A 283,694-nucleotide genomic window follows, 5' to 3' on the forward strand; every position below is an offset into this window, starting at 1 on the left:
AAGGTCAGGAGATCAAGATCATCCTGGCTACATGGTGAAACCCTGTCTCTATTAAAAATACAAAAAATTAGCCGGGAGTGGTGGCACATGCCTGTAGTCCCAGTTACTCGGGAGGCTGAGGCAGGAGACTCACTTGAACCTGGGAGGCAGAGACTGCAGTGAGCCAAGATGGTGCCACTGCACTTCAGCCTGGGTGACAGAGAGAGACTCTGTCTCAAAAAAAAAAAAAGAGGACATTGGCGTGAGTGCCCAGTCCTCTAGTTCTGCGTCTGGAGAGCTGGGGTTTGGGCTGGTGAACATGAGAACTGGGAACAGTGGATGAGACAGCATGAGCAAGTCCTCCAGGGCTGTCAAGTCTGATAGTCACATCCCTGTCTCCCCAAACCCCACAGCACCTCCTGCATCTTCCTACTGCTCCCAGTGTTCCCTTGGTCTGAAATCCTTTCTGCTCCACAACTATAGTTGCGTTTGGGGCCCACATTGCCTGGGAAGCCTTCTGGTTACACTTGGCCGAGGCATCGTGTTCTTAGTTGCCTCACAAACCCCCTTTCCCCACCCCAGCCTCCTGCTCACAGTTGCCTCCTGAATTCTGTCATATGACCAGCATTGAATCTAGTCATCCCACTTTCCCAAGCACCCAGCCCGGGACTGGTGTCAGAAAAATATCTGTTGAATGGATAAGAAAACATCGATTGGGCTCTTTTTTTATAAAAATAATACTCCAGATATGACCTATACACAGAATTTTCTTTCTTTTTCTTTCATTTTTTTTTTTTTTTTTTGAGATAGAGCTTCACTCTTGTTACCCAGGCTGGAGTGCAATGGCACGAACTCACCTCACTGCAACCTCTGCCTCCCGGGTTCAAGTGATTCTCCTGCCTCAGCCGCCCAAGTAGCTGGGAATGCAGGCGTGCACCACCACACCCGGCTAATTTTGTACTTTAGTAGAGATGGGGTTTCTCCTTGTTGGTTAGGCTGTTCTCAAACTCCAGTATACACAGGATTTTCTAATGTTAACAAATGCTAAAGTACACGGTACCCGGGAAGAGGGCAGGAGCAGGACTTCTGAGGCTACAGAGCTGCTTCTGTTTCATGAGCTGGGGGCTAGTTACGCAGGTGTGGTCAGTTCACGAAAACTGAAGGCTGCATAGCAGGGTGTGGTGGTTCACACCTGTGATCCCAGCCGAGGCGGGCAGATCACCTGAGGTCAGGAGTTCCAGACACACCTGGCCAACACGGTGAAACCCCATCTCCACCGAAAATACAAAATTAGCCGGCGGGTAGCACACAACTGTAGCCTCAGCTATTCTGGAGGCTGAGGCAGGAGAATCGCTTAAACTCAGCCAGCCGAGATCCGAGATTTCACCGCTGCACTCCAGCCTGGGCAACAAGCAAGACTCTGTCTCAAAACAAAAGAAAAAAAAGGTTAGAAAATTTAAAGGCTGGGTGCTGTGGTTCACACCTGTAAACCCAGGACTTTGGGAGGCCAAGGCAGGAGGCTGGCTTGAGCCCAGGAGTTTGAGACCAGCCTGGCCAACATAGCAAGACCTCATCATTACAAAAAAAAAAAAAAAAAATTAGCCAGGTGTGGTGACATGCACCTGTGGTCCCAGCTATTCGGGAGGCTGAGATGGGAGGATTGCTTGAGGCAGGGAAGCGGAGGCCGCAGTGAGCCGTGATCACACCACTACCACTGCCCTCCAGCCTGGGCAACAGAGTGAGACCTGGTCTCAAATAAATATACACATATATATAACCGATGCACTGTGTTCTTATTTGCTTCATATATATATATATATATATATATATATAGAGAGAGAGAGAGAGAGAGAGAGGGAGAGAGGGCTGTCATTTTGTAATTACGTACTTTTCTGTATATAAATATTCAGAATATGAAATAGAATTTAAAGTATGTAGGCAGAATAATGAGCCCAAAAATGCCCCAACCCTAATTCCTGTGAATATGTTGCCTTACCTGGAAAAATGGATTTTGCTGATGTGATTTTTTTTTTTTTTTTTTTTTTTTTAGACAGGGTCTCAGTTGCCTAGGCTGGAGCACGGTGGCACAATCTTAGCTCACTGCAACCTCCACCTCCCCAGCTCAATCGGTCCTCCCACTTCAGTCTCCTGAGTAGTTGGGACTCTGGGTGCATGCCACCACACCCAGCTATTTTTGTATTTTTTGGTAGGGGGGGGTTTCACCGTATTGGCCAGGCTGGTCTTGAATTCCTGATCTCAAGTGGTCTGCCCACCTTTGCCTCCCAAAATGCTGGGATTACAGGCGAGAGCCACCACACGGGGCCTAAGAGTAGGGACATTGAGATAGATGGAGAGATTATCCTGGGTTATTCAAGTGGGCCCAATCTATTTACATAAATTCTTTTATTTTTTTTTTTTGAGACAGAGTTATACTCTGTCACCCAGGCTGGAATGCAGTGGCATGATCTCAGCTCACTGTAACCTCCGCCTCCCAGGTTCAAGCCATTCTCCTGCCTCAGCCTCCCAAGCAGCTGGGACTAAAAGTGCGTGCCACCATGCCCAGCTACTTTTTGTATTTTTAGTAGAGACGGGGTTTCACCATGTTGGCCAGGATGTTCTCCATCTCTTGACCTCATGATCTGCCCACCTCGGCCTCCCAAAGCGCTGGGATTACAGGCGTGAGCTACCGCTCCCGGCCATCACATAAATTCTTAAAATCAGGGAATATTTCCTGGCTGTGACTGAAAAGAGATGTGACCACACAAGAATGGTCAGGTAACTGCAATGTCGCTGGCACTGAAGAGGGAGGAAGGGGCCACCAGACAAGGATTGCAGGCAGCTTCTGGAAGCTGGAAGAGGCGAGGAAACAGATTGTCCTGTAGATGCCCCCAGATATGACACAGCCCTGCCTGCACCTTGACTTTAGCTCAGCGAGGCCCCAGTTGGACTTCTAACCTATAGAACTGGAAGTGCATTAAGTCGGTGACATTACGGTAATTACTACAGCGGCGATACCAATACGCGGGCAAGCCTAAGACCAGGGGGATTGCGTCAGCTCCTATCCCTGAGGTTTATTTTGCTTTGAACAACATCCAAGCAAAGCTTAGCAAAAAGAAGAAAACAACCACCACTGCTTTGATAGGTCAGTTGCTTCGTTTTTCGGCATTCCCGCCTGGGATTTGCCTGACGCCATATGCCATTCCGCTACACTCTTGTAACCGTGGTGTCCGACGGCACAGCTTTTTAATCCCAAATGCTTGGGGCTGATCTTATTCAAAGAGCCAGACAGTGTTAAGAACAAAAGCTTCTTTTTTTTTGGAGACACAGTCTTGCTCTGTCCCCCAGGCTGGAGTGCAGTGACACAATCTCGGCTCACCGCAACCTCTGCCTCCCTGGTTCACCTCAGCCTCGCGAGTAGCTGGGATCACAGGTGCCCACCACTAAAATTTTCGTATTTTTAGTAGAGATGGGGTTTCACCATGTTGGCCAGGCTGGTCTTGAACTCCTGGCTGTGGGTAACCCCCCTACATGGGCACCGAGGAAGGAGAGCTGTGCAAACCCCAGGCACAATTAGTGCCTGAAGAATATCTTAGTTTATAGTGTTATTACTCAGTTATTTCCTTTATATAATCATTTATATATAATCATCTATCGGTTTATAGAATGAGTGCCTGAAGTATAACTTACTGCTTACATATATCCAGCTTATATAATCATACTTAGTACTTGTATCTAGCATACTTAGTTCCATATAATCCTTCTATATAATATGGATATTGTAGTCGGAGCTGTACCAACACATTATATAGAAGGATTTACAGAACCCTTCTATATAACCATATAGTAGTTTGTAGTAGGAGGAATGCCTAGAGCAGTCATAGAGCGAAGTAAGTACATGGGAAAAACAGCCAGACCAGGACAAGAACCAAAGACCCAGGCGGTGGCATCCCTGCCTGAAAGGGCACGCACTGTATGGCCGGCTTGGAGCAAGAGTCTCTCCTCCTGAAAAAGGAGTTGTAGTACCTTGCATCCAGTTCCTGTGGAAGGTAGGCCTCAGGCCTGAGATCCCGAAAAAACCAAGGGAGAAGAACCCCTCTGTTCTTCTGGGTCATGGCGGCTGTACACCCTGTCAGCCTTTTCTTGCTTCTGTGCTAGCTCAAATCATCCTCCCATAAAATATCTCGAAGAGCACAAGTCTGTCAGCTCCCACTGCAGTATTCTTCTCTAAGAATCCTTTGAGAAGGCCGGGCATGGTGTCTCACGCCTATAATCCCAGCACTTTGGGAGGCCGAGGCGGGTGGATCACGAGGTCAAGAGATCGAGACCATCCTGGTCAACAAGATGAAACCCGGTCTCTACTAAAAATACAAATATTAGCTGGGCATGGTGGCGCAGCCTGTAGTCCCAGCTACTTTGGAGGCAGAGGTAGGAGAATTTCCTGAACCCAGGAGGCGGAGGTTGCGGTGAGCAGAGATAGCACCATCTCACTCCAGCCTGGGTAACAAGAGCGAAACTCCGTCTCAAAAAAAAAAAAAGAAAAGAATACCTTGAAGTCTCCATCCCCCAGTAAGAAGCGTGCATGACACCTACTGCACACAGCCCACCTCCTCACCTCAGTAACCTAATGGGGGTGGACCCCTTTTTTGTACATGACCCTCTACTACTGTGCCTGGCATGTCCCCCTACTGCGCATGGCCCACCTCTCTGCCCAGGTGACATAATGGGGTGGCCCTCTTGCCTGCTACTCATGTGATTATGTATGCCTATCACTAAGCCTACAGATGATGACCTCACTCTTGACCCTTACCCCTGCCTTGTACCCAATAAATACAGATGCTTCTGGACGTTCCGGCCTTGCCTGTCTCCACTCATTGGTGGCGTGGCCCCCCGAGCTCAGCTGCTCTTTTCCAGTTCTTCTGTGTCCTATTTCTCTGATCCAGCACCTCAGACGGCATAAGGGACACCCCACGACCCTGTGGGGCTAGAAGCTCTTCAGTGGCCTCAAGTGATCCACCTGCCACGGTCTCCCAAAGTGCTGGGATTACAAGTGTGAGCCACCGCGCTCTGCCACAGAAGCTTTTCTAGAACTCCTTTTCTGTGTTTTAAGTGACTGACGGGCCCAGAGACTTGCCAGTTCAGGTTCCAGGCCCTGGCCACCACCCTCTCTTGTCCAGGCCTCAGTTAATGTCAGTCTGTATCGGGGGTGGTGGGACTGGATGACCTCTGAGATGACTCCTGGCCTTAATGTTCTGCACGTCTGTAATGGGACTCAAGTGTTTCCTCTTTTCTTCTTGGCCTCAAGGAGAAAAAGTAACTAATTCCCAGTCACATCAGATATAAACAGCTCCATGTCAGGTCCATGAGCTCGTGTTCCAAGGGCCAGGTTCCAGGGCTCTCCCATCCACCACTGGAAATTATTAACATACTTGTCACGGTCCTGTGAGTGTGTGCCAGCAGCTTCCGGCCAGACATCTCCCAGTGACTCACGGTGCTCCTTTGCTGGGAATCCCTGCTTCTCATCTGGAAAGCAGATGACATCCAACCATCCCCAGGCCTAGACTGCAGCAGCCCATCCAACATGGGCCTTTTCCCACCTGCTACAAAGGTAGAGGCACTACCTGAAAAGCTTCAGCTGCCTCCTTCCTCACCTCTCCACCACCCTAATGCCCCCTCCTAACCTAACTCCACCCCCACACGAAATATTTTCTCATTCTCAGCTCTTGTCAGAAATTCTTCACGAGCACTCTACTTTTTTTTTTAACAGATTCCTGCTAAAATCCCGTGGAGGGGACAGCCTTAAAATTATCATAGGCATGACACTTTGGTGAGAATAAAAGATTCAGAAGAGGCTGTAAAAGCAGAAGTGCCCGACGGGATTGGGGGTCGGGAGATACATACTAATGTTTCCTGAGGCCCTGCCATGTACCCAGAGCTTCATGGATGTGGACAACTAGAACCCCTGAGCCCCAGAAGGCAGTCAGTGTTTTTTTCAGGTGTTAGGGGAGGCAAGCAAAACCCAGAGAGGTTGAGTCATGCTCAGAATCACACAGAAGGCCGGGCATGGTGACACCCACCTCTAATCCCAGCAGTTGGGAGTCCGAGGTGGGCAGATCACCTGAGGTCAGGAGTTCAACACCAGCCTGGCCAACATCGTGAAACCCCATCTCTGGGCTGGGAGCAGTGGCTCATGCCTGTAATCCCAGTACTTTGGGAGGTCGAGGCAGGCAGATCACCAGAGGTCAGGAGTTCGAGACCAGCCTGGCCAACATGATGAAACCTCGTCTCTACTAAAATACAAAATAATTAGCCGGGCATGCTAGCAGACATCTGTAACCCCAGCTACTTGGGAGGCTGAGGCAGGAGAATCGCTGGAACCCAAGAGGCAGAGGTTGCAGTGAGCTGAGATCACGCCATTGCACCAGCCTAGGCGACAGAGCAAGACTTCATCTCAAAAGAATGAAAGAAAAGAAACTTCGGCTCTTCTAGAAATACAAAAATTAGCTGGGTGTGTTGGTGCACGCCTGTAAGCCCAGTCACTTCTGAGGCTGAGGCAGGAGAAACACTTGAACCCAGGAAGCAGAGGTTGCAGTGAGCCGAGTTCACACTACTGCGCTTCAGATGGGCGACAGAGGGAAACTCCGTCTAAAAAATAAAGATAAAATAAAATAAAATAAAATTTAAAAGTACACAACAAATCAGACCCGAGCCAGGATTTCAACTCTCCCGTAGCCAGGAAGGAAGAGATACCAGTGCACACTCCGGTGTTAACTCTCCCCTTTTCTGGTTTAAGGTGGGAAGGTCCACTGGACAGCAGAGTGTGGAATGCTAAGTTGTTGTTTTTGGTCTGAAACAGGGTCTCATTGTATCACCCAGGCTGGAGTGCAGTGGCATGATCACAGCTCGCCACAGCTTCGGTTTCCCGGGCTCATGTGATCCTCCTGCCTCAGCCTCCCAGTAGCTGAGAGTACAGGCATGTGATACCATACCTGGCTAATGGTTTTGTATTTTTGTGTAGAGACGGGGTTCTGCCATGTTACCCAGGCTAGTCTTGAACTCCTGACCTTGAGCGATCTGCCCACCTCTTTCTCCCAAAGTGCTGGGATTGATTACAGGCGTGAGCCACCGTGCCCAGCCCTGGAGTGCTGTGGTTGTTTTGTTGTTTTTTTGAGACAAAGTTTTGCTCTTGTTGCCCAGGCTGGAGTGCAATGGCACAGTCTCAGCTCACTGCAATCTCCACCTCCCGGGTTCAAGCGATTCTCCTGCCTCAGCCTCCCACGTAGCTGGGATTACAGAAGTGGGCCACCACACTTGGCTATTTTTTTTAAAGTAGAGACTGGGTTTCATCATGTTGGCCAGGCTGGTCTTGAACTCCTGACCTCAAGTGATCTATCCACCTCCATCTCCCAAAGTGCTGGAATTAATTACAGGCATGGGCTACCTTGCCCAGCCCTGGAATGCTGCTTTGAAGGGAGGAGACCTATGTGATGCAGCACAGGACAGCTTCATTGCTGGGAACTGGGGATGCAGGGTGTTCCAGGGCAGGGATGACACAGAGAGAGAAACCGGATCATTGGGGAATCTGAGACCAGGGCAGTCAGAACCAGGCAGACCTGTTCTGCCCTTGAGCCCTTGATCCTCCATCTGTGAATGAGAAGGAGGCTAAACTAGATGTCCCCTTGGGCCTTTCCAGCCCCGACATGATGGGAGAACAGGTGGGGTTAGCCAGGGCAGGGAGAGCTGGTCGAACCCGTTTTCCCTTTCCTGCCCGCCCTCCCCCAAGGCTCTGGCTCAGAAGCCGTTTCCCTTGTCCAAGAACGCAGAGCTTTGGTACCCTGGGCCTCCTGCCTTGTCAGGGCTGTGATCCAGGTGAACCTGTCCCACCTCTCTCTGGACAGAACCTTTTGACTTCTGCTAACGCAGCTCCTCCACACCCTCCCCACCGCCACAGCTTTGGTGCGCAGAGCCAGGTGGGACTTGGCAATAGGTGTGGTCATTGCTTCCATTTGGTCATCTCAGAATCAGCCCCGTTGGAGGCAGCTGTGTGCTCTCTGCCCCTACTGAAGCTGCATTATTGGTTAGGCTCATGGGGCCGGAGCGCACAGAATTTTGAGGGACGATGAACATTGTGTTAATAAGTAACACTGGGCTGGGCGAGGTGGCTCACACCTGTAATCCCAGGACTTTGGGAGGCCAAGGCAGGTGGATGACCTGAGGTCAGGAGTTCGAGACCAGCCTGGCCAACATTGTGAGACCCCCCCCCCATCTTTACTAAAAATATAAAAATTAACTGGACAAAGTGGCAGGCGCCTGTAGTCTCGGCTACTTGGGAGGCTGAGGCAAGAGAATCGCTTGAAACCAGCGGGTAGAGGTTGCAGTGAGCCCAGATTGCACCATTCCACTGCACTCCAGCTTGGGTGACAGCGTGAGACTCCATCTCAAACAAAGAAATTAACATTGGCTGGATGCTGTGGCTTACACCTGAAATCCCAGCACTTTAGGAGGCTGAGGCAGGCAGATCATGAGGTCAAAAGATCAAGACCATCCTGGCCGACATGGTGAAACCCTGTCTCTACTGAAAATATAAAAATTAGCTGGGTGAGGTGGCGCATGTCTGTAGTCCCAGCTACTTGGGAGGCTGAGGCAAGAGAATCTCTTGAACCTGGGAGGCAGAGATTGCAGTGAGCCAAGATCGCACCACGTTCTCCAGCCTGGCGAGAGTGAGACCCCATCTCAAAAAAATAATAATAATACTTAACATTGTGTACTCCTGCAAAATGTAAAAATAAAATGGCAAACTTAAAATTAATAGACATTTCATTAAACACCTACAAGATGGAAGGTTATGTCATCTTTTCAATTTGGTATTTACAAAAGTTTCACTACATCTGAAAACTCTTTGTGGGTTAGTTTTCTCACATGGCAAGAATTCTGAGAGTGCCAGATGGTTGATGAGCAGTGAGAAACAGAGTTACTGGTATTTTAGTTTATTTAGCAAACATGTCTGCAGGACTTACCTCTGCTGGGCGTGGTGTCGTGAATTTACATATGTTGACACACCGAATTCTGTGACGTAAGGGCCATCATTATTCCTGTTTTATGATAGAGGAAACCGAGGTATAGAGAGGTTATGTATCTTCCCCAAGAGAAGCAAAAGCAGAGTCAGGTAACCAAGAAAATTCAAAGGCAAAATTATAAAAATCTTTTCAGAATTTTTTAGGATTTTTTATTTTTTTAGACAGAGTTTCGCTCTCGTTACCCAGGCTGGAGTGCAATGGCGCGATCTCGGCTCACCGCAACCTCCACCTCCTGGGTTCAGGCAATTCTCCTGCCTCAGCCTCCTGAGTAGCTGGGATTACAGGCACGCGCCACCGTGCCCAGCTAATTTTTTGTATTTTTAGGAGAGACAGGGTTTCACCATGTTGACCAGGATGGTCTCGATCTATTGACCTCGTGATCCACCCACCTCGGCCTCCCAAAGTGCTGGGATTATAGGTGTGAGCCACCGGGCCCGGCCTGGATTTTTTTGTTTTAAGATGGAGTCTCGCTCTGTTGCCCAGGCTGGAGTACAGTGGCACAATCTGGGCTCACTGCAACCTTCACCTCCCAGGTTCAAGCAATTCTCCTACCTCAGCCTCCAGAGTAGCTGGGATTACAGGTGCCTGCTACCACGCCTGGCTAATTTTTGTATTTTTAGTAGAGGCAGGGTTTTGCCATGTTGGTCAGGCTGGTCTTCAACTCTTGACCTCAAGCAAACCACCCACCTCTGCCTCCCATAGTGCTGGGATTACAGGCATGAGCCACGCTCCTGGCCTGGGAAAAATTTTTTGATAAGAGTGCATTCATGTTGGAGATGATATAGGCTGAGGCTCCAAAAACTAGAGTGACTCAGGCCGACAAGGGCCTGGAAACAGTCCTGTCCTCCAGCCCACATAGGGCCTACACATGGAAGGTAACTGTTGATGAAAGAAGAAGAATTAGGCCGGGTGCAGTGACTCACGCCTGTAATCCCAGCTCTTTGGGAGGCTAAGAGGAAGCGCATCACCTGAGATCAGGAGTTCAAGACCAGCCTGGCCAATATGGTGAAACCCCGTCTCTACTAAAAATGCAAAAAATTATCCAGGCTTGATGGTGGGCATCTGTAATCCCAAATACTCAGGAGGCTGAGGCAGGGGAGTCGTTTGAACCTGGGAGGCAGAGATTGCAGTGAATTAAGATCACGCCATAGGGCCGGGTGCAATGGCTCAAGCCTGTAATCCCAGCACTTTGGGAGGCCGAGGCGGGTGGATCATGAGGTCAAGAGCTCAAGACCATCTTGGTCAACATGGTGAGACCCTGTCTCTACTAAAAATACAAAAAAATTAGCTGGGCATGGTGGTGCGCACCTGTAATCCCAGCTACTCGGGAGGCTGAGGCAGGAGAATTGCCTGAACCCAGGAGGCGGAGGTTGCAGTGAGCCGAGATCGTGCCATTGCACTCCAGCCTGGGTAACGAGCGAAACTCTGTCTCAAAAAAAAAGATCACACCATTACACTCCAGCCTGGGCAACAGAGCGAGACTCAGTCTAAAAAAAAAAAAAGAATGAAGAAAACCTAACAACTCATTGCTCACTTGGAGGGAGAGTGTGGAGAAGGGAGAAGACAACACTTCTTTTTTTATTTATTTTTTTCTTTTTTGAGACGTAGTCTCCCTCTTGTTGCACAGGCTGGAGTGCAGTAGTGCAATCTCGGCTCACCGCAATCTCCACATCCCAGGTTCAAGCAATTCTTCTGTCTCAGCCTCCCGAGTAGCTGGGACTACAGGCATGCGCCACCATGCCTAGCTAATTCTGTATTTTTAATTGAGATGGGATTTCTTCATGTTGATCAGGCTGGTCTCAAACTCCCGACCTCAGGTGATCCGCTGCCTCAGCCTCCCAAAGTGCTGGGATTATCGGCGTGAGCCACTGCGCCCGGCCACAGCACTTCTTGGTAACACTCAGTGCTATCCCAAGGTCTCTGTATCACACTTTAACCCCCCTAAATTCGCTGCAGGATTGGACTAGGTATTTTGGGGTTTTGTTTTTGTTTTTGAGACAGCATCTCACTCTGTTGCCCAGGCTGGAGTGCAGTGCACAGCTCACTGCAACCTCTCTCCCCCAGGCTCAAGTGATCCTCCCACCTCAGCCCACTGAAGAGCTGGGACGAAGGGCTCACAGCAACACGCCAGGCTAATTTTTGTATTTTTAGTAGAGACGGGGGTCTCGCCATATTGCCCAGGCTGGTCTCGAACCCCTGGGCTCAAGCCATCTGCCTGAGTCAGCCTCCCAAAGTGCTGGCATGACAGGCGTGAGCCACCGCACGTGGCCTGGATTGAACTATTATCACCCCCATTTTAGAGATAAGGAAATTGAGGCTCACCTTTTGACAACATTTTGCAGGGAGCGGAGATACCATGTGGCTTACTCAAGGCCACGAAGCCAGAGCGTTGTGCCCGTGGGGAGCACTGGGAAGGCCGCGAAGCCAGAGTGTTGTGCCCGTGGGGAGCACTGAGAAGGCCACAGCGACTGTGCTTGTACATCTGGCCTCTCTTCAGTTATACTGATGTGTTTAGCGCCTACTTAGTGACGAGCCCACAGCTGTTCCCGCCCAGTGCTGCCCTTTCCTGCAGGGGTGACACTCCCTTATCATGGGAGTGGCAGATAAGGGCTAGATGGGAAAGTTTGGGCAGGCCCTTGTATAGTGTAGGGTCCAGTCCTACAGGGTCCCGTGAGTTCCTCTCTGCTGGTGTGGAGACAAGAAACTGTGGAAATAACAGACACAAGACGCAGAGATAGAGAAAAGAGAGTTTGGGCCCAGAGGTCCACTCCAGCCAAAGCGCGGAGTCCAGCAATGACCCTGAGTGCCTGGACGCTCTGACTTTTACTGAGTACAAAGCAGGGGGAAGGGCAGCTGGGATGAAGTTATGGTGGCCAGTGATCGGGTCAGGTAAATCTCAGAGACAGGGGCCCAAGACTTTGAAGAAGCCGAGGCGAAGAGAGAACCTAAGGGTCAGCACTGTTCCATACTTGTTAAGAAATAGCAAGGTCACTAAGGGTTATGTTACGATTACTAATGCGTATCTTCTAAGGAAAAGAGGAACCGGGTGCAGAAGCAGCAGCACTTGATAGTAGACATGGAACGTGGCCGCTGAAGCACAGCACCACGGAGACAATGAAGTCCCCGGATGTCTGTGGGCCTCCCTGACAGCTGTCAGGCCTGCCACAAGAGCTCGGAAGAGTGGAGGGCAGGAGACGTCTCGGCCATCTAGATGGCTAAACGGCAGGTGCTTTCCCAGTGCTGACACCATCACACAGCCTCAGGGTTGCCTCTTTTCCAGTGCCACTTCAGTCCCATACTTCTTGACCTGAGACTTACTAGGATTAAAGATGATATGATTATATATGTGTATATATTTATGATTACATACGAAGAGCTATGTGATTATTTATGATTGTATACATAGGAATCACTACGTAACTACGTCTCTCATTCTTTTCTTATTCTATGTTTATATGAGAACATGCTGAGGCTTCAGACCCTTGCTTCAGCTCTTGCAGGGTTTTCCCCCTTGGGAGTCATGACCACGGACTATTTACAGTGCTTCAGAAACAGGAGCTGAGGCTGGCCTCGGGGGCTCACGCCTGTAATCCCAGCACTCTGGGAGGCTGAGGTGGGGGATCACCTGAGGTCAGGAGTTCAACACCAGCCTGGCCAACATAGTGAAACCCCATCTCTACTAAAAATACAAAAATTAGCTGGGCGTGGTGGCATACACCTGTATCCCAGCTACTTGAGAGGCTGAGGGAGGAGAATCACTTGGGAACCTGGGAAGCAGAGGTTGCAGTGAGCCAAGATCGCTCCACTGCACTCTAGCCTGGGCAACAGAGTGAGACTCCATCTCAAAAAAATAAATAAATAAAAATTAGAAACATGAGCTGGGTGGGTGTCAGTGTCCTATGGCTGCCGTAACCAGTTATCACAAACGGCTGGCTTAAACCAACAGACGTTTATTCTCTCACAGTTCAAGAAGCCGGAAGTCAGAAACTGAGGCATCCATGGGGCTGTGCTGCCTCTAGAGGCTCCAGGGGAGGAGGATTTCTGCCCCTTGCAGCTTCTGGTGGCTCAGGCACTTCTTGGCTTGTGGCTGTGTCACTCCAATTAGTGCCTTCATCTCTTCACATGGCCTCCTCCCCTGTGTCACTGCGACTCAGTCTCCCTTTGCTGCTCTTAAAAGTTCAGGCTCGGCCAGGCGCGGTGGCTTCACACCTGTAATCCTAGCACTTTGGGAGGCCAAGGCAGGTGCATCACTTGAGGTGAGGAGTTTGAAACCAGCGTGGCCATCAAGGTGAAACCCCATCTCTACTAAAAATACAAAAAATTAGCAGGGCGTGGTGGTGCGCGCCTGTAATCACAGCTACCTGGGAGGCTGAGGCTGGAGAATTGCTTGAACCCAGGAGGCAGCGGTTGCAGTGAGCCGAGACTGTGCCACTACACTCCAGCCTGGGTGACAGAGTGAGACTCCATCTCAAAATAAATAAACAATTTAACAAAGTTCAGGGTCACACCTGTACAGGCTCACACCTGTAATCCCAGCACTTTGGGAGGCCGAAGCAGATCACCTGAGGTCAGGACTTTGAGACCAGCCTGGGCAACATGGCGAAACCCTGTCTCTACTAAAAATATAAAAATTAGCCGGGTATGGTGGCAGTAATCCCAGCTGTTTGGGAGGCTGAGGCAGGAGAATCATTTGAACCTGTAATCCCAGCTCCTTGGGAGGCTGAGGCAGGAGAATCATTTGAACCCGGGAGATGGAGGTTACAGTGAGCAGAGACTGGCCCACTGCACTCCAGCCTGGGCAACAAAGCAAGACTCTGTCTCAAAAAAAAAAAAAAAAAAATTCACTTGCCACTGAAGCGAATCACCCTGAATCCAGGATGCTCTCACCTCCAGAGTCTGAGCTTCGTCACATCCGCAAAGCTTTTCTTTCCAAACCAGGTCACACCCATTCACAGGGAGTCATCTCATTTTGCAGGGAGCGGGGAGAAGCGTCACCTCACGGCAGCAGGCTTCCATCACTGTCGCCAGTGCAGCCTCGATTCTATTGTCTTCCCACAATGGGGTTTTTCCCCTGGGACCCACCCTGTCCCCATTTCAGTTCATGAGAGATGAGCCAGGCCTGTACCATCAAAACAAAGCCTCTCCCTCGCCACAGTGATACTCCGGAGATGGTCCAGTCAGGGCCAATCCCAGGACTCTGGATGTCTTTGCAGTAGAGCCACTAAGGGGACAGCTGCCACTAAGGGGACAGCTGCCAGCCACCATCTTGGTAGGGCAATGCCGGCTGAGGATGGAGCCCACGCAGAAGAGAACAGGGATGGGAGATGGAAAGTGAAGCCCAGTCTTCCAGTTGCTGTGCCAATACACACCCCTTTCCTGCCGAAGCCAGCTGAGAGGGGCTTCTGGTCCTTACTCATTGTTAGATTTTGAAGGAAAGGCAAGGGTTAAAGGAAGACACAGGGATAGAGAGAGACAGAGAGAGTTGGGGGTGGGGGGCGGCTCTACAGCAAATGCAGGCGTTTATGTCCAGCGTAAGCCCTGCAGAGCCGGGGACCAGCTTGATGCCAGTGCCCCCCAACCACCGCCGCTTACAGGCAGGATGGGTCTGGTGGGGATGGCCTGCTGCCTGGAAAAATGTTACTAACATCCCATGATGAGGCAGTTTGGGCCTTGTTTCCGCAGAATGTGATAGTGATGTTGCTTCAGCTGGGTCTTTGCCCGGCAGGGTATGATGAGAAAGTCAGGTGGGTGGGCAGGAAGTTTGTCACCGCCCGAACCCTTGTGGAACGCTTCCCTTTGACCAGGGTCTGTGAAATAGGGCCGGGCTTACAGGGTGGTGCAGTCTGGGGTGGGTGCAGCAGCACTTTGGGAAGCCGAGGCCAGCAGATCTTCTGAGGTCAGTTCGGGACCAGCCTGGCCAATGTGGTAAAACCCCATCTCTACAAAAACACAAAAATTAGCCGGGCGTGGTGGCACATGCCTGTAATCCCAGCTACTCAGGAGGCTGAGGCAGGAGAATGCAGGAGGCGGAGGTTGCGGCGAGCAGAGAGCACGACTCCATCTTAAAATAACCATAACAACAATAATAATACAATGGTGAGTTAACACTCATCGGTGGGTTATGCCTGAAACAGAGACCACCATGAGCCCTCAGTTAGCAAAGGGGTGAGTCCCAATGGTGCGTGGGCTGCTGGGCCCTCCCCACCAGAGGTGAAGGTGAGCTGGGCACTAGAGGGTGAGCCTTGCTAGGGCCCTAGGAGGCCTCTGGTCCAGCCTGTCCATTTCACATTGAAGGGACAGAAGCCGGAGAGGCAAGGACCAGACTGAGGTCATACGTGTGCTGCCCTCAGCCTAGAATGCCCATTCACCCTCACTCTCAGCTCAGGCTTCTCACAAGGGCTCTCTCAAAGGGTGGCTGGCTGTCAGCGAACACTGTCCTCCTGTCTGCACCCCATAACAGCCCTGCTGATTCTGCCACCACTGCTGGCTGACATTTTCTTCCCTTCTGGCCATGCCGTTCTGTTCACGAAGTGCACCGGTCCCTGCCTCCTCGTGGCATAGAGCTTCAGCGCTGAGTGGAATTCTGTCCACAGAATTCGGGAGATCTGGAAACTTGGGTGGGAAGAAAATAACAAGTTTATTTTTACTAAAGTCAAATGGAATTTGGCATGCCTTTCATTATGATTGTAGGCTACAGATCACAGATATGCTGGTAGTGTCTGTGACTTTGTCACCAGTGTCCACACAGGGCCTGACAGGAGGGTGAGTCAGATACTCACCTCTGCCTTTCCAGAGCTGCCCTGAGTTTGCAAGGGTTTGCAGGAGGGGCCGGGAGCCCAGGGCTGGAGCTGCTGCTGTGGGGGTGAAGAAGGGGAGGAGACCGAGTCCAGAGGTTACGAAGAGGTCACAGTGGCAGGCCTTGGTTGCCCACGTGCCCTGCAGCCAGCACTGCACTGCTCCTCGCTCCTCGCCCTGGTGTCCTAGTCTGTTTTGTGCTGCTATAACAGAACACCGGGGAATTTTTAAAGAAGAGAAATATGTTTCTTGCAGTACTACAGGCTGGGAAGTCCAAAATCAAGGTGCCAGCATCTGATGGGGGCCTTCTTGCTTCATCCTCACATGGCAGAAGATAGAAGGGCAAAAGAGCCCTCAAGTGTGCGAGAGAAAGGAGGCCACGTTTATCCTTTATAAGTGTTGGAAATAGATGCTTGGTACCACAGAGAAAAATCAGCACTGAGACAAACGATCTTTCAGCAATGCAGTTTTTACTCCCTGGGCTGCAGGAAGGAGACCCTCATTAGCCATCTTGCCACGAGAGTACAATGAACAAAGGAAAACACACAAATTTATTCCTTACACATTCGGGGTCGTCCTTACTGCTGTGTCTGATCTCCGTTGGCTGGAGCCAGACCTCACAATCTAAACTAAATCCCGATTGCCTGACAACTTAAAACTCTCTAAACAGGTAAAAGCAATGGAGAGCCGGGACGTGCCTGTAAGCACGGCATGTCTACCAGCTACAGAGGATGGGGCTTCACAAAGTTATTAGCACACTTTTTCTTTAACAAGAAAGGAGACTTTAAAAAGGAACTCTTCTACATCCTTTACTTCTACGTAAAGATGCCACCCCAACAGTAACACACCAACTCCCACTCCCACTCCGTAATAATGACATTAATACATTCGGGAGGGAAGAGCCCTCATGACCCAATCACCTCTTAAAGGCCCTGCCTCTCAACACTGTTGCATTGGGGATTAAGTGTCCAGCACAAGACACATTCAAACCATAACACGCAGCTACTAGGAACTGAGAATCAGTCCCTCCAGGCTTCTTCAGAGTCAGGTCCTCAGGGCTCCATCCGAGGCCCAGCTCCCCCTCCTATGGCACCAACCTCCTTTTTTTTTTTTTTTTTTTTTTTGAGACGGAGTTTTGCTCTTGTCACCCAGGCTGGAGTACAGTGGCGTGATCTTGGCTCACCACAACCTCCACCTCCTGCGTTCAGGCAATTCTCCCGCCTCAGCCTCCCGAGTAGCTGGGATTACAGGCACGCGCCACCATGCCCAGCTAATTTTTGTATTTTTTTTTGAGATGGAGTTTCGCTCTTGTTACCCAGGCTGGAGTGCAATGGCGCAATCTCGGCTCACCACAACCTCCACCTCCTGGGTTCAGGCAATTCTCCTGCCTCAGCCTCCCGAGTAGCTGGGATTACAGGCATGCACCACCGTGCCCAGCTAATTTTTTGTATTTTTAGTAGAGACGGGGTTTCACCATGTTGACCAGGATGGTCTCGATCTCTTGACCTCGTGATCCACCCGCCTCGGCCTCCCAAAGTGCTGGGATTACAGGCTTGAGCCACCACGCCTGGCCAGCACCATCCTTCTTAACACACCAACCACTCCCCACAGCTGCTTGACCTTCGGACCTCACCTTTTCCTGTGCCCAGCTGAATGTTCAAGAAGTTCTCAGAGATGCCTGAAGGGATGCCCGGGTCTCATCCTCCCGCAGGCTCTCCCTCTTCATTTCTTTCCAGACGCCCCCTCCCTTGCTCTCAGCTCTCATCCATCTGGCGACTGCATCTTCTAAGTACCATCAAGTCCATCTGCTTCACAGCATCCCCACTGTCATGAGTTCTTCTGCTTGAACTCTTTTAATATAGTATTTGTTTTCTTTTCTTTCTTTTTTTTTTTAAGATGGGATTTCACTATGATGACCAGGCTGGTCTTGAACTCCTGACTCAGGTGATCCACCCGCCTCGGCCTCCCAAAGTGCTAGGATTACAGGCGTGAGCCACCGCGCCCAGCCAGCATTTGTTTTCTATTGCTACATCACAAATTATCACAAACTAACTGATCTGTCAGCTCACAGTGTTATTGGCTGGTAGTCCAGGCTCACCGTGACAGGGTTCTCTGCTCACAGCATCCCAAGGCTGAAATCCTGGTATTGGCCAAGGCTGAGGTCTCACCTGAGACTTGACGCCCTTTTCCCAGATCACATAGTTGTTGGCAGGACTCATTTCCTTGCAACTACAGAACTCACAAAGGCTTCCTTGAAAATTTTTTTTTGGAGAGGGTCTCACTCTGTTGTCCAGGCTGGAGTGCAGCAGTATGATCTCAGCTTGCTGCAGCCTCAACCTCCTAGGCTCAAGTGATCCCCCACACTCCAGGCTTCCATGTAGCTGGGTAGTCCGAAACCAAGGTGCCAGCCTCTTCTTGCTGTCCCGTCCTCTTCCTGGGGCAATAGGGCTTGGATGTTTGTCCCCTCCAAATCTCGTGTTGAAATGTGACGACTAATGTTGGAGGTGGGGCCTGGTGGGGGGTGTCTGGGTCATGGGGGTGGATCCCTCATGAATGGCCTGTGTCCTCATCGTGGTAATAAGTGGCAATGAGTTCACACAAGATCTGGTTGTTTAAAATCGTGTGGCATTCTGGGCGCAGTGGCTCAAGCCTGTAATCCTGGCACTTCGTGGGCAGATCACCCCTGAGGTCAGGAGTTTGAGACCAGCCTGGCCAACATAGTGAAACCCTGTCTCTACTAAAAATACAAAAATTAGCCGGGTGTGGTGGCAGGCACCTGTAGTCCCAGCTACTCAGGAGGCTGAGGCAGGATAATCGCTTGAACCTGGGAGGCAGAGGTTGCAGTGAGCCAAGATTATGCCACTGCACTTCAGTATGGGCAACAGAGCAAGATTCTGTCTCAAAAAAAAAAAAAAAAAAAAGCATGTGGCGCCTCCCATCCCTCTTGCTGTCTTGTTGTGTGATGCACTTTCTCCCCCTTTGCCTTCTGCCATGATTGGAAGCTTCCTGAGGCCTCACCGAAGCTGAGCCGGTGCTGGTGCCATGCTTCTACAGCGTGCAGAACCATGAGCTGAAATAAACCTCTTTTCCTTATAAATCACTCAGTCTCAGGTATTTATAGCAACGCAAAATGGTATCCCAACCCAGGAGGCCTGGTCCCTCCAACACACCTTCTGCCCAAAAACCAGGGAGATCTATCTGTCTGTCTGTGTATTATTAGCCTATCTTTTCTTCTTTCTTTCTTATGCTTTTTTTTTTTTTTTGAGATGGAGTTTCACTCTTGTTGCCCAGGCTGCAATGCAATGGCGTGATCTCAGCCACTGCAACCTCTGCCTCCCGGTTCCAGTGATCCTCCTGCCTCAGCCTCTCAAGTAGCTGGGATTACAGGCACCCACCACCATGCCTAGCTAAATCTGCATATATATATTTTTTGTTTGTTTGTTTGTTTTTTTAGTAGAGAGGGGGTCTCTCCGTGTTGGCCAGGCTGGTCTCGAACTCCTGACCTCAAGTAATCTGCCTGCCTCAGCCTCCCAAAGCACTGGGATTACAGGCATGACCCATCATGCCTGGCCTTTTTCTCTTTTTATATGAAATATTTCAAATAAATCCAAAAGTAAAGGGAATTGTATAATAGACCATTTTTATCTCAGTTACCTAGATTTAATGGTTATTAATAAATTGCCATCTTTTCTCCATTTGTCTTATTAAAAAAAGTTTTTGAGAAGAGTCTTACTCTGTTGCCTAGGCTGGAGTGTTAAATGGGTGATTTGTATGGTATGTGGACTATATCTCAAGAAATCTGTTAAAAATATCACACTGGTTGAGCCTAGTGGCATTTTAAAAAGTATGAATATAGGCCGGGCGTGGTGGCTCCCACCTGTAATCCCAGCACTTTGGGAGGCCGAGGCAGTGGATCACCTGGGGTCAGGAGTTCAAGTCTTAAGTATGATGTATGATACACCTACATATAAATGAAAATGGCGTGCACAATGACACTTTGCCATGGGAACTGTACCGGAAGGTTTATGAAAACATGTGAAATTGAACCTACAATTGTGTTGTTAGTGACTATAAGCAGCAGTGCTAAATTAATTGTACTTGATGAATGAATGTATTTAGTCTAGTCACAGTTACTTTGGTTTAAATACATGTATCAGCCGGGCATGGCGGCTCACGCCTGTAATCCAAGCCCTTTGGAGGCCAAGGTGGGCGGATCACCTGAGGTCGGGAGTTCAAGACCAGCTTGACCAACATGGTGAAACCCCGTCTTAAAAAAAAATTAAATGCATGTGTCTTTAGGGTATTAGTTTTCACACTGCTATAAAGACCCCAAACTGGGTAATTTATAAAGAAAAGTGATTTAATTGATTCACAGTTCCACAGGGCTGGGGAGGCCTCAGGAAACTGACAGTCATGGTGGAAGGAGAAGAGGCACATCATACATGGTGGCAGACGAGAGAGAGTGAACGAGCTAAGGGAGAAGAGCCCCTTATAAAACCATCAGATCTTGTGGAAACTCACTCACTATCATGGGAACAGTACAGGGAAACCGCCCCCATAATCTGATCACCTCCCACTGGGTCCCGCCTTCAACACGCTGGGGAGTGTATGGATCACATTTGGAGATGAGAGTTGGGTGAGGACACAGAGCCAAACTGTGTCAGAGTTTTAAAAAATGTATTTGCAATTTGTACTCTTGGCAGGGTATTCTTGGACTGCAGGGGTTACTGTCAATGTGTGATTCGTGTTTTTATTTTATAGAATCATCTAATGTGGTGTACAATTTTTATAAGTGATAGATAATTATAATAATGTATATTTGACAACCTATTAAAATCTTTTGCATGGAACTTCTTTTATTAATTGTAACATGCTAACAAACTGGTAGTGGTTTAAAAATAACTAATTCAACAACAACAACAAAAGAAAAAAGGTTAAAAGTAGACAGTTTTATGGGAAATCCAGAGAGTTAGCAGGTGGTTGGGAAGCATTGTGACAAGCAGAACAACTGGAGGAATCAGGAAGCCAAAAGCCCCTGGACCACAGTCTGCCCAAGCAGGCCCCTATTCAAGCCCCAGTGAGGCCCGACCCTGCTTAGATTTTAGGCCGGGCCATCCTCAGTCTTCTTTGGTGCCCCAGGGCTGCTAGCACGGACACACTTGGTCATGCTCCAGGACGTGGCAGAGGCAGAGGCGTGCCGGAGTGGGGAAGGGAAATCTAGTGTTGGGGGTGGTTATAAAGCTTTTCAACAAGCAGAAAAAATTGGAAAGGGAACTGGAAGCCAAAAGCCTCCAGCCCCCGTCAACCAATGCAGTCCCCCATTCGAGCACAAGTAAGGTCCAACCCTACTTCGAATTCGGGCTGAGGTGCCCCCAGGCTGCAATGGCATTAAGTGACTTCAGAGACAGACCCCTTTCAGGGTGGTCCTGGGCCACAGCAGGGGTGCAGCCAGGTGGAAAAAGGCTGGCCAGAGTCGGGGGTGGTTGGTAAGCGTGGTAACAATCAGGGTAAAGATGGAAGGGAGCAAGAAGCCAAAAGCCTCCAGCCCCTTTTCCGTCCAGAGGGTTCCCAGTCACAGCCCAAGCCAGGACTGATCCGGCTTAGCTTCTGGGCTGAGGTGCCTTCAGGCTGCTATGGCACAGGTCTGCTGAGACGAACTTTTATGGGGAGATCCTAGGCAGAGACTGTCTTGCAGGCTGATGGAAATGAGGGAGCCAGGGTCAGAGGGCAGTTGGGAAGCGTTGAGAAAAGAAGAAGAAAGTGAAAAGGGAGCGGGAACAGAAAAGCCTCCATCCCATGGTCTCCCCAGGAAGCTCTCCATCCAGTCCCCAGCCAGCCTGACCCTTCTTAGCTTCTGTGCTGGGGCCCACTTAGTGTCCTGTGGCACTTGTCCTGAGGACCTTCACAAGAACATCACAGGCTGCTGTGGGGACACAGGCAGGTGAAAAGGAGGGGACTAGTGAGTCAGGGGGATTGGAAGGCATTGGGAGAAGTGAAGAAGAGCCGAAGAAAGGGGAAAGCCAAAAGCCTCCACCTCCTGGTCTCCCCATGTGGTCCCCTGTCCAAGCCCCAGTCAAGCCTGATACTTACTTTCTGGGCTGAGGCACCCTCAGGCTGCAACAGTGCCAGGGCGCTGGTGGAACAGAAACCTACAGAAAGGTCCCTGTGTTTGGCAGGAGTGCTGGTAGCTGGGAAACTTATGGAAACCCAGAGTTTCAAGAGGCAACTAAGAAGGTTTGTGACAAGCAGGAGAGAGCAGGAAGGAAACAGAAATCCACAGCCTCCAGCCCATGTCTTCCCAGCTAGTCCCCCATCTGAGACCCACCCAAGCCAGACCCTGCTTAGCTTCCAGGCTACGATGACCTAGGGCTGCTATGGTGCCTGGGGGCTGCAGAGCCAGACCCATACAGGGAAGACCCTGGCTGCAGCAGGGGTGTAGGCAAGCGGGAAAGAAAGAACAGAGAGTCAGGGTGGTTGGCAAGCATTGGGACAAGTGGAGAAAGCTTGAAGAAGGCAAAAGGCAAAAGCCTCCAGCCCGTGGTCTTTACAGGGAGTCCCCTATCCAAGCCCCAGCCAAGCCCCAGCCAAGCCCCAGCCAGGCCTGCCCCTTCTTAGCTTTCGTGCTGCAGTGCCCTAGGGCTGTTATGGCTCCTGGAGACTACTGAGACAAACCCACGCGGGGAGTTTGTGGGCCTTGGAAGGGGCGTAGGCAAGCGGGAAACGGGAGACAGAGTTGGGGGCAGTTGGAAAGCGTTGGGAAAAGCAGGGGAAATCTTTAAGAAGGTGAAAAGGAAAGACTCCAGCCCCCGGTCTTTGCAGGCAGACCCCCATCCAAGACTCTGCCAAGCCCAACCCTGCTTAACTTCTGGGGCCCTGCCCACAGGCTTTCCTGTTGCAGCCCTGGACCTCTGTACGTGGGTTTGCCCTTACAGGCCTCATGGGCCATAGCTAAGCACAATCGTGACTGAATGAGGCTTGAACGGGAGACCACGTGGGGAGACCAGGGCTGGAGGCTTTTGGCTACTTGCTCTTTTTTTCTTTCCCCCTCTTTTCACACTTCTTAACTGACCCCAAAGTCTTTGGACCCCACTTCCCGCCCAGCTGTGCCCCCAATACAAACTGAGACCTCCCAATGGGTGTCTGTCCCAGCTGACACTGTGGCATAGCAGCCAGAGGGCACCCCAGCATGGAAGCTGAGCAGGGTGGGGCGCTGCTGGGGCTGAGATAAGGGACTGCCTGGGGAGTCAGGTGGCTGGAGGCTTTTGGCCTCCTGCTCACTTCCCGCATTCCCCTGCTTTTGGCACTGCAGGAAGTGGGGGAATGAGAAAAGGAGCTGGATGCCAAAACTGTCAGCCCCCGGTCTCCCCTTGTGGTCCTTCCTACAAGCCAAAGCAAGGCGTGACCCTGCTCAGCTTCCAGGCTGGGGAGGCCTCAGGCTGCTATGTCACCTGGTAGCTGCTGACAGGGCCGCAGTGGGGGTGTAGGGGGTCAAAAAGAAAAAAACAGAGAGTTAGGGTTTAGTTGGAAAGCATTGCAACATGCAGAAGAAAGTGGGAAGGGAGCGGGAAGCCGAAAGCCTCCAGGCCCTTATCTCCCCAGGCGTTCCACAATCCAAGTCCCAGCCAGTCCCTACCCTGCTTAGCTCTGAGCTGGGATGACCTCAGGCTGCTACTGCACCTGAGGAGCTGCCATGACAGACACCCACAGGGAGGTCCCTGGCCACAGTGGGGAACAGGTGGGATGAAATGTGAGGGCCAGAGAGTTAGCAGCTTGTTGGGAAGCATTGCAACAAGCAAAAAAACGGGAGGGCGAGGGAAGCCAAAAGCCTCAGCTTCCAGTCTCCCCAGCAGTCCCCATCCAAGCACCATCGAGGCCCGACTCCACTTGGCTCCTAGGCTGAGGCATCCCTGAGCTACCATGACACCCAGCGGTTGCTGGGACAGACCCCCTCAGGGATGCCCCAGGATATGTAGGGGGCACAAGCATGCGGGAGTAGGAAAGTGACGGCCTGAGTGTCAGGAGAAGGCTGGAAATCTTTGCAACAAGCAGGGGAAATTGGGAAAAAAATGAAGCGAAAAGCCTCTAGCCCCTGTCTCCCTAGACAGTCCCCATCCATGCCCAAGCTGGGATGTATCCTGCTTAGCTTCTGGGCTGAGGCACCCACCACAGGCTGCAGTGGCTATCAGTTACTTCAGAGGCAGGCCCATTCAGGGAGGTCCTGGGCCGTGGGATGGGTGCAGGCAGGCTGAAAAGGGCTGGCCAGAGTCAGGGGGTATTTGGGAAGGGTGGCCACATTTGAGGGAAGGAGGGAAAGGAGCCAGAAGCCAAAAGCCTCTAGCCCCCTATACCCTCTGGCCATCCTCCATTCAAGCCCCAGCCACGGCCAACCCTGCTTAGCTCCCGGGTTGGTGCGCCCTCAGAAAGCTATGGCACCAGGGATCTTACAGGGAGGTCCCAGGCCACAACAGGCTTGCAGGCTGATGGAATATGGGGCCAGAGTCAGGGGGCAGTTGAGAAGCGTTGGGACAAGTGGGGGAAAGTGAAAAGCGGCGGGGGGGAAGCCTCCAGCCCCCAGTTGAGAAGCATCTGGACAAGTTGGGGAAAGAGAAAAGAGTGTGGGAAGTAAAGAGCCTCCAGCCCCTGGTCCTCCCAAGCAGCCCCCCATCCAAGCCACAGCCAGGCTCAACCGTGCTTAGCTTTCACACTGGGGCACACTCAGCGTGCTATGGCATCTGAGGGCTGCTGGGAGGACCTTCAGAAGAACATCCTGGGCTGCCGAGGGGTGCAAGCTGGCGGAAGGTGGAGCCAGTGAGTCAGAGGGTGGTTGGGACAAGTGGGGCAAAGTGGAAGAAACGGGGAAGGCAGAAGTCTCCAGCTGCTGGTCTCTCCGGGTGGTCCCCCATCCAAGCGCCAGCCAAGCAAGACCCTGCGTAGCTTCTGGGATGTGGCACCCTAGGGCTGCTACGGTGCCTTGGGACTGCCGATACAAACCCAAATGGGGAAGGCCTGGGACAAGGCGTGGGTCTAGGCAAGTGGGAAAAAAAGATGCAGATTCGGGTGCGGTTGGGAAGCCTTGGGACTAGTGGGAGAAAGCTTGTTGATGTCTGAAAGAAAATGCCTCCAGCACCTGCCTTTCCAGGCAGTCCCCATTCAAGCCCTGCCAGGCCTGACCCTGCTTAGCTTCTGGGCTGTGTTGCCCTAGGGCTACTCTGGCACCTAGGGGCTGCTGAGACAAACCCACCTGGGGAGGTCCAAGGTCTTGGTGTGGGTGTAGGCAAGAGGGAAAGCATTGGGACAAGAGGGAAAAGCTTGAGGAAGATGAAAAGGCAAAAGCCTCCAGCCCCCTGTCTTTCCAAGTGGTCCCCCATCCAAGTACCTGCCAGGCTGGTCCTTGCTTAGCTTCCTGGCCTCCACCTGCCGGTGTTTTCACTGCAGCCTGGTACCTCTTTGTAGTGGTTTGTACTGGCAGGCTCCGTGGGCCCCTGCAGCCTGAGGGTGGCTCATCCTGGAAGCTGAGCAGGGTTTGGCTTAACTGAAGCTTGGATGGGGAACCACCTGGGGAGATCAGGGCTGGAGGCTTTTGGCTTCCCGTTCTTTTCCCCACTTTCCTTCTCTTATTGAAATACTCCTTAACCACCCCTGGACTCTCTGGACACCATATCATGCCCAACGCATACTCAGACCTCCCGGTGGGGGTCCATCCCAGCTGACTCCAGTTGGCATAGCAGCCTGAGGGTGCCCCAGCATGCAAGCTGAGCAGAGTAGGGCATGAGGGACCACCTTGGGAGTCCGGTGGCTGGAGCCTTTTGGACTCCTGCTAACTTCCTGCTTTCCTTCACTTTTGGCAACGATTTCCAACTGCCCTCTGACTCCCTAATCTCCCGTTTCCTCCCGCCAGTGCCCCCAGCTTGAACGGGAGCTTCTCCGTGGGGGTTTGTTCCAGCAGCCTCCCATCACCATAGTGGACTGAGGACCCCCAGCCCAGAAGCTAAGCAGGGTTGGGCCTAACAGAGGCTTGGATGGGGTACCACGTGGAATGACCAGGCTTCGAGCTTTTTGGCTTTCTGCTTTTTTCGACCTTTTCCCCCTTGTGGCAACATTTCTCAACCACACCCTGACCTTCAGACTGCTATGGTTTGCAGAGGCTAAATAGATGAAGCCCCATAGGCAGGTGCCTGGCCACGGGTGGGGGTCAGGTTAGCTGGAAAAGAAATGCCAGAGAGTTAGCAAGTGTTTGGGAAGTGTGACAAGCAAAAACAACCTAACGGGAGTGGGAAGCCAAAAGCCTCTAGACCACAGTCTCCCCAGGTAGTCCCCGGTCCAAGCCCCACCAAAGCTCTACCCTGCTTAGCTTCTATGTTGGGACACCCTCAGGCTGCTATGAAGCCCAAGGGCTGCTATCATGGTCCTCCTCAGGGACACTTCACAACACAGAGTGGGCACAGGAGTGTGTGGAAGTCAATAAGGAAAAGCCAGAGAATTATTGGGCTGTTGGAACGCTTTGTGACAAGCAGGAAAAATGGGAAAAGAGTAAGAAGCCAAAAGCAACCAGCCCCCATCTCCTTGGGCGGTCCCCAATCCTAGCCCAAGCCAGGCTCGATCCCTCTTAGCTTCAATGAAATTTGGTGCCTTCAAAGAGGTGAGGTCCCAGGCCAGAGCAGGGGTGCAGGCAGGCGCAGAAGGGCTGGCCAAAGAGTTGGGGGCAGATAGAAAGAGTTGCGACAATTGGAGGAAAGCAGTAAGGAGGCAAGAAGCCACAAGTCCCCAGCCCCCTGTCCCTCCAGGTGTTCCCCCATGCAAGCCCTAGCCAAGCCTGACCCTGCTTAGCTCCCGGGCTGGGGCACTCTCAGCCTGCTTTGGTGCCTCTCTACCCGTTAAATACAAACTCCCTGTTCCCTCCTCTGCCAGCCCCTGGCAACCACCACTCTACTTTCTGTCGTTACCATTTTGACTATTATTTTTTTTTGCTTTTGTTTTGAGACGAAGTCTCGTTCTGTCACCCAGGCTGGAGTACAGTGGCTCACTGCAACCTCTGCCTCCTGAGTTCAAGTGATTCTCATGCCTCAGCCTCCCAAGTAGCTGGGATTACAGGCATGTGACATCATGCCCGGCTAATTTTTGTATTTTTAGTAGAGACATGGTTTCAGCATGTGATCATACTGGTCTTGAACTCCTGACCCGGCCGGACAAGGTGGCTCACACCTGTAATCTCAGTACTTTGGGAGGCCAAGATGGCAGATCACAAGGTCAGGAGTTTGAGACCAGCCTGGGCAACATGGTGAAACCCTGTCTTTACCAAAAATACAAACATTAGCCACGCACGGTGGCGGGTGCCTGTAATCCCAGCTACTCGGGAAGCTGAGGCAGGAGAATTGCGTGAGCCAGGGAGGCGGAGACTGCAGTGACCCCAGATCTGCAACCTCCTCCTCGGGTTCAAGCGGTTCTCCTGCCTCAGCCCCTCCAGTAGCTGGGATTACAGGCGGGCGCCATCACGCTCGGTTAATTTTCGTATTTTTAGTGGAGACGAGGTTTCAGCATGATGGCCAGGTGGCTGGGATTCCCCTGCCTCGCCCAGATCCCCGGGAGAGGCCAGCACGGCCCTCCCGTGGGTGTCACAGAGACAGATGCGATGCGGGTCCCTCTCCCTGGGAAGGGGCGGGCTGGGTCCAGTCCGCAGGGCCCCTCCGGGCGCTGACCTCGGATGGAGTTGAGGTGCTGCGGCGCTGGACCCCAGGGCCCCTGCCTGCCTCCTGGGGAGCCGGGTGACCCAGGCACCCCGGTGAGGCCCCCGGGCTCCCACAGGACGGATGCGGACAGGGAAGCCGGGGAGGCCTCCCTGCTGGACTGTCCCTGCAGCCCCAGCTTTCCGTGGTTCTAAGGGCCCCCTCTGCAGAGGGACCAGGGAGCCCGCCCTGCATCCTGAGGCGCCGCGCTCGAGGGACCCCAGCTCTGGCCGGGCCGCTTCCTTTGCGGATCGTGAAGCTGAGGTCCAGAGGAGGGCAGGGGCAGGCCCTGGAAGCTCCCCCGGCAAAGGGAGCCGATCTCGGGGCTGGGGTCACAGGGCTCCACTCCTGTGATCTCTAGGGCCCTAGAGCCGGGAGGAGAGACTGGGGGGCCTTTCGTCCACCGCTGGGGCTGGGCAGAGGCTCATCCTGGGCCGCAACGCGAAGCTGCTTCTGTGCAGTCCGAGCCGCGGCCCCTTTAAGAAGGGGTGGTGCTTCAGCCAGTCGCTAGGGACGCTGCGGGCGTGCGCGCCTCTACGGAAGCCGAGACGGCGCTTTCCGCGGGGCCCGGGCAGAAGCCGCGGCGTGGTTGAACCGAACTGAAGCGGCGGCGATGTGGTCGGAGCGAGCGAAAGCGGCGGCCAGAGTCTGGGGCGTCGTCCTAGTGGGCAGAAGCGCAGTCGACGTCCCAGCGAGCAGAAGCGACCGCGCGGTCCCAGCCGGCAAAAGCGGAGGCCGCGTCCCAGCGAACAGAAGCGGCGGCGTCCAGAAGCGGCGAGCTTCGGAGAAGCCGTGGTGGCTTCCATGTGATGGAGGAGCAGGAGGGACGCTTCCGCGGTAAGTGGCGGGGCATGGACCCCCCCGGGAACCCTCCGGGCCTCCCTGCTCCTTCCCCACCGCTCGCTTTTGGGCCCTGACTCCTTGTGGGCATCTGGGCCCCAGTAGTCTGCGTGGCGGTGGTTGTGGGGTCCTGGCCGCCGCAGCGTGCGCACCCTGGCCGGGAACGGTGTGCGACCCGCGTCCAGCCTATAGGAGCACCTGGCCCAGAGGCCGGTGAAGCGCGGGACCTAGGACCCTCCGAGCCCCCGGCCCTCTGAGCTGAGGTCCAGGGTTATATGATGTTTCGGGACCTTTAGAGAGAGACCTCGCTAGAACCCAATAGAACAGGTGACATTTGTAGTGTGAATTCTTTGAGGAGTCTCCAGGTAGTTCGCTGTTTTCCGAGGTGTCTATTCTGATTCTCATTTACAGTGTATGAGTTCCCTTTTCTCCAAAACCATACCCGTGTTCCTTTTTTGTTTTTTTTCCCTTTGGAGACAATCTCGTTCTGTCCCGGCGGGAGTGCAGTGGTGCCATCTGGCCTCCCTGCAACCTGCGCTCCCGGGTTCAAGCAATTTTCCTGTCTCAGCCTCCTGAGTAGCTGGGACTACAGGGGCCCGCCGCCACGCCAGGCTGATTTTTGTATCAGTAGTAAAGACGGGGTCTCTCCATATTGATCAGGCTGGTCTCAAACTCTTGACCTCAGGTGATCTGCTGCCTCGGACTCCCAAAAGTTCTGGGATTACTGGCGTAAGCCACCGAGCCTGGCCTCTCCTATTTTTAAAAAACTTTCTAGGGATATTCAGTAAGTGTGAGATTATCTGTGTGTGGGTTTCAATTAAACCACACACAGTTAATTAACTGTTGGATAGTTAATTTTGAGGACCTTTTACCTGTTGTTCGATTTTCTGTCGCAGAATTGTCTGTTCAGGTCCTTTGCGAAATATTAGATTCTTTTGCTACTTTGTAGTGTTTTTTGTGTACACCTTAGGTGACAACTCATGAATTACATGATTACCTGAAATTTTTGCCTAATCTATAGGACGCTTTTTTAATTTGGAAGGTAGTTTCTTTGCCGTGCAGAAACTTTTCAGGTTGATGTAGTCCATGTTTATTTTTGCGCTTTATGCATGTAATTCTGGTCACCCATATAAGAAAATACTTCTCAGTGACAAAGCATTTAATTGTCAAGGAGGTTTTCCTTCCAGGGTGTTTGTTTCTTTCTCTCTTTGCAAAGGTGAGCAGAGTCACGTGACCCAGAATATATGCTCAACCTGTGTTTTAGTTAAAACATTTTGTGCTTTATGGTCTTTTGTTCTGGTCTTTGGAGGTTTTTTTGGTTTGTTTTTTGCAAGGGGGGGGAGTTGATTTTCATATATCATGTAAAGTCAGGGTCCTGTTTCTCTCTTCTGCATTCAGAGAGCATTTTTCTCAAAGGTATTCATTGAGCAGACTCTGCCTGCCACACTGCGGTGGTCTTTGTTAAAGGGAGTTGACTGTGTCCATATTTGCGTTGATCTTGTTTTGTCCTCCCCATTTTTATCCACAATTCTAGGTTTGTTTTTTTTTTTTGAGAGACGGAGTTTCACTCTTGTTACCCAGGCTGGAGTGCAATGTCGTGATCTCCGCTCACCACAACCTCCACCTCCTGGGTTCAGGCAATTCTCCTGCCTCAGCCTCCCGAGTAGCTGGGATTACAGGCACGCGCCATCATGCCCAGCTAATTTTTTGTATTTTTAGTAAAGACGGGGTTTCACCATGTTGACCAGGATGGTCTCGATCTCTTGACCTCGTGATCCACCTGCCTCAGCCTCCCAAAGTGCGGGGATTACAGGCTTGAGCCACCGTGCCTGGCTAATTCTAGGTATTGTTTTTATCCAGGTACCATATATGTGCTGCATAACTGCAGCTTGGCAGTGTGATTTAATATCCAAGATTCTGGGTCCTCACTTCGATTGAATTTCTCAGGATTCCTTTAGATATGAATTGCTTTTGTGGTTCCCTGTGATTTTTAGCAATATGTATTTATTTCTGTTAACTTTTTTTTCTCAACATAAAGGTACATAATTAGGGGTACATTTTCACACGTGTAGATTGGGTAATGAACAAATCAGGGTACTTAGGATCTCTGTTCCCTCATAAGGTATTATTTTTGTGTGGAGAGAACACATAAAATTCTCCTTTCTTATTCTTTTGAAAAATATAATATTGTTAACTCCTGTCACCAGGCTGAGGAGAACACTCCGATTGATTCCTTTAAGGTTAAGATAACTTTGCTTCCATAACCAATCCCTACTCCCCCTCTATCTCCCAGACAGACCCTGGTAGCCAATACTGCGCTTTCTACCTCTTTAAGACAGACATCTTAAGATTCAGTGTTTGCCTTTCTTGGCCCAGCTCATTATGTTTAACATAATGTTTTCCAGGTTCATCTGGGTTGCTCCACATGACACTGTTTCATCGTTTCGGTGGCCGAAGAATATTCCCTAGTGTATGCATATGAGAGTGTCTAGATCCCTTTATCTGTGGATGGACAGGTTGGTTGAGTGTATACCCAGTAGTGGGAATGCTAGCTGGTATGCTATTTTTCCTTTCTATTCTTTGCAGGACCCCCAACTGTTTTTTATAGCATTAATACTAATATACATTTCCACAAACAGTTCCCTTTGTGGAAATTCAAACTAGAAGTTGTCTGTTTAAATATTTTAATCTGTCTGTAATGTTCATTCTAGTTGGAGTGAGATAAGATCTGAGTGTGGCTTTGATCTTCATTTTTCTCGTGCATAGTAACGGTAACCACATTTTTGCAAATGTTGCATCAGTTTCTTGTCTGCACAAATATCTCTTCAGGTTATTTGGTTTGGTTATTTTTCTCCTTTTTTTTTTTTTTTTTTTTGCCAGCCGGTAGTGTTACTGGCTTGTACCTTTTCAAAAATAACCCCTTATCCAACTGAATGTTTGCCCAAATGTTTCTTACAGTTTTTAGTATGCTTTTTCATTTTGTTCATTGTTTGTTAGACACAAACTCCTCAGTGTGACGTGGCCCCACATGTGTATGATTTCTTGGTTAGCTGCGCTGTTGGTTACTAATGAAGAAAAAACTCAATCACTACCAAAGCAGTCCATTGTCCACGATTTTCTTTTCCTTGTATTTTTGTTTTTGCAAATCGTGAGCATACATCCAAGTTGCAGTAAATATCCGCACACCGAGGTTGTCTTTATAGGAGCTTTATGGTTACAAGTTTTGTGTATAATCTTTAATCCTTTTCAGTTGATTATTGTGTATTTCATACCATGAGAGTCCTATATTATTCTTTTACATATGGATACCTAGTTTTGAAAACCTTCCCCATTGTGTCAGTTTGGTAGTGTTTTGAAAAATGTATTCACTCTGTATAAATTTCCGTTTATTATTAAACACCCTCATTTTGCTCACTGGTCTGTGTTTCTCTGTGTTTACCAGTAGCATATGGGTTGGTTAACTAGGGATTTTCATTTAATTAGAACTCAGGGAATGTGATACATGCCACATGGTTTGTGTTTCTCAGGGTAACTGTGGAAATTCAGGGTGTTTCACATTTCCATATAAATTTTGGCATTGTTTTCTTTATATATCTTAAAACACCATTTCCCATATATAAATATATATAATGAGAGGGTACAGGGAAGATTTTGATACATGTGTATTCTGAGTAATGATCAAATTGGGTTATTTAGCATCACTTCACCTCGTATAGTTATGATATTTTTGTGTGGTAGCAACATTCAGAATATTTTCTTCTAGCTACTTTGAGACATATACATTTGTGTTAAGGCCAGTCACCCTGCTGTGGAATAGAAGACCAGAATTGATTGCTCTCATCTGAGGGGAAGTTTTTACCCATTATTGATTCCTTCCCAGACCCTCTCCATTTTCCCAGCAACCTCTAGTAACCCCTATTGAACTTTCTGCTTCTAGGAGGTGAAGATGTTTTCAGTCTGCATGCCTGGGATCGTGTGGAATAGGACTTTCTCTACCAGGCTCATTCGTTGGACCTGATGTTCTCCAGGTTTCTTCATGTGGCTGCAGATGGCAGGATTCCCAGAGCTTTATGGCTGGAACATACTCCATGATGTATGTGAACAGCAGTTTCTTCATCCCTGCAGCTGCGGGTGGACAGGTAGGTTGGTTCTGTACTTTGGCCACAGTTACAAGTGCTTCAGTACCCATGGAAGGCAGATAGCTCTCTTCAGCCCAGGGATTTCAACTGCTTTAAATGTGGAACCAGTGGTGGGGCTGCCAGCTGACATGGTAGTTGTACCGTGAAGTTTTTCAGGAACCTCTTGCTGTTTCTCAGTGTGTGTATACTAGTTCAGGTCTCCACCAATAGTGTTGAAGAGGTCACCTTTCTGTAAGTCTACACTGGCTGGCGCCTTCCAAAATTTGTGTTTTGTTTTTGGTAGTATTCATAGCGAGTGGAAGGAGACGGAATCTTAGCATGGTTTCCATGGACATTAGTGATGTGGAGAAAGTCATTTGAGAAATCCCCACGTTGCTTTCCATGGTGTCTGAACTGGTTTGCATTTCCACCAGCAGCAGAGCAGCGTCCCTGTCCTCTGCCTCGCCTGCATTCGTTCTTGTGAACTGTGTCCTAATCGTCATTCTGGCCAGTGTGAAATACTATCTCGTGGGCCTTTTGCTTTGCCTCTTTCTGATGCTGACTGAGGCAGAGAAGTGTTGTCATGTCTGTTGGTTGCTGTGAGCCTTCTTTTGAGGCGCGTGTTTTCATGCCCCTTGCCCTTTCTTCATTGAGTTTTTGTTCTCCTGGTTTATTTGCTTAACATCTTTAAGGTGGATCCGGGATATTAGCCTTCATCAGATGCACGCGTGGGAACATTTTCTCCCGTTGTGAAGGCCGTCTGTTCACTCTGTTGGTCATTTCTTCTGTGCAGCAGCTCTTTGTGTATTAGGTGCCACTGGGCAATAATTGTTTTAGTTGCACTTGGCTTTGGAGACTGAGACACATCCACGCTGTGCCAAATCCTCTGTCAGGAAGGGCGTTTCTAGGTTCTCTTGCAGGCTTTTCATAGTTTGAGGTCTTGCATTTACATCTTTCATTCATCTTGAGTTTGTGTCTGTACACCGTGAGACACGGGGCCCACTGTTTTTCTTCTGCAGCTGGCTAGTCATTTATGCCAGTGCCGTCTATTGAAAGGAGGGAGTCCTTTCTCCAAAGCTTATTTTTGTGGATTTTGTTGAAGATCAGATGGTGTTAGGAGGGGTGAGGGTTTCAGTCTGGGTCCTCTAATCTGTTCCACTGCTCTGTGTGGAATGGGGTTCCTAGTTTTTCAATGAAATTTAACATCAGGAAGTGTGACACAACCAAGGTAGTTTGGATTTCTCAGGATTGCTTTGGAAATTCAGTGTGTTTTATGGGCCACATGAATTTTAGCATTGCATGTTGACATAGTTTTTAAAAGGTTGGTCATATGGTGAAGGTATACAATGGGGGGAGTTAGAGTGGGGCATTTTGATTAATGCAGACACAGAGGAATGATCAAATCAGGATATTTAGAGCCTCTCTTATCAGAAACAGTTGTGAATTTGTTTATGGTAGAAACATTTGGAATCTCCCAGATTTTGTGAAAAGGGTGTGATGTTGTGTTAACCTCTGGTCACTTGGCTGTGGACCAGTGAGGAGCGATTCATTCCTCTCATCTAAGTGTAACTTTGTGCCTATTTCTGACATCTGCCCGTGCCCCTTCTTCCCTCCAACCTTTAGTAACTACTATTGTGCTTTCTAGACCTATGCAATACAGCCTTTTATTTTGGATTCTACATTAGTTGTTCTTTTTCTGCCTGTCTTAGGTCATACATGATGTCCTCCAAGTTCAACAGCGTGGCTCCAAATGATGACATTTCATTCCGGTTTTCTAGCTGAAGACGATTCTATTTGTGCACATACACCAGGTATCCCTTCATGTGTGGATGGGCAGGTAAGTCTATTCTTTGTCTTGGCAATTGTGAATAGTGCTGCAGTCCACATAGGATGGCAGATGCCTCTTGCATGGACTGATTTCTTTCGTCCTGAAAGTATACTTAGTAGAAGACTTGTTAGATGAAGTGGTAGTTGTAGGTTAAACTTTTGGAGGAAGCTCCCACTGGTGTCTGTAGTATGAATGCTAATTAACATTCTGACCAAATGAGCTCCTCTGTGGAAATTGACAGCAGCATTTGCGTCTCTTTTAATGTATTTGATTGCCTTGATAACACCCGTATGAATTATAGTGAGATCATGTGTGTTGCTTTGATTTACATCTTTCTTGTGATTTGCGATATTATCTAAGTTTTTAAAACTTGTTTTCAACATTACGTCTTCTTTGCAGAAATGTCTGTTTAGGTTATTTGGTCCCAGTTTGCTTAGTTATTAGTTTCTCTTTTGTGTTTTTGCTAGTAAGTAGCGTTTGTTGCTTAGACATTTTGAAGACAACCTTTCATCATATGTAGGTTTGCCGAAACCTTTCTTGTAAACTTCAGGATAATTTTTTTTTTTTTTGAGATGGAGTTTCGTTCTTGTTACCCAGGCTGGAGTGCAATGGCGTGATCTCGGCTCACCGCAACCTCCGCCTCCTGGGTTCAGGCAATTCTCCTGCCTCAGCCTCCTGAGTGGCTGGGATTACAGGCACGCGCCACCGTGCCCAGCTAATTTTTTGTATTTTTAGTAGAGATGGGGTTTCACCATGTTGACCAGGATGGTCTCGATCTCTTGACCTCGTGATCCACCCGCCTCGGCCTCCTAAAGTGCTGGGATTAGAGGTTTGAGCCACCACGCCCGGTGGATTTTTTAGAAATCTGCTTGGGCACAAACTCTAACGTATGATGTAGTCCCACGTGTGTCTGTTTTCTTGTTGTCCTTTGATGTAGGTGACTGATGAGGAAAAAGAGAATCATGACCAAACTATCCCATCGCCTATGAGATTTTCACCCCATATTTTTTATTTTGTTTTGGCACACTGTGAGCACAGATCCACATTGACCTAAACATACCCACATCATGTGTCTTCTCATTGGAAGAGTTTGATGCTTTCGACTTTTGTTGATCAGTCTCTAATTTATTTTGAGTTAATCCTTGGTCTTTTTACACAGTTGGGGTCCTATTCTACTTACGTAGGGATATCCAGTTTTCAAATCCATTGACTAAACAGATTCCCCCCTCTTCATTGTGTCTGTCGGTGTTCTTTTACAAAACGTGTACACCACCTAGGAATTTGGGTTTGTGATCGAGCTCCCTCATTCTGTCTGTTGGGTTTCTTGGTTAGTGCCAGTCATCTGTTGTTTAGATAACTGGCTTCTCAATATAATTTCAAATGGAGGACAGTGATGCATTCCATGTACTTTGTGTTTTCAGGGTTGCTTTGAAATTCAGGGTGTTTCATGGTTCCATGTAAATTTTAGCGTCATTGGTATTTTTTTTTTTTTTTTATAAAGCGATTCCACTAGAGCATATGTATATAACTAGAAGATACAGGGGCCATTTTGATATGCGTACACCTAGCATGTTGATCGAATCACAATATTTAGCATCTGTGAAGTCCTCTAGGTATTATTTGTCTGTGGAGATGATACTTACAATCCTTTCCAGCTCTTTGGAAAATTCCCTACAATATTAGCCCTGGTCACCCTGCTATAGAAGAGAAGGGTAGGACTGATCTGTTTTCTAAGTGTAACTTTGTACCCAGGACCAATCCCTGCCTAGGCGCCCCTTCCCCACAGCCTCTGGTAACCACTATTGAGCTTTGTGCTTCTGTGACGTCAAGTTGTTTCAGATTCCACGTGCATGAGATCATGCAGTATATGCCTTTCTCTGCCTGGCTTATTTCATTTAACATAATGTTCCTCAGGTTTTTCCACGTGTCCGCAAGTGACGAGATTTCACCCATTTCTACGATTAAAGAATATTCTGCTCTGGATGTATATTGCAGTTTCTTCATCCCTTCACAATGGAAGAACAGGTAGGTGTATTTCCTATCTTGGCTATCGTGAGTACTGCAGTACGGAGGGTAAGGCAGGTATCTCTTCCACGTAGGAATGGAATGATGGCTGGATGAAATGGGCGTTTTTACTTTGTTGGAGGCACTTCCAGCTGTTTTTCGTAGTGTGTGTAGACACTGACATTCCCACCAATAGTGTATGAGAAGAGTTTCCCCTTCTGAAAGTCTGTACTAGTTGTTTCCTTTTAAAAGTTTTCTTTCTGTTTTAGGTAGCATTCATTCGACGTGGATGGAAGCGGCATCTCAGTGCAGGTTTCCTTGACATTCTTGTGAGGATTAGCGCTTTTGAGAGACTTTTCTTTTACCTGTGAGTCAGTTTCACATCTGCTTCGCAGACACGTCTGTTCAGGTCCTTTGCCCAGACTTAGCTTGGGTGTTTGTTTTTGTTTCCCCCACATGGTAGTGTCAGTGTCTTTCACAGATTTTATAACGACCCCTTTCAAAGACAGGATTTAACATAGTTTTCTTTCAGTCTGTGAGGCACCTTCTCTTCTGTTCGTTGTTTTCTTTTCACAGCATAAGATCTGATGTTTTCCGTAGTTCCACCTGTTTACATGTTAGTGGTGACTTCCGTGTGCAGTTAAAAACAGTGAAAAAGATTGCCAATCCATGGCATTGGCTATGTTTTTTTCCTTCTAATTTTCTTTTTCTTTTTATATTTCACATTTTGCAACTGGTGTGCATAGATTAGTCTTCTAAACTATGTGCTTACCTGTTGTTTCCTGAGGGAAGGAAATGGTTTCAAGGTTGACTTTAGGTCTTCCATGTAATTTACATCGATTTTTGTCCTATTTCAGTGTTTTTCATGTGGTTATCCAGTTTGCTCAAAATCATTTATTCTTTTCCCATTGTGTCTATTTCTGTTGTGTTGAAAAATGTGTTCAGTGTACATTCATTTGGGTGGCATGTGGGACTCCCTCATTCTGTCCGTTGGGTAGCCTTTCTGTTTTTATGCCAGTGGCAGGTTGTTTGGGTAAATAGAGGTTTTCGTTATTTTATCATTATGCTCACTCAGTGCCTTTAGTTTCTTGCATATGTTAGAAAACAGTTCTTTTCGGATACATGATTTTCTATAATTTTGTCCCAATCTGTAGGGTGCCTTTTCTTTGGGTTCACCGTTTTCTCCTTGTTTATAAATTTTAAAGTTGTCCTTTGTCTAACCTGTTTATATTTGCTTTTGTTAGCAGGGATTTTTGTTTCCCATTGGGAAATAAAGCGAGCGAGATGGCGAAAATGTTGTATTATTTATGGGTAGATTCTTCCTAATTTTTCCTGTCTGCAGCTGGTGTACACAGATTCAAGTTTTCCCAAAATAGACACTCACCCTATGTATTTTCCTGAGAGCTTGTTAAGTTTCAGGATTAAACTTAGGTGCTGAGTTGGTTTTGTGTTGATGTTTGTGTTCTTGTGCAACGTCAGGGTCTCACTTCAGTCCTCTGCACGTGAATACCCAGGTTTCTCAACCTGGGTGCCTTTGGTGCGTTTCTGAAAAATGTGTTTATATCATTTTGGTCTGATTGTCTGGCTCCTTCATTTGGTCCATTTGGTTACCTTTCTGTGTTTATGTCACTAATGGATGGAAAGGGTCAGGGTAAGTTTTGTTTTCTTTTTTTCTTTTTCTGTAGCTTTCCACCTTGATTTGGTAAAAGAGTACCTACATTTACTTTGATTAACAATATTGTGCACACACTACTAGTCCGGTGGTTCATCAGTTGATCATCTATCTCAACTGGGGTAAATGTTAGTGAAGTGATAGAAATAACAAAGACATTTATCAAAAGAGGGCTCTCATGCACAAATAAGTTTCAGTATCAAAAATTCAGTAGGCTGGGCACAGTGACTCATGCCTGTAATCCCAGCACTTTGGGAGGCCGAGGTAGGCAAATCACCTGAAGTTAGGAGTTTGAGACCAGCCGGGTCAACATGGTGAAACCCCATTTCTACTAAAAATTCAAATAAGAGCCGGGCGTGGTGGCACACACCTGTAATCCCAGCTATTCAAGAGCTGAGGCCGGAGGATAGCTTTAACCCAGGAGGCGGAGGTTGCAATGAGCCGAGATTGTGCCATTGCACTCCAGCCTGGGGTACAGAGTGAGACCCCATCTCAAAAAAAAAATAAATAATTCAGTAAACAAATGTGACTTAAACTATATAAGAGTTATAAAATAGTTAAAAAATCCACCCCCCCAAATTTTGGAAGGACATATAAGAGTGATATAAGATCATTAACTGGATTGAGACACATAGAATACTACAGACAAATAGGACATAGGGATATAAAAGTACAAGGTGTATCAGTGATAGAGTTGGTAAGAAAAAAAAAAAAACAGTAATACTTGACTTACTAAGAAATTTGTCTAGGGTTTGGCTGTTTTTCAACTGTGGGAAAATCCCAAAAGCCAGGTGCAGTGGTGCACAACTGTAGTCCCAAATACTCCAGAAGTTGAGGCAGGAAGATTCCTTGAGCCCAGGAATTCAAGGCTGTAGTGTGAAACATGGTGCCGGTGAGTCGCCACTCTCTCACTTCAGCCTGGGCAACATAGCATGACTGTGTCTCTCAGAAAGATTGCAACAATTATAACACATTTGTTTCAGCGGAAATGTAACTTTTTTGTGTCTCATTATTTAAAAAATTCAGTCAGTGCACTTTCACTTATAATTTTGATGGTGTTTTTATGATCTTAACACCCAGAAAAGTAATAGAGGCCCATGCTGAATGAGGCCTCAGCCTTCTATCTTTACCTGGGTTCATGTCCCAGCATATGATAGAAGAGCAAATCTAATGCTTTTAAGAAAGCGTTGCAGCAGCTAAAAGAGAACAAATTAAATGGATGTTCTAACATAAATTACAAGCTAGCTAGCTGATTAAAAACATCAATATATTGCTTTGTGTTGTTTCTCTGAGTATACCATATCTGTGTGCCCTTGAAACATTGGTATGCCTCCATTGAGACTTGTTTTCTCTCCTTATTTATGTAAAAGATAACACACAATTTAGTGGCATCAAGTAAAGTGACAGAACATACGATCTTTTGGTTTTCCATTTCTGAGTTACTTCACTTAGAAGAGTGGCCTCCAGCTCCCTCCAAGTTGCTGCAAGAGACATGATTTCATCCCTTTTGATGTCTGAGGAGTAGCCCATGGTGTGTGTGCACCACAGTTCCTGTATGCACTCAGCAGTCAATGGGCACTTAGGTTGGTTCCATATCTTTGCAGTTGCAGATTGTGCTGTAAACATGCATTTGCACGTGTCTTTGTGTCTTTTTTCATGTGACTACTTCTTTTCCTTTGGGTAGATACCCAGTAGTGGGATTGCTGGATGAAATGGTAGTTCTGCTTTTTCTTCTTTAAGGACTCTCCATGCTGTTTTCCATGCTGGTTGTGCTAATTTACATTCCCACCAGTCGTGTAAAAGTTCCCTCTTCACATTCAAGCTGAGTTGGTTTTCGGCTTTTTAATGGTGGCAGTTCTTGCCGGAGTAAGGTTGTATCTCACTGCGGTTTTCATATGCATTTCCTTGATTAGTGATGTTAGTGCCCTTTAAATAGAGACTTCAGTAGTTTCCTTTTTTCATTCTCCATATGAGACCACAACAAGACAGCTAAATTTCTATTTATTTTAATTTTGACATGAAGGCTCCCTCTTGCCCAGGCTGGAGTGCAGTGGCACGATCTTTGCTCACTGCAACCTCTGCCTTCTGAGTTCAAGCGGTTCTCCCGTCTCAGCCTCCCGAGTAGTTGGGACTACAGGTGCCTGCCACCATGCCCAGCTAATTGTTCTATTTTTAGTAGAGACAGGGTTTCACCATATTGGTCAGGCTGGTCTCCAACTCCTGATCTCAGGTGATCCACCCATCTCAGCCTCCCAAGGTGCTGGGAACACAGGCGCGAGCGACTGCTCCCAGCCGAGGCAACAAGACATCTATCGATGAACCCTCACCAGACACCAAATTTTTTTGGTGAGTTGATGTGAAATTCCCAGCCTCCAGAACTCTAATAATGTCTATTTATAACTCACCCAGTTTATGACATTTAGTTACAGCAGCCTGAATGGGCTAAAACGGTATGTGTGTAATTACCTTCTTAGCACTGCGTTTGCTCGAATCTGTAAGTTTTTGGTATGTTATGTTTTATATTTCTTTTATCTCAAGATAATTTCTGACTTTTCTTGTGATTTCTTATTTGATACATTGGTTAGTTAAGAGTATGTGGTTTAGTTTTTCTTTTCTTTTTATTTATTGAGACAGGGTCTTACTCTGTCACCCAGGCTGGATGGCAGTGGTGCAATCTCTGCTCACTGAAGCCTCCCTCTGACTTGCAGGTTCAAGTGACTTTCATGCTTTAGCCTCCCAAGTAGCTGTGATTACAGGTGCCCGCCAGCATGCCCAGCTAATTTTTATATTTTTATTACAAACAGCGTTTCACCAGGTTGGCCAGACTGGTCCCGGACTCTCAACCTCAGGTGATCCACCCACCTGGACTTCCCAAAGTGCTGGGATTACAGGTGTGAGTTACCACATCTAATGTAATTTTTCAAACAATGGAAAAATTTGTGATTTTTTAAAAGTTCTCCTGTTAATTAATTTAATGTGACTAGATATGATGCTTTGTATACTTTCTGTCTTTAAAGTTGATTAATCCTTCTCTTCTGGGCTAATATATTGTCCATCCTTGAGAATGTTCCATGTGCACTTGAGAAAAATGTGTGTTCTTCTGCTGTTGGGTGCAGTGTCCTGTGTATGTCTGCTAGGTCCAATCGGTTGATGGTGTTTCGTTTATTTTCTTAATGATCTTCAGTCTAGTTTTCTACTCATTGTTAAAAGTGGCATATGAGGGCTGGGTGTGTTGGTTCATGCCTGTAATCCTAGCACTTTGGGAGGCCAAGGTGGGCAGATCACCTGAGGTCGGGAGGTCGAGACCAGCCTGGCCAACAAGGTGAAACCCTATCTTTAGTAAAAATAAAAAAAACAGCCAGGCATGGTGGCAGGCACCTGTAATCCCAGCTACCTGGGAGGCTGAGACAGGAGAATCACTTGAACCTGGGAGGCAGAGGTTGCAGTGAGCCAAGATCACACCATTACACTCCAGCCTGGGCAACAGAGTGAGACTCTGTCTCAAAAAAAAAAAAGTGGAATATTAAGGTCTCCAACTCTTTTTGTAGAACTGTGTTTCTTCCTTAAATGTTGTCAGTTTGCTTGATGCATTTTAGGGCTGGGAAGTTTATGACATATGTTTATGATGATCATGTTTTCTTGGGGAATTGGCCCTTCTATTAATTTAATATCCTTACCTTTTGCAATTTTTTTTGACATAAAGTTTATTTTGTCTGATATTAGTATAACAACCCAAGCTCTCTCTTGGTTACTATTTGTGGCGAATATATTTTCCATCCTTTAACTTTCAGTGTTTAAATTATTTGTAGAGATGGAGTCTCTTTATGTTTCCCAGGCTGTTCTTGAACTCCTGGCCCAAGTGATCTTCTTGCCGTGGCCTCCCAAAGTGTTGGGATTACAGGTGTGAGCCACTGCGGTTAGTCCAATTCAGTGATTTTTAGTATATTTAGTATATTTACAGAATTATGTAACAATCACCAAAATCTAGCTTAAGGACATTTCATCATCCCAGAAAGAAACTCGTGCTTATCAGAGTCACTTTTCAGTCTCATTCCCAGCCCTAGTCAACCAGTAAGCTGCTTTCTATCCCTGTATTAGGCTGTTCTGGACCTTTCATATAAACGAAATCATGCGACGTGTGTTCTTTTGCATCTGGCTTCTTTCCCGAAGCCTTGCGTTGCTGAGGTTGATCACTGTGGTAGCATGCCTCAGAACTCATTTTTGATTGCTGAATAGTATTCCGTTGTATTCCCCACATTTGAATTCCTTCGTCAGTTGATGGGCATTTGGCTTGTCTCCACTTTTTGGTTCTTGTGAGTGGTGTTGTGAACATTCACCCACAAGTCTTTGCGTGAACATACATTTTCATTGTTCCTGGTTAGATACCTAGAAGTAAAGTTGCTGACTTTAAGGCAATTTGACTTTATTTTATATTATTATTATTTTTGTCCTGAGCCCCTTGCAGTTCTGCTAGAGAAGGTGATTTTATTTTTCACATTTAGAGAAACTGTCATACTATCTTCCAAAAATGTGGCTGTACCATTTTACATTCCCACTGGCAGTGTATGAGGGCTCTGGTCTCCACGTCCTCTCCAGCACTTGGTGTCACGCGTCTGCTAGATTGTAGTTATTCTAGTGGGTGGAAAGAGACATCGCGTTTTGGATTAATTTGCATTTTCCTAGTGACTGACGATGCTGAACGCTTTATAATGTGCTTATTGGACATTAAAATATTATCTTTGGAGAAATGTTTCTTCATGTTCTTTTCCCATTTTTAAGTTGGACTGTCTTTTAATATTGAGTTGTAAGAGTTCTTGTGGATATATCAGTTATTAGACATAAGATTTATAAATCTTTTCTCCCATTCTGCGGCTGTCTTCCCCTTTCTTGATTGTATCTTTTGCTGTACCAAAGGTTTAAATTCAGCTGATGCTCAATTTTTTATTTTCTTGCTTTTTCCCTTTCCTCCTTTTCCAGGTCTCACTAGGTGGCCCTGACTGATCTTCAACTGTGCTTTTGATGATGTTTCTAAGACATCAGTGCCTTACACAAGATCACAAGAATTTACTCTTACGTTTTCTAAGAGTTTCATTGTTTTCAGTTTTACATTTAGGTCTGTGATCCCTTTTCAGTTAATTTTTGTGTATGGTGTTAGGCAGGGACCCAAATTAATTTATTTGTACATGAATATCCAGTTGCCTCACCACCGTTTGTTGAGAAGTCTATTCGTGGTTGGAAACTGGTTCATGACTGTCATCCCAGCACTTTGGGAGGCCAAGGCTGGAGTATTGCTTGAGGAGTTTAAGGCTACCATCTGCCTAATTCTCCCCATAATTTCTCCAACATCTGCCTAAAAATTGTTGCATTTGCGATGACACGGATGAAACTGGACGACATGATGGTAAGTAAAATAAGCAGAGCACCGAAAGACAAACCCTGCATGATGTTATTCATGTGTGGATCCTTAAAAAGTTGAACTCTGCTTGGGAACTGATTCATTAAAGAAAATGGAAAGAAAGAAAAAAAAAGAAAAAATGTTGAACTCATAGAAGCAGAGAGTAGAATGGTGGTTACCCCGGGCTGGGTGTGGGGGAAGAATTAGGCAGATGTTGGAGAAATTCTGGGGAGAATTAGGCAGATGGTAGCCTTAAACTCCTGGACTCAAGCAATACTCCAGCCTTGGCCTCCCACCACTGTTTCCAACCATGAATAGACTTTTCAACAAACGGTGGTGAGGCAACTGGATATTCATGTACAAATAAATTAATTTGGGTCCCTGCCTAACACCATACACAAAAATTAACTGAAAAGGGATCACAGACCTAAATGTAAAACTAAAAACAATGAGACTCTTAGAAAACGTAAGAGTAAATTCTTGTGATCTTGTGTAAGGCACTGATGTCTTAGAAACATCATCAAAAGCACAGTTGAAGATCAGTCAGGGCCACCTAGTGAGACCTGGAAAAGGAGGAAAGGGAAAAAGCAAGAAAATAAAAAATTGAGCATCAGCTGAATTTAAACCTTTGGCACAGCAAAAGATACAATCAAGAAAGGGGAAGACAGCCACAGAATGGGAGAAAAGATTTATAAATCTTATGTCTAATAACCGATATATCCAGAAGAACTCTTACAACTAAATATTAAAAGACAGTCCAACTTAAAAATGGGAAAAGAACATGAAGAAATATTTCTCCAAAGATAATATTTTAATGTCCAATAAGCACATTATAAAGTGTTCAACATCGTCAGTCACTCGGAAAATGCAAATTAATCCAAAACGCGATGTCTCTTTCCACCCACTAGAATAACTACAATCTAGCAGACGCGTGACACCAAGTGCTGGAGAGGACGTGGAGACCAGAGCCCTCATACACTGCCAGTGGGAATGTAAAATGGTACAGCCACATTTTTGGAAGATAGTATGACAGTTTCTCTAAATGTGAAAAATAAAATCACCTTCTCTAGCAGAACTGCAAGGGGCTCAGGACAAAAATAATAATAAAATAAAATAAAGTCAAATTGCCTTAAAGTCAGCAACTTTACTTCTAGGTATCTAACCAGGAACAATGAAAATGTATGTTCACGCAAAGACTTGTGGGTGAATGTTCACAACACCACTCACAAGAACCAAAAAGTGGAGACAAGCCAAATGCCCATCAACTGACGAAGGAATTCAAATGTGGGGAATACAACGGAATACTATTCAGCAATCAAAAATGAGTTCTGAGGCATGCTACCACAGTGATCAACCTCAGCAACGCAAGGCTTCGGGAAAGAAGCCAGATGCAAAAGAACACACGTCGCATGATTTCGTTTATATGAAAGGTCCAGAACAGCCTAATATAGAGATAGAAAGCAGCTTACTGGTTGACTAGGGCTGGGAATGAGATCGAAAAGTGACTCTGATGGGCATGAGTTTCTTTCTGGGATGATGAAATGTCCTTAAGCTAGATTTTGGTGATTGTTACATAATTCTGTAAATATACTAAATATACTAAAAATCATTGAATTGGACTAACCGCAGTGGCTCACACCTGTAATCCCAACACTTTGGGAGGCCATGGCAAGAAGATCACTTGGGCCAGGAGTTCAAGAACAGCCTGGGAAACATCTCTGCAAATAATTTAAACGCTTTAACAGGTGTAGTGGTACAAGCCTGTAGTCTCAGGTACTCAGGGAGCTGAGGCAGGAGCATCGCCTGATCCCAAGAGGTTGAGGCTGCCGTGAGCCATGATGGCAGCACTGCATTCTAGCCTTGGTATCAGAGTGATAACCCTGTCTCTCTCTCTCTCTCTCTCTCTCTTTCTCACATGCACAAACATTGTACACTTAAAATTGGTAGATTTTAGTTTGTGAATTACACCTCTATAAAGCTGTTAATTTTTAAATTATTTTTAATTTTTTTTTTCTTTTTTTGAGACAGAGTTTAGCTGTTTTTACCTAGGCTGGAGTGCAATGACGCAATCTCAGCTCACCACAACCTCCACCTCTCAGGTTCAAGTGATTTTCCTGCCTCAGCCTCCCAAGTAGCTGGGATTCCAGGCTCCCGCTATGATGCCTGGCTAATTTTTTGTATTTTTAGTACAGATGGGGTTTCATTATGTTGTTTAGGCTGGTCTGAAAGTCGTGACCTCAGGTGATCCACCCATCTCGGCCTCCCAAAGTGCTAGGATTACAGACACGAGCCAGGCCGTTTTTTAAGTTCTAAAATTATACTATTTACCCCTAGCACCAAGATTGTAGTCTCAAAATACCATTGCCCAATGAAAGGAAACAAGGCTTCCTGGACAAAATGCTGATTCCAGGTCTAGGCCAGAAATGTGTAAGGAGCCTGGAACATATTATCACTCTGGATAGCAAATAATCTATCAAAGGTTATTAGGATGATTTCAACATGTCCGAAGGGCCAATCTGAAGGGCCTCCTTCTAACCAAAGATAGGACATTTTGTACATTAGTAAGGATAATAGTTGCAGTGAATTGAGATATATCAAATATGTTTGAATATCTGCATTCATAATGATCCTTTTGAAAAAATAAAAGTGGGCTGGCACAGCTTCTCATGCCTGTAATTTCAACACTCTGGGAGGCTGAGTTAGGAGGATCACTTCATTCAGGAGTTCAAGACCAGCCTGTGCAACACAGGGGACTTTGTCTCAACAAAAGATTTTTTAAATTACTCAGGTTTGAGGGCCCGTGTCTTTGGTCTCAGCTACTCAGGAAGCTGAGATGGGAGGGTCACCTGAGCCTAGAAGTTTGAGGCTATAGTGGCATGACTGCTTGTCTGCATACCAACCTGGGCAACAAAGCTAGACCCTCCCTGTCTAAATAAATTAATTAATAGAAGTGGTCACCATTGAAGGATATAAATGAAACAGCCCATGATTTTAAAAAATGGTAAATAAGAAATCAAGCCATGAACTGGTGTTTTCTATATAAGTCGTACAAGTGAGTAACAGTTCATAAGAAGCAGCATCTTTTTTATATTTACTTTATTTTTTTCTTAATGCAAGGCTCTGCTTGGGGTAGCAGTGTCTCTTTCTTCATGCACGGCCCTTCTTAGGGTAGCAGTATCTCTTTGAAGGGTGGCAGCTCATAAACGAAGAAGGAATGATACAACAATGCCTTCATTGTTCAATCCGTAACTGATCAATGGCCATTAACACCACCAATTAAAAAAAAAAGATCTCCAGAGTACACACCTCCTCCCAGAAGAAACTAGCGCAGCCTTTTTGCCCTGAATCAAGTCCAGCCTGAATCTCACCAAGTCTTGAGATTAAACTACTAATTTATCAAAACTAGAACAAAGTGAAGAGCAAGTTAACCAACATCACAAGATACAATTAGCAAAATTCACAGTATGAGAAACAGCATAATGAGAATACACTTAGCATAATTCAAAGTGTGGGGAAATGGCCTGATTTATTCAATAAATGGACTGCAAGGGACAGCACAGAGATGAAAGTGGGAAGCTGTCAGGATCAAAAAAACCCGAAGAGGTGAATCACACAATCCCAAAGAGAGACTTTATTTGGATCCTGATTCAAACAATAAATACATGAAATGACTGAAAATTTGGAGCTAGAAGGAGAGTTGACAGTGATAAAGAGCAATGGTGTGAGATGGTTGATGATGGTATTGGGATTATGTTTTTTAATGAGTTCTTGTCTCCGGGCATGGCGGTTCACACCTATAATCTCAGTAGTGTGGGAGGTCAAGGCGGGAAGATCCTTTGAATCCAGGAATTGTAGACCAGCCCAGGCAACATAGCAAGACCCTGTCTCTACTAAAATACAATAAAAAGATGAGCTGGGCATGGTGTGAGTCTGTAGTTGCAGCTACTCAGGAAGTTGAGGCAGGAGAGGCCACAGTGAACCAAGATCATGCCACTGAACTCCAGCCTGGGTGACAGAGACCTCATGTTGAAAGAACAAACAAGAATCGTATCTTTTACAGACATCCACCAAGACGGTCAGGGAGGAAATTCTATGATGTGTGGGATTTTTTATAAAATCACGAGAGGAAGAGGAGAAGCATGTAGGAGTATACATGTAACACAATCGCCCATCAGATAACAAATACCTGCATCTGCTGCTGAGTAGGTGGAAGCTCACTACACTAGCCTCTTGTTCCAAAAAGCTCTAGAATAGAAAGTTTGTCTAAAAATCCACTTCAGGGATTTGTAACAAGCATTGAATAAGATCATGTATACAGAGTGTTTTCTCACCACGGCTTGCAGGTAGTCCGCACGCAAACATGGTTTTTAGTTTTTTATAGTCCCCGTCCATGAATCACACCCAAAAAAGGTATGTTGTTCACACCAAGAGCTCTGGCCCGCGGACCTTTGTCCACTTGGTGGTAATTCATTGGACTCTGAGGTTTAGAATGAGGAAATACCAGCCTTCAAAGCCCCAGGCCTGCTATGAAATAGCAAAGCCAATGGTCCCAGATGCCTTCGTAGCACACCTAGTAAGTAGGACACTTTTCTCTCACCTTGTGAGCACACTTGAGTCCATGTACTGATTTTTCATTCATTTCTTATATGCCGTGTATTGGGTACTAGGGATCCATAATACAGAGGACCCACAATTGACTGCAAGCATCACTTTCAAAGCATCATTTCAGGATGAGTATTTCGTGTCAAGTGGATTCAAGGAACAGTGTGAAGGATCCATGGCCTCAGTCACCATGAAGAGCCTCCCAAGAGCCAACCGTCCTGGGCACATGTAAGTGAGTGGAGACATGGAACTCACCCTTACAAGGCCTAGAACCTGACAGATCATACAAGACAGAAGCCCAGATAACTAAGAAGGGGACGCTGAAGGTGAGAGGTGGGCCCCAAAGGATTCTGTGAAAATGCTTTGTGTTTGTGGATTTCTCACGCAGAATGAAACCTTTGTTTTTATTCACAGGTTAGACACACTCTCTATATAGAATCTATGAAGGGACATTGCTGAATTTTTTGAGGCCTATAGTGAAAAATGGATTATCTCAGGCAGCTCAGGATGAATAATGCAGTCACCAAGAGGGGCAGGGTGGCCACAGGTGGCCAGCAGCAGGAATGGGCATTGTGAGCCATTGGATGGGGTTGTGAGAAGTGGCATTGTGGCCTGACTTTGTTGTTTCCTGGCAATCAGGTGACATAGGAGGCTTTGTGGGGGACAGGCATCAGCCAGGACCAGCAGCCTTCAGTCGGAAGCTGGTAGTGGGAGGAGGAGGAGCTCCGACTGCTCTCACGGAAGTGTTTGTGCCCTTGGCGCTTGCTCTGTTGCTTTGTTTTTTCCTTTGTTTTATTTTATTTTGTCTGTTGCTTTGTTTTGTATTTTTTTTTTTTTTTGCGTGTTGCTTTGTTTTGTTTTCTTCTTTTGTTTGTTTGTTTTTTTATTTTATTTCGTGTTGCTTTGTTGTTACAGTCCCCTTGTGGATCACACATGGGGAATTGTGTGTGCCCCAGCGCTGGCCCCAGTTGTGCCTGCTGTGAGCCTCGTGGCCAGTCTGTGGCATCCACCACTCCAGAGCCTGCCGTGTTACATCCCGGAGTGGTGGAGGTCCAGGCCGCGTGGCCCGGAAAATCGAAGAGGCGCAAAGGTAAAGAAGCCATGGGTGCCATTTGCTCTCTGGCACATCTCTGGCCACCCCCTCCCCACCTCCTTCCCATCCCGTCACCCCAGAGATCCTCAGCTTCCAGCTCCCTCCTGCCTATAGCCAGCTTTCCCGGGGCTGGGCATGGGGGACAAAGGCTCGTCCTGCCTCTTGTCTTTGTTGTTGAGCCTTCTTGCTTGAGGCCTTTTTGGTCTAGTCTCTCCCTTTCCCTGGTGAAAATTCAGATACTCCAGTTTTGGAGTCTCCATCCCATTCTCTAGCCTTGGCTGTCCAGCTATTATGGCACCTCAGTGAAGGAGCCGGTCAAAGGCCCAATGATTTCTTTTCTCCTATTCGATAGAGAAGCTAATAATTGAGATAATTCAGACTCAAATATTTGGAGACTTAAATATTAAATAGAGTTTGCCCTGGAAGAGATTATATGGTGTTCTTAATAGATGGTTTGAAGTCACCTTGACAGCAGCAGCTTTATGTCTTCGAATTGTAATTTGAAAACCAAAGGAAAAATTGAGGGACATGCTTAAAATGACTGCAAAAGGTATGAAATGTTACTGCCCGAGCTGTAAAAAAGCTGTTTTTGTTGTGGTTTTACCCAAAAGTTTAGCCGTGGAGCTCTGATTACTTCAACATTCCCACTTTGACATGAACGTCTCTTCAGCCCTACTCCAGTAACGTCACGGGCTTAGTTTACCTCCTTGTTCTGAAAGACAGGTAGAGCTAGCTCATGGTTACAGGTTCCAAAAGAGATGAAATGACTTTAGACTTGAATTTGGAAGGTAAAGACTTGGAGTTAGAAGGCCAGACCCTGCCTGTGGAAAAGAGTTTGTCTTCATGGCTCCCCTTCCTACAGGATGGAAAAGGGGAGGAGAGGAAACATTTCATGTTTTTGCTATGGTCAAATTGAAGACAAAAACTAACACTTGTAAGACAGGAGAGGAGCATTTAGGTACAAAATCAGTCAAACATTTGCGTATCACTAAGTTTGTTGAGCAAATGGAAGCTACCAGACTCAGAAAACCAGAGATGCTAATGGAACTGACATTAGTAACCAGGGTTTACTGAGTTCAGTGCTCAGGGTGACTTTTAATAACAACCACCTTCCCCTCCACACACACACTTTTCTCAGGACTGGAAAGCTCAGGCAGCCCAGGATGAATAATGTCACACAGAGGGGAACGGTGACCACAGGTGGGCAGAAGCAGGGATGGGCATTGTGAGCACCAGGATGGGGCTGTGGGGCGGGGCATTGTGAGCACCTGGGTGGGGCTGTGGGGTGGGGCATTGTGAGCCACTGTGTAGAGCAGGTACTTACTCTAAACCCTGCCTATAGGTAAAAAGATTTTAATGTAAAAAGACCTTCAGTTGTCCCACACCTTCCTTCTGAACCATCTTTTCCCTATGGTATACATGCCCTCAGTCTGAGGGCTGTGAGGGGTAATGGCACAGGGATCCACCATCTTGTCTTGCCACCCCTCAAGACATAGACATGGCTTCTGTTTCTCAGTCCTTATTAAATGTTTCTAAGAAAAAAAAAAAGCTGGTACTTCTACATAAAGGAGAAGTATGGAGCTGTAAAAAAGAGTAAGATGTCTTTTTATTGCTATGGAGTGATTCCCAAGATAGGGTACGCAGAAAAGCAAAGAGAACATGCAGTAATATACACGAAAGAAAGCAGGCGAAATCATGTGTATTTCATTATTTAAAAATAAAAGCCAATGTTGGGGAAGTCTTGATGATGACCTGTGACAGTTTCCTTCTAACCTCACTGGGCAGACAAAGTGCATATTTTCTCAAAATTTCATTTTGCTATGGGTTCTGCAGAGGACGCTAACTGTGCACTTGTCGCCTTTGAGTTAGAGAAAACTTCGCTTTGTGATTCATTGTGCGTTACGTGGTATACAGACTGCTCTTTCATTTTATTCTATCCTCTCAATGTTTGGAGTCAGGTGTAAAATGGGAATTATACTGTGTTACATATGAGGAGGCTGGTTCTAAGAAGAAGACTCAGTACATCAAGAATGTAAATTCTAGATTTATGGCATATAAAACTAGAATTTACAAAAAGGCATGCATATGACCTGCTTTAAATAGTACCCTTTATAAAAAAAAAAAAACTTTTTTTCCTTAGCTTACTAAAGCAATTAAGCCTCAGGATGAAAACAGCAATATTAGATAATGAGAAATAAAATGGGGATACTTGTGACACAGTAATGCTTTTTATTGTGAAAAGACAGGGTCTTGCTTTGTCACCCAGGCAGTGGCGAGATCATAGCTCACTGCAGCCTCAATCTTCTAGGCTCAAACGATCTTCCCACAACAGTCTTCCATGTAGCTAGGGATACAAGGGCTCACCGCCACATCTGGTAATTTGTAGATTTTTTGTACAGACGAGGTCTCACTGTGTTGCCCAGGTTGGTCTCAAACGTCTGACCTCAAGTAGTCCTTCTGCCTTAACCTCCAAAACTGTCAGGATTACAGCCATGGGCCAGCACACCTAGCCCAGAAATGTTCCTAAAAGTCTGAAACAATAAGTTAAATGCTATTAAGAAATATGTAAAAAGATAAACATATACTATGGTATATGAAATGTCACCGTTCGGTCATGGTCACAACAGTGATTAAAATATCCAACAGTTGAGGCAAGTCTGAGAACAGAGAGGGACGTACAGGATTGGTTTGGAAGCCAGAATTAGGATTGTCAGAGCTGGGAAAGCAGAAGCAAGGCAAGAGTGTGCGCAGGAGTGGGGCACACAGCCACTCCGTGGTATGCCGTGTGTCCTCTTTTACGGCAGGCCAGCTCCAGCCCAGCAGATGAGAATCACCTGATGGGTGGAAAGAGTGGATTCAGGTAAAATCTCAGACTGTGCATCATAACGGAGAGACTTAAAATATTTGCCTTATGGGTCATAAAACTACTAAAAGTGACAACATAGGGATAATAGAGTAGGTCAGTAAATGCAGTAAGCCACCTGCCACATCTCCATAGCCTCAACCATCCCACAGAAACACTGGGGCAGCAGGATTTCACAGAGCTTGTGAGAAGAGCTCTCGGTCCAGGGTCCCGGGCATGATCTAGAGGACTCAGGTGTTCCGGGATCTCTCTCCCCGGGGAACCAACCGCATGATTACCTCAGACCTATCATTCCTCACTGTGGTGACTGGGCAAGTCACTCAAAATGTCTGAATTTGAATTCACTGAATTTGAAAATAGGGGTTGTAGCCCCTTCCCTGCCTATCCCTTGGGGCTGACTTAGGGATCAGGGAAATCACAGATCTCTGTCATGAGCTGGAAATCATGTGGCCATGGAAACTGTGAAGTCACTTTCCATCCTAATCCTGCGCAGACATGCAAGCTCCCTCTCTGTAGTCAACCACTACCAAGTGTCTGGATTATTCTTCCCGACATTGATTGAACATTTTAGGGCATTTACAAAAACATGAGTCTTTTTAAGTCTTTATCTGCATTTCATCCTTTTAGACACTATAGAGATTAGTAGGTCTATAGCCTAGATCTAATAATGTTTCCACATCTGAGAATAGGGAAGAGAGGCACAGATGGGTTCATATCCCTCTTCCAGGTATGTGCAGATTCTAAGTAGGATTTGAACCCAGCCTATTTTTTTGGTAACTTGGAACTTCTGCTTTTCTATATTGTCTCATCTGAATAAAGGTATCTGCCTGCACAAACAAATCTCCCTAGAACCCAGATCTAATTCAGGTCGCATTGAAAAGCACTCGGTGAAAACTAGGATCAAAAGTTTAAACTGAGAACGTTTTTACTAATTTCTCTGTGGTCCTCTGCCAGCAAGATGTCAAGCATTGTCTTTATTATGATACATTTCTGCCTTGCAGGTTTGGCTGGCGGCGCCAGGAGCTGGGCAGCAAAGAGGAGGCGCAAGAAAATTTGCCGCAGTGAAAATGAAGGTAGTGTGGAAATTATATCATGAAGTTGATTGAAGCAAATAATTTCAGTTTACTCATCCAGTGTCCCATATGAGAGGAACTCAGTAAATGCTGTGTCAGGTTCTTCATTTATTTCATTTGTGCCCATTGAAATGCATTTAATCAACGGGTGATGCAACTACACAAGGAAAGTTACGTTGACAACTTAGAGTTTGGTTCTTTTTGTTACTTTATTTTTGTGAGAAAGTCTCATTTTGTCACCCTGGAGTGCATTGGTGCAATCACAGCTCATTGCAATCTTGACCTCCCCATGTTCAGCTGATCCTTCTACCTCAGCCTCCCAAGCAGTTGGCTGTAATGCACATGCTTTATATTAAGCTATTTTTTTTTTAATGTTAGAGACAGGATTTCACCATGTTGCCCAGGCTTGGTTCACTTTTGATAGTAAAGGACTTCTAGAATATTTAGACGTTTGTTTTCCGTTTGGGCAATTATGAATACAGCAGGTATAAACCTTCTTGTGTCTCGTTTGGAAACATAATTTTTACAATGTAACTAAGGCAATGCTAAAATTATGGTTACTTGCTTGTATGGTAAGACTACCTTTCTTTGTGAGAATTTTGGTAGAATTTACCGGTGAATTCATCTGAAGGTAGTTTTTTGTGTTTTTTTTTTGAGAAGATACTAATTATTGATTCAATTTCTAAAATAAATATAGGCCTATTCAGATGATTCATTTATCTTGAGAAGACTTTTAACCTTCTGAAACAGATCCAGAAAATTAGCTCATTTCATATAATGTATCCAAGTGTGAGCACAGATGTGTTCACAATATTCCTTTATTATTATTTTTGATTCCACTCGTCTTCAACTGATATTATTGGTACATCGTGACTTCCTTCTTTTCCATTGTGGTTAGACAAGGTAGAGGTTTATCAATGTTTTTGATCTTTTCAAATAACTGGTTTTTGGTTTTGTTGATTTCTCTGATTTCCTGTTTTTTATTCCTTTAATTTCTGCAATCATTATGTATTTTTCCTCTATTTGACATTACACTGCTGTTTTTCTTTCATTGCCGAAGGTGGAAGCTAGATTATGAATTTAGATGTTTCTCATTATTGACACAGCATCATGAATGTTACTCATCGAATATATCATTAAAATGCACAGTTAATAACTAAAATAATAAATATGTGTGCTTTACTACAATTTTAAAAATACAACAGGATAGATAATTGTAGTATCAGGATATGCAGATCCACAGAAGTTAAATAATCCTGTAATGTTTCATAAAATGTTGGGATTCATCTAGACCTTCATGTGGGCAGCAGGTCTGATGAGATGCTCTCGCTGAGCCATGCAGTGCCTTTCTGTATTAACCGGTTCTCAGACTATTTCACAGTGATGAGGTTGCTGTAGCTAGAAAGCCCAAGGCTCTTTGGTTTCTTTCTGCCCCTCTCCTTTGCCTTCCTTCAACACCAAGGAGAGTGGTCCAGCAGCAGCTCAGTTCATGCTTGTCAGCAGCCCAGCTCCATACACTGCAGCTTCAGTCCATGTCCCCCAAGCCTCCTTGTGGGATTCCTCACAGCACCAGTGCACTGACTGTCTCTCTGTGTCCTCCTAGATCCCGTTCAAGACCAGGAGGACGGTAGGACTGCGAGGATTGCGGAGGAGACGTCACCTGAGATAGTAAGATGCATTTCTTTGTCTTGAAGAGAAATGTCTTTTTCTGGGGCTTCTAGAATGTCAAGTGAGTATCATTTTTGACTGCCATTGTGAATCAGTCCTCAGCTGTCATGGACTCCAGCTACCAGTCACTGGAGCTTATGACCAACTGAGGCCTGATTGATGATGTCGGTCCAAAGGTGACATCACTGACAAGCTAGTAGTGAGCCTATTTCTCAGTAGCAACATTTTCTTCCTGAAAAATAATTTTGTATTTGGCAGCCAACATGGACTTGCTCAATATCCCATGAAAAACCAGGTTCCCGGAAGGTGGACTCCTCCTGGAAGGCCCCTCTGCCTATTAGCTCTAGAGCCCGTCAGATTGCCCATGCTCCTTTTCATCCTGGGGGGGCGGTCTCTGCGTTCTCCCAACTCCCACCAGGTCCTTACGTGGTCATCCCATGAATCAGCAGGACCGGCTCCTCCCTCTTCTCCAGGGTGTGGGGTCCCTGGGGTTCAGAAACTACTCTCCTGAGCACCCACATTTATCTCATCCCGGGATTAGGAGCTGCTGCAGGAGGAGAACCGGCAGAAGCTGGGCCTGAGCACCAACCTCAAGCAGGTGGAGGATGAGAAGAATTCCTTCTGGGAACAGCTGGAGAAGGAGAAGGAGGCCACGCACAACCTTGAGAAGCAGGTTGCCACCCTCCACGCCCAGGTTTGGAGGCCCAGGGAACTGGCCAGATGCTGCAGGCTGGAGAGCTGCTGGCCTGGGCACTGCAGGACAGCCTGCCGCCGGGCCAGCCTATTGCCCTTTTTTCCAGGGAAGCCCCCCCCTCCCCCCTGCTGTCCCACATCAGTGCTCTTAGCCTGAGTCCATAAGAGAGGAATCCAGGGGTCTGTGGACTTAGATGGGGACACCACTATTTTCACTGCTATTTTACACTTTATGTTCACCAGTCTAGCTACAATGTAGCACTGCTTCCATTATGAACATAGCCACAGGCCATGGTGCTGGCGGTCCCTGTGCCCTTGTCACCTGGAGAAATGGCCAGTTACCCTGTTAGGGTCATGGCTGAGCTCCTTGGCCTCGTGATTGCCAGGCCTGCACTGAGTTTGCTATCTGATGTGCTACCTGGGGTCACGTGGCTTCCTGAGTGATGGCAACTGCATTTCTCTATACTGGTTGCCTGGGTGATTCCTTATGTTTATTTCATGCCTGTTAAAACATTGTCATGAGAAGGAGTCCCTAGTCCTCTCTATAGAATGTCAAGGGGTCCGTAGACTAATGTCAGGGTCCCTGTCGTAGATCCTATTTTAGGCCTCCACGTGGCGGGCCAGAAGGCCTGAACCACCTCCGGATGGGCGGGGAGTTCATTCCAAAGTCAGGGTAGGAGTCGCCTTCGAGCGCATGTGGTTGCAGGTTTATCTGCAGATGCAAGGGCTGAGTGATGGGGACCCCATGTACACCCCCACAGGGCACTGGCCTTGCTCTCTGGGGGTGGATGAGGGCTTGGAATCCCCTCAGCGGGCCTAGGAGTCAGCCTCCCCGCAGCTTCACACACTAGATGGATGCCTTTCTGCAGAAACTCCATTTGTCTTGCCCCCATGGAGAGGGAAGTGACTGGGGGAGGCAGTTTCATAACTGGGCAGATCCCTGGTGCCCCTTTCACAGTGTGGCAGGCAGGCTCTTAGCTGCCCCAGGGACAGGTGTGTCACCTGAGCAGGTGCCATCTCGGGCATCTGCTTATTCCTTGCTCCTGCCCAGGTGGCCGCACACTTGCGGTGCCTGGAAACCGCAGAGGAGGTGAAGAGGCAGCTCCGGAAGGACCTGGAGGGCCCGAGCCAGCGGCACAAGGACAAGGTGGAGAATACAGAGACATGGCGGCAGCAGGAGCTGGATGACCTGCTTGTGGACCTGGACAACCAGCGCCAGATGGTGTGCCACCTGGAGGAGAAGCAGAAGAAGTTTGACCAGGTGTGTAGCCATCCACCCCATCCTTTGCATTTTCTCTCCTTCCGGCACTCAGCCCAAGGCGAGGGCCTCATCAGAGAAAGCCTGGGCTCCCTCGAGACCTTGCCCGGGAGGGGTAGTGCGGGGCCAGCACTTAGAGGACCCCTAGTCTCTGGCTTGTTGAGGGGCTTGGGGAGAAGGCCAGCGGAAGAGGGTGTCTTCATGCAGTGGGTTGAGGAGGAACTTTTCCTTTCTGGGTTTTCACGTTTGTTTTCAGATTTTCTATAATGAACTGGTTTTCCCGTCATTTAAACCATTTATTTGTGCATCCATATTGCTTCCTTATTCCAAAAGATCTGAGAGAAGCTGAGGGAGATGTGAACACCGGGGCGGGATAGACATCGAACATGGAACTGCAGCGGCTGGGTCCAGCTCGCTGCGTTTTGGGGAGAAAGCTGGACCGAACACACACACACACACACACAATCATTCTTGTGTCATCTCTGGTTGTTGCGCTGTGGTAGTGCGGTTGAGTTTCTGCAGAGACTGTGGGGCCTGTATACTCTATAAAGAATGCACTCTTGACTGGGCATGGGCTTATATGCCTATAAGCCCAGAACTTTGGGAAGCCGAGGCGGGCGGATCACCAGGTCAAGAGTTCGAGAGCAGCCTGGCCAACATGGTGAAACCCCATCTCTACTAAGAATACAAAAATTAGCTTGGGCCCAGCTGCTCTGCCCTGCTGGGGGCTGTAGCTCGGAGCCTGTGGGGCTGAGCCTCATGGTGCCCCTCTCTTTCCCAGCTCCTGGCAGAGGAGAAGACCATCTCTGCCAAGTATGCAGAGGAGCGTGACTGGGCTGAGGCCGAGGCCCGAGAGGAGACCAAGGCGCTGTTGCTGGCCGGGGCCCTGAAGGAAGCCATGGAGCAGAAAGTGGAGCCGGAGCGGCTCAACAAGCAGTTCCGCGTGGAGATGGAGGACATCATGAGCTCCAAGGGCAAGAGCGTGAGTGCCGGGCCTGGCAGCCAGGCCTTGGGAGGGGCCCGAGCGGGGTCATCACAGAGGGTCAACGCATACACATGTACGAGGTCTAGCAGACCCAGGTCCCTGCCAGTCTGTTTGCTCCTGACTTGGGCTCTCTGGGGCTCAGGTCCATGAGCTGAAGTCCAGGCGGCTTCTGGAGGAGCTGGAGGATGAGCTGCAGGACACTGAAAACGCCAATCTGCGGCTGGAGGTCAACCTGCAGGCCATGAAGATCCAGTTCGAGCAGAGTGAGGAGAAGCAGCAGCAGCTGGTCAGACAGGTGTGCGTGGGCTCCTGCTACCCCACGGTGGCCAGGGTTGCCCTGGCTTCACCCAGGCTTCCATTTCCTCCTTCCACCTGGATTGTGTTAGGGCCCTGGACCACGCCTCCCCTCCCCTGTCCCTCCTGTCCAGTCCCCTGTCCCTCGGGTCAGCGACTCACCTTCTTAGAGTTCTTCGAGTCAGTAATGTCCACTGGCTTCCGGAGGCCCCGCAGATCCTGCAGAGGCACCTGGGTTCAGAGCCAGATCAGGGTCTCTGAGTGGGTCCAGCTTCCCAAGCTGTCGGTGTTCCTTCCTCCAGGTGCGGGAGATGGAGGCAGAGCTGGAGGACGAGAGGAAGCAGCACTCCATGGCAGTGGCCGCCTGGAAGAAGCTGGAGATCGACCTGGAGGCGCAGATTGACTCGGCCAACAAGAACCGGGATGAAGCCATCAAGCAGCTGTGGAAGTGGCGGGTAAGGGCGGGCGGTGCCCAGCTGAGCCAGCTACATATGAGGGCGCTGGGTAGGGAACCTGGCAGGGTGGCACCTCTTGGGAAGGTCCTGGGTGCTTCCAGCCCCATCTCACTAATGGAGACACAGGCTCAGAGGTGAGTGGAAACAATAGTCCAACAGCAAACTTGCAGAACGGTGCATGGCTGAGTACATGAAACACAGAAGCAAACAGGCAAGTGCAGGCCCAGGCATGGGGGAGTTCAGAAGGCCTCACCCAGTGCAGACTCCAGCATCAGCCGCGTCCTGATGCTCCAGCCTTCTGGGCTCCGGCGTGATGGTTCCAAGAAGCAGCCTAGAGTGTGGGATACATACTTGGAAATTTTCACCTCACCAATAATTGAAGAATAACGAACACATAAAAACAGCTCTGATATGTCATATCATGTAGCAAGAATAACCGTAGGTTTAAAATACATTTGAGCCAGAGTCTTGCTCTTTTACCCAGGCGGGAGTGCAGTGGCGCAATCTTGTGTCACCACAACCTCTGCCTCTTGGGTTCAGGTGATTCTCCTGCCTCAGCCTCCCGAGTAGCTGGGATTATAGGTGCGTGTCCCCATGCCTGGCTAATTTTCGTATTTTTAGTAGAGATGGCGGTTCACTGTGTTGGCCAGGGTGGTCTCAAACTGCTGACCTCATGTTCTGACAGCCTCGGCCTCCCATAGTGCTGGGATTACAGTGCTGTGCCTGGGCAAAAGAAAATCTGTAAAAGCTAACTGTGGGCAACATGGGGCACAGATACTCTGCTGTTGGCATGTTCTGCTGCTGTGGACTGGCTGCACACACCCAGTCATGCGCTTTGCCTTGGGGAATCTGTTTTTGGAGTTATCTGCAAATGGAAAAAAAGTATTTGACAAAAATCTTTAGCATTAAAATAAATAGGAGGTTGGTAACAAAAGGAAAGGTGTTTCCTGCCTGTGGTGGGGACACCTGCCAGGCTGAGCACTGGTTTCAAGTGGCAGGTGCGCATTAGGGGTGGCACCGTGGGCACTGGTCCCCGGCCCACAGAGGGGACAGAAGTGGAAAATGAAGCTCAGCCTGGGCTTGCGTCCAGTGACCAGCACTGTCAAAGTGTGAGTTATGAAGTGGGACACAGATTTTTGTCCTCAGTTGCTTTTTCTCCTTGTCACCATGGTTGGTTAAATATCAAGCAGAGCACAGCCATCCCTGTGTGTGAGATGACGCTCGAGGGTGGGGGTGGAGGGCCAAGGGCCAAGGACCTGGGTGGGTGCCAAGCCTCTGTCCCTGCCCCAGACCCAGGTTAAACACTGCATGCGTGAGCTGGACGACACCCGCGCCTCTCGCGAAGAGATCCTGGCCCAGGCCAAAGAGAATGAGAGGAACCTGAAGAGCGTGGAGGTGGAGATGATCCACTTGCACGAGGTGGGTTGGGGCTAGGGTCTAACTCAGCTCCAGGAATTGGCTGGGGACAGCTCTCCTGTTACAAAAGGATTCCCCCCAGGGTTCCGTTACATAGTGGGCCTTCCTGGTATGGTGAGATTGTGTGTGAGTGAAATGCCTCACATCAGATGAGGCTCCGTGGCCGCCACCACCTCCTGCCGTGACCATGTTCTGGTGAGGGAGGGTCTCAGCATCCCCATGGCTGCCCTGTCCGTGTTGCACCTGAGCCAGTCCTGAAGTGTTTCCTGGGTCTAGAGGCTGCCCTGCAGTGTGACTTGCCGGGTGTGACTGCATCCAGCGTGCAGCCATCTCCTGCCTGCAGGCTCCGGAGCTGACTCCGGGCTCTGGCTACCCAGAACAGGGCCGGGGCAGCAGTGAGCGGCTCTGTCCACGTGGTCTGCCCTGGTTAGGCCAGGACACTTCTTAGTCATCAACACACCCTGGCACCTGGCTTGATTCCTAGCACTTAAATGTAGTTGAGTTTTATAAACATACAATGCTTTTAAGCTGTAACTTTAGGGGGGCACTAGCCCTGTGAGCTAGAGGAATCCTGGAGGAAGAGCTTTCTGGGGAGGTGGGGCTGGCGAAGGGCTTGAGGTCACATTCTGGATCTTTGTGGCAGGAACTGGCAGCCGCGGAGCGTGCCAAGCGCCAGGCCCAGCAGGAGCGTGATGACCTGCTCGTGGACCTGGAGGAGAAGCTGAAGAAGTTTGACCAGGTGTGTAGCCATCCACCCCATCCTTTGCATTTTCTCTCCTTCCGGCACTCAGCCCAAGGCGAGGGCCTCATCAGAGAAAGCCTGGGCTCCCTCGAGACCTTGCCCGGGAGGGGTCGTGCGGGGCCAGCACTTAGAGGACCCCTAGTCTCTGGCTTGTTGAGGGGCTTGGGGAGAAGGCCAGCGGAAGAGGGTATCTTCATGCAGTGGGTTGAGGAGGAACTTTTCCTTTCTGGGTTTTCACGTTTGTTTTCAGATTTTCTATAATGAACTGGTTTTCCTGTCATTTAAACCATTTATTTGTGCATCCATATTGCTTCCTTATTCCAAAAGATCTGAGAGAAGGTGAGGGAGATGTGAACACCAGGGCGGGATAGACATCAAACATGGAACTGCGGCGGCCGGGTCCAGCTCGCTGCGTTTTGGGGAGAAAGCTGCACTGAACACACACACACACTGTCGTTCTTGTGTCGTCTCTGGTTGTTGCGCTGTGGTAGTGGGGTTGAGTTTCTGCAGAGACTGTGGGGCCTGTATACTCTAAAGAATGCACTCTTGACTGGGCATGGGCTTATATGCCTATAAGCCCAGAACTTTGGGAAGCCGAGGCAGGCAGATCACCAGGTCAAGAGTTCGAGAGCAGCCTGGCCAACATGGTGAAACCCCATCTCTACTAAGAATACAAAAATTAGCTTGGGCCCAGCTGCTCTGCCCTGCTGGGGGCTGTAGCTCGGAGCCTGTGGGGCTGAGCCTCATGGTGCCCCTCTCTTTCCCAGCTCCTGGCAGAGGAGAAGACCATCTCTGCCAAGTATGCAGAGGAGCGTGACCGGGCTGAGGCCGAGGCCCGAGAGAAGGAGACCAAGGCGCTGTCGCTGGCCCGGGCCCTGAAGGAAGCCATGGAGCAGAAAGTGGAGCCGGAGCGGCTCAACAAGCAGTTCCGCGTGGAGATGGAGGACATCATGAGCTCCAAGGGCAAGAGCGTGAGTGCTGGGCCTGGCAGCCAGGCCTTGGGAGGGGCCCGAGCGGGGTCATCACAGAGGGTCAACGCATACACACATTCCGGGTCTAGCAGACCCAGGTCCCTGCCAGTCTCTTTGCTCCTGACTTGGGATCTCTGGGGCTCAGGTCCATGAGCTGAAGTCCAGGCGGCTTCTGGAGCAGCAGGTGGAGGAGTTGAAGACCCAGCTGGAGGAGCTGGAGGATGAGCTGCAGGACACTGAAAACGCCAATCTGCGGCTGGAGGTCAGCCTGCAGGCCATGAAGATCCAGTTCGAGCGGGACCTGCAGGGCCGGGACGAGCAGAGTGAGGAGAAGCAGCAGCAGCTGGTCAGACAGGTGTGCGTGGGCTCCTGCTACCCCACGGTGGCCAGGGTTGCCCTGGCTTCACCCAGGCTTCCATTTCCTCCTTCCACCTGGATTGTTAGGGCCCTGGACCATGCCTCCCCTCCCCTGTCCCTCCTGTCCGGTCCCCTGTCCCTCGGGTCAGCGACTCACCTTCTTAGAGTTCTTCAAGTCAGTAATGCCCACTGGCTTCCGGAGGCCCCGCAGATCCTGCAGAGGCACCTGGGTTCAGAGCCAGAGCAGGGTCTCTGAGTGGGTCCAGCTTCCCAAGCTGTCGGTGTTCCTTCCTCCAGGTGCGGGAGATGGAGGCAGAGCTGGAGGACGAGAGGAAGCAGCACTCCATGGCAGTGGCCGCCCGGAAGAACCTGGAGGCGCACATTGACTCAGCCAACAAGAACCGGGATGAAGCCATCGAGCAGCTGCGGAAGTGGCGGGTAAGGGCGGGCGGTGCCCAGCTGAGCCAGCTACATGCGAGGGTGCTGGGGCAGGAACCTGGCAAGGTGGCGCCTCTTGGGAAGGTCCTGGGTGCCTCCAGCCTCATCTCACTAATGGAGACACAGGCTCAGAGGTGAGTGGAAACAATAGTCCAACAGCAAACTTGCAGAACGGTGCATGGCTGAGTACATGAAACAGAAGCAAACAGGCAAGTGCAGGCCCAGGCATGGGGGAGTTCAGAAGGCCTCACCCAGTGCAGACTCCAGCATCAGCCGCGTCCTGATGCTCCAGCCTTCTGGGCTCCGGCGTGATGGTTCCGAGAAGCAGCCTAGAGTGTGGGATACATACTTGGAAATTTTCACCTCACCAATAATTGAAGAATAATGAACACATAAAAACAGCTCTGATATGTCATATCATGTAGCAAGAATAACTGTAGGTTTAAAATATATTTGAGTCAGTGTCTTGCTCTTTTGCCCAGGCCGAAGTGCAGTGGCGTAATCTTGTGTCACCACAACCTCTGCCTCTTGGGTTCAGGCGATTCTCCTGCCTCAGCCTCCCAAGTAGCTGGGATTATAGGTGTGTGTTCTCATGCCTGGCTAATTTTCGTATTTTTAGTAGAGATGGCGGTTCACTGTGTTGGCCAGGGTGGTCTCAAACTCCTGACCTCATGATCTGACAGCCTTGGCCTCCCATAGTGCTGGGATTACAGGCGTGAGCTGCTGTGCCTGGGCAAAAAAAAAATCTGTAAAAGCTAACTGTGGGCAACGTTGTGGGGCACAGATACTCTGCTGTTGGCATGTTCTGCTGCTGTGGACTGGCTGCACACACCCAGTCATGCACTTTGCCTTGGGGAATCTGTTTTTGGAGTTATCTGCAAATGGAAAAAAATATTTGACAAAAATCTTTAGCATTAAAACAAATAGGTGGGTAACAAAAGGAAAGGTTTTTCCTGCCTGTGGTGGGGACACCCGCCAGGCTGGGCACTGGTTTCAAGCGGCAGGTGCGCATTAGGGGTGCACCGTGGGCACTGGTCTCTAGCCCACAGAGGAGACAGAAGTGGAAAATGAAGCTCAGCCTGGGCTTGCGTCCACAGTGACCAACACTGTCAAAGTGTGAGTTATGAAGTGGGATGCAGATTTTTGTCCTCAGTTGCTTTTTCTCCCTGTCACCATGGTTGGTTAAATATCAAGCAGACCACAGCCATCCCTGTGTGTGAGATGACGCTCGAGGGTGGGGGTGGAGGGCCGAGGGCTAAGGACCTGGGTGGGGTGCCAAGCCTCTGTCCCTGCCCCAGGCCCAGGTTAAACACTGCATGTGTGAGCTGGACGACACCCGCGCTTCTCGCGAAGAGATCCTGGCCCAGGCCAAAGAGAATGAGAGGAACCTGAAGAGAGTGGAGGCCGAGATGATCCACTTGCACGAGGTGGGTGGCGTGGCAGTGGAGAGCGGCACTGCTGCCCTGCAGCCAGCAGGTGGCAGCACAGGGCTTTCAGCAGAGGGCAGGGCTAGGGTCCGACTCAGCTCCAGGAATTGGCTGGGGACAGCTCTCGCATTACAAAAGGATCCCCAGGGTTCCATTACATAGTGGGCCTCCCTGGTATGATGAGATTGTGTGTGAGTGAAATGCCTCACATCAGATGAGGCTCCGTGGCCGCCACCACCTCCTGCCGTGACCATGTTCTGGTGAGGGAGGGTCTCAGCATCCCCATGGCTTCCCTGTCCGTGTTGCACCTGAGCCAGTCCTGAAGTGTTTCCTGGGTCTAGAGGGTGCCCTGCAGTGACTTGCCGGGTGTGACTGCGTCCAGGGTGCAGCCATCTCCTGCCTGTAGGCTCCGGAGCTGACTCTGGGCTCTGGCTACCCAGAACAGGGCCGGGGCAGCAGTGAGCGGCTCTGTCCACGTGGTCTGCCCTGGTTAGGCCAGGACACTTGTTAGTCATCAACACACCCTGGCACCTGGCTTGATTCCTAGCACTTAAATGTAGTTGAGTTTTATAAACATACAATGCTTTTAAGCTGTAACTTTAGGGGGGCACTAGCCCTGTGAGCTAGAGGAATCCTGGAGGAAGAGCTTTCTGGGGAGGTGGGACTGGGGAAGGGCTTGAGAGGAGGGTGCCCAGGGCTGGGAAGGATGGTCTTGTGGGGCTGTGGCTGCCTTGAGGTCACATTCTGGATCTTTGTGGCAGGAACTGGCAGCCGCGGAGCGTGCCAAGCGCCAGGCCCAGCAGGAGCATGATGACCTGCTCGTGGACCTGGAGGAGAAGCTGAAGAAGTTTGACCAGGTGTGTAGCCATCCAACCCATCCTTTGCATTTTCTCTCCTTCCGGCACTCAGCCCAAGGCGAGGGCCTCATCAGAGAAAGCCTGGGCTCCCTCGAGACCTTGCCCGGGAGGGGTCGTGCGGGGCCAGCACTTAGAGGACCCCTAGTCTCTGGCTTGTTGAGGGGCTTGGGGAGAAGGCCAGCGGAAGAGGGTATCTTCATGCAGTGGGTTGAGGAGGAACTTTTCCTTTCTGGGTTTTCACGTTTGTTTTCAGATTTTCTATAATGAACTGGTTTTCCTGTCATTTAAACCATTTATTTGTGCATCCATATTGCTTCCTTATTCCAAAAGATCTGAGAGAAGGTGAGGGAGATGTGAACACCGGGGTGGGATAGACATCAAACATGGAACTGCGGCGGCCGGGTCCAGCTCGCTGCGTTTTGGGGAGAAAGCTGCACTGAACACACACACACACTGTCGTTCTTGTGTCGTCTCTGGTTGTTGCGCTGTGGTAGTGGGGTTGAGTTTCTGCAGAGACTGTGGGGCCTGTATACTCTAAAGAATGCACTCTTGACTGGGCATGGGCTTACATGCCTATAAGCCCAGAACTTTGGGAAGCCGAGGCAGGCAGATCACCAGGTCAAGAGTTCGAGAGCAGCCTGGCCAACATGGTGAAACCCCATCTCTACTAAGGATACAAAAATTAGCTTGGGCCCAGCTGCTCTGCCCTGCTGGGGGCTGTAGCTCGGAGCCTGTGGGGCTGAGCCTCATGGTGCCCCTCTCTTTCCCAGCTCCTGGCAGGGGAGAAGACCATCTCTGCCAAGTATGCAGAGGAGCGTGACCGGGCTGAGGCCGAGGCCCAAGAGAAGGAGACCAAGGCGCTGTCGCTGGCCCGGGCCCTGAAGGAAGCCATGGAGCAGAAAGTGGAGCTGGAGCGGCTCAACAAGCAGTTCCGCGTGGAGATGGACATCATGAGCTCCAAGGGCAAGAGCGTGAGTGCCGGGCCTGGCAGCCAGGCCTTGGGAGGGGCCCGAGCGGGGTCATCACAGAGGGTCAACGCATACACACGTTCCGGGTCTAGCAGACCCAGGTCCCTGCCAGTCTGTTTGCTCCTGACTTGGGCTCTCTGGGGCTCAGGTCCATGAGCTGAAGTCCAGGCGGCTTCTGGAGCAGCAGGTGGAGGAGTTGAAGACCCAGCTGGAGGAGCTGGAGGATGAGCTGCAGGACACTGAAAACGCCAATCTGCGGCTGGAGGTCAACCTGCAGGCCATGAAGATCCAGTTCGAGCGGGACCTGCTGGGCCGGGACGAGCAGAGTGAGGAGAAGCAGCAGCAGCTGGTCAGACAGGTGTGCTACCCCACGGTGGCCAGGGTTGCCCTGGCTTCACCCAGGCTTCCATTTCCTCCTTCCACCTGGATTGTGTTAGGGCCCTGGACCACTTCTCCCCTCACCTGTCCCTCCCGTCCGGTCCCCTGTCCCTTGGGTCAGTGACTCACCTTAGAGTTCTTCAAGTCAGTAATGCCCCCTGGCTTCTGGAAGCCCCCCAGATCCTGCAGAGGCACCTGGGTTCAGAGCCAGAGCAGGGTCTCTGAGTGGGTCCAGCTTCCCAAGCTGTCAGGGTTCCTTCCTCCAGGTGCGGGAGATGGAGGCAGAGCTGGAGGACGAGAGGAAGCAGCACTCCATGGCAGTGGCCGCCCTGAAGCTGGAGATTGACCTGGAGGCGCAGATTGACTCGGCCAACAAGAACCAGGATGAAGCCATCGAGCAGCTGTGGAAGTGGCGGGTAAGGGCGGGCGGTGCCCAGCTGAGCCAGCTACATGCGAGGGTGCTGGGGCAGGAACCTGGCAAGGTGGCGCCTCTTGGGAAGAGCCTGGGTGCTTTCAGCCCCATCTCACTAATGGAGACACAGGCTCAGAGGTGAGTGGAAATAATAGTCCAACAGCAAACTTGCAGAACGGTGCATGGCTGAGTACATGAAACACAGAAGCAAACAGGCAAGTGCAGGCCCAGGCATGGGGGAGTTCAGAAGGCCTCACCCAGTGCAGACTCCAGCATCAGCCGCGTCCTGACGCTCCAGCCTTCTGGGCTGCGGCATGATGGTTCCGAGAAGCAGCCTAGAGTGTGGGATACATACTTGGAAATTTTCACCTCACCAATAATTGAAGAATAATGAACACATAAAAACAGCTCTGATATGTCATATCATGTAGCAAGAATAACCGTAGGTTTAAAATACATTTGAGTCAGAGTCTTGCTCTTTTACCCAGGCTGGAGTGCAGTGGCATAATCTTGTGTCACCACAACCTCTGCCTCTTGGGTTCAGGCGATTCTTCTGCCTCAGCCTCCCGAGTAGCTGCGATTATAGGTGCGTGTCTTCATGCCTGGCTAATTTTTGTATTTTTAGTAGAGATGGCGGTTCACTGTGTTGGCCAGGGTGGTCTCAAACTCCTGACCTCGTGGTCTGACAGCCTCGGCCTCCCAAAGTGCTGGGACTACAAGCAAGCACCACCATGCGTGGCCTTCATCGGGCCTCTTTTTAAGCATCAGTAGTCAGTATCTGATGTGAATTTCCTGCCGTGTGGTAGTGCGTGCCTGTCTGTGTTAACCCGCTGTGGTTCACCTGTGTACTCGCTGTGGTGTCACCTTTTATGAGCTGGAACAAAAGGTGGCATTTTACACTTTTCTGCCTTTCCTGTTGTAACTGTTCCTGTTTGCCTGAACTCTGTGTGCTGCTGTTGTGCATGAAGATGTCTGACCACTATTTTGTGGGAAGATTTCTTTGAGAGCGGTCCTGTCCAGCTGAGCTGTGGCTCCCAAGGCTTTGCCTTGCTTCTGTTTGGTGGGAGCAGCCAGGCGCCTGATTTCCCTCTCAAATTTGCTGTGGGATTTGTGTGCTGTGCTGTGGCCTCCCTGGCCAGGCCCCACTGACTCTGCCTCTGCCTCTGCCCCCAGGTGTGGGGACCTGCCGTTTGCCCCAACGAATGCTCGGACGAGGAGGTGGATGGCAAAGCGGAAGGAGCTGAGGCCAAACCTCTGAATAAGCCTTTTCTCCTTCAGCCTGAGACAGATGGACAGGCGGACACTGCAGCCTCCCCTTTTCAGACCCTGCCGCACACCTCCCCCGACCTTGGGACTGCTGTGAACGTGCCTCCCATCCCCATCCCGTCTCCCTCCAGGCCCGAGGTTAGTTTACCTGCACAGTTGATTCAGCATGGTTGAAAATCTACCACCTGCACAGATATTCTTGAAAGCAGAAAAAAAGATTTTCTTTTTTTTCTTTTAATAAATAAAATTCTGAGGCTTTCTCACTGCCTTTCTTTAGAAGAGAGGAGCTTGTCCTCACTGGTCTACACTGGTTGCCGAATTTACCTGTATTCCTAACCGTTTTCTATATGCTGCATTGAGCCTTGCAGCAAGAAGGCATTTTTTTTAAAAGGAAACAAACTCAAATCATGAAGCAATACGAAAGCTGCATATGCCTACAAGGCTCTGTATTCAGGGCGCAGTTGCTGTCACAAAGGAGCGGGTGGAACTCCCGCCCTCCCATGTTTTATATAATAAAAGTCCCTGAGCATGTGTGGCAGCGGTCACCACTGCAGTACGCTGGTCTACAGATGTTTTCCACCGAGCGCCACAGTAAACAGTGCCATGTGCTACCAGCTGTGTGTAGCATTTGTCTGTGGCAGGGGGTCCACGGATGTGACTGGGCCTGGCTCCTGTGGCCTGTGCCGGCTCTGCATTGTGGGGGAGCCAGACTGGCTGTTGCGTAGGCTGGGCTAGCTGTGGTCAGTTGTGCAGAAAAGGAAAGGTGGAAAGGTGGGCCGGGCCAGATCTGAGGAGGCTAAGAGTATCTTAGAAACCTTGGTTTCAGGCTGGCGTGGTGGCTCACGCCTATAATCCCAGCACCTTGGGAGGCCTAGAAAGGTGGATCACCTGAGGTCAGGAGTTTGAGACCATCCTGGCTGACATGGTGAAACCCTGTTTCTATTAAAAATACAAAAATTAGCTGGGTGTGGTGTGTGCCTGTAATCCCAGCTACTCAGGAGGCTGAGGCAGGAGAATCAGTCTAACCAGTGAGTTGGAAGTTGCAGTGAACCAAGATCATGCCACTGTACTCCAGCCTGGCAACAGAGCGAGACTCCGTCTAAAAAAAAACTGGACGTGGTGGTGGCAGGTGCCTGTCATCCCAGGTACTGGGAGGCTGAGGCAGGAGAATTGCAGTGAGCCAAGATTGTGCCATTAAACCAGCCTGAGCAATGAGAGCAAAACTCCATCTGGGATAAAAAGAAACCCTGGTTCATTTCAGTTCTGAGCACCTACTAAGTGCAGCACGCTGAGCTTCATTAGGGATAGAGGCACAAAATGGGCCCAGACCCTAACATGCGGGATCTTTCCTACTCTGAAAACACACCTGCTCTATGGAGGTGCAGCCCGGTGCTGCGGATGCCCAGTGGGGATTGGAAGCTCTTCATAGGACTGACAAAGCTTTTGTTCATTCATCCTTTCAACGGAGCCTGAGCATAAACCAGCCACTTGCTAGGTGGGGGGAGTAGGAGGGCAGTGAAGGCAGATGCCCCTGTGATTGGTTGCAGGGAAGAGGCTTTCCTTGGAGAAGGCTGTGGCATTCTCTGGAATGTGTGCATTTGGCTGGTAGGGTTGCTAGGGAAACCTCGTGCTGCTACACAGGACACCGTTCAGGCCTCCGACAGAAACCTGTGCAACCTCTGAGCAGGTGCCCTTTCAGCCCCTGGGCAGGGAGGAGGAAATGACGGGAGAGCTGCTGAGACCGGGCACTGGAGAGCTTTGTGTGCTTCTCTTTCCCTTCAATAACATTGGAGTTTCAGGCTACAGAGTCTGTCCACGCTTGTTATACACCAGACACTTCTAGGTCAGGTTCCAGCTCCACCACTTCCTGTGACACTGGGCAAGGGGCTTTGCCTCTGTGCTTCTCACCATGGCTCACGTTTCAGGGGTCGGCTTTGGTGGCCTGAGGTTCGAATGCCCTTCTGCTTTCTCCTGGGCACAAGGGTAGTTCATCTGCACTATTGACACAGAATAGTTTAAAAATCTGACGGGGCACAGTGGCTCAGGCCTGTAATCCCAGCACTTTGGGAAGCTGAGGCAGGTGAATAATCTGAGATCAAAAGTTTATGACCAGCCTGGTGGCCAACAAGGTTAAACCCCTTCTCTGCTAGAAATGTAAATTAGCCAGGCGTGGCAGATGCCTGTAATTCCAGCTACTCAGGAGGCTGAGGCAAGAGAATTGCTTGAGCCCGGGAGGGGGAGGTGTCAGTGAACATTGCACTCCAGCCTGGGTGACAAGTGAAACTTAAATAAATAAATGAATGAATGAATGAATAACTGCCACCCACAGAGATATTTTTGAAAGAAAAAAGTATTCTCTCCCTTGTAGTAAATGATAACATTCCAAGGCTTTCTCACTGCCTTTCCTTTCAAACCATGTTTAGAAGAGCGCAGTGTGACAAGCTCAAAGCAAATATTTGTTATCACCTAATTTGTCAGTGGGATTTAGGTGCTATCTGCTCATTGTCTCCACTGAGTGAGACACCCTGTTGGAGGGAGAATGGCCTTGGTGGGAGCACCTTTCAGTTAACTTCCATCTTCAGATAACTCAAGCAGACAGCACGAGATGCTATTTTTTGGCCAGGCGAGGTGGCTCACACCTGTAATTCCAGCACTTTGGGAGGCCAAGGCGGGGATCACCTTAGGTTGGGAGATTGAGATTACCCCGACTGACATGGCAAAACCCCATCTCTACTAAAAATACAAAATTAGCTGCGCATGGTGGCACGTGCCTGTAATCCCAGCTACTCAGGAGGCTGAGGCAGGAGAATTGCCTGAACCCAGGAGGTGGAGGTTTCAGTGAGCCAAGATCACACCATTGCACTCCAGCCTGGGTAACGAGCAAAACTCCGTCTCAAAAAAAAAATGGTAAGTTTATATCTTCCCAGTGAATGGACCTTTTTATAGCAGCACTGTCTCTAAATATCACCGTTCCTCCTCAAGCCGAGTTAGTCTGCTCATGGTATACAGCTCCAGGCTCACTCCGGCTGGTATTTATCTGTCATCTCCCTTCTCATCATTCTCAACCTTTACACCTCTTGTAAGCTCCACACGTGGGCTGACTCTGACCCCACTTTACCTTCTAAGCTCTATGTCATGAGCAAGGTCCTATTTTTTTTTTTTTTTTTGAGACAGAGTCTTGCTCTGTCACCAAGCTCAAGTGCAGTGGCGTGGTCTCAGCTCACTGCAACCTCTGCTGCCCGGGTTCAAGCAATTCCCCTGCTTCAGCCTCCTCAGTAGCTGGGACTACAGGTACATGCCACCATGCCAGGCTAATTTTTTTGTATTTTAGTAGACAGGATGATCTTGATCTCCTGACCTTGTGATCCACCCACCTCGGACTCCCAAAGTGCTGGGATCACAGGTGGGAGCCCGAGGTCCTATCTTGAGCTCACTGGCAGGGTGAAGTCACAGGGCTGTCAGGACTAGTACCCTCAGTACAGGGACACAGACTAGATTTCCCAGCTATGGCCACCGGTGCCTCACTGGGCTCCATGCCAGCGGCCGGACTGTGCCAGCCAGGGTTCTCAGCTCTCCTCACTGGATGCTGCCACCCCCTGGGTGTGCTCTGGTCTCTGCACCTCCCTAGCCCGCTGCCTGGAGGACCTCTCTCCAGCTTTCCATCTCAGCCATCTCAGCCACTTTCCAGGGCAGCCTCTGCTGTCACCCAAGATGGGGAACACCCCTCAGGGATGCTTAGCTGTGGAATCACCAGCTCCAGGAAGGTGGGGACCCAGACTGCTCGTTCCATTCCCCGCTATGTTCCCAGCCCCAGGCACACAGTAGGTGCTCATTCATTGTACAACTACTGACAGTGTGAATGGTGACTGAGGTAAAGGGTTAAATGCACCCAAAGTCACTGAATTCAGCAGCTGAAGATCCAATGTGGTTCAGCTCTCCCCATACATAATTTCAGAAAAGGGCCCCGGCCGGGCATGGTGGCTCACACCTGTAATCCCAGCACTTTGAGAGGGCAGGTGGATCACCTGAGGTCAGGAGTTTGAGGTCATCCTGGCCAACATGGTGAAACCATGTCTCTATGAAAAACAGAAATTAACCAGGCATGGTGGTGCATGGCTGTAATCCCAGCTACTAGGGAAGCTGAGGCAGGAGAATCGCTTGAAACTGGCAGGCAGAGGTTGCAGCGAGCCGAGATCATGCCACTACACTCCAGCCTGGGTGAGAGAGAGAGACTCCATCTCAAAAGAAAAAAAGAAAGGGCCCCCCCCATCTCCCAATAAAGAGGGTGGTGAAGTGCTTGGACCTGCTGGTAAATACCACGCCGCCACCCACAGCCTGTGACCTGGCAGGTTCCTCTTGGCCATCTGTGAATCAGAGGTGGTGGCGGCGAGGAGGACGCCAGCCAGGGTGCTTGCATGGGACTGCTAAGGCAGGTGGATCACCTGAGGTCAGGAGTTTGAGACCAGCCTGGCCAACATGGTGAAACCCCGTCTCCACTAAAAATACAAAAGTTAGCTGGGTGTGGTGGCGGGCCTGTAATCCGAGCTACCCAAGAGGCTGAGGCAGGAGAATCTCTCAAACCCAGGAAGCAGAGAGCTTGCATTGAACCAAGATGGCACCACTACACTCCAGTCTGGGCAACAGAAGGAGGCTCCATCTAAAAAAAAAAAAAAAAACTAAAAACCCCACAGGCAATTCCTGCGTACGCGGAAGGTAAACGTGTCTCCTCCACAGGTGCATGCAATACCTCTTGGACTTCCTCGTAATTCTATCATGGCCTTACGCTTTTGGCTGAAAGACTTACCCTCACTTTACAAAGAAAAGGAGTACTTGTGGGAATACGACATGAATGTAATTTTCTTTGTTCAGCAAAACCTTTTACTGAGCACTGATTAAGCGGCAGGCATTCTCACAGACCCACGAGAGCACGTTCCACATCATCCTTAGATGGCAGCTCTGAGGAGAGTGCGGATGTGACCCTCATCTTCCTCCCAGGTGAGAAAAGCAATGCTTAAAGGAGCTAAACAGGCTGGGTGCAATGGCTCACGCTTGTAATCCCAGCACTTTGGGAGGTCAAGGCTGGCGGATCACCTGAGGTCAGGACTTCGAGACCAGCCTGACCAACGTGGAGAAACCCTGTCTCTACTAAAAATATAAAATTAGCCAGATGTGGTGGTGCACGCTTAAGATCCCAGCTACGTGGGAGGCTGAGGCAGGAGAATGGCTTGAACCTGGGAGGGGGAAGTTGCAGTGAGTTGAGATCACTCCACTGCGCTCCAGCCTGGGCAACAAGAGCAAAACTCCATCACATAAAAAGAAGAAAAGCTAAACAACTCGCTGAGCATGGGCGGAGCTTCAGGTTTCAGTTATGTGGACTGGCAGGCTTGATGCTTCAATTGCCATGGCAACGGGCATCTGTACCCTCCTCACCCGTCCTGTTGTTCCTGCTTCACCCTTACTATGACGTGTTCTATCATTACCACCAGCACACAGATGTCCTATGCCCCCTCCACATGTCTCTATCACAGCTCATTATATAAACTTTTCAAATTTCCAGATCTGTTACTATACTTTTTTTTTTTTAAGACAGGGTCTGGCTCTGTTGCCCAGGCTGGAGTGCAGAGGCACAATCTCAGCTCACTGCAGCCTCTGCCTCCTGGGCTCAAGCCATCCTCCTACCTTAGCCTGCCAAGTAGCTGGGACTACAGGCACGCATCACCATGCCCGGCTAGATTCTGTATTTTTGGTAGAGCCAGGGTTTTACTATGTTTCCCAGGCTAGACTTAAACTTGTGAGATCTAGTGATCTGCCTGCCTCAGCCTCCCAAAGTGCTGGGATTACAGCTTGGAGCCACCACACCCAACCTTATTATGCATTTCTTACAGGCATTGAACATGTCTTTATAAAAAAGGCTGGGCATGGGGGGCCTGGGGGCATAGCTCAATGGTAGAGCATTTGACTGCAAAAAAGGCTGGGCATGGTGGCTCACACCTGTAATCCCAGCACTTTCAGAGGCCTAGGCAGGTGGATCACCTGAGGTCAGGAGTTCGGGACCTGCCTGGCCAACATGGTGAAACCCATCTCTACAAAAATACAACAATTAGCCGGGTATGGTGGTGGGAGCCTGTAATCCCAGCTACTTTGGAGGCTGAGGCAGGAGAATCACTTGAATCCAGGAGACGGAGGTTGCAGTGACCTGAGGTTGTGCCACTGCACTCCAGCCTTAGCGACAAGAACAAAACTCTGTCTCAAGAAAAAAAAAAAGAAAAGAAAAATTGTGCTAAAATACACAAGGCATAAAACGTGCCCTCTTGGGTGCTTTGAAGTGTGCAGCCCGGCAGCGTGTGCTCACGTTGCTGTGTTTTCTGTGCTTTTACAAACCAGGACACCTGTCCAGGCCCCAGGCCCCTGGGGCGTTTCTGCATTTACAAGCTCTGGTTCTCTGGTATCTTCTGGAAGGGGTTGTTTACCATATGGGACTGAGCCAGGAAGCCAAGATCAGGCTGGGCCAGGGAGGCCGAGCGCTCATGGGCCTGGGCCTGGAACTGCCCCTCCTGTGGCTCCTTCAACGCTCTGGGCCCTGGGTGTCCCTGGGGCCTGCAGCAATACCCCAGGCTCCCTCCACTGGCTCGGGGACTGTTCAGAGACTCTGGCTTTGGGGCACCTGGACCATGGGCACCTCAGACTCCCACTCCAGCCTCCTTTCTTCTGCCTCTATTTCAGCTTCCTTGGTCCGCATGTCGCCTGGCATCCTGGCCATGAGAACACCTCCAACCCCGCCCTTATATGAACCAAGTCCACTAACCACTGACGCCCTCTCCAGGCTGGGTCCTGCTGGGGAGTGCCCTCTGCCTGTGAGACGGGGGCACAGGCAGGGCAGCTTCTCATGCACAGTGCATAGAAAGCCACAGCCCTCCTCCAGCCCTGCCTCAGGACTGACTCACCCTTCCAAGAATGTGACAGAAACCAGGGCCACTTCACATCAGAAAGCCCTCGGGAAGGACGGTGGTCTGGGTGCCTGAGCCACAGCGCGGCCCTGGGGAGGGGCCAGGGGAGGCCACCCAGGCCTCTGGTTCTGCCTCCTAGACACCGAGTCCCCCACAGGCCGTGCCCAGGCTGGCTCCCACCTCCTTCCTGTCTGGGTAATGGGAGGCCAGGACAGCAACCAGGCCACTCCCCAATTCATCTGCAGGCTGACAATAGCCGGCTCACATTCCCAGGCTGCTTAAAATGCCAGAGGCTAAACATTAGCCGCCCAGCCTTTTGTCCTGCGGCCCTGCGTGTGGCCCCGAGGGAGCGCACCCACTGTGCCCAGCAGCTGTCACCTCCCTTACAATTAAAGCAGTTGGACAGCGGCACCTTCCAGCAGACCCACTCTGAAGCGAGGGGCAGATTGGGGAGCTCCTCTGAGAGCTTTGGGTCTGTCATCCCAGGGTATAAAGCATAAGCAGGGCTCTGAAAACCCTTGTCACGGGGCTTTGTTATGGAAATCCTCATGGACTCTGGCCAGTCCTGGAATGGTTTTTAACTGGTTGATGTGCTTTGTTCAAAACACTTGCGGTGGAAGATTTCATTTGAGGAGGGGGCAGACTCGGGGGGTAGGCCTGGTGGGCACAGCGGCCACAGGCGGATGCCCACCTCATGCCTGGAGATGTCCATGAGCACCGCGAAGCTGGCTGTGTGGCTGCACTGGCACGTGACATGCGTCCGGTTTCTGGACAGGAGCTCGCATCCCTGGGCAGACCACCCTCCCGTCCCACTGATGCTGCGAATAGAAGAGAGAAGGGGCGGGGGTGAGATGGTTCCCTCCACCCATGAGCCTGTCGGGGGCAGCCTCTGCCCAGCCCTAGGGGCTCACGGGCCACGCTGGCCAAACCAAACATCAGGTACTGTGCATGATGAAAGCCCCGCGTCCTCGCAGGCTGCTCACCACCATGTTCCTCGCCAGCCCCTGCACCGAAAGTAAGACACCTGTGGCCAGGTGTGGTGGCTCATGTCTGTAATCCCAGCACTTTGGGAGGCCAAGGTGGGTGGATCATGAGGGAAGGAGTTTGAGACCAATCTGGCCAACGTAGTGAAACCCCATGTCTACTAAAAATACAAAAAATCAGCTGGGTGTGGTAGTGTGCACCGGTAATCCCAGCTACTCGGGAGGCTGAGGCAGCAGAATCACATGAACGCAGGAGGCAGAGGTTGCAGTGAGCTGAGATCACACCATTGCACTCCAGCCCGGGCGGCAGTGCAAGACTGTGTCTCAAAAAGAAAAATAAATAAATAAAAGCCACCCAATGAAGGCAGGACCATGGGAAGTCTCCCTTCCCTCCTGTGTCTTGTCAGGGCCTCCAAGGAGCAGCCTCTGAAGTTCAAGTTCTACGTGTCCTCTGGCAGCAAAACTCAAACGGGGCCGTCTCGTGTCCACCACACGCCCTGCTGCTGGAACCGCCCACTGGGGTTCACAGAGCTGCAATGCACTCCTGTCTCCTTCTGAGGACAGACGCTTTCACGAGAACATCTCGCCTTCCTCTGACACTTGCATCTTCAGATTGAACAATGTTTTATGGGAGCTGCCCAGATGGGCTTTCCTGATGGGAAGCCCCAGATAGCAAGCTGTTATGAGGTGTGCCTCAGCTTCAGACAGGGCCCTGCCCTCCCAGACTCTGGGAAAATCACACCACCTCTCAGATCCTTAGTTTGCTCACCTATAAAATGGGACATGAACATTAATATCTCTGCCATAAACTTTACAATCTGGGAATAACAGGTACAGCATAAAGCAGAGAGCAGGGCATTAGAGCCAGAGCTAACAGCCAGGGTGCAGATGAAGGCCCGGGACAGACAGCTGGCCCGACGTCCCTCATGGTGAAAGGGGCTCCTTTGGTCTCCCCTTTATAAGCCAAGCGCCTATTGCATTCCAGGTGCTGTGCTGGTTGCTCACTAACTAGGACTTGGAAGGCACAGAAGCAGGAGAAGAAGGCTGGGCTGAACAGGCTCCTGGCATGAGCTCGCTCACCATGGCATGACCCCCCCACAGCCGCCACTCATGGCTCTCCACTCTGCCCAGAAGAACGGTGGTGGGGGGAGGGGGGAGTGTTCCCGCTGCACAGACACCCCCAGATACACAACGTTCAGCCGATTTGAGCCTGGGGGTGCTCACGCTCTGACTCCCCAAGTCCTGCTTGGTGTCTCCCCTTCCTGGCACTCCCTCCCAGTATGTGGAGACACATCAGGTCTCCCCACCAGCTTGTGCTCCCATCCTCCCACCACTCCCCAGTTCTAGTGTTTTCTTCTAAACAGAGACAGCAAAAGTGAAAACGAACCAGCAGAGTAGAAGCAAGCTCCTGGTAAAGACAGAGCAACTCAAAGAAGTCAAGGCCTCACATAAACCCTGCAGCTAAAAAGGCAAAGTGAAGCACAAACACCACCGGCTCCCAGGAGAGCTGAGCCACGCGAGTCTGAACCCACTCTCACGTGTGGGTGAGAATCATTCTGCTTTTTCTAACTATAAAACACCTTTCCCTCACTGGAACACACACTGAAACACAGACTCGGGCACACCACCTCCCGCCTTCACCACTCTGCTGGCTGGCTCTCTGATGCTGCTTCTGGCCTGTACTGTGGCCAGATGTGGCCACTTGGGGGTAAAGCCAGTCCCCAAAGCTGGGCTGTGTCGGCCTCTTGGGCAAGACTAGGATCAGGGGCCCTTGTCTGTTATGGGGACCACACACATAGCTAGGGGTTCCCACTGTCAGCAGAAGGGCTCCTGGGCCCAATCTCTGGGTCTGCCCTCCCATGTGTGAACAGGTCTCTGTCTTATCCAGCAGTGAACTGGCCAATACACTAGTGTGGCTGCTGCATCTTGGGAGTCCTGCAGGTGAGGAGCCCCTTCCTGGGTGTCAGCCTTGAGGGATCTCTCTGTGCACCTCCATGTCTGCCTCTCCACATGTGGGTCTGCGTGCACCTGTGTGTGTGCATCTGTGTGTATCTGCACATGTGCATCTGTGGGTATGCACCTGTGTGTGTGCATGTGTGGGTGTGCATGTGTGCATGCACATGTGTGTGTGCATGTGTGGGTGTGCATGTGTGTGTGCACCTATGGGTGTGCACCTGTGTGCACGCATCTGTGTGTGCACCTGTGGGTGTGCATCTGTGTATGTGCACTTGTGGGTGTGCACTTGTGTGTGCGCATCTGTGTGTTCACCTGTGGGTGTGCATCTGTGTGTGGGCCTGCATGTGTGTGTGTGGGCCTGCATGTGTGTTTATATGTCTGCGTCTCCATGTGCGGGTCTGTGTCCGTCTGTGTGTGGGCATCTGGGGGGTTCTGATGCTCCCACAGAAGCAGAGCAGGAGGCTGACTGCCCCACAAGGGGCTGGAAGGGGAGACACAAACCACAAGGGACCATCCTCATGGGATGCTCTGCCACTGATCCCCCGACCCTGTGGTGCTCCCTGCCTTGGCAAAGCCCTCACATGGGGATGTGGGACTCCTGGTGCCGCACTTATGCCAGGGAGTGGTTCCAGAATACGCAGACGGGCTTGGTTCGCTCCTCTGTCTCCAGCAAAGCAAACTCCACCAGGACGGGCCTCTCCAGGGGTCTTGGGAGCGAAGCCCCCTCACTGTACACCAGCGTGCTCACCATCGGGGTATTAATGATGGGCCGGTGAGGCAGCCTGAGGTCAAGAAGCCAGAGCATGTGGACAGACACGATTAGGAAACGTTCACTGAAATCCCATACAAACGCCCTGAGGACATGCCACAGATGTGTCTCCAGGGTACACAGAATCACACGCAGAGAGCTCGGAGCCGCAGGCCCCACAATGTCTTCATCCCCCTGCACAATGTGCAGGTTTTATCACTGACACAGCCCACAGGGAGATGTGTCATCTTCGGGTCAGAAATTCAAAAAGAAACAGAAGGCACAGGTGCGAAGACATTACAGCCGAAACAGTTAACGGCAGACAAACAGGTGGTGGCTTAAATGTCCAAAGACAGCAGAATAGTGGCAGCTCCCGGGGGTGAATCACCTGGTCACTGAGAACCACATGATCACGAGGACCCCCGAGTCAGGGAAGTGTCTGGGAAACTGCAGGAGGAAGAAGGGCAGAGGCTCGGGCTGCTCCCACCAAGGGGGCCACAAAGCTGCTTCCCGACATCCATCCTTTCCAGCCGGGATGGGCTGAGCAGCCCTAAAGCCCTGGGGCCAGCAGCAAGGCACCACCCACGACAGCCTCAGGTAGGGTGTGTGGGGACAGCATGGGGTCCCTCGGGGCACAAGATGGGGCGTATGCTGGGGAGGGGGCATTTCTGGCAGAAGCACTGGGATAAGCCCAGGCAAAGGGTGTATGGTGCTCCAGGGGATGGCATCCAGTGGCAGACCCAGAACCTCCCTCCAAGGGACACCACAGGACAGTGGTCTCTGTCTCTGGGCCAGGGTCCCGGTGAAATGCTGCTGTGAAGACCTGTGCTTGATCAAGATCAGAATTTTGACTTGTGGAAGCCTTGGGGACCTCTGAAATGGACCCTCCCCATGTCCCCATGCCCCCATGCTCAGGCCTTACCGAAGGCTTCGGCGGTCTGGGTCATAGTGCTCGGGCAGGAACTGCCCCAGGGTGCGGTAAATGATGACCAGAGCGACGGCGAACTGGCCAGCATCATCAGGGTGTCGCCTCCGCCTGCTGATCGGAGCCTCCCTCTCGGTGCCCGGCCCCGGGCGCGTGGTCTGCGGGGTGGTCCTCCGGCCGGCCGGCCTCCCCAGGGGGCCCTTCTGCAACGTGAGCAGAGCGTGAGGACTCTGGTGGGAACACCTGCATTCTCCAAGGCCGAGGTCAGGCCAGCAGGCGTTTCTCACAAACCAACAGATGTTCCACTGAAAACAGTATGGCAGGTCCTCAAAAAATCAAAAATAGAATTTACCGCATGGCCCAGCAAGCCCGATTCTGGTTCTACATCCAAAAGATTGAACGCAGGGACCCAGATGCTTGCACACCTACGTTCACAACAGCACCATTCACACAGGCCAAAAGATGGACATGACCCAGGCATCCGTCAACACGTGAGAGGATAAACACACGCGGTCCATCCACACAATGGAATATTAGCCTTCAAAAGAAAGCAAAGTCTGACACCACGACATGGGTGAACCTAGAGGACATTACGCTCAGTGAAATAAGACAATCACAACAAATAATTGCGTGATTCCACCTATAGGAGTTCCCTAGAGGAGTCCAATGCAGAGAAAGCAAGCACGGTGAGCACTAGGGCTGGGGAGGGGTGTTGGTGTTTTGTGGGCTAGAGTTTCAGATCTGCAGGATGAAGAGAGTTCTGGAGGTGGACTGCTTCAACATGAATGTATCTGATATAGTCTGGATGTCTGGCCCCTCCAAATCTCACATTGAAATGTGATCAGCATTAGACCTGCACATGGTCAGGGGTGTTGGGGGTCACAGGGGTGGATCCCCCATGAATGGCTTGGTACCTCCCATTGGTAATGAGCAAGTTCTCTATTAGTTCCAGGGAGAGCTGGCTGCAGCTGGGGGCTAGTCAGTTTCAAACCTCATCCTCTCAGTTTCAGGCACAGCCCCGTATCAGTCACCCCTCTTTTTATGACACGAGATATACCTGACAAAATCGCTTTAGTCACAAGGTTTCCGATTCTAAACGGTCCATTAAGGGGTTTACCTTTTCACGTCCTTTCTATTTTGGGATGTTTTTAGTGATTGTCATGGATCTGTGAAAAAGCACCTTAGGAAAATTCGAAACATTTATACCGTTTCGTATCACCTATCTCAACCCAGGACTGAGGATTTGTACATACACAGACGGCATTCTGGTTCGGGTTTTGTGGTTGTTTCTTTCAGGGAGGGGAAGGTGACTCTAAAATTTTTATTTCTATTTAAAGGCGGCCTTTCACCCCCCAACCCCCCACACAGGTTCTTTCTCTGTTGCAGAGGCTGGGCTGTAGTGGCATGACCACAGCTCACTGCAGCCACCATTTCCTGGGTTCAAGCAATCCTCCCGCCTCAGCCTCCTGAGTAGGTGGGACTACAGGTGGACACCACCATGCCCAGGTAATTAAAAAAAAAAACTTTTTTGGTAGAAATGGGGTTTCCCTATGTTGCCCAGGTTGGTCTTGAATTTCTGGGCTCCAGCGATCCTCCCCATGTCAGCCTCCCAGTGTTGGGGTTACAGGTGTGAGCCATCGTACCCAGCTAGCAGCAGCTTTTCACTGCACACCGAAGACCAGTGTACACACAAATTTCAGTTGTTTTCGTGTTCACATTATCAGTCACGTGGCTGAGTATCCCTCAGCTGAAATGCGTAGGAACATGTTGGATTTTTGTTTTTGAGACAAAGTCTCAGTCTATAGCCCAGGCTGGTGCATCTCAATGCTGCAACCTCTGCCTCCTGGGCTCAAGCTATTCTCATACCTCCACCTCCTGAGTAGCTGGGATTACAGGTGCCTGTCACCTCAGCTGGCTAGTTTTTGTATTTTTAGTAGAGTTTTTGTATTTTTACCACGTTGGCCAGGCTAGTCTCGAACTCCAGACCTCAGGTGATCCGCCCACCTCGGCCTCCCAAAGTGCTGGGATTACAGGCATGAGCCACTGTGCCCAGCCTGGATTTTTTTTTTAAGTATTCATACTGATGCTACAACGAGCACTTCCTTCCAGCGTCAGGTTGGTGCTCCAGAAGGTTCAGATTCTGAAGCAGTTCAGATCTCAGGATCAGGGTGCTCAACCTGTACCTGAGCGCTTGTTTGAAACAACCCGCAGCCACCAATGGGACCTGGCGCTGGCCAACACTCAGAACACCCCAGCCCTGGATCTTCAGTGCCCAGAACATGGTGTGTTCACCATCCTGGGATGCTGCAGGGGGTCCCCGCTCCCTGAACTCTGGGGGTGTCGAGGGCAGCAGCAGGTTTCTAAGAGCTTTTACCTTTTTCTTCGGGTGGTTTGAAGAAGTCAGCTGGGAAGGAGACGGAGGACTGCAGCTCCCTGGGGAAATCTTCCTGAATGGCGTCGAACCGTGGCACTGTGGCTCCCGTGAAGTTCAGCTTGTCAAAGATGTCGACAGCAAGAACTGGGGGGACAGTTCCTTTAATCAGACATAACCCCCACAGCTTCCTTGAACCCTTGCTGTTTTCTTTTCTTTTTTTTTGAGATGGAGTTTCGCTCTTGTCACCCAGGCTGGAGTGCAATGGCGCGATCTCGGCTCACTGCAACCTCCGCCTCCTGGGTTCAGGCAATTCTCCTGCCTCAGCCTCCTGAGTAGCTGGGATTACAGGCACGCGCCATCATGCCCAGCTAATTTTTTGTATTATTGGTAGAGACAGGGTCTCACCATGTTGACCAGGACGGTCTCGATCTCTTGACCTCGTGATCCACCCGCCTCAGCCTCCAAAAGTGCTGGGATTACAGGCATGAGCCACTGTGCCCCGTCGCTGTTTTCAAAATGAATACAACTGTCCCACTGATTGGCTGGCCTTAGTTATTTATTTAATTTTTTTAAATTAGTATTTTTTTGAGATGGAGTTTCACGCTGTCTCCCCGGCTGGAGTGCAGCAGCGTGATCTTGGCTAACTGCAACCTCTGCCTCCCAGCTTCAGCCACTTCTCCTGTCTCAGCCTCCTGAGTACTAGGATTACACGTGTGCACCATCACGCCTGGCTGCTTTTTGTGTTTTTCGTAAAGGTGGCATTTCGCCATGTTGGCCAGGCTGGTCGCAAACTCCTGACCTCAAGTGATCCACCTGCCTCAGCCTCCCAATGTGCTGGGATTACAGGCACGAGCCACTGTGCCCAGCCTATTTATTTATATTTATTTTTTGAGACCCGGTCTCACTCTCTCACCCAGAATGCAGTGCAGTGGTGCAATCTCAGCTCACTGTAGCCTCAATCTCCTGGGCTCAAACAATCCTCCCACCTCAGCCTCCTGAGTAGCTGGGAATACAAGAGCATGCCACCACACCTGGCTAATTTATTTATTTTTTTAATAGAGAAGGGGTCTCACTACAGTGCCCAGGCTGGTCTCGAACTCCTGGGCTCAAGCAGTCTGCCCACCTTGGCCTCCCACACTGCTAAAATTACAGGCGCAAAGTACCATGCCTGGTTGACTGACCATCTTGAGAACAGAATCGATTTCCAGCTTCCTGCACCCCACGTGTACATACACCTGTCTGCAGTGAGCCTGGAGGGAGGCAGGACCCATGACACCCACCCTTCTAGAGCCTCACTCCTGAGGGTCTGGAGGACCTGCCTGCTGGACACCCAAGATCATGGCCCAACATCTCCCAAGCCTGGGACCTGGCCCCTGGGAGCAATGGGTGAGTCACTGCAGACTGTCTTCCAAAGACTCCACTCACAGATGAGGAAACAGGCCTAGCTGCTGATTTTTTTTTTTTTTTTTTGAGACAGTTTCCTGTCACCCAGGCTGGAGTGCAGTTGCCCGATCTTGGCTCACCGCAACCTCTGCCTCCCAGGTTCAAGTGATTCCCCTGCCTCAGCCTCCAGCGTAGCTAGGACTACAGGCGCGCACCACCATGCCTGGTTGCTTTTTCTATTTTTAGTAGAGACGTGGTTTCACCATGTTGGCCAGGCTAGGTCATAGGATTTACCACATGACCCAGCAAGCCCACTTCTGGCTCTACACCCAAAAGTCTAAAAGCAAGGACCCAGATATTTGCACACCCACATTCACAACAGCACCATTCACACAGGCCAAAAGGTGGACATGACCCAGGCATCCGTCAACGGATGAGCTGACTCCCAACTTCACATGATCTGCCTGTCTTTGGCCTCCCAGAATAGTGGAATTACAGGCGTGAGCCACAGTGCCCGGCCAATTTTTTTTAATGTATACTTTTCACTAGGCTTTTTTGTTTGTTTTTGGAGACAGAGTCTTTCTCTGTTGCCCAGGCTGAAGTGCAGTGGCGTGATCTCAGCTGACTGTGACTTTGCTTCCCAGGCTCCAGTGATCTTCCCACCTCAGCCTCCCATGTAGCTGGGACCACAGGTGCATGCCACCACACCTGGCTAATTTTTGTATTTTTTTGGTAGAGACAGGGTTTCACCATGTTGCCTGGCAGTTCTCGAACTTCTGGCCTCAAGTGATCCGCCCACCTCTGAATCTCAAAGTGCTGGAATTACAGGCATGAGCCACCGCACCCAGATTGTCACCTCATGTGCTGAGGAGAGGGCCTAGACCACTCCCTGTGCCTCCAGTAAGGAAGAGGCTGAGTCTGTCTCCAGGAGGGGCCCACTTGTTATAAAATAAAGCTCAGCACTCCACGGAACCACAGGGAATCGGCTGGGGACATCAATGTCCAAACTGAGCCCCGTCCTGTGTTTCAGCCATGAGAGGAGTCCCTGTCACTGAAGGTCCCACCTCTGTCACAGACGCAGCTGTAGTCCTCCCAGGCATTGTGGCAGTGGCTGTGGGGGGGACAGGGGCTCGAGGTACAAGGGTCCTCCACATCACAGCCGTCCTTCACCCTGACCTTGAGGGCGTTGTTCATGTTCAGGGTGGCCACATTGGTGGGCATCACCCCATCCTCACTCCCTGCATCAAGGAAAGGGCGTTGGGATGGGAGAAGCCCAGAAAGGTGAGGAGGGGCTAAGGGAACTCAGAGGTCTCTCTGGTCACTTGCAATGCATTCATTGGTGACACCTCATTTATCTACAGGCTGGGATGGGCAGGGTTGTTCCTTTCACTCCTGGTAGCCGGAGTGCAGTGCAGAGCTGGGCAAGGAGCTCAGAGGGCATGCTGGCCAGATCTCCTGGGGTGTGCAGTTGGGGTGTGAGGAGATGTCCCTGCTGAGGGGATTGAGAGCTGAGTGACTCTCAGAGCAGCTCCCCCGGCTGGAGCTGGAGCACCTGGCTCCATGGCATAGGCATGGGGGCCACTTGGGTGCCATGTGGAGTTGAACTGGGTGGGCTCGATTCAGGACACTTTGTGAAGGCAGAGGGGCAGGTGGCTAACATGGCAAGGCAGTGAGGAGCTGTGGGGGCCAGGGACACCCCGATGCCAAGGGGAACCTCAGGGGGATGGGTCTAAAGAGGAAACAGGGGCTGTTAAAGTGGGGGTGCCAATCAGACACATTGTCCGCTCACTGAAAGCTAACAGGTTGACTGACGGCACCAACTGCAGGGCTGGCAGCCTCCGAGCCGCCTGTGAGGGGCAGCCCCCGCCACTCCCACGTACCTGCATGCAGCCTCGGAACCCACGGCACACGGACACCTTGTCTTCAGAGGTGCCCCCGACCACCATGCTCCTTATCGTCAGCCCGGGAAGCATGCCCCCGATATCTGCCCTGCTCTGTGTGGAGAGAGGGGGCAGAGCTCTGGGGGCTGCGTCCACCATCCTAGAAATATCTTCCAGCTGGGAAAACACACGGGAAGCCTGAAACAGTGGCTTCAACAAACTCCCCAGAGCCTGAGGACATCCGGGCCCAGCTGGACAGCGTGGCTGGTTGTGACGACCAGGGCGAGGGGACTAGGCCAGAGGATGGCGTCCAGGTCCCAGCCCAGCTGAGGCGGCCGGTGGGGGAAAGTGCATAACTCTCCTGCCTCCGTGAAGGGCGCAACCCTAAACCAGCCACGCTGGAGCATCAGGAAGACTGCGGGGGCAGAAATCCGTTCACCCATGAATACTGTGGGAACCCAAGAGTGTCTCGGCTGAGCTCCTGTCCCAGAAAGGCAGGTGCCTGGAACACACCCATTTATTCCCAGGTCTGTGTTGTAACGTGAGCTTTGGCTCCAAGAGCTCTTGGAAATCCCAGGGAGCCCCCCTCAGGTGTGTGAGCATCTCATAGACAACATCCTGGGTTACCCGCCTGCGAACTGTGGAAACCCAGTCTGGTTCCGTAAGTGTTCTGAACACTGCCTGGGACCACGCCACCTGCCTGCCTGGGACACGTGGGGCCCCCTGGTGTCTCCCAGCCCTGTCCAGGACCTGGGCCTTATTGCTCTCCCAGCTTTGCTCCCCATCCATACTCTTGAGGGCACGGACCCTGGAATTTCTTTTTTTTTTTTTTGAGATGGAATCTCGCTCTGTCGCCCAGGCTGGAGTACAGTGGTGCAATCTCGGCTCACTGCAACCTCCGCCTTCCAGTTCAAGTGATTCTCCTGCCTCAGCCTCCTGAGTAGCTGGGATTATTGGCACGCACCACCACACCCGGCTAGTTTTTGAATTTTTAATAGAAATGGGGTTTCACGTTAGGCTGATCTCGAACTCCTGACCTCATGATCCACCCACCTAGGCCTCCTGGGCCCTGGCATGTTCACCTCAGTACCCTAAAGACACAGTGCTGAGGCTGCAGGCATTGCTCAAGATGGCAAGGCTGAAAGCAACCACGGCTGAGGGCGCCCACAGCACTGTGATGAGAAAGGCCGCTGGAGGAAGCTGCCCACAGGAGGGCCGCATCTGGGTGAAGGAGGAGGTGAAGATGCCAGTGGCCTCAGCACGGGGCAGAACAGAAGCCCACTGAGGGTCCCAGAAAGTGCCTCCCCACATCCACAAGATCTCTGGCGGGTCCTGGCACATTAAGGGGTCATTCTGTTTTTCCCTGGGCCAGAGGAAGGGTCTGTCCCCAAAGGAGGGCAGGTGCCAGCTCACCTGGTCCATCCCATAGTCCAAGGTCATGGTCACCAGGTGCTTCATTTCACTGTCCTCCTTCACGTTCTTCAGCTCGATCAGCAGGTGGTGCCATTCCCCTTAGGCCACCCGTAACCCGGACAGCACCATGGACTCCACGCCGGAGGGCCCGTGGGACACCTCGAACTGGAGGTGGCTGCTGAGGATCTGGAGCAGGAAGAGCCGCACCAAGCGATTGGTACAACAGCAGCGGAAGAGATCATGGGGTGCAGTTGCTTAAACGAGGACGCTGTGAAAGTCGCCTTGTGATGCTCACCACATCAAAGACGAGCGCAGTGGCTCATCCCGGTGATCCCAGCACTTGGGGAGGCCAAGGCGGGTGGATCACGAGGTCAAGAGATCGAGACCATCCTGGTCAACATGGTGAAACCCCATCTCTACTAAAAATACAAAAAATTAGCTGGGCATGGTGGCGCGTGCCTGCAATCCCAGCTACTCAGGAGGCTGAGGCAGGAGAATTGCCTGAACCCAGGAGGCGGAGGTTGCGGTGAGCCGAGATCGCGCCATTGCCCTCCAGCCTGGGTAACAAGAGTGAAACTCCGTCTCAAAAAAAAAAAAGAAAAAAAGAGCTGGCAAAGTTGTTCCTTGTTCCTGTTGCCATTAACACTCATCGGAACTGCACGTCTCATTCTACGGGAAAAGCATCAATCCCTGCACGGAGGTCAAGCAAGGCAAGGGCCAAGAACAAGACCCGTTAGGCTTGTAAGTTCTGGGAACCAGCTCGATTCAGGTAAGTATTTGGCTCTTATTTTTGGATGTAAATGTTATACTTTATAAGACAAGATTTAATCCTTAATTGCCTGCATGAAAAAACAAAACCCAGCATCGCAACTGGCCTGATGCTGCTACTTTAAAATAAGGCAGCCAACGGCAGTGTCAGAATCTTAGTTCCCCTAAGGACGGGCTGGGCAACTCTCCCTTGAAAACACCTACAAAAATGAGGCAGAATATAAAAGAACATCTGTTTGAAGGCACTGGACTGGTGCAAGGCAAAACAGAGTTTGAGCGTCACGACCAAGGATAAGACAGAATCTGCGAAAGAGAGGCGGGTGTTTGTTTCCTCACACGGCTGTCAGCCGGTTCCAGAAGACACAGTGGAGGCTGAGTGTGCAGTCGGGTCATGGCTGCCAGGTACCTGAAGCCCTTGCCCTCCTTGGCACTCTTCAGCCCTGTCAGCAGGTGGTGCCACGCCCCATTCATCACCCCTGACCTGGAGAGTCTCAGGATGCCTCAAAGCTTTCTTGATTCATGGGGCTGGACTGGGCATGGTGGCTCATGCCTGTAATCCAAACACTTCGGGAGGCTGAAGTGGGCAGATCACGAGGTCAAGGGATCGAGATCAGCCTGACCAACATGGTGAAACCCCGTCTCTACTAAAAATTTAAAGATTAGCTGGACGTGGTGGCAGGCACTTGTAGTCCCAAGCTACTTGGAATCTGAGGCAGGAGAATCGCTTGAACCTGGGAAGCGGAGGTTGCAGTGAGCCAAGATCACGCCACTACACTCTAGCCTGGTGAGTGAGACTCAATCTTTAAAAACAACAACAGCAACAGCTAGGGTTCATGGACTGTCAAGGGGTTGTTCCTCGGCTTTTGCTTGGGACCCTGAGGGGTTTACACTAACAGTAAAAACGAAAAAGATCCACCCTGTAGGACTGGAAGCCCAGCTTTGAAACACCACAGTCTGTGACTGCACCGAAGCCTGTGGCCACACTGAAGCCTGTGGCTGCATCAAAGTGCTCCGGTATGGCAACTGCTCCTACCTAGTGGCTGCCAGCAGAAAACACAGAAGATAATGACATCCCCATTCCAGTTTCTTTTTCTTTTTTCTCTTTTTTTTGAGATGGAGTTTTGCTCTTGTTGCCCAGGCTCGAGTGCAGTGGCACAATCTCAGCTCACTATAAACTCCGTCTCCCGGGTTCAAGTGATTCTCCTGCCTCAGCCTCCCAAGTAGCTGGGATTACAGGCACCCACCATGCCTGACCCACCATGCCTGCCTGGCTAATTTTTTGTATTTTTAATAAAGATGGGGTTTCTCCACGTTGGCCAGGCTGGCCTCGAACTCCTGACCTTGGGTGATCTACCCGCCCTTGGCCTTCCAAAGTGCAGGGATTACAGGCATGAATCACCACACCTGGCCCTCACTCTAGTTTCAAATGCTCTCTAGTTTTTCAATACAATGTCTAGCACTCAATAAAAAATAGCCAAGGCTATGAGGACACAAGGTAGTATGCTTGAAAACCAACAGAAGCAAGGAAGAGTGGCAACAGAACATGGAATCATCAGACACAGGCTAAAAAGTCACACTGGGAACCACAAAATTTTCAAGGAAACAGACTCCGTGTGACCATTAAACTTACTTCTGGGTGTAGGTGTTACAGAGGTAAGGGTCAAACTGTCACGTTTAAATACATGTAAGAAGAATCAGAAAACAAGACTGTAACTAACCCAAGATGCTCATTTGAAAGATAACTTCAATTACAAAGTAGCCTAGACTTTAGAAAAACAACTATTAACACACTGCTTATATTACACCTGAAATATAAGGATACAGAAAATGCTGAAAGTAAAAGGATAAAAAAATACATCATATAAATACCAAACAAAAGAAAACGGGTATCGCTATGTTAACACGAGACAAAGCAGACTTAAGGCAAAAAATCCTTATCAGAGATAAAGAGGACTTTCATAATGTAAACAGGCAGTTTGCTGGGAAGATAAATCAACTCTAACTTTGTACGCCCCTAACAACCTGGCCTCAAAATCTATAAAGCCAAAATCAAGATCACCAAGAGAAGTCACTGATAAATCTGCAGTCAACATAGGAGGTTTTTAACTTACTTCTCTCAGTGAGAAGACAAAGACGAAAAAATCACTTAAAACCACTAATGACATAGAATATTTGAAAACCTCAGTTAACAAACTTTCCCATTTGCCAGATAGAGAACACTACGTATAACAACTGCAGAGCACGCAGTGGCACGTGTGCACGTGTACAGAACTGACTAGAGGCCGGGCACGGTGGCTCACGACTCTAATCCCAGCACTTAGAGAGGATGGATCACCTGAGGGCAGGAGTTCAAGATCAGCCTGGCCTACATAGTGAAACCCCGTCTCTACTAAAAGTACAAACATTAGCTGGATGTGGTGGTGTGTGCCTGTAATCCCAGCTACTCGGGAGGCTGAGGCAAAAGACTCACTAGAACCCAGGAGGTGGAGGCTACAATGAGCTGAGATCACATCACTGCACTGCAGCCTGAGTGATAGAGTGCGATTCCGTCTCAAAAAAATAAATAAATTTTAAAAGACCCTGACGAGATCTGGGCCGTACAGCAAGTCTCAACACATTTCAAAGCTCTGAACCACACGGTGTATGTTCTCTGACCTGCAATTATGCTATAAACACTACCAAAATGATTTACTAGAAAATGCTACAGGTGCGGAGGCTCACGCCTGAATCCCAGCACTTTTGGAGACCGAGGCGGGCCAATCACTTGAGGTCAGGAGTTGGAGACCAGCCTGGCCAACATGGCAAAACCTCATCTCTTATCAAAATTATAAAAATCAGCCGGGTGTGGTGGCGCACACCTGTAATCCCAGCTACTTGGGAGGCTTAGGGAGGAGAATCACTTGAACCTGTGAGTCAGAGGTTACAGTGAGCCAAGATCACACCACCGCACTTCAGCCTGGGAGACAAAGCAAGGTTCCCTCTCAGAAAAAAAAAAAAAAAAAAAAGGGAAAAAGAAAAAAGAAAAAGGAAAGAAAATGCTACATGCTTAACTTAGAAATCTGCTTCTAAATGCCACATCAGTCTATGGTAAATTCATAACAGAAAACAGGATACAGGTTTTAGCTGGTTATAAAGCTCATGTAACTAAAACTTTTTTGTTTTTTGATCTCTATTGAGAGTTTGCGGGTTTTGTTTTTGAGCTGAAAAAAAAACCCACGATAATTAGCCAGACACCCTGCTAATGTTTGTATTTTTAGTAGAAACGAGGTTTCTCCATGATGGCCAGGCTGGTCTTGAACTCCCGACCTCAGGTGATCTACCTGCCTTTGCCTCCCAAAGTGGCAGGATTACATGCATGAGCCACTGTACTCAGCCTGATAGTTATTTTAAGATAATTTTTCTCCTTTTTCCATTTTGTTTTCTTTCTTCTTTTTTGAGACAGAGTTTCGCTCTTGTCGCCCAGGCTGGAGTACAATGGTATGACCACAGCTCACTGCAACCTCTGCCTCCCAGGTTCAAGCGATTCTCCTGCCTCAGCCTCCCACGTAGCTGGGCTTACAGGTGTGCGCCACCACACCCGGCTAATTTTTGTATTTTTAGTAGAGACGGGGTTTCCCCATCGTGGCTAGGCTGGTCTCAAACTCCTGACCTCAGGTGATCCGCCCACCTTGGCCTCCCAAAGTGCTGGGATTACAGGCGTGAGCCACCGTGCCCAGCCTCCATTTTGCTTTCTTTTGTTCTACAGAAGTTAGCTTATTAATTTCCTCTGCCATTCTCTTTCATTGCTCTTACTTTAAAAACTCCAAAGTGAGCAGATCAGCAATAAAAGTGACATTATATCTACAAAAGGTGGCGGTATCCAGAGAATGAAGTCCCGTTTTGTGGGTGGTAACTGCATCCAACTTAGGGGTGTCCCCGGATCTCAGTCAGAGAGGCATTCAGCCACCGCAGGGCTATCCCACCTGACAAGGGGGTGGATTTTGGGTGCCTCAGGGCAATTACCCACATTGCTTGGGCTGTAGGGTGACAATGGAGCCTCATTTCTGCCCCCATAGTGGCAGAGGCTCGGGGGACATCCTTTCAGGAACACCCAAACTGCTGCCTGACAGAGCTCACAGGCCCGTGGGAGGCTGCCAGCTGGTGATGCAGAGGAGGAATCCCCGAGAAGCTCGTGTAACTCGTGGCTGACTTGCCTCTGGGAGCTGCCCTGGGGCCTTCTGGGTGTCCACTGGGGTCTGTAGCATCCCCTCAAGGCCACCACTCCTACCGCCCAGACTTTCACCAGGAGGGCTGGCTGTAGTCCCTGGCAAAGTTCCTAATTCTGAGATGAGCTCTCCATGATGTAATTACGTAAACATCACAGGAGTGGGTGGCTTCCAGCGCCGTTCCTACTGAAAGTGCACTTTTTTCCTACAGAGACCCCACAGACAAATGACAACATGCAAGCTCCAATTCGTCACCTGCACCCAGACAGCCAGTTTAATCTATTCTGACAGTGAAACCACCACACAGCAAATACCATCCCGAGGCAGCAACGCAATTGCCAAGTTTTGGGCCGGAGCGAGCTTCTGGGGCTCCTGGGAGACACACGAAATTACAAGCTTAACAAGGGCCTACAGGCCAGCTGTCATCATCCCCGGGGCACATCACACTTTCCAGGCAATCCCAGTGGTCTGTGCCAGTAAATGTTCCCGAGCTGTGACCGGGTAGGAGCAGGAGGCTCCCTGTGGAGGCCTGAGCCCTGCCCCAGCCCCAAACTGTCCCCTGAGCTCTCACTGACTGCTGAGGGACTGACCTTTACCAGCCGCTGAGAGCACTCTCAGTCCTGTCCCAGCCACGCTCCAACCAGGCACCACAGCAGGGAGGGTGTGTGCTGGTCGCCCCTCTGTCCTCCTGCCAACCCTCATGTCAATTCCGGCTACACAGAACTGTTTCTAGATGGGCTGTCCATAGGAGTGACAGAGAGGGGCCTGTGGCTGCCCCAGAAACCTGGCAGTGGATGAACCATGGGGCCCAGAGAGAAGAGCCTGTACGCCTCAGTTTCCCCTGTGTGGAATGAGAGTTTGGAGCAGGCACTCCATAAAATCCATCTTGCCTCTGACCATCTCTGAGTCCGGCCCAGCCTCTCCTGATGGTGGATGGCATTCAGGACACGCTGGGTAGCATAAAGCCCAGAGCCCAAGGGAGCAAATGCTACAGGGTGTGGTTCTGCATGGCACGCAGCTGACAGCAGAGGACACGCCGCTGGCCCAGACCCAGCTCTGGGAGGGACTTCCCAACCACGGGAGCTTGCAGGGGGGTCATTCCGGGAGGACAGGGTGAGTTCCCGTGTGGCCCGCCCAAGGCACGAGAGGAGTGACCTAAGGGCAGCATCTCTGTGTGCTGGAGGGAGGGCGGGACGGGGTCCCAGGCATGCTCTGGTTGGAGATAATGAACAGCCAAAAGGAAGTCAGTGCTGCTCCGAGACCGTGTGCACCCAGGTCTCATCACATGCATGCACATGCAGACAGACACAGTCACGTGCATACAGACACAGCCACGTGCATACAGACACAGCCGTGTGCATACAGACACAGCCACGTGCATACAGACACAGCCACGTGCATACAGACACAGCCACATGCATACAGACACAGCCACGTGCATACAGACACAGCCACTGTGCATGCAGACACAGCCATGTGCATACAGACACAGACAGCCACGTGCATACAGACACAGCCGCGTGCATACAGACACAGCCACGTGCATACAGACACAGACAGCCACGTGCATACAGACACAGCCATGTGCATACAGACACAGACAGCCACGTGCATACAGACACAGCCGCGTGCATACAGACACAGCCGCGTGCATACAGACACAGCCATGTGCATACAGACACAGCCACTGTGCATGCAGACACAGCCACGTGCATACAGACACAGCCACGTGCATACAGACACAGCCGCGTGCATACAGACACAGCCACTGTGCATGCAGACACAGCCACGTGCATACAGACACAGCCACGTGCATACAGACACAGCCACGTGCATACAGACACAGCCACTGTGCATGCAGACACAGCCACGTGCATACAGACACAGCCACGTGCATACAGACACAGCCGCGTGCATACAGACACAGCCGCGTGCATACAGACACAGACAGCCACGTGCATACAGACACAGCCATGTGCATACAGACACAGACAGCCACGTGCATACAGACACAGCCGCGTGCATACAGACACAGCCACGTGCATACAGACACAGACAGCCGCGTGCATACAGACACAGCCATGTGCATACAGACACAGACAGCCACGTGCATACAGACACAGCCGCGTGCATACAGACACAGCCACGTGCATACAGACACAGACAGCCACGTGCATACAGACACAGCCGCGTGCATACAGACACAGCCACGTGCATACAGACACAGCCACGTGCATGCATACACAGCCACGTGCATACAGACACAGACAGCCACGTGCATACAGACACAGCCGCGTGCATACAGACACAGCCACGTGCAGACACAGCCACATGCATACAGACACAGCCACGTGCATACACACAGCCACGTGCATACAGACACAGCCACGTGCATACAGACACAGCCACGTGCATGCATACAAAGCCACGTGCATACAGACACAGACAGCCACGTGCATACAGACACAGCCGCGTGCATACAGACACAGCCATGTGCATACAGACACAGCCGTGTGCATACAGACACAGCCACGTGCATACAGACACAGCCGCATGCATACAGACACAGCCACGTGCATACAGACACAGACAGCCACATGCATACAGACACAGCCGCGTGCATACAGACACAGCCATGTGCATACAGACACAGCCATGTGCATACAGACACAGCCGCGTGCATACAGACACAGCCATGTGCATACAGACACAGCCGCATGCATAGATACAGCCACGTGCATACAGACACAGCCACGTGCATGCATATACAGCCGTGTGCATACAGACACAGCCACGTGCATGCATATACAGCCATGTGCATACACAGCCGCGTGCATACAGACACAGCCGCGTACAGACACAGCCACGTGCATACATACACAGCCACGTGTATAGATACAGCAACAGCCACATGCATACAGACACAGCTGCATGCATACCAACACAGCCGCATGTATACATACACAGCCACATGCATACATATACAGCCACGTGCCTGCATACACAGCCACATGCATACATACAGTCACATGCATACATATACAGCCACATGCATACATATACAGCCACATGCATACATATACAGCCACGTGCCTACATACACAGTCACGTGCCTACGTACACAGCCACGTGCATACATATACAGCCACGTGCATATACAGCCACGTGCATACATATACATCCACATGCATAGACACAACCGCATGCATACACAGCCACATGCATACATATACAGCCACATGCACACAGACATGTACAAATGTGCACACATGTAGAGACACATGTGTACACACACCGACAGGTACACACACTTGCACGAAGATGTGGGTGCACGCACACATGTATATAGACTTGGAAAGAAGCCTAGGAGTTACGCCTGTAATCCCAGCACTTTGGGAGGCTGAGGCAGGTCAATCACCTGAGATCAGGGGTTTGGCCAACATGGCAAAACCCTGTCTCTACTAAAAATACAAATAATCAGCTGGGTGTGGTGGCAAGCACGTGTAATCCCAGCTACTCTGGAGGCTGAGACAGGAGAATCGCTTGAACCGAGGAGGCGGTGGTTGCAGTGAGCTGAGGTTGTGCCACTGCACTCCAGCCTGGGCAACAAGAGCAAAACTCCATCTCAAAAAAAAAAAAAAAGCCTAAGAGGAAGGAAGGAATCACCCCATTATGGGATCTGGGAATCTGTCAAATCAAGATGGAGCACGCTGCTGCGGCATGACTCCACAGGCCACTCCCGTGCCAAGGGAGGTGAATTTGGTTTAAGGAGAGACATAAAGGATAAAGGGAGCTTTTTAGGAGGGAAAACTGCCCAGTGAGTTTTCAGAGCTAGACCCTGATCAGAAAGGGTCACAGCACCAGGGTTTACAGGAGAACGTCTGTGCCCCACCACCACTACAGACGGGAATGACCCGGAGATTCACAGGCAGCGGGGCCAGAGGGCAAGCCGAGGGCCGGGTGGCCTCCCGGGAAGGTCCCCGTGGCTGCCTCATACGGCAGTCTCCAGGGGGTGTGGCAGAAGGGCAGCCTGATGAGAGAAGACAGGGCTCATGACTGTTTCTCAAACCAAGTGTCTGTGGAGCCTGGAAGGTGTGCGCAGAAACCGCGTGTACCGCAAGAAACGAGGAGAGCGCGCATTCGAATCACCTTCTGCAAGTTGTTCGCGGCGTTTACCCAACAAATGAACTTTTGTTTCAAATAAATGAGAGAGACCAACAAGATGGAGAAAACATGCAGGCGGCCACACAGCGCGGCTTCAGGCACCTCTGGGCAGAGCCACGCTCCCGGAGACAGCTGACCGCACATTGCTGCAACCCGCACCTGGCCCCAGCATTTTTTTCTTTCTTTTTTGAGACGGTCTCGGTCTTGCTGCCCAGGCTGGACTGCAATGGCACGTTCTCAGCTCGCTGCAGCCGCCACTTCCCTAGTTCAATCACTTCTCCTGCCTCAGCCTCCTGGGTAACTGGGATGACAGGCGTGAGCCACCACGCCCAGCTAATTTTTTTGTATTTTTAGCAGAGATGGGGTTTCTCCATGCTGGAACTCCTGACCTCAGGCGATCCACTCACCTCAGCCTCCCAAAGTGCTGGGATTACAGGTGTGAGCCACCATGTCCAGCCTGCAGCTAGCCACAGTGTTCACTGGTGAGGCCCACTGTTTCTGCCCGAAGGCTCAGCACCCCTCTCAGCTCTGCAATGCCCATGCTCCAGCCAAATCCTCAGACTAGAGGGAGACCGGAGCTGCTGTCTACGATGCACCTCGGCTGAGCTGTGCTGGGCCCCGGGGTCAGCCCGGCCCCATGCTGTCTCACTCCATCTCCACGTCCCAGAGGAAAGAAAGGGCTCCTGCTCCCCCTCATCCTCTTCTGAGAAGCCAAAGAGGGGTGGGTGCAGGAGGAAGGGCGAGTAGCAGGGGCCTGAGTGTGCACCGGGAAGACCAGCGCCTGGGTCCCTCCCTTGGGCTCCCACCTAGCAGGTGCCCTGGTGGCACGGGGCCCCAGTCACCTGGAGACGAAAGCTGGTAGACCCGCTGCTGGTGGCTTCCATCAGAACGCTGTCCTCCTTCCGGGTCCGGAACATGAGCCCCAGGTACCAGGGCACGGAGATGATGACATTCAGGTCGCTCCAGGACACGACGCTCTCACCACTGAACAGCTGGGGGTGGGGCATGGCTGCGGACACAGGCCCAGGACCTCAGGTGTGGCTGGAAATCACTTGGGCCACACACTCTTGGCTGCAGGGGTGGGGACAGGCCTTTTTCACTTAACACCAGGGCTGGTCTGAGCCTCCCCTCTATGGCGCATCCTGCTGTCACAGTCAGCCACTGGGGTTCCACAGAAGCCCACCCTGGGACGTGAGCCTCCTTCCCAGGGGCAGGAGCGGGGGTTCTGCGGAGGACAGTCTCTTGGCGAGGGCAGTATAAGTCTGCAGTAAATGCGGCAATGCTGCCAGAGGCTGCCGGCCCCGGATGTGAAGCCCCCTCACGGTGGTCCCGGGCACATCAAGGAGTGACGCCTCCCAGGCCACGGCGGCCGGAGTGGGGGATGGAGAATGCCAGGCACTCACCTTGCTCACAGTTCTTCCCGCCGAATTGGAGCGGACACTCACACAGGTACATGTTCCACCTGTTGACACAGGTGCCCCCGTTCTGACAGCGCCTCCCGTCGCAGAAGTTCCTCCGGGCAGCACAGCCTGGCAACACAGAGCGTGTGGTGGAGCCTGACTCGGAGGAACCACCGGGGTCCCTTGTGCCAGGCGTGGTGTGGGAAACCGGGATGGAATGGAAATGGGGCTGGACAGTAGGCAGGCCAGGTCTAAATGCCTCTGACAGTGGCAGGAACGAGGGAACTGAGAAGGTGCTGAACACACTGCCCACATTTGGAGACGCTAGGGCTTCAGGCCATCACAGCACCCAGCCCAGTCACCTGGTGACACATGCAAGACCCTAGGACCATGGGTGCCTCGGGTTAGCTGGCTGGGCCAGCGGCGTCACAGCAACTCCAAACTGCAGAGACCCCAAACTGCAGAGACTGCGGGGCTGCACATCTGGTGAACCTGGACTCCCAGATCCACTCCCAGGAGCTGCCCACAGCTGGGCACACACACTCCTAAGAACAAGATGCCTCCCCGGGGAGCTGCAAGCGGTGTCTTCTGTGTGGCTTCGACGTCCAGCCGGATGCCACTGCGGCAGCCCCGATGCCCCCGGTGGCCGCCCGTACCTTCTCTGGTGCCATTGTTGGCGATGAATCCAGCCATGTCCACGTTTTCGGCGTCGACCGACAGGTTCCGCATGCAGCCCACGAACTGCCGGTTGTGCACCGGGAAGTCTTCTGGCAGGTTGGGGACACCCCCCAGGAGCAGAGGGCCGGTCAGATCCAGGGACCTGGGGAGGTAAAGCCGTGCTCTGTGATGTCTGGGTGCAGGGGTGGTGAGGGGCGGCCATGGCGGGCTGGGCTCTGCAGTTGCCTCTGCCACCAGAACTACTTCAGAAACCAAGCAGGCAGGCGGGCAGAGGCTGGAGTGAGAGGGGGCTCCGGCGTCTGGCGCCGCCACTGGCTCCGCAGGCCTCTGTGCCTGTTTCCTCGCACTTGCGTTCGGTCCTGACGATCTGGGTGTTTCATGCTCACCAGTGACCACCAAGTCCTGCCCACCCAGGCTGGTCCACAGCCAGACAGGATGTGAGCACGGGGACCACGGGTCAAGGTCAAGGACTCTACTTTGGCCTCTGAGACCTTCCAAGAACAGGAACGGACTTGAAGGGAGGCCAGAAGAAAATGAGAGCCCTGGTGAAACCCCAGGCAGCGGTGCAACCTCGGTCGAGGGCTGTGGTCTCTCCAAAGCAGGCTTCACTTCTCAGCAAAAGGGCACCATCCCCCCCTCAAACCCAGGTGGGCGGGATCAGACGAAACAGCAAAAGACTGCCCCCAGGGCCCTATCAGGTGCTCGGGATGTGTCAAGGCTCTCTATGTGATCTTCAAAAAGGCTATTCTGTGGTTATTTAGTGGCTTGTGCCTATAATCCCAGCACTTCAGGAGGCTGAGGCCAGAGAATTCCTTGAGCCCAGGAACTGGAGGCCAGCCTGGGCAACATAGGGAGACTTTGTCTCTACAAAAAATTTAAAAATTTTGCTGGGTATGGTGGTGTGTGCCTGTGGTCCCAGCTACTCAGGAGGCTGTGGGGAGGAGGACGGCTTGAGCCCGGGAGGTCAAGCCTTCAGTGAGCTGGGATCCTGCCACCGCACTCCAGCCTGGCAACAGAGCAAGACCCCATCTCCGGAAAAAAACAAACAAAAAATAAGCCTCTGGGATGAGCTGGGTGACACAGCACTTCACTTAACAGAGTCCTGGAGTTTCAGGACTTTGCAGGGACAAAGCCAGTGATCTGTGGAGACAGGGCAAGAGACCATCCATGGGTCTATAAGCCGGCCATCACAACCCTGGGGTCAGCATGGCCACTCTTGACAGATACTCAGGGGACTTAGTCTAGAAGGCTCTAACATGTCGAGGGAAGGTGCCCCAACCATGGAGAGGAAGTCTGACTCCAGCCGGGACGGAGGTCACCAGGGGACTGCACCCAGAGTGCCTGCACGGGGCCCTGCCCGGGGAAGGCCACAAGGTGGACATGTTTGGGGGTGCAGACCTCCAGGGCCTCCCCTCCCGGGATGCTCACTTCTTGGAGCCGGTCTGAGTGCCCTGGGCGGCACAGCTGTAGTTCCCGATGTCACTTCCAAAGCGTACAGCTGTGGTTGTGTCACAGTCATCCACCGTCACCACAGCCATCTTCTCCCCAGATGGCCCATGGGGCAGGCCCAGGTGGCTGATGTTGGGCTGTCAGAAGAGAAAGCACAGAAGGCGTCAGCGTTTCTCCGCTAGTGCCCTCAGCAGGTGCACCTGTCACTCATGGGGTGGGGAGGACACGGCACGGGGCGGGCAGCATGTGGACAAGGGTCAAAGAGCCCTGGCCTTATTAGTTCCCCAAACTAGCCGTGCTGGACTGCCCGGTGCCTCCTCAAGTTCGGCCTCCCAAAAACCTCAGAACGTGCCTCGTTTGGATAAAGAGCTGGTGCCGACGGAATTAATTAAGCTGTGGACGCCCTGGATAGAAGGGCCCTGATCCCAGATCACCGGCCTCCTCCTGAGAGGACAGATGCAGAGACACAAAGGCACGCAGGGAGAAGCCGCGTGACCATGGAGGCAGCTGCTGGAGTGGCTGTCTGCAAGCCAAGGGCCACCTGGGCCACCAACAGCTGAGAAAAGGCAGGAAGGGCCCTTACCTTGAGCCTTCAGAGGGGCACAGCCCTGCGCATGCCGTGACTTCCGACTTCAAAGCGCCCGACTGGGAAAGGATAGTGTCTGTTGTCTGAGCCACTCTGTCCGTGGTACTTTGTGACGGTGGCCCCGGGAAATGAAGACAGCAGCTAACACCCAAGCCCTGGGGCCCCTCCTGTGAACCCCGGGGCCCCTCCTGTGGAGACCTGCTTCTGCTCTTCTGGGGGTGTCCTCCTGACCACAGCACCTGCTCAGGCGCCTGCTCCCCTACCCTGTGCTCCTAGAGTACAGATACCAGGAGACTGCTGCCCGGCCTGCAGACGATCCCACATCTCCCCTCTGAGCTGTGGAGCTCTCTGTCTGGGCCAGGAGCCTGTTCCAGGGCTGGGTACAAGAGATCTTCTGAAGTCAGTGACCTCTGGTGAAGCCTCTCCCTTCTCGAAGAGACTGTGGTTTGCCATCCAGGGATGAGCCTGATTTCCCCAGGCAGCCCTCATGGGTCTCGCCTCCTGGTCAGTTCTTCCCAGGACCTGGAGATTATCCACCCAGCCAGCCTCAGAGGCCCTTCCAGCAGGAAAAGCAGTGCCAGCCCTGCATGACTCATGCTGGCCACAGAACGTAAGCACGTGGGTCTCAAAGTTCCAGAAACACAGTTGGAGCCAGCTCCCACTGGGACAGGTGACACAATGCCCTTCATCTGCACAACCTGGATAGCAAGACCTCCCGTGGGTGGCCGTGACTATGAGCCAGAAGAACTCCAGGGAAGTGCCACCATGCCCACCATCGGCATACAATGTGCACCAGAGCCTCCCCTCCACCCCAGAGAGAGCCTTTTCCTCCAGTCCCAGCAGGGCCCCTCCCACCACCCCTATAAAGATGGGTTCCATGACTCCTCCTGATAGTTCTGGGGTCAGTTTGAGTTTATAGCATGATACAATCTCACGCTTCTAATAACTTGGAAACAAGTTGTTGTAAAAACATAGCATTTAGTTAAATCATCCTCAATGCTTTTTAATAGGAAAATAGCAACCACATAGGTTAATCAAAAATAAATCTTCAGTTTTTAATAGGAACAAAGTATCTATCTGATCAGGAAAACTAGGCTGAAAGGCAGGACACGGAATGGAAACAGTAGCTCAGCCAGAGGGCCAAGGTGCACGACTTCAGGGGACCCTGGCCACCCAGGCAGCACCCCCTGCCTGCAGTTGTGCAGTGCACAGCCCCCACAGCTGTGCGTGGCCACCCCAGCTGAGGCTTCTACTCCCCCTTATCCAATCATTTAATGTGGATGAGACTCATCACCGTACCTGGATTTCTTTCTGTGCAAGACAATGATTTACTATCAGAACACACGTCCTCTCTGTGGTACAGGGACTTTGAGGGTGGTATCAACAGACACATGGGTTTCCCACATACCCTTCTCGGTAAATCCAAGGGAGGCTTCTATCATGCCTGGATCACCATTTTTCTTTTACAGCAGCTGATGAAATCACAATGTCTGATAAGCTGTCTCCTTAAAGATTTCACTTTTGGTTACGCAGCAGGTAGGCAAGCGCATTAAAAATCATCTCCTTGGCCGGGCGCGGTGGCTCAAGCCTGTAATCCCAGCACTTTGGGAGGCTGAGGCTGGTGGATCATGAGGTCAAGAGATCGAGACCATCCTGGTCAACAAGGTGAAACCCCATCTCTACTAAAAATACAAAAACTTAGCTGGGCATGGTGGTGCGTGCCTGTAATCCCAGATACTCAGGAGGCTGAGGTGGGAGAATTGCTTGAACCCAGGAGGCGGAGGTTGTGATGAGCCAAGATCGTGCCATTGCACTCCAGCCTGGGTAACAAGAGTGAAACTCCATCTCAAAAAAAAAAAAGCAAAAATCTCTTCCTTGCTCTGTAACACCGCCCACTTTGGAAAACGCTGGAGGTGCCCATTACGGGCGCTTGAGTGTTAGGTACGATCCCAGGGAAAGAAGAGCCTCCCCTCGCTGTGTGAGCTCCACATCTTCTTTACAACTTATAATTTACGTTTTTGGGGGTGGGTGTGAGACTTCTGGAGGAAGGGCATAAGTAGCATTTACACTGGGAAGGCTTTCATGAAACTAAGCCGCTGTTTACAAAACTGCAGTTGTGAACTGCTGCTGGGAATCAAGGCTCAGAGCTACGGATTCGAGCAGAAACAGGAGAGCGGCAGTGACCCCTGCGAGACGCCCACTGCTAGGACACCTGACTTCAGTCTGGCCTTCGTGAGTCAGAGCAGCAGGCACTGGTCTCTGACAGGCAGCGCCCACCACGTGCTGCTGGGTTCTGACTCCAGAGAGACCCACCGGCGGCCGTCGGGTCAAAATAACAGCACTTTTGGCCAAAGAGCCAAATGTTCTCAGGCGGAGAGCTGCAAGAACCAGCAGAAGGGCTGCGAAGAGGAGCAGAGGACCTGTGGCGTCTGAGGTCCCTTCGGCTCAGAGGAGCAATCCAGCATCCGGATGGCCCATCCCTCTCATGTCGCCCTAGAAGAGGTGCTGAGTGGGGCCCTGGTGTAAAATGCCCGCCTCTCGGTGAGTCTGGGCTTCACATGCATGCTGACATCTACTCTGCGGTTGAGGCAAGTGCTGGGGAGCAGGGGGGTACGTGAAAAACGAGGTGCTGTGGGTGACTTGAGATGCAAAAACGGGGTTCCCCAAGGTAATGTGGAACTACCACGTGACCCAGCACCACCACCCCAGGCATATACTCAAAAGAACTGAAAAGAGGAACTCAAAAACCAGTTCACAAGTGTTGATGGCGTTACTATTTACAATCACGAAAGGTGGAAACCACCTAAGTGTCCATCAGTGGATGACTGGGCAAACTGTGGCCCATCCCTGCACCGGAATCCCAGCCACCGAAAGGACCGAAACATAACACACCATGCCCAGTGAAAGAAGCCACAAAAGGCCACGCTCCGTGTGACTCCATTCCTACAAAATGTCCAGGACACGCAAATCTAAACACAGAGCACACAGGTGCTGCCAGGGGCTGGGGAGGATGGGAAGTGACTGCTAACGGCATGGGGTTTCCTTTCAGGGTGATGAAAATGGTTTTTTTGGGATGGAGTCTTGCTGTCACCCAGGTTGGAGTGCAGTGGCTGGCTCACTGCAACCTCCGCCTCCTGGGTTCAGGCAAATCTCCTGCCTCTGCCTCCCAAGTAGCTGGGACCACAGTTGCCTACTATCAAGCCCAGCTAATTTTTGCATTTTTAGTAGAGATGGGGTTTCACCGTATTAGCCAGGCTGGTCTCAAACTCCTGACCTCAAGTGATCTGCCCACTTCAGCCTCCCAAAGTGCTGGGATTACAGGGCAACAGAGAGAGACACCATCTCAAAAAAAAAAAAAAAAAAAAGAAAAAAGAAAAAGTTACTGTTGGTCAACTGACGGCATAAGAGCATTTTAGATTTCAGTAGAGGTGGCGTGGACAACACCGTGAATGTGCTAAATGCCACTTTAAAACTGAATGTTATGTGACCCTCACCTCAACGACACACACGCATGCCCCCAGTCTGTGTGGGGGGGTCTGTGTGGGTTGCCGATGGGTTAGGTAGGTCTGACCCTTGTTCCAAGTTAGGGGCAAGCAGGGGGAGGACATGTTGCAAAGAGGACAGAGGGGTGGGTGGAAGGGGTCGGTAGATACCACAGCATGGACGTGTTGTGGGAAGGATGTGATGGTGTGTTTGCTGGGTTCCTAGCCCATTACTGCTATGTCCCAGCACCAACAACAGGGCCTGCTATGTATGGCTGGCAGAGTGGGTAGATGGCTGGGTGGATGGATGGATGGATGGATAAATGGATGGATAAATGGATGGACTGATAGGTGGATGAATGGACAGATGAATAAATAAATGGGAGGGTGGATGGATGGATGGGTAGATGGATGGGTGGGTGGATAGATGGATGGGTGGGTGGGTGGGTGGATGGATGGAGGGGTGAGTAGATGGATGGGTGGGTGGATGAACGGATGGATGGATGGGTGGGTGGATGGATGGATGGGTAGATGGATGTGTGGGTAGATGGATGGGTGGGTGGATAGATGGGTGGGTGGATGGATGGAGGGGTGGGTAGATAAATGGGTGGATGGATGGATGGAAGGGTGGGTGGATGGATGGATGGATGGGTGGGTAGATGGGCGGGTGGGTGGATGGATGGATGGGAGGGTGGCTGAATGGATGGATGGGTGAATGGGTGGGTGGATGGATGGATGGGTAGGTGGATGGATGGGTGGGTGGATGGATGGATGGGTGGGTGGATGGATGGGTCGGTAGATGGATGGGTGGGTGGATGGATGGATGGGTGGGTGGGTGGCTGGCTGGCTGGGTGGGTAGATGGATGCGTGGGTGGATGGATGGATGGATGGGTGGGTGGATGGATGAATGGGTGGGTGGGTGGATGGATGAATGGGTGGGTGGGTGGATGTATGGATCAGTAGGTGGAGGGATGAATGGATGGGTGGGTGGGTGAATGGATGGATAAATGGGTGGGTGGATGGATGGATGGGTGGGTAGGTGGGTGAATGGGTGGGTGGTTGGATGGATGGGTGGGTGGGTGACTGGATGGGTGGGTGGACGAATGGATGGGGAGGTAGATGGATGGATGGTTGGGTGGGTAGATGGATGGATGGGTGGGTGGGTGGGTGGGTAAATGGATGGATGAGTGGGTGGATGGATAAATGGATGGGTGGGTTGGTGGGTGGATGGATAAATGGATGGATGGGTTGGTGGGTGGATGGATGGGTGGGTAGGTCAATGGATGGGTAGGTAGGTGGACAGATGGGTGGGTGGATGACGGATGGGTGGGTGGATGGATGGATGGGTGGGTAGATGGATGGATGGATGGGTGGATGGATAGATGGATGGATGGGTGGGTAGGCGGATGGATGAATATGTCAGTGGATGGACGGGTGGGTGGATGGATGGACGGATGGGTGGGTGGATGGATGATGGGTGAGTGGATGAACGGATGCATGGGTGGGTGAATGGATGTGTGGGTAGGTGGGTGGATGGATGGGTGGGTGGGTGGATGGATGGGTGGGTGGATGAATAAATGGATGGATGGGTGGGTGGATGGATGTATAAATGGATGGATAGGTGGGGGGATGGAGGGATAAATTGATGGATGGGTGGGTGGGTGGATAGGTAGGTGGATCAGTTGCGGGCTGGCTATGTCGATACAGTGTGCATACGTCCTACTCTCTGAGGCCGTGCCCCTTAGGGTGGAGTGGCCCACTAGATCTGGTTTCCACCTGCCTCCAGCTCCCTCCCTGTGTAACCTGGGGAGGTCTCTGCCTCCTAGGGGGCTCTTGTGGGCTTGAGGCACAGGAGACTAGGCACCATCACATGTACCTGGCAAAGGCCTATACTCAACTCCAGGGGTTTCAAAAGCCAGGCAGTTCCTTGCACCTTTCTGTGCCCAGTATCAGCATCTGGACAGACCAAGCCCCAAGTGTTGCTGGGAACCCCTCCATCCAGGATCCCCAGGCAGGCAGGACACCACAGTGGAGTGGGGCCAGAGCCTGCACCCTGACCCCAAGGCGCTGCCTGCCTCCACCTCCCTCACCCCACCCCACCTGCAGTCCTTGCCCCTCGCAACGTGGTCTCCTGTCTTCTGGAACTGAAGTCCTGCCTCCTGCTGCCAGCGTCCGATGCCCACGTCTGACAGGACTCTGCCCTCAACCCACCTCACCCCACAGTGTCGCCCAGGCTGGGTCACTACCTGAACACCCCGTAGCCGGCAGCCGTGGGGCCCCAGGGAGCGGCGGGCTGGCAGGGGCACTAAGGGCCTGGGGTTGGTGGCCCAGCTGGGTCCGGCCACCTACAGTTCTTGTGGCCCTGCCAAGGAGGTGGACAGCCCTGAGCCTTAGCACAAAGCATTTTAGGTTTATTTAAATAAAAATTATAATTTATACAAGACTTCTTCTTTAAACAAACAAAGTTTTCTTTAAAAAATGTTACAGGGAAGTTTTTTCATCGGTTCTTAATACAGTCCAATCCTTTTGTTGAACAAAAGTCACACTGGCAACGATTATTCACAGATCCAAAATAGACTCAGGCTTCGGACATAAAAAATTGAACATTCATCTAGTTCAGTGATTAGTCATAGAAATTAAACATCTGCCCAGATGTACACAGTTTGGTAAAAACTACAGCTTCTCTCAACGGGAAGCCCAGAGCCTGCGCCAGTCTGAGTTCTGCTCTGAGGACCTCCAGGGAGGGGCCTGTGCTGGCAGCCATGGCCCTCCCTCTCCCCGCTTCCAGCAGCCGGCCCTGCCTGGAGGTCTGCGGCCACACCCGGCAGGTGGTCAGTTTTCATCTCCCTTTCTCCAGAAAAGGGGCTCGAACTAAACCACACGACTCTGGTAAAGGAGCCCCATCGGCCCCAGGGAGCCCTCCTGCTGTGTTTGGGGACAGAATCTCAGCACCTAAGAAGAGGCGCTCACCGGCCTGGAGGCCCTGGACCCACCCTCAGGCACTGCCCAGCCCAGCCCAGGGGAGAAGGGTGTGACATCGACTGTAGCACTGCCCCTACACCCACCCCTGGGGGTGGGTCAGCACCGACCCTGTGTTGCCTTGTTGCCTCAGGCAGCGAGGTGGGGTTCACTGAGGTGGGCCCCCTCCCCTGGTGCACCCCTCGAGGGGCCAGACCCATGGCTCAGAGCGGGTTCTGCCCCCATTCGTCACCTGGACGCCGATGTCTGTGCAGCCTAGAACTGAGGGGGTTCTGCTGCCCGGGATGGGATGTGTGCTTAATCTGGTGGTCGGCGCGGCTCCCTGCAAAGCACCCCGGCCCCAGCGTGTGACCCTGCAGCCCCCAGGAAGCAGGTGAAACCAGCCCGTGCCCCCGGACCCCTCACCCACACCAGGAAATGAGGATTGGAGCAAAGGTAAAAATTACATCTGAAAAATGATATAAAAATAAGAAAAACAGCTTGCTCTCTGTAAAAAATATAATCTGTTTCTTCAAAAAACAACAATCTCAACGACACCCAAGGGACGAGCTGAGGGGGCTGCGGAATCCACCCCAGCAGACGCGCAAGCCACCTCCGTCCACGAGGCCCAGGCCTCCTTTCCCTCCCTTCAGCCCAGTGCAGGAGGCCCCAGCGAAGCAGGCCTGTGGGGTGCTCCCTCCACAAACCCACCTTGTTCCCAGGAAGTGCAGGCTTCCCTGGGGTGGGGCGGGGGCTGGGAGGGGTCTGTGCTGAACTGGCACGACTAGGCACGTAGGGGAGGGAAGACTGTGCCGCCTCGGCTGTAGACAGTGCAGGCCCAAGCCTCTGGGCTCGGCTCACAGGCGCTCCCTAAAGCACAGGAGCTGCCCGAGCGGCTCCCACGGCCCAAAGGTGGCTGCAGCCTAGGCCACCACGGACCCGGAACGCTGCTGCCCGCTCCCTCCCCCCACCAATCCAGGCAGCCGCAGCCTAGAGGCCACGGGCTGGACAAGCCACAGTGCTCAGAGCACCCCCGACAGCTTTCTTGGATGTTCTCCTGGGCCTTCCAAAGAGCCAAGTGTGAGAAAGATGTGCTCTTCCCTGCACACCATCCTGTGCCCTTACTGGTCACCCGCCACAGACCTCCTGGCCGGCGCGTCAGGCAGAGAGCAGCAGGCGCCCTCACTGATGAGGGGCTGAGCGCCCTGGAGGCTGGCGAGGAAAGCGCCACGGAAGACACCGAGGGCGGGCAGAGGGCAGGCAAGGGGTGGGCCCGTCTCACTCTCCTGCTCCCATGGAGCGAGTGTAGAGCACAGGCAGGGACGCTGTGCCCGGCCCTGACCCGGTGCCAAGGGCAAACGCAGCCGGATGGTCTTGTGGAAGGGGAAGGAGGACTGCCAGGCCCGTCTCAGTGGTTGGTGAAGCGCCCCCATGTCCCTCCACGATGACATCTTCCTGTCCCCAGGGGGAGGGGCCTGCACTCCTCAGCTATGGCTTTGGTGGTGGACGAGCTTCCGGCCTCTGGAGAGCAGGACGCAAGGTTGCGAGAACCTCTTGGGGCAGCCAGAGAGGTTTCTCTGTACAGGCTAGAATGGAGAAGGGCAGGGCCCGGGGTCCTGTACGTCCTCTCCATGGGCCCCCGAGGGCCTCTGCCCCCCCAGTCCACAGGTGTCCCTCAGAGGCACCTGATGTGCCCCACGGGAGAGGGACACCCCCGTCCCTGTGAGCCCTGGCCCCTTCATGGCCAATGAAACGCAGAGGTCAACACAATAGAACCACAGGTCCAGGAGAATTATTGCAAAAGCTCATGAGGATGTCCAATTGTCTCCACTACCAAATTGTTAAAAAAAAAAATTCCAGCAACGACCCGGGCAAGTCAATACTAGCTGTCACCGCCGGATGCTGCCGCTGAGGTGATCTTGATGTACTGGCTGAAAATGGTCTCGAAGGCCTCATCCCTGTGCACCATGGCGCCAAACACGAGTGGCTGGCAGGGAAGAAATGCCAGCAGTGAGCAGGGCACAGCCAGGCTGGTGCCAGGACCAGGACCAAGATGAAGTCCAAGAGCAGCCCAGGCCAGGCCAGCACACAGTCACATGGGTCTGGGTGCAAGAGACAGATGTCCCCCCACCACCCAGCACGACGGGCTCCCAGCCTTCAGGAAAAGGGAGCCAAGCGGCAGAGGGGAGCCAGGTCCAGGCCCGCGCCTCCCTCCCCCCGAGTCACCGAGACAGGACCCGTGACCAACATCCCTGTCTGTCCCGGGACTCTATGCCCCGGCAAGATTCCACCCCAACCTGGACGCGGCCCCAGGCTCCGGTTGCTGCGAGGGGGGGGCGGCTTTGTGCCCTGCTGCCCAAACTGAAACGCTGGCTGGCTGTCCCATGCTGGTCCCAGGGTTGCTCAGAGCCAGGCCCCTGGGCCCACACCGACCCCTTGGTGACCCCTGCCCGGCACTTACTTTCTGGGTTGATGGCGTGGAAACAGCAATCCCCATGCCTGAACCCGGGAGGACAGACAGGACCTTGTACTGAAAGACAAAGCGTGGCTGTCACTGCAGGTCTCTCCTGGGGGACAGGGAGGCACAGACCTCTGCGGGCCAGGGCATCCTCCTCCACTGGGCACACAGGCACCTGGGACTTGCAAGCAACAGACGGTAAGGACCTGTGGGCACCTCCCCACTTTGTGGCCGAGACACAAGACCTGTAATGGATCTGTCCCACCCAATTCCACAGCTGGCCTAAGGAAGGTCAGAGATAAGCAGCCTCAAGGAGACTGACAGTGGGCACTGGGCCCCAGAACTCACTCTCAGGGCCTGGCACCAGGAGGGGCATCTGTCAGCACTGTCAACCGCAAGAGAGACTGAAAGGTCCCCAGCCCTGAACTCACCCCTTCTGGTCACCTGACTGTGCACTTTTTTCCAGAGCCGGGTAGGGGAGAGAACCACAACTGCCATGGGCTAGGAGAGCCCGCTGTGCCAACGCAGACATGGCCAGGATGCTCGGAGCTGTGAGGGGCTGGGGGCCCTGACACCCTGGCGAGTGTGCCTGCCGCTGCCTCACTGAGCCTCCTCCGTCCACAGGCACCTGTGGCACGTCCACCTGCTCATTCCGTGTGACAGCATACGAGGGAAAATGCTAAGAAAATGCCCAGAGCGGATGCAACCATCTGAGCTCTTACCTGAAAACTGCGTCCCAAGCAGAAGCTCAGGGTCCCTGGATCTTTTTTTGAGGGGAGGGTCCCAGATACGAGAGGTGGGGAACCCAGCAGCCAGAGCAGGGCTTGGGCTCCCGACCTCATGGGTTCCAACCCAGCCCCTCCACTTTGAGACACACGGTCCAGCCAAGTGGACCCCAGGACAGGGGCTGACCCACAGGGATGTGGGGACTAAGGAAACGGACCGCGGCTGGCATGGCTGCGCCGCCCAGATGCTGACAGAGGCTGGCAGGCTTTCCACAAAGCCCGAAACAAAGTGGGCCCTAAGGGGGCTACAGTGACACTGGTGGACGTCTATACATGGCACCACCCCCAGATGGCACTGTCCCCTAGACGGCACCATCCCCCAGATGGCACTGCCCACCCCAGATGGCACCATCTCCCAGACAGCACTGTCCCCTCAGATGGCACCATCCCCAGATGGCACTGCCCCCTCAGATGGCACCATCCCCCAGACTGCACTGTCCCCTGGGATGGCACCATTCCCCAGATAGCACTGCCCCCCGCAGATGGCATCATACCCCCATGCTACAAGTGACACCAGTGAAACACGCCAGCCTCCTGGACCGAGGCTTTTTTGTTCCTAAAACCAAAAGGTGACAAAGGAAACGCAGGGGAAGCACCAACCTTCTGGATGTCCGTGATGTCCACCAGCTTGATGACTTTGTTCCTCTTTGAGGACCCGGATTTGGAGCTTTCGAAGCATAAGTAACTGGAAGGGGAACGGACAGAGGCACCGCCTGCTCCTGAACCAGAACGAGCTCCCACCAGGTGGGGGAGTCCAGGATGCTGCCCCTCAGGCCCCCGTGGGTGGACAGCGACGCTCCCTTCCCACCAGACACAGCACCTGTGAAATGCTCCAGGCCACTGCTCTGTGTGAAACCTGAGACTGCCACTCCCATGACACTGGGCCCCTGGGATTCCCAGCGAGAGACACAGGCATCCTAGAGCCCTGGCTGGGAGTGTCCAGGTCACCTTCTCTGCAAGAAGCAGAGGGGAGGTGGGGACGTGGCCACTGCTGCAGTGTGGGGGACAGGATGGCCGAGGGCCAGGCAAGGCCAAGAATAGACCCCATCCCTGGGCTAGCTCTCCCACTCCCACAACAGGGTTTGGGGTGTAGCAAGGGTAAGTCTTGTTCTAGCAGAGAAAAGTCAGAGCCCTCTTCTGGCTGCTGCGTCTCAGACAGCAAGGACCCGGGCCTCAGCTCTAGCAGGTCCCCACAGAGTCCCCTCCTTGGGAGGCTGCCCCCCGCCTCCATGAACTCTTTGGGCCCCAGATGAGACAGCATCCCCGCCGGCCTGAAGGATGATGGCAGTGCCAGCCCAGGCCATGGGTGGCTTGGAGGCAACACCTTTCTTTGGGAGCCCAGACAGCCAGCGAGAGTGGAGCGTGGGGGAGGCGGGGCCCCCACTCAGGAAAGCCTGCATTGGGCCAGCCGCGCCCTCTCAGGGCCCAAGCAGCCTCCTGCGCCCCCTCCCCCGCAGCCACGCAGGCCCTGTGGCCGCACTCACTTCTCCGTGACGTAGAGCACCCCGTTCCTGATGTAGTCTGTGGGCATCTTCCGGTCCCTGTTGATCAGGCAGCAGCGCCAGCCGTTCTCGCACACTAACGGGAAAAGGCCCGCCCGTCACGCAACACTGGAAATACCCAGCCTCCGGCCCGACGCGGGGACCCGGGAGCCCCGACTCTCAGAGACTGACATCCGCCCCCTGCGTTCATGTAACACCCACAGTGAGAGGAAGGCGCGCCGGTGAGAGAGGTGGCCCCGGAGGGTGGAAAACAGATGTTTCCTCTTCACCAGGCACCGGCGAAGTGAAGGCGCCCAGGCAGAGCAGAGAGCAGCAGAAGTCTCTGTGCAGCCGGCAGCTCCCCAGGACGCCACCTCCACAAGGACCGGCAGGGCCACGGCTCAGCACAGGACGAAGCTCAGTTCTCCGCAGCTGCTCATCACACACCCCGGGGTGCACGGTTTAAATTAACAGGAAAACCCTTCGGGAAGGCTGGCCTGTCCCCAGGAAGGGTGACATGTACCCGGGTTCCTGAGTCACCTGTCCCCAGACACGATGGAACCAGGGCAGATCCCCTGTCAGTGCCCTGCAGGCCAATGCCTCGCCCTGGACTGTGTCCCCAGCTGGCCGCCTGCGGTCAGGGGGTGTGCCACAGGGTGAGTCAGCTCTCCCACAGGCATGCCCTCAGCCCCTGCAGCCCCTGGAGTCCTCATGAACCCTGGCTCCTGCGCTGCCTGCTGGGACCCTGGGCAGCGGGATGTGAACGCCCTATGGAGGGCTCCTTTGGCCTGTCCCAGGGCGACCCTCAGTGTCCCCCCACCGGCCTTCAGTCTGAGATTCACAGCCCACATACCCGCCAGTGGACGCTCATTTTCCGTCAGATTGAAGATTTCGTGGAAATTGCCCTTCTTGGTGCTGTGGAAGCGGCCGGCGTCCTCCTCCTTACCCAGGCCGGCTGGCGTGCTGCTGGGGACGTAGCTCCGTGACGAGGTCGTCTGCAGCTGCCAATGGCACACAGCATTGACGTCAGGCCCGCCGCCCACGCCCGCAGCACCCACCCTCCCAAAAGCTGGGATCCGAATTTTGGAAGATGTGCCCCAGGTCCCCACCTCACCTCAGTGGGGAGAGCCCAGCAACCCTCCCTACTCATCTGAGTGGCCCCAAGGTGAGCACCTAGATGCTCATTCCACATGGCCCTGGCGGGACACTGTGCTGGACCCCTGGAGGGCCTGTGGGTCCAAGGGAGGCCCTTCTCAAGTTGCCTGGTCTAGTGCCGGAGCCTCACCGTCAGGGACGGCAGGGGTCAGGCACCCCCATGGAGGGGTCACTCCCAGCCCCACTGGCTCTCAGGAGTAATGATCAGTCCCCAGTATTGCCCTGGGCTTGGGAGGGACTAGATGGGCCTCAGAAACAGCAGTGCCTGCTCAGAGGGGAAAAAACCCCATAAAATGGAAGAAACAGCCTCTAAATGAGCTGGAGGGGAACAGAGAACTGGGGGCCTGGGGATCTCCCACCCCCAGAGCTGGGGTCCGAGCTCACTCTGCGTGAGACGGCGGCACTGGAGCGCTCCTTGAGCTGGGGGTCAGTGGGGAGGCTCCTCCAGATGATGTAGGGTGTGTCGTACTTGGCGCGCAGCCTCGGGCAGCGTTTAAAGATGAAATCGATGAGGAAGAACTTGATGCCAGCGTAGAGCCCTGAGAGCAGGGGACATGGCCTGTTCCATCTGGAGCTCCTCAACTGTGCCCGTCCTCTCAAGGTGACGGTGCCAGCCCCTCCCACCTCCCAGCCTGAGCTTGGATGTGAGTCCATCTGCTCCATTAGTCCTCAGCCTGGCCCCTCCCCCAATCCTCCCTCCCCTAGGGCCGCATCCAGCTGCACAGTCCCCTCCGGAGGGCCATGCCCTGTATACTGAAGCCTGCGGCCGGCCTCACCCCTCACTCCACACACCTTCCCCCACAGAATCACACAGCAACTACGCCCCTCTCCAGCAGGCTCCTCCCCACCTTCCGCTTGGCACTGAAGGGCACCATCACCTGCCTGACAGGTCAGGGAACGCCCCGAGCATCTCCTCAAGGCCCTCCCTGACCCCATCCTGCCCACCTACGAACTGGTGGCTCTGCCCTCCAAACAGGCCCGATCCACCAAGACCTATGGCCCCACTGCAGGTGCCCCATCTACACCTGAGATTCTCACCACAGGCCCTGCCCACTGAGGCCATACCCACTGAGGCCGCACCCACACCCACTGAGGCCACACCCTCTCCAGGCCAGACCACACCCACTCCCACCTGAGCGGGGGCTGGCCCCTCAGCTCTGCTAGGAGCCCCCCTACCATCCGATGCCCCTCACTTCTCTCTCCAACTCTGCCCAGCTCAGGGCTGTTCTCCACCCGCCTAAAACACTCAGGACTGTGCCTCCTCTGCCCCAACTCCCCAAACCTGGCACCATATCTGAGGCTCCTCCATGGCAGTCCCTCCGCAACCCCCTCTCCCACCTGACCTCCTTCACCTGGGTGCCCCCACACCTGGCCCAGCCCTGCTGAGAGGCCTCCCGTGACCACCTGCCTAGACAGCTCCCAGCCACTCCTCGCAGGTTCCCTGTGCCAGCTCCATTTTCTCCCTCACACTGTCACCTGACACAATCATGGTCAGTCCCCCTACTAAGCACAACCTCAGAGGAGCAGGGCCTGGCTGCACCCCAGGTATGGGAGGCAGGGCCGGCCCACACACACCTCCTAACGCACTCCCCTGGGCAGCGAAAGCTATTGATAGATCTGGTCTCTCCGGGCACCCCTCCCAGTGCTTGGGGCTGTCTCACTGCCTGCAGTGCCAGCCTGCCAGACCAGACCAGCCATGGCAGGCCCTCCCTGCAGGGCCCCGGGTCAGAGCTCATGTACCATCTATGCTATAAGGTGACTGATAAGGCCATGCCTTTGTTTCATTTTGTGCCTTTGTAGGACATTTTCACATAAACTCATCAATCAAGTCAGACTTTTTAACTCCAAGTCTCAACTTGTTGATTAGTTTTCTTTTGAGCGGAGTCCTGCTCTGTCGCCCAGGCTGGAGGGCAGCGGCTCGATCTCAGCTCACTGCAACCTCCGCCTCCCGAGTTCAAGCGATTCTCCTGCTTCAGCCTCTCAAGTAGCTGGGCGCCTACGACCACATCTGCTAATTGCTGTGTTTTTGGTAGAGACAGGGTTTCACCGTGTTGGCCAGGCTGGTCTTGAACTCCTCCTGATCTCAAGTGATCCACCCGCCTCGGCCTCTGAAAGTGCTGGGATGACAGGCGTAAGCCACCATGCCCGGCCAACTTGTTGATTCTTGAAAGACGCTAGGTATGGAGTGAGGCAGGGCCCAGGACCACTTGCTTGGACTGAGCTCCAGGCCTCCCTCTATGTGGTGCCCCAACCCACGAGGACAGCTCAGCTCAAGAGGGCACAAATCCCAGATGGGCATCCTTGCTTGGGGCAGGCAGCTTCTGCCCCTCTAAGCTCAGGTCTCTCATTAGCACTGCAAAAAGACACATGGGCGCTGATGAGTCAGGAATGTCACTTGGCCCACACCTGGCAGGGTCAGTGCTGCCCAGTGGCGGTGAAATGTCAGTGTGGTCGCAAGAACCCAAGCCACCCCGGTTGTCACAACAAAGGACGCAGAAGCTGGGCACAGTGGCTCACTCCTATAACCCCAGCGCTTTGGGAGGCCAAGGCAGGAGGATCACAAGGTCAGGAGATTAGACCAGCCTGGCCAACATGGTGAAACCCCGTCTCTACTAAAAATACAAAAATTAGCCGGGCCTGGTGGCACGTCTGTAACCCCAGCTACTGTGGAGGCTGAGGCAGGAGAATCGCTTAAACCTGGAGGGCGGAGGTTACAGTGAGCTGAGATCTGTCATCCCCTGCACTCCAGTCTGGATGACAGAGTAAGACTTCTTTCTTGCTGGGGAGGGGAAGAAAAGAACGGCAGGACAGATCCAGGACACTAAGACCCAGGTGCATACCCTCAGGCTCCCCGTGGAGGGCAGCCTGCCCCAGAGCTGCCCAGGGACCCAAGTGCACTGCAGCTCCAGAGCCTCAGCGCCCAGACCCAGGCCCAGGGGTCCAGCGGGAGGTCATGGGGTTCCTACCCACTCAAGTGCCTAGAGTCTTGGGTGCTAGCCAGAGGGCCTCTAGGGCATTTTTGGGGTAAGGGTCTGAACAAATCTGGCTCTGCTTCCTCTTGGTGATGGCACCTGATGGCACAGTGAGCTCTGTTGGAGCGCCTAGCCCCGCTGAGTCCCGAGAGGCCCGTCCTCCTGCTAGCAGTTATGCTGGCTCAGGGCTAGGGTCAGGCTGTATTACAGCAAAGGCATTCAGGAAAAGCGGCAGGGGCATGTGCTCTTCCACACAGGCACAGCCCCACACTGTTCCTCTAAGTGGCATGCCAACCCCAGACTGCTGAGGGGCCGGGTCTGACCTCCCGACTCCAGCACGGAGCTCTCCCCACCCCTGGCTTTGCGGCTCCTACGACGATATGAGCTGTCCTGCTTGGCCTCAGGCAAGCCCCACCTGCCCCTCGAGGACAGGACCCTGGTGGCCTCGCTCCCACATGCCACTGTGTAGCCCACATCAGGCACTGGATCATTGTTAATGAGGAAAAAAGAAAAAGAAAGGAGGGAAGAGGGAAAGAAAGGGCAGACAGCACGAGGGGCGGGACGGGATGAGCACCTCCCGGGGTGAGAAGGGGCCGCCACACCCCACCCACCTCCAGCTCTGCAGATGAGTGATTTAGCGGATGTGACCCTTGGCTTCACGCGCTATCACCAAACTCATGAGTTACAACCAACTGCCCTGCACCTCAAACCAGGCACTCAGGCTCCCTGCAACTGTCACCCCTGAGCCCACAGATGCCCCCAGAGGCGTGTCCTGCCCAGGGCAGCTCCCTGACATCCCCAGGGCCTGCTAGCCCGTCTTGGGTCCTCCAGCTCCTCCCACATGGCAGAGACTCGAGGCCCTTGGAAGCGGAGGGCAAGCTTGATTTAAGAAACTATCACCAGTCCCGGGCTTCACTTCCCCAAACTGAAACGTTTTGACAAGAACCAGAGGAAGCATCGCCAACTCTTGCAGACACCTAGCAGACACTGGTGGCATGCAGGCGCCTGTGTCCCCGCTCCTGATGCCACGGGCTGCAGGGACATCTCCTTACCCACGGCGAGTCCCACCAGGCGGTAGGGGAAGAAGCAGGAGGCCAGGAAGGCGGCCCAGAGTGCCACGTACAGCTTCTGTGTGATCTCCGGCTGGACCCACATGAACAAGCTGGAAGGAGACGGGAGGCTCAGGCCGGGCAGGCGCCGCCGGGCCGGGGTTGGGGGCGAGGGACTTACTTCTTGATCTTTTCCAGGATGTCGGCCATCTTGCCGAAAAGGTTCTGCGTGAAGGAGAAACAGCGATTACAGCAGAACCTGGCCTGGGCTGTCGGTCACACTGCGACGCCAGGAGGGCCCCCAGGTCAGGCAGCCCTGAGGTCACCCAAAGCCCGGTGTCCTGCCCAGCTGCTCCTAGGCCGGGGGAGGCGCAGCTCTGGTCTAGGGCAGAGGCGACCGTGCTCACAGGACACAGGCCCGAGTCCATCCAGGGGCTCCGCCCTGGCCCAGGCCCTGGCCCACCATCAGCAGAGGCTGAATCAGGAGGCCCCTTCCCCACCCACCGGAGTTGCTGTAATGACCATATAAGGGCAGGGTGACTACAGGTCAGCTGACAGTGGGTAAACTGGGCCTTCAGTGTCAGGGTTCAGCCCTCCCTGGGCACCAGCTGAGGCCAGCGTAGACACATCCCTGGCCAGTGCCTGTGGCCAGTGTAGACATGCCCCTGGCTGGTGGTGCCCGTGGCAGTACCTGGGCTTTCTGGGCGACGTCCAGCACCAGCTGGAACTTCTCAGACACAGTCAGGTCTTCCTTTGGGGGTTCCTTCAGTCAAAGGGAAAAGAGAATTTTCCACTGAAATTTAACAGTTCAGAGAAATGAATAACAACACAGTGTGGCGCCCTCCCAGCCCCAGGGACTGTGCTGTCCCCACACAGCTCAGAGGGGATGGTGCGTCCCTTGGGGACCTGATACCAGGAGGACACCCCTCTGGGCTGAGGGTGAAATCTCATCCTGTGCCCCTCACTCCAGGCACCCAACAGGAGCTGGGCAGAGCTGCCCCTGCAGTGGCTGAGCAGAGGCTCCGACTCACAGGGTTCACCTTCACAGCTGCCCTCCCTCACAGGCAAGGAAACTGAGGCCCAGCCAATGGGAGCCCTGGTCTTGCTTGTCTCCCATCTCCCATGTATTAAGAGCCTCCCGAGGTTTCCCGGGTCCCAGCACTGGTCAGACAATGGCCTGCCTCTTCCAGGCGCTTCCCTTGACCCCTCGTGCTCCACACAAGAAACAGGCACTGAGATATCTGACTAAGGGAGGCATCGAGGCCTCCCTTCTGCCCACATTGGCTGGTCCTGCCCCGTGGGCCACGGTCTCCCTCTAGAGCAAACTTCTGTAAATCACCAGGTAGTGAATATCTTTGGCTTCCAGAGCCATGTGGTCTGTCAGCTACTCAACGGTAATGCAAAAGCAGACGCAGCAATGTGTAAATGAATGGGTGTGTCTATGTGCCAATAAAACTTTATTTACAAAGTCAGGCAGTGGGCCAGAGGTGGGTTTTTTGTTGTTGCTGTTGTTTTGTTTTTTGAGACAAGAGTCTTGCTCTGTCGCCTAGGCTGGAGTGCAGGGGCGGGATCTCGGCTCGCTGCAGCCTCCAAGAGGTGGACTCTTGAGTCTCAGATGCGAACAGGTCCGCTTGTCCAGCTTACGGCTCACCACCCTACCTGGGGAGGATGTGGGGGCCACAGCGGCCCCTTGATGTCCCCTACCCTGCCACATCACATCCTCGCTGGGAAGCCTCAGCTAGGACAGGCCAGGGCCAGGCAATCTGCTTCTTGCACAGCTAAACCTGGCCTAGCAAGGGGGGCCGGGCTGTAGCCTCCCTGGGCTCGGGGCTAGGGAGGGGCTGGCCTCCTCCTCTTCTCTATGGGCCAGGGCAGGGCTCCCAGGAAGATCACACGGCCCCCTCCAGAGGCTTCCTGGAGCGGCGCCCACAGGCTGTGAGGCCTGACGTGATGGAGACAGTCGGAGACCCAGCACCCTCCAGCGACCTACCACGGGCTCAGACACTTCCGGCACGATGCTCCACTGTATCCGCCAGCCCCTGGCAAACAGAAAACACACATACCTTCAAAACAGCGCCACCTGAGGCAGGGAATGGTATCAAATCACCAGCCCTGCGTGCCCAGCTGGGCTTGGAGGGAGCCCTTTGCTGCCCGATGGGGAGAAAAAGGCCCCCTGAAGCCCCCTGCTGTGAGAGCAGACAACTCCTGTCACCCCCAGCAGCCCCTTCCCTGGGGCGCTTTGGGCCACAGGGGACACAGTGAAAAGTGGCCAGAGGTGTGGGGAGGGCAGCCCTTCGGCATCAGCCAGCCAGGGTGGCATTAGCAAGTGTCCGAGCTCATCCTGCCCAGCTCTGGGTACCAACGGCCCCTTCCAGAGTATTTAAGTGATTTCTATAAAAGCATTTTCAAATGACCCAACCGGGGCAGGCACAGAGAACCATCTAGAAACACGGTGCATAGAAGCACAAACTTCTGAATGGCCAGGTCCAAGTAGAGAATCCCAGCTCCCCCCTCAGCCCCCGTGCAAGGCTGAGCTTCACTCCTGGGGGTAACCGCAGGCTAAGACAGGCCCAGCTGTGCCAGGACTGGGGTCTGCCCCAGGGTGTGGGCTTCCAGAACCGCCCCCCCCAGCCTCCACAGGGAGAGGGTGCTCAGAGGGGGTACAAGGAGTGACACAAGGGCCTGACTCAGGCCAGGGTTGACATGTCGGTCACACGGGCGTGCTGTCTGCAGGAGACTGAAACTCGTTCCCAGTCCAGCCTTCCAGGGGGTTGAGCTCTGCTGGCTTCACCCCCCGACCCCCCGCCACTGGGGCTGGGGAGAAGTCCCTGTGGCGTTCGGGGAGGTGCTGAACGCCCGGCACTGGCTCTGCTGGCTTCAGCCCCTGAACCCTGGCCACTGAGGCTGGGGAGAAGTCCCTGTGGCATTCGGGGAGGTGCTGAGCGGCCCTGCACTGGCTCTGCTGGCTTCACCCCCCGACCCCTGGCCACTGAGGCTGGGGAGAAGTCCCTGTGGCATTTGGAGAGGTGCTGAACGCCCGGCACTGGCTCTGCTGGCCGCCCAGGGAAGGAGCTGCTGGGGGATCTGGGAACGTCCCACTACCATCTCCAGCAAACCAGGGAGGGGGCAGCCGCCCTGTCTGCGGGTCTCTGCAGGCTGTCAGGGGACCGTCCCCGAAACGTCAGTGCGTGACATACCCAGCTGCAGTTACAGTTGTGTGAGACACGGGGAGACAGCACAGCCACACACACGGGGAGAGCGTGGCCAGAGCAGACCGGCTCACCTACCTGGCGATGAGGTAATTGAGGGACAGCCTCAGAATTGCTAGAAATAAGAACAATGGGATGGCCCAGCCATGCCACACGGCGTTCATGTACACCTGCGGGTGAGAGACGGGCGTCAGGCCCCCGGCAGTGCGGTTCATGACGAGGCACATCCCTCCCACCTCCCCCAACCAGGCAGCACCAGCGGGGAGACCAGGCCAACCCCGGCTCTCCAGACACTCAGAGGGCCGGTCTGATGGGGAAAGCGGAGGAAGGGCTGCTTCCCTGTTTACGAGCCGCGGGTGGAAGCGAGGAGCCGCTCAGGGAGGGGGGAGGATAGAGAAGCATGTCCTGGGGTCAGAAGGCGGCAGCCGGTTCCACACGGGGGTCCCGCCCGCCCCGGGTATGGCTCCCAGGCACCAGACTTGGGGCATCACCAGGACTCAGCCTGGCAGGGTGAGGTGTCCAAGCACTGGCTAGGGACGAGCCAGGTCCATGCCTGGGGCCACCTTCATGCCAGACACCATCTGTGCCCAGCGCGGAGCCCGGGACACGGAGCAGACGCGCAGACCAGGCAGGGCTGGAGGTGGGGCCTGGGGGCGGGGCCGGTCTGGGGCTCATCTCTCAGTGAAAGAGCCTCGGCACAGGGACCTCTGGGGCCCGGGCAGCAACGGCCTCCCCTTGCAAAGCATCTGCGAGGGCGGCGGGAGAAGAGGCCTTCCGGGGCCAGGGTGCAGCTGGTGCGCCAGCACCCGCCCTTCATCTGTGAGTGTACAAAGTGCCCATGGCCCAGGTGGGCGCTAAGTGCCTGGGGCAGGCACAGGGAGCCTGACCCAGGCTGAGGCCATGTGGGGACCTCTCCCAAAGGGCCCACTTGGCAAGACAGAGCTGCCTTTGGGAGCCCTGGACGGTGCCAGGCTGGAGCCCTCTGGAGGACCCAGCAACCGAGTGGGCAGTCTGTATCTTCCTCATGCTGGAGGCATAGCCTCCACCCCAGGTCAGGGGCTCCCCTGGAGGACCAAGTCCTGAGACACAGGTGGTGTGTCTCCTGTCCCACAGGGCAGTTCCAGGCAGGGCGGCTGGCTCCCTTTCCCCAAGGCCCAAGCAATGCTGGCCCTGATGTCTTCCAACACCTCCGGACTCATGGCGCACAGAGGCCGGGCTGGGTCCCCTCGTGCTGCCCTGCCCTTATCAAGTGCCCCGGGCCCAGCACCAAGTGCTCTGTGGCCCTCAGCAGCGTGGCCACCACACCACAAGGTGAGTGCCAAGAGGCCTTTCCCGAGGGGACTCTGGGGTGGGGGCCCTGCAGGCTAGTCCTGGGCCATGCTCGACATCTTTGCTCCTTGAAGCTACCCCCAGCTGGGCATTGGCATCACTGAACCCATTTTACAGAAGGAGAAATGAGCATGTCCCTGGGGCCCGAGGAAGCACCAGGAGGCTATCTCCCATCCCAGGATGGTGCCTGACCACAAGGTGAAGGCTGGCAGCACGTCTCCGCCCACCCCGCCCCGCCCCTGGGGGACCCACTCACAGTAAAGGCAATGGCAGACGTGTAGACAGAGTACCACTCGGATAAGGCGGAGAGGTTCTTCACAAAGTTAGTGACGGGCTTGGCCCCGCGCTCTGGGGACAGAGCAGACATCAGTGGTCAGCACGGAGAGCAGGAGCCTCTAACAACATCTCCCCGGAGAGTCCCCACCACCAGGGGCCCACCCAAACCGAGCAGTGAGGGTGCCAGGCAGAGCTCTGGTACTCACTGAGCCGCCTCATGTTTTCAGTTAACCTAGGAGAAAAGGGAGAGATGGGAGCCCAGGGTTAGCGTGCCCACTGGATCTGCGGTCCCCACTGCCCAGTTCTGCTGGCTCTGCAGGGGGCAGGGAGGATGTCTCAAGAGCCTGGGACCCCCTGAGCACACAGAACGGCCACGCACAGCGGCTCAGCACAGCAGGGTGTGCCAGGATGGCCCTCAGTGCCACGCCCCAAGCTGGCACTGGAAGGCGGGGGCAACTCACCAATGAAATTGTCCCCTCATCTCCCACCGGAGTCCCCAGAACAGAAGACCTCAAGGGCAGGGCCTTTGCTAGACTGGCCCCCTGGGACCCCCAGGGCCTATGACAGCACCTGGCAGGGGAGCCAAGGTTTACTGATCAGGCTCATGAGCCAAGGAAGGCCCCAGGCAGTGGGCAGAGCCCCCCGATCCCATCCCCACACAACTGTCACAAGCCACAGCTGAGAGCAGAGTGGAGTCACACAGCTCTGCTGCCCCTATGTGGGCCTCGTGGGCCCCTGCCAGGCATGGCCCCCAGAAGGCTGGGCACAACCAACAGCTGTGCCAGGAGCTCTCACAGACAGCTTTGGCCTATGGTGACAAAGCCTGGCCCACCCACTGAAGCTTCAGCCAGGTACCGGGGCCCCAAAGGCACAGGCAGCCCAGGCTCAGCGACCCCCACCTGCGGGCGCTGAGGGGCTCCTCCGTCTCCACGGTGTTCTCCTCGGGCTGGAACCGGAAGTCCTCCACATACTCCCCAAACCTCTCGTAGAACCACTTCTGCAGGCGTGAGGACAGACCCTGGCTCCGGCGCTCTGCAGGGGGCAGCGGCCCGGTGAGGCACAGGGAACACGGGGGGTGGGGCAGGGAAATGAAGGATCCTTGTACAAGGGACTGTGAAGGCTCGGTCCTCTGAAGACACGAAGTACAAACCAGTCAGCACAGAGCAGAGCTGCTCTGGCCATGAAGACCTCATGGGGGGGTGGGGTCTCCGTGCTTTTCACGCCCTGTCCCCAGCTCTCTGCCCGCCCTTGGCTCTCGTCAGTGGGCATCCGGTCGTCCAGGCTGCAGCTCAGCAGTCTGCATCAAACCCCCTTTCCACCTCCGGGCTGTCAGGAAGCAGCTGGAGGGGTCACTGCCCTGGCCCTGTGTATCCTGAGCATCAGTCAATGGGCAGTGCGGTGGGAGGCTGAGTCCTGGGCTGGGGTGCCTGGCAAGCACAGCCAACCCAGGGCGAGCGCACCGGGATGTCGTGCTGATGACCGGCACTGTTCACCAAAAGCTAAGACGTCTAGAAAGTGACCTCCATCATGGAAAACCAGCGGAATGGGGGTTCAGGGAAGCAGGCCGGTCCCTCCCTTCAGAAGGCCAAGGAGGAGCTGCCCGAAGCAGGTGCTGCCCTGCCACAATTTGGGCCCTGGGACCAGAGGGCTGGCAGTCACCATACCCAGGGGGCTGCAGTCACCATACCCAGGGGGCTGCAGTCTCAGGGCAGTGGCTCAAAAGCCACAGGTCGAGGGGGCTGAGGTCTGTGTACCCTGAGGCCACCTGGGTAGGGAGGGTGGGGCCAGGGCAGCTCCTGGGGCCTCTTCCTGCCCCAACGGCAGCCTGGAAGAGTTTTTCAGGGGAGGGTCCGGGTGGGGTTGGCAAACTCATCCCAGCCATGAGCGAACCGGCCGGCTCTGTTGCCATGGACTTTATTTATGGACTGAAATTTCAGGTTCATACAATGTTCTCCAGTCATGAAATGTAACCGTTTAAACCTGTGAGGCCAGGCGGGGGCTGGAATTTGCCGACCCGCAGGTGCAGGGGACTGTGCCAGCTGCCTGCAGGGCGAGGGCAGGATAAAGAACAGGTGCTCAGGGATGGAGGACGAGGAGAGGAAACAGGGCACGCAGTCTCCCACTCCGCACTCGCAAGCCACCGCGGCCCCAATGCCCACTTGGTCCCCTTCGGGAAGGCTGCCAGGGCAGTGGCAGTGACCAGGGTGGCTCTCACACTGCGGTTCCACGGGGCAAGGCTCAGTGAACGTGTGTATTCCCTGAAGAACATGCTGTCACGATTTGGTTAAGTGACTGGAAACCTGCAGTGATGACGATGACTCACCACTCGCATGAGAGACACTAACCCAGTTCCGACGGGAGGAGACTCCCGGATGCCAGCGGGTGCCCGGGCACAGAACCAGCACCTGCCTCCCGCCTGCCCACCCGCCTGCCCGCCAGGGCGTACCTGCTCCATTGTTGGCCTGGGCCTGCCCTTTCGGGGGCTGCTGAGCCGTCTGCTCTTCGGTTCTTAGAAAGCAGGGGGAGAAGAGACAAGAGGTCTGTTAGCTCAAAACTCTGCACGGTCAGGCTGCGCGAACCTCCAGGGCCCTCGTGACTGCACGCCGCCCAGCAGCGCTCAGGGACAGCGGGGCTGTCTCCGGAGTCCCACCGCTCAAACGCGGCTTCCGAGCACAGGCAGGCAGCGCAGAGTCGCCTTCCTAACGGGCACACGTTTGCTGCTAAACAACCACACAGTGGCTCTTAGCACTCCTCTTTTCTATCCACTTTAGCTCAGTTGCTTCTTCAACAAGCTCAGAACACCCTCATGCCACCAACACGTCTGCTAATGAGAAGATACTGATCAACACACATGTATGTATTAGGCACCGCGCCAGGCCACAGGCTGGGTGCTACCTGCCAGCGGCCCGTGCCCAGTTCCTAGCTCAGCCTACTCCAAGACCTGGGCCTGCTGGGCTGGGCAGGGGCACTAGACGGCCACCAGGGTCTGCTTCTGTCCCATACCCAGCCCCTCCAGCCAAGGCCCGTGAGCAGGTGCAGCACAGACCCAGGCCAAGTGCTGTGTGGCTGCCCCTGACCTTCCTAACTCAGGCTCTTGGTGCGGGGAGAGGGAGGGAGGAAGCTGGGGGAGGAGTGAACCCTGAGAATAGAACAGAGGACGGAGCACAGGGTGGGGCCAGGTAAGCAGACGAGAGGTTTTCAGGGGGCTTTGGATCCACAATGGAGAGAACCTCTGCCCGCTAACAAGTAGCCTTAAACCAAGGTGACAGAATTTTCTTAAAAACCAAAATAGAGGTTTGCATAAACAGAATTGCTGTGCCTTAATCCTGCAGCCTGAGAGCCTGGGGTGTGTGTGCATGTGTGCAGTGTGTGCACACGTGTCTGTGTGTTTGCGTGTGCTCTCACACACCTACCCACCCTGGACAGACCACAGCCACCCAGACCCACCCCAGATCTGCAGCAGGATGACAAGGAAAGAGGAGGTCACTCTGCCTGGGACTGCTCTTCCTTCACCCCTTCTCCACCAGGCTTCCAGAAGGTTCCTAAATGCCGCCCCCATGTAAAGCAGGGGAGGCCCTTCATGCTTCCGGGAGCTTCAGCTTCCACTTCCTGGGTCACAGCCTGCAATGTTCCACTTCCTGGGTCACAGCCTGCATGTTCCTTTACTGTCCCCTCCCCAGCTATTCCCAAGGCCAAGACTGGGCGAGACGGGGCTCCCTGCGTCCTCATAGCTGACCCAGGCTGGGCACAGCTGCCACCAAGGGGCTTTGGTAAAAGATGAGGACCAGACCCTGGAGTGGGGCTGGTGGGGGCGAGAGGACAGGAAGCAGAAGACAGGGAACAGGGCCGAGGGGACAGCCTCAGGCCACCTTAGCCAGTGGGGGAGAAGCAGCATTCCATGGTGGGGATGGCGCTGAGGTCATATGCCTGGGGACCACACCTGTCCCTGGGTCAGGTCTCTGTCGCCGCACCTCTACATAATTAAATGTCATTTGAGCTTTGAGCTTCTGTGGATTTTCACAGAAAGTTCAGCATCAGGTACATGGGCGCCTACCAGGGCCCATGCACCCATTTCTGGTCTGGGAGGTTCTGCCGGGGCGGAATAGGAAAGTGAGGCCACCCCCTCCCCCACACGAGCTGGATCCCCCCACATGACCCCCTCCAGGGCATTCCGCAAGGTCATGCTGACCTGCAGGAGATGGGCAGGGAAGAAGTGGGAGCCAGCCCAGCGGACGCCCCGGCTTCCCACACACTAAACCTGAGGGTGCTGAAGGGACCCACTTCCTTGGAGTCAGCTAAGCTGGGACACTTGGGGTCCTAACAGTGGCCCCTGGAGCCCTCAGGGCAGGCAGTCAGTGCTCAGCCAGGGTGAAGGTCATGGGGGCCGTGGACAAAGTTGTGGTCAGTGGTGGTGGGGGCTGGAGGTGGGGGCTGTGGGGGAGGCTGAGGGAGGAGACACAGGGGGAGTCTGAGTGGGAAGGTAAGGGGAGGCTGATGGAAGGCTGGAGGGAGGCTGGGAGTGGAGGCTGAGGGAGGAGACGCAGGGGGAGTCTGAGTGGGAAGGTAAGGGGAGGCTGATTGGAAGGCTGGGAGTGGAGGCTGGGTAGAACCTGAGGGGGGAGGCTGGAGGAGTGGAGTCTGAGGAGGGAGGCTGAAGAGCTAGATGTTGGTGGGGAGGCTGGGTAGAAACGGGGGAGGCTGAGGGAGAGGCTGAGGCAGGAGGCTGCTGGAGTGGAGGCTGAGTGGAAGGCCTGGGAGCCAGAGGTGAGTGGCCTGAGCTCCCTGGCCTTATCCACCAGGAACCAGTTTAAACTTGTGCGGAAGGACATGGAGCCTCGTGGTGTTAGCGCAACAGGAGGGCACTGGCTTTGTAACTTGTGCTGGGGCCCTGGGTGCGCTGCTTCCTGCTGGCATCACCATGAGTCACAGGGCAGGCTGAGGAAGGAGGATGTGAGTACTCAGGGGACCCGCATGGGACCCACCACCAAGGGCAAAGACGTCAGCTGTGAACGAACCCTCTAGAGCAGGGGCGGCACTGGCACTCTAGGACGTGATCCTGCTAGGATGGGGGAGCGTGGGTCATCTGTGAGGGCACCCTGAGGGGCTGCTGTGTGGCTGGGGCAGACAGGGAGCATGGGAGCACACACAGGCAGCGCTGGGAGGGCAGGTCCTGGGAAGATCCTAAGAGGCTGGGCCGGCCCCCAGGGTGGGGCGCTGGGGCAGATTGCACAGAATGGGTCACCTCCAGGCCAGGAGGTGTCTCTGGGGCTCGGCAGGCCCCATGCCATGCCTCTCTTCAGTTGGCCTGGCCCCAGACCTGGGGCTGGCAGGAGCACCTGCCCCAACGTCCCCCTTTCCCAGACCACTGGAGCATAGGCAGGACCTATCCCTGGGCAGTCAGAGCCGGGCCCACCCTTACCCCCAGACCTCTCCAGGGCTAAGGGTGACGTTGCCGGGATGCTCTGGGTATAGCAGAGGCTGGAGGGGAGGCGGGGGTTGAGGAGGGGGCGGTACCTGGCCTTCAGCACCTCCTGCACCTTCTGCTCCAGCTCCATCCGCCGCTGCCGCTCCCGGTCCAGCTCCTGCCGCAGCATCTCTGCATTGGTTTCTTCTCGAAGCTTCCGGAGCTCCTCCTCTGTGGGCAAGAGAATGGCCAGGTGACCATCGCTCATGTCCACGCAGGCCCTCTGACTCTGGGACGCTGGGGCAGGAGTGCCTGACTCAGCAGTGGGGTCTCTGCTCTGTGAGCGGACCTGAGCGCCTGATCTTCCTCCAGGGTGCAGGGCGCTCACATGGCAGGCGTGCACTGGTCCCACCCAGCCCTTCCTCCTGGGCAGGAACTATTAACGGGGCTCCTCTTACATGACTGAGGCAAGAGCTGGGTGAAGCAAGGGTGGGAATTTCCTCACTGTCCTTCATAACGTTGAACACAGAACACAAAAGCCATTTCACCAAGTGCCGCCATGCCAAGGATACCTGTGGAGAGGATGCTGACTGCACCCGACCCACCCACCTCACCCACCCGGCGCCTCCATGAGCTGGGCGAGGTTCTGGGACACATCAGCGGCACAGCAAAGGCCCTGGGCCAGCGGGGACAGCCCACAGCTTGAGCTGGCCAAGGAGCCTGAGAAGAGCACAGGGCAGGTCGGACACAGGACTGCTGCAGGTAAGCCTCAGAAAATGTGAGGACCAAGTCAGACCCAGAGGGAACACAGCGCGTTCCTGCAGAGCCAGGGAAAGAGCATCCAGGCAGAGGGAGGAGGCAGAGTCAGAGGCCAGAGGTCGGAGAGACTGGAAGACCGAAGATGGAAGGGGCCAGGAGCCAGGGAGTGCAGGCGGCCTCTGGAAGTCAAGACACTTCTGCCACCTGAAGAGACAGGTGAGACAGGGGACTCTGCCTCTCTTCCGCTTCCTCTGTCCCATCCCTGCCTCCTCCTAAAACCAAGGGTGCTGGGTCACCTGAGGGCAAGTCTGAAGCCCTTGCTCTTCCCCCACTGTCCTGACCCTCGTAGCTTCCTTTCCTGTCCTGGACACCTCACCACATAACTTGGGGCCACAGGGCCAGGCCTAAGACTCCAAAATTGAGGCCAAGGGCAGTATGACAGCCTCAGACCCTAGTCCCATGCCAATGTCCAGGAGCAGCCACGCAGAAACAGCAGGACGCCGTGCCCAGGCCTGGAGCAGCCTCGGGCGGTCTGGGGTCAGTAAACCCAGAAGCCAAAGGTCAGTCAACCTTCCTGCCTGGCAGCCACAGGCTCACAGTACCCAACAGGGAAGAGACAGACAGGTGCCTGCATCTCACCGGCCCCACCCCGACTGGGGGCGCTGGCGGCTCACTGGACGCTGTTACTGACCAGTGAGAAAAGACTCGGATTTGCCCAGTGACAGGAAGATTTGCTCAGTGTGGGTGTCTGGAGCTCTGCCTTGCTCCCCTGCCTGCTGGGACTGGCCCTTCTCCAAGCATGGTTTCCACGTCTTTCAGCATCCCGGACTCCCGAACCCTCAGGGCAGCTAAGCCTACCTGGAGAAGACCCTCCCCGTGGGGGCACTGGGCCTGTCCCCATGATCTGCCTGGTCTCATCAGGCTGCTTCTCTCCAGAGCCCCCCTCCCCTCAGTCCTGAGGAGAAGCATCTGGCCCTGGCACGGCTACATTTCTCCAGGGACCCAGGTGCCCAACCCACAGATGTGGCCAGGTTCCACCACTGCGTGGGCCCGAGCTGGCCCCAGCCTGGCCCTGGACCCCTTGGTGGGTAGGTCCATGCCCCAAGGCAGGAAAAGCCTGGGGATCCTTCCTCCAACAGGGGTCATCGCCCATCAGTAGCCAGGAGAGCCTGGGCATCTTGGCCCATCTGAGACAGATACCGCCCTCCCACCCCCACCCAGCCACCTCCACGGGACCGAGTTCCCAGCCTCCTGCTCTTCCCTCGGTGTGCCTGGCAGACAGAAGGGGCTGAATCGAGGGTCGCTGGATAAACAAAGGAGGGAACCAAGCACCCCGCCTGCGGTCTTTCTCCCCAAAGGGGAGCGTCCACCTGGATCAGTTCCGGATTCAGAGCCAGCTGGGGAAGGTTCAGAGACAGCCATGGGGCGGCTTCTCCTCACGCCTCTGTCTTCATGTTGTGGCAGTGACTTTATCTCACGGGAACACAGAGGTAAGATGTGTCACACTGGGCAGCCTCGTTCCAGGCTGGGCTCTTGGGTGGAGCAGGCCAAGGCCAGAGGGCTCTGGTACTTTCCCGGGTTCACTCCTGGCACCCACACACCGCCTCCTCTGGTCTTGGCCTTTGCCCACATGCCTCTCCATGCATAGGTCAGAGAGGCACTCAGGGCCCTCCCTGCGTGGGTAACAGGAAACCACATTTTCCTAAATGGGGCTCTCCCCACACCCCTTCCTGGAGTCACTAAACCATGACAGGGTGGTAGTCGTGGGCCAGGTTCCAGCATGCAGCAGAGCAGTGGCCAAAGCCTGGCCCAAGGTGGCCAGTCCCAGCCTGAGGATGGATGCCACGGAGGCGGACACAGAGCCTTCCTGGAGCCCGGCGTGGCATGTCGTGCCTGCCGTGTCACAAGCCTGGGTTCAGAGGTCACGGGGCCTCAGGGAGCCACCCCTCTTTCCACCCTGGACCTCCTGGGGTCGGGCTCTCTGCAGAGCTCAGACAAATGTGAACAGCAGAGCCCTGCCATCCTCGCTGTGCAGAGCCCGGTGACACCTGGCTCCCTAGTGGGCCGGCGGCACGGTCCCCTCAGCCTTGCGGACGGGGCTCCTCAGACAGTGGGGCGAGTCCGCCCGTCCCAGCTTCCAGCAGAGCCAAGAGGCTTCCCACCTGTGCCCAGTGTCACTCGTGCTGGTACGAGGACAACTCGGTAAACAAAGCGGCTGCAGCGGTGGAGCCTTTACCTCTTCTGAGCTCTTCCTATCTCTGAGCAAATGGCTCCCTGCAAGGCCAAGCTGCTGCCTCTCCCGAGACAGGAATGATGACTGCTCGCCCCACGACGCCACCTCAGAGCCTACCTCCTGCCCAGCGGTGACACATTCAGGTCACCTGCAGTGTGCCGAGCACAGCTGTACCTTTCCACAGGACAAAAGGGGCACAAATCCCTCACCATCAATTTTTCTTTCTCTTCCCCGAGTAGGAAAAGAAATAGGAGGGCCGATTTCCTGCCCAGAGGAAAGTACTGAGCTGGGCGTTCACACAGCAGACTCCTCTCATACATGCCCCAAAAATCTGCGGCGGCTGCCAAGGTTCTGGGTCCCTTGGCCTCTGGCGTGGGCCTCATCGTGTCCCAAGCTACCCACAGACACCGAGGACCCCGGGCCACCCGCATCCACAGGCCTCCCTGCCCCACAGATTAGGGTCTGAGATGCCCTGCAGGGTGGGGTGGGGGCGAGGCCACATGGGGGCAGGCCACGGAGCCCCTTGGTGACCTCTGCACTTGTTTCCCGTGGCTGTGGTGGAAAACCACCACCACGGCAGCTTAAAACAACACAAACGCGTACTCTTACAGTGCTGGTGTCAGAAGTCCAACCTGGGTCTCCCTGGGTCTCCAGCTCCCCAGAGACCCATTTCCTGCCTTTCCAGCTCCCCAAGACCTCTGCACTCCTTGGCTAATGGCCCCTAGGGAGCAATAACATCACTGTGACCTCTGACCCCACCCTCACATGGCCACCTCCTTCTCGGGACCCTTGTGACTGTGTGATCCCGGATAATACAGGACCAAGTCCACCTCAGGGCTGGGACTCATCCTCATCGACAAAGGTCCCTTCTGCTGCAGTAGGCCACATGTGCAGGCTTGGGGAACAGGGACGCTCTGTGGGGCCAGGACTGTGCCAACAACGCTCTCCTTCGAGACAATCGTATCAGGTGAAAGAGCCCAGTGCCCCTCTTCCTTCCACTTGGCATGGACTTTCCTGCCCCTGGCAGTCCCTGGGTCACACCGCCACCGGAAGCCCTCCTCTGGTGGGTCCACTAGCCCTCCAGGAGTGAAGGGTCCCCAGCGGCCCCTAGCTCTTTCTCCTCCCCACCTCCTCCAGGCAGGAATGACACTGGGCACAGGTGGGAAGCCTCTTGGCTTTGTCGGAAGCTGGGACAGGCTGACTTGCCATGCTCTCCGAGGAGAGCAAGGCTGAGGGGACTGTGCCTCCTCCAGGAGGTGGGGAGGAGAGAGACACCTCCAGCTGTGCCCCGAAAGGCACCTGAAGCAGGATTCCCAAGTGCCACCACCGTGGCAGCCCCATCAGAAAAGTGCACAGTGAGTCTCTCTAAAGCCCCACAGAGAACAACACTGACAGAGGGGATGTTCCAGGGTCATCCATGCGCCCCATGAATGCGTGACCTGCCACAGCACATCTTCAGAGCAGCACAGGGCACCTGCTCTCCCGAGAGCCCCTGCACCTGTCTCAGGCACAGACATGCGCAAGACGTGTGTGAGCACAGAGTCCAGGCGGCAGCCACATGCACCGCACGGGGATGGGAGGCTTCCCTGGGTGTGCATGATACCATACCTGCTGCGGACCGAGCCACAGGTGGAGACCCAGGGGTAGGAGCCGTGGCCCAGGGCATCAGGCCATAAAGTCATGGCCCTACAGGGGCAGAGGAGCCACCACATCAGAGGCCACAGCTTGTGTGGATCCCGTGGCACTGTTTCCAGCCCAGCAAGCTGTGCCTCTTCCAGGGCCAAGTGATGGCTGTGACAGGCAGAGCACATAGCAGACCTCGTCACAGCAGCCACCAGATGGGAAGGAAGCCAGCAGGAGGCCAGAGGCCAAAAATGCCTGCCCAAGGGGAGTCGGACCCCTAGAACCCAAGTTCCAAGGGAGCACCTGAAAAAAGAGAAATATGTCCTTGCCTCATGGGTTCTCATCCAGGGCTCTGCTCCCCTAATGCCCAGGAAAGCATGTCGGCTGTCTCATCATCAGGAAGTAACAGGAGATGGCCTGGGTGCATGGCACACAGGGAAACCAGGATGGCTACCCGATGGGCCGGGGCCTGCCTCCATCCCAACCCATCATAAGACCTGTCGGGCAGCAAAATGTCAGGGCCAGGGAGAGAGGGAAGGAGGCCCAGGGGACACTTCGTGTGCCCAGAGGGACCCTCAGACCCTCAGGCGTCTTGCAGCCGGGGGTCAAGCTGTGGCGTGAGGTTTAGGGATGTTCAGAAGTAAGAGTGACTCTGGTCCTGTGGGCAGCAGGCAGCCCCACCCATATCCAGACGGCACCGTCCCCTGCTCTCCAAGGAACGAAGCAGCATCAGCCACAGACAGGGAGCCCCCGAGACAGGACAAGAGCCTGGTGTAGTGACATACCGCACACAGAAATCTCCCACAGAGGCTAAAGGAAGTCCCGGCACAGCCAGGCTGGCTGAACACCCACCCGCTCCAGCCTTCAGGCCTCCCCAGAGCCTGGAAGCAGAAGGGCAGGGACGGCCACCTGACTGGGCACTCCGGGGCAGCCCCCAGAATGTTCTCTGATGAGTCAATGGCCACCCTGACTCAAGGGGAGGCAAAGGAGATGCGTGGGCTCAGACCCACACCGGCCCAGGCAGCAAGGCTAAGGCCCGGCCCTCCACCAGCCTCGACGCCCAGCCCACGGGGAAGTTGCTGGGGGGAAGGAAGGCAGCTCTGCGGCTATTTTTAAACCCGTAAAAGTAGATCTCTCAGGCAGGAGTACTCTTGGCACACGACTGACTCCACAGGCCCAGCCTCGCCCAAAAATAAAGATCAAGTGATAATCTTTAAATAAAACTCCTTCCCACCAGGCCAGGGGCGCGAACTCAGAATCCACCCAGAAAGCTGCTCCTGGCCAGGCGGAGGCCGGCACACCCGGAGGCCCCACCTGGCCACCTCTAACTTCAGACTCTCACCTGAACTCTCCCAGCCCAATTCAGCCCTCCTTCCATCACCAGAGGAACTTTCTAGAAGACAGGCACGCCCTCCACTGAATCACCCGGGTATAAGTTACACCGCAGAGCCCAGCCTATGGCTTCACCTTCAGCCACCAGCACAGAGGCGGCCCCTTCAACCCCTTCCTCCTGTGTCCCTCCCTGCTTGGGGAAAACAGATAATTCCAAGACACGCGTGCTTTTATTCTGATGTTTGCCTGCCTTTTCTCCCTAACGTTTATTTCCTGCTGTGCCGTCTCCCGCTGTGCACAGAGGGAACGTTTACTGAACGATGCACGGTCAACACTGTCTTGGCTGGTAACCGGGAAGCAGCGACCTTCCAGGCACGTCAGTCCTAACGCCATCGCAGGCTGCCGTGTACAGCGCTGGCTGACCACCGTTTTAGGTACACTTCAGGACACCAGCGCAGGATCTAAGGTACACAAATAATGTACCAACATTTTTACCATGTAAAAGAAGAAGAACTAGGATCCCAGCCAGGGTTTTCACCCAGAGCAGCTGGTTTTCAGGAACCGATGCCTGCCTCTCCCCGTGAGAGGCACGCGGCATCTGACAGCCTGTGGGCTGGACTCTGGGGCTCCGGACCAGCATGGAGCAGGAGACTCATGTGCTCAACAGCACGTGCTGTCCCCGCCCCCGCAACCTCCCTTTCCAACCAAGCGCTCGGCATCCAGCAGCCAAACCCTCCGGGCCCCCAGGCCCTTCCCACAGCAACAGGCTCTCTGCCAAGCACCTGCTCCCTGCTGAGTGTGGGCTGGGGGCAATCAGGGACACTCCCCAACTCCACTTCCAGCTGGTAGCACTAGGCCCCAAGGCACTAGGAAGCAAAGTGGCACAGACAAAACCGTGCCTGGGACCAAACACCAGACAGGATGAGAGCAAGGAGGTGCATCTGGAGCTCTGGGAGGTGGCCAGTGGGGCCTTAAAGGATGTGCAAAACGACATGCCTAGTGGAGGAAACAGCCTATTAGTCCATTTGTCTACCCATCCATCCGTCTGTCTGTCCATTCGTCCACCCATCCATCCATTCATCCATTATTTACCCACCCATCTACCTAATCTACCCATTCGTTTGCCTTCTCATTGATCCATCCAGCTATCCAATCACCCATCCATCTGCCCACCCATCCATCCACCCACCCATCCATCCACCATCCCTTCTCCCATTCACCCATCTATCTATCCATTCACCCATCCATCCATCCATCCATCCACCATACCTTCTCCCATTCACCCATCTATCTATCCAACCATCCACCCACCCATCCATCCACCATCCCTTCTCCCATCCACCCATCCATCCATCCATCCACTCACCCATCCATCTATCCACTCGTCTGTTCATCTACCCATCCATCCATCTACCATTTACCCACCCATTTACCTAATTTACCTATTCATTTGCCTACTCATTGATCCATCCATCCAATCACCCATCCAGCTACCCACATGTCCATCCATCCACTCATCCACTTGCCCGTCCATTCATCCATCCACCCACCCATCTATCCAGTGATGCATACACACACACACCCAGCTACTCGTCCACCCATCTACCTATCCACTCACCCACCCATCCATCTGTCCATGTATCATACATACAGACAAGTACTGAGCGTCCAGTAGCTGCTAGGCTATGGGCCCAAGCCCTTGGACACCACAGAGAAGCTGGCAGCTACCTTTACTCCCTCCCATATGAGTCCAGTTGGTAGAGGAGATGGATGTGACAAAGAAGGGCCCCCTGACAGAGCTGGGACATCAGGACACACCAAGTGCTGCACCAGTACTCTCCATGTGCCACTACCTACAGATGAGGTACAGAGGACGGGAAGCCATGCTGGCCCGGGGGATGTCTCACCCGCTGGGATGTCCCACACAGGACCTCAGCTGTGAGGCCAGGGAGCTGGGATGTGTTCAGCAGGCAGGACACAGCCAACTAGAGAGGTCACAGAGATGGGCAGTGGGTCCTGACTTAACACTTCCCATGGAATTCCACTCTGGCATCGTCCAAAGCACCTGTCAGATGACGATGCTGGGTCCAGGACGTGCAGCCATCACAGAACACACAGGCAGGCGTGTTCAGGCTCCCTCTCTGACTTCACCCCAGACCCTGCGGGCACAGGGAGGAGGCCCCTGCTGGCAAGATCAGCAGTTTCTCCTCTGAGGTGTGAGCTCCGGGGATGGGACAGGCCAGGAACTTGGCATGGTGGGGTCAGCTCACCGCTGTGCTCAAAGATCTGTCCTGGGCAAGGAGGGATCCCAGGGCCGAACATCCACAACATGTAGTTAAAGAGCAGACAGATGGTCATGGGCAATGCAAGTGACGGAGAAAGAGGGACTGGGGCCAATTTCATTTTTCCTGGGGAAATCCCATATGACACAGACATGCCACTGTTATCAGTGCTACCTGCCTTCACCTTCTGCTTGTCTGTTCCCTTCTGTAGGTCTGGGTCACCTGCTCACAGTCATCACTTATTAAATATGCCCCTCTAGGGCAGAACCAGACGACCCAGTGCCTGCCCTGGAAGTGTGATACGGTTTAGCTGTGTCCCCACCCAAATCTCACCTTGAACTCCCACATGTTGTGGGAGGGACCCGATGGGAAGTAACTGAAACACGGGACAGGTCTCTCCTGTGCTGTTCTTGTGACAGTGAATGAGTCTCATGAGACCTGACGGTTTTAGAAATGGGGTGGAGTGCCCTGTACAAGCTCTCTCTTTGCTTGCTGCCATCCATGTAAGACGTGACTTGGTCCTCCTTGACCTCTGCCATGATTGTGAGGCCTCCCCAGCCACGTGGAACTGTTAAGTCCACTAAAACTCTTTCTTTTGTAAAGTGCTCAGTCTTCGGTATGTCTTTATCAGCAGCAGGAAAACGGACTAATACAGAGTTTATCTTTTCACCACCAGAGAAACTGTAGGAGTGGAGTTTAAACAGCCTGAGCCAAGAACCACACCCACAGCCCAGGTCCGAAAGGGCAAGTCCAGAGACCTCAAGTCAATCCCACATCTAAGCCTGTCTCCATCAGGCCTCAAATGGGCACCCTCACCAGCAGGCAGCTGGCAGCTCCCCAGACCCTTCTGCTTCCAGAAGACTTCAATGGTAAGGAAGGTTTTCCTCACTCTGAATCACCCAGGACAGCACCTAGAAACTTCCCTTCCCCTCCAGGACCCCTCCATTAAAGCTGTCCATTCAGAGGAAGCCCCTGTAGGCCTCCAGAGGCAGCTGGCCAGCCCTCCTATCAGCTTCGTTGAGAAGACTCCCATGGGGTAAGGGCCAGTCACTCTCATCCCTGTATGTCAGAACAGGAAAGGGAGCTACCGGGAGCATCAGGGCTCAGGAGGAAAAGGCGCCTTCTCTCCAAGTCACACTCTTGAGGAAATCAGTGGCACTGCCCCTCGGAGTGCATCTGCTGGGAATCCACCCGTGTCTGGTGCTCTGAGAGCACCCGTGCCCGCAGACGGGGCATGGCAGCCTACCCTCCAGCATGGCCAGGGAGGCATCTGCAGCCCTCCTCAAACACAAGATGATGAAAGGCAGTCATGGGAGCTCTCCTACAGAGCCGAGCAACTGGAGAGCCCCCAGGAAGAGAAGCCCCCTGGCCCCAAGGTCCCCAGAAGCACTTTCTCTCCAAAATCCAAATGTTACACCACACTACTCTGGGTAGGGGTTGCGTGTGCACGTCACCACCCTGGAGAATCTGACATCCCAGATGCAAGCTCAGGCATGGCCACCGTGCTCACAAAGCACCAGCAACCGACATGCATTTGGGGCTAAATCAAAATGCATGATGCTTTTCATTTATTTACGTGCTTCTTTAACAAATTTAGGCTCCTGCCTTCAGCCATGAGCCAAAATGCATTTCACCTTCATTCTTCATCCTGTGTCATTTTCTTACAGGAACATTTGTACTCTTCGGTATTTAATCAGCAGAGAAGGCTGCTGCACACTTGGGCCATTTCCTCTCCTCTGTGAAGAAGAATACTCTGCTTTCTGAGAGAAAGCACTATAGATAATTGAATGGAATTTTAACATTGACTACTTAGCTGTTCTACAGATCGGGGAGCTGAGGTCCTAAACGGGTAAGTGCTCACAGCCACCTGCTAACCAGTGCCTGAGTCGAGAATTAGAAGCGGGGGTCCTGACTCCTGAACGCAGCTCTCCACGCCAGCACTCCCTCCTGCAGGTCAGGAGAGGCAGGGACGGCCACGCCAGCACTCCGTCCTGCGGGTCAGGAGAGGCGGGGACGGCCACGCCAGCACTCCCTCCTGTGGGTCAGGAGAGGCGGGGACGGCCACGGCAGCACTCCCTCCTGCGGGTCAGGAGAGGCGGGGACGGCCACGGCAGCACTCCCTCCTGCGGGTCAGGAGAGGCGGGGATGGCCACGGCAGCACTCCCTCCTGGAGGTCAGGAGAGGCGGGGACGGCCACACCAGCACTCCCTCCTGTGGGTCAGGAGAGGCAGGGACGGCCATGGCAGCACTCCCTCCTGCAGGTCAGGAGAGGCGGGGATGGCCACGGCAGCACTCCCTCCTGGAGGTCAGGAGAGGCGGGGACGGCCACGCCAGCACTCCCTCCTGCGGGTCAGGAGAGGCGGGGACGGCCACAGCAGCACTCCCTCCTTCAGGTCAGGAGAGGCGGGAACGGCCACGCCAGCACACAGAGGTTGGCTTAGTGACAAGTGGAATATGCCTGTGAGTCCCCAGATTACATAGTGTCCTTATGCCACATTCTATATCCTTCTGGGACTGAGATGGGAGTGAGAATGGGCAAACTCCAACTAATCTGCAATGAATCCCTCACTCAGCAAGCTCCCACCACACCCGAGACAACACGCTCGGGGTACAAAAGTAAGTTCATCCTGTATCCGCCAGGTGCAGACAGCCTGGTCAGAGCTACCTACAACTACTAACACCCTGTACCGCTGGAGACAGCACAACCATCCATCAACAGAAAACAAGCGAGGCCAGGCACAGTGGCTCACACCTGTAATGAACTTTGGGAGGCTGAGGCAGGTGGATGGTTTGAGTCCAGGGGTTCAAGATCAGCCTGGGCAACATGGTGAAACCCTGTCTCCACATAGAAAAAACAAAAAACAAACCCGGTGTGGGGTGGCATGTGCCTATAGTCCCTGCTCCTCGGGAGGCTGAGGTGGGAGGATTGCTTGAGCCTGGGAGGTCGAGGTTGCAGTGAGCCAGGATCATGCTACTGCACTCCAGCCTGAGTGACAGAATGAGACCTTGTCTCAAACACAAACCAAGTAAAAAACAAAACAAAACAGGGAACAAGTGACAAGTGGATGTAGCCACGCTACAGTCATGCTATGGACACAGGTGTAACCCAGAACAGGGACAGATGTGACCTGGAGTGGGGACATGTGCAACCTGGAGCCGGGGGAGATGTGACTTAGACTCCAGGTGCAACCCGGAGTGGGGACAGGTGTAATCTGGAATGGGGACAGGTGTAATCTGGAACGGGGACAGGTGTAACCCAGAACAGAGACAGATGTGACACAGAACAGAGACAGGTGTGACACAGAACAGAGACAGGTGTGACATGGAACAGGGACAGGTGTAATCTAGAACGGGGACAGGTGTAACCCAGAACAGAGACAGGTGTGACACGGAACAGGAACAGGTGTAATCTGGAACGGTGACAGGTGTAACCCAGAACAGGGACAGGTGTGGCATGGAACAGAGACGGGTGTGACATGGAACAGGAACAAGTGTAATCTAGAACGGGGACAGGTGTAACCCAGAACAGGGACAGGTGTGGCATGGAACAGAGACAGGTGTGACATGGAACAGGGACAGGTGTGACATGGAGCAGGGATATCTCTGTGTACCATTTTGGAGTGACCTACAGGATAGAATGTGAGTCTGCAGAAAGTGTGAGCATTCTAACATTTAGCTAAGCAGGAAAGTAAGAACCAATATACATGCTCATGTTTCTAAAAGTTTCAGTGAGAGAATAATGTAAAATTAGAAGAAACTGGTTGTCTACAGGGGAGGAGAGGAAATGGGGGCAGGGTGCAAGGAGAGAAAGACAACTTCTCTGAATACACCTTGACTTTGGAACCATGGAGACAATTTTAGATAGCTACACGAATAAATTCAATTTTAAAAAAATTCTCTACGCCATGCATAACAGAAAAACATGGCATCAAGTACCCGCCGACGTGATGCTAAGAACACACCATCATGTCTGTGGCATGACCTGAGCCTCTCCATGAGGAAACAGGACCAGCCCAAATTGAAGACAGACTGCAAACTAACTGACCTGTGCTCTTCCAAAACGTCAGTATCAGGAAACAAAGAACTACCGTTGCAGGTGAAAGGAGATGAAAGAGGCAGGAAACCCATGCGACTCAGGACTCAGAACTGTCTTTTGCTGCAGAGAACATTACTAGACATTAGTGTAGTTGGAATATGGTCTCAGACCAGATATTAGTATGTATCAATGTTAATTTCCTCATTTTGATAATTGCCCTGTAGTTAGATAAGAGAATATCCTTGCTTTTAGGAAATACAACAAAAGCATTTGGCACTCGGGAGCATTGTGTCTGCAACTGACCATCAAGCAGCTCAGAAAAAAAAGAATACATGGATGGATAAATGGATGGATGGATGGATGGATGGACAGGTGGATGGATGGATGGATGGATGGATAAATGGATGGATGGATGGATGGATGGATAAATGGATGGATGGATGGATGGATGGATGGACAGGTGGATGGATGGATGGATGGATGGATGGATGGATAAATGGATGGATGGATGGATAAATGGATGGATGGATAAATGGATGGATGGATGGATGGATGGACAGGTGGATGGATGGATGGATGGATGGATAAATGGATGGATAAATGGATGGATGGATGGATGGACAGGTGGATGGATGGATGGATGGATGGATGGATGGATGGATAAATGGATGGATGGATGGATGGATGGATGGATGGATGGATGGATAAATGGATGGATGGATGGATGGATGGACAGGTGGATGGATGGATGGATGGATAAATGGATGGATGGATGGATGGACAGGTGGATGGATGGATGGATGGATGGATGGATGGATAAATGGATGGATGGATGGATGGACAGGTGGATGGATGGATGGATGGATGGATGGATAAATGGATGGATGGATGGATGGATAAATGGATGGATGGATAAATGGATGGATGGATAAATGGATGGATGGATAAATGGATGGATGGATGAATGGACAGGTGGATGGATGGATGGATGGATGGATGGATGGGAGATGGATGGATGAATGGATGGATAGGTGGATGGATGGATGAATGGATAAATGGATGGATGGATGAATGGATGGATGGATGGATAAATGGATGAATGGATGAATGGATGGATGGATGGATAGGTGGATGGATGAATGGATGGATAGATGCATGAATGGATAGATGGATGGATGGATGGATGGATGGATGGATAAATGGATGGATGGATGGATAAATGGATGGATGGATGGATGGATAAATGGATGGATGGATGGATAAATGGATGGATGGATGGATGGATAAATGGATGGATGGATGGATGGATGGATGGAAGATGGATGGATGGATGGATAGGTGGATGGATGGATGGATAGGTGGATGGATGGATGGATAGGTAGATGAATGGATGGATGAATGGATAAAGGGATGGATGGATGGATAAATGGATCCATGGATGGATAAATTGATGGATAGATGGATAGATAAGAGACAAATGGGGTAAAATATTATCCTTTGGGGAATAACTGGATGAAAAATATGCAAGAATTCTTTGCAATTATTTTTGTAACTTTTCTGGAAGTCTGAAGTCATATCAAAATTTTAAAAGAAAAGAAAAAAACCATCTCTAGAAATCTAAGGTGAAAAGAAATAACGAACTCACCTCCGTACTGACTTGATAACACAGCCACAAAGGAAGGAAAAAGTCTTGAGAGCGACTGTCAGACACCAAAACCTGTGCCTTTCTAGTGGGACATCCCTAAGGACGAAAGAACTAGGAGCAAATAGACTGTGTTTAGTGATCCTGTGGTGTTTGATTTTGAGACTGTGCATTATCAAAGGGCAAAACAAATGAGCCATGCTCATGATGATCGCCGAGAACCCGGATTTCAGCAAGAGAAAGATACAAGAAAAGTCCAATGAGGTTACACAGACACTTAGGAGTCCTGGGTGTGAATTCCAGCAGAATTCTGTGTATGAACTCCTGAGGTCCAAGCCCTGTCCACGAGAAGGTCCAGACACCAAGGCTCGCCAGCGGCCATCAATGACCCAGGATTCTCAGAGCGTGTCAATCTCAGTTTCCACCAAAAGGAACCAGGGCTTTACTTCAGAACGGTCAATTCCAGGACTGGGGCAAGAAACGCTGGTGATGAACATGGGATATCTTGTCCCACCGAAAGGCGAGTAATCTCTCAGAGACAACTGGGTTGTGACAAAGCCAACTGAAAGAGGCGCAGACATAGAACTATTTGAGCACCAACCAGATACTACCCAGAACGATCAGAGCACACCAAATGTGTTTAAATTCACCATCTCATGAGAACACCGAGAAAACACCACAAAGGGCCAACGCCCTCACTGGCGGGGGCTCCCGGAAGAGAACGCAACCCATTATTCTGAAAATGAAAACGAGGGGAGTCCAAGCGTGCACCCTGCCCTTCATCTGTGAATGACTCCTCAGTGTAGTCAAACAGCAGGCAAAGAGAAGTTCGTTTTTGGAAACGTGTCAGCTAACCAATGGAGAAAGCATGGCAGAAGCAGAAAAAGAACACTCTGCAGCCTCTAATGAAGCAACGGCTCTGAGCAATAATCATCAAAGCCGTGATGTGAAACAGAGACCACCTTGTGGAAGCACACAGCACCAAAGGGGGACCATCCCCTGAGGGACGGCCAAGCGTGCCACGACCGGGAAGCACAGGGTGTGACCGAGGACCATGTGAGGCCACCTTCAGCAGAGTCTAGGGCAGACACTGTCCAGCAGGTGACCTGGTCTACAAAGGACAAAAAGCATGATGTGCAGAGAACCTGCAGAGTCAAGACCGGAGAGAGACTCCACCAAGCACAACACACCAACCTCATCGGACTGTTCGTTCAGAGACAGCTGCAAAGCAATCTCGAGACCTCAACAGGGAAATTATTTATTTATTTATTTACTTACTTACTTAGAGATGGGGCTGGGCGCGGTGGCTCACACCTGTAATCCCAGCTCTTTGGAAGGCTGAGGCAGGCAGATCACCTGAGGTCAATAGTTCAAGACCAGCCTGGCCAACATGGTGAAAGCCCGTCTCTACTAAAAATACAAAAACCGGCCAGGCGTGGTGGTGCGCCCCTGTAATCCCAGCTACTCAGGAGGCTGAGACCACAGAATCGATTGAACCCAGCAGGCGGAGATTACAGTGAGCCGAGACAGCACCACTGAACTCCAGCCTGGGCAACACAGTGAGACTGTATCTTAAAAATAAATAAATTAATTAATTTAATTAAAATAAAATAAAAACAAAATACTAAGAGACGGGGTCTCGCTCTATCACCCAGGCTGCAGTGCAGTGGGGGGAAATCTGAGCTTCAGTTGGACAGCTGATGGTACCAACGAAAAGCTGTTTGCTTTTTTCAGTTGTGACATTAGACTCGTGGCTTTTGTTTTTAAAACACGCTGAGCTACCCACTGAAATATTTACAGCTGAAATGAGAGGATGCTGGCTGGGATTTTCTCCAAAACATTGGTGGGGGCGGGGAGTGGTGCAGGGAGAGGGCATGTTGGGGAAACCAGCCTGGTCCAGAAGGTTGTTGAGGCTGACAGTGGGTTTCAACCAGGCAGAGCTCTTTGCTCCATTTCTGGATACATTTGAAAATTTCTGTAATTAAAAAATAATGCCTGTGTTCACCACCCCACAGGCTGTCAGAGTTGAACCCAACACTTTTGCTTCACGAGCTACCAAGGGGTAAAAGGAGATGCTCCTTTGGAAAATGCTGAGCAAAGAGTCACAAGTGCTGGTCCAGGGACGGCAGCAGCCCTGCTCCGTGACCAGGTGGCCTCTTTTCCCCCAGGATCCGCTGGAGGCAGATCCCCAGATCCCCAGAGAGGCAGCCCTGTGGGTTCTGCTGTCTCCATTTTGGAACTCCGTGTCAACAAAGTCTCAAAGTGAATGTGAATGGACAGGCATCCCTCAACCCGGCATGCTGGCTCACCTCTCCTCCTGAAGCTTCCTGGGCCCCAGCAGAGATGCCCTGCTGATGCTCACAGAGCCTTCCCCACACCAAGAGCACCTGTTCCCTGAAAGTGAAACATCGACCCTCTGCCCCATGACTGAAAAACCATCCATATTCAGCCACTTAGACTCACAGAAGGTAATTCACGAGGTTCAGCTGATGAGGCAGCCTCTGGTGGGTGATGACTTAAGTGGGCAGTGCCAAGCTCTGCTCCAGGCCAAACAGCGCACCCTCCAAGCACAGGCCCAGGTGGACAGCTGACCAAGGGCCAGCCCCTGCTGCCACCGCTCAGGGAGAGCCTGGCCTCTCCATTTTCAGAGACCCACCAACTCCAGCGGAGCCACCACTGCAGGAGCTCAGGCTGGTGAGGTCACAGGTAGCAGGTCACCAGGACAGTCATCAGGAGAACCAAACCCCGTCAGCAGCCCATGCGGCCCAGCCCCTCTCTGCCCAGGCTGGCTCTATGCAACCTAAGACTCATGGGGAGACAGAGTCACTCCACGGCACAGCCGCAGTGTCACCAGAGCTGTCCTCAGAACCACTGGTGTCCAGTCCTCAGGGTCCCGAGAAAGCGTGCATGTGCACGCACACGATTTACTACTGCCGTGCACGGGCATGCACACACACATGGTTAACCACCAGTGCACACGGGAATGGACACGCACACACAGGGTTAACCGCCGCTGCACACGGGCACACACATGCACATACAAGGTTAAATACCAGTGGAGACACACACACACACACACACACAGACAAGGTTAACCACCACAGCACATGAGTGTGTGTGCACACACACATACAGTTAACCACTGCACAGGGGCACACACATGCGCACACAGGATTAACTACCACTGGACACACACACACACACACACACATACAGTTAACCACCACTGCACAGGGGCACACACATGCGCACACAGGACTAACTACCACTGGACACACACACACAGGGTTAACCACCACTGCACACACACACACACACACACACACAACCACCACTGCACATGGGCACACACATGCACACACAGGGTTAACTACCACTGGACACACACAGGGTTAACCACCACTGCACACACACACACACACACACACACAACCACCACTGCACACGGACACACATATGCACACACAGGATTAACCACCGCCACATACGCACATGCACACACAGGATTACTACTGTTCATGCATGCACACACACACACAGGGTTAATTACCGCTACACACGCACACAGTATTTACTGCCGCATACATGCACACACATGCACACAGGGTTAACCACGCCACACATGGGCACACACAGGATTAACCACGGCTACACACGCACATGCACACACAGGATTACTACCCTTGCGCGCATGCACACACACACGGTTAACTACCACTGCACACAGACACACATATGCACACACAGGATTAACCACGGCCACACACGCACATGCACACACAGGATTACTACCCTTGCGCGCACGCACACACACACGGTTAACTACCACTGCACACAGACACACATATGCACACACAGGATTAACCACCGCCACACACGCACATGCACACACAGGATTACTACTGTTCATGCATGCACACACACACACAGGGTTAATTACCGCTATACACGCACACACAGTATTTACTGCCGCACACATGCACACAGGGTTAACCACGCCACACATGGGCACACACACAGGGTTAATTACCACTGCACACACACATGTACGTGCACACAGGGTTAACCACTGCTGCACACGCACACTGGGTTAACTACCACTGCACATGTGCAGCACACACAGGGTTAACTACTGCTTCACATGCACACACATGTGCACATGGGGTTAACCACTGCTGCACACGCACACGCACACTGGGTTAACTACCACTGCACACATGCACACACAGGGTTAACTACTGCTTCACATGCACACACACGTGCACATGGGGTTAACCACTGCTGCACACGCACACGCACACTGGGTTAACCACCACTGCACACATACACACAGTTTACTACCATGGTCAACTACTCACACACATGCATACACAGAGTTAATCACCACTGTACTCACACACACACACTGTTACCCATGGCCACACAAACATGAGCACACAGTTAACCATGCAGCACACACAGTCCAGTGCTGTACACACACAGGCTCACTATCGTGCTCTGGCCTGACCCAGGAGAACCCACAAGCCCATGTGGACTGGCCTGGGACCCTCCAGCACCAGGTGAGTGCACAGACACCACAGCACTGGTGACCAAGGACAGGACACCAAGATGACAGCCCTTCCAGCAAAGGCACCGACCGTCTGGTCCAGAGTGTTAAAGAGACCCCACCTGGCAGGACACCCGGAAGGGAGTGACCTACCCGCCCTGCTCCTAAGCCCCTGCCCGTCACGACTGGGGGCTCCGTGTAGAGTTCAGAAGTGACTGGCTCTGGACATACAGCAGTGAAGCTTTTCTGCCCAGTAACACAAATCCCACCAGCTGTGTCAGCTGTGAAGACCACACGCAGGGGGGTCACTGGCATGGACTCGGGACTCATCTGCCTGCTGCTGCCTTACTGGTAAGTGACCCCTTACTATTTAGATGTCACCGCACAGCAGGGTGACTTCAGTGAACGCTCCGTGCCTCAGTTTCCACATCTGTACAACAGGGTGGGGAGGGAGGCTCAGGAGCGCTACGCCACGTGGGGCAGGGCCTGCGAGCCCTCCTGTAAGAATCTCTGCCATTCTCACTATGCAGAGCCCAAAGCCTTGTCCGAGGCCCGTGGACGCAGGAGCACACGGCCCCACCTCCCTCCTGGACACACAAACCAACCAGAACAAACTAAGATTTCAGAGTCCTTCCAAAAGCTCTGAAAAAGTCTGAGCCTCCCATTGCGAATGCAAGGGACAAATTTACTAAAATTATTACAATTTTCTTGGAACGTTTCACTCCTTTTCCCCTGAGACTCTCTTTTACCCCACTGGGAAAAGGCCCTCATCCCAACCCCCTGGAGCAGTCTTGAGTGCTGGCTTAGCAGAGCCGCAATGGAGGCTCAAACACAGAGGCAGAGACCTCGCCAGGACGAGCCACGCCGGAGCCACAGCTGCCCAGGGCTCACGTCCAGCCGGCATGGGTCTCCGTCCCCACCTCAGCCACCCGCCCCACCTTGTCCCACACCTCCAGGCGCTTTCTGGTACTCACGTAAGAAGTGTTTTTCCAATAAGGCAATTTCCAGGTGACCTTTTATCTCATTCAGTCGATCATACTCTGTCCGGTTAAAGTCCTGGACTCCTGTGGCCATGATGAGGGTCCCTGGACCAGCCTAGAAGAAAAATACCAACAGCTCAGAGGGGCCACCTGTGGCACCCTGTGTCTCCACCACTTGGTTCCCCCAGATGTGCCCAGGGGCCCCAGGATGGCAGAAGCAGCATCTGAAAGGGAACAGCAGCTGCAGCCTCTGGACACACAACGGTCAGATGGGGTGATGGAGCCCCCAGCGTAAGACCTGTGTCTGCCCACCCAGCCTCCTCTGTTGGGGGCAGGGACATTTCAGACAATGTGGATATCCTCAGAGCCCCTGTAAGGCTGACTCTATGAAATATCTTAAAAATTAAAACTGGGTGAGTGGCACTGTCTCTTGACGGTTGTGGTCCTCCTGATCTTGGGCTGCAGAGGGAAGAAAACCCTGGAATTGTGCTGGCCCCGTGTGTCTGGCTGGCCGTGCCAGAACCAGGCCCTCCCACCTGAACGGAGGCTGGGGGCGCCTCCATGGGCCAGGCTGAGTAGGTCGGAGAGAATGGCCCACGGGCAGAAGGGTCTGCGGAACTGAGGTTAGCGAACTCCAAACAGGGGCCTCCCCTGTCTGCTTCACAAAAACCCTGCTCACTGCCCCAGCGAGCCAGGATGGGCTCGGGTTACAGGCCACAGTTGCCTGATGCCTGGAGCTCAGGGGCTGGGCACAGGCAGCAGCTCCACATCCTGCTGACGGAACAGAAAGCAGAGTCCATGCCTGGCACAGCCAAGCCTGCCTGGGCCCCACACTGGACACCACACAGTCACCCTCCACGACGCATCCTGCCAGGGACTGGTGAGGGCCAGCACATGAGTGAGTGCCCCAGCACAGGACAGCAGGGGCCCGATCTCTCCACCTGGGTCTCTAGACCTCCTCCTCCAGGGCTAGGAAACTCGTGTGCGGCTTTGACGAGACCACGTGGAGCAGCACGGCAATGGCTCCTTGGACGTGTATCACCCACGCTGTGGCCACAGCCCAGGAACAAGGCGCCGGCTTCGGAAACCAGAGGCTTCTGGGCTGGCTGTGGCTGCCCCGCTCTGGGTGCCCGACCTCCCACACTTTCAGCTACTCTGGCTGCTGGGGCACAAGTTCTGGGGGCGGGGGTGGGTGGAAACAGGGTGATTCCATCTGTCCTGCCCACTGGAAGGGCCTGTGGATGCTGCTTCAGGTCCATCTCGGCACTGACAGATGAGGAACAGACATGGGCCGCTGTTCTGGGAGGGAGGCCAGCGGAGCCAGGTGCTGGGAGCTGGGATCCCACAAGCACCCGTCCAGGAGGACAGAAGCTCCAAGAGTCCAAAGCAGGTCACGAAACCCCACCTGCACTCCAGCTGATGCAGCAGCGGACCCTGGCCTGGAGCTCCATGCTGACCCCGGAAACTCACAATGCAGGTACCACCTGCCTAGGACCTCAGCTGGGGCCCCAGGACAGACCCCAGGGCTAAATGTCTCCGTGAAGGTGGCTCTGACATAGCCAGCCTAGAAAAGGTCCACCTGGGTGGGCAGGGGCCTGGATGCGCCACATGCAGCCCGGAGGATGCACTGCAGAGCCTGCGGCCGGAAACCCTGCACCACCTGGGCTGCTGATCTCCAGTCCTCACCTTTCAGACACAGACCCTGACGTATTTCAGACAGAATGAGAACGTGCCTGGGACCTGCTCCAGAGTCAGCCAGTGGCAGATCATGAGGTCAGGAGCTCGAGACCAGCCTGGCCAACACAGTGAAACCCTGTCCCTACTAAAAATATTTTAAAAATTAGCCAGGTGTGCTGGCCTACACCTGTAATCCCAGCTATTCAGGAGGCTGAGGCAGGAGAATCCCTTGAACCTGGGAGGCGGAGGTTGCAGGGAGCTGAGACCACGCCACTGCACTCCAGCCTGGGTGACAGAGTGAGACTCCAACTCAAAAAAATGAAATAAAATAAAAATGAAACAACCCTCAAGGCCTCTATGCCTGAGCCCAGGTTTCAGGATGTTTCTGGGAGGCTGTGCAGCTGAGAGAGGGTGGCGAGAGGGGCCTCGGAAGGGGCAGGGCAGGGCAATGCTGCACACTCCCCTCTCTCCCACCCTGGGGGCCGCGTGAGCCTGGCCTGGAGCAGTGTCTACACGCTACAGGAATGAGGCTTCGCAAAGGGGCCCTGGAGCCGGAAGGAGGGTTTAGCGAATCAGTATTCACGGTCATGAGCAATGGCAACTCCCTGTGAGCTAGCCACAAGCCAGATGCCAGCCACACGTTTCACTTATTATCTCATTTAATCCTTATAGCAGGCCTGGGGGTCGACGAGACTGCTGTCCCCCTTAAAAGCTGAGGCACTGAGGCTCAGGTCCAAGTTAAACAGCTAATGGGCTCAGTCTGGTCTGTGTGGTCAGTGCCCAACCTGCGTTCTGCGCTGTGCCCTGGGCGAGGCCCTGCTCGCCCACACTGGGCATCTCCCAGGATTCCGGATTCCCTAGCAGCCCCTCACAGCCTCGAGGAAGGGGGGCCCCAGTCCACAGGCCGACCTTGCCCTGACCTCTGCAGCATTTGCCCCTCCTTGACAGCAGACCCAGGGGCCCCTTCTCAACTCAACACGGCCCCTCAAGCCCCTTTGTGCCTCATGGACCACTACCTGCCCAGTAGAGCTGGTCCAGATCACAGCTGCCTCTCCTGTGACCCCAGCAACCCCGCCAGTACCATATCCTCTGCCACCCCCGGGAGCCACATTCTCCAGGCTACTCCCTAGACAACCGACCTGGAGCGGCCAGCTCTGACACTGCCCTCCCCTGCAGAGGCTCCCTGATGCCCCCACATCCAGATGTTCTGCCCCAGGTGAAGACCCCACCATCCTGCAGCCCTGTCTCCTGCTGCTCCAACCAGACCAGCACCTGCAACTCTGCACCTGCCCCCTCACTCCAGCCTTCTATCTCACTCAGCAGCGTACGTCGGGGATCACAGCACCCCCAGGGAAACGCTCTCCTTCTCTAAGAGCCTTGCAAGCAAAGCCATCCAAACAGTACTCCAAATCAAAATCCCAGAATAAACATCCAGGAGCTCCCCTAATCTCTCCTCTCAATAGGAGTCCAGGGCTGGACCGACATCCCCCTGATGGGCGCAGAAGCCAGGCCTGGTCCTGGAGGCACATCGTCACCACAGAGTCACCTCCTGCCCAAAACCCACCTTCCACCAACAGCAAAGCACCCGGCCTGCCACACAGCACAAGGCCCTGGCGCTGCTCACTGTCAGAACCGTCTGGCAGCCCAGTCCCACTGCGCCACCGGCTCTATGCTGAGACCACCTCCTGCAGGCCAGGCCGGTTGTGGACCATCCCAGGCAGGGGCGGCACCAGGTACCAGTTCCTGAGTTCCTCTGTGACAGCGCCTGTGATCTGCACCAAAACGCCATGGCGGGTACTGCTGGGCCATGTGGCCTGCCAAGGCCTCAGGGCTGGTAAACGGCTGGGCGTAAGCCCCAGAGGCCGGGCCCTATAGACTCTCTGCACCACCCACTCCTCCCATGCCAGCTCCACCCACCACCCCTCAGACGCCATACACACACTCAGGCGGGAGGGCCTCTACCTAGACGGTACCTGGAGCAGGGCAGACAGACGGCAGAGAGGGAGCCAGGACCCAGCCCTGCTCCGGCCTTTGCGTGGGACCCCCTCACCCACCCCTCCCTGTTGAGCTTGGAACCATGTGTGTGTTGGGGGGACCCAGCCCTGCTCCGGCCTTTTCGTGGGACCCCCTCACCCACCCCTCCCTTGGAGGAAGATTTTTGTTCCCAAGACAACCACCACATGCTCAGCACAAACCACCCTCGGAGAACCGTGACCCACGCCCTCCATGCCAGCCCCAGCCAGAGACAGACGAGACACAGTTCTCCAGCCAGGGCAGGCCCCTGCCGCTCTGCCACACGACCTGCTTGAGGGCAGACACCCCAGGCCAGCAGCTGGGGGATGCATCAGCCTTGGCCTGGGGACGGCCGATCCCGGCAGGCTGGGCGCTCCCCGCTCTATAGCAATGCCCAGGAAGCCAGGCGGCCCCACCTGTCTGATCAGGCAGCGCTCAGAGAGCAGCAGCAGCAGTAAATTATTAATTCCTGCCAAGAGCAATGCACAGTCACTGTCCTGTTATAAAGCACTAGTAAAGGGAGGAGCCAGGGAAGGCTGGTGCTCCCAGCCCATACCCAGAAAGACCTGGCTAGGGGCTGGGAGGGGAAACCAGCAGGACACCAAATGTGGTATGTGCACACCGGAGAGGAGCCAGAGGCCACGGCGGCCAGAGGAGGGGCCACGGGGAGCCTATCCCACCTCACCACGCCCCAACCTGCACCCCCACCAAATGCAAGTTTCCAGAAGGCAGGGCCCACTCCCACCTGGCTCCCACCCGGGCCCCAGGGCCTAGCTGAGGTGCTCCACGGGTATTTTGCTGTCCCCGCCGCTGGCCACAGACCCAGCCCTGACTCTGCATGGCTGAGGAGGGCCCAGCCTGGGCTTAGCCAGCTTTTCGGGCTGGGGACGTGCTCCCTGGCTCAGCCAGAAGACAAGCCAGCACCAGCCGCTTCCAGACCGTGCCTGCCCTGCCCCATCCGCATGTCAACGTTTCTAGGGCCAGGCCAAGGCTTCCACATCACATGCGTGTGAAATGTCTGCCACCCACCCACCCAGAAAAGCCAATGAGGAAAACCAATCCAGCCACTGATCAGCCCTTGGAACAGAGAAGGCTCAGCCTGGCAGCACCCTGGCCCCACGAGGTCCGCAGGGGTCAGGGGTCAGGTGAGACGGAGTCAGGCCCAGTCTGTCTCTGACCAGCACAGGCAGGACATGAATCTGCCCATGAGTCCACGCTCCCCCCAGCCACAGAGGATGGAGACAACACCCCAGCCCACACCAGGGGATGAGGACAGGTACTCACAGGGTCCCTCAGCTCCTCGCTGTCCCGGGGTGAGGTCCGCGGTACCTTCAGGGGGATTTCATCGCTGCATTCGGTGTCCGAGGCATTTGGAGACTCCACTAGATCGAGGAAGTCATCTCTCTTGTGACCTCTGAACCTGATTTTGTCCAACCTCCTTAGCATGTTCAGCACTGAGCTCCTCTGCTTCACCCTAACATGACGCTCGGGGTCCCTGCAAGAGAGGGGGCACAGTCACTCGCCCACTTGCCACTGTCCCTCCCAAACACGTCCCCAACCCCACAACCCAGCTCTCACGTGCAGGGCACGGACAGTCCAGCTTTCCAAAGAAAACCCTGACCCACAGACCCCCACCCTGCACCCACTAGGTGGGGCCCTCGGCCACCCCACCCAGCCCAGCCTGGTCAGCACTGAGCTGCGTCCTGGCCTCCCACCAGGCAGGACCCCCGGCTCCCAGCAGAAGGAAGCCAACGTTCTCAGCCTGGCTCAGCGAGGTGGCGTGCAGGCTCAAGGAATGCACATTGCTCTGGAAGAAGGAAGGAGGGCCAGCCAGGCTGAAAAGTTGCCTAACAAACCATCAAGAACATGGTCAACATCACGGCCAAACACTCCGCCAGGATGGCAGCCACGCCTGAAAGCCACCAGATGCGTGCGCTGGGGATGCCTCAATTGATTCTCTCCTGGACCTAGGGGACCTGGCCTCGTGTCCCGCCCGCTCCACCTGACCCTGGCTCCCAGGACTCCACCCACACAGCTCCCTCGGCCTAAAGCGTGTTCCTACTCGCCATGCAGCCAGACTGGTACTCTGAGACACATCAGATCTTACACCTCCCAGAGACGGTGGGGTCAGGGACCCAGGGCTGGCTGTGTCTCCTGTCCCAGCTCACATGCCAGCCTCCTCCTCTGATCAGCACAGACGCCTGGTCACACTGAGGTACAAGTGACTGTGTGCTGCACAGACACACATGATTCACACACACCCATGTACCTAAGGATGGATATGCCACGGGGTGCCTGCTCCCCACATCTCTGCCCCAATTGGGCCAGCAACACCAAGGTACCCCTAAAATCCTGGGGGCCAGCCAGGCAGGGAGAGGACACCCCAGCCCCATGATGCAGCTCCACGGCCTGGATGCCTCTCCCAAAAGCCCCTGTCCCCGACTTGTGCAAGACGCCTAGGTCCCTGTGGGAGGACTGCTCTGCGCACACCTGGGCTGAAAGCCTGTCCTGCCACTGACCAGCTTTCTGAGCTGAAGTTTTTGCCTCTGAAAAGGGAATAATACATAAGGCAAAGGTATCCTGGGAATTCAAGAAGACAGAGTGACTGGGTCAGGCGAAAGAAGGGAGGGATGGGGAGTGATTCCCGGTGGGGGACTTCCAGAACTCCCTGCTCGGGGCAGGCAGCATGGCGGGGAAGCACTCAGAGCAAGGCCAGACCCAGACCCAGCATGCCTGCCCTGCCTCCCTAGCTTCCTCTGTTCTCCTTGACATCACAGTTCGTGGCAAGAAGTTGGGAAGACACAGAATGCACCAGAACCCACCCTGAGCCACAGAGCCGTGGAGGCTCCCAGCACGTGAGGGGCGGGGAGGCCCTCCTGGGATGGGCTGGAGTATTCCTGATGCTGCCCTGCTGCAAAACCCACAGGACACAGGCTCTGCAGGGAGCTGTCCTGATGCCCAGTGTCCCCTGGAAGCTGGGAGAACCCCAGGAGGGCCAGTGGGTGATGAGAAGGTAGCCACCGCTGCTCGTAGGCTAGGCGCACAAGCCAGCCGTTTGGAGATTTCCCGTACAGGAGCTACAGATTGCAGGGGGACCAAAGGTTCCGTAAAACTTAAAACATACAAGGCAAAAGAAAGGGAACTGAGCCGCTATCAAGTCCCTGGAGAGGAGAAGACGGCATAGTGGGATAGTCTACATTGAGAGATTGAAAAAGAAAGCTACAAAGTAAAAAAGTCTAACAGGCAGCCGGGCAAAGGCAAAAAGCTCTCATTTGTTAACAAAGCGAAAATTTTCAAAATATGCCATAAAAAAAAAATAGGTAGCAGTGCTGATATCTATGTTATAAGACAGCTTGGTAGGCCAGGTGCGGTGGCTCACACCTGTAATGCCAGCACGTTGGGAGGCAGAGGCGGGTGGATCACTTGAGGTCAGGATTTCGAGACCAGCCTGGTCAACATGGCGAAACCCCTTCTCTGCTAAAAATACAAAAATTAGCTGGGCATGGTGGAGGGTGCCTAAAATCCCAGCTACTCAGGAGGGTGAGGCAGGAGAATCACTTGAACCTGGGAGGCAGAGGTTGCAGTGAGCCGAGACTGCACCACTGCGCTCCAGCCTGCTCAACAGTGAGACTCCATTTAAAAAAAAAAAAAAAGAAAGAAAGCCAGCTTGACTGTATTAGGAAAAATGACAAGACCACCTCCTAACGTGTGAAAACCTTCAAGTTCACGGGAAAGGAAGCTAAAGCTAACCAGGGCTGCAGAATGCGGCAGAGCCGGGCACACGATACCCCCTGGGCTGGCGACTCCACACCTCAACACCAGGACCCTAGGACCAAGCTTGTGAAGCGGAGGCCCGGCAGGGGGAAGCGCGTCACACACCACCCATCAAGATCAGCAGGCCAGGGGGTCCTGGAACACCCTGGTGGACCCACACAGGACCCCGACCTTGTGATGGGACGAAGGTAGCTAAAAACATGACCTTCCTATGGCCACCGTTACGGCACACAGGCGTGAGAAGAGGCTCGGCGCTCTGGGGCCAGGTGTCGGGAGCATTGGCTTTGGCGGTCGTTACCAATTCTCTCTCCGAATGTCCTAAAATCCCTGCCTGTTACTTCTTTCTCCACACCATGTCTTATTTATGGTAAAACGCACACAACATAATCTTACCAACTTCACCTGTTTTTAGTGGGCAGCTCTGTGGCATAAGTCACACCCGTCACGCTGTCTGGGCTCTTCCTGTCTAACCGAAACTCTGCTCACTTAACGGGAACTCCCATCCCCTCCCCAAGCCCCTGTAAGCACCACTTCTCCTTTTTAATGTTTAAAAAGTAAGGATGAACTGGATTGGGGGGTGCGGCAATGGAAAACCTACTTCCTTCCATTCTCCAAAACCCCAGCGAGTCCTCCTGAGAGGGAGGCAGAGGGGATGAGCTGGCGCTGGGGCCCGCAGGCCCTGGGTAGGGCACCGGGCTGGCCTCCACCCAAGGAAAGCAGGGGCCACGCTCGGACACACATGGGGCTCCTGGCTGCTTGCAGAGCTCTGGGCAGAGGATGGCCCCCTTGTCTGCGAGCCTCTGAGGCTGGAGCTGCCTTCCCCATCAGCTCAGGCAAGCAAATGAGGCCGCACTGGGAGAGGGACAAAGGCACTGAGTGTCCCGCCTGTCACCATCAGAATGCAGCGCGCACCCTGCCACAGCGTCCTTTCGGCTCAAACCCAGGGTCCTCCTGCCGGGTGGCTCAGGACATCTCTTGGAGACAGTACCCACACATCAGGGTCCTAGAGGGCCCCGCTCTCAGCCCCATCGACCCCGCCACCCTCCTCATCTACCTCCCTGGGCTCCTCAAAAAGAGACTTTTCAAGTTTCAGTCAGTTAAGAACCAAACTCCATGTCATGACATACCACCAGGGACGGGCTGGGCCGGGCCGTGCTTCCAGCCTGCGAGTGCACCGGGGTGGGGCCCTCCACGGCAACACGGGCAGCCCCTGCCCTGCACTGAAGAGCGCGCCACTCTACACCAGGATGGCTTCACCTCAGTGACATCAGCAAAGATCGGTTTCCAAGTAAGGTGGGGTCCACAGGTACCAGGTGGACATGAATTTTGGGGGAGGACACTGTTACCTAGCACATCCCTAACTGACAGGTGCAGAAACCAAGGCCCGTCTACACACTGACCTTCATTCCAGGGCTGCACCTCATGTCAGACCGGGGTCTCCTGACGCTGTCAGCCCGAGTCTCACCTGCACCTTCCGTCCTGGGTGTAGCAACTTTGCATCCCTCACGGGACAGATGGCCTGTGCCCTCCGTACTTCCAGCTGCCCATCCCCACCCCTCCATGGTCCTGGGAGGAAGCCCACCTCCTCAGCCTGCAGCCCGGCGCTCTCTCCAGGGCCGGCCCCTCCCCCTGCACCTACAGGACCACCCCCAGTAGCCCAGGGCTCTGCGACTCCGAGCCGTGGGCCCTCTCAGACCGGCCTCCCTTCCCCTCGCCCTGTCAGGTTCTGAGAGGCTTCCTGAGAGACTCCTTCTCTTGCTGGCCCCCGGATGAGGCCAGGTTCCCAGGAGGCCTCTGCCCTTCCTCACTGGACCCCCAACCCTGGGCTGCGCAGGTGCTATACCAGCGGGGCTGGCCTGCAGCTGGCCTTGGGAGGAAGCCTGCCTTCAGGATCGAGATGGCTCCGGAAGAGCACCTGGGACCACTGCCCCAGAGGGTAGCAGCTTTTCCCAAGGCTGCGGCTTCTGCTCAGATAGGACCTGCCACGTCCCCCTGCCCGCTGCGCTATACCTCTATCTGTCTCAGATACACCCAGAAACACTCCTTCACTGTGGCTCCTCCAGACCCTGGCCCGGAGCCAGGGTGTGCTGCAAGGACCCAAGAACCATAGCTTCCGAGCCACCCAACAACAGCCACAGAGAAGGGGACACAGCTGACCCAGAGCCTGGAGGACCCGGAGCCTGGAGGACCCCGGTCCTGGGCACCAGAGCAGGAGCAGGGCTCACCACGGCTGTCCAGGCTCCCCCGGGGTCCCCCAGGCTTAGGGTGGCACCCGGCCAGGCTCCAGGCCCTCTCTGAAAGCAGGACGGAATTGGGCCAGCCGGCCCTGGAACACAAAAGCGTGCTGCTCTGGAAACCGCTGAATTGATTCTGGTCACACAAAGGCGGCAGTGTCTAGGGAACCTTGGACTTGGAAACCGAAGAGGACTTTATTTCCCCTTCCCCAGCCCAAGATAAAAAAAAAAAAAAAGTTTCTCGTTTCTGGTGCTCGCCCTGAGCTGTGCCTCCTTCACACCATCTCCCCAGCTGAAGCTCCTCTCCCAGTTCTGGGTCCCTGGACCTCCACACCAGGGCCAGGCGGCCGCGCGCCCTTCATCCCCTTATTATCTGGCGGCTCTCCCGCTGATCCTGGGATGAGCAGTGTCTGAGTTCCCACGGCAGCCAGCCCTCCAAAGCAGTGGCCCTGGGGGACTCGCAGATGTGAAGCAAAACACACACGCCTCCCCTACCCCCACTGCAGCGGGTCGCGGCCCTCTGCCAAGTCTCAGTCCTCTAGGGAAGGTGGACCCAAAACCTCACCATCAGAAAGGCCTGGGATGGAGGTTAGACCAGCAGCTGGAGAGCCAACCTGGGCAGCTGGTGGACTCCAAGGCTTTGCAGAGTAACAGGAGGACCAGGGAGGGCCAGCAATGAAGGCCTGGTTTCACCGATACCCCAACGCCAGCCAGGCACCGGGGCTCATGCCTGTGATCCCAGCACTTTGGGAGGCCGAGGCGGGCAGATCCTGAGGTCAGGAGATCAAGACCATCCTGGACATGGTGAATCCTCGTCTCTACTAAAAATACAAAAAATTAGCTGGGCGTGGTGGCGGGCACCTGTAGTCCCAGCTACTCAGGAGGCTGAGGCAGGGGAATCGCTTGAATCCGGGAGGTGGAGGTTGCAGTGAGCTGAGATTGTGCCACTGCACTCCAGCCTGGAGAAAGAGCAAAACAGTGTCTCAAAAAAAAAGAAAAAAAACCATTAGCCCGCATGGTGGCATGTGCCTACAGTACCACCCAGCTGCTCAGAAGGCTGAGGCGGGAGGATCGCCCAAACCTGGGAGTTGGAGGCTGCAGTAAACCATGATCGTACCACTGCACTCCAGCCTGTGTGAGAGCCAGAACCTGTCTCTAAGAACAGAACAAACCCACCCCAATGTCCCCATGCTTGCAGCCACACGCTCGCACCTCCTAGCTCTGGATGCAAAGAGAGCTCAAGGGCCCAAGCACACACACGGCTCCCTGGGCCCCTCTCCACATCCCGCCCTTCCGGCCCCTGCCTGGCCTTGGCCACTGGTGTTCCAGCATCAGGCTCACATCAGATGCCATGTGCGCTGCCCCAAACTCAAGACCTGTCCAGGAGTTTCGCCCCCTCCCTGGATTCCGGCCTCTGTCCTGCCCGCTGGGCACAGAGAGGGGGCCTCAAATGCTGACGTCCGTATCCCAGTGTTCGGCTGCTCTCAACCCTGCCCCCACACCCAGCCTCCCTGCAGGCTCCAAGCTGGACATCTCACCAGCATCTCAGCTATGCCACGCCTGGCACAGGCTTGGGTCTAAGGGGCACTTGGGTTGGATGGCACCGTGTCCACCAGCTGCCTGGGCAAAACCCTCAGGAGTCCTCGATCCTCTTGTTCCTCACCCCACTGCCAATGTACAGTGAACACCGGCCGCCTGCCTCCCGCCTCCCGACCGGGTTGCACATCTGTCCCCCACTCCTACCACCCAGCCCGGTCCATGCAGCCTCGGGCCTCCTGAACCTTCTCCAAACGGCAAGCATGGCGAGGTCTTCAAAGAGGAAATCAGCCCCCAAAGCACCCCTGCCGAAGCTCTCTAGGGGCTTCCCGTGCACCTGGGTAAACACGCTGCCTACCCGACGCCCCATCAGCCCCGGCTCCCCCAGGCTTGGCTGCAGCTCTGCTGAGCCCCTCTGGAACCCTCCGACCGCTGCAGGGTCCTTGCAGCACCCAACATGTCTGACCCTGGAACATCTGTCATTTGCCCCATTCCCCAGGCACTGCCGCTTCACTCCACCACCCTGTTTGGTTTGCTGTGGGGTCTTTGGAATGTCCTGACGGCTCCTTTGCTTAGCGCCTGTGCCCTCAGCGCTGCTTGGTTAGCCTGGTGCTCCCCAAGGGCAGGGGCTGTGTCTGGCTCAGCCTCCGGGGGCTCAGCTCTGCTGGTGATGCTCACGAGGGCTCGAGCTGCAGGCGCCCGGGACTCCCTATGCAGAGTTTGGCACGTGGTGAGCGGCGACAAGCACCCGCTCACAGTGAGGGAGCGATGCACAGAAGCAGCCCAGACACCGTGGCCGGGGGGGGGGGGTCCCCGTCAGCCTGGGCCCCCAGCCACCAGCTGAGCTTTCTTTCCTCTCCCAGAGGCCTCAAGAGAAAGGGACACCCATGGACTCTGCCTTGGGCCCTGCCAAAGCACAGCGTCCCCAAATACACAAAAACTTGAACTCCAAGGCGTCAGTGATCTGGGTTGTTTCTCCGGAAAGAAGCTCGAATTCCTTCCCTTGGCAAAGCATCTTCAGGCTTGAGTCCTACGAGGGTCAGGCTGGAACCCTGTGTGGGGAGCTGAGCCTTCTGCACTGTGATAGGAAAGCCACCCGGCGGGTGGGGGGGGCAGGGAGTGGGCCCAGGGCTAAGCACACCCTGGGGTGCTAATGCCAGCACAGGGTACTGCCTGCTCTGGGGCCCTTGCCAGGGTGGCTCAGGAGACAGTCAGGAAGACTGGGAGGACTGGAAGGGGCCTGCGTGAGTCTGCGCTTCCTCCTCTGTGCGCCGGGGTCCTGCCCAGGCCTGGAGAGGAAGGAGCCGGTTAACGGCGAAGGACCCGACACGGGAACCTACACGCACAGCCGCATGTCCCACGCTTCCTACCCGCGGCACGTATCTGCAAACTGCCAGGAAATATGCACTACTCCTTCATGTAAACTCCAGACAGCCGGCGGCTCTCACGGAACGCATTCATGAATCTGCACTCAGATCCTGTCTCCACGGTCGGCCCGCAGCCACCACCACCGGGGAGCACGGCAGGGAGGCAGGGACACTGGCTGCTGTTTCTGTCTCCGTTTGCAAACCACAACAAAGGTGGAAGGGAGAGCGTCACCTGTGAGTCTGCGACCTGGGGAGTGTCCCTGCTGAACCAGGTAGCTGTTTTCCAATGGCGGAGTCTCTTCACGAGGCTTTGAGCCTCTCCTGATCAACGGCGGCAGACATCACACAATTCTTAGCTTGATCTGCAAGTTAACACTTTCCTCATCACTGTCGTAAGTCTAGACCAGCAACACAAGGAGGAGTGAGGCCCTGCCTGGCAGCCACGCCCCGCCCTTGGTGCGCCACCCTGCCAGCCACCACCACCATCCCACAGCGTTTCTGCCACGCGTGCGGTGGGCCCCGGGACCTCAGCAGCACACGCAATAGTAAAATGCAGTCGGATAATTCAGGAGCGGTGGGGCTTGAGGATTCGCTGCCTTTGCGTCTGACATAATTTATCTAACTGCAAGCTTACGTACTTTCATTTTTATTAATGGCCAACTCCAAAATTCCTGAAAACCCAGCAATCAGCTCCTGGGAACCCGTGTGAGCCGCCTCCAGATCCCTCCTCTGGCGTTGCTGCCGGGGGGAGCAGGGCTCCGAGACCCGCAGCAGGCTCCCCTCACCCGCCTCCCTCCTGGCAGGCTTGGGACAGATGTGTGAAATAGAAGGTGAGGCCTAAATGCAAAAGGAGAGTTCCTGAGAGGCCCCAAGGGTAAAAGAGCCTGGGAAGCAGGAAGCAGCAAGCTGGGCAGGCGGCCTCCAGGGCAGGCGGTGCTGTCTGTGGTGTCTAACAGCACTGATGCCTCAGGGTGAGGTGGGCCCATCTCTGACTCAGGGCCAGCATCCTGACCTCTAGCCCCATCCTGGCACCCTGCCCTTGGCACCACGGCAGCCCCTCCCTGGCCTCTGGGATGCTGCCCAAGCCACATCGTCCCAGATGACCTTCCCAGCCATTCGGAAACCCACCACCCAGCCAAAGTCACCCTAGTCTACCTTCAATCACATCACTCTGCCTGGGGACCCACAACCACCACACAGCACAGCGACAGCAGCTTGGGGACAGAGGGGACACTCGCCTGTGTGGCGCTGGGGGCTGCATCCTAGCCCTCTGTGCCTCCAGCAGTGGGCGCGGCTGATCCACATCTGCTCCAGTCACCCTAAGTACTGCGGGGGCTGGAGAGCCTTGACGGTGGGCTTGCGCCCCGTCCTCCACCAGATCGTCTGGACTACAGGCATGCAGTGGGTATGCAGTGGGTGTGCAGTGGGCGTGCAGGGGGTATGCAGTGGGCGTGCAGTGGGTGTGCACTGGGCATGCGGTGGGCATGCAGTGGGCTTGCAGTGGGTGTGTAGTGTATGCAGTGTACGTGGTGTGCATGCAGTGTGCGTGCAGTGGGCATGCAGAGGGTGTGCAGGTGTGCACTGGGTGTGCAGTGGGTATGCAGTGGGCGCGCAGTGGGTGTGCACTGGGTATGCAGTGGGTATGCAGTGGGCATGCAGTGGGTGTGCACTGGGTATGCAGTGGGTAGGCAGTGGGCATGCAGTGGGTGTGCACTGGGTATGCAGTGTGCATACAGTGGGTGTGCCCTGGGCATGCAGTGGGCGTGCAGTGTGCATGCAGTGGGTTGTGGTAGCCAGACGCCAGGCCCTGGCTGGCCACAGCCAAATGACCTCAGACAGGGGCCCCTGCTCAGGGCTGTTAGAGGACGCCGTGACACAGTGCCGGAAGGATCAGCAACCTGCCCGGCCATCAGCAGTAATAACAACAACAACACGGCCCCACCCCCAAACAAGTGTTTCAGCAACACTGCTCTTGTGTCCCACACACCACTGCATGACCATGGGTGCCGGGGAGGTGGCGCTGTCTTGCAGGTGTGCGGAGCCAGGGTAAAAGGTTCCGAGACCATCCCAAGACCCCCAGTCACTATGAGCTCCCAAGCAGGGACCCAAATCCAGGGTCCACAGGCGGGGCAGAAAGGGCCTGTGGGCAGGAGAGGCCCATAGCACCCAGAACACAAACAGGGGTTCAGGAGACCACGTCAGGGAGGGCGCAGCAGCCTCCAGCCACCCACTGGCCACCACAGCTTGTCCTTGCCCCAGGTGTGGACAAACCAGGCCCACTCCCTCTGATCCCATTCCTGGGCCAGTGTTGACAGTATGAGTGTTGACAGTAAGGTTCCCTGAGTCAGGCTGCCCAGGTCAAGCCCAGTCCTAACCCTCAGTCTCCAGGTCTTTAGGCGGAGGCAGCAGGGGCACCTGGGCACAGGTGTGAGCTCAGAAGCCCGTCTCCAGGCGACCTGGGCCTCAGTCCAGGCCTGCACCAGCTTGGTCCTTGAGAGGAAGCCCCAGGCGGACGAGGGCTGGCAGCACCTGCCACACCAGGTGCGTTCTCAGGACCCAGCACCACGCCCTCACCTCCCCCAGGCCCCCGTGCACCCGAGCCTGCTCAGCACCGCTCATGTCCTGACAGCAAGGAAAGAGGGCCTTCCGCCCACAGGCCAAGGACATCATCCAAATCTCGGTCCACGGCAAAGCATCTGTGACCAGGAAACCACAGTAACGGTGACAATGGCAATAACCACAGGACCGTCAGCCAACCTCAGTGGTTCACACCCAAAACCCCAGACCTCTGGGAGTCCAATGCGGAGAATCGCTTGAGCCCAGGAGTTCAAAACCAGCTTGGACAATACAGCAAGACCCCGCTTGTATAAGAAATAAAAGATAAATTAGCCGGGCATGGTGGCGTGCCTCTGTGGTCCTAGCTACTCAGAAGGCTGAGTATTGCTTGAGCCCAGGAGTTCAAGGCTGCAATGAGCCGTGATCGCACCACTGTGCTCCAGCCTGGGCAACAGATCAAGATGCCATCTCTAAAAATAAATAAATAAAAATAATGACACCAAGTGTTCGACCCACACCTCAGAAGGGCAGCCCCTGCCCAATAAGCCTGTCTCGGAGGGTACGAAGCAGGATGAAAGGACAGGAGTGACAAGCCCCCACTATGTTCATCTCTCCCGCCAGGTCTCAATCTGCCTAGTCATAACGTTGAAATGAAGAAGCTTTTGTTAAATCAACTGACAAATGGGTAAAGTGAGGTTCAGGGAGGCAGGGTGAGAGAGAAATGGCACAACAGGAACATGAATGAACTCTGCTGGACTCCGCCGCCTGAGCCTGCTTGAACCCCAGGATAGCCCCAGAAGCGGCTCAGCACCAGTCACCGCACCCTCCCCAACATATGCCTCTATTAATGCATTCATCACCGTGTATGGCAGCTCACAGGCCCCTCTGCCTAGAAGCCTGAATGGGGACCCTGGCAGAGTGACTGCACAGATGTTTATTTATTTGTTATTTATTTTTTGAGATGGAGTTTCACTCTAGTTGCCCAGACTGCAGTGCCATGGCGTGATCTTGGCTCACTGCAACCTCTGCCACCCGGGTTCAAGCGATTCTCCTGCCTCAGCTTCCCGAGTAGCTGGGTCTACAGGCGTCTGCCACCACACCCGGCTAATTTTTTTGTATTTTTAGTAGAGGCAGGGTTTCACCATGTTGGCCAAGCTGGTCTCAAACTCCTGACTTCAAGTGATCCGCCTGCCTTGCCCACCCAAAGTGCTGGGATTACAGGCATGAGCCACCATGCCCGGCCTGCACAGGAGCTTATTGAAACAAAACAAAGCTGGCAAGAAAACCCACGTTTAGGCGCAGGTAGGCAAGCAAAAGCCGCTGTGTTGGAGAAGCAAATAAACAAGGTAACAGGAGGCACGCGGAGGGAGGCACTGCTAGTGGAGACATTCCTTTCCCAACACTCTCCAGCACTCTTAGCAACCAGGGCTTGGGAATATCCAGCCAGTGAGGTGGCTGCAAGGAAGCCCCTTCTGGATTCCCTGGATTCGCCCTGTCTTCCTGCCACTGCCCTTGCCCAGTTTCCTGCCAGCTGAAAGCTGTCTGAAAGCAGGCTGTTCCCCAGAGACGTTTCTGCCTCAAAGGCTGGGCAGCAGGAAGGCACAGGGAGTAGCTCCTAGGTGGGGCTCAGCAGACCCATCCTTGAGGCCGGGCGGTGAGCACCTTCAGCCCAGCAGGCCACAGGGCCTCTGCAACACCCCAACGCTGCTGCGGTGGAAACGGGCATGGCGGTGTGTAAACCAGACATCATTTACAAAACAGGCAGAAACAGTTGGCAGCGGGCAGGGTTGGCCCATGGGCTGTAGCTGACCGTCCCTGTCCAGGGTCCGCAGATGCCTAGCAGAATGAGAACGCTCACAGGAGCCCCACATCAGGGACAGGGCAGACCGGAAGGCCCCGCAGCCCTTGCCAGGCACGTGGGTGCTCCTTTCGGTGGCCCACGCATCACACATTCGTGCGTGGGCCTTGCCACCATCCAGTCCTCTTGAGGAAAGGGCTGAGGAACAAGGCGTGGTTCCTGGCCAGGCTGGGGCAGCCTGAACAGTCTCCAAGTTCCTGGGGGCAGAAGAAGCTTGTTGAAGGATCCCACGTGCCACCAGCCACCCTCTTGTCCCACCTGGGCAGTAGCCTGGGAACTTCTCTCCACTGTCCCAGGTCCCACCCAAGGCAGAGGAGCCAGCAAGGAGGGCACCACACTCAGGGGTGCTGAGAGGTGAACTGACTCCACCAGCATAGGCCCCGTCCACACCTAACAGCAGCTGGGTCACCCCTCAGGTTTCAGAGAGGTGCCCCTTACCGTCCAGTGACAAAGGACAACGCAGTGAAGGAGACTTTGTGAAGCCAGGAGCCAGCCCTAAGCACTGCCTCCTGCCTGGGGTGCCCTGGTCCTGGGGTGGGGGTGCTCTGCAGGCCCTGCTCAGCCGTTCCCGTCTCCAAAGCATTCCCACTCCACAGTGCAGGATCCGACATGTGCGTGGGCCTGACCATCAGCGTGCCCTGTCCCTGGGGCCCAGCACATAGCCTGGCACCAAAACACTGGCAGCAAATGAATGGCTGAGTCAGGTGGACGTTAGAGCAGTTCCTGGTCCCTGGGCAAGTCTGGTGCTGAAGGAAACCCACGTGGCCCTAAACAGCTCCTCTCTTGAAAGAAGCCTTTGTGCACCTCCAAACCACGACCTTCCCTTCCATCAACTTGTTTTTTAAATGTGGCCCGGCTGAGGTCAAAGGGCTCTGCCAGGCCTATGGAGACTCTCCCACATGGACCAAGCCCTGGGACACACAGCAGGCCCTAAGCACCCTCTGTGTTGAAGGAAGCGCACCGCCAGGAGAAGGTGGACCCAGGCTCCGGCTCGGCGGCCAACGGGACTGCCCGAGGCCAAGCCGGCCCAGACGGGAACCACGGCCACTCAGTGGTCTGCTGTGTATGCGGCTGCCAAACCCAAGGCCCAAGAAACAAGAAAAATTTGTTCTGGGTATTTTTTTTTTTTTTTTTTGAGACAGGGTCTTACTCTTTCACCCAGAATGAAGTGCATTGCCACTGACCAGCTAATTTTTAAAAGATTTTTAGTAGAGATGGGGTTTCACTATGTTGCTCAGGTTGGTCTCAAACTCCTGATTTCAAGCCATCCTTCCACCTCAGGCTCCCAAAGTGCTGGGATTACAAGCATGAGCCACCACAGCTGGCCAAGAAAAAAAAGTATATATATATTTTGAGATGGAGTTTCGCTCTTGTTGCCCAGGCTGTAATGCAGTGGCGCAATCTCAGCTTACTACAAACTCCGCCTCCCTGGTCGAGCGATTCTCCTGCCTCCACCTCCCAAGCAGCTGGGATTACAGGCACCCGCCACCATACCCAGCTAATCTTTGTATTTTCAGTAGAGACTAAAAAATACCACATGGTTTCGCCATTTTGGCCAAGCTGGTCTTGAACTCCTGACCTTGGGTCATCCGCCTGCCTCAGCCTCCCAAAGTGCTGGGATTACAGATGTGAGCCACCACACCCAACCCAAAATAAAATTTTAAAAGCAAGATAAAAAAAACCCAGGCCCACTTCACACCTGTTGTCCAGGTAACACCTGCCAGCTGGGGTGCCCTGATAGTCCAGTTTTACAGAAGAGTCTCCTGACAGGCCTGGGAGCAAGGGCGGCCCTGATGGAAAACCGAGAAGCACTTGTTTCCACTGCAGGCTGCAGGCTGATCGGGACTGCCAAGAGGCAGCTTGCCGTCAGGTAGGGACTAGGGAACAAGAACACGGGGCAGGCGGGACATCTTAGAGCCGCAGTATTGCACATCCAAGAACAAAAGAACGGGTGGGAGCAGACGAGGCTGTGCTAGGGCATCTGGTCCCATTCTGAGCACAGCGTGGGGCATCCTAGCCAATGGCTGGAAGAGGCCCGAAGTGGAAATACCAGTCAGGAAACCATGGCCAGGCAGAGGAGAGAGGGTGGTGGCTGGGACTGGTGCGGGCAGCAGAGATGGAGCCAAGCTGGCATGTCTGGGTTCATCCAGGGACAGCAAGAGCAGGGAGTGTCGGGCAAATCCCGACATCCATGTTAATGGTGGCCACAGCCACGCTTCATAAGGGAGAGTACCTGCTCGATGGCTCCCGGCTGCATCTCGCTCAATCCCTTCACACCAGCCTGTCGGGGGCTGGGTTCCTGGCTTCCCGACACCTGTCTCCAGCCTCGCAGGTACTGAGGACCCATAACTATTGGTTACTATTATTAGGACCCCCCCTCCTTTTTTTTGAGATGGAATCTCACTCTGTCGCCAGTCTGGAGTGCAGTGGCGCGATCTCGGCTCACTGCAACCTCTGCCTCCTGTGTTCAAGCGATTCTCCTGTCTCAGCTTCCCGAGCAGCTGGGATTACAGGCGTGTACCACCACGCCTGGCTAATTTTTATATTTTTAGTAGAGACAGGGTTTCACTGTGCTGGCCAGGATAGTCTTGATTTCTTGACCTCATCGTGATCCGCCCACCTCGGCCTCCCAAAGCGCTGGGATTAGAGGCGTGTGCCACTGCGCCTGGCCATGACCTCCGCTTTTCAAAGACACGAGGAAACAATGGCTCAGGAAGGGACATCGCATCCATCACAGGTGGAGGATGGGACCCCAGGCTGCACTGCTCCTGCCCACCCACGGGGCTGGACTAGGGGACCAGGCGCACTGGGCCGGCGGAGAGAGGCAGGGTCACCAGCAGAGCTTTGGACTCGCTGTATTCTCAGGTAAATGCTCTGGCCTGGCCCCAGCAACCCCAGCCAGGGAGGGTAAACCACAGCCATAGGGGCCATGGAAAACTGTGCGACAGTTCCTCAAAAAATGAAAAACAGAACCACCATACGACCCAGCAAGCCCATGCCTGGGTACATATTCAAAGAACAGAAAGCAGGGCCTCAAACATGCACTTGCACACCCGTGTTCACAGCAGCACGTTCACCCAGCAAAAGGAAGAATCAACCCATGCGTCCGTCCAGAGGGCCAACCAGCCCACGCGGAGATGCTCAGCACCAGCCGCCACCAGGGAAAGGCGCACCAAACCGCAGGGAGAGACCACTCCACACCTATGAGGACAGCATGATCAAAAACTGAGAAAACAGCAAGTGCTGGCGAGGACGGGGACAAACTGGAAGCCTGTGCACTGTCGGCGGGAGTGAAAAGTGGCGCAGATGCCATGGAGCATGGGATGGACGCTCTGCAAAATACCAAAAACGGAACTACCACGTGATCCGGCAATCCCACTTCTGGGTCTCCTGGAAGAACTAAAAGCAAGGTCTTGAAGCCGTATCTGCACAGCCATGCTCACTGTGGCATTTTTCCTAACAGCCAAAAGGTGGAAGCAACACGTGTCCATCAACAGAAGAACGAATAGCAACACGCGGTCCATCTACACAACGGAATATTACTCAGCCCCGAAAAGGAAGGAAATCCTGACACTTGCCAGAACTTGGGTGAACCTAGAGGACATTATGCTTTGAGAAATGAGGGAGTCATAAATGGACAGACACTGTGAGACTCCACTTATCTGCAGTCCCCAGAGAGTCAAAATGCACAGAGACAGGGTGTGGACTGGGTGGTGTCGGGGGTGGGGACAGGCTCTGGAGAGGCAGTGCCTGATGGGTGCGGAGTTCCGGCTGGGGAAGATGGAACGTTCTGGAGGTGCAGGTGGTGACGGTTGCAGAACAGAGTGAATGAGCTTAATGACATGCTCAGAAATGGTTAACATGGTACATTGTGTTATGTGTATTTTACCACAATTTATACAGAGAGAGAGAACTGATCCTCTCTGAAAATCTACAAATTGAATGTAATTCCCCCAAAAAAGAAAAACAACAGATTTTAGAAGAACCAAGACAATCTGGATCTAAGGTTTACAGGGAAAAATAAACAAACCAAATAGCCAGGAAAATCCTGAAAAGCAAGACTGATGAGGGGAGGCCAGCCCTGCCCCGCGAAGGCGGTGGGGAGGCAGCCACGCTGCAGGGACACTAATGGCGCAGGAACAGAGAGCAGAGCCGTGAGAAGGTACAAAAGACTCAGATCTGAGCACAATCAGATGCACGAGATAAATCGTCTCACCAATCACGTTGCGACATCTAGGAAGCTACCTAAAAGAAGATAAGGAGGCCAGGTGCACTGGCTCATGCCTGCAATCCCAACATTTTGGGAGGCCGAGGCGGGCGGATCACCTGAGGTCGGGAGTTCAAGACCAGCCTGACCAACATGGAGAAACTCCGTCTCTACTGAAAATACAAAATTAGCTGGGTGTGGTGGTGCCTGCCTGTAATCCCAGCTACTCGGGAGGCTGAGGCAGGAGAATTGCTTGAACCTGGGAGGCAGAAGTTGCCGTGAGCTGAGATCGGGCCATTCCACTCCAGTCTGGGCGACAAGAGCAAAACTCCGTCAAAGAAAAAGAAAAGTCTGGCTCCGTACCTTACACTTTCCCAAAATAAATTCAAATTAGACCAAAGATTTGAATGCAGAACAAGGAAAGCATTAATGTAGCAAAGGCAACCCCAAGGGGCACTCATAACCTCAGGACTGTACAGGTCTGTCCTAGCAGGACGACAGCACAAGAAAAGAGCAGATACATGATGCTAAAAAGCCATTTTTTGCAGGGCAAAACCTCCGTAAGTAGTCAGAGAAGAATGATAACCTGAGGAAAAAACATGCCAAGACGTATCACAAAGGATTCACTTGCCCGCCATGGATAAACATTCCAACAGAAAAACAGACAAAAGGCCAGGCACCGTGGCTCATGCCTGCAATCCCAGCACTTTGGGAGGCCAAGGTGGGCAGGTCGTGAGATCAGGAGTTCTAGACCAGCCTGGCCAACATGGTGAAACCTGTCTCTACGAAAATTACAAAAAGTAGCCAGGCATGGTGGCAGGCGCCTATAGTTCCGGCTACTCAGATGGCTGAGGCAGAATTTTTTGAACCTGGGAGGCGGAGGTTGCATGAGCTGAGATCCTGACACTGCACTCTAGCCTGAGTGACGGAGACTTTGTCAGAAAAGAGAGAAAAAGAGAGAAAGTAAAAAAGAGAGAGAGAGAGAGAGAAAGAAAGGCAGACAGACAGACGGAGGAAGGGAGTGAGGGAAGGAAAGAAAAATGGACGAAAGATGAAGGAAAAACAAACAGCTCATAAATTAACCTTCACTTACAATAATGAGACAAATACGATTTCTTTTTTGAGACTGGTCTCCCTCTGTGCCCAGGCTGGAGTGCACTGGTACGATCACAACTCACCACAGTCTCAACCTCCCAGGCTCAGTGGTCCTCCTGCCTCAGCCTCCCGCGTTGCTGAGACGGCAGGTGCACGCCACTGCGCCCGGCTAATGTTTGTACTCTTTGTAGAGACAGGGTTTTGCCACACTGCCCAGGCTGATCCTGGGCTCCTGGACAACATGGTCTCCCGTAGTGTTGGGGTTACAGGCTTCAGTCATATGCCCAGCCCAGAAATACAAACTACACTGCCTTCAGAAACCCATTCCCCAAAAGACTGGCAAAGAGACACAGCATGTGGGTGTGGGGTCAGGGAACACAGGCTCTGTCCCACGTGGAGAGTGGCGTGGAGGGAAATTTTGCGATAGCCAACAAAACGGCCATTTCACTTCCAGGAAGCTCTCCTAGTCTCATACATGCACGAAGGCGGCGGGGCAAGGCTGTCTCCGGCATCATGACAGCAAACAGGCTGGACCCACCCACGCAGGACAGTGCACAGTGCAGCCCCACAGCCTCGCAAGGAGCCAGGACCCCCGTGCACTACCACGAGCCCACCGCTGACGTGGCCACCTGCCAGCGTGTGCCTGGCCGTGTGTGTATGGAAAGGAGGAAGAGGAGAGGAGAAAAAGGCAAAGACAGAAGCGTGCCCAAGAGCTGCCTGCAGGGGCTGGCGTGCAAGCAGGACCGACAGTGGCCTCTGCAGACACGAAGCGGGGGCTGAAGCCCTCGGGAGCCTGGACCCGTGGCGAATCTGAAATCCTGAAAGCATCAACTATTCTATAGCAAGCTAAATTTTTCAACTTAAAAAAAAGTTCTTAAAAAACTAGCTGGGCATGGTGGCACACACCTGTAATCCCAGCTCCTGGGGAGACTGAGGCAGAGGAATCGCTTGAACCCAGGAGGTGGAGGTTGCAGTGAGCCGAGATTATGCCACTGCACTCCAGCCTGGAAACAGAGCGAGACTCCACCTCAAAACAAAAACGTTTTTAGAGACAAGATCTTGCTCTGCCACCCAGGCTGGAGTGTAGTGGCACAATCTCGGCTCACTGCAACCTTGAACTCCTGGGTTTGTGAAATTCTCCCACCTCAGCCTTCCAAGTGACTAGGACCATGGGTATACGCCACCACACCCAGCTAATTTTTTTTTTTCTTTTGAGATGGAGTCTCACTCTTGCTGCCCAGGCTGGAGTGCAGTGGCGCGATCTCACCTCACTGCAACCTCTGCCTCCCAGATTCAAGTGATTCTCCTGCCTCAGCCTCCGGAATAGCTGGGATTACAGGCACGTGCCACCACACCCAGCTAATTTTTGTATTTTTAGTAGAAATGGGGTTTCACCATGTTGGCCAGGATGGTCTCAAACTCCCCACCTTGTGATCTGCCCGCCTCAGCCTCCCAAAGTGCTGGGATTACAGGCGTGCACCACCACACCCGGACTAATGAAACATTTTAATAAATAAGAAGGAGTAAAACAAAAACCCCAAAACACCCTAATTCACATGGCAGAGAATCTTGCCTAAGACCTAAACCAGAGGTTCTCAAAGCGTGGCCCAGGAACCCTGGGGGTTCCTTTTCAGGGGCCCACAAAGTCAAAATGATCCCAGTGAGAATCCTAAAATGCTGCTCGCCTTTCCCATGCTCGCCCCCGGCAGCTGACGGCTTACAGAAGCCAGCGCGAGCCAGCCAGCGTCTCCTGACAAGCCAGACCCTGAGGAGAGCGGCAAACATCAGCACCCCTCTTCGCCAATTCGTTTAAGTGGTGACCTTTTTTAAAAAAAGATAGGCTATTTATGCTAACATGTAATGGATTTAGAGTTGCATGTTTCAAAAATTAATAGATCTTTTAAAATTTCTTAGTTTTAACTTCTAATAGCAAGTAGCAATGGACACAAGCCACGTGCAGAAAGATGTGCCAGTGTCCTCAATCGCTTGAGGCTGTCAGGGGCTCGGAGACCTGGGCTTAGCACCTGCAGCCTCACTCCGCTGCCTCCTCCACGCCTGCCTGGGCCCCATCTGTGCCTCCCCCACCCAGCATCCCTGCTCCCTCTTTTGGTAAGGACCCTGCTCTCCACGGGGAACTGCCTATCACATGGTGAGGGGCTGCCAATCACATGCTCTGCTGCATGTCAGGAATGAAGCCACGAGGGAAGCAGAAGGAGCGTGGAGGCTTAAAAAGTACCATGCCAGAAGAAGGGGAGACCAGCGACCTGGTCGGAGCACCTAGAGCAGCTCCACACCACAGGCCCCTGATCCTGAGCACGATCTCACCTCACTGCAACCTCTGCCTCCCAGACTCAAGCAATTCTCCTGCCTCAGCCTCCAGAGTAGCTTAAGCCCCCCTCTGCTTAAGCAAGCCTGTGGGAACCCTTTCAATTTTGCAGCCCTCTCTGCTGGGGCTTTGGGAGACAGACCAAAATGCTCATTTCAGAGAACAGAGCTAATACGTTAAATGCAGGATGCTAGGTAAATTTCCACCAGGTAACTTTACTTCTCAAAAACACTTAGTATCTAAAAGCACAACTATGCAATGACTGGCTCAAGGTCTGAAAGCCACAAGCCATCTGCGAACTGCGTAACTGACAGTGCAACGACTCTCACGCACAGGCCCCGCCCGCGCCCAGGGCGGCTCCACAGCAGAAACACCTGCGCCCCCCACCAGCACCATCTGTTGACACAGGCTCCGAAAATCTACTTCTTGTGTGTTCGGGATTCTGTCAAGGTCTTGGGATGTCCTGATCTGACCCTCCATCTCCATCACTGCCTCTGTGTCAGACAGTACCCTAGGACCCCCAGAAGAGCTCACAGCCCTGCCACCCCCAACCCAGGCCCTCTGGGTGCAGGGTGGCTCCTGTCTTCCGTGTTATCCATTTCCCACACACCTCCCCTCCTGGTTCCCCTTCTTTCAGTCCCAGCTGAAATCCACTGTGTAGCTGACAAGGGTGCTCTCCAGACATGGCCAGCTCCATCTTGCCCTGCTGGCCCACACCTGGCTTCCAGCAGCAGCTCCTAGTTCTGATTTCAGGTATTTCAGCCCGTTGAGGAGCTCGGAGCCGCACCACAGGCCCTGTCTGACCTCAGGGTCTCCCCACCTTCTGAACAAGCTCCTTCCCCCAGACTCCCATATGCCTCAACTAATCAGAATCTACCACCTAGACCCCTGGGTGAGCCAGGAGCCGGTGGTCAGCAAATCTAGCCAGTAACCAGCACAGCGTTTCTCCAAAATGGGAGAGAGAGCAAAAGAGGCCTCCCAGCAAGCACCCACCCTGGATGAGGCCTTACCGCTCCAATAATTAGAATCCTCTGGCAACAAACAGCAAGCGGCAAATGACAGCTCCACCCCCCGACAGTCCCTCACGCCACCTACCAGAGCGGCAAAAGACACCCACACATCTCGCTAGAATTCTCATTAAATTTCCATCAAAAACAGGCCACTCGGCCGGGTGAGGTGGCTCACGCCTGCAATCCCATCCCTTCGGGAGGCCGAGGTGGGCGGATCACTTGAAGCCAGCAGTTGGAGACCAGGCTGGCCAATATGGAGAAACCCGTCTCTACTAAAAATACAAAAATTAGCCGTGCGTGGTAGTGGGCATCTGTGATCCCAGCTGCTCAGGAGGCTGAGGCATAAGAATCACCTGAACCTGGGACATGGAGGCTGCAGTGAGCCCAGACTGTGGCCCTTCACTGCAGCCCAGGCGACAGAGCGAGACTCTCAAAAAACAAAAGAAAACAAAAAAGGCCGCCAATGCCAAACCCTAGTGGACTAAAAAGATGCAGCTCACCAGAACATGCCGCCCTGCACAACGTTCTAAAGGCAAGATCCACAAGCAGATAATGGCAAAAACAAAACAAAAACCTCCATGTCTCCTCGACTTGCCCCCAGAAGGGTAACTTGCAAATAAAACTGTACCTGTTTTGTCCTAATTAAAACCACGCCAGAAAATCACCTGAAACTTGAGCGAGTGATGGGGGGCGGGGGGGGCGGGCAGGCGGGGAGATGGGGTGGGGGGAGAGAGAGAGAACTGCCACCCAGTGAAGCTCCTCTGGCTCTAAACCAGATTCCAACTCACCGCATCATCTCATCCCCATACGCCTTTGGGGGCTTCATATCATTTTCTTCGTGGGAGAACATAACCTCCTAAATGTCAAACTGAAAGAAACCCTCTTTGAAACAGCCTTGCTCAGCAGCATGCCCCTGCCAGGAGGGGCACAGGGCACTGGGCAGAAGCTGGTCTGTGCACCACCTCAGGGACCACACCTGGCACCCGCAAGGCTCCAGCAGCCAAGAAAACCTCTCCCTCCTGCTGGAGCCACTTCGCAGTCCTCCAAGTCAAAAGACCCGAAGGTCTGGCTGCAGATTCCCAGGGAAGGACGGGATCTATCGAAAGCAGGCGTGGAGACCTGGCTTAACCAGTCGAGCAGGCTGACGGATGGATGGGCGCTGAGAAGGGCGGCTTGCCTGGAGGCTGGAGGGTGGCTCACCTGGAGATGGCAGCTCAGCCAGCCCTTGGCTGTCCAAGCTCTGCGAAGGAGTGGAGGCCTCTGTGACAGGTGGAAAAAGGGCCCCAAGAGAGCAAAGGAACGCTGCTGTGAAAGCCTAACCTCAGCCAGCGTGGAGGCTCCTGCCTGTAATCCCAGCACTTTGGGCAGCCAAGGCCAGTGGATTTCCTAAGGTCAGAAGTTCAAGACCAGCCTGGCCAACACGGTGAAACCCCATCTCTGTTAAAAATACAAAAATCAACTGGGTATGACAGCACATGCCTGTAGTCTCAGCTATTCAGGAGACTCTGGCAGGAGAATTGCTTGAACTCAATGGGTGGAGGTTGCAGTGAACTGAGATTGTGAGATTGTGTCAATGTACTCCAGCCTGGGCAAAAGATCTCATGAGACCCTGTCTCAAAAAAAAAAAAAAAAAAAAAAGCCTAATCTCTAAATTCTGAAAGGAAACAGAATTCTATCAACTGGTTCATCTGAGAAGAGAGAGACCATCCAAGTCCCTTGTCAAGTACTCAATAGCCCAGGAGGGACTGGCACCCACCCACAGAGGGATGGCAACAAGGACTTCGGGCCTGAGGGCAGACACCCCTGGAGTCCCCGGCAGGACCCTGCAGAACAGGCCGCCAGGGACATCTGTCATCCTGGCCACACTTACATCTGTGGAAACTGATGGCTCTCAGCCTCATAAATGTGATTTCACCAGTTAGGACTCCAGCCCCGGATGGCACAAGCCGGCAGCCAGAGTCCCTAATCCATGGGAAGTGGGGGCTGGGCCCAGCTAGTCCTTGTCCTCATGGTCAATCCAGGCAGCAGAGAAACCGCAGCAGGCAGCCCTGGCCTCCCGTCATGGTGCGGATCCAGAACTGTGCACAGTGATTCCAACAACATGTCCACAGAGTGAATTATGAGAACGTGAACCCATCCTAACATGCTGAAGTAATGCTTCCAGCATGGAGAGCATCCAGGGTCTGGCTGCCCGTCCCACCAGGATAGAAGCTCCCGCTCCTCAGCCTCCCTGGGTGAACTGGGAAGGTGATCAAGGCCTGGGCATTAGGATTAGGGCCGGGGACCTGGGGGACCCTGCTTAGCAGCGAGCTCTGGGATCTGGACAAGTTATATATCACCCTGGCACCTGCCAGACGGGAGCTCACCTGCCCATGAGGTCACCTGCCCATGTGGTCACCTGCCTGTGTGGCCTGGGCTTGTGGTTCTCTGGGTGTTCACATCTTGACCCCCTGACCGTCCACAGGGGTCCCTGCGATGATTTGAAGGGGCAGCTGGAAAGGCTGTTCTGGGGGCTGTGGGGGGCACCAGAAGGGTCAGGGCACGAAGAAGGGTCTCCCTTGGGTGTGTCCAGAGCCAACCTCACCTAGGGCTGAGCTGCCTTCAGGGGAGCCTGTTAAAATGTGCAATCCTCTCACCTCTGCACCCCATACCCCTACTGACCACCAGGCCCAGAATATCAGGACCCCACCTCCCCTTTCCAGACACAGGCCAGGACATGGGCTGCACAATGAGATCTCTCGTGCGGGTGGGGGACCTCTGTGTAGCATTAAAGGGAGACTCACAACCCAGGAAAACACAGTCAGAAGAGGGACCACCTCCAGAGGCAGCCAAGTGGCCAGTCTCCCCCATGTCCCCACCTGGATCGTTCCAGAACCCTTCCCCGTGGAGACCTACTTATCTCACGGTCTCTATCTGAAGTTAGTTCCCATGCCCGCCCTGGGATTCAAAACATGCCCCTCTTGGGCACCTGGCACTGACTGTACCTCCCCAACCCTGTGTGTCTCCCAGGGAAAGGCACACTCTCCCAAGTCCGTCGGCCAACCGCACGAGGAGCTGGGGTCTGGACCCCACTTTCCAGCTGCTTTGCCTCAAGACCAAGCCACGAAGTCCACAGGAGGCAGCCACAGCAGGTCCCATGGTGACTGAGCTGCACTCAGAGCAGCAGAAACAAACCCGCTGCAGTCAGAAGGCCCAGGTCCCAACACACTGGTGACCAGCAGAGGACACAGACGCAGCAAACCACAGATGGCAAAACCCATGCTGGCCAGGCTATGATGCACTTCAGAACATGCAGGGTGCCCTTCCCCACCCCCGGCCCGGCTTTGCCCTCACCCCGGGCTTGCAGGGCACCATCCCTCCCCTCCCTCCCTCCCAAGAGCTGCCACCTCGCCCAGGACCAGGATGGCCCCAGCCTCCATCTCCAGCCTGGCCCTCCTGGACCCCAGGGCAGGACAGATGCCAGGGCCAAGTGGTCTGAGACCAAGCTCCACTTCACCCCTGGACATCTCTGTACCTGAAAACTTCTGAACCAGCTGCCCCCGGCCACCAGAGGTCCCTCACCACCCACAGGCAATGCCCCCTAGTGGGCCAGAAGCCTCCCCCTGCCCTAACCCTCCTCTGGCCACTGCCCCCACCAATCCATAAATGCCAGGGATCACTGAACACGCCTGGCCCCTCACACCCATGTGCTTGCCTTCCTGCCCTGGCCTAGAATGCACTTTCTCCATCATCACCCACCGCACCCGCCCACTTCCACCTGTCCTTCCACAAAAACAGGGGCAGGGAGGAGGGGCCTGCCAGGTAGGTATGGCCCGTGGGCAGAGCTATGGCAGGTGACAGTGTGGAACTGGGCAGGGAAAGCTGTGTACAGGGAGGCAGGGAAGGGAGAGCACAGGACACGCTGAGCTGGGGCAGGAGCCTAGCGTGGGCAGCTGGGGAGGGGCTGGCGGGATGCTGGGCATCAAGGCTGGCTTCTGCTTGACGGTGAGCCCAGAGGTTCCCTTTATATTATTAAAAATAATGAAAATATGGCAGGGTGAGGTTTTTCACAGCTGTAATCCCAGCTACTTAGAAGGCTGAGGCAGGAGAATCGCTTGAACCTGGGAGGCAGAGGTTGCAGCATGTGGAGATCACGCCACTGCACTCCAGCCTGGGTAACACAGCGAGACTCCAACTCAAAAAAAATAAATAAATAAAAATAATGAAAATAGACCAAAGAGGACCATGCACAGACCTGGGGCGGCAGCACAGACCCTAGGCCTATGACGTGTCCCATTCAGTGCCTCAGAAGCCCAAAAGATGAAAAGGGAAGAGGACTCAGCCCACAAGCCTCCCTTAGAAGGCTGCCCCAGCACTGAGCAGTGTGTGGCAGGAAGTCACTTAGTGCAGCCCTGGCCCCCTCTGCCTGCCCTCCATGGGACTCTGGGTGGGCCCTGTGGCAGGGGTGAGGGGGTCCCACCTGCCCTCTCGTGTGGCGGGCCCAGCAGGGGAGAGGCACTCAGAGAACACCTGCCAGATGGTCAAGAACAACGAATCCCCTTCCCTGCCCAGCTACAGCAACGGGAATGCCTCTCATCAAGACCGCCTGCAAAAAGGGCCGCCCGCGAGCAACTTCTGCTGAACATGAGGTTCTGGGGAGAAGGAAGCGGGCAGGGGAGAATCCCGTGACGGTTCAGCAGGCCTCAGAGTCAGAACCTGGGACTTTTTCAGTGTTCCAGTGCAATTTACCTTTCTGCTTTTGGTAGAGAGAAAAGATCTGCAAATCTAATAACAGAGCAGAGGAGGTTTCGATGCTACTTAGGCAAACGTGCTATTCTCAAGTATTTGAGAACAGTGCGGATAAAACCAATTCCTTTATGTTTTTGTTCAAATGCTTTTTTTTTGAAAGCCCGCGTGGAGAGTTCTAATTTAGGTTATGTTGGTGAACCAAAATAATCACAATGTGGGGTTTATGTCTTCTAATTATATAGAATTTAGGACAAAATATTCATGTAAGTGATTCTGGAATACTTTATAAATAGGTCATCCAGGCAATTTTTATTGCCAAAACTCTTTCGACTCAGTGCAGCAGAGTCAATGTCTCCATAGAGAAAGCGAGGCGGGCAGCCAGCAGCCCACAAATCAGCCGACACTGGGGTCCGCAGAGCCCCTTGCCGGGCTGGTCACCATAAATGTGGCCACAGAACTCCAAGACTCCTGGGAGAGAAATCTGCTTCTGCAGGCGTAGAGGATGTGGCTCCTCCCTGGTCTGATGCAGTCCGAACAGTGAAAACATTCAGGAGAGAAACTGAAGAGAGCCCCTCCCAGCTTCGAATGACTGAGTTCATAGCACAGCCCCGTGGGGCTTCCTCACCTTCCTCACCATGACTCAGTGCAAACAACTCACTTCATTCTTTTTTTGTTTGTTTGTTTAAACAGGGTCTCCTCCTTATGTTTCCCAGGCTGGCTTCAAACTCCTGGGCTCCAGGGAGCCTCCTGCCTTAGCCTCCCAAGGAGCTGGGAGCGCAGACACACACCACTGCACCCAGCTCTGCTATACTTGATCATACAATTAAGTAGTCAATTATTTAAAAACACACACTTGCTTCCATGATGCCCTTGACAAGTGTGGGGACCTGGGGACAAGTGAGAGGGTCTTGCTGCGTGGAGCCTGCTGGCACAGGAGGGGACACACCAGTCCTGGGCTGGGCCCCAAGGTTCCATTGAGGCCACGGGCCCTTTCTGACTCTCCCTGGACATGGCTAACTCTAGAGTGCAGGATGTGGCCTTTCTGAGGGATGCAGCCTAGGACTTCAGCAATGTCCTGTGGCCTCTGCCTCACGGAGCTTCAGTAAATTCATCCAAATGAATTTGGTAAATCTGTCCAGACCAACAAACCAATTTTCTGATGCTTTTGAGACAAGGTCTCACTCTGTCACACAGGCTGGAGTGCAGGGGCGATCACAGCTCACTGCAGCCTCGATCTCCCAGCACTGGGAGAGGTCCCCAGTACTCCCGAATCCCACCCACCAGCCATCTTCCCCCAGCTTCCCAATCAAAGCTCCTACCAAGAGGAATCTCGGCCGACAGCCATCCATGTGGCCCCGGAGCAGTCATGGCCAGATTCCCAGCTCCTCAGCCCCTCTGGATGCAGGAGGCACCAGGGCACAGGGCTGTCCAGGCAGCCCAGCAGCTGGTGCAGACGTGAGGTCTCAAGACCTGTGTCAAGGGGGCCTAAGGACCACGGGGATGGAGAGGGCGGAGCCATGGCTCCCGGAGCAGGCCTGGGAAGGAGGACCGAGGAAAGGGTGGCACCCCGCAGCTCCAGGAACACGGGCCACCCCTGCACCCCAACCAGGAACATCTTCAGATCGCTCATTCTCCAAAGGCAACCGATGGCTAAGACTGTGAGGGACCGGGGTGGGGCCTTCTGAAAGCTTAGACTGTGGCTGGCCAGAGGCCACAGCTCCCCTTCTGCCCTCTATAGTGGTTTGGCCCGCTCTGCAGATACCAATATAAACAGCACTTGCCCGGGGAGGGCAATCCAACAAGCCAGTGGGGCTGCCCTGCATCCACACAGAGATCAGCACGCCTGCCACCTCCCTGCCTTTACGTGATGCTGCCTGAAGGGATGGAAGAGGGATAGACAGACAGGGACGGAGGTGTGTGACCCCGGCTCTGCCCCTGCTGACCCACGGGCTCCTCACCCATCGAGCTGTGGGGGACACTGGGCAGTCACCGGGGTTCCACGCTCCTAGGTTCTGACAGCGGATGGGGTGGCTGGGGCTGGCTCCCCAGCGCTCGCCCACCCTGAGTCACAGCTCTTGATGTCGGGTTTAGAGGAAGACTCTGGGACAGCCCCAGCCCTGATGGAGTCCTACTGAGCTGCCTGTCCTCCAGCAGTTCTCAAGTAGATGTCCCCCACTCCCTCCCCGCCTGTGCCCCTCCAGACCAGGCCCTGGCCCCCCTCACCCCTGAGGCCTTTTGCCTGCCATCCTGTGAGGTGAGTTCGTCTGCCCAGACGGGGGAGGAACAGGGGCCCTGTATCATCCTCCTGCAGCCCCGCCCCAATGCCCGGGCTTCTGGGGCACACGCCTGTTTCACTTCCTCCCCACCAAACATCTGCCACCTCCACCAGGTGGTCAGGCTCCAGGGGCCAGCAATCACCACCAGTCAATTATACCCGTTTCAATCCTACCTCAGGCCAGTGCCTCTGGGTCCCTCCCTCCTGAGCTGGGGTTGGCTGAACGTACCTGCCTAGGTTCCTCCCGCAGGACAGGATGGAGCCCCGCCTGCTGACCCCCATCCAGCCCACTGACCCCCGTGCAGTCCACTGGCCCCCTGCCCCGGCCTGGGCCACCTGCCTGGCACACTGCTGGGGGAGGCCCTCCCGCTCAAGCCTTTGTCAGACCCCCGACTATCCCCTTAGTTGCAAGAAAAGGGCTACAGAAACCAACCTGGGCACTGAAGCTGGAACAGGACCCCAAAGGGCCTCCACCTCTCAGAGCTGATGGCCGGTGTCAGTCTGGATGGCTGGGCTTTCGGAACTGCCTTCCCCTTCCCCTTCCTGCCCCCACACACCTAAACCTGACAGTTTCACTTCTCGGGTGGAGAACTTGTGAAATGATTCATACACCTTGCTGTGGTCCTAGCAGTGGTTGGGGACACAACGTCACCTTCTACTCTGGAACCGCAGATCCCTGGCTCATCACAGCCCAGTGGGCACACATGCTCCCAGATCACAGGGGCCTTCACTCTCTCGAGGCCCACTCCTGCTGTCAGCTGAGTGTCCCCCAGGCCAGGGTTCCATCCATCTCATTAGGATTCTGTGTAAAACAAGAGCCCCTGGGCGCACGTGCTGGGAAAGCACTCGAGGAAGTTGTGGCCACTGGCATGGGCTTTGCCCAGCGCCACGGGCTATTACAGCCCAGTTCTTCCCGGGTGAGAGGCCGGGTTCTGGGACACCGATGGGGTGTGGGTATTGCTTCAGAGTTTTTTTGTTTTTGTGTTTTTTGAGACGGAATCTCCCTCTGTTGACAGACTGGAGTGCAGTGATGCGATCTCAGCTCTCTGCAACCTCCGCCTCCTGGGTTCAAGCGATTCTTGTGCCTCAGCCTCCCGAGTAGCTGGGACTACAGGGTGCATGCCAGCTAATTTTTTATATTTTTAGTAGAGACGGGGTTTTACCATATTCGCTGGGCTGGTCTCTAACTCCTGACCTCGTGATCTGCCCACCTCAGCCTCCCAAAGTGCTGGGATTATAGGCGTGAGCCACTGTGCCCTGCCCTGCTTCAGAGTTTGAAACGCCAAACTCCCAACCCAGGGGCCAAGGTCAACACACATCTTCCTACCTCTGCCAATCCAGGTCCCAAGTGCCCTTGGACTGCAAGGCCTCGGCTCCCTCCTCGTCGGCCACAGGGCAGCAAGATGGAGGACCCTGCAGGCCTTACTGCTCAGACCAGGCTCACCCCAGCACCACTTTCCCCAGCAGACAGGCAGGGGTTCCCCTCAACTCATGTCCCAGGAGGGGCAGCAGCCAGTCACCCTGAGAAGCTGAGACCCCACCAGCATTTCAGCAATGGCAGAGCTCTGTAACCAGAGAGGACAGAGCCCCTCTGGGCCAGCGTCACCCGGCAAATGCCTCTGACCATTGCACCAGACTGAGCCAGCCCACAAATCTCAACCCAGAAAGCAGGGAGGAGCCAATGGGGCCCAGCGAGGATTGGGTGGGAGCATGGGGTGGTGGGGAGGAGCCAGGGCAAGTAGGGAGACATGGTCAAGAGGGAAGGCAGCAAGCGGGCCCAGGTGGGGGCATGGGCAGGCGAGTGGACCAGCCCCCAAGATGCACCCCCAGGAACACCAGCCTCCCCAGCCCAGGGCGGCCCTGGCTCCTGTGCTCTGCTCCAGGCCCCAGAATCGGGGAGCCAGGCCAGTTCCACCTCCTTCCTCAGACACACCCCATAGGGCTGGGGAGACAGGGTTGTGGGGGGTCCAGCACAGAGACTAGGGCCTTCGGTGGACACAGGTCCCAAGTGCCCTCGGAGTGGTGTTAAGGAGCCAGGTACCCACTGTGCCCAACATGGGGCTGGAACCCCAGTCCTGGCACCAGAGGAGCTGCAGGCACAGGCTGAGTGGGTCTCCGGGAGCCTTGCACAGAGGCTGCCCTTTAACAAGCTGACCTGAGAGGCCCCCATGCCAGCCCTGGCCCAGTCCCAATCCATCCCCAAGTCCACGTCCTACAAAGGGCTCCTGTGCCCCTCCCTCATCCCTCCAGGGAGCCCTCCTCGTCCCTTCCTCCCCACCGGGTCAGCCCCCTCCCCATCCCACAGAGCAGGCTCTCTTTACCGTCCGACTCCCAGAGGCTCCCTCCCACCTGTGTGTCCTGAAGGCAGAAGCATCACTCAGGTGCCCGCGACAGGTCGTAAGCGACCGGCACCCCTCATGGGGCCACTGAACACAAGGGTGAGTGTCTTGTCTTCCAGGCAAGGGCCTTGGGGTACTGTGACTGGAGCCTTCCTGTGTCCAGGGCCAAAGTTAACCCAACATCAAGAAACAAGACAGGCTCCACGCAGATCCCTGAAATGCTGCCTGGAAAGGACCACGGACAAACCGCAGACAGGGAGTCACTGCTGGTTCTCTGTTTTCCCAAAACTTTTGCGAGGGCCTGAAGCGTTCCTGCATGAAAGACGCTTAGCAAAAAGGCCAGCAGATGCGGCTCTGTAGATCTTTTCAAAGGCTGTCCCCTGCCAGGGTGACAAGTTCAGAGGTGGAGAGGGGACAGACCTGGCCAGGATGGAGTCGGAGATCTGTCTGAACTCTAAAGCGTCCCGCCGGCTGCCTTTCTCCTCCTTGCCTGAGGAGGCCAGACTCCGGGATGCGTTCTAAGTCAGCCCCACTTTCAGGTCTCAAAGCATTGCCAAGCCCATGCCCGTGCCAGCAAGGCCAGGCTGACTAAGCACAGCAGGGAAGTCCCTGGTTCTCCTGCAGCCTCCCTCCCGTCTTCCTCTAAGTCATGGAACCATGTTGGGGAGGCGGCAGCCCCTCCCCAGCCCCAGCCAGCCAGCCGTGCTGCAACACACCGGGAGCCCGGGCTCAAGGCCAAGCGGTCCCACTAACAAGTCCAGTCCCACTATGCAGACACACCAGGACTAAGATTATGCAGATGGGGGGAAAGTGGTGGGAGTCTGGCTTCCTGCTGCTGGAATAGACATGTATTGATCAGCAAGAAAGGAGACCAGAAAGATCCACGTAGGAACCAGATCAGAGTTCATCACAGGTGTGAACTCACGCTTCACTCAATACAGGTACCAGAGGCTACACGTGGAGGCAGGCAGAGACATGTACATACATGTGCGTTAACTCACATGTGCATCACCAGTGTGAACTCGCACCTCACTCAGCACAGGACAGGAGGCTACACGTGGACGCAGGCAGAGACATGTACATACATGTACATCAGCTCATGCATGCATTTCCTTGCTGTCGGCTGAGAGGGCCTAGAAGCAATGACACCCCAGGAGTAATGCGCGCACCTGCTACCCAGATCTTGGTTTCCGATTCTGCTCTCCAGTAAAAGGAACCCGGGCTCCCTGGAGAAGGCGCTGCATAAACTCATAAATGTGGAGAGGGGGCAGACCCCCACTGCAGAAGATTTCCACATCAGTGACGCAGCCACTCTGCCCTCAAGGAGGTGGGTGTGACTCCCCAGCCTTCGAGTATGGCTGGGTGTAGTGGCCTCTTCCCAAAGGCAACAGAACTGGAGGGAGGAGACACAAGAACCACTGTGAAGACGCCTGACAAACACACCTCAGCCGGGTGGCCAAGTCAACACCAGCAGCCGCGGGTCTCATGGATGACATGCACCTGGCATGATGTGTAAGAGGGCACCGTGCCCATAGCAGGAAGGCCTTCCTCCCGCTGCTAAGCTGGCGCCCCAGTCTCACCGCAAGAAACACATCCAAATTCTAACGGAGGAATTCCAATTGTCCAAACAGACAAATTCCTATGGATGGAGATCCCACAATATACCTACTATTTCGTAAGACTGTCAGTGATCAAAACTAAGAAAAGTGTGAGAAATGGTCACAGCCAAGAGAAGCTTACAGAGACATGACAGCTGAATGTCATCAGGGACCCAAGATGCAGTCTTGGAACAGAAAAAGGACATTAGGTGAAAGCTAAGGAATCCGAACACACTATGCACTTTGGCTAATAACAATGTATCGATATTGGTCCATGGATTTTAACAAACTATCGCACTGAAGTAAGATGTTCATCACAGGACAAACTGCAAAGGTTGGCAAGGTAATTCGGAAATTCTGTATTATCTCTGCAATTTTTCTATAAATCTAAAACAGTTTTTAAAGAATAGAGTTGGCCAGGGTGGTGGCTCATGCCTGCAATCCCAGCACTTAGGGAGGCTGAGGTGAGTGGATCACGAGATCAGTAGTTCGAGACCAGTCTGACTAACATGGTAAAACCCCTCTCTACTAAAAATGCAAAAATTAGCCAGGTGTGGTGGTACACACCTTTAATCCCAGCTACTCAGGAGGCTTAGGCCTCCTTTTGCAGTGAGCCGAAATCACACCACTGTATTCCAGCCTGTGTGACAGAGTGAGACTTCCTCTCAAAAAGAAAAAAATAGAGTTAAAATAGAGTTATTGGCTGGGTGCAGTGGCTCACGCCTACAATCCCAGCACTGTGAGAGGCCAAGGTGGGTGGATCACCTGAGGTCAGGAGTTCAAGACCAGCCTGGCCAACATGGTGAAACCCCGTCTCTACTAAAAATGCAAAAATTAGCCAGGTGTGGTGGTGGGTGTCTGTAATCCCAGCTACTCAGAAGGCTGAGACAGGAGAATCACTTGAACCTGGGAGGCAGAGGCTGCAGTGAGCCGAGATCACACCATTGCACTCCAGCCTGGGTGACAAGAGCAAAACTCCATCTCAAAAATACACACACACACACACACAACTATTAAAAACAAAAACTCAGGATGGGGGACACAGGCTCTGGGCTCACTCCCCAGCCCTACGAACACCTGTGAACACTCACAGCAAACCCTGCCTCAGGTGCCCCAGAGGATGCAAAGTAAAAGCCTGGAGATTCTATGACATAAACGTACGGTAATGGAAGGATGACTCAGGGACAACAGTGGGCTATGGGACGAACTGGGGAAGTCCGTGAGAGCCACGTGCATGGGGCCCAGGCCACAAGCATCCTCATCTGTGGCCATTTGCCCCACACACACCTGACAGGTGCTGTCCACAGTGACTCCAGGCACGAGAGGAAAAGCAGGGCCCTGCCCTCTAGGAGCTCAGAAGACAGGCAGGTAAACGGACAGCCACAGCAGGCGGTCAGCACAGGGGCAGGGGCCAAGAGCCAAACCCCGAGGGAGTGGGACGGCCCCAAAGGCTTCCTGGAGGCAGCTGAGTACAGTTCACATGAATGGCAAGGACGGAAATGTATGAGACGTGAAATGGCACGCGGTGCCCTGCACACGGTGGGTGCACAGCATGGGAAGCGTAAAGAGCTCGATGTCAGCCAAACCAACAGAAGGGGCTGCTGTGAACTCAGACCCCTGGCACTTGGGAGGCAAGGCGAGCCCTCCAAGTGTCCTGACAAAGGTGGTCCAGGGGCAGGGAAGGGGTGCCACACTCTAGGAGGGGCACCACGCCCAGCTCGGCCACTGCACGTGACAGCACAGAGGGAAACACATCCACGCGGAGTCGGACACGCCGATGCCAGAGGCCACAGGTGGTCTGAGTGCTTCTGTATAAAACGCCCAGAGGAGATAAATGAGAGACAGAAACGAGAAGGGTGGGCTCCAGGGCAGGAAGAAGGGCCCAGAGAGAGCCTACAGCGTCTAGAGGGCCCGGGTCCCTCTGTGAGTTTCAACTGTGCTGATGGCTGCAGAGCTTGGTGAATGTATGGGAAGTCCGTGAACTGGGCGCTTTAATGAGCGTGTTGGATGGTATGTGAATTACACCTCAATAAAGACATTGACAAACACACCTCAGCCGGGTGGCCAAGGCCAACACCAGGAGTGCAGAACAAACAAACACTCCCAGCCTGGCCCCCAGCCCCGCCCCACTCCACAGCCCGGCTCAGCCCCGAGCCAGGGTCCCAGGATACCAAGCACTACAAGGTGCCACTCCAGGTCACTGGACACGAGCAGGGACCCCTAATTTCAGGATCCCACCTTCTAGAAGGGAAGCGTGGTAAAGAGCAGACGAAGACAACCAGAACCGCAGGAAGATTCGAGCAGCAACGGCAGAGGGACGGCCTCCCAGGCGAGGGGATGTGGAACAGGGAGATGCCAGAGCCGAGCCCACCATCCCAGGAACAGCCCACAGGGGAACCGCCCGAGAGAGGCCGAGCCGTTTCCTGGAGCCTCCTAACCGCTGCTGGGATTACAGGCACAAGCCACCGCGCTGGCAAAACCCGCATTTTCCTGCTGCCCAGCATTCAGTTTCTCCCACCGCAGCTTCTCAAGAGTTTGGTGGCACGGGGGTCCCGAACAGAGTCTCTTGTCCCTCCTGTTTGCCAGGGACAAGAATAATTCACCCAGCGCAGGGCTTCATGGCTTCCCAGCACCCCCATGCTCTGCCTCCTCGGACCTTGATTCACAGAGGGCAGGGCAGGATGGGGCCACTGCCAAGTGCATCCCAGAAGCCCTCACCCATGGCCTCCCCACCCAGCCCCACCCAGCCCCAGCGCTGCTCCCCAGCAGACCTGCCTCCTCTAGGGAAGTGGCAGCCAGGCCTCCCCACCCACCTGGGCCTCCCTGTGGGAGGCGGTGCAGATATGGCCACCTCAGTCCAGAGCCTCCTATACCCTAAGCCAAGGCCCTCGTTTACAAGTGACCAAACTAAGGCCCAGAGAGGTTAGGTGTCTTGCCCAGGAACACACAGCAGCAAGATCAAGAGTGCTCTCCACTTAACCTCCGTGCATATGGGGCATGGGTTAGCGGCACTACCCACTGGTCCAAACCTACCTCTACCACACACTGATCTGTGGCCCTGGGGAAACAGCATCTGAGCGGCTGGCTCTGTGGGGCTTCCTCCTGTATGAGGCTCAGCTAACGAGAGCACCTACCTCCAGTTGTTAAGAAAATACATCGTGTAACAGGCTTAGAGGGCTGCCCGGCCCGGGCAGGACATGCTGTCCACAGCTTGCTATTTACTGCATGTGTGACAGCTAAGAGAGAAGTCTCATCACGACTTCAAGTTTATTGCTTATATTTCGCTCACGAAATCCCCCATACAGGAGGATTATTAGGAAGGCAGTGTTTACGAGCACAGCCTTCGGAGCCAAACGACCCATGTGCAAATCCCAGCTCTGCTCAGGAGCTAACTGGGGACTCAGACAAGCTGCACTGCCTCCCTGTGCCTCAGTTTCCTTATCTGTAAAATGGGATGAAGCTGTATGCTCTGAGGACTCTGTGAGACAATTTGTGTCAAACACTCGGCGCAGGCCTGCTGTGCAGAATGAGTGATTTCTAGTGCTATTACTATGTTTTTGAAAGGCCTGTACTTCCTGCCTTCCTGTGTAACCACAGGGGACTTTAATCACAGGGCTTAAACATAAGCACAACCCTAGATTATAACTCAAACGCCAAACAATCGGAACAGTATCCCTTTAGACGGGACTGTCATTAGTGGTGAATTACCAGCCCAAAGTGTCCGCCCAGGCCTTCTGTATGGGTCATACTCAGAGACACCAAAGGCAAAAACAACAAGGCTTTCTCTAATTAGGGAAAGCCTAGTTTTCTTTCTTTCTTTTTTTTTTTTTTGAGACGGAGTTTCACTCTTGTTACCCAGGCTGGAGTGCAATGGCGCGATCTCGGCTCACCGCAACCTCCACCTCCTGGGTTCAGGCAATTCTCCTGCCTCAGCCTCCTGAGTAGCTGGGATTACAGGCACGCACCACCGCGCCCAGCTAATTTTTGTATTTTTAGTAGAGACGGGGTTTCACCATGCTGACCAGGATGGTCTCGATCTCTTGATCCACCCGCTTCGGCCTCCCAAAGTGCTGGGATTACAGGCTTGGGCCACTGCGCCCGGCCTCTTTCTTTTTTTTTTGAGAAGGAGTTTTGCTCTTGTTGCCCAAGCTGGAGTGCAATGTCAAAATCCCGGATCACCGAAACCTCCACTTTGAGGGTTCAAGTGATTCTCCTGCCTCAACCTCCCAAGAAGCTCGGATTACAGGCATGCGCCACCATGTCCAGCTAATTTTTTGTATTTTTAGTAGAGACGGGGTTTCACCATGGTGGTCAGGCTGGTCTCAAACTCCCGACCTCAGGCGATCTGCCCACCTGGGCCTCCTAAATTGCTGGGATTACAGGCACAAGCCACCGTGCCGGCAAAACCCGCATTTTCTTGCTCCGTCTCCATCTGTAAGAGAGGTCTGAGTGACTCGCCTTTAAGTTCTCAAGTTAAACTATTATATTTCCCCAGCTGCCAAGGGCTCCAAGCAGGTGACAGGCTGCCCTGGGCCCCACCCGCTGGGCTGGGTTCGACCTGTGACACTCTGTTCACATAACTGTCCCCTCGGGAGCCCCAGGCCTCCTCCCAGACTCCCCAGCCACACCTGACTGGAGGACTTGAACTTTAGTCCTTCACAAGCAGCATTTTCAGGACCATAAAGGCAGATCTAAAACCCGCCATGGTGCCAAAGGGACCCCAAGTCAGCTTGCAGGATGCCCAAACTTCAAAAGCACTGTGAGTGGTCCACTTGGCCTCAGAGGCACCCCAGCAGGTACCCATCTCCAAGCCAGGCAAGAGGCGCTGCTTCCCAGTGAGCACCTCTGCCTTCCACCTGCTACTCACTGCCACGGTTTCTCTCCTTCAATTCCCCATCAATTTCTATTGGAGATTTCTGCAGAGACAGTCTCCTTTTCCCTAAAGAGGCCGGGCAGCAGCCTCTCAGGCCGCCTGGCAGGGGAGGAGGCAGAAACTCAGGCAGCGGCGACCAGGCCACCCAGCCAGCCCCTGGTGTCTCCCGTCCCAGCCAGTACATGCCCATAATAGCAGCAGCTCTGGAAATGCTCAAGTCCCCACCGTGGCCACTAGGCAGGAGCCCCCAAATCTGACACACAGAGGCCCACATACGGGGAAGCCTCCCCAGCTCCCCGAAATGCAAAGCTTCCTAAAATGAGCCCCTGACCAGAGCCACGGCAGACCAGGACTGGAACCCCACTGTCAAACAAAGCCCAGTGGATTCAGCTACCAGAGACATACCCAAACAGAGGAACACGGGGAGCTGGAAGAGACCTTCATGTGGCCCCAGGGAGGGGAGGGGGGCACACGGATGGCACAATCAGTCACTAACACGGATCACACCATGGGACCATCGGGGCCCCAGGACCTCCCATAACAGAGGTGTCACCAGGGTGCATCAGGTAAGGCTCTGCTGTTTCCGTAACATCTGTAACACTGCTGATCCTCCTTCCAAAGAGAAAACAGGCCTCAGGCTGGCAGCCCTCCCTGGCAGCAGAGGCTCACCAGACTCCAATAGCACTGTTTCCATTGAGCCTGAACCACTATTCTATTCTATTCCATAGCAGAAATGGTGATTCAGGAAAACCGGCTCTGATCCTCCTCCTGTTTTCTAGTTGGTCAAGGTGAAGCCTGGGAGAAAGGAGAGCAGAAGTCACCTGACGCTGGCGCGGGGCTGCACAGGTAAGACGAGGCTGCTAAGGGGAAGGCCTCGAAGGCCAGTGGTTGGAGTGAGACCACCTGCTTCTTTCGCAGTGAAGGGTCCACCACCCTCAGCAGGAAACCCAGAATAAACAGCCTCCCAGGGCCATGTTGAAACAGACCACAACTTTGAGACTGCCGAGCAGTTTCCAGGAAATGGCTCTCCAGAGCACAAGACAGACATCACAGGACAGGCCCCGCCTGCCCCCAGGCTGCATGGCTGGGACAGCCGCACTCCAACTATCAGCGGCAGGGGCAGCTGAGAGGAAAGAGCGGCAGAGCAGACGGCTGGTGGTCCACTGAGACCCCAGGTGCCCAACTTCCCAGGCTCCAGGACCAAGCTGCATATCCCTGTGAGCCCAGCACAGTGAAGACTGTGGGGCTTCGAGATCCCTGCCCTGGGACCACAAAGTGCTGCAGAAGGGTCTACACCGATGCCAAGGCAGGAGGGAGGCAGTACAGGCAGGGCTCCTTTCCTGGGCCAGGCAGGGGTCTTCGGAGGGGTCTGCGGCAGGAAGGAGGGGCAGGCTTAATGAGGTCACTCGTCTGGGGAGTCCCAGCTAACAACAGTGGAATGTGGCTTCACCCCAGCATGAGGCAGGGGAAGCAACTGAACACACTCCCCTGGCCAGACTGTGTGTCCCCAAATGGGCCTGGGACACAGAGTCAGGAAAACAGACTTCAGGCACAGCCACAGCTGCCCGGGGCAGAGGCCATGACTGACCTCTGAAGCCCATTCTGACCTCTGACCCAGGGTGAGCTTGGCCTGAGAGAGGCCCACATTATCTCATTCCATCTTGCTACCTGCCCCTCCCCACTCGCTAGTGAGGAAACTGAGGCCCAGGAGGCTCACTACCTTGCCCAAGGTCACAGAGCAGGCGGGTGAGGGAGGCAAGTCCCAGATTTCTCTCTCAGCACTGACCTCGACTTCTGAGCCAACAGGGCCAGGACCCTGACCTCCCCCACAGGCCAGCCCCAAAGCCAGCCCCAGGGCAGAGCTGCACTGGACTGGGACTCAGACACCTCATTTTGGGTGTGTAGGAGAGAAATCCCTGAATTTTCTCCCTAACCCACACAAGGCACGCAAGAAAGGAACCCCATCCTGCAAAACGTCTCCCCCAAACCGAATCTTTGCTACCTCTGGAGATGCAGGGTTGACAACAGCCGCAGAAGTGTACTTAGCTCTGGGGGTCACGCTCAGGTCTCTGGCCCTGGGGCACTGCTGCACCTTCTGCCCGGAAGCCAACAGGGCAGGGGCACTAGCCCACCCGGCTGCGAACGAACAGGCTCTCCTCCCTCCCTTGTCCAGGGCCTGGCAGGGGTGCAGGTCCTGCTCTGGGCAAATGGGGCCTCAGGCCGGGGTTGCCACACTGCACCCCACGTTCTGGCAGGCGCACGGGCCTGGGTTCCAGCCCAGGTGCCAGCCCGCCCAAGCAGAGGGCCCCACGAGCTCCACGTCCCAAACAAAGGGAGAGGAAACAGGGCAGAAAGTGGGGTGCACCCGGAGGACAAGCGCCCACAACTTTTTGAAGAGGTCGTCTCTAGGAAAGCAGGGGCTGGGGCGCCCCCCTCCTCTCCCGTCCCACCCTGGAGTAGATCCGCAGCACGACGTTGGCGGGCCCGGGCCGGTCCCGTCCCCGGTCCCATCCCCGTCCCCCTCCAGCGGCCCAACGTCGGTGACCCCGGTCGGGCGACCCCCACCGTAGTCCAGGCCCCGCAACCCGGGGCCGTTCTCGTCTCCCCCGGCCGGGCGGGCAGAACCCGGACCAGCGGCCGCCGGTGCCCGTGGGGGTCGGCCGTGACGCGCGGGACCCGGGGGCGTGTGCGGGGCGCGCCCGCGCGGGGCCCTGCTCCGAGGGTCGCCGGCTCGGGCCCGGGAGGCGGCGGGGAGGGAGCGTGGCCCGGGGCCACCAGGTCCGGGCGGGTAGGTGTCCGCGCGCGCCGCTTACCCTGAGCGGAGATCGGGGCCAACTCTCATCCACCCGCCGCGGCGTCCCCCTCGCCGGCCGCCCGGCCGCGCTGCACCTGCCGCCCGCCCGGGAGCCCAGCGGCGCCGGGGAGCCGGGAGGAGGCGGCCCCGCGGGTCCCGGCCACGAGCGCGGAGGCGGCGGCGGTGGCGGCGGCGCCAGGTCGCGCGCTCGCGTTCGGCTGCGCGGAGTCTGCGCGCCCCCGCCCCGCTGCGCAGCCGCCGCCCCGCCCCGCGCTGCGCCTTAAAGGGGCCGCGCCCCGCGCCCCGCCCGGCCCCGTCCCCGACCCGCGGCCGGCTCGGGGGGGGGCCTCGGGGGCGCGCCTGCCCCGGCGGGTCCGCGCGCGCGAGCTCGGTCACGCGGCGCTGCCTTTGTTTGGGTGGCCACGTGCGCCCCCCCCCCTCACCGCGCCGCTCGCACCCACGCGCACGCGCGGCCGCCGCCGGCCACGGCCACGCCGTCCCCGCTCCTGCCAGGGCGGGCGCCGCGCACGAGCACGCACGCTGCGGTGGCCTCGCCCGCGCCCCGCGGGGCCGCCCGCCGCGCAGGAGCTGGGTCGGGCACTGGGCTGCGGGTGGAGACCCGCGTCGCGGGCGGAGATGCCCCGAGCGCAGCCCCACGCCGGGGCTGGACCCACAGCCCGCGCGTTACGGGACGCAGCACGAACCCCGCTACCTGGCGCGCCCACCCCAGGGTGCCTGGGGTGCTGTCTGTGCCCAGGATCTGGACCTCTGGGCCCACCCTTTCTCTGAATCTCAGCTTTCTCATCCAAGGAATACCCCACGCCCCACGCCCCTGCATCTCCCCAGGCTCTACCCTGCCGGGGAGGACATCTAAGGGGGGACACACTCCAAGCCCACCTGCTCCCAGGTGCTGGACCCTCCAGAAGAAGCCTCCCACCACCCCGCTTCCAGGCTGTCTAGCTCACAGGAGAGTGCTCAGCAAAGGGGTAGAGGGGATCGCCCTGCAGAACCCTAGCGTCCTACCCAGGAGGATTGGTGCCGGACGCTGGGGTGGGAGGGTGGAGGAGAACCGGAGTGTGGAAAACACACAGGCCTGGTGGCTGGTTTTGCCCGGCCCTCTCTGCCTCCCTCTCCCCAGGCTGGGTCCTCTGTGCTCTGCCCTGCCCTTGCTGTGTCTCCAGCCTGCCCCAATGCCCTGCCCTCAACCCACTGACCCTGGGAGTCCCACAGGCATCTCCAGCCTTTCAATCCAAAAACTCCAGAACTGGATCTGCCCCCCCCCCCCCATTTCCTTCTGTGTCAAGGGCCCCAGCTCAAATGCACCTGAAACTCCTTGGGTCAAGATTCAGGGTCCCTCTTTGATCCTCCTCCAGGTCCAGCCTTGATGGACCTGGGTTGAGGCAGGCACTCAGGGGAGCTGTACTTCTCCAAGGCTCAGGTTCCTGTGTGCAGAACTGGGGACCCAGTGATTTCAGGGCAAAGGATCCAGCGCATCCGAAAGGGCCGCACAGCAGCGTCTGTCCTGTGCCCCGGCAGGCAGCATAGGGCGTGAGGGTGCGCTGTCTGCAGGACTCTCTCCCCAGGATGGCCGGGATGACTCACAGTTGTGCCCAGAGCCCCCATCCAGCCCCGGGCCTGACCGCCAGACCTCTCTGGCTCCCCCCTCCCTGCTGCCGAAACCCTCCAGGCTTTCCTGCCTTATCTCTGTCCTCCAGGGAAACAGGACTTGTTTTTTCCAAACAGAAGCTCTACTTTTCTGCCTCCTGCCTCCCGCTCCCTGCTCGGGCCAAATCCTCCCAGGGGTACCAGCCCAACACTAACTTTACCCAGCCTGCCAGGCCCAGCTCCAGAGCTGCCCACTCCAGGAAGCCCTCCTGAGCCAGCCTGGTCAGAAATGACCCCAGACCCCGACCTGCCAAGGCTCTGGGGGAGGATGGGGCCCCCCCGGGCACCACCTCCTGCCTCCAGCACTGCGGCTACTTCAGTTGTTTTCACTGCTGACTGTGCTCCTTCCTGTCTGGTCTCTCCTCTCTCCCCAACAGCCCAGGTGAGCTGCTCCTGGGAGGAAAGGCCCAGAGCTTTCCTGTGTGAGCCCGTCGCTGCTGTCCCCACGCCTCAAGACCTTGGCCAGGCTGTGTGTCATTGTCAGGGTCATTTTGTGCACAGATGACTCACCTCAGTCAAGCCCAAAAGGCAAGCTGTGTGTGCGGGTGCAGCAGTGGAGATCTCTCTGCCAGCAGGACGCCTGCTCCTACTCACCTCTTATCTCCAAAGCTTTCTGCTTCTCCCTGTGGAAACAGAGCCTCCATCCTTACGGCAGCCATCCCAAAGAGGGACCCCCTCCCACCACACACCCTCCAGCTAATCCGGAAGGAGTCTCATCAGCCCCATTTGGTCATGTGTCACGCTGGAGCCAAGGGGGCTGCAGGGGCAGAGGCCAGGGTGCTGTGACTGGCAGTGCCATCTGAACCACTTGGGCTGGGGCAGGCAGTACCCCAACAGAAAAAGGGCGGCAGCAGACATGGTGATGCAGAGCAAGTGCCTGGGGAATGTTCATTTCGGGAACAGCCAGGATTAGGAGTGAGCAGGCGGGAGCTGGACGGAAGCCACGCCAGGCAGCCCCAGCATGCCTAGCCCCTCATATCCGGTCCACCCTCCAGACATTTGCTGGGTGCCCAGTCCCTGTTTGACGGGTCCAAAAGTGGTGCTGTACGGAGATTCAGACAGAGCCCCTGCCTGGTGGATAGGCGTGGACCACAACCCCCAAAGCAAGGCGCTTGATACTGCCTGGTGCCCACCACCCTGCTCTGAGGCTCCTCATAGCCGTCTCATTTGCCCATTTACAGAGTAGCGTTTATGGCTAAATTGTATCCCCCCGCCCCCAAAAAAAATTCATCTGTTGAAGTCCAAACTCCCATACCTCCCAAAGTGATTGTATTTGAAGACAGGGTCCTTGAAGAGGCCCTGAAGGTAAGTGAGGCCCTGAAGGTGGGCCCCACCCCCGTGTCAGAACAGATGTTGGAAGTAGACACTCGGTGCCGCAAAGAAAAATCAGCGCTGAGACAAAGGATCTTTCGGCAACGCAGTGTTTACTTCCTGGACTGCAGGAAGGGGACCCAAGGCAGCTGTCATCCCATGAGAGTACAAAGAACAAACAGAATACACACAGATTTATCCCTTACACACTTGGGGTCGTCCTTACTGCTGTGTCTGCTCTCCATTGGCTGGAGCCAGACCTCACAATCTAAACTAAAACCCGATTGGCTAACAACCTAAAACTTTTCTAAACAGGTAAAAGCCATGGAGAGCTGGGACATGCCTGTGAGCACGTCCAGCATGGATATCTGTTAAAGTACAAGGACACAGAATATACTACGTGGCTGTAAGCACGGTGTGTCTAACAGATGCAGGGGATAGGACTTCACAGAGTTATTAACACACTTACGATTTAACAAGAAAGGAAACTTTCATTTCTACGTCCCACCCCCAGTAGGACATGTGTCCTCATAAGAGGAGATGAGGACACAAACACACAGAGCGGGAACTGCGTGAGGACACGGGGAGAAGGCGGCATCTCCACGCCCAGGAGTGAGGCCTCAGGAGGAACCCACCCTGCAGACACCTTGAGCTCAGACTTTCAGCCTCGGAAGCATGAGGAAATGAATCTCTGCTGTGTAAGCCGCCTGTCTGTGGTGCTGGTTACATCAACCCTGGTAAACTCATACAAGGGCACAAGCTCAGAGTGGCCACTGGACCCTGAGGGCCACACAGCTGGTGATGGCAAGGCCACCACTGGCTGTCCCCTTCTCTGCTCAGAGCAGAGCTGGACACAGGGATGGCGGGGCAAGGCTGGCCCAAGTGGGCGTGGCGGATCCCTGAGCTTGGTGGGTGGCCTGTGAAGGAGGCGTGGAGCCTGCTCACACCAGGGGCCAGTGGGGCCGTCTGACCCCTGCCTGTCAGCCTCAGAGCCCCAGGTGAATTGGGGGCAAGATGACAGGACTTGAGAAGAACCCAGTGACAAGTGGAAGTAGGGGCCTCCATAGATAGCTCGCCACCCACGCCCTGCCCACGGGCTCCTCGAGGCCACCTTGGTACATTTGTCTGTAGCCAAACAGAAAGGCATAGATATAAGTGGGCGAGCAGCATGGGTGTGTCAGGCAGGCCAGCCCGAGGGCACATCCCAGCTCCCCCTCACCTTCTGGGACGGGACCTGGACCTGGAAAGTTTGTACCGCGGCATGTAATATCCAGGCTGTCATTTCACGTGCACAGAACCATGTTATATTACATGGGACGCCAAAGCACAGAGGGCTCAGGAACTTGCCCAGGGCCACCAAGGAGAGGAAGGACTCCAAGCCCCGGGGTCTGCTGACTCTGGGTTCCAGGTCGTTCCCCATGTCACCTCATTGCCATACCCCAGAGATGGCAGCACCTGGCACCAAATGGCACTGGGAAGTGCTGGCAGTTGCTATTTTCATCCTGATTAGGGGAGAAGGAGTGGGGCCAGGGCTAGGGAGGAAGGCGCCTGGATTTGGAGTGGTGAGAGCGCTGGCACAGACGATTCAGCCTGACATGGAACACACCCGGGACTCAGGCCTGCTCCTGCCTGACCTGGGAAGGAGGTGGTGGGGCATTACTGTGCCCATTCCACAGACGAAAAAGCGCAGTCCTGAGAGGCAATGTGTTTGGACCAGCATCACACACCTAGTTCAAGGCCCCACCAGGATGCCCTATGAGCTCACAGCAACCATGTCCCTGACACCACCAGCCTGAAACGACAGGGGAGAGTGACTGAGCGCTGCAGCCACAGGGCAAAGAGATGCCCTGGGAGCTTGGAGGAGCTGGAGGAGACACACAGCCGGGTGCGTGAGAGTGTGAGCGTGAGAGTGTCCGATCCTCGGTGGAGAATGCGTGGGACAACGGCCTTCAGGAGGAGGGGATGACTCAGGTGAGGAGTGACTCATGAGAAAGGTCCCGGAACACAGCAACACCCACCAAGCCAGGGCCAGGACTGGGAGCAGAGGAGAGGGGTGGCCCAGCAGCAAGGAGCAGTGACAGTGGAAGGGCAGAGACTCCAGAACGAGCTGTGTCTGCCAGCGGGAACCTGTGATCTGGGGGTCAAGGGGCCGGCCCTGCACACTGGGAGGACCCCTCGCCAAGGTGAAGATGGAATCAGCAGCCCAAACCAGCCCCCCGAGGTTGCCCCTTTGTCTGCTGTGCATCCAGTCTGTCCTGTCCCCTTCCCTCCTTGCCCACCCTGGGCCCCTTTGTCTGCTGTGCATCCAGTCTGTCCTGTCCCCTTCCCTCCTTGCCCACCCCGGGCCCCTTGGGTGTAAGACGCACCACCAACTTCACACCTGTTTCCAGGAAGGCCTGAGGCGCTGCCGCCATGTACACCCCCCCTGGAACTTGCATCAGCCTCCCAGGCCCACGTCAGTGTCTGGGGTGGTGGGGAGGGAGCATGGAGGTAATGGAAGAAATGGAGGACTTCTCCTGCTGAGGCTCTGGGCAGGGGGCGGGGGGTGTTATGTCCCTGCAGTTAGCAGGGCTTCTCCAGGCCCCAGGGAAGTGGCAGAGAGCTTGGGAGTCCTGCCACCGGCTTGGGATGGGTATTGCAGTGCGAACTTGGGGTTCTGGCTTCTGAGGGCAACTGGGTGTGCCACCTTTTGGCAGCAAGTGACAGCACAGCGCTGGAGCCAGATGCTACGCCCCTGGGACACCACCCGCCTCAACCTGAGCCCATCCCCTGCTCCCTGCCCCCTGCCCTGTATCTGCCCAACAGCCCGCTAGGGGTGGACGCCACTGGGGGCCACATGGCAAGGTCTTCTTCCTTAGCAGCTCTGCCTTCTGTCCCCTGAAGACAGACTGCTAGCCTGGGTAACTTAGCAAGTCCCTCCACCTCTCTGAGACTCAGTTTCCCTACTTTGCAGAGTGGAGGTTGTGCTTCCCTCCCTCCTTCCTGCCTCTCTCTTGGCTCCTTAGTCTGCACAGATGACAGCACTCGTCAGGCCTGGCTCATAAAGGGCTTCTCTTTTCTTTTCGTTTTTTTTTTTTTTTTTTTGAGATGGAGTTTCACTCTTACGGTTTCACCGGCCCAAGCCATTTGCCTCTGGAGGGGTAATTGCCTCTAGTCACCCAGGCTGGAGTGCAATGGCACGATCTCAGCTCACTGCAACCTCTGCCTCCGGAGTTCAAGCAATTCTCCTGCCCCAGCCTCCCGAGTAGCTGGGACTACAGGGGTGCACCACCGTGCCCAGCCACAAAGGGCTTCTTTTGCAAAGGAAGACCCATGTGTGAACCTCTAGCCTGTGTCAGGATGCAAATTGCCCAGTGGGGCTGGGGGAGCCAGAGGGAGAGGGATTCTTGGAGAAGGGGCTTTCAGGCCAAGGAAGGCATCTGAGGGAGGGCAGTCCTGGCAGAGGCCCCAGGGAGCAGGTTATGGAGGAGAGGAGCTCTCTGTAACCTTGGAAAGCTGCAGGCAGGAGACTCGACCCCTCAGAGCGGCTGGACAGGCTGAGCTCAGCAGAGTCTGGGGTCAGGGCTGCGTGACGCTGGGCAGGCCCGACCCCACCCCAGTGTGCCCAGAATGTGGGACAGGAAATTAAAGGAGCTTCTGCTCCAGCTCCAGGGATTCACGTTGTTTGCCCTGCTGGGTTTTGGGCTTACTTGGGACCCGTCGCCGTTTTCTTCTTGCCTGTGTGTCCCCTTTGGAGTGGAAATGCCTGTCCTATGCCTGTCCCACCACTGCACGTTGGAAGCTCAAAGCCTGTGAATTTCACCTGCTCGCAGCTGGAAAGGGATTGGCCTTGGAATGAATCACGCCATTTCACCCACGTCGGGTTCTCACGCAAGACTCTGGACTTTATGAGTTAGCGCCAGAATGAGTTAAGACTCCGGAGCCATTGGGATAGAATGAATACATTACATGTATGAAAAGGGCATTAATTTGGGAGGCAGGAATAGAATCCTATGGGCTGAATGTGCCCCCTGACGTTCCTGTGTTGGAAACTTAATCCCTGAAGGGACAGTGTTGAGAGGTGGGATCTTTAAGAGTTGATTAGGGCTGGGCACGGTGGCTCACGCCTGTGATCCCAGCACTTTAGGAGGCCAAGGTGGGTGCATCACCTGAGGTCAGGAGTTTGAGACCAGCCTGACCAACATGGTGAAACCCCGTCTCTACTAAAAAATACAAAATTAGCCAGGCATGGTCGCACAAGCTTGTAATCCCAGCTACCCGGGAGGCTGGGGGAGGAGAATGGCTTGCACCCAGGAGGCAGAGCTTGCAGTGAGCGGAGATCGCACCATTGCACTCCAGGCTGGGTGACAGAGCAAGATTCTGTCTCAACACACACACACACACACACACACACACACACACACACACACACACACACAGATGATTAGGCCATGAGGGCTCCTCCCTCTCGAGAGGCTTAATGCTGTTATCTCTAGAATGAGTTAGTTCTCATGGAGTGGATTAGTTATCATGGGAGTGGGTTAGTTACCTTGGGAGTGGGTTAGTTATCATGGGAGTGGGTTAGTTACCTTGGGAGTGGGTTCGTTATCATGGGAGTGGGTTAGTTATCATGGGAGTGGGTTAGTTATCATGGCAGTGGGTTCTCATGGGAGTGGGTTAGTTACTTTGGGAGTGGGTTAGTTATCATGGGAGTGGGTTAGTTATCATGGGAATGGGTTAGTTCTCATGGGAGTGGGTTAGTTATCATGGGAGTGGGTTAGTTATCATGGGAGTGGGTTAGTTACCTTGGGAGTGGGTTAGTTCTCATGGGAGTGGGTTAGTTCTCATGGGAGTGGGTTAGTTACCTTGGGAGTGGGTTAGTTATCATGGCAGTGGGTTAGTTACCTTGGGAGTGGGTTAGTTACCTTGGGAGTGGGTTAGTTACCTTGGGAATGGGTTAGTTATCATGGGAGTGGGTTAGTTACCTTGGGAGTGAGTTAGTTACCTTGGGAGTGGGTTAGTTCTCATGGGAGTGGGTTAGTTACCATGGCAGTGGGTTAGTTACCTTGGGAGTGGGTTAGTTACCTTGGGAGTGGGTTAGTTACCTTGGGAGTGGGTTAGTTCTCATGGGAGTGGGTTAGTTCTCATGGGAGTGGGTTAGTTACCTTGGGAGTGGGTTAGTTCTCATGGGAGTGGGTTAGTTCTCATGGGAGTGGGTTAGTTCTCATGGGAGTGGGTTAGTTACCTTGGGATTGGGTTAGTTACCTTGGGAGTGGGTTAGTTACCTTGGGAGTGGGTTAGTTACCTTGGGATTGGGTTAGTTATCATGAGAGTGGGTTAGTTACCTTGGGAGTGGGTTAGTTACCTTGGGAATGGGTTAGTTATCATAAGAGTGGGTTAGTTACCTTGGGAGTGAGTTAGTTATCATGGCAGTGGGTTAGTTACCTTGGGAGTGGGTTAGTTTTCATGGGAGTGGGTTAGTTCTCATGGGAGTGGGTTAGTTCTCATGGGAGTGGGTTAGTTGCCTTGGGAGTGGGTTAGTTATCATGGGAGTGGGTTAGTTACCTTGGGAGTGGGTTAGTTACCTTGGGAATGGGTTAGTTACCTTGGGATTGGGTTAGTTACCTTGGGAGTGGGTCAGCTCTCATGGGAGTGGGTTAGTTACCTTGGGAGTGGGTTAGTTCTCATGGGAGTGGGTTAGTTACCTTGGGAGTGAGTTAGTTGTCATGGCAGTGGGTTAGTTATCATGGGAGTGGGTTAGTTACCTTGGGATTGGGTTAGTTACCTTGGGAATGGGTTAGTTCTCATGGGAGTGGGTTAGTTCTCATGGGAGTGGGTTAGTTCTCATGGGAGTGGGTTAGTTACCTTGGGAGTGGGTTAGTTACCTTGGGAGTGGGTTAGTTACCTTGGGAGTGAGTTAGTTATCGTGGGAGTGGGTTCCTGATAAAAGAAGGGGTTCTGTGTACACTCTCTTGCCCTTCTGCCTTCTGCCATGGGGTGTCACACTAAGAAGGTCTTCCCCAGATCCTGGCACCTTGTTCCCGGACTTACAGCCTCCAGAACTGTGAGCCAAATGAACTTCCGTTGTTTATAAGTCACCCAGTCTCGGGTACTCTGTGATGACAGTACAAAACAGACTAAGACATCACCCAATGTACTTCATTTTATTTATTTGTTTGTTTATTTATTTGGAGTCTGACTCTGTCGCCCAGGCTGGAGTACAGTGGCGCGATCTCGGCTCATTGCAGCCTCCACCTCCTGAACTCAAGCAATTCTACTGCCTCAGCCTCCTGAGTAGCTGGGATTATAGACGCATGCCACCATGCTGGGCTAATTTTTGTATTTTTAGTAGAGACAGGGTTTTGCCATGTTGGCCAGGCTGGTCTCGAACTCTTGACCTCAAGTGATCCACTCACCTCTGCCTCCTGGGATTACAGGAGTGAGCTACTGCACCCGGCCACTAAGGTAAGTTAACAACAACAACAGATAAAGCCCTGCTGTGCGGTCCAGGCTGGAGTGCAGTGGCCATTCATGGGTGCAATCATAGCTCACTGCAGCCTGGAGTTCCTGTGCTCAAATGATGCTCTCGCCTGAGCCTCCCCAGCATCTGGGACTGCAGGTGTGTACTCACACGCAGAGCTGCCTAATATGCTTTTGCAGTCCTAGACCCCACGCGGGGTCCTGCATGACACCGAGTCATCACGTCTCTTGGGCTGCTCCTGGCTGTGAGAATTTCTTTGGTTTTCCACGTATTTGACGACCTGGACAGTTTAAGGAGGACTGGTCAGGAATTCTGTAGATGCCCCTTGATTGCAATGTGTGATGTTTTCCTCAGAGGTAGACTGAGGTTTTGCGGAGGAAGATTGCAGAAATAAGGGCCTTCCCCGTCCTGTCTTATGAGGTGACATGCCATCAGCATGACTCCTCACTACTGGCATTGACCTTGGTCACCTGGCTGAGGCGTGTTTGTCAGTGTCTCCACGGCAGTGTTCCCCTCCCCATTCTGTACTCTTCGGAAGGAAGTAAGGACAGCGACCTTTGTCTCCTTAAAACTTTAAGGGATAGGTGGGCCGAGGTGGCTCATGCCTGTAATCCTAGCACTCTGGGAGGCTGAGGCGGACGGATCACCTGAAGTCAGGAGTTCAAGACCAGCCTGGTCAACATGGAGAAACCCCGTCTCTACTAAAAATACAAAAATTACAGGCATGGTGGTGGATGCCTGTAATCCCAGTTACTCGGGAGGCTGAGGCAGGGGAACTGCTTGAACCCGGGAGGCGGAGGTTGCGGTGAGCTGAGATCAAGCCACCGCACTCCAGCCTGGGCGACAGGGCAAGACTGTGTCTAAACAAATACATACATTTTTTATATAAAACACCAGGAAAATTAGTGTCATTCTATGCAGCCAGCAGTTACTTAGATTTACCCACATATTTAAACAGGTTCCATCCTAGCCATTTGGAGGCACCGTGAAGTACGCTGTCCTTGCTGGGAGGCTGATACAGTCTGGCTGTCGTCCTCTCCAAATCTCAGGTTGAAATCCGATCCCCATGTTGGACGCGGGGCCTGCTGGGAGGTGTTTGTATCATGGGGGCGGAGCTTGCGTTAGCAGAGTTCTGCCTTTGTTAGTTACCGTGAAAGCTGGTTGTTAAAGGAAGCCTGGCTCACACCTGTAATCCCAGCGTGTCGGGAGGCCGAGGTGGGCAGATCACCTGAGGTCAAGAGTTCGAGACCAGCCTGACCAATCTGGAGAAACCCTCATCTCTACTAAAAATACTGGGTCAAGAAAGAGGAAGAAAGGAAGGAAGGAAGGAAGGAAGGAAGGAAGGAAGGAAGGAAGGAAGGAAGGAAGGAAGGAAGGAAAAAAAGAAGGAGCCCCCTCCTCTCCTCCTTCCTTTCTCCATGGGCTGCCTCCTCCCTTTCCCCTTCTGCTATGAATGGAAGCTTCCTGAAGCCTCACCAGAAGCAGATGCTGGCACCATGCTTCTTAGTACCAGCCTGAAGAACTATGAATCAAATAATATATATTTTTTTCTTTTGGAGATGGAGGTTTGCTCTTGTTGCCCAGGCCAGAGTACAACGGCATGATCTCTGCCTCCCGGGTTCAAGTGATTCTCCCATCTCAGTCTACTGAGTAGCTGAGGATTACAGGCATGTGCCACCACACCCAGCTAGTTTTGTATTTTTAGTAGAGATGGGGCTTCTCCATGTTGGTCAGGCTGGTCTCGAACTCCCGATCTTAGGTGATCCACTCACCTCAGCCTCCTGAAGTGCTGGGATTATGGGTGTGAGCCACCAGGCCTGGCCACCATATTTTCTTTATAAATTCCCCAGCCTCTGGTATTCCTTTCTAGCAATGCAGCAAATTGCTAGATACCAGCCCCACCATCCATCTTCCAGGACTGTCCTGGGCAGGAGCTGCGGTCACCTCCACTGGCCTCTGTCACTGGTACCTGCACGATGGATCCTGGATCGATGTCACACTCTCGCTTTAGATTCCCCTCTTGGAAGGAAAGGCACCAAGGCCTGCCCCCCTCTGCGGGGGGCTCAGGATCCTCCAGACCACTGGCCTCTCGGTCACCCGCCCTGGGGCTGACCTCCGGCCACCTGGGGCCCTGCGGTGCCCCCAGTCTCCTCCTCTGTGGTCAGATGGTTTTCACCTATCTGGCCTGAGTCAGGGGCTGGTGGGTGGGGGCAGTGGCTGGCACTAGGTTCACCTGTTAAAGTGCAGGGATAGGAGCAGCTCCCCACAAGGAGGGGAACCAAGAGGGGCACACAACAAAGCTGTGGGTGTGTCTGCCACAGGCCAGTGTCCCTGGATACCTTGTTTTGGGTGGGGCAGGGCTGAGGCAGGCAGCCTGGCAGGTCAGAATATCTGAGGTCCTGGCCCTGGGCCTCCCTAGGTCTGGGCTTCCTAGCCCTGCTAGTAGGCTTCTGGCCCCTCCCACCAGCCTGTCCTTCCTCTGCCCCTAGCTCCAGCCAGATCCCCAGAGATGAGCGACCCTGAGGACCAGCAAGGCCATCCCAGCCCTCCTTCATCTTGCTCCTCTCGCCTGGCCCAGCCTGGAGGAGGAGTGTGTTGTGAGTGTAGCCACGAACCCAGTCAGCTTCCCTGGACTGAAGCCTCAGAGACGCTGCTCCAGGGCCCAGGCAGCCCCGGTCTGCCCCACGTGGCCTCCAGGGCACAGCCCCAGCACAGAAGGGCCCAGGCTGTAGGTGTGGCCTGCAGCAGGGGGTGGAGGTGGAAGGGCTTGGGGGACCCAGGGGATGGGTTGAGGCCCGTTCAGAGCTAGCCTGCAACCCCTGCTCCCAAGCCAGCCCTCGGGCCCTGCTCTGCAGTGGGTTCAGCTGCCCTGCCTTCTGTGCCCCAGCCCAGGTGGGAGGGTCCTGGCTCACCCACTGGCCGCAGGCTGCCCTTCCTCTTCCTCGGGTGAGGAGGTGCCCACTATGAGCTGGGCAGCCAGGACCAGGGTGAGCTGAGCCCCCACCTGCTGCCCCGGGGGACCCTGCCACGTCTCTCTTAGCCCCTTAGCTGTGCGCTACCCTCCCACCTGCCCTGCACCTGCCGGTCCCTGGGCTCACTGAGGCCACCTTGTGGCTGCTCACGCCGTCAGCCACACAAGTCGGAGCCTGATTTCCACACCGACTGCATTTGTCCATCGTGGATTTTTATCCTCTGTGCCACCTCCTTGCGTGGCACCCGCCACATGCTGTGCTGAGCTACTTCTAAACCCCATGGGGGGCTAGGTGCGGTGTCTCATGCCAGCACTTTGGGAGGCCAAGGCGGGCGGATCACCTGAGGAGTTCAAAACCACCCCGGCCAACATGGTGAAACCCGGTCTCTACCGAAAATACAAAAAATTAGCCGGGCGTGGTGGCCCATGTCTGTGATCCCAACTAGTTGGGAGGCTGAGGCAGGAGAATCACTTGAACCTGGGGGTGGAGATTACAGTGAGCCGAGATGGGGCTGCTGCACTCCAGCCTGGGCAACAGAGTGAGACCCGGTCTCAAAAAAAAAAGGAAAGAAAAGAAAAAAACCTAAATCCCACGGAGGAAGGTGTTTTCATTTATAGGCTCTTCCTGTTTCACGTGAGGAGCACCGCAGGGCGCATCTGTTCCCACAGGAAGGGCTCCAGGTCGCTGGAGGCAAGAAGAAAGATCCTGAGAGGCCACCTGGGAAGGAGAACCGAAAGTGACTGACAGTGGTGAGGAGGGTGACAGTGGTGAGGAGGGTGACAGTGGTGAGGAGGGTGACAGTGGTGAGGAGGGTGACAGTGGTCGGCTCACATGCCTGTGTGCTGGGCACCGTGCTGGGCACTTTATACGAACCAGTGGAGAGGCTGTCGGCGTGAGAGGAGCTCTGGGGACACGGGTCCTTCCTCCACCTCCCCACAAAGACTTTGGTAGACCCCACAACCTCGTGTGCTTTTGGGGTGAGTTTGCGTGGGAGCAGCCTGTGGGGCCTGCAGGCCTCAGAGCAGGGGCAATGCCTGTCCCCTTGGGGTCACTTCCCCCTCACAGGGATGCTGGGACAGGCCTGGGATCCCCCCATCACACGGAGGGAATGACCAGGGCTCCCGGAGCCAGAGCACAGTGCCCAGGTCTGGCCAAAGCGTGACCCGGGCCCTCTGTGGGGGCTGCTCCACCTGCCTTGGCCCTCCCATTCCTGCTTGCTTTCCAAGGCCTGCCCAAAGCCCCAGTCCCTGTAAGGTCCCAAAGATTTCCCAAGATCCCTTAGGCCTCTGGAGGTCCCCCAAGGCTCCCCAGGCCCCCAAGTCTCAAAAAGTCTTCCAGAGACCCCTCAAGACCTTCCCAGGCTCCTCAACGATTCCCAAGGCCCCCCCAGGCCCTTTAGGCCCTCCTAAAGCCCCACAAGTTCTCCTAGGCCCCCTAAATTCCCAAGACTCCCCAAGACCCCCAAGACCCCCAGGCCTCCCCATATCCTCAACCCGCCAGGGACCCCATCAGCAGTTGCCTCTTCTGGGATGTCCAGGCGGAAGTCCCCAGGGCTAAATCCACTTGTTCAGCTCTTTGCTTCATGCCACCAGCTATTGGTCCTGGGCTGACTTATGGTGTGGTGTCTTGGCATCATGTGACCACCAGGCATAGTCACATGGTGTCAAACATGGCTGCCTACAGCACCACCATAAGAGAGCTGGAAGTGAGCATTTGAGCAGCACTCCAGAGCTGGCCTGTAGTCAGGGAGGCCTCCCCAGAGGCATCCACTAAGCTGCCTGCCAACCTGGGTGCCCCAGGCATGGGCCTCTCTAAGCCTGCCCTAGGAGAACAGTTTATGCAACACGGAGGATGGAGGCTGGGTCTGAATCTTTTTTTTTTGAGACAGAATCTTGCTCTGTTTCCCAGGCTGGAGTGCAGTGGCACAATCTCACCTCACTGCAACCTCCGTCTCCCTGTTCAAGTGATTCTCCTGCCTCAGCCTCCCTAGTAGCTGGGAATACAAGTGTGCACCATCACACCCAGCTAATTTTTTTTTGAGATGGAGTTTCACTGTTGTTACCCAGGCTGGAGTGCAATGGCGCGATCTCGGCTCACCGCAACCTCTGCCTCCTGGGTTCAGGCAATTCTCCTGTCTCAGCCTCCTGAGTAGCTGGGATTACAGGCGCTCAGCACCATGCCTAGCTAATTTTTGTATTTTTAATAGAGATGGTTTCACCTCGTTGACCAGGATGGTCTCGATCTCTTGACCTTGTGATCCACCTGCCTCGGCCTCCCAAAGTGCTGGGATTATAGGCGTGAGCCACCGCGCCCGGCCTTAATTTTTGTATTTTTAATAGAGACAGGGTTTCTTCATGTTGGCCAGGATGGTCTGAACTCCTGACCTCAGGTGATCCGCCCGCCTCGGCCTCCCAAAGTGCTGGGATTACAGGTGTGAGCCACTGCGCCCTGCTGGCTCTGAGTCTTTAACAACTCCCATTGCTCCTGAAGCCCCCCACAGCCAGCCCTTGCTCACCAGCTGGGGAACCAGCAGCCACTGCCTCATGCCTCATGCCTCCTGGGGGTTGGGGTCTCTCTCAGCAGTATCAGTGCCAGGACACATCCCTTGTGCTCTCTGCCCCTTTCCCTCATCTGCAGGCCTAGGCCCAGTCGTCCAGCCAGCCTCCACTCAGCTTCTCTCCCTGCACACAAAGACTGGCTCCATCAAGCTGCACTCCCTGAAAGACACCCACAAACCACAAACTCAGCCTTCCCATTGCCCACAGGATGCACACAGGCAAAACTGTCACCAAGAGAAGGGAGGAGGAGCCCAAAAGTGGCTCGGCGTTTGTGGAGAAAGAGCCTGCCTGGGGCTGGACCCTGGTTGTGTGGCCTCAGGTGTGAGTCCTTCCCCTTCCTGGGCCCCAGTGGGTGGTGATGTGTCATGGCCCAGGGTTAAGAGCACAGACTGGAGAGGGACTCCCTAGGCTTGACTTCTGATGCTGCTGTGCACTGGCTGTGATTCTGAACAAGTAACCTAGCCTCTCTGTGCACATTTCCTTGTCTGTTAGTAGATATCAAACAACGTACCACCAAGGTTAACAAGAGTCAGTAAGTTAATGTTTATAAAGTATTTATTATTTTATTTTATTTATTTTTTGAGATGGAGTCTTGCTCTGTCGCCCAGGCTGGAGTGCAGTGGCGCGATCTCGGCTCACTGCAACCTCTGCCTCCAAGGTTCAAGCAATTCTCCTGCCCCAGCCTCTGGAATCGCTGGGATCACAGGTGCTCGTCACCATGCCAGCTAATTTTTTGTATTTTTATAGAGATGAGGTTTCACCATGCTGGCCAGGCTGGTCTCGAACTCCTGACCTCGAGATCTGCCTGCCGTGGCCTCCCAAAATGTTGGGATTACAGGTGTGAGCCACTGCCCCTGGCATATTTATTTTTTTAAAACAGAGTCTCACTCTGTCACCCAGGCTGAAGTGGGGTGGTGCCATATTGGTTCACTGCAACCTCTGCCTCCTGGATTCACCCTCTTCTCAGCCTACTGATTTTTTATATTTTTGATAGAGATGGGGTTCTACAACGTTGGCCAGGCTGATCTTGAACTCCTGACCTCAAGCTATCTGCATGCTGTGGCCTCCCAAAGTACTGGGATTACATGTGTGAGCCATTGTGCTCAGCCAGGATTATTTGTGTGTGTGTGTGCACGCGTGCTAATTTGAGTTCCTTATAGATTCTGTTAGTCCTTTATCAGATGCAGAATTTGCAAACCCGTTTTCCTCCCATTCTGTAAGTTGTCGGTCTACTTTCGTGATGATTACTTCTGCCGTGCAGCAGTTTTCCGGTTTAAGCTTTCTAGTTAAACTTTCTAGTTGAACTATGTTTCTAGTTTATTTATTTTGGTTTGGTTCATTTTATTCTTGCTCTTTAGGTTGTGTGTGTGTATTTTCATGAAGAGTGGTCTGCTTTGGAAATAACAGCAACGTGTCAAGGAGAGAAAGCTGAGTCTACCCAGGTAACTTTATTTTTGTCTTCTCACACCTATCAGATCAAATAATGTCGCTTTCTAATCTTGAAACCAGCAAGATTAGAAGAAGAATGAGGCCATCCTTTCACGCAGTCTTTCCCCATTACACAGGTGTTCAGGTGTTCAAGGTGCCGTCAGACGCAAGTGCTGCCCTATTCACTTACACTGGAACACACTAGAATCAGGTCCACTGCATTGCTGCTAATTGTTTTGCACCAGGGAGCCACAAAGGAAGCTAAAACTAACCTTTCTAAGCAATCCTAAGTTGTCACTAGCTAACCAGCACTTCGGATTTTTTTTTTCCCCTTAAAACACCAGAGAACAGGTGCTGTATGTCTGCTGCCTCTAAAAGGCTCCCCAGAAATCAGAGCCTAGCAAGCGGGAATGTCCGGGCAGTGACCCCCATCCTGTGCACAGACAGCCAGGGGCTCTCGGCGGGTGTCAGACACACATTGCCTCAACAGCAGTGCCGAAATCTGAGATTCTGAATGTCAGCAGGTGGCTGGCGAATATCACCAAAGCCACTCAGGAGCTGGCCGTGTGGACTGGCTGGATTTCTTATTCAACATAAAACACTTCCTCTTTGGCCTGGACTGTTTTGCTAAAATTGGTAGTGCGTTTTAGGGCAGGCCAATGTATAGGAAACTTTTTTTTTTGAAACGGAGTCTCGCTCTACTGCCCAGTCTGGAGTGCAGTGGTGCAACCTTAGCTCGCTGCAGCCTCCACCTCCTGGGTTCCAGCAATTCTCCTGCCTCAGCCTCCCAAGTAGCTGGGATTACAGGCGTGAGCCACCACACCTGGCTAAGAAACATTTCCCAGGGACAATAAAGGCTTAGAAGAACCTTTCGGGGAACCTCTGTGAGGGGCACAATTCCAGAGCCCCCGTGGCAGCCACAGCCTCCTGGACAGCAGGCATGCGGTGAGCTGCCCGGGCTGCGCGGCACAGGCAGGCACGGCCCGTCTGAAGAGCAGCCCATCTTGCATGTTTGGTTTTTTTCCAACCGGGAGCACACAGTGGTAGAAAGAGCAAGGGCATATTGACTCTTTACACCCAGATTTTTCTCTGAACTATTCATTATTACACCATTCGGCTTGTACAATGATCTCTGATAATGTGGTCCATAAAATCCGCCGTTGAAGCTGCCCTTCTGCCTGACCTGGGTGGGGCTGAACGAGGAAATGGGAAGTTTCCTGTATGATTCAAAACAGAAATCAATGCCAGGGAATTCTGAAGATGGAAGCTGCCTGCAAAATGTGAAATCACTAAGGGAGCCTCTGCAAAACCCACCCGGCAGCGGCAGGAACGGTGTCTACACGTGCTCCAGACGGCAGCGGCCCCCCACTTAGAGACCAAAGTTTCAGCCGCAGAGTCTCTTATTTCAAACAAAACTAAGTCACATACATCTTATCATCTACGCGGGCAAGGATACACAGTAAACAAGGACGTAGTACACAGTTGAGGGGTGCCCTGGGGATCGGGGCAGGAATGCCTTCAGGGAAGAGTCCTCTGGTCACCAGGGCCCTCATGCTTCAGAGGAAACTGGCGATCCACCATGGCTTCGAGACAGAAGACAAACATCGGAGACGGAGTTCACACTACTCTGCTGTAAAAGGACAAGATGGTCGGTAAATATAGAGAACGCGGTTTGAAGAAAAGGCAAGAACATATCTGGGCCGTAGGCACAGGCTCCAGGGCCTGCTCCGAAGTCATCCTTCTGGAATCTGGGAATGGCCCCTCCTCCACGGGCGGCCCGTTTTTTCCTGATGGGCCACCAAGCCCGGCTGTGTTAGGCCCTTCGTGTCAATATCAAGCATCGGCACGTGACATTTCAGCAGCACAGAACCTGCCGGTGCTTCACACAGGGCCCGCTTCCAGAGCTCGTGATCTGTGCTCCCAGAACAGGCGCCGGGGTGGTGCTCCCAGCCGGATTGTCTTGCAATGCCGCCGTGACGAGGCAGGCGTGCAGGCCCCCCACGCCCCTTCTGGCATGGGCGTGGTCTACCTCCCGTGGTCTACCACCCGAAGCCGGACCACGTTGCATTGCAGCTGCACAGTATAGTGGGGATCAAGCAGCGAGGACCTAACCGTAAACGAAGAGGAAGGTGAAATGCAGGCAAAGAGAATCAACCCCTTCCCAAAATTTGCCCACAAACCATTACGGAACGCGTCCCGCAAAGTGGATCAAGGTGACTCTCCGCTACCTTGGGCGCAGACGGTGTGACCTTCGTGGAAATCATATTATCACGTCCCTAAAATTATTGCAATAGAGCCACTGGCGAGCCATTTTCTAAGCTACACTGTTGACATTGTTAAGACCTAAGAAGCCAATGCCCCCATCAGCAGCTGCGTCCGCTGAGAGGAAGTGACGTGAGCTGAACCCGTAGATGCGCAAGAGAACTGAAAATGGCAACTATGTCACAAAATTGTTGACCAAAGGTGTTTTTTTCTAAAATCAAGATTTAACTATCAAAAATAAATTTCTAAATTTGAATGTATATCTCAACATAAGTGGTCTGGAATAATCCTCTTAAATAGTTTTCACGCTTTCCGAGTCCGGAAGCAGGAGCCGGCTTCTCAGCTGTGCGAGTCTGGCTTCGCGGTCTCCTCAATTCCTCGTGCAAACAGTCGAACCAGCTGGCAGTGGACCCTGCAGAGACAAGCAGCCACACGTAAACCCCACATGTCCCTCACTGAAGGCTGGCCTTGAGCCCCACTCCCAGACAAGGGCTGCAGTGGGGGCCCACTCCCCATGGAATGGTCGGATGTCACCGTGGGCTGCGGGAGTCCAGCCCGAAATGATGGGTCCTGGGTGTGGAGTCATTCACTTACACTCCCAGGGTGCCAAGTTTGTAAAGTGTTGCTGATGGCCAGGTGGGAAACACGGGCATCAGCACCCCTGATTTGGATGACAACGCTCTCATGGAAAGCAGAGTGCCCACTCTGGCGTGTGCCCACTCCACCCACCCACCCCTTCAATGTCCTTAGCAGTACTGAGTGTGCAGGGCCTGTGGGGAGCCCATGTGGGGCGACTCCATTTGTGGAAGAGATTCGTGAGGAATGCTCAGATAAGAAGGACAGGTGGCCCAATGCCAGCAAGAGCCTTCAGGCTTGAGGAGTGGGTTGGGGGGGTCCCTGGAGGTCCCCTGCCCAGGGGCTTGGTGGCCAGACTGAATCCCTGGGTCAGAGCCATCTTCCCACACAGGACAGCTCTGTTTATTTCATGTATTAATAATATCAAAGCCTTCTCAGACATATTTCAGTAACCTAAATCCCTGCATTAAGTGACAGGCCGGGGCTGGGCACAGTGGCTCACACCTGCAATGCCAGTATCTTGGGAGGCCCAGGCAGGCGGATCACCTGAGGTCAGGAGTTTGAGACCAGCATGGCCAATATGGTGAAAACCTGTCTCTACTAAAAATACGAAAATTAGCCAGGTGTGGTGGTGGGCGCCTGTAATCCCACCTGTAATCCCAGCTACTTGGGAGGCTGAGTCAGGACACTCACTTGAACCCAGGAGGCTGAGGTTGCAGTGAGCCAAGACCTTACCATTGCACTCCAGCCTGGGCAACAAGAGTGAAATTCTGTCTCAAAAAATTAAAAAATAAAAATAAATAAATAAATGACAGGCTGTTTCCATGGAGCTGAGCACACACAAACACACACACAAATTATACTTTAAAAAGTGGTGTGCTGCTCAAGGCATAGCAATGTTGATCAAGATAGACAGGACCTATTTGATGCCCGCCCTAATTTTCAAATTATTCTATTTCTTTTATATGTACACCAATATTAAAAATAATCCCACTTCCCAAACTTGTCACATGAGTTGACAGAGGAAAGTCCCTATGCAGGGCTGCCAGGGCACTGGGTGTTCCTAGGACCTTCCGACGACCTCTCGCAATCACCACCCTGATGGAAAGAAAGCGGGCACTCGGACCCAGGTCTGCAGAGGGGTGGAGACCTCCTTCTCCACTAGGTTTGTTTGGATGTGAACGGGAGAAGCTTTCTTAGAGCCAGAGCTCGCTGGCGGAGGAGTCACTGATCTGAGGAGCTGTCTGCAGAGAGGCGGCATCCTCTTACATGCTGTGACTTCAAGCACTCAAGGGCCATCTGTCACCCAGCTTTCGGTGCAGACAGGCGTAGGCCTGCCGACCAGCCTGCCATGGTTCTCCCGTGAGCCACGCTCTGTGAACAAGTGTCCAGCTGGGCTTCCTTGAAGTAGACCAAGCTCTGACAGACACCTGCCAACAGTTCAGAATCCGCCTAGAGCTTGACCAGCTCCCCAGCCTCATGCAATCTGCACGCCCACACCTAATTCAGTGGCCTTTGAAAAACATCAACTTGCTTGTTACTGTGTCTCCCCAAGGAGAAACAATTTTCTTTGTGCTCAGATTCCTGCTGGTCATGTGATATATTACAAATTTCCAAATACAATGGGCCCCAGTCGATGTGGGAGGACAGTGCTTCCCACCTTCCACCCAGCCAGCCAGAGGAGGGGCATGGCACTTGCCCCAGGGACACCAAACTTCTGTGTCTGGCCATAGCTGCCTCCCCAGATTCCCCAGGCTGCATGGCCTTCAACACCAAGCTTCCCTCGGGCCTCCTCCCCTCCTTCCCATTCCGGGGGTGTCTTTCCCAGTGCCACTGTCTCCTGCCCCTCCCTGCACGGAGCACCTGCACTTGGCGGCTGACCGTGGCCCCTGAGGCCCACCGTTCCCTGGTGGACTCAGTGAATCAAGGACTGCCCATAACGGCAGTTTCCTTTGTGTGCCTTTTGAGTTTTTTTGAGACAGTATCTCGCTCGGTCATCCAGGTCTCAGCTCACTGCAATCTCCACCTCCCAGGTTCAGGTGATTCTCCTGCCTCAGCCTCCCGAGTAGCTGGGATTACAGGTGCATGCTACCACCTGTAAAAATACCAGGCTAATTTTTTTTTTAATTTTTAGTAGAGACCGGTTTCACCATATTGGCCAGGCTGGTCTCAAACTCCTGATCTCAAGTGATCTGCCCGCCTCGTCCTCCTACCTTTTGAATTATTTAGGAGGAGAGAGAGAGAATGCCAGGGCAAAGAGCCCAATGCCAGCCTGGAGCACAGAGTGTGGAAGAGAAAAAGAATGAGACGGAGGGGCTTCCGACACCCGTGAAAATGACCCGCAAAACAAAACGCAGGAGGACTCGGCACCCGGCATCTTTCCAGAATGTGGGCCACGGCATCTCCTTCGATATTGACATAGAGAAAGAAAAGTGCATTTCTAAAACATTCTCAGGTATAAAGCCCCAGGGAATATGCCTGGGTGAGGCAGCTTGTGACAGACATCTCAGGGATGGAGGGGCTGGCGCTGGTGGCCGGAGGTCCCTGCACGTACCTGACCTCGATGGCTGGGCTGTGCAGGACCTCCCCATCGCAGTTCCAGGAGCTGCTGGAGACGGCGCAGCAGCAGGAGGGGTGGCTGCTGCAGATGTGCCCGAAGCGCTTCTTCCCTCCCTCCTTGAGGTCGCTGTCCTCATCCTCCACATGCTTTGACGTAAACTGGAATTTCTTGACGCGATACACTTCAACAAAAGTGAAGTCAAACTACCAAGAGGCAGGGAGAAGGACAGTTCAGCTCTAAGTGTCATCCGTGTGGGGCAGCAGAACCGCCCAGGCCAACAGGGAGTTCTCTCAGGCCTCGGTGCACACGTGGCGCTTCCCGGAGGATGCAGATGCTTGTGCTGGGCCCTGGGGTTCCCTTTCCGGCTGACCTGACAGCTCAGAGATGAAGGGAAGCCTGGCGCCCACCCTCCCTGGCGCCCACCTTCCCCAGCGCCCACCTTCCCCGGAGCCCACCTTCCCCCCAACCCACCTTCCACGGAGCCCACCTTCCACCCGAGCCCACCTTCCCTGGAGCCCACCTTCCCCGGAGCCCACCTTCCCCAGCCCACCTTCCCCAGTGTCCACCCTCCCCAGATCCCACCTTCCCCGGATCCCACCTTCCCCCCAGCCCACCTTCCCCGGAGCCCACCTTCCCCGGATCCCACCTTCGCCCCAGCCCACCTTCCCCCCGAGCCCACCTTCCCCCCAGCCCACCTTCCCCGGAGCCCACCTTCCCCCCAGCCCACCTTCCCCGGAGCCCATCTTCCCCAGAGCCCACCTTCCCCCCAGCCTACCTTCCCCGGAGCCCACCTTCCCCAGAGCCCACCTTTCCCCCAGCCCATGTTCCCCGGAGCCCACCTTCCCCGGCGCCCACCTTCCCCCCAGCCTACCTTCCCCGGAGCCCACCTTCCCCCCAGCCCACCTTCCCCAGAGCCCACCTTCCCCCCAGCCCACGTTCCCCGGAGCCCACCTTCCCCCCAGCCCACCTTCCCTGGAGCCCACCTTCCCCGGAGCCCACGTTCCCCTGAGCCCACGTTCCCCTGAGCCCACCTTCCCCGGAGCTCAGCTTACCCCGCGCCCACCTTCCCCAGCAGTTGTCAAAATGACTTCTAATGCTTTTAGAAACCACAGCTTATCTACAATGACGAATGCTTTTTACAGGATTCTGATGGTTAATGAGCAGTGATTTGTGGAATTTTGTATTATCTTTTTAACAAGCACTACTTAAAAAGCCACATAAAAATAGCATTAGACTAGATCTTAAATAGAACTTAAGTAAAAGAAGAAGTGTGACTAACTCTGGGGACTGCACCCAAAGTTCCACTTCTCCCAGCGTGAGGACACTCAGGCCTTCCTCCGCGTGGGCTGCAGAAAGACGTGGCCGAAGGGCTCGAACAGAACCCATTTCTGGGAGCCCGAAGATTCTACTGGAAGTGGCTTCAAGAACTACTTAAGTCTTTACTGTATTGCTTTGTTCTGGTTTTAAATAGGAAGAGAAACAACAGACAAGAAGTTCTATCATAAACATTCGTACCTCTCAGTTCTGTGCTCAAATATGTATGTGTGTATATATATGTATATATGTGTGCATATGTCTGTATATATGTATCTAAATGTGTATGTGTGTATATGTCTGTATATATATGCATATAAATGTGTATGTGTGTATATATATGTAGATATGTGTGCATATGTCTGTATATATGTATCTAAATGTGTATGTGTGTATATGTCTGTATATATATGCATATAAATGTGTATGTGTGTATATATGCCTATAAATTGTGTGTATATATATGTATATATATGTGTATGTCTGTATATATGTATCTAAATGTGTGTGTGTGTATATATGTGTGTATATGTCTGTATATATATGCATATAAATATGTATGTGTGTATATATATGTATATATGTGTGCATATGTCTGTGTATATGTATCTAAATGTGTATGTGTGTATATATGTGTGTATGTGTCTGTGTATATATGTGTGCATATGTCTGTATATATGTATCTAAATGTGTATGTGTGTATATGTCTGTATATATATGCATATAAATATGTATGTGTGTATATATATGTAGATATGTGTGTATATGTCTGTAGATATGTATCTAAATGTGTATGTGTGTATATGTCTGTATATATATGCATATAAATATGTATGTGTGTATATATATGTAGATATGTGTGTATATGTCTGTAGATATGTATCTAAATGTGTATGTGTGTATATGTCTGTATATATATGCATATAAATATGTATGTGTGTATATATATGTATATATGTGTGCATATGTCTGTATATATGTATCTAAATGTGTATGTGTGTATATGTCTGTATATATATGCATATAAATGTGTATGTGTGTATATATATGTAGATATGTGTGCATATGTCTGTATATATGTATCTAAATGTGTATGTGTGTATATATGTGTGTATATGTCTGTATATATATGCATATAAATATGTATGTGTGTATATATATGTGTATATGTGTGCATATGTCTGTATATATGTATCTAAATGTGTATGTGTATATATGTGTGTATATGTCTGTATATATGTATCTAAATGTGTATGTGTGTATATATGTGTGCATATGTCTGTGTATATGTATCTAAATGTGTATGTGTATGTCTGTATATATATGCATATAAATATGTATGTGTGTATATATATGTGTATATGTGTGCATGTCTGTATATATGTATCTAAATGTGTATGTGTGTATATGTCTGTATATATATGCATATAAATGTGTATGTGTGTATATATATGTAGATATGTGTGCATATGTCTGTATATATGTATCTAAATGTGTATGTGTGTATATATGTGTGTATGTGTCTGTGTATATATGTGTGCATATGTCTGTGTATATGTATCTAAATGTGTATGTGTGTATATGTCTGTATATATATGCATATAAATGTGTATGTGTGTATATATGCCTATAAATTGTGTGTATATATGTATATATATGTGTATATGTCTGTATATATGTATCTAAATGTGTATGTGTGTATATATGTGTGTATATGTCTGTACATATATGCATATAAATATGTATGTGTGTATATATATGTATATATGTGTGCATATGTCTGTATATATGTATCTAAATGTGTATGTGTGTATATGTCTGTATATATATGCATATAAATGTGTATGTGTGTATATATGCCTATAAATTGTGTGTATATATATGTATATATATGTGTATATGTCTGTATATATGTATCTAAATGTGTATGTGTGTATATATGTGTGTATATGTCTGTATATATATGCATATAAATATGTATGTGTGTATATATATGTATATATGTGTGCATATGTCTGTATATATGTATCTAAATGTGTATGTGTGTATATATGTGTGTATGTGTCTGTGTATATATGTGTGCATATGTCTGTGTATATGTATCTAAATGTGTATGTGTGTATATGTCTGTATATATATGCATATAAATGTGTATGTGTGTATATATATGTGTCTGTGTATATATGCCTATAAATTGTGTGTATATATATGTATGTGTGCATGTCTGTATATATATGTGTCTAAATGTGTATGTGTATATATGTGTATATGTGTCTGTGTATATATGCCTATAAATTGTGTATATATATGTATATATGTGTGCATGTCTGTATATATATGTGTCTAAATGTGTATGTGTGTATATGTCTGTATATATATGCATATAAATATGTATGTGTGTATATATATGTAGATATGTGTGCATATGTCTGTATATATGTATCTAAATGTGTATGTGTGTATATATGTGTGTATGTCTGTATATATGTATCTAAATGTGTATGTGTGTATATATGTGTGTATATGTCTGTATATATATGCATATAAATATGTATGTGTGTATATATATGTAGATATGTGTGCATATGTCTGTATATATGTATCTAAATGTGTATGTGTGTATATGTCTGTATATATATGCATATAAATGTGTATGTGTATATATATGTATATATGTGTGTATATGTCTGTATATATGTATCTAAATGTGTATGTGTGTATATGTCTGTATATATATGCATATAAATATGTATGTGTGTATATATATGTAGATATGTGTGCATGTCTGTATATATGTATCTAAATGTGTATGTGTGTATATGTCTGTATATATGTATCTAAATGTGTATGTGTGTATATGTCTGTATATATATGCATATAAATATGTATGTATGTATATATATGTATATATATGTGTATATGTCTGTATATATGTATCTAAATGTGTATGTGTGTATATGTCTGTATATATATGCATATAAATATGTATGTGTGTATATATATGTGTATATGTGTGCATATGTCTGTATATATGTATCTAAATGTGTATGTGTGTATATGTCTGTATATATATGCATATAAATGTGTATGTGTGTATATATGCCTATAAATTGTGTGTATATATGTATATATATGTGTATATGTCTGTATATATGTATCTAAATGTGTATGTGTGTATATGTCTGTATATATATGCATATAAATGTGTATGTGTGTATATATATGTGTCTGTGTATATATGCCTATAAATTGTGTGTGTATATATATGTAGATATGTGTGCATATGTCTGTATATATGTATCTAAATGTGTATGTGTGTATATGTCTGTATATATATGCATATAAATGTGTATGTGTGTATATATGCCTATAAATTGTGTGTATATATATGTATATATGTGTATATGTCTGTATATATGTATTTAAATGTGTATGTGTGTATATATGTGTGTATATGTCTGTATATATATGCATATAAATGTGTATGTGTGTATATATGCCTATAAATTGTGTGTATATATATGTATATATGTGTATATGTCTGTATATATGTATCTAAATGTGTATGTGTGTATATATGTGTGTATATGTCTGTATATATATGCATATAAATATGTATGTGTGTATATATATGTATATATGTGTGCATATGTCTGTATATATGTATCTAAATGTGTATGTGTGTATATGTCTGTATATATATGCATATAAATGTGTATGTGTGTATATATGCCTATAAATTGTGTGTATATATATGTATATATGTGTATATGTCTGTATATATGTATCTAAATGTGTATGTGTGTATATATGTGTGTATATATCTGTATATGTATGCATATAAATGTGTATGTGTGTATGTATGTGTATATGTGTCTGTGTATATATGCCTATAAATTGTGTGTGTATATATATGTATATATGTGTGCATGTCTGTATATATGTATCTAAATGTGTATGTGTGTATATATGTGTGTATATGTCTGTATATATATGCATATAAATATGTATGTGTGTATATATATGTATATATGTGTGCATGTCTGTATATATGTATCTAAATGTGTATGTGTGTATATGTCTGTATATATATGCATATAAATGTGTATGTGTATGTATGTGTTTATGTGTCTGTGTATATATGCCTATAAATGGGTGTGTATATATATGTATATATGTGTGCATGTCTGTATATATGTATCTAAATGTGTATGTGTGTATATGTCTGTATATATATGCATATAAATGTGTATGTGTGTATATGTGTCTGTGTATATATGCCTATAAATGGGTGTGTATATATATGTATATATGTGTGCATATGTCTGTATATATGTATCTAAATGTGTATGTGTATATATGTGTGTATATGTCTGTATATATGTATCTAAATGTGTATGTGTGTATATGTCTGTATATATATGCATATAAATGTGTATGTGTGTATATATGTATATATGTGTGTGTATATGTATGTGTATATATGTCTGTGTATATATGCCTATAAATGTGTGCATATATATATGTATATATGTGTGTATATGTATGTATATATATGTCTGTGTATATATGCCTATAAATGTGTGTATGTGTATGTATATATGTGTGTATATGTATGTATATATGTGTCTGTGTATATATGCCTATAAATTGTGTGTGTGTGTGTGTGTGTGTGTATACATATATATACATATTTTATTTTTGACATGGAGTCTCAGTCTGTTGTCCAAGCCGGAGTTAAGTGGCATGATCTCAGCTCACTGCAGCCTCCACCTTCTGGGTTCAAGGGATTTTCATGCCTCAGCCTCCTGAGTTGCTGGGATTACAGGTGCGAGCCACTATGCCCGGCTCATTTTGCATTTATAGTAGAGACGGGGTTTTACCATGTTGCCCAGGCTGGTCTCAAACTCCTGACCTCAGGTGATCCGCTGCCTCAGCCTCCCAAAGGGCTTGGCCTCAAATATTTATATTTTTAAATGAAACTTTATAAGGAGTAGTTGTAACCAGGGGTTTAAAGTTTGTGAAAGTAAAAAAAAAAAAAAAAGTTGTCCTTCCTTCCCTTGGATTAAATAATGAATGCCTACAACATATAAACCAGGACTGCCGGGACATAAATTACTCACTGGCGGAGATTCCGTGCAAAAGCCCCACTTACCTGGTCCTGCTGGTTGGTGTGCCTGATGAGAAACCTCAGAAAATTGAACCTGGAGCATTTCCGGATGAGGATGAGGTCAGAAGACCCGTCCCCCAAGTGGGCGGCCGGGGAGAGGCCCCTGGGGCTCCGGCGACAAGCACAGGACATGTTTGTGGCATTGATGGCCAGAAACTTTCCACAGACGACTTGCCACTCCTCCACGTCCTCTGAAACAGAAAGAACCATGCCGATGTCACAGTCCCAATGGCGCCCTGCACCGCGACGGTGCGAGGCCATCCGGCTCTCACCTGGTCATGCATTTGGCAAACACTTCATGCAATCGACTTCAGCTCAACACCAAAAACATCCACCATGGAACTGTTCGCTCCCCGCAGGAAGTGGTACCCAAAGGGTCACTTCCTGGAAGACAGGACTGTTGCCCATTTCCTCACTTGGTGACTTTTGGACCGTGATTCAGAACAAGGGTCAGTAAACACAGCTGTGTGCCTAATGCGGCCCGCCATCCACCTGTGTGTGGCCCCAGAGCTAAGAATGACCTTCACATTTTTAAATAGTTGAAAAAAGAAAAGAAAAAAACAAACTCAAAAGAATGATATTCTGTGACATGTGGAAATTCTATGAAACTTAAATTTCAGTGTCCATAAATAAAGATTTATCGGCAGATGGCCACACCTACTCACTGCACGCTGCCTGGGCTGCCTCTGCTGGACAGAGACTGTGAGGCTGCCAGAGCCTGAGGGCGTCACCAGTAAGCCCCTCAGTGGGACATCTGCTGACCCCACATTCTAGAGCACCCGGGACAGGGGGCCAGGCTCAGCATCACAACAGCGATTCACAAGGGGCAACGGGGCCTTTCACAAAACCTGCTGCTCCACACCATCGGACACAGCAAGTGGCAGAGACCTGAAGCTCCCTGGGGCTAAGGAGAAACGGATGCCTGGTGCCAGACGGGAAAAAGGAAAAGGAAAGATGGGCGGGGAGAAGAGGCAGTGCACCGAGAGAGGACAAAACCCAAACTCCAGCACACACAGTTTCAACACTGAGCCTGTTTCTTAGGAATTACCCGCAGCTTCCAAACCATACAGCGCCTTCTTCTGCTCGTCCTCCAGCTGCTGCCTGCTTTGCCTGCAAACAAAGCACCTGAAAGACAAGAATATCGCCACCTTTTAAATATGTAGTTGCAGGTGCACGGGGGATGCTTGGCACATATAGAAGTATCCACATTCTTTTCACGTAGGAAAAGGTTCCATTTCAAAGGCTTAACTAAAAATAGTTTTTGGCATATTTGAGGTCTCAGAATTAGACGTACTTCTTTTTTTTTTTTTTTTTTTTTGAGACGAAGTTTCGCTCTTGTTACCCAGGCTGGAGTGCAATGGCGCGATCTCGGCTCACCGCAACCTCCGCCTCCTGGGTTCAGGCAATTCTCCTGCCTCAGCCTCCTGAGTAGCTGGGATTACAGGCACGCGCCACCACGCCCAGCTAATTTTTTGTATTTTTAGTAGAGACGGGGTTTCGCCATGTTGACCAGGATGGTCTCGATCTCTTGACCTCGTGATCCACCCTCCTCGGCCTCCCAAAGTGCTGGGATTACAGGCTTGAGCCACTGTGCCCGGCAGAATTAGACTTACTTCTAAAATTACACATTCAACATGTCCTTCTCGGAAAGGTCTGGACATTAGGAGAAGCACAGCACGAGACGCTGAAGGCCACCTGGAGATGGTTTCTGCCTGGTCTTCAGCTAACAGAGCCCGGCTGGGAGAAATGACCAGGGCACTCATTCCACCAGCGGACTCCTGGGGCGAGGAGTCATTTACTTTCAGACAACAAATAACACAGGGGTTATTTGTTCCAGTCAATAACAAGCAAGTAACTGGGCACCATTAGCTGAGAGCGTAGTCACTGGTGTAGAACAGCCTTCTGGTCCTGGGTGCTGCTAGACTCACACACGACAAGTGTGTGCTCTGGCGGAATTAGCCCAACAGCAACTGAGTTCAGCGATGCAGTGACTCAAACAGCATCTGCCTCTAAAGACTGATTTTATGGTCTGAAATTCCTCACGTAAAAAAGGAAAGGGCCCAGGAGGAGGAGGTTCTGAAGTCCGCGTGACTGTCTCCTTCACAAAGGCACAGCTGTCTCCACAGCCCCGTGTCCTCAGCCCAAGGCAGAGCGGAGACAGGATGACCATCCAGGTGCCCTCCAGGGTCACTAGTGAGGTCCTACAGCCTGGGACAACTACGTTTAGATTTCTTTGCGGTTCTGTTTACACCGGTGGGATATTACTGAGTGCACTGTGTGGGGTGAGGGCGGGGATACACCAGGTGAAAAGGAAGCTCTGCTTGCTCATTCACCATTGCAGAGCCTGCAGTGGCCAAACTGAGGCACCAAACCTAAGCTGAGAGCACAGCATTTTTTGTTCGTTTTGTTTCTTGAGATGGAGTCTCACTCTGTTGCCCAGGCTGGAGTGCAGTGGCGCGATCTCGGCTCACTGCAACCTCTGCCTCCCGGGTCCAAGCAATTCTCTGCTGCAGCCTCCCGAGTAGCTGGGATTACAGGTGCATGTCACCACACCCAGCTAATTTTTATATTTTTAGTACAGACAGGGTTTCACCATTTTGGCCAGGCTGGTCTTGAACTCCTGACCTTGTGATCTACCTGCATTGGCCTTCCAGAGTGCCGGGGTTACAGGTGTGAGGCACCCCACCTGGCCGAGCCCAGTGTTTTTAGTCGTGGTTGACTCCACCAAACCTCCCCTCCCTGGCAGGGTGCCTCTTTCCTTTTGCATTCCCTCTCCTTGGGCAGCTGCCCTGGCTCTGCCACCCATCCCCTGGTGCCCGCCCTTGTTGCCAGCCCAAGCCTTCTTGCTGGGGGGTCCCCTGCCTTCCTGTAGGGTTGAGGGTGTGCCTGGCCTGGGCTCTGCTAACTGCAGAGCAGGCTCCTGCCTAGGAGCACAGGGCTAACATGAGTGAGGGTCTCAGCCAGGGGTGCAGACAGGAGGGTCCGCTTCCACTCCAGCCAGCACTACCAACGGTCCTGCCGCCAGCGCCCTGCCACAGCCACCCATAAGGTGTCTGCCATCCTTTCCTGCCTGCATTTCTCCTCCATCAGACCCCCACAGGGGGCAAAGGGAACCCTAGCAGGGGCAGACACTGTGCTCAGCCCCCACTCCAACAGTGGGTGTGGGACCTTCCCCCAGACTCCTCATCCCTGGCACAGGAGTGGCTGCCCATGTACGCCATGAGGACAAAGACAGGGACAGCAAATCCCACCCAAGCCTAGGGCCCCATGGGCATCACAGGCATCGTGTCTCTGGGCATCCAGCACCCTCCACCACACTGGGAAAATACTTCTGCATTCACCTTCCTAACCGTCCCACTTTATGTCCCGTCTTTTGCAAGAGAAACACACAAAGAAATGCGCTTACCCTGCCCGGCAGGGTTTCCCATCCCTTGGAGATCCCACCGTGTGTTGTGCAGGGAGGAAGGACACTGTCCCTTCATAGCAGTGGTGGGAGAGAAAGGTCTTTAAACCTGGGAACAGAGTACGGTGAAGAAAAGACATCCACAAGGGTCATTGCGTGGTTAGCATGCTGTGCCAGGCAGCTTCAGAAACCTGCTGAGAACACGTCTGCCCAAACGGTCTGTGGGAGGGAGAGGCCCGGCCTGCTCCAGGCAGTGTCACCACTGAGGACGGTGGCAGGGTCTGGGCCTTCCTACGGGACAACAGCACATCTGATCATAGTGTGGCACCTTCTGACACCCAGTGATGCCGGGACAGCCAGGGCTCTGGCCACCCACGATGCTGGCAAAGCATCGGGGTCTTTGCCATCAGCCACCCCTTGTGGCCTCAGTGATGTGGCCTGTGGGCTCCAGTGGCTCAGGGTCACCCCCTCCACCCGTTTACCAGGGTCGGTGATGCTCTTGCCTGCCCCAGGACTTGGCCCCCACTGGGGTCATCAGCCACAGCCCCTGTGACGTCCTGAAGAGTGGAGGACAGAGGCCAGGCCCGTGCTGCCACCCAAAGTCCGGGGCTGCCTTCCAGGCAATGTGTGTGCTGTCCATGGGGCTGTGTGGAAGACACCACCCAGCAGGGCAGCAGGGACTGGGCAGGAGGCAGGAGGGGGACCCCAAGGAACCAGGCCATGTCCTACGAGTCTCAGGGTGACACCACTCCTCCGTGTCTGATGCTGGGGCCGGTGCTGCCCTGTATGTTTGATGTGGCAGCGACGGCCTGCAGGAAGCCTGCCCCCCACCTTACCCTGACACACAGAGGCCTCTGTCCTCCAAACACATCCTTATCCACAGATGGCAAGCACTGAGTTGAGTGTGAACTGCCCAGGGGTGGGGGAAACTACCAGCAAGAGCAGTCTGGCTCCCAGGCTGTCTGTGTGCCTGAGACTCAGCTCCCGACTGTCCCCAGCGCAGCCCTGTCTGTGGGTCTTGCACCTGGCATGGGCCAGGCGGGTGGAGTACACTCAGTACATGTCTGTTGTGTGGAGAAACAGCGACCGCCATCCTCCCGCCCCATCGGGTAGGCCCTTCCAGGCGGCTCCAACCCACTTCCCTGCATGGTGGCTCTGGCCTCTCTCCCTGCTCCTCCCATGGGGGTCCCACGGGGACGTCGTGTCCAGCGCCCTGGGAGGAGGCCGACCCACCGGTCAGCAACCTTCCAAGCCAGCTCCTTGCTCAACTGCAGGGCGCTGGGCGGGGCAGCTGCCTCATCACCCAGATGTAGCCTCCGGGGGGGGCCCCTCACCAACTTCCAATCTTGATGGGCCCCAGATGTCCTACAGGCACCTAAAACTCTACGTGTCTCCGCAGAGTGTGTCATTTCCACACGATAGTTCTCCTTCCATGTCCTCTGTACTTCCCAGAACAACAGGATGCTTTCTACCTCACAGCCACTAAATCCAATCCCACCTTTGTGAGAGCATCTCAGACCCGGTGGCCAGGATGGGGATCCCGAGACCAGAAAGGTGCCTCCTGCCTCGGGGCTCTCATCCAGGTGGGAGGGACAGAGCTGCAGCCACTGCCTGCAATGATGGGCTCTGGGCCGAGAGAGGATGGGGCATCCAGAGGGCTGCCCGCCACCTTCACCGTGGCAGCAGGCAGGCATGGGGAGAGGGCATCCCAGGGGCCTGGCTGGACAGAGCCACGTCGGGCTCAACAAAGGGTGGTCGGGCGAATGGCACAACCCAAATAGCTTCCTAAAATCCTCGTGGCGTCTCCAATTTCCTCAGTATTCCCTTTCTTAATAAGCTTTAGATAAATACCTAACTTCAGCATTTCGTAGGTTTTAATTTTCAAGCCACAGAAGTTTTTAATTAGATCTTTTTAAGCTTCGTAAAGTTTACCAGATTACTATTTCTTTCTCTCATAAAAAAAGAGTTAAGCTTTTAGTGTCAGGAATTACTTAATTTAATTTGATACAGATTTATCTGAAAGCAAACTGTACAGAGCTGGGAGAGCCAGGCAGCAAGAATGGTAAACCTCACGTTCTACATATTTTCTTCTTTCTTTCCTTTTTTTTTTTGAGACAGGCTCTGGCTTTGTCACCCCAGCCGGAGTGCAGTGGCCCAATCTCTGCTCACTGCAGCCTCGACCTTCTATGCTCAAGGGATCCTCCTGTTTCCGCCTCTTGAGTAACCGGAGTGCCCAGCTAATTTTGTTTTTAATATCTGTGGAGTTGGGGTCTCCCTATGTTGCCCAGGCTGAAATTCTACTTTTTTTTGAGATAGAGTCTCGCTCTGTCACCCAGCTACTCAGGAGGCTGAGGTGGGAGAATCGTGTGATCGCAGGAGGTCAAGGCTCCTGCAGTGAACCGTGATTGTGCCACTGCATTCCAGCCTGAGTGACAGATGGAGGCCATGTCTCAAAAAAAAAATTAAAAATACATGTACAAAACGATTTTTTTTTTCCAATTAATACTTCCACTTGAACTGTGTGGGGCGGCCTGTGTCACCTGCCTAACGGATGTGAGAGGCTGGTGGCCTGGGCCTCAGGGTTCCAGCACCTGGGCGTCGGGGGTGGACTGCGCGCCTCACGGTGTCTATCCTGTGGCTTAGGATCTGGTTCACAGCAATCCCCGTTCCAGCCCAGACCTCACCACGTTCTGGTCACCGCACGTTTCGCAAGGCCCTTAGCTTCCCGTCTGTACGCAGGTGGGCGCTCGGCTCTGGCGGTGCTTCCTGGACTCGGGCGGGTAACGTCTGTGAAGGTGGTCGGGGCGGGAGCAGTGGGGAACGAGTCCGCATTATTTTGATTTACCTGAAAAGTCGTATCTGGCAAGACCCAGCCACCGTTTCTTCTCACTGTCCTTGATGATGTCCCCGTAGAAGCCATAGCCCAGCAGGGACACAGAGTAGCGGAGGAGCGTGCTGTTGTGGTGGACGGAGGATACGTCCATGGCCAGCGAGTCCCCTGCAGGAGAGAAGCTCCATGAGGGACACAGCCTCCCTTCCGGCCCCGCCCCTCCACTCCGGCCCCGCCCCTTCTCTCCAGCCCCACACTCCACTCCATTCCACCCCGACCCCGCCCCTCCACCTGGGCCCTGCCCCTCCACTCCACCTCGGCTCCGCCCCTCCACCTGGGCCCCGCCCCTCCACTCCACCTCGGCTCCGCCCCTCCACCTGGGCCCCGCCCCTCCACCTGGGCCCCGCCCCTCCACCCCACCTCGGCCCCGCCCCTCCACCAGAGCCCCGCCCCTCCACTCCACCTCGGCTCCGCCCCTCCACCAGAGCCCCGCCCCTCCACCCCGGCTCCGCCCCTCCACCCCGGCCCCTTCCATAGCACTTTGCAAAGGTGGGAGTTACTTAAAAATAGTGTGAAACAAACAGAACACATTCAATGCCCAGGATTCTCTCTCTTGGGGTGTTGGATGCCATATTTTTTATTCAAATGACCCAGATTTCCAAAACAGGCTAGGAGAGCTGTCCTGTGGGGACAGACAAGAGTGTATCAGTGAGGCTTGTGAAATGTCATTAACTGAAAGGAGGGTGGTTTGAGAATGAAGAAAAAGTACATGGCATTTTAAAATACAAAATCAAGCCGGGCGCAGTCATTCACATCTGTAATCCCCGCCCTTTGGGAGGCTGAGGAGGGCAGATTACCTGTCACCTGAAGTCAGGAGTTCGAGACCAGCCTAGCCAAAATGGTGGAACCTTGTCTCTACTAAAAACACAAAAATTAGCCAGGCGTGGTGCCGTGTGCCTGTAATTCCAGGTCCTCGGGAGCCTGAAATAGGAGAATGGCTTGAACCCAGGAGGCAGAGGTTGCAGTGAGTACAGATCAAACAACTGCACTCCAGCCTGGGCCACAGAGTGAGACTCCGTGTCAAAATAAAAGAAAATAGGCCAGGCACAGTGGCTCATGCCTGTAATCCCAGCACTTTGGAAGGCTGAGGTGGGTGGATCACCTGAGGTCAGGTGTTCAAGATCAGCCTGGCCAACATGGTGAAACCCTGTATCTACTAAAACGACAAAAATTAGCTGGGCGTGGTGGCAGGCACCTGTAATACCAGCCATTTGGGAGACTGAGGCAGGAGAATCGCTTGAACCTGGAGAAGTGGAGGTTGCAGTGAGCCGAGATCTCACCACTGCACTCCAGCCTGGGCAAGAAGAGCGAAACTCTGTCTCAATAATAATAAAATAAATAAACAAAATACAAAAGCAAAAGTAGGCTGGACACGGTGGCTCATGCCTATAATCCCAGCACTTTGGGAGGCCAAGGTGAAAGGATCACTTGAGCCCAGGAGTTTGAGACACAGGGAGAACCTGTCTCTACAACAAATACAAAAATTAGCCAGGTATGGTGGTGCACCTGTGTAATCACAGCTACTTGGGAGGCTGAGGTGGGAGGAGCGCTTGAGCTCCAGAGGCTGAGGCTGCACTGAGTCATGATCATGCCAGGGTGACAGAGCGAGACCCTGTCGCAAAGAAAAAAAAAAATCCTGGCCGGGCGCCATGGCTCACGCCTGTAATCCTAGCACTTTGGCAAGACGAAGCAGGCAGATTACCTGAGGTCAGGAGTTCAAGACCAGCCTGGCCAACATAGTGAAACCCCATCTCTACTAAAAATACAAAATTGGGCCAGGTGCAGTGGTGCACACCTGTAATCCCAGCACTTTGTAAGGCCAAGGCGGGCGGATCACCTGAGGTCAGAAGTTTGAGACCAGCCTGGCCAACATGGTGAAAACCTCTCTACTAAAACTACAAAAATTAGCTGAGTATGGTGGTGTATACCTGTAATCCCAGCTACCCAGGAGGCTGAGAAAGAAGAATCACTGGAACCCAGGGGGCAGAGGCTGCAGTGAGCTGAGACTGCACCACTGCACTCCAGCCTGGGCAACAGAGCAAGACTCCAACTCAAAAAAAAAAAAAAAATTAGCCAGGCATGGTGGTGCGCAGCTATAACCCCAGCTACTCAGGAGGCTGAGGCAGGAGAATCGCTTGAACCTGGGAGGCTGAGGTTGTGGTGAGCCGAGATAATGCCATTGCACTCCAGTCTGGGAGACAGAGCGAGACTCTGTCTCAAAACACAAAACAAAACAAACCTAAGTGGCAGTTTTAAAATACACAGTTTCTGTGACTTAGGTGAGTCACGGTAAGCCTGTGTACTGGGACAAGGACAGGCGAGACTACTAAAGACATGTCATGCCGGGGCCCACCATGCTGAGGGCCATGGGCAGTCCCTCCTGCTCTTCCTGACTGGGGCTGTGTCCTGGACTGAAACTTCACAGCCTCATACAGGCGTGCCTTCCACAGCGTCCGCCTGGGCACGGTGCTCATGGCTATGGCCACGGCCATGGCCACGCCCACGGTCACAGGCACCAGGGCGGGACATGGCGGCTTCTGAGCCTCGGGACAGCAGCCTCTGGAGGAGGAGCGCAGGAGTCAGGTGAGCTGAGGGAGGGCATCACACATGCGGTGGATTCTGTGGGAAAGAGCTCGGGCCACATTGGGCATGCCCCTAGAAAGGCTGTTCTGACAAGATGGCCTCGGAGCTGGGTGCTGAGTGGGATCACAGTGCAGAGAGCGGAGCAGGGGACCCAGTGTGACCCATGCTCCAGAACAGGGCGGCAGCAGCCAGAACACATGACGGGGACCAGAGCAGGACAGGCCTGGGGAGACCAGTGCAGGAGGCCCGGGTACCCTGGCATCTCTGGGGCGGCGCAGAGACGCACGTGGGCAGAGGCTCACCGACAACAATGTGCAGCGCTGAGGTCTCCGCGTCGCTGGTGCCCACGGTGGAGTAGCACACACAGTCCGTGGACCCTGAAAAGGGAGAGGGAAGGTCCTGAATATCATCGGAATAACCTGGAATTGTCATCTCCCAGTTCAGTGAGTCGTTCCTCATTCCTTTCCTTCCACGGCCCTAGAGTCAACCAACACTAAGGAATAAATAGAATTTACCTACAAAATGGATATTGGTAATATTAGCGTTGATTCCTCGAGGATATTGAGATTGGGCTGAGGTGGTGGCTCATGCCTGCAATCCCAACACTTTGGGAAGCTGAGGTGGGTGGATCACTTGAGGTCAGGAGTTCAAGACCAGCCTGACCAATGTGGTGAAACTCTGTCTCTACTTAAAAGACAGGTGTAATGGCATGCACCTGTAATCCCAGCTCCTTGGGAGGCTGAAGCAGGAGAATCACTTGATTCTGGGAGGCGAAGCCTGCAGTGAGCCAAGATCGTGCCACTGCACTCCAGCCTGGGCAACAGAGGTAGACTCTGTCCCCCAGCAAAAAAAAATACTGAGATTAATCTTGCAACAGTATCAAGCGGCACCCTTCGGAGTTGCTTAGGACATGGCCCTGGAAGCATCCAGGCGGCTCCTGAAGCCTGTCTTACAGGGGACCCCCCAGTTGGCAGCAGCACCCCATGGCCCGGACCACAAGGGGTAAAGGGCCCACCCAGGCCATCTTCGGAGGCCTGAAAAAGTAGGTCAACTGTGAAGGTCACGGGAAAACAGCACTGGAGACGCTTTCGCACCAAGACACCGTCTCCAGCACTTTGGGAGGCTGGCAAGAGCGCTGCACTTGAAGGAGGAGCAGGCTGACCTCGATTCACAGGGAGTGGCCGCCGCCAGCTGACGCACCTGCAGGGACCCGCTGCCTGCACTCTGCACCCAGTGACCACGCCGGCAGATGCATGACCAGGGTCAGGGCTCTGCTTTCTCCCCCATACAGGGGGGCAACCATGGTGTGGCCTCAGAGGGCTGCGGAGGGTGGCTTTGCAGAACTGCGCTGCACCTGGGTGGGGGTGACCACGGCACGGCCTTGCTGATCCTCCCAGGGGCTGTCTCACTCCGACCAGGTCACAGCTGAGGCTGCTGTTCTCCAGCCTGCAGGGGCAAGCCTATCCTGAGGACCTGTCTGTAACAGTGATTCCAGAGGCTCCAACAACCAAGTTCCTCACTCAGGAGGTCCAGGACGAGGCCAGGCAGCCCAAACATTCGGCACCTGTGCTGGGTAGCTGAAACACTGGGACTGGATCTCCCTGGAACAAACCTTGTGACAGCATCTAGCAGGTCTAATATTGCCACACCCATGACACCACTCACTGAGGAGTGGCCCAAAGCATGAGCAGGCACAGATGGGCTGGCGTGGGCACTGCAGGTCCCGGGGGCTCTGCTTTAGACCCCAGAGAGTCCACAGGCCTCTCGTCATTGATGACCTCTGATGACACCTGGAAGTTCCCAATGTGGGAACTGGACCACAGCCCTCCTGGTGATCTCTGAGACAAGACTGCACAGCAGAAGGGCCCTCGTTAGTCATCTCAGCAGGCTGACGGCCCAAGGGCTGACACACATAGGTACACATGCATTTTAAACACCTGTCTGTCTTTTGTGTTAAATCTTAACACAGACTTGAGTGACATCTCATTTCAAAAATGAGCCAAAAAGTGGCCAGGTGCAGTCGCTGATGCCTGTCATCCCAGCACTTTGGGAGGTCGAGGCGGGTAGATCACCTGAGGTCAGGAGTTTGAGATCAGCCTGGCCAACATGGTGAAACCCTGTCTCTATTAAAAATACAAGCAATTAGCCGGGCACCTGTAATCCTAGCTACTTGGGAACCTGAGGCAGGGGAATCACTGGAACATAGGAGGCAGAGGTTGCAGTGAGCCGAGATCGTACCATTGCACTCCAGCCCGGGCGAGAGAGTGAGACCGTTTCAAAAAAAACCAAAAAGTAAAAAATGTATAAGTGAACCTTCAAGATTACAGGCATGGGGCCAGGCGCGGTGGCTCAAGCCTGTAATCCCAGCACTTTGGGAGGCCGAGGAGGGTGGATGACGAAGTCAAGAGATGGAGACCATCCTGGTCAACATGGTGAAACCCCATTTCTACTAAAAATACAAAAAATTAGCTGGGCATGGTGGTGCGTTCCTGTAATCCCAGTTACTCGGGAGGCTGAGGCAGGAGAATTGCCTGAACCCAGGAGGCGGAGGATGCGGTGAGCCGAGATCGCGCCATTGCACTCCAGCCTGGGTAACAAGAGCGAAACTCCATCTCAAAAAAAAAAAATTACAGGCATGATTCTTTTTATTTGTTTTTCCTCACTCCCAAGGCTGGGTGCCGTGGGTCCCTGGCGTCTGTCCTGAGTCCCCGTGCCACCCTCTCTGCTGCTCTCCCCAACTGATCTGGCTCAGCATGGGTCTCCTTCCCTCAACATGATGCCCTCAGTCGCCCCAGGCTGGGACAGAGCAGGCAGCAGGCATGCATAATGCAGTCAAACACTATGGACCAAATTCATCAAAGAGACAAATTTCGTGCCATAAGGACAGAAAGGAAATACTGTGTAAAGCCTAGAATTTTTCTTTCTTTGTTGAGACGGAGTTTCGCTCTTGTTACCCAGGCTGGAGTGCAATGGCGCGATCTCGGCTCACCGCAACCTCCGCCTCCTGGGTTCAGGCAATTCTCCTGCCTCAGCCTCCCGAGTAGCTGGGATTACAGGCACGCGCCACCGTGCACAGCGAATTTTTTTGTATTTTTAGTAGAGATGGGGTTTCACCACGTTGACCAGGATGGTCTCCATGTCTTGACCTCGTGATCCACGCACCTCAGCCTCCCAAAGTGCTGGGATTACAGGTGTGAGCCACCGTGCCCGGCCTAGAATTTTTCATAAACATTTGAAGTGGCTGGATGCGGCGAAGGTCATACACTGCCATTACTTGAGATTTTTTTTTTATTTAAAAAAAATATTTTTTATAAAAATAAAATAAAATATTTTTATAAATACAAGCTAATTTTCTTGTTTTTCAGTAGAGACAGGGTTTCACCATGTTGGCCAGGATGGTCTCGATCTCCTGACCTCGTGATCCACCCGCCTCGGCCTCCCGAAGTGCTGGGATTACAGGCGTGAGCCACCGTGCCCGGCCCACTTGAGATCTTAATACCAGGACGGGCACTCGAGTCCCTGCTTCAGCCCTGTGGATGTGGCCAGCTGCACTTATGCATCTTTTTATACTGCGCTTCACTGGCTCAGATGAAAGGGAAGCTGCAGCTGCCCCGGCTGTCCGGCCGACCGCACGGCCCACCCTCTGAGGACCGGAACTCAAAAGAACGATTTGTATCCCCAGTGACCACCCACGTTGCAGGAGTAGCTGGGCTGGCCGTCAGCATTCCTGACACAGCTGAGTACGTGAGTTCCTCGTCCACCCAGCCAGCACGGCCGCCACCAGAGTGAAGACCAGAAGCTTCGGTTCCCGCAGGAAGGACCGGGATCCAGGGACATGGCTCCCAGCACACACATCATCTCCTCAAGCCTCTCTGTGCCTCAGTTCATTAACAGGCAAGGCCGGCTGAGTCACCCCGGCAGATGCAGTTAAGGGCTAACACCTGAGGAAGGCCCCAATGAGGATATCTTCTTCCTGTAGATTTGCTAATGCAACTAAATTAACATGCATTTGGAAGAGACTCGAAAGGTTAAAAACAGGCTCGATGACGTTGCTGTGACACGTGTCCCCGAGGCAGCCCTCCACCGAGGCTGCTCCACGCCCTCTGGATCCCAGGACTCCAACCCTCACCTGCCCCTCCTCCCCCCAGCCAGCAAGTTAGGCGGTGACCTCTTCACCTTCTAGGGACTGGAACCCTGCAGTGTGAGTGAGTCTGGGCACCTGCTGCCACCACCGGCTGGCCGTGCACGCCCAGGCGGCCTCACATGGGGTTTGTGGCTTGTGGCTGTCAGGTCTCGCTCACATTTCTTGTGCTCCCAGGCTAGTCCCCAGGTTGCCATGGCAACTGTGACAAGGCCACCCTAGGGTGCCTCCCTCACCCTTACTCCTCCACTCAAGGCTATGCCATGTCTCAGCGACTCCACGCAGCCCCCCATCCCCTACACCCCAGGGTCTCAGACCCCGTGCAGCACCCCTACCATCCAAGCCACCAGCCTTCTCATCGGGGCCCATGTGCTCCTAGGACCACATGCAGAGAGCGGTGTCAGAGCAGAGTCAGATGTCACCCCCTGCAGAAAGACCTCCTGCTGCGGGGAAGAGTGGAACTCGGCATCTCCCTGGGGCCCTGCCCTGACCCTCCACCCCCATCCCAGCCACACTGGCTTCCTCGTCCCCAATACCCCCCAGCTCCTCCCACTGGCTGTCCTCTGCACCAGCTGACTCCTGGCTGAGGCCCCTCACCTGTCGCCTCTCAGAAAGGCCTCCTGGACACCCATGGAAAGGGGCCACAAAGAGACCCTCTCCAAGAACCCTCCCCGCAGCGGCATTTGCTGCACCGCCTTTCCCACCCTGGGAAAGGCGTTTATGCCGACATTTGGTGGGCTGCCTGTCATCCTCTCCTGGCGCAGAGGCCACGGTCAAGGCCTATAGGAGGGCGGGGCACACAGCGGCACCCCCACTGACCACAGGGCAGTGCAGCCTGCACCACCAGGAGCGTTCCTGAGACACTGGACTCAGCTCCTGAGCTCTTTTTGGATTTTAAGAGCTGAGGGTTTTAGGGTTTAGCTCTGCCGTTGACAAATGGTGACAAAAGGCAGAATTTCTTGCAAACAATGTAAGAACCATATAGCATAGATTAGAAGGTAGAAAAGCAGAATTAATGAAATCCAGAACACACCGCGTACCAAGTCGAAAGACAAAAACCTAATTTGGAAAAGAGTTGTAAAACATAAAAACCAACGAAGGGCAAATGACACATAAAGTTATGATCGATTAGAAAGCGACAATGCCCTCTCACTTCCCCATGAGGACTCGGACTAAGGCAAAGGAGGTTTACAAAAGCCCAAAGGGCAAACAGCAAAAGGACCTGTGAAAAGCAGCGTGGTCTCAGCAGTAAAAGCAATACAAAGACAAAGACAGCGAATAAGGCAGCATACCCAGCCTGTCAGATGGGATCAAAGGTGAACCACAGACAAACCTCCACGCTGCGCCAGGTTTTGGGAAATTCCCCCTCCCAGCCCATGGGTGGTCTAGAGAGCTGTGGCCTTTATGGGAGAATTAAGTGGGCCCAGAGACTCCACGTCAAGGCCTGTCCACAAGGGAATCATCATTTGGAGCCTCTGGCTGCCACACGTGCGCAGGGCCAGGGTCCTTCCGGAGTGTGGAAGATGCAGAGAACAGGAAGAAGGAAGTGATTGAGGGGCCTGGGGTGAAGACGGCGAGAGACGCAGCCTTGATCTCAGACACATGCGGCCTTGGAGACACATGCAACGCCACAAACTTTGGTTGCCTGAGTCATTAAATCGGAATGGGCTGGGTGCAGTGGCTCACACCTGTAATCCCAGCACTTTGAGAGGCCAAGGCAGGCAGATCACTTGAGGCCAGGAGTTTGAGACCAGCCTGGCCAACATAACAAAAGCCCATCTCTCCTAAAAACACAAAATCAGCCAGGCATGGTGGTACACACCTGTAGTCTCAGCTACTTGGAGGCTGAGGCAGAAGAATTGCTGGAGCCCAGGAGGCAGAGGTTGCAGTGAGCCAAAATTGCACCACCACACTCGAGCCTGGACAGCAGAGCGAGACTCTGACTCAAAAACAAAAACAAAGAATTGGAACACCACTTGAACCGGCCAGCAATACAAGTGGTAACTGGCCAGGCATGGTGGCTCAGTCCCGCCATTTTGGGAGGTAGAGGCTGGTGGATCACTTGAGTCCAGTAATTTGAGACTAGCCTGGGCAGCATAGCAAGACTCCATCTCTACAAAAATACCAAAAAAAAAAAATTAGCCAAGTGTGGTGGTGCACAGCTGTGGTCCCAGCTACTCAGGAGGCTGTGGCAGGAGGATCACCTGAGCCTGGCGCAGTCAAGGCTGCAGTGAGCCATGATCATGCCACTGCACTCCAAACTAGGTGACAGAATGAGACCCAGTCTCAAACCAAAAGGCAAGCCGTGATCTCTGCACCTTCGGGGGCCAGAAGCCTGGAGCGTGAGTGTGTGTGAACACAGAGCTTGACCTTGCACGGCTGTGCTCAGTTAGTCATTCAACAGACATCTAAGAGGGCCTTTGGGTGCCAGGGCTGGGTGCCCCACCGAGGACACATGAGTGAAAGCCAAGCTCCCCGCCTGCAGGGGAGACAGACATCAGCCAGGGCCCAGGGGTCCTCCCGAGCCGCCCACTCCCAGGCAGCTCTTCTGCTCTCCCCACTCCTAATGGCCTGCCAGGAACTGGGAGGTCAGCGCTGGCACAGGACCCCTGAGGAGGAGGGGAGGACACCCAGCAGAGGTTCTGCCGAGATCCAACGGGACGGTTCTGTAATGCTTTGGTTTAATTGAGAGGCTTGTTATCAGAAGGGGCGCCGAGAGCTTTTTCTCTACTGAGCTATTTCTAAAGAACAATTTCTCCCCTTAGTGTCTCCCAGCCGGGAGTCGGGCTGTTCTCACCAGACAGGACTCTTCTCAGGTGAGCGGCATTCTGCTACAACTCATCAGGCGATGTTACAGAAAGTCCCTCGATAAATAACCGCATCACACCGTCCCCAAAAGCCAAAGGGGAGGGTCCTAAATAGACCATCATCTTTTCATATATATTTAAAACCATGACCTTGGCCAACCGTTTGCTAACAGTTATTAGTAATTCACGAGATGTTGTGCTAACACGGATCCCCCTAAAAATGAGCCTTTATGCTGACAACACCACGTCAGCACGCATGGGGAACACTTTGCCTCACACGGTTATCACCAGCTCTGTCTTTAAGAAGGAGTCATGGCTTCAGCTTAAAGAATGACTCCTGGCCGGGCGCGGTGGCTCACGCCTGTAATCCCAGCACTTTGGGAGGCTGAGGCGGGTGGATCACGAGGTCAAGAGATCGAGACCATCCTGGTCAACATGGTGAAACCCCGCCTCTACTAAAGATACAAAAAATTAGCTGGGCATGGTGGCGCGTGCCTGTAATCCCAGCTACTCGGGAGGCTGAGGCAGGAGAATTGCCTGAACCCAGGAGGTGGAGGTTGTGGTGAGCCGAGATCGCGCCATTGCACTCCAGCCTGGGTAACAAGAGCAAAACTCTGTCTCAAAAAAAAAAAAAAAAAAGAATGACTCCTTCGAGTAAACACTGGCCCGCAGTGTCACTTGTCGGAGGCAGGTTAGGGTTGGGGACAGCACCCACGGAGAAGGTGGCTTGCGGCTCTGTCCCTCATGAGGGCTGGCCTTTCCCTTGCTTTGCAGCAAAGTGGGCTCCAAGCCTCCAGCTCTTGCTCCATCTGACAACCCTGTGACCTCACCCACCAGTGCCTCCTGTCGTCATCCACAAAATGGGGATGACTGCGGTGCTCACATCCCAGAGCCGTGAGGAGAGTAGAGGTGTGCACCATGCGGCATGGGGTGTCTGCCCAGAGCCTGGCCCGCAGCCAGTCGCCACTCATGGGGCCAGACACAGGGCCGGAGAGGATGGAGGCGACTCATCCCCTGCCACATCATCTGCAAAGCCTGCAACTCACCACGCTCAGGCCCTCACCCTGATTTCGCTTAACACTGTGATTTTTCAAAAAACAGGGTGCTTCCTAGAAGGACACTGAATGGACCAAGTCAAAGCAGCACTTGAGGGCACAGCCCAGCAGCGCCCGCCTCCCCCAGGTCCTGCCCTAGGTTCCGCACCTGCCTCTCCTGCTCAGTCTCCTCCCAACTCCCCACCCCAACTCCTTCTGCCCACACCCGCCCCTAACTCCCAGTTCCTTCAGATCCAGAAGCCACCTCTTCCAGAATGCACCCCGCCAACCCACCCACCTGCTCCCAGGCGCTGGGGGCCTCCCCACTCCACACCTGCGCCCCGGCAGCAGGGTTCCCCTGCCTCGAGTGAAGCAGCCTTCGGGGTAGTCGGGGAACTTTCCTTTCCACAAGTGCCTATTTCATTGGTCATAAACTCTCAGTGATATCCCCCCAAGAGTGGCCCTAATGTTAGGAAATCTGTACGAACTAAACGGAGAATAACTGGGTTGTTGAGTGTCCGAGGTGGCTGCTTATGGAGAACAATTCCTAAGGATGGGAAGGAAGAGAACAGAGAATGCCAGGCCGGCTCCGTACCCGCAGGAATGATTCCGATCCGAAGGCTGCTGGGGACCAGCACGGCCCGGGGGTGGTTCTGGTCGACCCCGGCGCTCCTCTGTGTCCTCCCAATCAGACCGTGCAGCACCTCGCTGAACATGCCGTCACCGCCAACACAGACGATGCTGCGGGAGGAACAGCTGGTCAGGGCCCTGGCAAGGGTGCCCACCTAGTGCAGCAGGCCTGAGGCTTCCAACTTCAGGAGGGGCAGCCTGCATGCCTGACCCTTGGCAGGTGTCTGGGAGCGTGGCTCCTGAAACGTCCCGAAGCGATAAGATCGAGCCTCTCTGCTGATTGGCGGAGACCACGTGTACAAACAATGAGATTTATGGCAGATACTGGCTTTCCCTCTGTGAGTCCGGAATTTGGGTTGCTAGGCAGAGAGTGCCTGCATGCCAATACCCCATCAAAAACACTACACTCTGGGTCTCAAGACTCAAGTTTGTGGGGCGGGAACAGCGGATCTGTGCTGCTTAATTTGTGATAGCAGACGGGGTGCAGTCCAGGTGGCCTGCATGGCGGGAGAGGCACAGGCACCTGTGTGTGGATGTTTCACCTTGGCTGAGCCAGCTGTGCAGCCTTGCCGGGTCCCGGTCAGAAATCTCAGCCAAGAGCATGACCCCAGCTCAGGCAGCAAATGACTAGCCATGTGGGTGGTCTTAGGACCCAAGGCAAGAGCAGAGGGGACAGAGTAGATGCTGGACAAAATGGGTCATGAGAAAATCTAGGAAGAGGAGGTGGAGAAAGGGGGCAGTGGCTGAAGGGAGAAAGGGTTTTAGGGCGTGCTGTCCTATGCTGGGATGACGAGAGGGAACCAACACCGAGGTGGCAGAATGAGGGTGCAGGCATGGAGACAGACATGTGACTGCAGCCCAGAGGGAAGGCGGAGGACAGGGCTCAGGTTCGCTGGATATCCCAGCAGCGTGCGGCAACCCGAGAGCTCCCATCACCTGGGAAGAGAGGGCTGCACGCGGAAGGGCCGCCCGTGGAGGAGTGGCGGGAGTTAACTAGAGGGGGCAGCCTGAGGGGTCCTGTCGAGCACGACAGCATCAAGGTGCCTGCCCACTCCCCGGTGGGTCTGGCTGTGCAGGCGCGGGCCGGTCTCCAGAGCTGAGATCTCTGCTCACCACCCACCCACCACGCAGGGCACCTACTTTGGGCCCGGCTCCCATGGTAAGGTTCTTTGTCCTTCCCACAGCCTGCACCTTCCGCTGGGGCCGGCTTCCCAGAGGGGCTGTGCTTTCAAGGACAGGGCATCCTTGAACGTGTGGTGTAGCATCTGTGAGCTCACAGACCACTCGGACGGCTCAGCTGCAGGAAGAGCAGCCCTCACTGGTCAGGCCTTCTGGCCTCCTTCGGGGAACGTGCCTCGGTTTTGAGAGAAGGTGTGTGCTCAGGAGTTGAGGCCCATGGTGTGACTGGCTGATCCCCTGGCCAGGGTGGGTGCAATAAGGTACCAGCCCCATCACCGCTGCAAAGTGAAGATGATGGTCTTCCTGACAAGCTGCTGTCGGGTGGAGCTGGGGAGGAAAAGTGCATGGGGAAGATGCTGTGGGTGGAGCTGGGGAGGAAAAGTGCATGGGGAAGATGCTGTGAGTGGAGCTGGGGAGGAAAAGTGCATGGGGAAGATGCTGTGGGTGGAGCTGGGGAGGAAAAGTGCATGGGGAAGATGCTGTGGGTGGAGCTGGGGAGGAAAAGTGCATGGGGAAGATGCTGTGGGTGGAGCTGGGGAGGAAAAGTGCGTGGGGAAGATGCTGTGGGTGGAGCTGGGGAGGAAAAGTGCATGGAGAAGATGCTGTGGGTGGAGCTGGGGAGGAAAAGTGCATGGGGAAGATGCTGTGGGTGGAGCTGGGGAGGAAAAGTGCGTGGGGAAGATGCTGTGGGTGGAGTTGGGGGGAGTGTGTCGGGGAGTGTGTGGGGGAGCTGCTGTGGGTGGAGTTGGGGGGAGTGTGTGGGGGAGCTGCTGTGGGTGGAGTTGGGGGGATTTGGGGGAATGTGTGGAGGAGCTGCTGTGGGTCGAGTTGGGGGGATTGGGGTGTGTGTGTGGAGGAGTTGCTGTGGGTGGAGTCGGGGGGAGTGTGTGGGGGAGCTGCTGTGGGTGGAGTTGGCGGGATTGGGGGGAGTGTGTGGAGGAGCTGCTGTGGGTGGAGTTGGGGGGGAAGTTGGTGGGTGAGCTGCTGTGGGTGGAGTTGGGGGGAGTGTGTGGAGAAGCTGCTGTGGGTGGAGTTGGGGGGGAAGTTGGTGGGTGAGCTGCTGTGGGTGGAGTTGGGGGGAGTGTGTGGAGAAGCTGCTGTGGGTGGAGTTGGGGGGAGTGTGTGGGGAGCTGCTGTGGGTGGAGTTGGGGGGGAAGTTGGTGGGTGAGCTGCTGTGGGTGGAGTTGGGGGGGAAGTTGGTGGGTGAGCTGCTGTGGGTGGAGTTGGGGGAGTGTGTGGAGAAGCTGCTGGGGGTGGAGTTGGGGGGAGTGTGTGGGGAGCTGCTGTGAATGGAGTTGGGGGGAGTGTGTGGGGAGCTGCTGTGGGTGGAGTTGGGGGGAGTGTGTGGGGGAGCTGCTGTGGGTGGAGTTGGGGGGAGTGTGTGGGGAGCTGCTGTGGGTGGAGTTGGGGGGAGTGTGTGGGGAGCTGCTGTGGGTGGAGTTGGAGAGGAGTGTGTGGGGGAGCTTCTGTGGGTGGAGTTGGGGGGAGTGTGTGGGGGAGCTGCTGTGGGTGGAGTTGGGGGGGAAGTTGGTGGGTGAGCTGCTGTGGGTGGAGTTGGGGGGAGTGTGTGGAGAAGCTGCTGTGGGTGGAGTTGGGGGGGAAGTTGGTGGGTGAGCTGCTGTGGGTAGAGTTTGGGGGGAAGTTGGTGGGTGAGCTGCTGTGGGTGGAGTTGGGGGAGTGTGTGGAGAAGCTGCTGGGGGTGGAGTTGGGGGGAGTGTGTGGGGAGCTGCTGTGAATGGAGTTGGGGGGGGTGTGTGGGGAGCTGCTGTGGGTGGAGTTGGGGGGAGTGTGTGGGGGAGCTGCTGTGGGTGGAGTTGGGGGGAAGTTGGGGTGGGGGAGCTGCTGTGAGGGGAATGTGTGGGGGGCTGCTGTGGGTGGAGTTGGGGGAAAGTTGGTGGAGGCACAGCCTGCTTCCCAGAGCTCATGACCAGAACTTTCCCGAATTAGGAGGGGAGGAAAGAGTCTCCCTGTCAGCACCTAAGTTCAGGGGCTGCTTTCATTTCCCTTTCTAACCTTACCACCAGCACAGTGCTGGGACCTGGCAGATGCTCGGTAATGTTTGTGGAATGAACAATGATTTCAATAAATATTCGCTGCAATTTTTAACACAGATTCCAGGTGGAACAGAGAAGAAAACAGAAAGCCCACTAGTTACAGGGCAGGTAACTACAGGGGAAGAGCTAAGCTCGAGATGAGGAATGGAATTTTCATCATAAAGAACAGCGTGGAAAGAGCTGGACAGATGTGAGTACATGAATCTGAAAACTTCTACTGGCAAAAAACAATGCCATGAACAAAATTAAAACACAGTTTCAAAACTAGCAAAAACACTTAAAAAATCGGAATATAAGTATGAATCGCCGGTTACTTGTTGGATAAAAGAACAAATGACTGAAATTGTGGCCAACAGAAGAAAATGGGCCAAAGACCTAAAAATCAATTCAAAGAAACCAGCTGGCCCATAAACCCATTTCTTAGGGCTGCACGCGGAAGGGCCGCCCGTGGAGGAGTGGCGGGAGTTAACTAGAGGGGGCAGCCTGAGGGGTCCCGTCAAGCACCACAGCATCAAGGTGCCTGCCCACTCCCCGGTGGGTCTGGCTGTGCAGGCGCGGGCCGGTCTCCAGAGCTGAGATCTCTGCCCACCACCCACCCACCACGCAGGGCACCTACTTTGGGCCCGGCTCCCATGGTAAAGTTCTTTGTCCTTCCCACAGCCTGCACCTTCAGCTGGGGCCGGCTGAATATGAATATGAATATGGCAGTACATTTCTTAAAAGATCAGAGATTTTCACACGTCAAATTAGCAGAGAAATTGTATAGTGCTAATACCTAACATATTGGCAAGGACAGTGAATAAGGCACTTTGAGAAAGAAAGTAAGTTGGCCTGCGTGGTGGCTCACGACTATAATCCCAGCGCTTCGGGAGGCCGAGGCGGGTCGGGTGGATCGCCTGAGGTCAGGAGTTCAAGGCCAGCCTGGCCAACATGGCAAAACCCTGTCTCTACTAAAAATACAAAACTCAGCTGGGCACAGTGGCAGGCACCTGTAACACCAGCTACTCGGGAGACTGAGGAAGGAGAATCGCTTGAACCCGGGAGGCAGAGGTTGCAGTCAGCTGTGATCGTGCCATTGCACTCCAGCCTGGGCGACAAGAGGGAAACTCCACCTCAAAAAATTTTTAAAAATAGAAAGAATGTAAGTTAATAGAATCTCTTTTGAAAGCAATATGGCAGTACATGGCAGGGATTTTAAAACGTTAATCTCCTATGACTAATTTCATTTCTAGGAATTGACCTTAAAAAATGTAGATGTATGCGGAGAGCTGCACGTACAAGAATGCTGTTCTAAGAGCGAAAACTGAAAAGAGCCTGAGCATCTACGAGAGAGACGAAATAAATATGCTCGGCCCACATAATGGAATGTGATAGACACATTAAAAATGGTACTTTTGGGAAGTCTTCGGGAATTTCTGGGAAAAGAAGAATCCCAAACTGTAAAAATGACAGCATCTAAACTTTCCTGATACTGTGCTTGGTTGATCTGTTTGTGTCTGCACAGGGCCGCATGAGCACGTCCTGTGAAAGGCCGAAAGGAAACAGAAGCGGCAAACGGCCATTCTTGCCCAGCGGGGAGGAGCCGGGACTCCGCACTTTTCTTTCCCACCTTTCTTTCTTTTTTTTTTTGAGACGGAGTTTTGCTCTTGTTACCCAGGCTGGAGTGCAATGGCGCGATCTCGGCTCACCGCAACCTCCGCCTTCTGGGTTCAGGCAATTCTCCTGCCTCAGCCTCCTGAGTAGCTGGGATTACAGGAACGCGCCACAATGCCCAGCTAATTTTTGTATTTTCAGTAGAGACGGGGTTTCACCTTGTTGACCAGGATGGTCTCGATCTCTTGACCTCGTGATCCACCCGCCTCGGCCTCCCAAAGTGCTGGATTATAGGCATGAGCCACCATACCCGGCCTCTTTCCTGCTTTTTTACAAGAAGCGTGTTTACTTTTACAATTGGTTGTGGGCGTGGGAAAGGGGGCGGGGAGGGGCGGATTTAGGAAAGGGAGCTCTGAAAACACAGGTGGGTAGAACTTTTTCACTGACAATGGACCTAATCCCGAGGCCGCTCACTCACCCGTCGTATTTCTCCATGTTGATCTCATACAGGGTCTCCTTCGCCTGATTGGCGTGCTCAGTAACTGCAGGGGAGAAACCACACCACATCTGTGAGTCCTCGTGTCAAGTAAAAGGCAAAGAACCCATTCTTTTAAAATGAGTTGGCCGGGCGCGGTGGCTCACGCCTGTAATCCCAGCACTTTGGGAGGCCGAGGCGGGTGGATCACGAGGTCAAGAGATCGAGACCATCCTGGTCAACAAGGTAAAACCCCGTCTCTACTAAAAATACAAAAATCAGCTGGGCATGGTGGCGCGTGCCTGTAATCCCAGCTACTCAGGAGGCTGAGGCAGGAGAATTGCCTGAACCCAGGAGGCGGAGGTTGCGGTGAGCAGAGATCGCGCCATTGCACTCCAGCCTGGGTAACAAGAGCGAAACGCCTCCTCAAAAAATAAAAATAAAAATAAAAGAGTTCCTGTAACACCTTGGGGTGGTGGCGGGGGGGAGTTCCTAGGTAAAATTCCTTCTTCAGTCCTACGTCACGCTTATAGGACGGAATCAGGCTGGCCTCCGCGAATGGGAACACGGGCGTCTCTTGGGGCACAGTCTACCGGATAAGATGCAGCGTTCTTGGCATTTAATTGCCAGCAAATAAGAATCTCTTGGAAAGAGATTACAGCTGTTTCATACGTTTTCCTTGGTAACCTTACTTTCAGAACTGTAGACTATACCAAAATGTAGTAAGAAGATAATGTGAGCCCAGGCTCTGCACCCAACGTCAACTTCTACAAAGTGTGCTGTACACACAATTTTGTGTCCTCGTTTTCCTGTCATATCCCAATCGCCTTGTTATCATTAAAAATTCTTCATAAAGACCCTCTGAAAGTGCTACATAACACTCCTTCAGATTCACCACCATTTATGTTTATGTCTCCTGTTTGGGGGCATTTAAAATTGTTTTGTGGCTGGGTGCAGTGGCTCACGCCGGTCAGCCCAGCACTTTAAGAGGCTAAGACAGGCAAATCACCTGAGGTCAGGAGGTTGAGACCAGCCTGGCCAATGTGGTTAAACCCTGTCTCTACTAAAATACAAAAATTACCTGTGTGTGGTGGTGCATGCCTGCAATCCCAGCTACTCAGTGTTACACATAAAATTTTTCTTTTTGGTGTCCCAAAGAAAAACTAGGACTGGGACAAAGGATTTCTCAGCAAAGCAATTCTTCTTACTTTCTGCAGAAAAGGTACTGCCATTAGCAATTTTGCCACAAGAGTGCAATGAACAAAGGAAAGTGGACATATTTATTTCTTACACACTTGGGGTCGTCCTTACTGCTGTGTCTGATCTCTGCTCACAGAATCTAAACTAAAACTCGATTGGCTAGTAGCTTGAAACTCTTCTAAACAGGTAAAGCAATGGAGAGTTGGGACATGCCTGTGAGCACATCCAGCAAGGATATCTTTGTTAAAGTACAAGGACACAGAATGTACTACGTGCCCGTAAGCATGGCGTGTCTAACAGCTACATAGGATAGGGCTACCAGCAAAAAGCAAGAAGGCTTTTGAAGAAAGTGTTTGAAACAAACGATTATTTCTAACACTTACGAATTTTCCTTAAGCAAGAAAGGAAACTTTGAAGAGGAACTTTGTTACTTCCCACATCGGGAAGCTGAGGCACGAGAATCGCTTCAACCTGGGAGGTGGAGGTTGCAGTGGGCTGAGATCATGGCACTGCACTCCAGCCTGTCCAGCCTGGGTGACAGAGCAAGACTTTTTCTCAAAATAAAAATAAAGAGAAATAAAGTTGTTTCCAGTGCTTTACTATAATACAAACAGTGCAATGGACCGCTGTGTGCATCCATCTCTGTGCACTTGACTGTGTCGTAGGAAAGATTTAGAAAACATAAAATACTGGGTAAAAACGCCCTCAGTTTTCAGGCTCTCAACCCACATTGCCAAGTGAGTTTTTCACATCGCTTCACAAAACACGGTCTCTCCCCACCTTTCTGCATCCAGCACTTGTACTGTGCTCCTGTATTGTGCATTCTGAATATCCCTTATTGATGACATTATTTCTAAGACTTACTCATCCTTTGTGTCTCCTCTTTTGAGAATTTTCTGTCTGTGATTGTTGCCCTGTTATCTTCCTACTGTTTGTCTTGAGCTTTCTATGCTGAGACTTGGCTGGAAAATACTATGTTATTTATTTTATATTCTTCCCATTCTGGTATGTTAAAAAAAAAACAACCTTCTATTTTGTTTAAAATAGTCTTACAGGATAAAAATCTTGGGCTGGGCATGATGGCTCATCCCTGTAATCCCAGCACTTTCGGCGGCCAAGGTGGGTGGATTGCTTGGGCTAAGGGGTTCGAGACCAGCCTGAGCCACATGGTGAAACTCTATCTGTACAAAAAATACAAAACTTAGCTAGGCATGGTGGCACACGCTGTGGTCCCAGCTACTTGGGAGGCTGAGGCAGGAGGACCGTCTAAGCCAGGGAGGCCGAGGTTACAGTGAGCCACTGCACTCCAGCCTGGGCAACAGAGTGAGACACTGTCTAGAAAAAACAGCAGCTTCTCTAGTGACTGTACCTGAATGGCTCTCACGCTACGTGTGCCTTACCAATGATGTCCGTGGTGATGGAGGCTAAGGTGAACAGCGGTGCCACTTTTCTTTCATATATCCGCTTGCCTTGTCCTTTTCCTCCGAATGGGTTGATAAACACCAGCAAATGCTTTGGTCTGCATGCTGCAAGGCAACAACGACACGTACATAACAACAGAAACTTAAAAATCAAAGGTAAGAAGTCTGCTACTGGACAAAAATCAAACCGTGAGGGTGTTAGAATTCTGATTAGTGATATCTGATGTCAAGTGCTTTTAAATCTTTTTTTTTCTTTTGAGGAGGACTTTCGCTCTTGTTACCCAGGCTGGAGTGAGATAGCATGATCTCGGCTCACCGCAACCTCCGCCTCCTGGGTTCAGGCAATTCTCCTGCCTCAGCCTCCTGAGTAGCTGGGATTACAGGCACACGCCACCATGCCCAGCTCATTTTTTGTATTTTTAGTAGAGACGGAGTTTCACCATGTTGACCAGGATGGTCTCGATCTGTTGACCTTGTGATCCACCTGCCTCGGCCTCCCAAAGTGCTGGGATTACAGGCTTGAGCTACTGCACCCGGCCACTTTAAAATGTTAAAAAACAATAACCAAGGGTTTCCTGATCTATGAAAAGGGAAAATCAACAGGCTGTTCAGCTGCGCATGTCGGGTGTGGGAAGTAGAAAACTTCCTCTCCAGAGTTTCCTTTCTTGTTTAAGGAAAATTTGTAAGTGTTAGAAATAATTTAAACAGTTTCTTCAAAAGCCGTCTTGCCTTTTTGCTAGGAGCCCTACCCTATGCGGCTGTACTACTATGTACAGGCACGTAGTACATTCTATGTCCTTGTACTTTAGCCAAGATATCTGTGCTGGATGTGCTCACAGGCATGTCCCAGCTCACAGCCTATGCCCCTTCCTTATTTGGACTTCCTGTTTTGCTCTCCATTGCTTTTACCTGCTAGTTTCAAGTTGCTGGCCAATCAAGTTTTAGTTTAGATTGTGCAGTCTGGCTCCAGCACATGGAAATCAAGACACAGCAGTAAGGACGACCCCAAATGCATAAGAAATAAATATGTCTGCTTTCCTTTGTTCATTTTACCCTTGTGGCAAGATTGCTAGTGGGAGTACCCTTTCTGCAGAAAGTAAGATGAATTGCTTTGCTGAGAAATCCTTTGTCCCAGTACAATTTTTCTTTGTGGCACCAAAAAGAAAAATTTTATACATAACATCGGACATCATGAAAGTCCCACGAACTCAGAATTCCAACAGAGAAGGCTCTCTCTGCTCTGAAGGGTGCACCTCTTGGGGGTGGCAACCTTGTGCTTCTGCAGGTGAAGGACTTAAGTGTGCAGATAGCAGGAAGAAGGAAGCAGACGTAGGGAAGAGTCTTTTTTTTTTTTGAGACGGAGTTTCGCTGTTGTTACCCAGGCTGGAGTGCAATGGCACAATCTCGGCTCACCACAACCTCCGCCTCCTGGGTTCAAGCAATTCTCCTGCCTCAGCCTCCTGAGTAGCTGGGATTACAGGTGCACACCACCATGCCCAGCTAATTTTTGTATTTTTAGTAGAGACGGGGTTTCACCATGTTGGCCAGGATGGTCTTGATCTCTTGACCTCGTGGTCCACCTGCCTCGGCCTCCCAAAGTGCTGGGATTATAGGCGTGAGCCACTGTGCCCGGCCGGGAAGAGTCTGAAGAGAAGCAGACAGGCAGGCATGGAAAGAGGAAGCCACACAGGGAGGTGCTCACAGAGACGGGAAGACAGAAGCCAGTGGCTTCCTTGACCTCATTTCAGTCCCTCCAGGGGCCCCGCCAGACTCCCATGTCTGGGTTTCCTCAGTCACCCCCATTTTCTTACCACAACTTCTACATTTCTGTGTTGGTGGGTTCATGTAAATCTGCTACTTAAAAGAACACATTTAACTAACAAACCAATAAAAGTAACAAGACGGTACCTGCCCAAGAAAACCAAAAACCTAAGTCCATATAAAACCCCAGACACGAATGTTCCTCACAGCATTATTCCCAACAGCCATGAAGCAGGGACGCCCAGATGCCCATCACAAGAAGAACAGAACGAGATGCAGTCCACATATCAACGGAGCATCCTTCACTCATGAAATAAGCACACTGCCGGTGCACAGTCAACATGCATCAATGTGAAAACAGTACACAGAGACTGAAGCCTTCCGCCCAGGAGCACACGTTACACAGTCCCACGTACATGAAGTTGGAGAGCGGGCAAAACAAGACAACAGCAGCCTGGTGGTTTCCTACCTGACGGGGAAAGATCATGAGAACACTCCTGGGGTGACAAAAGCCTTAATGGGCTTGAGTTACAAAGGTATGTGTGTTTTAAAATTCACTGATCAAAACTTAGGATTTCAGCCAGGCACAGTGGCGGATGCCTGTAATCCCAACAGTTTGGGAGGCCGAGGTAGAAGGATTGTATCACCACAGGAGTTCAAGACCAGCCAGGGCAATAAAGACCCTATAAAACAATCAAAAAAGTTAGGCTGGGCTTGGTGGCTCACGCCTGTAATCCCAGCACTTTGGCAGGCTGAGGCAGGCGGATCACTTGAGGTCTGGAGTTCAAGACCAGACTGGGCAACATGGTGAAACCCTGTCTCTACTAACAATACAAAAATTAGCTTGGCCTGGTGGCAAGTGCCTATAATCCCAGCTGCTTGGGAGGCTGAGGCAGGAGAATCACCTGAATCCGGGAGGTGGAGGCTGCAGTGAGCCAAGACTGTGCCACTGCACTCCAGCCTAGGTGACAGAGTGAGTGAAACTCTGTCTCAAAAAAAAAGTTAGCTGGGTGTGGTGGTGTGTGCTTGTAGTCTGATCCACTCTGGAGGCTGAGGTGGGAGAATCACTTGAGCCTGGGAGGTCAAGGCTGCAGTGAGCTATGATCATGCCACTGCACTCTGCACTCCAGCCTGGGCTAAAGAGTGAGACCTCACTCCAGAATCTACAAATATTACAAAGAAAATAAAATAATTTACTAATGAATTCAGGTCAATAAACCCATAAACTTGGATGAAATGGATAAACTCAAAAAACAGAATTTGCCAGAGATATCAGAAGAAACAGAAAATCTAATAGTCTGACAGGTAATAAAGACACCAAGGGTATTAATTAAAACTTCCCACAAAGAAAACTCCAAGCCCAAATGATTTCACAACTGAATTCTTCCAAACTTTTTTTTTTGAGACAGAGTCTTGCTATGTCGCCAGGCGCCAGGCTGGAGTGCAGTGGTGGGATTTCGGCTCGCCGCAATCTCTGCCTCCTGGGTTCAAGTAATTCTCCTGCCTCAGCCTCCTGAGTAGCTGGGATTACAGCCACGTGCCACCGTGCCCAGCTAATTTTTTGTATTTTTAGTAGAGATGGGGTTTCACCATGTTGACCAGGATGGTCTCGATCTCTTGACCTCATGATCCGCCCACCTTGGCCTCCCAAAGTGCTGGCATTACAGGCATGAGCCACTGTGCCCAGCCAAGACCCCATCTCTTAAAAGAAAAAAAAGAGACTGAAAAGGCAAGTTACAGAATGTAATTCATAAATGCAATAAAAGATTCAGATCCACAACATGTAGACAGTTTCTATACATCATTAAGAAAAAGACATAGCCAGCGTGGTGGCTTACACCTATAATCCCAAAACTCTGGGAGGCTGAGGTGGGTGGATCACCTGAGGCCAGGAGCCTGAGACCAGCCTAGTCAACACGGTGAAACCCAGTCTCTACTAAAAATACAAAAATCATCCAGGTATGGTGGCACAAGCCTGTAATCCCAGCTATTCAGGAGGCAGAGGCAGGAGAATCAGCTTGAACCTGGGAGACAGAGGTTGTGGTGAGCCATGATTGTGCCACTGCACTCCAGCCTGGAAAACAGTGAGACCCAATCTCAAAAAGAAAAAAGATATAAGTGACCGGCATAGTGGCTCAAGCCTGTAATCCCAGCACTTTGGCAGGCCAAGGCAAGTGGATCACTTGAGGCCGGGAATTCAAGACCAGCCTGGACAACATGGTGAAAATGCTCCTCTACTAAAAAATACAAAAAATTAGCCAGGCATGGTGGTGCAGGGAGGCTGAGAATTGCTTGAACCTGGAGGCAGAGGTGGCAGTGAGCCAGAATCGTGCAACTGCACTCCAGCCTGGGCAACAGAGTGAGACTCTCTTAAAGAAGAACGAACGAAACAAGGAAAGAAGAAAAGGAAGGAAGGAAGAAGGAAGGAAGGAAGGAAGGAAGGAAGGAAGGAAGGAAGGAAGGAAGGAAGGAAGGAAAATGAAACATCCAAACAGAAAAATGCACAAAAGACTTGAACAGATCCTCACAAAGGGGGATAGCCAATGGCCTATAAACATATGAATGTGTTTCTCAGCCTCATTAACCATCAGGGAATGCAAACTACAACCATAATTCCAGACTACTAACACTCACTGAAGTGTACCGACACTCACCGCCACGGCCGAAGCGTACAGACACTCGCCACCACGGCTGAAATGCAAAGGTGTGGCCAAGATGCGGGGTGGCCAGAACTCCTGCGCCCTGAGGGTGGAATGCAGGCTGGTAGTGTCTGCGGAAGTAAGTCAACACGTGCAACAGACACACACAACCCGGCAACTCCAGTCCCAGGTATGCACCCAGGGGAAATGCAGACATGCCCTGAAATGCCCACAACACTACTGTTGCTAGCCAAACCACCAGCTGCAGGACCGTGGGTGAATAAATGGCCGTGACATTCACATCACAGAATGCCACACGGCCCAGAGAAGAACAAACTATAGCCCCACGCAACAGTGTGGAAACTTCACAAGTGCAGCGTTGAGCCGAAAGCCAGGCAGAAAAAGGTTCCTAGTGTATGATTTGGTTTATGTTAAGTACAACCTAGTTGCTTAGAGGTCATGGCAGTCATTCTCCTTTGGGGAGTAATGACCACAGGGACATGGTGGGGGACCTGGGGCTGGCAATATTCCGCTCCTTTATCTGGGTGCTGGTTACACAAGTGTGCTCAGCGTGAAAATTCACCCAGTGCACACTCAGAACGAGATCCTCTGTGTCTGTGACATGCCAATCGAACACTAACACAGCCTGTAACCCAGCACTTTGGGAGGCCGAGGCGGGTGGATCACTTAAGGTCAGGAGCTTGAGATCAGTCTGGCAAACATGGTGAAACCCCCGTCTACAAAAAAATACAAAAATGAGCTGGGTGGGGTAGCCGGTGCCTGTAATCCCAGCTATTCAGGAGGCCGAGGCAGGAGAATCACTTGAACCTGGGGTGGAGTTTGCAGTCAGCAGAGATCACTCCACTGCACTCCAGCCTGGGTGATGGAGTGAGACCATCTCAGAAAACAAAAAGAAAACAAACAAAAAAAATCCCACTAAAACAGATAAGTTTAGAAATTAAAATTGTAGAGTAGCTGAAACAATAGAATCAAACACAATTTTCAGATACAAGTGAACTATATCAGATGCACAACTCTGTGGGTTTTTCTCCTTTGGGGAGAATTTTTTCTCCCCAAATACTGCCAGCCCCAGGTCCCCCACCATGTCCCTGTGGTCATTACTCCCCAAAGGAGAAATGAAAATGAACCCACTTTCCTCACTGGGAGGCAGGGTTCAGAGGACTTTCTCTTGGAGTCTGCAATTGTACGATTAAATCTGGAGTCTGAGCACCCAAAGTCTCACGAAAGCAGGTTTGGGCCAGGTGCAGTGACTCACACCTGTAATCCCAGCACTTGTGGAGGCCAAGGCGGGTGGATCACCTGAGATCAGGAGTTCAAGCCCAGTCTGGCCAAGATGGTGAAAACCTGTCTCTAAAAAATACAAAAATTAGCCAGATGCGGTGGTGCCATGCCTACAATCCCAGCTACTCAGGAGGCGGAGGCAGGAGAATCGCTTGAACCTGGGAGGTGGAGGCTGCAGTGAGCTGAGATCACGCCACTGCCCTCGAGCTGGTGACAGAGTAAGACTCCATGTCAAAGAAAAAAAGAAAAGAAAACAGGTTGGATGGGAGGAAAGGGAAGGAGAGAGCAGGACGGACAGAAAGGGGAGTTGAGAGACCAATGGGGGTGAGGAAGGTGGGAGAAACAGACATACTTTTCTGAACACCCTAGTGTGGAACGACACACACATGAACAGGGCTTGTGGTGGTTTTAGATACGAGGACTGTCAGGATGAGCCCGTCACGACAACAGGTGGTGGAGGCCAGGTCCCCCGGGATTAAACAGGGAAGTGTGGAAGTGCAGGTCCTCCCGCCCCGGTGGTAATCAAGAGAAGGGCTCTTTCAAACAAGGATGCTTCTCTCAGGCAGATATATGGGAATGTCTCCTTTTAATAAACTGAAATTCGCTTTCTTCATGTGGGTGCCAAATTCATTCAAATATATAAAACTAACCTAAAGGCATGCCAATTTCTATTCCACCGGTGAAGCCTAGCCTGGGTTGGCAAGACTGTGTATTGGGTGAGCTCCGTGGCTCACACCTGTCATCCCAGCACTTTGGGAGGCTGAAATGGGACAATCACCTGAGCCCAATAGTTCGAGATCAGCCTGGGCAATATGCAAAACCCGCCTCTACAAAAAAAGGCAAAAACATTAGCCAGGCATGGTCATGCACACCTGTAGTCCCAGCTACTCAGGAGACGAAGGTGGGAGGATCACTTAGCCCGGGAGGTGGATGTTGCAGTGAGCTGAGATCACGGCACTGCACTCCAGCCTGGGCAACAGAGGAAACCCTGTCTCAAAAAAAAAATTGTCTTAAGGTTGTATGTTTTGAAACAACATGAAATAGTGTGATGAAGACAAAATGAATAAACATCTACTGCGTGTGTGTGCGCGTGTGTGTGCGTGCACGCGTGTGTGTGTACCACATTTTCCTTTTTTTAAACTTTTAAGTTCACAAGTACCTGTGCAAGTTCGTTACATAGATAACTGCGTGGCCTGGGGGTTTAACGTACGTATTATGCCTCTACCCATTCTACCACTTTTCAGGGGAGACAGTCTTATTACTCAGCATGCAGTAACTAACCCACCAGGCTGCAGCCTCCTATGATGTTTCAGATGTGGACACACCCCTGGCCAGGCACAGTGGTTCATGCCTGTAATCCCAGCACTCTAGGAGGCCAAGGTGGGCAGATCACCTAAGGTCAGGAGTTCGAGACTAGCATGGCCAACTTGGTGAAATGTCGTCTCTATTAAAAATACAAAAATTAGGCATGGTGGCGTGTGCCTGTAGTCTCAGCTCCTCGGGAGGCTAGGGCAGAAGAATCACTTGAACCCAGGAGGTGGAGGTTGCAGTGAGCCAAGATCATGCCACTACACTCCAGCCTGGGCAACAGAGCAAGACTCCGTCTCAAAAAAACAAGAAAAAGATTTTTTAACAAAGATGCTGATACATCCCAGACAGATATGAGGTATATTCCTCCATGTGCCCAGTTTATTTCCCACATTCCCTTTGAATGTAAAAGCTCTTACCATCCTGACTCCCAGAAAGAGAAATTGAGGCTCAGAAGGGTAAGTGACCTACCCCCATGCCTCCTGGCTAGTGAGCAGGGGGCTGGACTCCATGCCAGGGTCCAGGCTGTGGAGCCCACGCTCTTTGCACTTACTGGGCTGGTGCGCTAATGAGAAATTAAGTCAGCCTGACTCATCATGTCCAGCTGGGGTATGGCCAGCAGCATGAAGGCAGAGACATCAGGAAGATCACCCAATCGGCCATCCCGCCTCTCAGTCCAAACACACACATACTCAGCTTCTTCAGCATCTCCCGAAGGGTCTGCAGCCACAGGTGACAGAGCTGCTCCTCTGGGCACCAGAAAGTCACCTGTGCCCACTTCCAGCGGTGCCGTCTTGCTCTCTTTACACAGTGAACTGCACAGAAGCAAACACGCTCGTTAGTGCAAGCTTTGCACTGTCACTGAGTACACCTCGAGCAAATACCCACCAAATGCACCTAATTACGGGTTCCTAACTCGGATTTCCCAGGGGTTCTCTTTCCTTCTAACTAGTTAGTAACTACTGAGGTATATCAGCGAAACATCCTCTCTTTCAAACCTTTTAAGTCACATAAAGAAAATAAGAGAAAAGGGCCAGGCACGGTGGCTCACGCCTGTAATCCTAGCACTTTGTGAGGCTGAGGTGGGCGGATCACAAGGTCGGGAGATCGAGACCATCCTGGCTAACATGGTGAAACCCCATCTCTACTAAAAATATAAAAATAAGCCAGGCGTCACGGCGCATGCCTGTAATCCCAGCTACTCAGGAGGCGGAGACGGGAGAATTATTTCAACCCGGGAGGTGGAGGTTGCAGTGAGCTGGGATAGTGCCAGTGCACTCCAGCCTGGGCAACAAGAACTAAACTTTGTCTCAAACAAAAAAAAAAGGGAAAAGACCATTAACGAAAACATTAACAAAAGTAGCCTTTGGAAAAAGACATTAGGAAGATTTCATAAAGATAAATCAGTGCACTGAGCTTGTTAAGCAAGTGACAAAAAAGTTGCGTCTCGTGTAATCTACACAGAATTAATGAAGACTGTGGGAGAAGACATTTAGGCTCTGTCACCTGTAAAAGCGTAAGGCTTTTCCATTTTCTGCCATTTTCCACTGCTGTGATGCTTCCCGTGAACGTCTGTTTCCTCAATGGCAATGATCTCAGATACAGGCACAGAGCAGGCATCTGTAAAAACACCACATCTTTCTGTCGATGAGTTCGTCAGAATCCATGCAGGTAAAAGAAGTCCAACTCCAAAAACCTGAGAACGTTCTGCTTTAATATTCTCATTAGAAATCCAGGCTGGGTGTGGTGGTGTGCACCTGTAATCCCAGCACTTTGGGGGCTGAGGAGGGGGGATTGCTGGAGCTCAGGAGTTGCAGTGAGCTATGATGGCGCCTCTGCACTCCAGCCCACGCAACAGAGCAAGACCCCGTCTCCAAAAATAAGAAAAATGAAAAAATGAAAAATCCCAAAATAAAAACACGGTTATACATCCCTCTTAAACTCCAAGCCAAGTCACTATGGGCAGCTCAATGTTACCAGAGAATGGGGTGTTTTATTCAGCAGAGTCACCAAATGGAAGCTGCGATTTTGCACACGATTTGCTCAGCCATTCAGGCAGCAAATGCTGGCTGTTCTGGGCCAGCTACCGTGTTAAATTCGGGGAGACATGCTCAAGTCACGGCCTCTGTCTGCAGGACAGTGTCTGGTTTGGAAATCCAAGTGGGAAGGAGACACGGGACAGGACCCGGGACAGCTGGAACCACGGAGCGTGCAAGTGAGGCAGAGCCCCAAGTGTGGCGGGACTGGAGTGGGTTAGGGGAGGAGAAAGCGGGGACTTGCAGGGACTCAGGGGATGATAGCACTGGCCATGCTCCCTCCTGGGAACCAGGAAGGGCCTGAGCCACCTAGGGCGTGTTCGTTTGGTGGGCAGCTGTAATTACAGAAAGTTCTGGGCTGGGAGCGGAGCCGTGGGAGGACACGGGTAACCGAAGCCAAGGGCCAGCAAGAACCTGCCCGGGAGAGCATAGGATCGAAGACAGCAAAGCCACATCTGAGCAAGCTGGCTTCCAAAAGCTTATTCTAGAACTACTGTTAGGGAGGAATGATATATTCCTACACAGAAGAACCTTATGATTTGTGGTTAGCTTCCTAGGTTGGCTATAAAACCTGCAATATAGCTAAAATACTGTATTTCTGCCGGAGCTAAATGCAATAAAAAATATTGCTATAACATTTGTAGTAATTTTGCATCATTTTAAAAGTTGCTGCTCCTGGAAATCAAGTCAGAGGAATCCAGGAGGGCAGTGTCCGAACTGGGCTTTTGAACACTGCAGAAGCCTTGAAAGGCCAGTAGTGGGCCCTCCTGACTCCTCTGACGTGGAGCAGACTTGTTGGGGGGGCGGTACGGAGGAAGTCTGGCAGGAGGGGCGGAGGTCTCGGGAGCTGCCTGTGCAGCCTGCTCCTGGGTACAGGATGTGAGGTCATAGGATGTGAGGTTCAGAGTGACTCTCAGGACCCCCACCTTCCAGTTGCCCCCACCTGGGCCACGCTCCTGGCTTCCCATCTTTTTTTTTTAGATGGAGTTTTGCTCCTGTTGCCCAGGCTGGAGTGCAATGGCACGCTCTCGGCTCACTGCAACCTCCACCTCCCCATTCAAGTGATTTTCCCGCTTCAGACTCCCAAGGAGCTGAGACTATAGGTGCCCACCACCATGCCCAGCTAATTTCAACAGAGACAGGGTTTTGCCATGTTAGCCAGGCTAGTCTTGAACTCTTGACCTGAGGTGATCTGCCCACCTCAGCCTCCCAAAGTGTTACAGGTGTGAACCACGTGCCCAGCCTTCCCGTCTTGCCCTCGTGGCCGTGACTCCAGAACACAATTTCCACCACTTCTTCTGCCCTCCCTAGGACCCTGGGCCCGGATGCTCCAGGCCCCTCCCTCCCCACTCTGCAGCTCGGCATCCACACAGGCTCCCTGGGCATCCTGGACACCCGCAGGTGGACCAGCTTCCATGTCTCCGCTGCCAGCCTTCCAATGCAGCCCTTCTCATCTGGCACGGCTCGCCTCCTTAACCATCCCCTATTTCTTGAGGTGCTGGCCTTGCCCTCCTGGTCCTGCAGGTATGTGACCATGGCACTCAAACCTCGTGACTGCACCTGATGCCCTGGTGTCCTCTTCCTGCGAGACAAAGCTAATGCCAGGCCTCTGCAGCTCCGGGACCTAGCACGGGCCAGGCTCGGGGCACGGTTCTATGACCCAGATGGTTGAGTCAGGGATCCACCACTGACGGATATGACTGTGCACACCTCGATCTTCCTAGACTGCTGAGAGCAGACCTCAGGACCTCCCCGTGCCTGCGGTTAACAACGACCGTGGCTGTCTAACAAGAAGCCATGGTCCGAGAGTCAGCGGTCAGGTCAGTCCCCAGCATCTGGTCGACTGGTTTAGGAAGCTGCACCACACCCAGCACAGAAAAGTATGAATGACTCCAGGACAGTCACCTGAGCCTACAGGTCACTAACTTCCAGCCTCGCACATTCCGTCTGACAGACTCCAAGAGCCCATGATGGGACTCAGCATGCTGACCAGGCTGCAGGCCATGCCATGCCAGGGGTGACAGCCCGAGGCCACGCAGTCCACGCGGGTCCTGCCGGAAGGAGCGACACGGGTACTGGGGCAGGGAGGTGGTGGGGACAGCCTCATCGTCAGGGTCAGGGTTCAGATGGTTCCCCTCAAGTGGAGGAAGGTATCTTGGGGCAGGAGATGGGAAGAGGCAGAGGCCGCTGTGGGGGAGACAGTGAGTGGCTGCGAAGCGGGCAGCCATTCTGGGCAGAGGGACGACGGATCCCACTTGGGGACGATTCTGAATCAAACTACAAGTGTTCGGGACAGGGCAAGAGACTGAACAGACTAAGGACGCCCTGGGGCGAATCCAGCACCTTCTGCCACACTGGACCTGCAGCAAGGTGGACCTGCTCCTCAGGTGAGAGAAAAAGACAAAGATGCCAGCAGGGGACATCAGTTTACACACACGTTCCTGTTACACACAGATTAATGAATGGCATTATTGTCTCTAAAAAGGGACAGAAAAGTTAACAGAGGAATAAAATTCAATGTTGTCTGCACGGCTTTACTGAGGAACGTCAAGAAGAGAGGATGGGCACCGTGGCTCACGCCTGTGATCCCAGCACTCGGGGAGGCCAAGGCAGGTGGATCACTTTAGGTCAGGAGTTCGAGACCAGCCTGGCCAACATGGTGAAACCCTGTCTCTACTGAAAATACAAAAATTAGCCAGGTGTGGAGGCAAGCTACTCAGGAGGCTGAGGCAGGAGAGCTGGTTGAACACAGGAGGTGGAGGTTGCAGTGAGCCATTTCCACTTAATGAAGAGTAAACACATTTTCTCTTCCTACGGTTTTCTTTTTTTTTTTTTGAGACGGAGTTTCGCTCTTGTTACCCAGGCTGGAGTGCAATGGCGCGATCTCAGCTCACCGCAACCTCCGCGTCCTGGGTTCAGGCAACTCTCCTGCCTCAGCCTCCTGAGTAGCTGGGATTACAGGCATGTGCCACCATGCCCAGCTAATTTTTTGTATTTTTAGTAGAGACGGGGTTTCACCATGTTGACCATGATGCTCTCGATCTCTTGACCTCGTGATCCACCCGCCTCGGCCTCCCAAAGTACTGGGATTACAGGCTTGAGCCAACACGCCCAGCCCCTACGGTTTTCTTAATCATGTTTTCTTTTGTCTACTTTATTGTAATAATATAGTATATAATTCAGGCCACATAAGAAATGTGTTCACCGGCTATTTATATTATCAGCAAGGCGTCCAGTCAATGGTAGGCTAATAGGAGTTACATGCTGGGGGGGGTGAAAGTTTCCACTACGCAGGGCTGGGGCGCTGACCCCCACATTGTTCAGGGGTCCGCTGTACTGGGTACGGCTCAGGACAAGGGCTTCCTCCTCACTCAGGAGACCTGGAGTGGCGTGGCCAGGGCAGGAACGCATGACCCAGGTCTCGACGTGGGCATGGACTTGGCGTGGCTTCAGCCTCCATCCGGCTGCTGCGTTACTGTGGGTACCCACGGAGCCTGGAGCATGGCTGTCATGCCGGTGGAACAATGAACCCCACAGAGGTTTTAGGAGCTGGAATAAGATAAGAAGTGAAGACGTTTCAAGCTCAAAAATGTCCGATACATGGTAGCTTCCTTTCTTGTCAGAAAGGCTGGGCTGGAGATGGAGGCTCTGCCTCCCTCAGGCAGACGACGGTCCCCGTGTTAAGCTGAGGACTCCACAGAGCGAGCCGCCCCAGCCTGCGGCACTCACCCCTTCTCCCGCTCTCCTCACCTCGGCGTGTCACGGCACTAACCCCTAGTCTTTAAAACTCTGATTTCTAATTAGGAGACAAAGAATGGGGCCAAGATTCTGAGCAAACAGACAGCAGCTCCCTGCAGGGGCTCAGGAAATGCTCACCAGCGCCCAGCGTTTGGAGAGCTGGCACCCGCTCCCCTGACGGCAGGTCATGCGGAGGGCGGGGGGCCACCGGGGACTGGCACACAGTTCTGGAGGACGAGGACGGTCCTCTAGAGGCAGAAGAGCCGCCCTCCGAGGGTCAGTCTCAATGTGCCGCCTCCCGGTGGCATCCCCGCACAGCACATGGTGTACAGACACGCCACAGCATCCTCGGGAGAAAACACACCAGACCCGGGTGGACAGATGCTGTGGAACGTCTTGCAAAGGGCAGAAGGTGGGGATCTGCAGCACTTTCATATTCTTTTGTGGACACAGATAAATTCTCCTGTGCGAGAGGTCCACATGAGGTGAGCTCTCCAGTAAAGGCAACAAGCTAATGGCCATCACATTCCAGAAAAATCAAACGTCACGCCAGTGAGTGAGCCTGGCCCCCTAGGTCTCTGGTGGCTCGCGTGTTTGCTGGCTCCCCCTCTCCAAAGCGCTGCAGCATTTGCCGCAGTCTGGCCGATGCACGCTGACTTCCAGCATCTTCTTTTTCAGTTCTGTTCTCTGTTTTTTAGTGCTTGCTGTGATCCGCTGAAACTAAATGTATTTCATGCTCGTGACTCACAGATGAAAACAGTCCCTGCTGACAATCAGCTTTGACGCTACAAGTTCCTGGATTCAACTGAGCCACAGGCAGTGGCCTCCCGTCCAGCAGGAGGGTTCACGGGTTTCCCGTGTGTCACAGGAGCACCGAGCGTCTGCCAGTGACCCTGGTGCAGGTGTGTGAGCACGCTCACGGCAGGGCAGGGTCAAGGTGGCGGCACACGCCGCTCCGGGTCCCGCACGGCCATCGGGAGGGCCCAGGTGTCTTTCGCCTCTTCGGGATATGCAATGAGAACAAGAGCAAGTTCACAACCAAGGGCGCAGCTGTCCCCAGGATCTTCACTAACGCAAGCTGCCACGTGAGCGCCGGCAGAGGGGACGGGGTGAGAGAGCAGGCTGCTGCCCGCTGTGCCCACTGGGGCAGTGCGAAGTGCGGCACGTAAGTCTGTGGCTCACACCCACACACACTGTGGGGGATGCTGAGGCCCAGAAGTGGCACGGGCCACATTGATCTCCACATGCCTGGCCTGCTTACAGTCCGAGCAGCAGGGGCTACCCTGGAGAACACCCAAGAGACCCCAGTGGCTGAGAGTCCTGATTCCCCCTGCAGTTACATGCGACGCAAATGCGTTTCCCTGGCAACCCTGCTCAATAAACACAAGCCGGGTGAACATCTGACCTTCATTAAAAATTAAAGTGAGTGCTTGCCTATGCCAAGGAAGACCAAAAATGAGCCCTGACGGCCACTGCCAGGGAGAGCCCAGAAATACCACGTGCAACACACTCAGAGAGTGGTCAAACTGTCCCCTCCCCTCCCCGCCCACCACGTCCACCCTGACACAGGTCTTCGTCGGTTTGATACACGGATGGAAGGTGGGGGAAGCCAGAGCCCACGTGGCGCCCATGGGTCAGCCCTGAGCTGCAACTTCTCCAGATACGACTGCACGTCTGTGTCCCCAGCTCCCGTCTCCGTGGCAGCCGCTGCTGTCACACAAGGATGTGCCCAAGTTTGGATTTTATTTTTTTGAGACAGGGTTTCACTCTGTAGCCCAGGCTGGAGTGCAGTGGTGTGATCTCGGCTCACCGCAACCTCCGCCTCCTGGGTTCAGGCAATTCTCTTGCCTCAGCCTCCCGAGTAGCTGCGACTACAGGCACGCACCACCACGCCCAGCTAATTTTTGTATTTTTAGTAGAGACGGGGTTTCACCATGTTGGCCAGGATGGTCTTGAACTCCAACTCCTGACCTCGTGATCCTCCCGCCTCAGCCTCCCAAAGTGCTGGGAGCCACCACGCCCGGCCTTAGGTTTGGATTTTTAGGTGAAACCTTCTGATTGTAAAATGTTACGATTTTAAAAGGAAAAGAAAAAACATGCAAATCAAACAAAGAAAAAAGTCTGTGGCCGAATTTTGCCCAAAGACCTGTGTTCTGCAACCCCCGGTGAGGCTGAGCCGTGGGTACTCTGACCGCGTGGGGTAATGAAAAAAACCTCACAGCAACCAAACAGAGAGCAAAAATAAATAAATAAATAAAAGCAGGAGTTGCCATTCTCGCCTCTGATAAAATAGATTTTAAAGCAACAAAGATATAATGGTAAAAGGATCAATGCAACAAGAAGAGCTAACGATCCTAAATACATACGCACCCAATACAGGAGCACCCAGATACGTAAGACCTATAAAGAGACTTAGACTCCCACACAATAATACTGGGTGACTTCAACATCAATATTAGACAGATCAACGAGACAGAAAATCAACAAGGATGTCCAGGACTCGAACTCAGATCCGGAACAAATAAACTTAAGAAACATTTATAGAACTCTCCACTTTAAACACACAAAATATACGCTCTTATCAGTACCACATCGCACCCACTCACAGGTTTACATGAAATATTGATCGGCCATTATTAAGCAGAATTATTGGCATAAAACAGGTTTTCAATACCCATTTTTAGAATAAAACAACATTCCTGTTCTCTCTCCCTCTTTTTCTTCCTTTGTCTTCCTCTCCTTCATTCCTTCTTTTCTTAAAAAAAAAAAAGAAAGAAAGAAAATGTGGTATATAAGCATGACAAAATTCTAGTGTCATAAAAAAGAATGAAAAAAAAAAAAAAAAAAGAAAATCTCATAGCAAGCCCCTGAAGTTCACGATGCTGGGATGAGGCACCTTCCGATTCTGACTGCTGTTTCAAGTCATCACATGTGTTCTCTGACCCCTGTCAGCACCGCATCAGTAGCCACCAATGTCTCTTCTTCTTCTTCTTCTTTTTTTTTTTGAGACGGAGTGTCGCTCTTGTTACCCAGGCTGGAGTGCAATGGCATGATCTCGGCTCACCGCAACCTCCGCCTCCTGGGTTCAGCCAATTCTCCCGCCTCAGCCTCCTGAGTAGCTGGGACTACAGGCATGCGCCACTGTGCCCAGCTGATTTTTGTATTTTTAGTAGAGACGGGGTTTCACCTTGTTGACCAGGATGGTCTCGATCTCTTGACCTCGTGATCCACCCGCCTCGGCCTCCCAAAGTGCTGGGATTACAGGAGTGAGACACCGTGCCCGACCTCTTCTTTTTTTTTTTTTTTTTTTGAGACAGGTCTTGCTCTGTCTCTCAGGCTGGAGTGCAGGGGTGCAATCTCAGCTCACTGCAGTTCGACCTCCCAGGCTCAAGCAGTCCTCCCACCTCGGCCACCCAAGTAGTTAGAACCACAGGTGTGCACCACCACACCCAGCTATTTTTGTTTGTTTGTTTGTAGAGACAGGGTCTCACTATGTTGCCCTGGCTGGTCTCTAACTCCTGGGCTCAAGTGACCCACCCTCCTCAGCCTCCCAAAGTGTCAGGATTACGGGTGTGAGCCACTGTGCCCAGCCTTCGAATTTCTAGGGACACATCTCAAGTAAACAGTGTCTGTTCCCTGTGGAACACCCCTCCCACCGGGGAGATCCTTTCTCATCCTAACGTCCCACGATACCAGCCTGAGGGTGCTGTGGTCCTCCTGCCTCACTCTCAGGCAGGGGCCTGCTCAGCACCCCACAGGACCACCCGGTGACCACCCAAGGTCCAAGGGCTTCTGAGCATCCTGCACACGCCCACCTGGCCCCGTCACCTCACGGCTCCTTAGCACAGATGCTCTGCTGGCATGTACAGGAGGCCTGAGGATGCCACTTCATTCCTCTCAGGAGACAGCTGTGGCACGTCAGCGGGCATTCACCTGCACAACCCATTCTGTGGCCAACACACGGGACTGGGCTTTTCCCATTAAGCCAGAAGGTTCTGGAGGGCAGGGTGGAATGGCACACCTGTGCGGCCCCTGTCTGTGGGTTTAGGAAATCAATCAGGCTAATCCCAGACCTGCTTAGATGATACTCACAGAACTGAAGTCCATACCTGCTTGAACCCGGGAGGCGGAGGTTGCAGTGAGCCGAGATCGTGCCACTGCACTCCAGCCTGGGTGACAGAACGAGGCTCTGTCTCAAAAAAAAATTTTTTTTTCAGGAAAGAAATGGAAACTACTGGAACCAAAAGAAAAATTTAAAAACTGGAAAGCACAGTATCTGATATTTAAAAATCACCAGACAGGCTCAGTAGCAGAAAGGACTGGATAGAGGAATAGTGACGTTGAAAGCTGATCAGCAAAACTAATCTATTCTAAAGAACAGAAAGAAACTGTTTTAATGCCCAAGAACCTTCCGCTTCTGAGAAGACAGGCTGGATATGCTTTTCCTGCTCCTCCTATGACATGAAGCCCTGGACGTCACACAGGAAACAAACACATGACAATGTGACAGCTGGAGAAAAGGCAGGCTGCTCAGGGCCGGGGGTCTCAGGAAGGACACACGGCGACTCCCCCGCGTGTTTCCTTTGCCTCGTCTATCTTGGGTCTGGAACTGGAGGGGCCTGAAACCTGGAAATGCCAACAGGTGCAATCACAAAGCCCCAACAAAAGCCAACTCAGTCTAGCCAGGAAGGGGCAGCCTCGCAAGGCAGAAAACCCTGAGACAACAAGCACCCCGCCCCAGCCACACACCCCAGAAAACACGGGCCCGCCCCTCCCACCAAGCCCTCAGGGCCAACTAGCAACTTAGACTTCCACCCTCGAGTGGCTGCGAGCAGGCACCCCAACAACCTCTGCCAGGACGGCACAGGGGGGCCACACAGGGAGCTGGTACCCCCCTCCAAGCCAGCTGGTAAAAAGCCTCATGCCCACCAGGCATCGGTGGAGATGAGGGGGCAGCCCGGGCCCCCATTCCACCCTGCAGTGGCAAGGTGCCCTTCCTCCTTGTTGGAATGGAGTAAGAGGAAACCTGGTGGGGAGTGAGGGCTGTCACCACCATTGAGCTGCAGGGTGCCACGCTCCACCCACACACTGTTAGGGGGGTGCTTGTGGGGAGCGGCAAGGAAGCACCTCTGCCCTCACCAAGGTGGCCACCCTGGAGGGAGCTGTACCCCCGACCCACCCGGTAATAACGAGTAGCCCCTGCCTCAGCTGCCAACGTGGCTGAGGGGAACCTGAGCTTCCACCTTCACCTGGCAGTACCAGCTCCCTTGCCTGCTGGAGCAGTGCCAGAGAAACCAGCTAAACAGAAGGTGTCAACACTGCCCAGACTTGGAACATACTGCAAAACGACCAGTGCTGCTCGAGTGCAGGAAGGAGGGCTGGGCCTTGGTGAGGCTGAGGATGGAGGAAAACACGTCGGGCAGGGAGGGCAGAAGGCACCTGGAAAGGCACAGGGCATGCGGGGGATCAACGCAGCTGGGCTGGGCTGGAGAGCACATGTGCCCTGGGCGCAGGTGAGGGCAGGGCCGGATGTGGGGGAGGCTGGGAATGCAAGCCAAGCTGCTGGCACGCATGGGTGAGCAGTGAAGAACTTTCTAGCAGGGCAGGGTGTCTGAACATCAATGGGGCACACAGGCCGGCTGTCAGGACGGGCCAACGGCACCGGAGAGGGGATGAGTGACCCTCAGGGTGCTCTCCAAACTTCTAATTCCCGGATTCCAGGGTTCAGCCACTGGGTGCTCCCTAAAGAGATTAGGGAGCAGGAGGGGTCGGGAGGGGAAGACTGGGGCCAGCTGAAGCAGAAGTCATCTGACCCAGCCTGTGGCAAAAAGGGGACCAAGGTCAGGGCAAAAGGAGAGAAGAAGTGTGGGATCCGGGACAGCTGAATTCAGAACCCAGCAGAGGTATGGGATCCGGGACAGCTGAGGCATCGAGAGCCCAGGAGGGGTGTGGGATCCGGGACAGCTGAGGCATCGAGAGCCCAGGAGGGGTGTGGGATCCGGGACAGCTGACGCATCGAGGGCCCAGGAGGGGTGTGGGATCCGGGACAGCTGAGGCATCGAGAACCCAGCAGAGGTGTGGGATCTGGGACAGCTGAGGCACTGAGAACCCAGGAGGGGTGTGGGATCCCGGACAGCTGAGGAATCGAGAGCCCAGGAGGGGTGTGGGATCCGGGACAGATGAATTCAGAACCCAGCAGAGGTGTGGGATCTGGGACGGCTGAGGCATCGAGAACCCAGGAGGGGTGTGGAATCCGGGACAGCCAAAGCATTGAGAACCCAGCAGCTGACTGGGTGGGCCACTGGCCTAGGAGAGAGGCCAAGAAGCTGCAGCTCAGGTGCGGGTGAGGCTGGCCGTCTCCAGGACAGAGAACATGTGCCCAGAAGTCCATGCTGGGCTGATCTCTGAAGCCATCGAGTTGAGATGAGGCTGCAAAGGAGAGGCCACCTGCATCCTGGACCAGCTACAGGTTCCTGAGATAACCCTCAGAGGGCAGAACTCAGCTGCATTTCTCATAGAAAATGCTGCTATGCAAAAAGCTGGACTGTGACAGAATGAAAATAAAGTGGGTGGGAGAATGGGAAGCAAAACACAACAGGACTTTCTTAACCACAGAGTGTATCTTCTCCAGTATGTACGTTTCTTAAATACTGGTGTTTTAATTTCTCTGGGAGAGAGGATAAAAAATGAAGCTGGGTCGAAGGGTATAATTTTTTTTTTTTTTTAAGTTTGAAAACATTGCCAGATTACTTTCCAAAAGCAGCCGAGCAGTTCCCACTCCCATCAGCCGAGCAGTTCCCACTCCCATCCACCAGGCCTGCCAGCCCAGAAGCGTCCTGAAACTTCCCCAGCACAGAGCTGGATGAGAGCAGCAACTCACCATGGCCTTCCCCATCCACTGCTGGGCAAGAGCAGCGTCTCACCGTGGCCTTCCCCACCCACTGCTGTGTGAGAGTGGCATCTCACCGTGGCCTTCCCCATCTACTGCCGGGTGAGAGCGACATCTCACCATGGCCTTCCCCATCCACTGCTGTGTGGCGTCTCACCGTGGCCTTCCCCATCCACTGCTGTGTGAGAGTGGCATCTCACTGTGGCCTTCCCCATCTACTGCTGTGTGAGAGTGGCATCTCACCGTGGCCTTCCCCATCCACTGCTGGGTGAGAGCGGCATCTCACCATGGCCTTCCCCATCCACTGCTGTGTGAGAGCGACATCTCACCGTGGCCTTCCCCATCCACTGCTGTGTGAGAGCGGCATCTCACCGTGGCCTTCCCCATCCACTGCTGTGTGAGAGCGACATCTCACCGTGGCCTTCCCCATCCACTGCTGGGCGAGAGTGGCGTCTCTCCATGGCCTTCCCCATCCACTGCTGGGCGAGAGCAGTGTCTCACTGTGGCCCTTCCCCATCCACTGCTGGGAGAGAGCGACATCTCACTGTGGCCTTCCCCATCCACTGCTATGTGGCGTCTCACCGTGGCCTTCCCCATCCACTGCTGTGTGAGAGCGGCATCTCACCGTGGCCTTCCCCATCTACTGCTGGGTGAGAGCAACATCTCACCGTGGCCTTCCCCATCCACTGCTGAGCGAGAGTGGCATCTCACCGTGGCCTTCCCCATCTACTGCTGGGCGAGAGTGGCGTCTCACCATGGCCTTCCCCATCCACTGCTGAGCAAGAGCGGCATCTCACCGTGGCCTTCCCCAACCACTGTTGTGCACCATGGCCTTCCCCATCTACTTCTGGGCGAGAGTGGCATCTCACTGTGGCCTCCCCCATGGCCTTCCCCATCCACTGCTGGGCGAGAGCGGCATCTCACTGTGACCTTACCCATCAACTACTGGGCAAGAGCGGCATCTCACCGTGGCCTTCCCCATCCACTGCTGGGCGAGAGCGGCATCTCACCGTGGCCTTCCCCATCCACTGCTGGGCGAGAGTGGCATCTCACTGTGGCCTTCCCCATCTACTGCTGTGTGGCGTCTCACCGTGGCCTTCCCCATCCACTGCTGTGTGGCGTCTCACCGTGGCCTTCCCCATCCACTGCTGTGTGGCGTCTCACCGTGGCCTTCCCCATCCACTGCTGTGTGAGAGTGGCATCTCACTGTGGCCTTCCCCATCTACTGCTGTGTGAGAGTGGCATCTCACCGTGGCCTTCCCCATCCACTGCTGGGCGAGAGCGGCATCTCACCGTGGCCTTCCCCATCCACTGCTGGGCGAGAGCGGCATCTCACCGTGGCCTTCCCCATCCACTGCTGGGCGAGAGCGGCATCTCACCGTGGCCTTCCCCATCCACTGCTGGGCGAGAGTGGCATCTCACCGTGGCCTTCCCCATCCACTGCTGGGCGAGAGCGGCACCTCACCGTGGCCTTCCCCATCCACTGCTGGGCGAGAGTGGCATCTCACCGTGGCCTTCCCCATCCACTGCTGGGCGAGAGCGGCATCTCACTGTGACCTTACCCATCAACTACTGGGCAAGAGCGGCATCTCACCGTGGCCTTCCCCATCCACTGCTGGGCGAGAGCGGCATCTCACCGTGGCCTTCCCCAACCACTGTTGTGCACCATGGCCTTCCCCATCTACTTCTGGGCGAGAGTGGCGTCTCACTGTGGCCTCCCCCATGGCCTTCCCCATCCACTGCTGGGCGAGAGCAGCACCTCACCGTGACCTTCCCCATCCACTGCTGGGCCAGAGCGGCATCTCACCGTGACCTTCCCCATCCACTGCTGGGCCAGAGCGGCATCTCACCGTGGCCTTCCCCATCCACTGCTGGGCGAGAGCAGCATCTCACCGTGGCCTTCCCCATCCACTGCTGGGCGAGAGTGGCGTCTCTCCGTGGCATTCCCCATCCACTGCTGGGCGAGAGTGGCACCTCACCGTGGCCTTGGCGTCAGCATCTACTGAGACACTCAGCAGCCACTTCTGAATGTTTTCTTCTGTGAATGGCCTATGTATATCCATTGCCATTTGTCTAATGGATTGTCTTTTTCCTATCAATTTTTATACGTAACATGTTTTTAAAATGTTAACCCTTCTCTATCCTATTTGTTTCAAATATCACCCCCAACATTTTTTATTTTATTAATTAATTATGAGACGGAGTCTCGCTCTGTCACCCAGGCTGGAGTGCAGTGGCGCGATCTTGGCTCACTGCAACCTCCCCCTCCTGGGTTCAAGCGATTCTCCTGCTTCAGCCTCTCGAGTAGCTGGGACTACAGGTGCTACTAGCCTGGCTAATTTTTTTGTATTTTGAGACTCCATCTCAAAAAAAAAAAAGTACACATACAGACACACACACACACACACACATTTTCCTATGATTCAGCTTTCTACTCTTAAATAAGCATCCAAGAGGAGCGAAAGCAAAGACCCCAAAGGGTCAGGGTGTCCTTACCCTCAGTCAAAGTGCACGGGCTGGAAACTGTCCAAAACCCATCAGCAGGTGGACAAATACACTAGTGTACCCACACAATGCAGTATGACTTAGAGCTAGAAAGAAGGAACCGCTGACATGACGGATCTTAAAAACAGCAAAGCAAGATAAAGAAGTGCACATGGCATGAGTCCACTGATGGGAAATGCTATTAGCAACACGCCATCCCTGGTGAAAACAGCCCAGGGCCCAGGGGAAGGTTCGGGATGCTGCTCTCCGGGCGATATTTACACAGGTGCACACGATTATCAAATTTCCTCCAACGATGTGCCTTCAAATGGCTGGGTTTTATTGCATGCAAATTAGATCCCGATAAAGTCAATTTTTAAAAATCATGTTTTAGGAGGGGGATCAGTAACATGGAAGCATTCTGCAGCATATTTTCTCGGCTTTGCTTTCACGCATATTTACACATACACAAATACCAAATCGGAATCACTTTTCAGTGCAAGAATGACTTTCTGTGCATGCTTTTCTGTGTTTTCTAGATATTATTAAATCAACATGACTTACTTTTGTGAGCAGGAAAAACAATTTTTAAAAAAATTATCTGTTGCACATCTGTTCTGCCAGGCACTTTGCAGGGTGTGCTGAGGACACGCTTTATAATTACAGCTCTGACCTGCCCAATGAGTTTACCAGTCTGGGGCATCTCAGTGGGCTTGGTTGAAGGAAGGGGAGGTCCTCCCACAAAGGTAGAGCCTGGACAGCAGCCCCCTCAGCCCCCAACACACACACACTCACACACTCTCTTCACACACACACACACACTCTCTTCACACACACACTTCACACGCACGCACGCTTCACACACACACTTCACACACACTCACTCTTCACACACACATGCACACACTCCACACACATGCGCGCTCCACACACTCTTTACACACACTCACTCTTCACACACACATGCACACTCTTCACACACACACTCACTCTTCACACACTCTCTTCACACACACACTCCACACATGCACACACTCTTCACACACACACTCTTCACACACACTTCACACACTTCACACACACTCTCTTCACACACACATACTCCACACACACACACTTCACACTCTCCACACACACACACTCACTCTCTCTCTCTCTCTCCCACCCCCAGGCTCAACTCTAAAGGAATAAATGCAGGGTTTAGCTAAGTGTGTTTTACGACAGCCAGGAAAATAACCCAGATATCAGTGCAGTGCTTCCAGTTCAACGAGCACGACCCACTTTGAGTTCCTGTTTTCGACCTGCCCTACTTCCCACCAGGCTGGCAGCCCGGCGCACCTGCCGTCTCGGCTTCCTCAGGTGCAGGCCTCACCCAGCAAACTGCAGCCGTCCAAACCTCTAGTCCTTCTCTTTGCGCTTAAGCGGTCAGTCACCGTCCCAGCACGATGACCCACTAAGGAAGAAGCCCGTGCCCGAGTCCAGAGCCAGCTCCCTCTGGACACCACTGCCTCCAGGCAGTCCATCGCACTCCCACTGTCCACATCTGAAATAGGGGTGATGCTATGGAGCAAACAAAGGAGTTGGAATGACTAAGCAGCCACCCCAGCAGGGCACACACGGTGGCCCTGGCTTTGTCCTTAGCCCATCTGCCACCTGGAGCTCCAGGGCTGCTCTCTGCCTCTTCTCACAGGTCCTCCCAGGGCCTGTTTCTGCACAGTTCTCCACCTGTCACCGTTCCTCAACCTAATCAATCCCAGTGTGTCCAGATACACCTGGGGGAGTGGGCGGGCTGGGCAGTGCCACCCTCCTGACCGAATTAAATGTCCTGTGAGCTGGCTCACATTCTTCTGCTCTACTACAGCCCTACTGACCTCAGGTATATAAGACTCTAACCTGGGCCTGATTCCTTTTGGGGGACTGGAAAGTTATGAGAAATAAATGTGGCTGCATTTCTGATTCATTCACAATTCAGCATTTCCCAACTCGCTGATGTTTTCCCATCACCTGGGAGAGCACTCCTGGGTGGAGAGGCCAGGCTGCTTCCTGAAGGAAGCCCACCAGCAAGTCCACCAGCCAGGGACCTCCAGCCAGCGCCCTCCCTCTCCAAGAGGGAGGCCAGTGAGGCGGCTCAAGATGAACCTGTACAGAAACGCGTTGGCTCAGCAAGAGTGAAGCAATGAGCATGCTGGGAGGCAAACACCAGCACTGTCCAGTGTCTGATGAAAGCAGACGCCGCGCCGCGCCACGCCCTGGCCCGGGCCACTAGAAGCCATAATGGGAGCTGGCCGAGGACGCCAATGCAGAAGGCGGTAATGAGTGACCTCCCACCCAGACGTCCCGTAAGGGTGGCGTCTGGCGTCTACACGGCCTCTGGAGCTCCAGGGGGGCCTTACAGCCAGTGGCTACAAGCAACCGGTTGGGCCAGTCACTCACAGTCCCTGCTGACCGGCCCCTTCCTCCCTACGAGGGGAGCAGCCACCCCGCAGGAACCCATCTGGTTTGAAGCCCAGTGGCCTGCACTTAGGAAGTGCTTGGGGAGGCAGTCACCTTCCTGAAGTGTCGGGATTTACAGGAAGGTACAAACCCCTCGGACCCAGGCCAGGCATCTGGCCTCCTTGTGTGTGGATCCTGGTGGGTGATATCTGAGGTGTGACATTTCTCCCAAAGGGGACATGAGAAAGGCCTTAGAAAAGTCAAGTCTCAGATGCCCAGCCACAGAGAGGTGACCCCAGGGCTGGAAACCAAGTGTTGGTCATGGGTCTGAGACCACCCCTGGACCTCGGCCCCACCTAACATTCAGCTCTGTCCCCACCAGCACCCAACCAGAAGATCCTCACAGCTCAGCATCAGAAAGTGCCTCAAGAACTCCTGACCTTGACTGCCCACAGGTGTCTAAAGGTGTCATCCCAAACTCCGAATATCCACCAGATAATCCTGGCCTCCCCACACCCACCCCAATCATTAAAAAGAAAAAGTCTGGGCGTGGTGGCTCATGCCTGTAATCCCAGCATTTTGGGAGGCCGAGGAGGGGGTATTATCTGAGGTCAGGAGTTCGAAACCAGCCTGGCCAACATTGTGAAACCCCATCGCTACTAAAAATACAAAAATTAGCCAGGCATGATGGCGGGTCCCTGTAATCCCAGCTACTCCAAGGCTGCGACAGGGAGAATTACTTGAACCCGGGAGGCAGAGGTTGCAGTGAGCCCAGATTGTGCCACTGAACTCAACAGAGAAAGACTCCAACTCAAAACAAAACAAAAAAGCAACCAACCCTCTCTCCTTCTGCAGGGCTCTCTCTTCTAGTAAACAGCAGCTCCAACAGACCTCCTTCCTGTACTCAGTCCCTCCACATCCGACACTGCCCACTGCCACCTCCCATCTGGACAGGGCAAAGCCTCCCCATCGCAGCACACATCCCTCCTCTGGGTCCTCCACGCAGAGGCCCCGAGATCTCTGGAAAATGCTTAGCTGGATAAGCCCCTCCAGGGGCTCTCATTTCACTGTAAAAAGCAAGTCCCTGTATGGGTACAGTGGCTCACCTCTGTAATCCCAACACTTTGGGAGGCCAAGGCAGGCAGATCACCAGGTCAAGAGATTGAGACCAGCCTGGCCAACGTGGTGAAACCCAGTCTCTACTAAAAATACAGAAATTAGCTGGGCGTGGTGGCACACACCTGTAGTCCCATCTGCTCGAGAGGCCGAGACAGGAGAATTGCTTAAACCCAGTAGGTGGAGGTCACAGTGAGCGGAGATTGCGCCACTGCACTCCATCCAGACTGGTGACAGAGTAAGACTGATCTCAAAAAAAAAAAAAAGGCAAGTCCCCATCTCAGCCTGTAAGGCTGCAGGAGACCTGGGCCTCCTTTTCCCTCCTCCACCTCCCTTCACTCCTGCCACACTGGCCTCCTGGTGGTCTCAGGGCCTTACCCTCGACGCTCTTCCTGCCTGGATGGGTCTCTCCCTGGAATGCAGAGCCTTCGGTCTCTCCAGGACTCTGGCCAAAGCCACCATGTGAGTGAGGACTGCTGAAACCACCAGGTAGCAGACAACGACCTGCACCACCGTGCCCCCCACCGTCCGGGCTCTGTTCTCACTACCCAGCTCCATCAGACACTTGTCTCTGTGCCCTGTCTCTCCTTCAAGGGAAAACCTCTGCTGCAGCAGCGACTGTGTCACACATGCTGGCCCCCGTCCCCAGCAGGCACACAATAAACACTTGCCAAAGAGGACATGAATGAAATGGAACACACCCTCACCACCCAGCCTGGGATTCCTCTGCCTCAACACCTCCCCCTTCCCACTGTCCAAACACGAGCTTATGCAATCCTCCCGTGCCCCGGAGTGTGGAAGGGCATCTCCTTTGTAAGCCTCTGCCAACCTCTCTGCCACCAGACAGCTCTGCCAGAGAGCCTTGGGGGGGCCGCCCATCCCACCCGTCCCACCGCGCAGGGTGGGCTGTGCGTCCTCCATGTTTACTAAAGTCACTCTTCTCCTCATCCCGAGGGCCTCTGCGGGGCAAGTGGCCAGCCCGTGGCACCGAAATCACCCCCCGCCACCCCGAGCAGGGAGTTCGCCCCCCAGAAGGTCAGGGGCCCTTCTGTAACTTCTCAACAGGAAGTCTCACCCTGCAAGGGCGCGCCTCGGGTTTTCCATCCCTGCTAAAGAAAAGCATCTGTTCTTGGATTAAACTGCAGTGCGCGGGGTGGGAGCGCCTGGCACCCCCTCGGGATCCATCCACAGTCCGTCTTCTGCGGAGGTGCCCTGCGGACAGACCGCACCGGCGGCCACGACCCCGCGCCCGCACCGCGGGTCCCACCTCCCCTCCACCGCGCGGCGCTTTGTCCTCCGGCCCCGGCCCCCCTCCCCGCGCCGGCGCTTCCCGGGCCCCGGCCCCACCACGGCCGCCCGGTCCCCGCACCCGGTCCCCCCAGCTGGGCCCCCCACACTGCGCTTCCCGGCCGCAGAACCCGGGCGGCGGCGACACTCACCCGCCCCGGGGGCGCCGGCTCCGGGCCCCGGGCTCCGCCACCAGCGCAGCAGCGCCCGCGCGGGCTCCAGGCTCACGGCGCAGCGCTGCTGCTTCACCCACAGCACGGAGCGCAGCGGCTCCGCCGCCCCCGTGGCCCCCATCGCTGCGGCGGGCTCGTCCGCCTGGCTGGGGACGCGCGGACGCCGAGGGGCGCGGGACCGTTAGCGGCCCCTGCAGTGGCCCCGGCGGCGGGAGGCGGGAGGCGGGAGGCGGGAGGCGGCGCTGCGTCACCCCGTACGCGGGCGGCGGGGACCGCGGAGGGGCCGGGCAGAGCGGGGGCGAGGAGGGGCCGGGAGACGGGGACGGAGGCGGGAAGGGGCGGGCCGGGCCGGGGCGCTGGGGCCGGCGAGGGCTGCCTTCCTCTCCTCCCCTCTGCTTCCCGCGGCTGCCGCTGAGTGCTGCGCTCCTGCGGCCGGCTGGGCTCAGTGGCGCCTTCCGCGCCGTCCTCGGTTCAGGCGGGGGCCAGGCGGCGCGGAAATGCGGCCCTAGCGGTCGGGCGCGGGCGGGGGATGGGCCTGGATGGGGGCGTCGCGGGCGGCGTGACCTTGGGCGGTGACGCCCTCTTCGATCCTGGCCTCCTGTCGTCCTGGGAGGGGGACTGCGGGTGGGCCCGGGCAGGCATGGAAGGCTCTCCGGAGGAGGAAGCCTTCTTACGGGGCTGGGGCGCTGGCCCTTTGAACTGCTCTGAGGCCTAAAGCCACAGAGCAGACAGCTGCGCACCCCGGAGCTGGCCCTAGGAACCTGAGCCTGGGCCCCAGACTTGGAGAGGCATGGCCCCTCTGATTCACCCCCTCCGCAGGAAGGCCGTCCTCACCCCCAGCTGAAGGAACCAGCAGCCTGCAGGACCCTAGCCCTGCCTTCAGAGCGACCTGTCCCTCCACTCAAGCTGCGGTGTCGGTGTCCGCGGTGCCTAACACAGCCCCATAGGAAGCAGGCACAACCCGGTTCAGAGGGCACAGCCCTCCCTGACTTAGTGAAGACTGCGCTCACAGAGGTTAAGAGCACTGGGCAGTGTGGCAGAGCCTAGGCTCACAATGAGGTCTGGCTCTGACAGAGGTCTGACGCCTGCCCCGCCCCTCGTCTCCCCTGCCCAGCCCTGCTGCTACAGACAAGTGGGGTGGGCCAGGTCCACGTGGGCTTGCTGCTGCGCCTGGCGCCAGGTGGCTGCATGTACAGGTCTCATCCCGCCAGCACCTTGTGACTGTCTACAGGGCGGAACGAGGCATTAATCATTCCTCCCTGGGAGCACTCAGAACTGCTTAGGCCCCCAAGGAGCACCATGAGGGGACACATCATCATCAGTTACAAAACACACAGGGGACTCAATGAGGCTGTAGGGTGGGCCTTCATCCAACATGTCCTTACAAGAAGAGGAAACCTTGGCTGGGCACAGTGACTCATGCCTGTAATCCCAGCACTTTGGGAGGCTGAGGTGTGTGGATCATCTGAAGTCAGGTGTTTGAGACCAGCCTAGCCAGCATGATAAAACCCAGACTGGCCAGGCGCGGTGGCTCATACCTGTGATCCCAGTACTTTGGGAGGCCGAGGCGGGTGGATCACGAGGTCAGGAGTTCGAGACCATCCTGGCCAACATGCGAAACCCCATCTCTACTAAAAATACAAAAATTAGCCAGGCATGGTGGCTGACACCTGTAATGCCAGCTACTTGGGAGGCTGAGGCAGGAGAATCACTTGAACCCGGAAGGCGGAGGTTGCAGTGAGCCAAGATAGTGCCACTGCACTGCAGACTGGCTGACAGAGCAGGACTCCAACTCAAAAAAATGAAACAAAACAAGAAACTCGGTCTCTACTTAAAATACACAAATTAGCTGGGTGTGGTGGCGCCTGCCTGTAATCCCAGCTACTCGGGAAGCTGAGGCAGAAGAATTGCCTGCCAGAGCAGCTGCCAGGACCCTGCTGTAGGTCGGACCCAGGGGGCCCTTCAGGAGCTGGCTGTGAAGGCGCAGCAGCTTTGAAAATGCAGATGAGGCCAGCCCTGGCTCCTCCCAAACCTCATCCACCTCTTCCCTGGCAGACACACCTTTCCCATCTTATACCCTGCCCAAAATGCTCTTCCCACACACCGGCCTGGGAGGCCACCCATTCATCTTCTTCTTTAATCCACATCCCGTCCCTTCATGCCATAGAGTCCCCTGGCAGCTCACCGCATGACACTTCCACCCCCGGCTGCCACAGGGCCTCACTTCTTGTGACACGTCACAACAGTTGATGTCCCAGCCTGTTGCTAGCCTGCTGGGTACATGGCTCATCTCAGCCCTGAGCTGCCAGGTAGGCCAGAGAGCATGGGCTCATCCCCAGTAGCCTGGAGTTCTGGTCCTAATTAGTAAGGCCTTGATGTGCCACCTGCCCTGTCCTGCATCCAGTCTGCAGGCTTGGGCTGCTGTCCAGTGGCCTGATGGCTCTGGGGCCAGCTAAGCCAGACATCCTGCCCAGTGGCAGCCAGCACTGACTTCCCTGGGTAGCCAGATTGCCCCACCTATGGGCTGCCTGGACCCTGAGGTTCTCTATAAGCTGATTAAATTCCATACCCACGAATGTCCTACCCGCTGGGTCATCTATGCCATGTGCCCAAGCCTCTCCTGTCTACGGAGCCCTGGCCACCAGCAAGAGCCTGGCACCAGCAGCCCCGTCTAGCATGGTCCCCTCCATGGCCTCTGATCTATTCTTCCCTTCTCTTTCTGGGCCCCTGGCCTTGTTTGCTGTCCCAGTCCTTCCAGCTTATTTCCTGAGATTCCCCATCTTGTGAAGTCAGCGCCACCATCTGACATCAGAAACTAGAATGCTGGGTTGGGGTGGGAGGATCCTGGCACCAGCTGCACACGAGCTGCCAGGAATGCCATCCTCTGCCCTCCACCCTCAGCCTCCGCCATGAAGGAGAAGCCTCCCACGCTCCTCCTCAAGGCTTCTCCTCAAGGGTCTGGCAGAAATATCTTGGGCCCAAAGAGGCCCAAACATTTGGAGGGTAAGTCAATCATTACAAAACCCATATCCCTCTGTTCAGGCAGTAACCCGTGAAAATGGGGATTATGTATCCCTTTTTACAGACGTGAAAACTAAGAGCCACAAAACCAATGTGACCTGCTGCAGTTGTACAGAAAGGTAATTAGATGGGTTGCAGGGGCACTCCGGGCTCCCCTGCCCCAGGCTTTGGGGTCTCACTTCCTTGGGGGAGTCTTTTTGTTTTTTTTGAGATGGAGTTTCACTCGTTACCCAGGCTGGAGTGCAATGGTGCGATCTCGGCTCACCACAACCTCCGCGTCCTGGGTTCAGGCAGTTCTCCTGCCTCAGCCTCCCGAGTAGCTGGGATTGCAGGCACGCGCCACCGTGCTCAGCTAATTTTTGTATTTTTAGTAGAGACAGGGTTTCACCATGTTGACCAGGACGGTCTCGATCTCTTGACCTCGTGATCCACCCGCCTTGGCCTCCCAAAGTGCTGGGATTACAGGCGTGAGCCACCGCGCCTGGCCCTGAGCTTCACTTATAGGAAGAAAGTGTTGCCCTGCTCAGCTTCAGCTTGCCCATCTGAGGAAGACAGAGCTGGAGGCTGGGCTGAAGTGGAGGATGGCCCTCGGGAGGCAGTGGAACCAAGCTAAAAGGCTAGGAAGGTGAGGCGAGCCGGGATGGTTCCAAAGGCCACCAGGAATCAGGGCAGCTCATACGCCTGGAGGGCCAAGGGGTCATCACACCCAGGGGAGGCCTCCAAAGGCCGGGCTTGGGTTTGGCCTAAACCCTGCAGATTCCCGCCCGGGTGACCTGCCCGCCTCTGTTGGGCACCAGGAGGATGTCTGTCACTGCATTTAGCATTAGCACATAATACCCTCAAGGTGATACTACTGTACTACAGATAAGGAAACTGAGTCCCAGAGAGTCTGGAGGAGCAGGCCAGGGTTATCCAGCAGGTCAGGGGCAGAACTGGGAATGAACACAGGACTCCCAGACTCTGAAGCTTGCCCTCTTCACCGCCTTGCACCCCACCAGCCATGTTCTGGGCTTCTGCTCTAAACTGGGAGTGCGCTGAGAGCAGGCCAGTCTATCAGCACCCAGGGGACGGTGCGCCTGCCTCTTGTGGTGTCTTCAGTAGGGTGGCCACTTCTCACTGATGCAATGCGGCTTTGAACCATCTCAGGGACTGGAGCCACCCGAACGTCCAGCCTTGGGAGTCTGGGGGACAGTTACCCCAAGAGGCCCCCATCCTGGTGACATCTGTGACCCTGCTCAGAGTCCAGCAGAGCGGCCTTTGCACACCCAGGTCAGGTGGAGTAGGATCAGTGGGGAGTCCTGACCTAGTGCCCAGGCTGTGAAGACACAGCCAGAGGCCATTAGTGCTCAGGAGTGCCATTAACTGTGATTTCAAGACAGATAAGCTCAGGCTAGATAGCTTGCCGGGCGTGTCTTGTTTGCCTTTTTATATTTGAGGCTTATCAAAAAATAGTAAGAAAATAGCAAGCCCAGGAGACAGGTGATCTGATTCAGCCAATGGGTGGGAGGTGGAGGCACCAGTGACTCACTCACCCTAGGCAGGTGGGTCTAGGGACAAGAGGGTGAGGGATGGGGACACATTTGGAGCCTGGTGCACTGACAGTAAAAGAAGAAAACCTGCTCAAAACAAACCCATGAAATTGGAAATAATATCCCCTGGAGGTGTGTCCTGACGGTGCTGACCCATCCTAAAGAGTAGGCATGATGGCCGGGTGCAGTGGCTCATGCCTGCAATCCCAGCACTTTGGAAGGCTGAGGCGGGCAGATCACTTGAGGTCAGGAGTTCGAGACCAGCCTGGCCAATATGGTGAAGCCCCATCTCTACTAAAAATACAAAAATTAGCCGGGCGTGGTGGCAAGCGCCTGTAATCCCAGGTACTCAGGAGGCTGAAGCAGGAGAATCACTTAAACCCGAGAGACGGAAGCTGCAGTGAGCCGAGATGGCGCCGCTGCACTCAGCCTGGGTGACAGAGCGAGACTCCATCTCCAAAAAAAAAAAAAAAAAAAAAGTACAGGAACAAAGTTGTTCCTTCGTTGATGTCCACGGCCCTCCGGTGCCAGGCACTGTGCCCATGCAGAAGACACAATCATGGGAGTAGAACTGGACAAGGACTTCCCAGCATAAAGTTCACAGTGGAGACAGATAACCACCCCAGAACCGAATGCTTAATGAGAGCCTGTGGTGAGCGCAGAAAGGAGAGTCAGCGTGGCTCTGTGTCCCTGGCACAGGTCAGCCTGGCTCCGGGGTTGGGAAGACTGCCTGGGAGAAGCGCAATGAGTTAAGGCATGGAGGAGGAGCAGGGGAGAAGCTGGGGTCTGGGAGGGCAGGAAGCCCCCACTTTGGGAGGCCAAAGCTGGGGGATCACTTGAGTCCAGGAGTTCAAGACCAGCTTGGGCAACATGGTGAAACCCTGTCTTAAAAAAATACAAAAATTAGCTAAGTGTGGTGGCACAGCCTGTGGTGCCAGCTACTCAGGAGGCTGAAGTAGAAAAATCTCTTGAACCCTGGAGACAGAGGTTGCAGTGAGCTGAGATGGCACTACTGCATTTCAGCCTGGGTGACATAGCGAGACCCTGTCAAAAAAAAAAAAAAAAAAAAAGAAAAAAGAAAAGAATGCATTAAGTGATTTGTGGAGCTCAGTCAGAAAACGGAGAGGGAACACCCAGTGCCTCCCAGAGGGCAATAGTGCCTGGCTCCAGATTCGGTCAAGTGTTGGTGGGACCCAGTTCACAGCATTCCTGGAGATAAAGTGAAGTATCCCCATTGTACAGATGAGGAACCTGAGGCTCTGTAGGACCACCTGCTGCTACAGCTGCCAGAGCTGGTGCTGAGCCCTGCTTTATCTGAGTCGGACGTACACACTATGCTGCTACCAGCAAACTCCCACATCAGCAACAGAGAGCCACAAGATCTGTTTTTCTTTTTTTGCTCTTTTGCCAGGATGGAGTGCAGTGGTGTGATCTTAGCTGACTGCAACGTCCACTTCCTGAGTTCAAGTGTTTCTCCTGCCTCAGCCTCCCAAGTAGCTGGGACTACGGGTGCCCGCCACCGTACCCTGCTAATGTTTGTATTTTTAGTAGAAACGGGGTTTCACCGTATTGGCCAGGATGGTCTCAATCTCTTGACCTCGTGATCCGTCTGCCTCGGCCTCCCAAAGCGCTGGGATTACAGGTGTGAGCCACTGTACCTGGCCTGAGTTTTTAAATTTTATTATTTATTTTGCAAATTTAGGTATGGGAACATCCAAGAAATCCTCAAATACAGCAAACGTGAACCTCTTCAAACCCTTTCTCAGATTCCCTCACGCCCCAGAACCCCAAGGCACTACTTACAGAGCTATAGCACATAGCTCCCCACCCCTGTGGGTCCTTTACTTGCTGGGCCACCACACCTGCTTGAAAGTGACGAGGTGACCTTGGCAGGGACCCTGGCAGGTACTCCAGGTTTAGGAAAATTTACAAGCCATGCATTTTTTTCCCTCTAAACCTCATCACAGGGAGCTGCTGTGGACATAGGAGCTGGCCTGGAACGGAACAGGTGCTCCAACAGAACTCCTGGAATAAGCTGACCTTCCCAGCCTCAGGAATCCTTTACAAATGCAAATCTACATGACATCCAGTCCCTCCCTGTCCCAGGGCCTCCTCCTGCCCCTCGTGGCTCCTGCTGTTTCTTCACCCCAGCCTCTACCCAGGTGTCTCATGAAAGCGGCTTTCCCATCTTCCTGACCACACTCTGTCCCCTCCGCCTCTTGGTTTTTCACCAAAGCCTCCTGGTGCAGCAGTAGATGGTGTGTGTGTGTGTGTGTGTGTGTGTGTGTGTGTGTCCCACTGTCCTAGTAGAAAGTGGGCCGGCCGGGCGCGGTGGCTCACGCCTGTAATTCCAGCACTTTGGGAGGCTGAGGCTGGAGGTCAAGAGATCGAGACCATCCTGGTCAACATGGTGAAACCCCATCTCTACTAAAAACACAAAAATTAGCTGGGCACGGTGGTGCGTGCCTGTAATCCCAGCTACTCAGGAGGCTGAGGCAGGAGAATTGCCTGAACCCAGGAGGCGGAGGTTGCGGTGAGCCGAGATCGCACCATTGCACTCCAGCCTGGGTAACAAGAGTGAAACTCCGTCTCAAAAAAAAAAAAAAAGAAAGTGGGCCTCACAGGGCAGGGACTTGCGACTCGATCCCCACTGTGTACCTAGAACGTATCCATATTTCCGTAGCCAGCACGACTTGAGAGTCTTGGAGAGATTGAAACAAAGACCGCGTAGGTGTGTTGCTTACCAAGGGTGCTCTGAAGTCAAAGTTGGAGGGAGGGTAAAGCGGGGCATGTGGACGCCCTTCCCTCCGCCCACTGCATTCAAGTGATCCTCCTGTCTCAGCCTCCTGAGGAGCTGGAATTACAGGTGCCCACCACCACGCCTGGCTAATTTTTTGTATTTTTAGTAGAGACAGGGTTTTTCCATGTTGGTCAGGCTGGTTTAGAACTGATCTCAGGCGATCTGCCTTCCTCAGCCTCCCAAAGTGCTGGGATTACAGGCGTGAGCCACCTCATCTGGACAGAATTTTTTCTTAAACGTAATGATATTTACCTTTAAGACAGTGATAAAGCTATTCCATGATACGGATTGATGAACACATAACCGCATTATGTATATTTACAGGCCGTGAACAGCAAAGATACAAACCATAAAGGAATGGACACAAATGCGAGCAAGCACGTGAGGGCCTGGCAGCTGCACCGGGATCCAGGGCTGCCAGGGCCGGGGCCAGGAGGCGCACCTTAGTGCGCAGAGGCCCAAGGCTCAAGGTCCACGGTGCGTGCTCAGCCAGCACACAGGAGCAGGCTGTCACCACGTGGGAGCCATGGCCCCAGCTCAGGGGGAAAGCAGGAAAGAGTCACTGAAGGGAAGGACCAAGGTAACAGGGCTTACAGAAAGTCACTAACCAGTGGTGGCCAGGCCAGGACACGTATCCAAGGCCTGTCCCTCATCCTTTGTTTTGATAATAACAGCTTTACTGAAATATGGCAAGGCGTGGAGGCTCACGCCTGTAATCCCAACACTTTGGGAGGCCGAGGCAGGCGGATCGTGTGAGGTCAGAAATTCAAGACCAGCTTGGCCAACATGGCAAAACCCTGTCTCTACTAAAAATACAAAAATTAGGCGGGCATGGTGGCCTGTACCTGTAATCCCAGCTACTTGGGAGGCTGAGGCAGGAGAGTTGCTTGAATCCGGGAGGCGGAGGTTGCAGTGAGCCAAGGTTGCATCATTGTACTCCAGGCTGGGCAACAGATCGAGACTGTGTCTCAAAGAAATAAAAAAATATAATTCACATACCATGCAATTCGCTCATTTAAAATTTATAGGTCACTGCTTATATTTACAAAGTGATACAACCATCTCTAAAATCAATTTTAAAACATCTGCATCACCCATAAAGAAACCCTGCACCCATTAGCCCTCACTCTCCACAGCTGCCTTCCACCTGCCTGGGCTGTTAATCAACTTTTATCTCTGTGGATGTTGTTACAGTTCGTCCAGGTTGTACATATATTCTTACTTCGTTACTTTTATGGCCAAGTAGTATTTCATTGTATGGATATAGCACATTTTACTGAGCCATCCATCCGTGGGTGGATGTTCGGGCTCCTCCCACACTTCGGCTGTTGTGAATAATGCTGCTGTGAACATTCGTGGTTAGGTTTTTGCATGAACATGTTTTCCATTCTCATGAGAAGATACCTCGCAGTGGAACTGCTGAGTCAAGTGGCAACTGGAGGTTTAGTTGCTTAAGGAATTGCCAAGCTATTTTCCACAGTAGCTCTACTGTTCTACATCCCACAGTGGGGCTCTAGGGTTCCAGTTTTTGCAAATCCATGACAACACTGATTTTGGGGTTTTTTTTTTTGAGACAGGGTCTCCCTCTATTGCCCAGGCTGGAGTGCAGTGGTGCGATCTTGGCTGACTGCAACTTCCACCTCCCGGGTTCAAGTCATTCTCCAGGCTCAGTCTCCCAAGTAGCTGAGGCTACAGGCATGCACCACCACGCCTGACTAATTTTTGTATTTTAGTAGAGAAGGGGTTTTACCATGTTGACCAGGCTGCTCTAGAACTCCTGACCTCAAGTGATCCGCCAGTCTCGGCCTCCCAAAGTGCTGGGATGACAGGCGTGAGCCGCCGTGCCCACTCTACGCTGTTTCCCTGCCATCCTGCTGGGTGTGCAGTGCTGTCTCCTTTGGGGTTTACCCAGCTTTATCAGTCATCAAGCTGACAGCTGGATCTGTGTGTGACTTCTGTGTCTTGTCTTTCACTTGCTTCTGAACCTGGGAAAGATGTCACTTGTTAGCTACCCAAAATCCCACAACTGCCTCTGTGTCCTCCTTGGGGAGTAAACATCCCCTTCGGGTAGAATTAACTCCCCTTCCCTGGGCTCCGCTCTCCGATGAAAGATTTCTACTGCGGCACCTGAAAAACCAGGTCCATTCATCTCTTTTCTTCTCCTGGTGAGTGAATCCTGAAGAGGAGAAGCCGCATCTGACTGCCCATCCACTGAGACTCAGTAATCAATTATCTAGCCTTTCAGGGAAAAGTGCCATGATCGATTAGTGATGTCTGCCCCTGGCTGGGCTGAGAGTGGCAGCACTCGCGTGACTCTGTAGGCCCAGCTGTGGAGACTGTGCTGCTCAGAGCCCTAGAAAGCGCTGGGTCCGGACAGCCTGACCTTCTGCTCCATAGAAACTCATTTCTAGCCAGGCACAGTGGCTCATGCCTATAATTCCAGCACTTTGGGAGGCCAAGGCAGGTGGAATGCTTAAGCCCAGGAGTTCAAGACCAGCTTGGGCAACACGATGAAACTCCATCTCTACCAAAAAAGATAAAAAATTAGCCGGGCGTGGTGGCGTGTGCCTGTAGTCCCAGCTACTCAGGGGGCTGAGGTGGGAGGATCACCTGAGCCCATGAAGGAAACAGAGATGGCCCAGCCAGAGAGGTGGGAGGAACGCTGGGGTCACAGCCCCCCAGGGAAGGTGGAGAGAGGGAGGCGTGACCCTGCGGAGCCCCAGCTCCCCCTGCACTTGCTGGGAGCCTTCGCCTCGCCTGTCGGAGCCTCGGTTTTCTCTCACATGTGAAACGAAGATGATGATCACAGAGCAAAGTGGCTGAGGCTCAGGATTCCAGACCACACTCTGCTGGGAGGGGCAGTGAGACCTTGGGCCAGGGCTTCCCAGGACAGCACTGTGGACACTTGGGGCCGCATCAGTCTTGGTGGCAGGGACTGTCCTGGGCGCTGCAAGACGTGCAGCAGCAGCTCTGACCTCCACCCAGACAACCCAACGTGTCCTCTAGACACTGCTGAATCCCCCACTGGGAACCACTGCCTTAGATAAACCGCTCCATTTCCCTGTGCTTTGCTTTCTTCCACTGTAAGTGCAGATAGTAAAACCAACCTCATGGGGTGTTCTGAGGGTTAAATATATTGTAAATGCAAAGCGCTTGGCATAAGAAGGGCTCATTAAACATTAGTTCATAAAATCAGAGCGAGCAGCCCTGGTGGCGTGTTGAGCCCAGCCTCTTGGATACTGTTGGCGCTCACTCGGCGGCGGCGCTGGTCATGTTTCTCTGAGGCTGGTGCTGCACGTGGTGATCAAGAGACCGAGACGGAGGAGAAAGCCTCAGGGGCCACCTCTGGAGTGATTTCTGTCCCGAGGCAGCAGTCAGAGGCACTTGGAGGGCTGCACCCCCCACTCAGGGCCTCGCTGATGCTAAGGGGCAGAGGGGACCCTGCTGGACTCTGCAGCCCCTGGGCTGCATGCCGCCTTCCCATCCTGGCAGGACTAAGCTGCTGGGTCTGAGTTTTGGGGTTCTGGGGAGTGGGCTCCTGTGACCACCATGCATTCCCCACAGTGGGAGGCACACCCAGACGTCCTGGGGCTGTCCTCTGGTGACCAAATCACCCTGGTTTGCTGGCAGTGGGAGGTACATCCAGATGCCCCTGGGCGGTCTTCAGGGGACCAGCTCCCCCTGGTTTGCTGGACTTTCCTGGTTTAGTGCTTCAAGTCCCATGTCCTGGGAAACTTTGGCTTTTAGGAGGTGGATCGCTTAAGCTGTCCTGATTCCAGCTTGTACAGCCTTCCCCGGGTTGGGCCAGGCAAGCTGCACCCTGGGCCCTGAGCTCTCCTTGCTGGGCTCATCTCAGGTGGCACTGGGAGGTGACCTCATTTAGACCCTGAGCAGAAATAGCACAGCAGTGCCAATTAGCAGCTGCTCAGGAGCCAAGGACATGTGAATCTGCCCCAGCCTCTCCGCAGAGGGATGTTTGTGGGATACGGAAAATTCCACATGCAATCTTCTTCCATGGAAGGGAGGGGTTGTGAGGATGCCCCCTCCCTTGGGAATGCACCCAGTTTTGATTCTTGCTTGTCCACTGGTCAAGGGTGAGAGCATTTGGGTTGGAGGCACAGACCCTCAGAGATGCTGATTCACTGGGTTTGATACAGGGTGGGGTGAGAATCCACACCTTTCAATGCTCCTCAGGTGATCTGGATGCAGGCGGTCCTTTGGACACACAGTGAGGTACAGAAGGGCCCTGCCTTGCTCTGTCCCACCCCGGGCCAGGGGCCCAGGCCCTGAATCCACTCTGCTTCCGGGCCCAGATGGTCACCTGCTTATTGGCTCCAACCTCCCGCAGACAGCTGAGAGACAGATGCCTGTCACTGCTGCTGAGAGCCAGTGTCTGCTTCTGTCCACTAACTCTGGCCTCTTTTATAGGTGGGCAGCTGGTGCCAGGAAAGAACCCTGGCAGGGAGCTGAGGGACCTCTGTGGTCAGGCTGCTTTGCTGGGCAACCAGGGACCCTGTGCCATTCCCACCCCCTTGTTGGCCCTCACTTTCCCTGAAAGCAGACATGGGGGCTGTAGGAAGCAGATGTCTCTCAGTATCTGTCCTGCTGACAATGGGGCCTGGAATGTGCTTCCTCATGCTGCTTCCCCACTCAAATATCTCCCACATTCAAATGGGAGCCTGGGTCTCGGGTCAGGGGGCAAGCAGCCGAGCTTTGCCGCCATGACTGCTTAGGGCGTCAGGAAGTGGGATGGCCTTTCTGGGACTGTCCCTCTAACCTGTCCTGTAGCTCCTGAAAGAGCCTCCCAAGAACCAGGGCTGAGAGGAGAGCCTCGCAGAGGACGCTGTTTCGCTTGTGCCCTCACCCGGCCCCCTCTCCACAGTGGCTGCTCTCTTACCCCAGCCTCTCCTCTGTCCTCTCTCTCCTTCCTCCCCACCAAGGGGCTGCTTAGTCAAGAGCAGAGGGGTGACAAATAGCATTGGCTAGGGCATCAGGGGAGCTAGGCCAAGTTCCCCAAAGACAATGTCAGTTCCAACTCAGGGAGGGGCCACGGGAGGGAGTTTGCCCATCCACAAAATGGGAGTATTGGAGGCAGGAACCTAAGGTGCCCACCCACTCTGATACTCCAAGGCTCCCTGGGCACATGCTGGGCCCCAGTCACTCAACTGCCTGCCTGCTGCCTTCTCTACATTTCGTGACTTCCCTGGGAGCAACATGTAGGAAGGGCCCAGTTTTGAGGTACACAGAGCTGGCTTTGTCTCCTGCAGGGAAAAAAATCCATGTCTTCAGTAATCTTCTTACTCTTCCAGTAAAGAAACAGCCTGAAGTGGCCTGTCTGCCAGTCACAGTGTTAATTCAGATCCACAGGAGGCGTTCGAGAGATGCTCCTTGGCCAGACTGCCGCCATGCACTAGGGTAAACAGGCTCCGAGTCAGGGCTGGCTGCAGCGACCAGCAGGAATTCTGCAGGTCGAGCTGCAGGATATCACCTGAAGGAAACACGTGTGTTGCGTGTTGCAGCAGAAAAGCGGAATGAGGCTTAGGGGTTGTGAAAACAGATTCCGCAAGCCTTCGTGGAGGACCCACTGTGCTGGAGGTCTGACCCAACAGGTCCTGCGGGCTGGTCTCAGAGAAGCACCCAGCCTTCTCACTCATTCCGTCCTGCTCCGGACATTGCTGCGGTGCTTATGCCTCTGCACAGCAGTTTCCCAGATACTGTCCCCTTTGCTCTTTACAAGA

The 283,694-nt window shown here is 53.5% G+C and overlaps 4 protein-coding genes, 1 long non-coding RNA gene and 1 pseudogene across 39 annotated transcripts; 1 reads left to right on the forward strand and 5 right to left on the reverse strand.

Annotated features, from left to right (window-relative positions):
* Positions 1 to 28,116: 28,116 nt before the first annotated feature.
* Positions 28,117 to 67,923, forward strand: LOC100412610 (uncharacterized). Of its 10 annotated transcripts, XM_078343747.1 has the most exons (25): positions 28,117 to 28,408; positions 30,817 to 30,927; positions 32,349 to 32,550; positions 34,239 to 34,366; positions 36,272 to 36,382; positions 40,838 to 40,924; positions 48,147 to 48,356; positions 52,988 to 53,059; positions 54,663 to 54,727; positions 55,269 to 55,421; positions 56,472 to 56,681; positions 57,460 to 57,660; positions 57,806 to 57,958; positions 58,260 to 58,412; positions 59,703 to 59,831; positions 60,472 to 60,567; positions 61,338 to 61,541; positions 61,687 to 61,896; positions 62,196 to 62,336; positions 63,635 to 63,763; positions 64,525 to 64,620; positions 65,391 to 65,591; positions 65,737 to 65,946; positions 66,233 to 66,382; positions 67,552 to 67,923. In XM_078343747.1, the coding sequence occupies exons 11-25, from the start codon at positions 56,640 to 56,642 to the stop codon at positions 67,816 to 67,818; spliced, it is 2,382 nt and encodes a 793-aa protein (XP_078199873.1). In that variant the 5' UTR covers positions 28,117 to 28,408; positions 30,817 to 30,927; positions 32,349 to 32,550; positions 34,239 to 34,366; positions 36,272 to 36,382; positions 40,838 to 40,924; positions 48,147 to 48,356; positions 52,988 to 53,059; positions 54,663 to 54,727; positions 55,269 to 55,421; positions 56,472 to 56,639; the 3' UTR covers positions 67,819 to 67,923. The 10 variants fall into 10 exon arrangements, with proteins under 10 accessions (XP_078199873.1, XP_078199878.1, XP_078199890.1 ...); XM_078343752.1 differs by lacking the exon at positions 40,838 to 40,924; XM_078343764.1 differs by lacking the exon at positions 40,838 to 40,924 and having other exon boundaries at positions 48,147 to 48,258.
* LOC144578457 (uncharacterized) lies at positions 60,848 to 62,216 on the reverse strand. The gene is made up of 2 exons (XR_013524285.1): positions 62,056 to 62,216; positions 60,848 to 61,842 (listed from the first exon to the last, which is right to left on the reverse strand). It is a non-coding gene; the product is annotated as an uncharacterized LOC144578457 (long non-coding RNA).
* On the reverse strand, positions 64,901 to 99,619 carry LOC103790981 (cadherin EGF LAG seven-pass G-type receptor 1). The gene is made up of 12 exons (XM_078343855.1): positions 99,501 to 99,619; positions 98,897 to 99,054; positions 97,447 to 97,610; positions 96,794 to 96,919; positions 96,233 to 96,399; positions 86,254 to 86,439; positions 84,841 to 84,954; positions 84,025 to 84,198; positions 81,578 to 81,721; positions 79,201 to 79,406; positions 75,283 to 75,409; positions 64,901 to 66,713 (listed from the first exon to the last, which is right to left on the reverse strand). Exons 2-6 carry the CDS (start codon positions 99,004 to 99,006, stop codon positions 86,353 to 86,355), a joined length of 654 nt encoding a protein of 217 aa, XP_078199981.1. The 5' UTR covers positions 99,007 to 99,054; positions 99,501 to 99,619; the 3' UTR covers positions 64,901 to 66,713; positions 75,283 to 75,409; positions 79,201 to 79,406; positions 81,578 to 81,721; positions 84,025 to 84,198; positions 84,841 to 84,954; positions 86,254 to 86,352.
* A 5,756-nt stretch (positions 99,620 to 105,375) lies between these two features.
* Positions 105,376 to 192,305, reverse strand: LOC100388996 (GRAM domain-containing protein 4). 19 transcript variants are annotated; one of them, XM_078343816.1, is made up of 19 exons: positions 192,014 to 192,305; positions 150,469 to 150,679; positions 145,489 to 145,609; positions 126,172 to 126,292; positions 123,104 to 123,165; positions 121,557 to 121,689; positions 120,864 to 120,889; positions 120,638 to 120,729; positions 119,131 to 119,222; positions 117,834 to 117,882; positions 116,535 to 116,606; positions 116,025 to 116,068; positions 115,847 to 115,956; positions 112,207 to 112,361; positions 111,521 to 111,668; positions 110,671 to 110,764; positions 109,787 to 109,871; positions 108,405 to 108,473; positions 105,376 to 107,930 (listed from the first exon to the last, which is right to left on the reverse strand). In XM_078343816.1, exons 1-19 carry the CDS (start codon positions 192,076 to 192,078, stop codon positions 107,826 to 107,828), a joined length of 1,854 nt encoding a protein of 617 aa, XP_078199942.1. In that variant the 5' UTR covers positions 192,079 to 192,305; the 3' UTR covers positions 105,376 to 107,825. The 19 variants fall into 19 exon arrangements, with proteins under 19 accessions (XP_078199942.1, XP_078199946.1, XP_078199909.1 ...); XM_078343820.1 differs by having other exon boundaries at positions 109,787 to 109,905; XM_078343783.1 differs by having other exon boundaries at positions 109,787 to 110,006.
* Positions 192,306 to 206,149: 13,844 nt separating this feature from the next.
* Positions 206,150 to 271,662, reverse strand: CERK (ceramide kinase). Of its 8 annotated transcripts, none has more exons than XM_078343866.1 (13): positions 271,441 to 271,662; positions 251,957 to 252,070; positions 251,143 to 251,265; positions 243,420 to 243,545; positions 240,823 to 240,886; positions 235,484 to 235,629; positions 227,209 to 227,283; positions 224,279 to 224,431; positions 221,437 to 221,542; positions 219,079 to 219,155; positions 218,016 to 218,221; positions 211,541 to 211,727; positions 206,150 to 208,822 (listed from the first exon to the last, which is right to left on the reverse strand). In XM_078343866.1, exons 2-13 carry the CDS (start codon positions 251,979 to 251,981, stop codon positions 208,656 to 208,658), a joined length of 1,455 nt encoding a protein of 484 aa, XP_078199992.1. In that variant the 5' UTR covers positions 251,982 to 252,070; positions 271,441 to 271,662; the 3' UTR covers positions 206,150 to 208,655. The 8 variants fall into 8 exon arrangements, with proteins under 8 accessions (XP_078199992.1, XP_078199998.1, XP_035129522.1 ...); XM_078343872.1 differs by having other exon boundaries at positions 211,541 to 211,749; XM_035273631.3 differs by lacking the exon at positions 271,441 to 271,662 and adding an exon at positions 270,586 to 270,830.
* LOC144578462 (uncharacterized) lies at positions 207,531 to 208,397 on the reverse strand (annotated as a pseudogene).
* Positions 271,663 to 283,694: the final 12,032 nt, after the last annotated feature.

The sequence above is a fragment of the Callithrix jacchus genome, chromosome 1 (genome assembly GCF_049354715.1).
Source record: "Callithrix jacchus isolate 240 chromosome 1, calJac240_pri, whole genome shotgun sequence".
Taxonomy (NCBI): domain Eukaryota; kingdom Metazoa; phylum Chordata; class Mammalia; order Primates; family Cebidae; genus Callithrix; species Callithrix jacchus.

What these genes read in the sequence shown, in the direction of transcription:
- LOC100412610 (XM_078343731.1), top strand. Translation starts at nt 48,964, where the DNA reads ATGGGGAATTGTGTGTGCCCCAGCGCTGGCCCCAGTTGTGCCTGCTGT. An exon ending in TGAGCTCCAAGGGCAAGAGC is followed by an intron (nt 57,661 to 57,805) that starts GTGAGTGCCGGG and finishes TCTGGGGCTCAG; the next exon opens with GTCCATGAGCTGAAGTCCAG. An exon ending in AGCAGCAGCTGGTCAGACAG is followed by an intron (nt 61,897 to 62,195) that starts GTGTGCGTGGGC and finishes TCCTTCCTCCAG; the next exon opens with GTGCGGGAGATGGAGGCAGA.
- LOC103790981 (XM_078343855.1), bottom strand. Translation starts at nt 99,006, where the DNA reads ATGGCTGTGGTGACGGTGGATGACTGTGACACAACCACAGCTGTACGC. An exon ending in ACTCAGACCGGCTCCAAGAA is followed by an intron (nt 97,611 to 98,896) that starts GTGAGCATCCCG and finishes TTACCTCCCCAG; the next exon opens with GTCCCTGGATCTGACCGGCC. An exon ending in CGGGAAGAACTGTGAGCAAG is followed by an intron (nt 96,400 to 96,793) that starts GTGAGTGCCTGG and finishes CTGTGTCCGCAG; the next exon opens with CCATGCCCCACCCCCAGCTG.
- LOC100388996 (XM_078343767.1), bottom strand. Translation starts at nt 192,078, where the DNA reads ATGGCTGCCGTAAGGATGGAGGCTCTGTTTCCACAGGGAGAAGCAGAA. An exon ending in ATTGGAAAAACACTTCTTAC is followed by an intron (nt 126,293 to 145,488) that starts GTGAGTACCAGA and finishes TCTTGCCCACAG; the next exon opens with AGGAGGAGCTCCGGAAGCTT. An exon ending in TGAAAACATGAGGCGGCTCA is followed by an intron (nt 120,730 to 120,863) that starts GTGAGTACCAGA and finishes CTCTGTCCCCAG; the next exon opens with AGCGCGGGGCCAAGCCCGTC.
- CERK (XM_035273631.3), bottom strand. Translation starts at nt 270,727, where the DNA reads ATGGGGGCCACGGGGGCGGCGGAGCCGCTGCGCTCCGTGCTGTGGGTG. An exon ending in AAAGCCTTACGCTTTTACAG is followed by an intron (nt 251,266 to 251,956) that starts GTGACAGAGCCT and finishes GCTTCTGTGCAG; the next exon opens with TTCACTGTGTAAAGAGAGCA. An exon ending in GATCGGAATCATTCCTGCGG is followed by an intron (nt 227,284 to 235,483) that starts GTACGGAGCCGG and finishes CTCCCTTTTCAG; the next exon opens with GGTCCACGGACTGTGTGTGC.